Source organism: Bombyx mandarina, chromosome 17, assembly GCF_030267445.1.
Source record: "Bombyx mandarina strain Sakado chromosome 17, ASM3026744v2".
Taxonomy (NCBI): Eukaryota; Metazoa; Arthropoda; class Insecta; order Lepidoptera; family Bombycidae; genus Bombyx; species Bombyx mandarina.
In genome coordinates, this window is record NC_143223.1 from 2976390 (window position 1) to 3195234 (window position 218845).

At 37.5% G+C, this 218845-nt stretch overlaps 16 protein-coding genes, 2 long non-coding RNA genes and 1 pseudogene across 29 annotated transcripts; 9 read left to right on the top strand and 10 right to left on the bottom strand.

The window, feature by feature from the left end:
* Positions 1 to 3249: 3249 nt before the first annotated feature.
* LOC114241412 (WD repeat-containing protein 13) lies at positions 3250 to 14614 on the bottom strand. The gene is made up of 11 exons (XM_028172242.2): positions 14401 to 14614; positions 14051 to 14106; positions 13480 to 13599; positions 12986 to 13084; positions 11918 to 12071; positions 10328 to 10494; positions 9191 to 9251; positions 7937 to 8019; positions 6816 to 6979; positions 5424 to 5623; positions 3250 to 4179 (listed from the first exon to the last, which is right to left on the bottom strand). Exons 1-11 carry the CDS (start codon positions 14480 to 14482, stop codon positions 4073 to 4075), a joined length of 1293 nt encoding a protein of 430 aa, XP_028028043.2. The 5' UTR covers positions 14483 to 14614; the 3' UTR covers positions 3250 to 4072.
* Positions 14615 to 17626: 3012 nt separating this feature from the next.
* Positions 17627 to 74567, bottom strand: LOC114241288 (WASH complex subunit 1). 2 transcript variants are annotated; one of them, XM_028172067.2, is made up of 5 exons: positions 74193 to 74567; positions 73811 to 74110; positions 73392 to 73729; positions 44580 to 44712; positions 17627 to 27197 (listed from the first exon to the last, which is right to left on the bottom strand). In XM_028172067.2, the coding sequence occupies exons 1-5, from the start codon at positions 74565 to 74567 to the stop codon at positions 27009 to 27011; spliced, it is 1335 nt and encodes a 444-aa protein (XP_028027868.2). In that variant the 3' UTR covers positions 17627 to 27008. The 2 variants fall into 2 exon arrangements, with proteins under 2 accessions (XP_028027868.2, XP_089590419.1); XM_089734293.1 differs by having other exon boundaries at positions 44580 to 44715.
* Positions 74568 to 74855: 288 nt separating this feature from the next.
* On the bottom strand, positions 74856 to 78620 carry LOC114241287 (cytokine receptor domeless). Its single transcript, XM_089734283.1, has one exon. The coding sequence runs from the start codon at positions 78618 to 78620 to the stop codon at positions 74856 to 74858; it is 3765 nt and encodes a 1254-aa protein (XP_089590409.1).
* A 2477-nt stretch (positions 78621 to 81097) lies between these two features.
* On the top strand, positions 81098 to 139864 carry l(2)k05819 (transmembrane protein 94-like protein l(2)k05819). 9 transcript variants are annotated; one of them, XM_089734276.1, is made up of 29 exons: positions 81098 to 81267; positions 81556 to 81705; positions 81776 to 82032; positions 82654 to 82761; positions 91108 to 91256; positions 92175 to 92327; positions 92945 to 93153; positions 93603 to 93822; positions 94402 to 94599; positions 95248 to 95432; positions 97584 to 97707; positions 98410 to 98544; positions 99868 to 100013; positions 100297 to 100427; positions 101194 to 101270; positions 110286 to 110485; positions 112094 to 112207; positions 115745 to 115871; positions 116284 to 116442; positions 118538 to 118666; positions 119465 to 119544; positions 120129 to 120252; positions 121190 to 121237; positions 121830 to 121952; positions 123535 to 123702; positions 124213 to 124489; positions 125053 to 125146; positions 138063 to 138239; positions 139615 to 139864. In XM_089734276.1, the coding sequence occupies exons 2-29, from the start codon at positions 81593 to 81595 to the stop codon at positions 139685 to 139687; spliced, it is 4098 nt and encodes a 1365-aa protein (XP_089590402.1). In that variant the 5' UTR covers positions 81098 to 81267; positions 81556 to 81592; the 3' UTR covers positions 139688 to 139864. The 9 variants fall into 9 exon arrangements, 6 of the variants coding, with proteins under 6 accessions (XP_089590402.1, XP_089590407.1, XP_089590401.1 ...); XM_089734275.1 differs by lacking the exon at positions 81098 to 81267 and having other exon boundaries at positions 81287 to 81705; XR_016324479.1 differs by lacking the exons at positions 81098 to 81267; positions 139615 to 139864 and having other exon boundaries at positions 81284 to 81705; positions 123539 to 123702; positions 138063 to 138244.
* LOC149501088 (uncharacterized) lies at positions 125168 to 126197 on the top strand. Its single transcript, XR_016324482.1, has 2 exons — positions 125168 to 125718; positions 126015 to 126197. It is a non-coding gene; the product is annotated as an uncharacterized LOC149501088 (long non-coding RNA).
* LOC149501089 (uncharacterized) lies at positions 129254 to 130918 on the top strand. The gene has a single exon (XM_089734290.1). The coding sequence runs from the start codon at positions 129254 to 129256 to the stop codon at positions 130916 to 130918; it is 1665 nt and encodes a 554-aa protein (XP_089590416.1).
* A 1390-nt stretch (positions 139865 to 141254) lies between the features above and the next one.
* On the bottom strand, positions 141255 to 144465 carry lic (dual specificity mitogen-activated protein kinase kinase lic). Its single transcript, XM_028187973.2, has 3 exons — positions 144119 to 144465; positions 143584 to 143749; positions 141255 to 142973 (listed from the first exon to the last, which is right to left on the bottom strand). Exons 1-3 carry the CDS (start codon positions 144178 to 144180, stop codon positions 142197 to 142199), a joined length of 1005 nt encoding a protein of 334 aa, XP_028043774.1. The 5' UTR covers positions 144181 to 144465; the 3' UTR covers positions 141255 to 142196.
* A 783-nt stretch (positions 144466 to 145248) lies between these two features.
* LOC114253195 (DNA excision repair protein ERCC-6) lies at positions 145249 to 148431 on the bottom strand. Its single transcript, XM_028187972.2, has one exon. The coding sequence runs from the start codon at positions 148157 to 148159 to the stop codon at positions 145349 to 145351; it is 2811 nt and encodes a 936-aa protein (XP_028043773.2). The 5' UTR covers positions 148160 to 148431; the 3' UTR covers positions 145249 to 145348.
* A 1176-nt stretch (positions 148432 to 149607) lies between these two features.
* Positions 149608 to 152205, top strand: LOC114253273 (ribosome biogenesis regulatory protein homolog). Its single transcript, XM_028188077.2, has 5 exons — positions 149608 to 150380; positions 150505 to 150777; positions 151009 to 151228; positions 151609 to 151871; positions 151997 to 152205. The coding sequence occupies exons 1-5, from the start codon at positions 150232 to 150234 to the stop codon at positions 152148 to 152150; spliced, it is 1059 nt and encodes a 352-aa protein (XP_028043878.1). The 5' UTR covers positions 149608 to 150231; the 3' UTR covers positions 152151 to 152205.
* Positions 152206 to 158468: 6263 nt separating this feature from the next.
* On the bottom strand, positions 158469 to 162516 carry Drep4 (DNA fragmentation factor-related protein 4). Its single transcript, XM_028188104.2, has 4 exons — positions 162247 to 162516; positions 161925 to 162060; positions 160104 to 160292; positions 158469 to 159557 (listed from the first exon to the last, which is right to left on the bottom strand). Exons 1-4 carry the CDS (start codon positions 162349 to 162351, stop codon positions 158917 to 158919), a joined length of 1071 nt encoding a protein of 356 aa, XP_028043905.2. The 5' UTR covers positions 162352 to 162516; the 3' UTR covers positions 158469 to 158916.
* Positions 162517 to 163579: 1063 nt separating this feature from the next.
* On the top strand, positions 163580 to 170590 carry LOC114253271 (uncharacterized). Its single transcript, XM_028188076.2, has 6 exons — positions 163580 to 163911; positions 164033 to 164133; positions 164599 to 164746; positions 165519 to 165636; positions 166802 to 166888; positions 167400 to 170590. The coding sequence occupies exons 1-6, from the start codon at positions 163839 to 163841 to the stop codon at positions 167497 to 167499; spliced, it is 627 nt and encodes a 208-aa protein (XP_028043877.2). The 5' UTR covers positions 163580 to 163838; the 3' UTR covers positions 167500 to 170590.
* Positions 168650 to 174258, bottom strand: peng (Pumilio and CPL domain-containing protein penguin). Its single transcript, XM_028188075.2, has 8 exons — positions 173685 to 174258; positions 173163 to 173568; positions 172690 to 172817; positions 171422 to 171587; positions 170688 to 170864; positions 169879 to 170110; positions 169348 to 169550; positions 168650 to 168891 (listed from the first exon to the last, which is right to left on the bottom strand). Exons 1-8 carry the CDS (start codon positions 174071 to 174073, stop codon positions 168715 to 168717), a joined length of 1878 nt encoding a protein of 625 aa, XP_028043876.2. The 5' UTR covers positions 174074 to 174258; the 3' UTR covers positions 168650 to 168714.
* Positions 174259 to 177451: 3193 nt separating this feature from the next.
* Positions 177452 to 180326, top strand: LOC114253322 (INO80 complex subunit C). Its single transcript, XM_028188158.2, has 2 exons — positions 177452 to 177615; positions 177818 to 180326. The coding sequence occupies exons 1-2, from the start codon at positions 177468 to 177470 to the stop codon at positions 178015 to 178017; spliced, it is 348 nt and encodes a 115-aa protein (XP_028043959.1). The 5' UTR covers positions 177452 to 177467; the 3' UTR covers positions 178018 to 180326.
* On the bottom strand, positions 180316 to 181904 carry U3-55K (U3 small nuclear riboprotein factor 55K). The gene has a single exon (XM_028188157.2). The coding sequence runs from the start codon at positions 181678 to 181680 to the stop codon at positions 180334 to 180336; it is 1347 nt and encodes a 448-aa protein (XP_028043958.2). The 5' UTR covers positions 181681 to 181904; the 3' UTR covers positions 180316 to 180333.
* A 9330-nt stretch (positions 181905 to 191234) lies between these two features.
* On the bottom strand, positions 191235 to 194883 carry SC35 (SR family splicing factor SC35). 2 transcript variants are annotated; one of them, XR_003625178.2, is made up of 5 exons: positions 194529 to 194853; positions 194157 to 194297; positions 193501 to 193651; positions 192565 to 192632; positions 191235 to 191897 (listed from the first exon to the last, which is right to left on the bottom strand). XR_003625178.2 is itself a non-coding variant. In XM_028188147.2 (4 exons), the coding sequence occupies exons 1-3, from the start codon at positions 194708 to 194710 to the stop codon at positions 193510 to 193512; spliced, it is 465 nt and encodes a 154-aa protein (XP_028043948.1). In that variant the 5' UTR covers positions 194711 to 194883; the 3' UTR covers positions 191235 to 192632; positions 193501 to 193509. The 2 variants fall into 2 exon arrangements, 1 of the variants encoding a protein (XP_028043948.1); XM_028188147.2 differs by having other exon boundaries at positions 191235 to 192632; positions 194529 to 194883.
* Positions 194884 to 199896: 5013 nt separating this feature from the next.
* LOC149501090 (uncharacterized) lies at positions 199897 to 200796 on the top strand. The gene is made up of 2 exons (XR_016324541.1): positions 199897 to 200033; positions 200138 to 200796. It is a non-coding gene; the product is annotated as an uncharacterized LOC149501090 (long non-coding RNA).
* Positions 200465 to 201633, bottom strand: LOC149501091 (uncharacterized; annotated as a pseudogene). Its single transcript, XR_016324540.1, has one exon. The product of XR_016324540.1 is annotated as an uncharacterized LOC149501091 (transcript).
* Positions 201634 to 206220: 4587 nt separating this feature from the next.
* LOC114253359 (cilia- and flagella-associated protein 276) lies at positions 206221 to 210274 on the top strand. The gene is made up of 3 exons (XM_028188222.2): positions 206221 to 206565; positions 207704 to 207872; positions 208924 to 210274. The coding sequence occupies exons 1-3, from the start codon at positions 206384 to 206386 to the stop codon at positions 209062 to 209064; spliced, it is 492 nt and encodes a 163-aa protein (XP_028044023.2). The 5' UTR covers positions 206221 to 206383; the 3' UTR covers positions 209065 to 210274.
* A 4962-nt stretch (positions 210275 to 215236) lies between these two features.
* Positions 215237 to 217156, top strand: LOC114253165 (uncharacterized; the record flags this gene model as incomplete). The annotated part of the gene is made up of 4 exons (XM_089734445.1): positions 215237 to 216029; positions 216117 to 216200; positions 216433 to 216552; positions 217021 to 217156. Coding segments are annotated over 3 exons (906 nt in total), but the record flags the coding sequence as incomplete, so codon positions are not given.
* Between the last annotated feature and the right edge of the window lie 1689 nt (positions 217157 to 218845).

Genomic DNA, 218845 nt, shown 5'->3' on the forward strand with positions numbered 1-218845 from the left:
AATTGTTAATATTTTGTTAATAATATTTTTTTTAAGTTAACAAAAAAGAAAAAGCACAATTAAGTTGTAAAGATTTTTTTTTTCTTTATTTATTATTATATTTTCGTTTTTATGTCAATAAAAGACATCTTTTAATTGAAAAAAATAATTTTTTTATCCATTTGCTTATAAACATTTTGTTAACAAATGGACTATTAATATTTTTGAAAAATTTTTTTTTACAATTTTATAGAGAACTCAATTATGATTTTTAGAAAAAAAATATTTTTTTCAATTAAAAGATGTCTTTTATTGACATAAAAACGAAAATATAATAATAAATAAAGAAAAAAAAAATCTTTACAACTTAATTGTGCTTTTTCTTTTTTGTTAACTTAAAAAAAATATTATTAACAAAATATTAACAATTTCATAACTTAGACGACGCAATCTTGTTTAATATATTTATAAGAAGAGGTCCACGAAGCGAAATAATTTTAAGGTAATTATTTAAACATTTTTTTTAGTTTAGAAGGATGATGGAAATTGGAAAAATTTTTCTTAATTAACAATCGTCTAGAATATTGAAAAATATGTTTTTATAAAAAATTCCAACGGGAATAAATTTTTTAAAGTGTTTAGATTATGCAATAATTTTTTTAGATTTTTCAATTAACTTTAAGTACTTGAAAAAAATTTTTTTAAGTGACGTACCCGCTTTCGAGGCCGTGCGCGCAACCTAACAATGGCGCGCGGCAGGCTATTTTCAGCGTTAAATTAAAATTATAAATAATGGAGCTACAGTTCCGGGAGTTGGAACTTTTTTTTACTAAATTTCCTCCTCTTTAAGGATATTTTTTTCAAATTTCGAAAATATTTATAGTTTACGGACAATAAGCAATAAACGAAACGCTATTTTTTGAAGGTGTTTAATTGTTAATAACTTTTGGAATTTTTTATGTGCTAATTCAATTTTTTAGCACAATGGTCTAGACATTATTCCGAATCGAATGAGCTAAACCACATAATTTTAGCAGTAGTATGTCGAATTAACACCATTTTTAACTTGTCGACTAGACTAATAGAGAATATAGAGAAGAAGTGCACAATGCAAATATTTTTTTAAAATAATGCATAAAAGATACATTAAATCAATAAAGAAAACATAACACACACTACATACCATGTATTTGACGCACACACGCATGCATACCATTTATTGTCAAACTTTTGTTCTTTACGTCTGTGGTCAAATTGAGAATAGATTAAATACTGTTACGAGGGCGGCACTGAAAATTTCGGGAATTAACGAAGTGACACAACATTACTATTTAAAAATGTATTTATTGCTTATCGAAGTATTATACGTGTCGCAGAATCGATGGCCGATGGAGCAGACGTGTTCTGGACTGGAGACCGCGTACCGGTAAACGCAGCGTTGGGCGTCCCCCTGCCCGTTGGACCGATGACTTGCGGCGATATGCTGGGAGAGATTGGATGCGGAAGGCGGAGGATCGTTCATTGTGGCGGACTATGGGAGAGGCCTACATCCAGCAGTGGAGAGACACAGGCTGATGATGATGAAGTATTCTCCGCGAAATTTGACACATTTTTCCATACGATGGAACCAATCATTGAAGCAACCATTCCATTCGGAAGTTGGGGTCTCCAAAATGGCCGTTTTGTAGGCGTCCACAGCTTCTTCAGGTGATGAAAATCTCTGTCTACGCAATTTATTCTTTATTTTAGGGAAAGTATAGAAATCATTAGGGCTTAGGTCGGGGCTGTACGGCGGATGGTCTAATAATTCTATGTTTTCTTGCTCTAAAAACTCTTTTGTTCTGTGCGCGGTGTGAGAACTCGAATTGTCGTGATGGAGGATGATGCGGCGGTTGCAGTTCTCTTTACGGAGTTCAGAAACGACCTGTGGCAAACAAATGCTAGCATACCATTCTGCATTAACCGTTCTTTGTCCCTCAAGAGGAATATTCGTAATATGGCCGGTTTTGGAGACAAATGTGGCCACCATTTTTTTTTTGCAACACTCCGTGAACGAACAATTTTTGTTGGCTTTAACTTATTTTCGAACACCCAAACTCGTGACTGGTTTTTTGTTTCTGGGTTCGTACGCGTATATCCAGGATTCGTCACCTGATACAATGTTGTATACAGCATTTGATGATCCTGCGTGGAATCTTTCGAGAGTTCTGACGCACCAAGTAACGCGAGCCCCTTTTTGCCCTTCACAGAGCGAATGCGATATCCATCGGGAAAACAACTTTTTTACACCTAATTGTTCATGCAAGATTATTTGTATTGGACTCATGCCAATGTCTAAAGTTGCCTGAATTTCGCGGTATGTCACATGTCGATCTTCCTCAATCAGCTTACGCACAGCATCAACGTTTTCTTGGGTGACTGCAGTTTTTGGACGACCTTGACGGGGATCATCACTGAGCTTGACACGTCCACGTTGAAACTCAGAAAACCAGCGATAAATTGTGGTTTTAGATGGGGCTTCATCACCAAATGCAGAAATCATCCGGTCAACACACTGTTTTTGTGTTAAACCACTTCGAAAGTCATAATAAATCATCGCTTTTGAATTTTCTCGAGTCAATTCCATTTTCTCAACGACTAAACAAGTTTGACAAAACCTCGTGACAAGACCGAGAATCTTTTTTTAAATAAATAAATGGTATTCGATTTTTAAAACCAAGGAGTTTTCAATTAAAAAGATTTTAATATGACAGGAACAGTGGAAATGTCCAATTCCCGATACTTTTAGTGCAGCCTAGTAGTCTTTATTAATATTTTTTTATTGTGTAGTCTTGGCGAAATTTGTGATTATAGAAGTATAAAATACAATTACAATAGTGTACAAACTTAAAATTCCAATTAATTATAGTCGAATTTCGACTACTGCGGGACCTCTAGTAAAATAATTATAAGATAAATAGGTACATCTGACAATAGTACAAGACGCATATTATGTCACCGGTTTAATTAGTTGCATGTCCATTCGTCTCGCACGGTTCAAGTTATTCCCATTAATTTCTCACTAAAATTAAACATTCAAAAACCCAAACTAGCTGATTTAAATAATTTCTACTGTACAAATATCAAAAGTTAATTTTATTATGCACAGAGTCGGGTTTTAATTTTTTGAAAACCAGTCTGGTTAGTAACTGGCTTTCCCAATACATCGAAACCTGATTGTAGAACTTATAATGCACGATGCTTAGTGTTATTTTAATAAAAACAATCATATATTAAGTCATAAGGTTTATTTTATCACAGAGTATAATATTTAACAAAAAAATTCAAAGTTCGGTGCAGGTCAAAAGTCGAACAGCTGTCCTGTAGTACAATTGAGACTACGACCTCATGTCTTAAGGCGGGTAGCGGGTGCATGTTGTGATGCCTGTCGGTTCCAGTAACGTATGAACTCACAAACAAGATAGGGTAATTTACGTAAGGATAAATTACCGTTTCTTGGTTATATATATTCGTTGTGAGTTCATTCGTTAATATTTAATTATACGATATTATTAGCTTCATACGTATGTTAGTTAGTATGTAACGTAATATTTGACCATGATTATGAACCCCTTCAAAATGTCGGATTAACTCGAAATTTGGCATAAATCATAAGGATCGATGACAATTCAATATTTCAAATCAGTTAGTTAGACCTGTTATTTACTTTCGGCAGTCAAAACAACAAATTCATTTGAGGGCCTTTTTTTTCACTTAGCAAATTGGAAACTGTTGTATTTGCGTGAATGTACATTAATGAATAATTTATGATAATACATAATGGTACTTAAACTAAAAAATGATAAATTAATAATAGTTAAAAAAAAAACAAAAAACTTCGGGTGCTTTTTAAGATATTATCAAAACGATAATCCTTCTACTATTATGTGTCAATAAAATATTTATAACTATTGACACCATGCGCCCCACGCTTTTTTTTCAATAAATTTATTATTTAGTAGGATTTTTATATAAAAGTGTATTTTTTTTTTAACTATTATTAATTTAAAATTTTAATTTTAATAATCTTTATTTAGGTTGGGTTAAGATCGCTTCACACGGTGCCCCGTCGCCAGATAATGACGAGGCCTGTGACGTCACTGGTCGCCAGGAGGCTCTCGTCGTAGCTGAAGCTGACCCCGAGCACGGGGGCCGCGTGTCCTGGTCATCCAATACCTTATTTTTTTCTTCCCTAAGCTGATAGCCTTGAGAGGCTATTTCAGTGTAACCTTAAATAGTAGGTGAGCTCACGGGGCTCAAACCTGACATCGTTGCTAACACGAACCCTAGCAAGAGCCGTGCTTCGCAGAATCTACCACCGGATCGGAAGCGCGACCCACTGAGAAGATCCGGCGAGAAACTCAAGTGGGCTGTGTCTGTGGGTTAATTTACTCGTCGAGCACTTCGTCGCAAGCGACGGGTTCGACGAGAACGATGACGGGATCCAATACTAATGTTTTCATCTGTCTACATTCTCAGCGTTCGCGTTTGTATAAAGCGTTAATTAAAGGTAGGCGTCCATTGGCCGCCGCCGGACGCACCGCACGCAACGGTTTTTATTTCGCTTTGTTTTTTTTGCTCATAAATGCCGGTGCGTTGGGTGTGGGCTGCGATCTGTCAGGTTTGAGCCCCGTGAGCTCACCTACTAGTTAAGGTTACGCTGAAATAGCCTCTCAAGGCTTTTAGCTAAGGTAGGGAAAGAAAGAAAAAAAAAGTGCAGTCGGTGCGGATAGTGGACACAGCACTATGTGAAATCATACAAAGCATAAGTTCCTGTTAACATTTAAGCTTTTCGTTTCCGCTATAATACTATCACCGTACGACAGGTGGCGCGCGAGTGGTCGGTAAATATTCGCGCCATCCGATTTTAGAATTTGGAAGATAAATTATTTGTCGAAATCCGGTTTTTTTGTCTGGGGTTTCCAATTACCACTATTTTTATGTTTTCGATTAGGTACCTATGTATGTACCACTATTTTTATATATATGTTTTCGGGCAGCAGAAAGAGGGTGAGTGATTTTACCAAGTTACTTACTTGACAAACAAAGCATAAAATAAGCTAATTTGATATCTATTAGTTCTATCTATGTTGTTTTTTTTCCCTTACTTAACCATGTGATATTTATGGTTACAGCCGACAATAAAATATTCAATTCGAAAATGATATCGAGGAATGAAAGACTATTTAAACTAACTAACTAATAATTAAAGCTGCGTTTTATTTGGTATTAGTATCAACAGTTCGATGCTTTTAATTGAACTTCAATTAAGTTTACTCCAATCAAATAGCTGAAGGAGGTTGTGATATATTTTCCAAATTTTAAACTTTAAATGGCTCTACAAGTTGTAAAAATGTCGCTTTAGCACGAATTAACAGGCTATCGTCTCTCGATATATTTATTACCTTGGAGCTTATTGACGACCGGCTGCTCGGAGCGTCCCTCGATGTCGAGGAAGTAGACGCAGCAGTCCTCGCTGCCGGAGACCACGCACACGCCGCGCCGGAACGACATGATGGGGCAGAACGTGGAGCGCACGCCGCGCCCGCGGTGAGGCACCTCGAAGCGTTTCTTCAGCACCAGCGCGCCCTCGCGGTCCGCGATTCTATTTGTATGTACTCACTGGTGGTAGGACCTCTTGTGAGTCCGCGCGGGTAGGTACCACCACCCTGCCTATTTCGGCCGTGAAGCAGTAACGCGTTTCGGTTTGAAGGGCGGGGCAGCCGTTGTAACTGTACTGGGACCTTAGAACTTATATTTCAAGGTGGGTGGCGCATTTACGTTATAGATGTCTATGGGCTCCAGTAATTATTTAACACCAGGTGGGCTGTGAGCTCGCCCACCCATATAAGCAACAAAAAAAATTACTGCTTCACGGTAGAAATAGGCAGGGCGGTGGTACCTACCCGCGCGAACTCACAAGAGGTCCTACCACCAGTGCATGTACTCTCCACAAGCATCATTTGAAAAAGGTCAAGTCATAGCGCTCGGGAAACACCGTGGAGGGGAGCTCATTCCAAAGCCCGATGGTACGTGGAAAAAAAAACCTCTGGAAACGCACTGCGGATGAACGCAGTGGCTCTAAGTAGTATAATTGAACTGTACTCTGATGGCGGGCGGTGCGATGGTCAAAATAAAGATGACGGGATCACCTTAAACAATTCCTCAGAGCACTCTTCATGGAACATCACTACATAGTATAAAACAAAGTCGCTTTTTCTGTCCCTATATCCCTATGTATGCTTAAATCTTTAAAACTACGCAACGGGTTTTGATTCGTTTTTTTTTAATAGATAGAATGATTGAAAAGGAAGGTTTATATGTATAATAACATCCATTAAATAGTGGAGAAATCTATATATATAAAAATGAATTGCTGTTCGTTAGTCTCGCTAAAACTCGAGAACGGCTGGACCTATTTGGCTAATTTTGGTCTTGAGTTATTTGTGGATGTCCAGAGAAGGTTTAAAAGATATGTAAGTATGAAAATGCTCGGAATTAAATAAAAATAACAATTTTGTTTTTACTTTGATGTATCCCCCGTCGGACGGATTCCTTTTGTTTGTGTTAAGTTTATTTTATATAAAAGTTTAGGTATTTTATTTATCGATTGAGGCACTAAGAAGTCTGCCGTGTCAGCTAGTCAATAATAAAATAAAATTACAGTTTCCGAAGCGAAGCGAGGGTTGGTCGCTAGTACAGTACAAAATACAGAGAGAAGTGGAGTCCCCCAAACAGACCTAGACGTTCCAAAATTCCTTTGTCTCGTGAGCCCCAACTCGAAGGGGCGGGAGTACCTGAACAAGCAGAGAGAGTCGTCGGCCGCACTGACGAGCAGCGCGGGGTGGCGCGCGAGCCAGGGGCTCCAGCTGAGGCACGACACGGCGCCCCCCACGCTGCAGCGCCGCAACTTGCTCACGGACCCGCCCGCGCCCTCCAGCCGGTAGCTCACGATCACGCCCTGACCGACACACAACCCGAAGCCTCGATAGATACACATAGCACTAATGTCGTCGTGCCCTAAAGGATAAGACGTCCGGTACATTCGTGTTGAGCGATGATGATTCATCAAACGAGACTTGCGGAGAGTACTTTATGGTAGGCAGCGGCTTGGCTCTGCCCCTGGCATTGCTGACGTCCGTGAGCGACGGTGACCACTTACCATCAGGTGGGCCGTATGCTCGTCTGCCTACAAAGGCAATAAAAAAAATCTATTGAAATACGTACTTAACAAATGTTCACGATTGACTGTCACGGTGAAAGAATAACATCGTGTAATAAAAACAAAACCGCAAAATTATAAGTTGCGTAATTACTGGTGGTAAGACCTCTTGTGAGTCCGCGCGGGTAGGTACCACCACCCTGCCTATTTCTGCCGTAAAGCAGTAATGCGTTTCAGTTTGAAGGGTGGGACAGCCGTTGTAACTATACTTGAGACCTTAGAACTTATATCTCAATGTGGGTGGCGCATTTACGTCGTAGATGTCTATGGGTTACAGTAACCACTTAACACCAGGTGGGCTGTAAGCTCGTCCACCCATCTAAGCAATAAAAAAAAATAATGCACTACAAACAGAGCTTATACAATTTATGAGGTCTTCTATAATGACGTCACTGCCGTTATTAACATTAAGGGACAGAAGATATTTAATAAGATTTGTTTTGTTAAGTTTGTATTAGATTTACTATCAATTGTTGGTTTTCTCAGAAAGTTTCGGATTTTTTAATATTAAAAAAAAAAACAATAATTTTTTACCAAAATCAAAGCGCATTTCAACCGACTGAGGCTGTGGTAGTATGAATAATAAACGTCAACTTGATATTTTATTATAGGCTTCCGTAAAACTTCTAATATGAAATAAAAAATATATCTGACATTACGAGCTCAAATGTATTATTTGCTCAAATGTATTATTACCTTATCATTCGCCGCCCAGAACATCCTGCCACTGGATTCACAAGCTATGGCGGTCACTCTACCCCCTACGATACTACTCCCACCTGGAACAGGCAAAAACAACAAAAAAACAAATTATACAAATTTATTGGGTGATGATAAAAGTTCGCCAGGAAGGAGCTCCATAGTTTCCATGTTCGAATTAAATTTCGTTGCTAAATGATTTTTAATTTTTTCAAGGGTTAACGCGTTTACTGCGTTATGCGGCCTAAAAATCCCCATGAGGGACTATCACCTCCTATGCTATGTTATGCTAATCTATACTATGCAAGTGTAGTGTTCGCTCACGCGGCCGCACTCGATGCCACCATCTATATATATAAAAATGAATTGCTGTTCGTTAGTCTCGCTAAAACTCGAGAACGGCTGGACCGATTTGGCTAATTTTGGTCTTGAATTATTCGTGGTAGTCCAGAGAAGGTTTAAAAGGTGAAAAAATATAAAAAAGCTCGGAATTATATAAAAACAAACAATTTTTTTTTTCTTTGATATGTCCCCTTGATGTCTTTTATTTATCGATTGGGGCAATACGAAGTCTGCCGGGTCAGCCAGTAATAGATAAAAAAGAAGGCGTGTAACGCCATCTATTTTCAAACGTAACGAAAACGTATATCGAAACGTCTAGTACTATCGGAAATGTTCTCGAAAATTGTAGGCATGTCGTTTTGACTGCAAAAGCGATGCAGAGAAGAGACCAAAGCAGGACCAATAACTATGCTAGTAACCTACATGATGTAACCTAGTGAACCGACTACAGCGGCAGACAGCATTGATATCTCGAAATTGGGCTATCGTCTGAAACAGTTACTCTGGGACCCTGTAAGGGAGTCCACGTGGAAGCGCAAACTATTAAGAAAGCATTTAGTAATCAGTGTGCTTGGTGCGAGTTTCTTAACGTTCTCGATAGCGTAAAAGTTAACCCAATTTTGCATGCAGTTGGTACAGCGCCCCTAGCGGCAAACGTAGGCAAACGATCCCGTTCCATACATGAGCTAACTTTTACGCTATCGAGAACGTTAAAAAACTCGCACTAAGCACACAGTTCTACTCGAAGCGAAACAGCGTTGGGAACACTCTAAGCAAAGCGGAAGAAGTCAATTGCGAATTGTGTTGTCATAAATAATTAGAGTTTGAATTTATACTTTAATGAAAGATATTATTTATCCCGCTGCCCAGAGCGTAATAATATTTTAATAGCACGTTCTGAAAACTCACCCCTCGGATAAATTCCAGTAGAAATGTTCAATACTTCGACCATGCCCTTAGCGTTGCCCGCCTGAACGTGGATAGTCAAGGAAACTTATTCGGTCAACGCAGATTTCACATACCAGATATAAGATTATGCTTAAATTACACAAAATACTTTTTGAGGTTATGTAAGCACGTGTTAAGAACATAATATGTTTAGGAGTTTAGTACTTATCATGACTTTTTTTTATTGCTTATATGGGTGGACGAGCTCACAGCCCACCTGGTGTTAAGTGGTTACTAGAACCCATGGACATCTACAACGTAAATACGCCACTCACCTTGAGATATAGGTTCTAAGGTCTCAGTATAATTACAAAGGCTGCCCCACCCTTCAAACCGAAACGCATTACTGCTTCACGGCAGAAATAGGCAGGGTGGTGGTACCTACCCGCGCGGACTCACAAGACGTCCTACCATCAGTAATTACGCAAATTATAATTTGGCGTGTATGATTTTTACTACACGATGTTATTCCTTCATCGTGGAAGTCAATCGTGAACATTTATTAAGTACGTATTTCATTAGAAAAATTGGTACTCGCCTGCAGGATTTAAACACCGATGCATCGCTTCATACGAATGCACCGGACGTCTTATCCTTTAGGCCACGACGACGATAGCATAATCACATCACTATATCAAAGGTCGCCGCAGGGGGGATACCGCAGCAGGGCCACCTTGCTTTTTTCTTCCTTTTTTCTTACCTAAGCTGAGAGCCTTGAGAGGCTATTTCAGCCTAACCTTAACTAGTAGGTGAGCTCACGGGGCTCAGACCTGACAACGTTGCTACCACAAACCCTAGCAAGAGCTGTGCTTCGCAGAATCTACCATCGGATCGGAAACGCGACCCACTGAGAAGATGCGGCGAGAAACTCAGTGGGCTGTGTCTGTGGCTTAATTTACTCGTCGAGCCCTTAGTCGCAAGCGACGGGTTCGACGAGAACGGTGACCGGTGCTTGAAGTACCTAAAAGCACCGTTAGTGGGAGGATCCGAAATGACGTGTTTGGGGCGACGTCGACTGCTTTCCATTCTGTCCGCAGGACCGGGAATGGGGCCACCTTGCACACGACTGGCGCGGCATCTCGGACGTTACAAGGATACGATGACCATGTTGTTGTTGGCGGGCTGGAAGACGCAGCAGAGTAGAGGCGCGGCCAGCTGGTCGAGCACCTCGCGCAGCTTGCGGCGCCGCCCCGCGTCCCACAGACACAGCGCGCCGTCCAGCCCGCACGTCACCAGCAGCTCGTTGGACGCCGACCAGTCACACCCTGTTCACACGCCGCCACAACGCGTGTATCTCCTCACAGTTTGACATATTATTCCGAATAGTACAGGCACTTGAGACCTTAGAACTTATATCTCAACGTGGGTGGCGCATTTACGTTGTGAATGTCTATGCGCTCCAGTAACCACTTAACACCAGGTGGGCTGTGAGCTCGTCCACCCATCAAAGCAACAAAAAAAACAAAAAAACTTCAATCATTTTACTACGGTTTTGCAAGTAAGTTGAAAGCGTTTTTATTATTGAAGGATTACTGGTGGCCCGGAGACCTTTCCGGTTTCAACAGGACAGGTGGGCGAGCAAGGGCTCAGCCAAGAGGGGTGGGGTTTGCTAACAGCTACCCGAGCGCCTCCAAAGGAAACCTAACAACTCAAGAGCAGATGCTTCGCGAATGAATCTACTACCAGATCGGAATCGCGATCGGCTAAGAATTGTCTCTCAACATCCCACCCGCGAGCTTCAGTCTATCCGCGACCGTGGTGCTTGCAACAATTTTTCCAATGAAATTTAGAAAACTCATTAAAAGATAAAATCAAGAGAGTCGTGCTGTTTAAAACGTTTCAATTAATGTTTCAAAGTGTACATGAGCTCTGGGAACCACTCAACGCCAGGTGCCCGTCTAACCACACCTTCATACTTATTTATTGCGAACCAGCTCACACCACGACCGGCATGCCGCCGCCCTCCTCGAAACTTGAAGTCTATGTTGTTTAGTAATTAAGCATATTACAATTTTTGTGGATTTAATTTTGATTACACGACGTTTATTCCTTGACCTTGGAAGTCATTCGTCAAAATGTGTTAAGTCGAAAATTGGTATATGCCTGTGGGATTTTTTTAAACCGGCACTATCGCATCGCTCGATACGAGTATCCCATCTTCTTTCTCTCCACCTTATCCTACTAGATGGGGGGTCGGCACAGCTGATTTTTCTCTTCCATTCTCTTCTATCAGCCGTCATCTCAATACTCACACCTCTTTCTCTCATGTCGTCATTCACACACTCCATCCATGTCTTCTTCGGTCGACCTCTTCCCCTCTACCTTGCCCTACCATTTCCATACATCTCCTAGTCACATGCATCTTCTCTCTATCAGATCACATGTCTATAATACGCTTAACAATTGAGACCGTCAGTGCAAAAGTGGCCTAACCCACAATTTTTCGGATTCGTGCATATATATTGCAATTTATTTAAAACATAATAAATTTTGATGCAAAACCGGCCTATCCCTAGTCTCACCTATTATGAACAGATGGCTTTTGTAAATATAAGTTTTTTGGGTATTGTTTTTGCCTACGAAGCAGTGTAAAAGTAAATTCTAACCTCATTATCTCCACACTAACTATAATAAGGTTAGGCCACTTTTGCGCTGACTGCCTCAATTATCCCATGGTTCCTTCGTTACCAGTGACGGCTTTGGTGTGTCCATCGAGGATGACGCTGACGCGCGGCGGCGTCGCTGTGACGTCACATATGGACACGGTCCCGTCGTCTGAAGCGCAACACAGCTTCGAGCGGTCGTTGTTCGCGAACTTCACGACACTCACTTGTTCTGTGTGCTGAAAGTTATCAAGCGGCTTGTACAATTAACCCTCTTTATTGGGACGTCGATTTTGTACGTTCAAATCGAGGATGTGTTAAGCGACTGTCTGAGGAAGGTAGGTTGCAATAAGTCAATCTGAGCCGATAGATGTGGATGCCACCAATCTCCCTATAACCTTAACGGTCGACAGGGGCTTGGTTCTGCCCCTATCAGGTGGACCGAATGCTCGTCTGCCTACACGGGCAATAAAAAATATAAAAAATAATGCATGCGTTCTGATCCAAGGGTAAGGAGCTATTATACAGCAGAATTGAGTATTTAATCTCTAATAATTAATGAACCACCTATCGCCAGGTGGGTCTCGACTTATCAACCGAAATAGCATGATAAGAAAGGTCATGATAAACAACAGTAGTCAAGAGAGTGCACAGAGCAGGATTAGAAAGACTAAACTTGGACTTCTTGGACTGGTCTTCATAACTATAATTTAAAATAAAAAACAGCAATATTCATACCTACAATGTTTTCATGCAATTAAACGAGTCCCAATTCTGTGTATCTGTCTATTTAGTAATGGGGGAAGTTCAATCGGGGATTTACCTTTTACAGTCATTGAAACATTCCTTCATCAAATTGGGAATTAATATAATATTTTTAAACGGCAATAAAGATTATTAAGTGGGAACGTCATCCCAATTGTGGATGTGTCAAATTCACATTTAATGAAATTGAATATCATCAATTCTATTATTTCTTTTTTCAAGCCACCCTCACCAGCAGAGTTACTAAGCCTTACTTACCAGTTTAGTTATTTCTGTATGGCTATTTAAATATTCTTGCTGTTCAGTTTAACTAAATTTTTAAATATAAAAAAATGACTCAGTAATCTTGGTTGGACCAATCTACTTGCAATTTAAAAACGATAAAAACCTGGTCAAATATGTGATGTACTCCTGTAAAGGCATAGTTCTCTGATATTGTCATGTCATTCTTCCTTTTTGTAGGAGACTCTTCAACAGATATGTTGACCTGTTGAATAAATAAATAATTCACATCAAAAGTAGAGAATTAACTACAGCATGTCTAGTCATCACAATTAATTTGATATGTGTAGTGTATTAATGAGGATGTTTGTCCTCCTTTCCATAAAAAGGACTACTAAGTGTGGTTTATATATAAACAATACACAGTGAACTGACATGTTACACAACCGTAATTCACTAAATAAAACATAACAATGTGAATTAAAATGACATCGGTTTTTGGTGTTCAGATTAACCATAATTTAAGACATTTTAAGGTCATGACATTTTCACACATTCTCAATTTATTTCCGTATTTGTTGTAAGTATTGTCTTTAAAAAAAATTTGCTTATGAAATAAAAAAAGCTGGAAAAATATTGCTTAGCCGACATGGAACTTACTTTACTGCTGGATCTTTGTCTAGAAGATGAAGAGCTGATTGAGATGTTGTCTTGGACTCCGTAACGACGCTGCAGTAACTGACTCCGCACATTCAAGTATTTCTTAATTGTGTCAATATCCTAGATCATGTATCTTAGTTAGTTTATCATGGTGCTAGGGAATTATTGGTAATTATTTAAATTTTGAGACTTTTTGTTATTGAATTATATGATTATTAAATACTCTAGACCTTTTTTGATTGCTTAAATGGGTGGTAGAGCTCATGGCCCAGTGATTTCTGGAGCCCATATACAACTAAAATGTAAATGCCGTCACCTATCTGAGACGAGAGTACTAAGGTCTCAGTTTTACAGCACAATGGCTGCCCCACCCTTCAAACCCAAACGCATTACTGCTTCACAGCAGAAATAGGCAGGGTAGTGGTGCCTGTGGACTCACAAGACCACCAGTAAACAGGTTGTTTGAGATTTGTCTTTTCATAATGATAATCTTGTATGAATATATGGCTCTTTTTAAATATTATTGAGCAGTTTTTGATTTTCTAGTATAGGGTTTAAAATCAGGATCTACCTTAAACTTGGCATTTTCTCTAAGAAGTTGACTTCGTCTGCGTATGTACAGGATTTCTGTTAATAAATATCACAATGAAACATTTACATATTTTCATTTTGAGTTTTCATTTTCCCTGTTGCTTGTATATAATGTGATAGCTAATATCAAGGATGATAATTAAAGCTATTAGCTATTACCTTTTATTTAGAAAAGAAAACAGAAAAAAAAGAACTTTAATCCTTTGTAATGAAATCTATCAGAATTATCTTTCTTTTTCCAAAATCGAGAAAACAAACGAACGCAAAACTAAACAACTTTATGTAGGTAAATAGTGCAAAAGTCGTGTGTAGATGTTAATTTTAACGTACTAAAGTTAGGATTGTTTGGTGCTCTGTAAGCATTAAATCGGGCATCTAAAGCGAAGATCTGCTGCTGAAATGCAGCCGCCATATCTCATAGAATGTTTTACCACTTTATCACTATTTCTTTTTATGTTTTTTTAGTAAAACGTACATACTATGTCAAGCTTAAAAATAAACAAAACATTGCAATAATTTACATTTCACTACCGTACAATTTTTGACAGCAATTTGACATTTGATATTTCAATTTTTCGAGTAAACTGTCAATTATCAATTTTTTTAAGGGATTTTATGACCTGGTAATTAAGACCTTTAAGTCAAGTCTTATTTTAATTTATATTCTTATTTTTATGAAAAATGATAAAATGGAGTGAAATGAAATGAAGATGATTAATTTGAGACATTAATCAACTGGGATGAAATTAAATGAAATGAGATGATATGGGATGAAATATAATCTCAGTAAAATGGTGGTCATTTACTGAGATTTTTCAGTGGATTTTTTGGAGGATCCCGAGAAGTTACGTCCAGCGGCTTTGTTTCATTTTCCCACATTTGTGCACTTTCACAGATATTATACAGTTAATAAACTACCGCTAATACATAATGAAACCTGAAGAAACACTAAATAGACAAAATAAAACAAATCACACAACTTCACTCCTCGCGTTCCCGCCAAAAAGTCTCAAGTATCAAAAGTAAAAGGAAACGATGATACAACGTATTATGTAGCATTCGAAAACAGCGAAGGCTCGATCAATACAGCCAGTTCGGCTGATTAAATGAAGACATGACTATCTCCAGAATTTGATTCTTTCGTGTCAGATGAATCCAAGACGGTCTTGTCGGATTATTAACATAATTTCGATCATGACAACACCCCATTAAGAAATAAAGTGTAACAGCGATGCAGAAAAAAGTGGGTGACAACTCTTTATTGATAAAACTTTTTATATCGTACGTAAAATAATTTTTTATGCAGGTAAATTTGATACCGTATTGCATTCCTTTATCGATTTTTCAAATCAAAAGGGTTCTCTTTTTTGAAGCTTTTCTGAATACTCAGCCTTGTTGACTTTTTGTGTTTCTACATTCTTTTGATTTGTGGCAAAATTCTTTTTTAACCCTTTATTCCGTGCTAAGATTAGTTTGCAAGTACTAGTGCTACTCGAAGTCTGCGGTGAATAGAGACTGAGCTTGAATGCTGCGTCAGTACCCTGAGTAGTCCATGTATGCAGAACTACCACGCCGGAGATGTGTGCACCCAAGCGTTGGTGATCCAGTCGTGGGCTGCGATAAGCTGTAGCGGCGTGATGAGGCAGCGAAGGTGCGGTCAGTCGGCTGCGATGGACCTGTTGAGGCTACGATGCTGGCTTGCTGTGGGACGACTGTTGATGACAGTTGGGTTTACGACGAAAGAAAGAGCTTCCACCGAGCTCGTGATATTGTTCGGTAGACCGATGGTCCGATTTTTTTTACTACCTATTCTGGTAACTTGGAGGGGTTATTCTAGATTCACCGAGCTAATAGGTGAGTTCACGGGGCTCAAGCCTGACGACGTTGCTAACACGAACCCTAGCAAGAGCCGTGCTTCGCAGAATCTACCACCGGATCAGAAAAGTGACCCACTGAGAAGATCCGGCGAGAACCTCAGTGTCTGTGGGTTAATTTACTCGCCGAGCCCTTCGTCGCAAGCAACGGGTTCGACGAGAACGATGACCGGTGCTTAAGGTACCTAAAAGCACCGTTAGTGGATCGGGAGGATCCGATATGATGTGTTTTAGGCGACGTCGACTGTTGTCCATTCGGTCCGCAGGATCGGGAGGATGGTCCGAATGTTGTTGTTTGGAACTTGTATATATGCAAGGCTTATCTTGAAAATTTCGTAAGCAAGATTCAGGTATCTGTCATATATCTTGTGTTGTATGATGCCTACCGACCACAAAATCTTTCAAAAATCACTCCTCAACCTATTTCCTATCTTTATTAGGATTCAAGCAGACTCACAGCTTGCACCTTTAATTTTATTACACGATGTTTTCCTTCATCTTAGAATTAGTTCGGAAACAAGGGTTGGCTTTCAGAAATTCAGACAGCCCCAACCTAAGCCTTCTAACGCAGCACATTTCACAGGGCGTCTTAACTGCAGCTCAAAAATATGTTTTGTATAAAACCATGAACAAAATTATGATCACAATATTAACGGTAAAAGAGGGCATTTATGCCACCACGCCAAGCCCTGAATCTTTGTAAAACGAACGAGAAGCATCAAATAGAAAACAAAATTAGAAAAACACCGAAATAACCTAACTATTATAATTAATAAAGCGGAACATTGTAGTTATTTAAATTCATTCAGAGTCTTAGAAAAAAAATCCCGACCGGTTTCAAGAGCATAAACATACAATTAAAGACCGCTTAATGTTTTAAAAGGTACTATATCATTCAGACGCGTACGAACGAAGCGGCGCGCTCGCCGCGAGGCCAGACATTTCCCGGAATCCTTATTTCCGATTCCGAAATACACGACGCGTTGATACTAGGAAATCTGTACTGGGCGTTATTCTGGTGCGATGCCGTGTAATGCAAGAAACCCGTGGCACTAGCGAGCTGCCTCGGCCATCCGTTATAAATACAGAATGCGGTAGCGGGCTTGAAAGTCCGGTGACCCAACAAAAAACTTATTTCCATTCCTTCCTTTCTTGTCTATGCAAATTCTTTCGTCAAATGCCGGTAATGCTATTATCCGGTAGGTAGCGGCTTGGCTCTGCTCCTGGCATTGCTGAAGTCCATGGGCGACGGTAACCACTCACCATCAGGTGGGCCGTATGCTCGTCTGCCTACAAGGGCAATAAAAAAAATAGAAAAATATCTCCTCTTCTTGGAGATATTTTTTTATTTTTGAGAGCTCTTGCTCCCCCCCAACCACGGTATTTTATTCACACTGCATTTCAAGACGCCATTTTTTGCTGTATTTTAATATCACTTTCAATTGGCGGGAACTTGACAGCCAACGTTGCCGACGGCCACGTGCGTTAATGAGTTTGAGAACTGGTGGCCCGCGGTAAATTAGAAGCGGCGTTATGTACACACTTGCTGGCTCTCAATCTTCTGCAAGGAGTAGCTTAGATCAAAACAAATTATCAGAGGTATGCAAATAAGCTGTTTCGTCAATAATCGAATTACAATATACTTCGAGTTTAGTCTGCGTATCAAATAAAACGAAGCAAAGTTGTTTATTAATATTTTATTTATTGACATTATAATTAATGATGTTGCCATACATTCACTGTGTAATATTAAAAAAAAAACATTCAATAAACGTGGAACATTGAACAACAATTGACACGTACAAAAATTGAAAAATCTTCATAATGATCGATTAGTTTTTAAAATAAAATAAAAAAAACCACGCAACGGTTTCAAGGCTAAACAGGCATTTAATGACGTAAAATTATCTAAAATGAGGCTAAAATCGAAATGTCCGTAAATAAATTAATGACTAAAATATTTATGATTAAACTAAGCATATATGACTATATTGTTTGTTGTACCTAAAAATCAGATTTGACCCTTTCTGCAACCGAGTGACGCGAAACGTGACCAGTAGTAATAAACTTTCATTAAAAATGAATCGCACGTGACATTGTTTTTGGGGTTTCTAAATTGGGGGCGAAAAAAATTAGCGCGCACTCTTGCAAGGGTTAAATTTAACATTCTTATAACAGACAAATGCATGGAGTGTAAATAAAAAAGTAAAAAAAAAAAACTTAGATCGCATTAAAATCAATCAGTCAAAACTTATTACGATATCAATCGATGGTCCCTTTTTGTACTGCCAAAGGTCGAAAACAGCTTTTAAGCAGAGTGAAATAATGTTTATTTTTGTTTGCTATTAATTTCACAAGTAAAAAAAAAAGCAAATACAAAAAAACATTATAGGTTTTATTGCGTACACAGGGACCAATCGATTTATGAAGGCAAGTATTACTAATAAAAGTCAATAGTAATAGCTCTTCGGTTCTTAATATTTACACTTAACATAACGATTTCATTAATATATATGTGTAATACATATAATTTTATAAACTATTTACATTGTACATATAATAAACAGTTATAATATCAACATTATTTAGAATTAATAGTTCGCCGATTCTCGAATATGCAACGTTAAATTTGGATTTAAGTTGATTTCTATATATTTTTTAAGGTGATGAAGCCAAATTAAAAATTCACAAACAGCTGCATTAGCATTTCTGTATGTTACTTATATAGAATTTTTTTTTTACAATTTTTATTTATGTAAAGTATTATATTCCAAATATAAAAAGTACAAGGACGTACTTAGAATAAAAACATTTTGCAATTTTAACAAAAAAAAAAACACAATTTCCGTTACCTAAATGTTCAAGTACAACAACAAAATATTTATCAACAGTATTGATTGATTCATCAACTTAAATCCGTTTGTGATTAAACAATAATGAACCACATAACAGCAATGACACATGCGCCCAATTAAAATACATTTATTATATATACGTATTTATCAAAACAGGAAAAAAATTATTTTTCCTTAAAATTACGTTACGAGGTCCCATTAAACTAAGCAATCGTTATAGCTGCAAAGGGTTTCGTTTTAAAGCGAAAAATTCGACGAAAAAATTGCTTCCTCCAGTCGGAAAGCAATTTCCGGGTGAGATAACATTACATATATAATAATCTATAATTTAAAGAATTCTTATTTAAAAACTAACAGGAAATAGCTTTTGAGGTCTGGCGTACGATACAGGCAAGACCCGGCTTTTGAGATTAAAAAAAAAACAATTCCAAACACTAGCGTAAACACATCCCATATTTCGTATTTCCAATGCAACAACATAAATAAAATTGATACTTTTGAAAAAGAAATTATGTTAACTATCCTTATTTCATTTATTGTGTGAAGTTTTCGCTAGTATTCGAAATTCAAAATACTCGAATCGAACTCGAACTCGAACGACACGCGTCCAAATCAAACAGAATGTTTCAAATAAACAACATTACGCTAATCTCCTTTATAAACTTATCTACTAAATGAAAAACAGGCGTTTCATCGAAATCACATTTTCGATAAACGTATTAGCGTGTTTTTTTTAATTTGTTTACATCACGCGTAAACACCACTAATAATATTTCCCAACAATAACGCGTAATATATTTTTAAAATAGGAATACAGAAGTCGAAAACCAACGGTTTCTTGATCTATAACGTAACTGAACGACCTCGGTCCGAAAGCGTTCTTTCGCTCGAGTGTTGGGACCGCGCGTCACAGGTGTGACGTCACGGTGAAGTAAAACTTCCAAAGATTTCTTCGTAACGTCGACTCTGCTATTGGCGCACAACGGCATCGCTTAGAAATTCTACGAAACCTTTGTACTAGGTAGTGGCTTAATGCAAATCTCACTTTATTACGACGGACTAAAATGCATTTTCAAACTTTCACGAGTATCGTGTAATACGTATTAATTCATTGTTCACGTCACGTATTACGTTAAAATAACGTGTTAAGGACTTGGCTAACAGATTACGTACGTCCTGTGAAGGATTTTAAACATTTTTTATAGACTTAAGTTTGTGGGAGTTGGCATGCCATCGTTTGTAACGGCATAGTATTTTTGCGTAGATGGGTGGACAAGCTCACAGCCCACCTGGTGTTAAGTGGTTACTGGAGCCCATAGACATATACGACGAAAATGCGCCGCTCACCTTGAGATATAAGTTCTAAGGTTTCATGTATAGTTACAACGGCTGCCCCACCCTTCAAACAGAAACGCATTACTGCTTCACGGCAGAAATGGTGGTGGTACCTACCCGCGCGGACTCACAAGAAGTCCTACCACCAGTAAAAATAGATGTTGTCTTATTGCTAACATATCGCCGAATATCCTTCTTAATACGCAACTATTTTATAAGCATATCGGCATGTGCCTAGTCCCAATTCTGCACCATCTAATCGAGAGAGGCACTCGAGTAATAAATCCGCTTCTATCACAATAATTAGATACATTCTTTTTATTTTTATTACATTACTAACTAGGCAAACTTCATTAGAACAATACGATTTTCATTACGTGCTAATATTTATTATCGAATAGTCTACAAAAGATTAGTTTCGAGAAGATTCGTAGCTAATTCGTTCTCATTACTGAATACTTACAGAATAAGGTTTATATAAACAACGATTACATTTTAACAAGCGCTAACAAATACTATTTAAAAATCCGAATACATAACGTTCACTTAGATAATGTAATAAATTTGATATTACATATATTCGTTGTATGCTTATATACGAAACCTGCATATTTTATTAATTAAAGATATTACATAAACAACTTTATTTATTTTTCTAATTGTAAATAGATAACTAGTATACATAGATACCTATTTCCGACATTTCACCTAAAATGCGCGTGTCTAGTTCATTGGTTATATGATTTTAATGGCCATTACGATACCGGACCTATTGGTTCTAACCAATCGATACCTCAGGATATAAAGGACTGAAATCCTGCGATTATTCAAGTTCATCGCCGTTAAGGCTTTTTTTAAGGGATTTTATGACCTGGTAACCTGGACCTTTAGGTCAAGTCTTATTTTAATTTTAATGAAAACTTTTTTATATAAAAAACGAAACGAAATGAAGTATAATCTCAGTATAATGGTGGTCATTTACTGAGACTATTTCAGTGGACTTTTTGGAGGAACGCGAGAAGTTACGTTCAGCGGCTTTGTTTCATTTTCCCATATTTGTGCACTTTCACAGATACTAAACGATTAATAAACCGCCGTTATTACACATTTAAACCTGAAGAAACACTAATAAATAGACAAAATAAAACAAATCGCACAACTTCACTCCTCGCGTTCCCGCCAAAAAGTCCGCCGCCATTTTAAGGCTGCATATAATTTACCTAAATACCTTCGCAATCGCCTAATCCGCACTAACCGAACCTAGATGAGAGAGAAGCTACAACAGCTACTCGTCGGAAATTAACTGTCGAACGCACGCGGGTCCGCCGCGACCCGAATACGAAATGCCGAAACAGTTGAAGTTGAAAATAAGAAAAGACAACGTGCCGCCTGCCTAAGATTTACTTAATACGATCGTTCTAAAACCCTGTCACGAATTTTACCCACATTAGTATTGTACACGCGAAAATAATTCTCTTAAACGTTTAGTTTTTTTTTTTTTCCATTTTATTATAGATAGGTACATAAAAAAACAACACTACACGAATATTGTATATAAAATAGCGTCGTTCTGGAAATTTTGCTACGTAATTTTATAACAATGTTTAAAATATGTAAACCGTAACATTCGAGAGGTGAAAAGTTATTTGGTTTAAGTGACATATCGCTTATTATGAGTACGCGACATTCATCTTAGTAATAAATTAAAGGTGCGTTTTATTTGGTATTAGCATCGACAGTTCGATAGTTTTTAATTGAACTTCAATTAAAATTACTTCATCGAAATAGCTGAAGAAGCTTTTTTTTTGTTATGAAATTTTTTTCAAGTTTTGAACTCCAAATGGCTCTTCTGTAAAATGTAAAAATGTCGCTTAGACCAAATAGCCTTTCGCTCATCGATATTATTATTAACAGAGTATCTTTTCAATATTGTCAACAAAAGATTTTATTTCGCGTTTCGCCCTTCATATTCTATTCTTAAACGCATCCCTAACAAAAAAAAGAAGCGTATTTGTAGGTTTTTATAGCTTCCATTTTCTTTAAAATTCAGTATGCAAACGCGACATTCAATCGTAAAAACTGTATCATTATTTCAAAACGTGCTTCCCATTATCGTTCTATTTTCATAACATTTTTTTTTATTGCTTAGATGGGTGGACGAGCTCACAGCCCTCCTGGTGTTAAGCGGTTACTGGAGCCCATAGGCATCTACGACGTAAATGCGCCACCCTTGAGATATAAGTTCTAAAGTCGCAGTATAGTTACATTTACGAAAACTTTTAAAAATCATTTTTTTCCCGCGACCTGCGTGTGATCTTACCCCACGCGATTTTATACATACCTATGTGTGGATATTTTTAAAATGCTTTATTTGTGTATTTTGTTTATTACAAATCATGGCGGCGCGACGTTTACTAATTTTAGAATGGAACCATCGAAATTATTAAAGTCTATTATAATCTTCCGAGAGCAACGCCGATTTTACACTTTTTAGAGCGACAATTTTTATGTGCAAAGGAAATATCGAGATATTATACGTATGTTTATATTGTGTGAATAAATAAATTGATCGTTATATTATTCCAGTGACATTTACGAAAGCGTACCTACCTGTTTGACATGCGTCGAATTTATATCGCAAAATAAGCGGTGTTGTATTTTGATTAGATTAACCATAAACATGTTTTGCTGTTTCCTTAACAGGCAATAGATATCATTTAAAAAATCTCCTTTTGTGAAGACAGTATCATAATGAAATACTTTTTAAATGTTTATTACGCGAAATCCACTTTTTTAATTATATCCACATTTTACAAAACACATAACATTTTTTTTTAACTTGTACACTGGTTTGGTTTTTTTTTTTAAACATAAATTGAAATCCTTTTGTAACGTGAATTCGGATTTATTTTACTTTACGGATTTCTTTCACAAAATTATTGTCCTAAAAGAATTTTATCATCGAATGTTCAAGCCGCTTCGTAATCAAACACAAATATCACACGGAACGGGAACGTTACATTAATGTCATACGTTTTTGACGTGACAACGTCTTATAATTCGATGGAGCCGGCTGCAACGAAAAAACATGACTCATGCGGCGTTACCTCGCTCTGAGGCGTTCCATTTAAGGCTTGAAGTGCAAGCGAGAGCGCGTAACGAGCGACAAAGAGGACAATCGGCCTCCGCGTTCGTCAGCGTTCGACATCTGTCTCTCTCCTACTTGAGTGAGCGATACATCCGCGTGGACAGCTGCTATACAATGATACATTTACATGTTTTCGTCAAGTATTAAGTTCAGTGAAAAGTGATATGGTGTCAATTGTTTATAGCAACGATAATTGCGATAATTGAAAAATGAAACCATTCCATCAGTATTTTCTTATGACGTTGTCACGTTCAACTATCGTCAGTAAGCCGACTTTACAGACAACCGATTTTTTTTTGTTTTTTTCCTCAATTCTCAAGCGATAAACATTCAAAACACCAGTCATATCACCCCACTAGAGGTTATCTTTTAAAACGATTAAAAAAGATTTCGCTTCGTGAACATGCGACAGTCTCATGATTTTGAACCAATCAATTTCACCTTCATTACAGTTCATATATGTATAAACAAATAACTTTATTTTTTAGGTATATAATACGAACCGATCGTGCTCCTACTTGTGCAAAAATCTCAGCCACAGCAATCTTTGTTCTTAGAAAAAAGTTTAGTAATGTATTTTTTTACGAATATTGCCGATGAATAATGGAAATAAATCCGAGTGAACTTTTATTACGTATTTAATTTGACAGTGACATTGAAAAAAAAAATTAGGCATTTTTAAACCAAGTACAGATAGTTACGTGATCAACATTTTTTTTTTACGAATATTTCCGAAAAATAGTGGGTAAAAACCGAGTTGAACTTTTATTACGTACTTAATTTGACAGTGACAGTGGGAAAAAAATTGGCATTTTTAAACTAATTACACATAGTTAACTAACCAACACATTTTTTTACGAATATTTCCAAAAAATAGTGGAAAAAAAACCGAGTGAACTTTTATTACGTACTCAATTTGACTGTGACAGCTAAAAGAAAAAGATTAGGCATTTTTAACCTACACATACCTAGGTATCTACGTAACCGATATCTTTGCACTCGCATTGCGACGAAAAATAGATTAAAATCGTATTGAGAGACCAACAATAGCAGTTCTGGAACATTTAATTAGCACCTCCGTGTATAGGCACATCTCATCACATGTTTCTAACAACCTACATTCGCTATCCTTACATTTCATTAGCACACGAAACAAAAAAAAAATACTGCAGCGAAGAAAACTCTTGATCTCTTTATCCCGATGAAAACACCCCGTTGAATATTTGAAGGACTATATCAGTGTGTTAGTGTTAGAACATTATCTCGATTTTCTATACATTCAAATTTTTTTTATATAAATTTTAAGAACGACCTTGTTATATGAATACTATTTTATTATCATTTTTAATGTTACGTTGAAATCGATTTCCGCCAATACTTAGAAAATTTGTTTTTTTAGAAAAATGAAGGTCCGATTGCAGTAACACCGTAAAAGTATAGAGTCGAGTTATCGACATTTATCGCGTCCCCGATCACCGTCCTTGTCGAATCCGTCGCTTGCGACGAAGGGCTCGACGAGCGAATTAACCCATAGACACAGTCCACTGAGTTTCTCGCCGGATCTTCTCAGTTGGTCGCGTTTCCGAACCAGTGGTAGATTCTGCGAAGCACTGCTCTTGCTAGGGCCAGTGTCAGCAACACTCCGGTTTGAGCCCCGTGAGCTCACCTACAAACGTTAGGGTGAAGCTGAAATAGCCCCTCAAGGCTATCAGCATAGGTAGGAAAAAAATATATATCGCGTTCTACATTAAAAAACAATAATTCTAGAAACGTTAATAATCTGCGGAACCAGTTGCTAGTTTGCGGGGAAGACTTCACACATTCAAGCGAGCTCCTTCCGAGAAAACGAAAGAGATAGCGGACGACTAGTAAGAAACGTGATTATCGTAACAACGCCCTCGCGCGGTGTCCCAACCGATCCGTACAGCATTCAGATTTAAGGAATTCATAATTTCGGTTTTATTATACCGCCGGATAAGCAAGCGTTTAATTCAACGGAAATAAAAAAAAAAGCGTATTAATATTTATGTTAAACCATTAATCATTGTACGAACGTTTAATAATACCATTATCATTAATAAAGGATGATCATTTTTTGCGGCGACTTTATTACTTCCAGTATTCATGTTTGAATTTTTATTTGAACAGTTGATTTATGAGGGTTATAATATTGGTCGTACATTTTATACCAAAATTGATTACGTATTACTGCAATGAGGAAAAAGCGTTGATTTTATTATTTACGCGTGATAAGGTAATCTTGCAAAATTACATTTTCCAGAATATAATGTTTGACGCGAGATAGATTGTACCTAGCAGTGAAGGAAAACTACAGTACCGGTGTTATTATTGTTTAGACGTTTTATATCAACTCAAAGACTTCCATTAGGATCCTCGTAAAAAAATATTTAATAGTCGATTAGGTTTTTTTTGTAACTATGGCCGCGCTACCCGTCGTAATCAGCGCTGTTTCTTTCAAAATCGTTAAATCGAATGATTTCCCAACTCTGCAAATACTAATTACGAAATCTTCACATTACAAAAAGCAAAATCGATTTTTAATGTAACACCTACGCTTTCCCGGAACGTTTAGTTGTTAGACGAAATTATATATTTAAAAAAAAAAACCACAATACAGCGTTGCCGCAATCCGTACTTTAATTTTGATTCGTTTGCAAACAATCGGCTCACTGGTTTTTCTCGGAATCTCAATAAAATGAAATTTGTAAAATTCACGACGCAATTTTGTTTTCAACGAACGTTCGCGTTTTAATATTGTGAAACCCAAAAAGTTACAGAAAATAGTTTTCCATATACGAATAGTATTCGTTTAATTAGAAATCTAATACGCATCAGTTCTCTTGATACGACGATCTAGACGCCTTCAAAGTTTTAATTATGAGCACTCATTTCGTACGATGTCTTCTGAGAAATCGTAAGTATTAAAATAATTTCGTAACATAATATACATACGTAAAGGTTATCAAATGTTATTTTTTAATTAATAATGGATGATGTTTTAGGAATACTCAAACATTTTGAATTAATATTATATTAAAATTGGTAAACTTTTACGGAGTTTTGAATAATTTCGAAGTTTCCTAAAACCCAACCTATTTCTCGATTAGCATACCTACTTTATGATAACATTCGTTTTCAACATCGTTCCAAAAGTTCAACATTTATATTCGAATAAATGAGACCGTCAGCGCAAAAGGGGCCTAAGCTTACCATAGTTAGTATAGATATATTATATTTGAATATACTTTTACACTGTTTCGTATCGTAGGCAAAAACAATACCCGCAAAAATAATGTTTACAAAGCCATCAGTGTGCTTAGTGCGAGTTTTTTAACGTTCTCGATAGCGTAAAAGTTAGCTCATATTTGTATGGAATTGGAACGTTTGCCGCTAGGGGCGCTGTTCCAACTGCATACAAAATTGGGCAACTTTTACGTTATCGAGAACGTTAAAAAACTCGCACTAAGCATACTGTTATCTATGGGTGAAACTAGGGATAGGCCGGTTTTGCATCAAAGTTTATTGTTTTAAATAAATCGAAAATATATAAGGCGCGAATATGAAAAATCGTGGTTTAGGCCACTTTTACGCTGACGGCTTCAAATATACGTTTGCTATGAAAGACAGACATTATAACATTACTTTTTAACGGCAGCTTTTGAAATGCACACTTAATAAAATAAAAAAAACACGTTAATGAACCTCTTAATCCCAGTCTTCATCGCCGGAGGAATGTTGCGGTGACGACTGGTCTCCGGGTTCTGGTATTATACTGGCGAGGGTGTGGAGTACGGAGCCGCCTGCGCGTTCAGCGCCAGAGATGCCGCGACGACGCATCGACAGTTTCGCGTGGAGGTCAGCCATCAGGTCACCGGTGGACGCGGGTTTGGTGGACTGTTGAAGAAAACAATGAAATGGTTTATGAACGTTATTGCTTACGTGACTTATGTTTCTATTAAGATTGGATTGTCAAAATTTTCGAATTTCGGTCGTGGAACGATGCCATAGAAGTGAAGTATTCCAGATGGTCTGTAAATTCTAACTAGTCAATAACAATTTTGCGCAGAAGTTGTGGCCCCCTACAACAGATCCTCCGCCTGAAGAACAATAGATCAAAGCGTCGCCATCTTGTCTCTTTACCACTTCGACAAATAACTCACTCGCTACAGAAGTTTGTTTGTTATCCAGGAGCGAGTCAACACTCGCTTTAAGAAATACCAGCACCGGATTGCAGTTAAGCCAACGACGACAGAATGCTGTGATTATTATAGATGCAATTTGGACGAGGTTTAGTAAAAGCTTACAGCGTCACCGTGGCTTCATCGCACAACTCACTATAGGCTTGACGCTGACGAACCTCATGGCTGCAATGCTACACATCGGAAGTCTACGAGTGCATCGTCTTGCAGAAGCTTGTGATGGAGCGCGAGAGTAAGCGTTCTTCTCTCTCCACACCAACCTGTGACCGGCGAGCCGGGTACCGACGAGGCAGATTCAAGATGTCGGAAAAGGAGCTTGACAGGCGGTATGTAGAAAGGTGACGGATGACCACAATGCCCCACCCACACTTGTTTCGAATCAGCGGGGCATCCCGTGATTACGAGTAGGCGTCGTTGTCTTGTCGACCGATATGCCCAGCGATCGTGGCGTCGACCATCGCCGGTTCGGCGCTCCGTAACACTAGGATGGCGGGCAGAGATGCGCTCCGCCCGGAAATCATGACATTGCCAGCCACCCTCGGTTGACTTACGCATACCAGTGCTTAGTGCGAGTTTTTTAACGGTCTCGATAGCGTAAAAGTTAACTCAAATTTGTATTCAGTTAGAACAGCGCCCATAGCGGCCTATAAAATTGAGTTAACTTTCACGCTATCGAAAACGTTAAAACCTCGCACTAAGCACACAAGCTCGGGCGTGGTTTGATGAGCTACAGAGAGTTTTAATCGCTTCAACTTCGATAGGCCACGCTTAGCGTTCCCAAAAACTATACGGAAGTCCCTTAAATATATATTCTTTTTTTATATATTTTATGACTAATAGAAAATTAAGTTTCAATCAATGATTCCGAAGACAAAGCGTGACAAAGTTAAAACTAGAACATTACACGTATTATTCTGAACAGAAATTCATTTTAATACGTTTTGAAGGCGCTGTACTTTACGAGGCATGAATCAAAATGTTTTCAATTTCTTTAGGTTATGTAATTATCTGGGTTGCCTTTGAAGCAAATTGCTCGTCAGTCGACCCAAAGTAACGAACAACCGCTCCCCTACTATTAAATACATAAAAAAACATTAACATAATTTTCTCCTCGCTTCACTAAAAGAATGATTACATCATTTATATAACATTCATGAGGTCACATAAATTTTATACTATAAAAGCAAAACGTAGTTAAGTTTATGTTTCGGTATGGTTTTTATTTATATTTTATTTTATTACTATTTGAGTATCTGTTAGCTTTAGAGATATTTTCTTCGTTACGAACACGACGAATAAGTTTTTTAAAATCACACCTCAAGACTCGTAAGCTTAAGACAGAAAACTAGTGACAGTTTTTGTATATTGTTACGCCGGTAAGAATAACGCCATCTACCGCCGAATAGTCTAACGAATATCGAAGAATCTAGAACGCTCGAGAAGTAAACTACTACTAGAGATGTGTAGAATAATCTCGATAATTCTAGGGAGGCGGTATCGGCTATAAAAGCGTTGTAGGGATGGCACGCAGTCAGTCAGTAATCGGAACTACTCGAAGCGAAACAGCGAACGGATTACCTGAAGCGAAGCGGAACAAGCGAATTGAGAGTTTTAAAGTGTCTGTTGAGCGTTTTAAGTGTTGAATACAGTTTTTAAGTTGTACTTTGGTGAAATTTTATTTATCCCGAGCCCCAGCACGTAACAATATTCCAAAAATACGTGAATATGTTGAAATTGTAACTGTAATGTTTCCATATTTTAGTGTTTTATTACATTGCTCGTCCGTGCTAGTTAAATTTGAATTTGTTACCACAGTGAGATAACCTTTCCGCGTACATATGCACGAGTGAGGAGTGAACAATGATAACGATATTAGATAAATCATTCATAAAAATTAAGGGCAGCGCGAGAAAAACTTGGTGGTGGTACACACACGAACACACACCCATACATAAAATGTTTTAAACATTAAACGCGAGAAATAGCACTGAATAAAAATACCGCTCAATAAATTGAGCTATTTCTGATTTTTTTTTTTTTTTCCTACCTATGCTGATAGCCTTGAGAGGCTATTTCAGCTTCACCCTAACGTTTGTAGGTGAGCTCGCGGGGCTCAACCGGAGAGTTGCTAACATTGACCCTAGCAAGAGCAGTGCTTCGCAGAATCTACCACCGGATCGGAAACGCGACCCACTGAGAAGTCTATGTCTATGGGTTAGTTCGCTCGTCGAGCCCTTCGTCGCAAGCGACGGGTTCGACGAGGACGGTGACCGAAAAATGATAAATGATTGATGAAATGACACGGGTAAATATGATGAATGAATCGCGAGTAGCAATTCATTCATTTTAATTTGACCTACGATTTATTATTGTATTCACTACACTCGAATTCTAAAGTAATAACCGCTGCATTTTCTAAAGTTTTATCGTAAACTGATATATTTTTTTCGTCTCATTAATTACGATAATATGGTTTTCTCGAGACGATTTCGTTAACGGCTACCGCATTATCTCCCTCGTAAATTTCCGTAGTCATAAAGAACACGCCAATACGTCATTGATTAATTAGTTATCGTATCTGTGTTTGATATGATAACAGACAGTCTGTTTATTTATTATTTGTGTACACGAAGCTACGCAATTGTTTATCCTTTTTTATATCCGTAAAGTAGCAATATTATATATTTATAATATAATTTTTCAATCTTAAAGTACACCGCGATTAATTTCTTTCCTAAAGTGATTCTTGTTAACCTAATATTTGTCTGGAAGGGATCGCTCTTAGCGATACGACCGTCCATTGTATTTTTGCATTTGTGTTCATTTGGTGTACAATAAAGCGTACCCTACTCTAATCTACTCTCTTCGCTTAAACTAAAATTCCTCCCTCGCCTTTCACCCCTCGACATAAACAACAATCAAAAACGAGAGATCAAAACGATGGCTCCAATGAACACTACGCTAACTCCAAATTCGTAGGTTTACAGGAGGAGCGTTTAAACGAAAAAAGTTGATAAAATCTTTATTATGAAATAAATAATAATAAATAAATAAATATTAAATAAATATTTACTAACAATCACGCCACGTTAACTGGTCCCGTGATAAGTTCGTAAAGAACTTGTGTTACAGGTACCAGATAACGGATATAAATGTAAGATTTTTATTATACACATACATATATTTAATATACATCCATAACCCTGGAAAAGACATTTATATTTATCATACAAATATCTTCCCTTGGCGGGATTCGAACCCGCGACCCCCTTGTGTAGTGACCATGTCACTTACCACTACACCTTTTTTTTTTTTTTTTTCCTTCCTAAGCTGATAGCCTTGAGAGGCTATGTCAGCGTAACCCTAACTTTAGTAGGTGAGCTCACGGGGCTCAAACCTGACGATGTTGCTAACACGAACCCTAGCAAGAGCCGTGCTTCGCAGAATCTACCACCGGATCGGCAACGCGACCCACTGAGAAGATCCGGCGAGAAACTCAGTGGGCTGTGTCTGGGAGTTAATTTACTCGTCGAGCCCTTCGTCGCAAGCGACGGGTTCGACGAGAACGGTGACCGGTGCTTGAAGTACCTAGAAGCACCGTTAGTGGATCGGGAGGATCCGAGATGACGTGTTTTGGGCGACGTCGACTACTTTCCATTCTGTCTGCAGGGTCGGGAATGTAGTTACCGGCGGCCACGATGAGAGGGTTTTCGTGTCGTGCCGCTTTATCGAAGTGGCACGCGCACCTATTAAACCTATCTACGTACATTTTTACGTATCAACATTTGCCGCAAAATCGCGCTAGTTAAGCGTGTTGGACCACTTGATATTTTAACTTAACCACAGTTTCCCTATCAAATGCTGCGGTTAAGATAATTGTTTACGTTAGCATTCATAAATTACAAATAACAATACAAATCTCAGTTCAATTGTTTTTTGTCTTAGTACACAACTATCGACCCGCCCTCGCTTCGCTTCGGAAACTGTAATTTATTATTGATTTCTCCACTATTTAATGGATGTTATTATACATATAAACCTTCCTCTTCAATCACTCTATCTATTAAAAAAAAACGCATCAAAATCCGTTGCGTAGTTTTAAAGATTTAAGCATACCTAGGGACAGACAGGTATAGGGACAGAGAAAGCGACTTTGTTTTATACTATGTAGTGATACGCTGTAATTCCAAAATAACGTACATATTTTATTTCTTTGAAAAGAGTTTTCAATATTTAATTGGCGTATATAAGATTCTAGGTTCAATTAGTGTTTATTGTTCATTTTAAATTACGTATTGTGGCGGGTAGCCATCATACAACGCAAGATAATTGACAGATGCCTGAATCTCGCTTACGACATTTTCAAGATAAAGCGCATATACACAAGTTCCGAACAACAACATTCGGACCGTCGGTCTACCGAGCAATATCACCCGCTCGGTGGAAGATCTTCCCTTTGTCGTATATTTCTACAGTATAAATGGGATAATTCATTTATAGATACATTGCACTCATAAGGTAAATAAATAAATAAATAAATAAATAAATAAATATTTACTAACAATCACGCCACGTTAACTGGTACCGTGATAAGTTCGTAAAGAACTTGTGTTACAGGTACCAGATAACGGAAATAAATGTAAGATTTTTATTATACACATACATATATTTAATATACATCCATAACCCTGGAAAAGACATTTATATTTATCATACAAATATGTTCCCTTGGCGGGATTCGAACCCGCGACCCCCTTGTGTAGTGACCATGTCACTTACCACTACACCAGACGGCCGTTAATAAGGTGAAGAAAGAAATCGATTAAGATTCGTCAGCGGAGTCTTTAAATCCCAAATATCGTTTTCAAATGGACTTCTTGCGTCAGTCTTGCCCAGACATATCTTTCTTCGAACGAGATTTCAGAATAGTATCTCAAGCGAGGTACAGTTGTCATCGCTTACCATTAGCGCATCTATCGTCGTTAGAATAAAAGCCCAAATAAACATATTCAACTTCCTCGTCGAACTCGGCGAACTAACCTATAGACAGAGCTCACTGAGTTTCTCGATGGATGTTTTCAGTGGGTCGCGATTACGATCCAGTGGTAGATTCAGCGAAGCACTGCTCTTGCTAGGGTTAGTGTTAGCAAATTCGCCCAGGTTGAGCCCATGAGCTCACCTTTTTTTTGGGGAATCCATTTACGGATACCCGGTCAAGGGGGGTGACGAACCGGGTTATGTCGGACTCCGGCGCCTCCCGAGAGGAAGAGGAAGACGAGGAGGGCCAAGCTCCTCCACCTCCCCGAATTCCTCGCAGGAGACTACGCCTTGAAAAAGGCGCGCGAGACGTTCGCCCAGCAAGACTGACTACCGACTAAACCCCATCGAGCTCCACCACACCGGCTACACCAGACCTACGGTACCGCAGTGCGCGCCAAAAGTCTCATGAGCTCACCTACCGGTCCGCATGAAGTTGGAATAGCCCCTTAGGCTACCAAAGGTTAGGTAGGGGAAAAAAACCCAACGATTCGGTCATACAGGACAATGCATTAGCCACCGGCTCAGGTTCCACGTTCAAGAATGAGTTGCGTATTGTAATCGAAACGAACAATGGTTCAGAACGAGATCCGAAAGGCACGGATCGGTCACGTACACAGTATTTGATTCCTTTCAGAATTTTATGAATGTAATACGGTCCTTTTTGTTGGTTTCGCCTTTTGTTCAGTTCAAGAATTTTAGTTTCAAATGTTTTTATTAGGTTCTGACGTTCGAAACTGCATTAAGGGAGGCGAAACCGCATTACGAATATTCTCTTAAAATAAAAGCTTGATATATTTAATGACGAAAATATATAAAATATCGTTTGTATTTTAATATGAAATGCAATGTTTTTTAACTATTTTTATTCAATCATGGTTCGCAATTGCTTGAGGTGTCCAAATTATCTTGAAACCTTAAACCGCCAAATATTGAATAGTATAGTAATTGTACGTGGTAGAAAAACGTCATCGTGGTAGAAAAACCTTATTCTTTTTTTAAATATAGGAAGATCGCAAACATTAATCACCCAATGTACAACGGACTCACCTGTCCGTCCATACCAACAGAAATTCCTCAACAATACATTCGTTAGTGTTCATTAGCAATTAAATTAATAAACGCAACTTTCAAAACTACACTGACGGTTTCAATATTATTAACCCCTTGCCTGCTGTGTAGGTCACCGGTGGCCCTACGCGGCGCACTCAAGTAATTATGTCGATTTCTGTTACTAAGCGCCTGGATTACCTAACTTTGCCATCTTTTGTTTGTTAATGTATGTTTTAGTTTTTAAGTCTCTTAGAAATAGATTCATTCTTAGTATCTTCGGATTCGTCTTTCCCGAAGTCTACTAGATATTCCGGTGCCTTAATAAGATCGAAGACAGAAATCGACATAATTACTTCAGCGCACCACGTAGGGCACTGGTGACCTACATGCCAGCCAAAGGGTTAACAAGAGAATAAAGCTGGGTAGGTCAATCAGATAACAAAGAAAACATTATTAATTAGTACGTATGAAAGGTAACGTTTTTTATAACTCTAGAACTCAAAGGCTAATCAACACTTCTTGAGAATTTAAATAAAACTAGTGGTCCCGCAGTAGTCGAAATTCGACTATAATTAATTGAAATTATAAGTTTGATCATTATTATGGTTCTATTGTCAAAGACTATTTAATAAACTTCTATAATCACAGATTTCGCCAAGACTACACCTTAGATAAATATTAACAAAGACAAACAATATTTAATCTATTCTCAATTTGACCATAGACTTTATGCAATAAAAAATTTTTGACAATAAACAAATAGTATGCATGCGTGTGCGTGTCAAATACATAGTAGTGTGTGTAATGTTTTCTTTATTGATTTAATGTATCTTTTATGCATTATTTAAAAAAAATATTAGCATTGTGCACTCTTTCTCTATATTTTCTATAAGTGTGGGAAATTTCATACTCCTCCGTTAGCGCAATTTTCGTAAAAATGGATACAAAGTTTTTGCTTCACGTATTAATATATAGATACGGTATGTTGTTTTACTTCAAAAGTTACAGCCGAGGACAGATCTTTTAGAAGCGCATATCCACGCAGCTATTGATTAAAGTAAATAAGTCATTCGACATTGGACCTTGGTTTTTTCTTCGTAATTTCGATTCCAAGTTTCATCTATGTAGCGTAGTCTCCGACTAAAAGAGCTGCAACATGCGTGACTAAATCATTGGGTTTCCCTTTTTTGCCATTCGTCTACGGAACCCCAAAAAAAAAACTGGTTTTCGATTTCGCAACCTTTGATTGTACGCACGGTCAATGTATTCTTTGAATTAGTGCTATGAAAAAAAAAACCGGAAAATATACAAAAAAACATGTTATATTTGATCTATTTATTATGATTGCGTTAGAAGTGTGTTTTGCTTGTAATAGTGACTGTAATTAGTCGAATTCATTATATTTATTATTAAAAGACAAATACACTTTATTTTTAATGCGAGTATTCACATTTATAATGACATGACAGATATTTACTTTAAAATGATGATAAGCATACTTAGTTCTGTTTATTCGTAATGTATGCGTGTCTTTTAACAGGGAGTGTTGTAACTTCTTACAGTTATCGTTAGCAAAACGAAGGTTATTTTTCGTATTATTTACCACGAAAAAACAATAAGTAACATGCTAGTAGTAAGTAAATAAATTAGCGCTTTTGACCCATATCACTTGTTTAGTCACAGCGGAGCGTAGCGCCGTCGGATTTCATTGATCTATACTAATATATAAATCTATAGTGGTTTTTACGGATGTTCCGTTATAACTACTGAATCATGCATCCGATTGACTTGAAACTTGGTATCCATGTAGAAAATACATGTACTCAATGGATAGGCCAATATTTATATGAGTGTTGGACTCCCTAATAATAATGACAATAAATAATAATGTTAATTTTAAATGCGCAGCGAAGCGGGCGAGTACGGCTAGTCTTCTATATGGAGAAATAATAATTATAATCAATGCGCGGTTGTAGGTACCCTCTATGCGTTCTTAAGCCACTCGTCCTATTATCATGAAACTTGGTACAGTTGTTGTTGATATGCCAGTGAAGGATTATGTCATAGTATCATTAGCGTACGGTATGTGGCATGCGATAGTTAAAATCGATGTTTCATACGCTTAGCGATAGTTCTAGCTACGATTTCGGTAATTAGCTATTATAACTGATAACTTTTTATTTTTTTATGTTTTTATTGCATATATGGTTGGACGAGCTCACAGCCCACCCGATTTTAAGTGGTTACCGGAGCTCATAGACATCTACAACGTAAATACCGCCAACCACCTTGAGATATGAGTTTTAAGGTCTCAAGACTCTCAGTATAGTTACAACGGCTGCCCAACCCTTCAAATCGAAACGCATTACGACTTCACGGCAGAAATAGGCAGGGCGGTGGTACCTACACCCGCGGACCCACATCAAGCCCTACCACCAGTAATTACGCAAATTATAATTTTGCAGGTTTGATTTTTATTACACGCCGTTATTCCTTCACCGCGGAAGTCTATCGTGAACATTTGGCAAATACGTATTTCATTAGAAAAATTGGTACCCGCCTGCGGGATTCGAACACTGTTGCATCACTAAACACGAATGCACCGGACGTCTTATCCTTTAGGCCACTACGACCAACTAATGGAATAATAGTCTGTTTCTTCACCATGTCGTTTCTTTCGTACCTAAGCTGTAGGGTTGTGTTGGGGTAACCGGGCGAGTAGGTGAGCTCAGGGGGTTCTAACTTAGGGACGCATCGGCCCACCGTTTCGCTAACGACCTATACCTTCACCCTGATTACATATAGGGACACGGAACACAATATTTTTTTGAAGTGAAAACTTCTTTAGAATCGTGATTTCAAACCGGATGCAACGGAAAAAACGACAGGTAAGAGACACAAATACAAAAATGTGTAGGATGAAGCCAGCAAAGAATGAGACAGAAATATACATACTATTTAATACAGCGCCATCTGTGAGATTTTTTAATACTAACGTGTGTATGAAAGCTCTTGTTAATTTAGGATTATACGTGAAATTAAAATATCAATTCACAGAGGGCGCTACCTTACAATTATTTACTAATGACAAAATTTTACATATACTTAAGACGTTTAGAATAATTGTATTTTAATTTTGGAAGGTTTCACTTCTACCACGTGTGAATTGCACACATTTTTTATTTTTTCCAATATGCTCATATCTGATCGAAGAACAAGTTATTACATTGAAATATTTATAATACAACATTGAAACGAATCAACACGATTTGAGCCCATACGATCTTAAAATAAATAAGTACGGAGAAATTATCAGGGCGATAAGATAGGCGCCAGCTGGCAAACATTCAAAACGTAAACTTCTATTTGAATACATGAAAAACGAAAAAAAAAACTTTATTGTTAAAATAACGATGGTTTGGCAATATAAATTAATTTGCGTATCGTAAGCTCGCACGGATGGTTACCATCATATAGCGCCTAAATCTGCCGTGAAGCGATAATGCGTTCCCATTTGAAGGATGGACGTGGACATCTGAATGTTTTCACAGCAGGTGGCCTAAGAACTAGCTCAAACGTTTACGCAAAAGAAACTATAAGCTTCAACATAGTGTTTCTCGCATAAAGACTGACCTTTTCCAAAAACACCTACGTCATATATACAACTCCTAAACAGTGTATTTGCTTATAATAAACGAAGAGGAAGTGTAGCTTTTTAAAGTACATATCCTTTTTTCGATTAGAAATCTATTGATATTGACAAAAAAATAAGAAATGACATCGACGACATTCAAAACACTAATAAACATAGATGAGGGATATACACAAAAACGCAGACACGAGAGCTTAGCTTGAAATTAATGTATGAATCTGTATGCGGTCAATTACGTTTTTATTGCCATTGGCTATAAATAATTTATACAGCCGTGTTGTATTTTAAAACTACAACAAAATTGTGGCTTTGCATCGAATAATGTTTTAATAATGCTGCTCTTACGGCTGATTTAAAAATTGTAAGGTTTTTTTTTTATGATTGAAGGATTACTGGTGGCCCGGAGGCCTTTCCAGTTTCACCAGGACAGGTGGGCGAGCAAAGGCTCAGCCAGGAGGGGTGGGATTTGCTAACAGCTACCCGAGCGCCTCCGAAGGAGACCTAACAGTTCAAGAGTAGCTGCTTCGCGAATGAATCTACTACCGGATCGGAATCGCGACCCGCTGAGAAGATCCGGCGAGAAACTCAGTGGGCTGTGTCTATGGGTTAGTTCGCTCGTCGAGCCCTTCGTCGCAAACGACGGGTTCGACGAGGACGGTGACCGGTTTATTTGATAAGACCTTGTTAAAACCTCCTTATTTGTTAAGACGGTAATATTGTCCGTGACGTATCCGTTGGCGGTTATAACTTGGTAAACGATGTCAAGATTTCAATTTTTTTAAGTTCGTCTCTAATTATTCTAATTGCTTAAGGCCAGAGGGATAATTTTCTGATCGTAAAATAAAATTATCAACACTAAATTCCGTAAAGCGTAACGTCAAAAAACCCACAGATTTGAATTTAATTACTGAGTTTAACGTAACACTCGGACTCGATATGGCTTCGGGGAAATCGTGTTTGAAAACTGAACTTTAATTAAAAGCGTATTAACAAATAGTTAGGTATTGACATTGATAATGACGTGAAACTTGCATGTTTTGTTTTTTGAATCATTACGTTGCCCGTGAACACGTGAATACATAGGAGTGTGAGGTAAATGATTGGCTTTTCAGAAAGCATGAAGTGTGCGACCGCGCCTTCTCGGATTACTGCTACTAATTCCATTAAAAATGAACAGATTAATAAATAAATATATAATATATGTGTGTGTGACTAGAAAATTTATTAAAAACAAACTATTGAATTACAGAAATCTATATATATAAAACTGAATTGCTGTTTGTTAGTCTCGCTAAAACTCGAGAACGGTTGGACCGATTTGGCTAATTTTGGTCTTGATTTTTTGGTGGATGTCCAGAGAAGGTTTAAAATGTAGATAAATATGAAAATGCTCGGAATTATATAAAAATAACAATTTTGTTTTTCCTTTGATGTGTCCCCCGTCGGGCGGATTCCTTTTGTTTGTTTTAAGTTTATTTTTAACAAAAGTATTCTATTTATCGATTGAGGCACTACGAAGTCTGCCGGGTCAGCTAGTTAATCAATAAATAAATACAGGAAAGAAAGTTTTTAAAAGTTGTTTTCTGAGTAAACATATTCTAAATAAGTTATTTCAAGATTTTATTCAAAGATAAGGAGATATTATACGAAACCGTTTCTCAGAAAAAAGTAATCGAATCGAATCGAAACATACTTAACGACCCATGCTATTAAAACCAGAATTTGAATATTAATTTACAGCTCGCAGCTGTAGTTCAAACGTGACAAGTAATTAACGTAAAACTAGTATCGTATCAGATAGAATTCTCATTTACTATTACCGAGAAAATGTATGCCTAACATGAAATTACATTTCGAAGAAACAAAATAATCGTTCTGAGCGAATTATGATGTGAAATCGTCAAAATCATAAATAATAAATACACTTTTCGAATGTTCGGAATAGACAAAAAAAAATAAACTATAAACAACACGTAGACATTAAGGCACGTGGCCCAAGTAACATAATGGTCGGGCCTGATAGTTTTATCATTAGGTTATCATCTGCTAAATTAATAGCATTTCTTAGAACGTTACAGAACACAATTATCGCTTCTGTGAAGCGTCCGTCTGCATGCAATTATGTGCGTTCACATGAGAGCTTCTTAGAGGTGAGCAGTTACAAGTGAAAAGTTCCCCGGACACAAAGGAATATCAATACGTGAATGTACTTTAAGTCGAGATTGCTCGACTCAAAAGAGCCTTTCGCGTTTCCCGGTAAATCCACGATTGATTGGTGCGTGTTGCGCAATTATATATTATAGATTCGCAACAAACAGAAAAAAATAATGCACAGAGCACACGTAATGCTTCCTGAGCTGCATTGAAGAACCGCATTCGATTCGGATCGATAAATTCTAAGAAAATAACGAACATACGAATAAGCAAACGGGTCGAGTGAAGAACCTTGCTTTTTGCGGACGCCGTGGAAACGCCACACAGCGAAATGACTAAGCAAATTGAATATGCAATTTCGAAAAGGGCACATCTCTGAAAATGTAAAATGTTCAGGAAATGAAAAAAAACTGATTATTATCTAAAGCAGTGTAAAATTTAAAATATTAACTTTTGAAATATATTTTACAATTGAAAATTACTGAAATTATTATAAAATGAGTGTAGATAAGCCTCAAAACTACATGTATATTATGAAAAAAACGTATTTGACAAAATATGCGACATGTGCCCTTTTCGAAATGGCATATTCAATTTAACACGGGCCTTCGTAAATCATACAATACAATACACATTACACAAATGCTCGTCTCGTAACACGCTCGAACGGCGACAATCTCTTTCATTATCATCCACCATTCGATGTGACGTATTCGTTTAAAAAACTCTTGGAAAACGTTTAACGACCGCCCGAGGTTATCAATTGAACAACATCGTGGTTCAGCACGTTTTATCTCAGTACGAAATTTCAAAGAAACTCATGACGAAAAACTGCTGCTGCATTAAAACGAAAAAAAAAAAAACCCCACAATATTTAAGATCGAACAAAAAGTGAACTCCCGTTTCCAGTACACTCATATTATAATCTATTTTTAACACGATAAGTGTAAGTGAGCTCATACTCAGTTACAAAACAAATGATAGCGCCGTTTTTTATTATCTATATTATTACGTGAAGCAAAAACTTTGTATCCTTTTTTTTTTTTTTTTTTACCCGTGCTGGAATCATGGTCCAGACGGCTGGCTGATCCTCCGGCCGTCGTAGGACCGTCGAGGCGATTCGCCCGGTCCTTGTGGATTGGGTGAATCGTGACAGAGGACGCCTCACTTTCCGGCTCACGCAGGTGCTCACTGGGCATGGTTGCTTCGGTGAGTTCCTGCACCGGATCGGAGCCGAGCCGACGGCAGAGTGCCACCATTGTGGTTGCGACTTGGACACGGCGGAGCACACGCTCGTTGCCTGCCCCGCATGGGAGGGGTGGCGCCGTGTCCTCGTCGCAAAAACAGGAAACGACTTGTCGTTGCCGAGTGTTGTGGCATCGATGCTCGGCGACGACGAGTCGTGGAAGGCGATGCTCGACTTCTGCGAGTGCACCATCTCGCAGAAGGAGGCGGCGGGGCGCGTGAGAGACGCACAATCCCGCCGCCGTCGAGCGGGGGCCAGGGAGGCGGATCTCGCCCAAGCCCTGGCCCTCTAAGTGTTTCGGGTCCCCCTCACATGTCGGTCTGGGGACCGGCGAAGGGGGCCTAAGAAGACGACGTGCAAGCTGCTCTGCACGCGTTTTACGCAAGAGCATCCGGGTGATGGAAGGCCGGCTATCCTCGACTCACGCTGGTTCTGGTCCAGCGGGGTATTCCGTAGGATAGCTCACTCTAACCGGCGCCATCTAGGCGGGCTTCGGATAGCCTGCCGACCGAGAGGGCTGGTGGTCGTGGCGCCGACGACCGCCGGTCCGGCGTCCCGAGGGGGAGGGTGATGGGAGAGATGTGCTCCGCACTAAACGCTTCACTTTCCCCCCTCTGCCTCTTCATGAGTTCTGTCTCATGCGAGGTTTGGACGTTGGTTGTTGAGCGATAGGAGGTTTTAGTCAGTTCGACTCTGACATGCCCCGCCCTCCATCCCCAGTGGAGGGCGGAAGTCCGGCGATTTCCTCCTGACAAAAAAAAAAAAAAATCCCTTTTTACGAAAATTGCGCGGATTGGGGAATATGAAATTTTCCACACTTATAGAGAATATAGAGAAGAAATGTACAATGCTAATATTTTTTATAAATAATGCATACAAGATACAGTTAATCAATAAAGAAAACATTACACACACTACCATGTATTTGATACACACACGCATGCATACTATTTGTTTATGGCACTGAAGTATGAAAACTATATTGTCAAACGTTTATTTGCAGTCTGTCAGTTATAGTCTGTCAAATTGAGAATAGATTAAATATTGTTTTCTCTTTACTAATATTCGTCTAAAGTGTAGTTTTGACGAAATCTGAAATGAAAGAGTATTTAATAGTCTTTGACAATAGAATCATAATAGTGTACAAACTTATAATTTCCATTAGTTACAGCCGAATTTCGACTACCAGGGCACTACTAGTAAAAAGTTCAATTGACAACGAAACCATCATTGTAAAGTGAGATTTACATGTAAATCCAGCTCGAGGGATACGAAGATTCACTTAGTTATTACCGCGAGAACCGGTTTCACCCATTTCTCTCTAAGCGCGCACGGTTTTTTTTTTTATTATTATTATTGAGAACTCCCGACATGTGACGACGATAAGGCCGGGCTCGGTTCGTGTTGGCGTCGATTCTATTTACAATCGATTTTAAAAATATCCTTAGAAGTTTGATTTGTTTACGCACATGCGTCACGGAGAAAGTTACGAGGAATTTACGATGACACTAAACGTGTTTTTAATAAAACTAACGAACGGTTATATAATAATAATAATAAGCCATTTATTTCTTGCTTTACAAAGTTTAAAAAAATATATAATAAATATAAATGTATGTATTAGTATTTAGGATGTAAAAATGTTTTGTAATGAATCAGTAAAATTTAGTTAGCAAGAACCCCGGATCGGGTAAGGGCCTCCTCCAAAGATGCCCAAGCGTCTCTATCCTGTGCTACGTCTATCCAGTTACGGTTATATATCGACGCTTGAAAGGCAAACGTGACTAAGCGACAATGCGTGAACTTTATAGTAGACTAATTTAAAGTTGAAATACCAGAAAACAAAATTTATTTTAACGAATCTAGCTGTAGTAGAATCTAGCTAGTAGCTGTAGGATTGAAATGATTTTAATAGATCTAGAAATATATTTTTTTGCGCATCGAATATGGTAATTGCCTATAATTTATGTACAAAGCAGTTATTGTCGCTTAGTCACTTTTGCCTTTCAAGCATCGAATTATATATATACTTTTTTTTGAGTATTCGAATTATTCAAATCACAATAGATTGTTTTAATAAGCTTTCACGCCCGACTAAGAACCATGCGTTTCCTCGAAATGATAATAATTGTGTGTATTCATTAAATCTGGATTCTATAACGAGAACAACACGCTATTTTACAGGAAATCACATCCATATAAAACATGTGGTTGTATGGTCTTAAAAACAAAACAATAAAAACTAAGTTCAAAAACGATTGAATTTCATATGATTCCGCGAAGAGCTGGGAAGTACGATACGATATCGTAGAACAAAAACCGTAGCCCGGACAATAGAATGTAATTACTGTAATTTCATTATTCTATGGAGCGATGAGCCTGGATGGGTTAGCAATGCTAATTTAGTTCCATCGTCTGACCTATTTCATTTCTGTTTTGAACATTTAGTTATTTTATTGTATTTTATTTATGGGTGATGGAGCTTTCGGCCCATTTGACGTTAAATGGTGCCAATAAACATCACAAGATGAATGCCGCCTCCCAAATTTGAAGCATGAGGTATAAGCCTCAATTTTATAATTTAACGAGACAGCCGTACCCTTCAAACTGGGACGCGTCACTGATTCGCAGCAGAAATTGGCAGCCTAGTTTTTATTCCCCTAACTATTCTCTGGTAACGAGGAATATTTCAGCTACGCCCGGACGGGTAGATGAGCTCACGGGCTCAACCTGAGAGAATTTGCTAACACTAACTCTAGCAAGAGCAGTGCTTCGCAGAATCTACCACCAGATCGTAATCGCGACCCACTGAGAACATCCAGCGAGAAACTCGGTGGGCTGTGTCTATGGGTTAGTTCACTAGTCGAACTCTTCGTCGTGATCGACGAATTCGACGAGGACGGTGACCGGTGCTTGAGGGTTCTAAGAGCACCGAGAGTGAATCCGGGGGATATGACAAGACATGTTTCGGCGACGGCGGCTTTGCGTTGCCCCGTCGGTCGGATAAGACAGCGTAGTGGTACCTACCCGTGCGCACTGACAAAACGACCTACATCCAGTAAGAAAACTTAGGTATGCATATTGATGATCATTTCAAAGGTATTTCGGTAGGCCTCAACATTGGTTCTATACTCGTTAATTTTTTTAATTTTTTTTCCTACCTAGCTGAGTGCCTTGAGAGGCTATTTCAGCGTAACCTTAACTAGTAGGTGAACTCACGGGGCTCAAACCTGACGACGTTGCTAACACGAACCCCAGCGAGAGCCGTGCTTCGCAGAATCTACCACCGGATCGGAAATGCGACCCACTGAGAAGATCCGGCGAGAAACTCAGTGGGCTGTGTCTGAGGGTTACTCGTACAAGAGGTCATAAGTTCGACACTAAGAATGTTCCGCCAAGTTTTTTTAAAGTTACATTTAGTAACGTAAGGCATGTTTACACATGTTATTGACACGAGCAATAGACAAGTTTTAAGACGTTCTCTATTGAGCAAGCATAATTTCAAAACAAATGACCCGGTGCCTCATTTAGTTGTGGTAAAATAAAATCCTTGACTGTTTTTAATTAAAGCCTATTTCCTTGAAATGGACTTATAGTATCTGTGGTCAAATATTCGTGTTACAAAAATGGCAGAAATACTTCGAGAGAGTATTAGATTTAAGTTGTATTTTTTTATAATTGTGTACCGACTCAACGTTGCCTCATGTATTATGTACTATGTTTTTTATTTGACACTGACATTACGATGTGACAACAGTATAATTATCTATCATTTATCGTACCGTTTTGCACGATGATTCGAATACTTTAGTCGACCACGGAATAATATTTTTGTATTTCGATAAAATCAGACACGACGACCGCCAATCGAAAGGTCAAGTACTAAACCAGATATTAAGATTATGTTTTCAACATTTGATTCAAGATATCCTTACCTCGGGTGCTTCAGAATCGACCGAGTGCCGTAACTTCGCTCTCCCAGCACCGCCCGCGCTCCTGATCGCAGCCATGAGGTCCGCGTGAGCATCACCGGTGCCGGGAGGAGATAGCGGCGAAGCTTTCTCTTCACTGCTAAACAAACGGAGTCATTTTAGAACAAAATGTGGCCACCGTCACTCATGAATTTTAACACTGCCGGGCAGAGAGTCCAGTCCCGCTGCCTGATCTTGAGGACTCCCTTATAAAGAATATAAGACAATATAATTGTGCTGTACGTGCAGAGCCACTAGTAGAAGTCCGTTTAATCCATTTAAAAATCATGAGTTTACATTAATCGGTAAATCTTATTTTTATAATTTACTATATAGCTGACCCGGCAGACTTCGTAGTGCCTCAATCGAGAAATAAAAGACCTAAACTTTTGTATAAAATAAACTTAAAACAAACAAAAGGAATTCGTCCGAAAAAAAAACAAAATTGTTATTTTTATTTAATTCCGAGCATTTTCATGTTTATCTACCTTTAAAACCTTCTCTGGAATTCCACAAATAATTCAAGACCTACATTAGACAAAACGGTCCAGCCGTTCTCTAGTTTTAGCGAGACTAACGAACAAATAGATAGAAAATAGATTTTGTATTATTTTCAGTGACGCTAGTTAGATAACATTATTCACTAAACACCTGTAATACGATCAATATAGGAGTTAAAAATCATTTTACTTTTTTATTTATTATTTATTGCTATTTGGATGGACGAGCTCACAGCCCACCTGTTGTCAAGTAGTTACCGGAGCCCATAGACATCTACAAAGTAAATGCCAACGCCCACCTCGAGACATGAGTTTTAAGATCTCAGTATAATTACAACGGCTGCCCCACCCTTCAAACCGAAACGCATTACTGCTTCACGGCAGAAATAGGCAGGGTGGTGGTACTTGCCCGTGCGGACTCACTAAACGTCGTCATACCGCCAGTAAAGCTAATTATGTAGGTGAAGCTAATTTTAATTAAATGCTATTATGCTTCGAATAACACAAACAAATTACCAAACTTCCACTAATTACCGACTTTAATTTCTATTTTAATATTGGCTGTCCATTTTTTTTGTTACTAAGGAGCTACGCCAAAGTAAAGAAGGCGCAATTAGGTAAGATAATGGCGCCTAATTGTGCGGGCTCAAATACGCCCTACTGCTATATCAATTTATCCGTCATAATGTTATTGGCAGATGTATAAAAAACAGGAAGACGCGACAGGAAAAATAAATTGATACCCATGTATCTACTGTAGTATCACACGCATCTCATGCGTGACAATGAGGGATTGAGATTTGAATTGAGAAGCGAATGAAGTGGTACGAATATGTTTGTGATACTTAATAATCGCATATTTACATCAAAAAAATATGTTATTTATTGTCATTTATTATTATTATTATTTTTATTGCTCTGGTGGGTGGACGAGCTCACAGCCCACCTAATGTTAAGTGGTTACTGGAGCCCATGGGCATTTACAACGTAAATGCGCCACCCCCCTTGAGATATAAGTTCTAAGATCTCAGTATAGTTACAACGGCTGCTCCACCCTTCAAACCGAAACGCATTACTGCTTCACGGCAGAAATAGGCAGGGCGGTGGTACCTACCCGCGCGGACTCACAAGAGGTCCTACCACCAGTAAAAAATTAGTCAAAGACATGAACTTATCTCGGTCGTTATTAATGGTTAAAATGCCCGGACGACTGAAGTGTCATTAGATTTGAATATTGTGCTAACTAACGCTAATTATTTCACGAGTACATTAGATCCCCGTACGAATACGTTGCTAGCAGGTTGCGCAATACCGTCTTTACCATAAGGGCACACGGGGCCCGTGCCCAGAGCCCCCATTCTCAGGGGGCCCCTAAGGACCGACAATTTCTCTCACCCATTTATTCTCAAAACATTTTTGTCGGGTGCATTACACTTTTTTTACAAATCAGTAATCTTATCAGAAGGTATTTATTTACAAGGCATATACTACGCCATTATATCGATGACTGCGCCTATTCCTACTGTACTAATTAATAATTATAATATTTCCGAACGCATCTAAAAACCAGCAGCATTCTAATATCATTAATGACATATGATATCATACTGTATTTGATTACCTATAATAAATTGTCATACTCAGTAAAAAAATGTTATTATAATTCGCTTTCCAAAAGGGCCTCAAATTCTTGTGTGCCCAAGGGCCCAGCCTAATTTAAGACGTCCCTGAGGTTGCGATCCCTGAGTAGACACAGTCGATATATCGACACGTACCTATATTTCGATAGGCTTCTGTTATGTGCCATCTGGTACCCATGCAAACACGAACACGAGATAATACCGTTCCACAAAGGTTTACATACGAGTTTATACTTATTTCTGTACATATCACGTTTTGCGACCAACCAGAGCCCTAAATACAGCGTCGTTATCGCCGCTCCATCCTTTTTACGGCTTTATTTCTTCGAAATCTTTCAGATTGATAGTTTTCCTCGAATACGAGAATGCTAAATTAAATGAATCCGCCTACAAAATTCGAGCACGTGGGTTTCGAGATTCTTCTTTAGAAAAAAATATGCGTAATGAAGCAAAAAATATTGGAATATGGAAATATTTTTACATTTCAATAGAAAGGTGACAGGGTGACGCCTACGTTAAATTAGTAATTTTTCCATAATGTGAAACGTACAAAGGCACAAAAATCAAGCTCATTTTTACATTACATTAGAGCATTTCAAGGTTTCGCATTTGAAATCGCCTCGATCGATAAGTCTAGACTCAATCTTGTGTTAAAACGGATAAATTTATCAGATTTACTACTTTATCCAATTATCGCTCTGAATATCACAGAAAATATTTTTCAGTTGGAAATGACTAAGTTATAAATTTATTTTATTAGTTGAATATTGTTGGGAGTATACTCCTGTGCTTGATCAATGCGACTTAATCCAAAGGGCTAAAGTCGTATATCCAACTACTTCAGCCATTGAATAATATTCGAGTAGATTATCGGAACGCGAACGTTATCAAAAAGGCGCAAGAACTACATAGCATCATGAAATAAAATGTTAGATACGCTTTTGAATTACCGCAGTAACCATTTAAGAAAAAGAAAGAAAAAAAACTTGATTCGCAAGCATCACTTCTGGAGGCATGGGAATATTATGAATCTTCATTCGCTATTAAATACCGAACCATGTACGGAACGTTTCATTAATACTGATTGGGTAACGTTTATAACCTAACACCATTTCAATAGCGCTCGGCACCCAAGTTTTTAGATGCATACTTATGCATATTCGCATCTATTATTGTACACACGTTGTATGTATATTCATATTGACGTTGATCAAGATTGTTTTTTTAACAACATTGTTATCCGAGTTTAAAACTAGTCTGCGATCGCGATTGCAAACAAGACATTCCGGACTACTAACGCACTGCACCTGCTGAATTCAATGTAAAAAAAAAACCTGACCACGCTCTCGCCTAACTTTTATTTATCGAGACAAAAGTGTTTTTTTTTATTGCTTAGATGGGTGGACGAGCTCACAGCCCACCTGGTGTTAAGTGGTTACTGGAGCCCATGGACATCTACAACGTAAATGCGCCACCCACCTTGAGATATAAGTTCTAAGATCTCAGTATAGTTACAACGGCTGCCCTACCCTTCAAACCGAAACGCATTACTGCTTCACGGCAGAAATAGGCAGGGTGGTGGTACCTACCCGCGCGGACTCACAAGAGGTCCTACCACCAGTAATCAGTGTGCGTTTAAAATAATGTCAATATATATTTAAAATACATCGATCAAAACAAAAGGGAACGAATTTCCCCTCTTTTTCAAAATGTTCCCCCCTTTAAATCCCTACTTTTAAATTTGGTAGTATCAATTGCCTATTCACGATAAGTTTCGTATTTCGTTAATTATAATGTCTAAAATTTAATAATAAATTTTGTTAATAATAAAGAATAATCTCTAAAATTGCAGCCAAACGGTTTGGTCAAACTTTTTAACCAATCTGGCCAAACTTCATAAATTAGTCAAAGCCGATTGAAACCACAAGGTAGGCGCTTATGGTAGCTTACTTCATTGGCCACTCTACAATGACATCACAATGTAATGACATGTTTAAAAAACGACAGAATCTTTCGATTATTTTAAAGATAGTGTTGTTAAAACATAATATCTAAATATTAAAGACCAGTCTATTTCACTTAATTCCCTTTTTTTTCTACCTAGCTGAGAGCCTTGAGAGGCTATATCAGCGTAACCTTCTAGTAGGTGAGCTCACGAGGCTCAAACCTGACGAAGTTGCTAACACGAACCCTAGCAAGAGCCGTGCTTCGCAGAATCCATCCATACAGAGGAGGGCCGTTCGGATTGTCGATAATCCCATTCTCACGGATCGTTTGGAACCTCTGGGTCTGCGGAGGGACTTCGGTTCCCTCTGTATTTTGTACCGTATGTTCCATGGGGAGTGCTCTGAGGAATTCTTCGAGATGATACCGACATCTCGTTTTTACCATCGCACCGCCCGCCACCGGAGTAGAGTTCATCCATACTACCTGGAGCCACTGCGGTCATCCACAGTGCGTTTCCAGAGATCTTTTTTGCCACGTACCATCCGGCTATGGAATGAGCTCCCCTCCACGGTGTTTCCCGAGCGCTATGACATGTCCTTCTTCATACGAGGCTTGTGGAGAGTATTAAGCGGTAGGCAGCGGCTTGGCTTTGCCCCTGGCATTGCTGAAGTCCATGGGCGACGGTAACCACTCACCATCAGGTGGGCCATATGCTCGTCTGCCTACAAGGGCAATAAAAAAAAAATCTACCACCGGATCGGAAACGCGACCCAATGAGAAGATCCGGCGAGAAACTCAGTGGGCTGTTGAGGGTAAAATAATTCCCATTGTTAGTCTACTATTATGGATTTTCGCGTCAATAAAGAATTTTATACTTTATGCCTGTACATTAAGATTATCAACATTCGAATCGAACACACGATGTGCATTAATTAGCAGGAACAAGATGGTTATCACATTTAAATACTTGAACACTTTTAAATATCAATAGATGATGACGGAGCTTTACTCGGTTTTTTTTTGATCACGCCATCTTGTTGTGTCTTTAAAGCGGTTAGTTGCCCTCAATTAAGAAAAATAGTATTATTATTCGCCAATAGATGTCGGGAAGAGTTGATTATTGAAAACACAAATAAAAGAACATTTTCTGAAAATAAATCATAGCTAGATCGATTTATCGCCCCGAAATGCCCTGTATAATGAATTTTATGAAAATTGTTGGAGCTGTTTCCGAGATTCAGATTATATATATACAAGAATTACTCGTTTAAAGGTATAAGATTTGTATGAGTATAAATCTACGCAGCGTCAACGCGTCTTCGAGTTCAACAGAACGACGTCTCGCTTCCCGTTGGAATACATACATACATATTATGTACATACATTTGCAAGGCCTTCGATTTCTAAGAACCAGCACTCGGTGTCTCACACTTGAATGGAATAATTAAAATATAAGGTACACATCGTACATTAATGCACGTTCTAATCAATTTACCGACACGTACATTAGTCGAGGAAGCTTTAAAATAAAATATTTAGACAAGAACACTGTTTGCTGAGCTAAAACTCATTATATTTTCCTGTAATCCGTGATTTATTTAGTTATAGTATTTTTACGATACGTTCCATATTAAGCTCTCTAGGACCTTCTTAACTAGGGTTGCCAGACATCCCGTATTTCCCGCCACGTCCCGTATTTTAGGCTTAGTTTAAAATGTTCCGGCGAGACTGACTCTGTACCGTATTCGAAACGTACGATTATAATTGTATTGATTTTTATAAATATGTTAAAACCGATAAAAATATGTGAAAACTGACTTGCTCCTCGGAGAAAGATCAAAATAAATAAATAAAGAATGTTATTATATATTTTTGGTACTTTTTTTTCCCGGGTAAAAAACTAAATTCCCGCATTTTTTTGCCTATTTAAGCATTTGCCCCTTATAGGCTGAAAAAAATTTGGCATCCCTATTCTTCACTTATATGTGTTATAAAAATAGTTTTTTTTTTTTTTTAAATGAATAATTAACAATAACAGAAACAATCGTCAAGAATCACAACTAAAATTATTTTTATCGATGATCACTAACATCGGCTACAGTTGATTTCTAAGACATCGATTATGAAATATTATGAGAATATTATATAAATTATATCACTTGAATGAATTGTTTACAAACGAATCTATGAAGTTTCAACAAGAACGGTCGTGGGAGGGGGCAACATGGTTTATTTAATCTCTCACATTTCGTTTGAACGAGATTTAATGATGCGTAATTACAATGTTACACGCGATATTAAGCCTTTCGAATATCAGATAAACAGTGCACTGATTTTTTAATGTTATAAAATTGTTATAAGTAAAGCTATTTACAGAGACTTGTAATAAGCCCAAACAAACGCAGGTGCCTAAAAGTTAAAAACATATATTTTGTTCTGCTTCCTCTTCGTCTTTCCTCATTATAAAACCGAACGTCGAGGTCTGAAGATAACTGCCGATTTTTAAATGTAGGTAGGTACCAACCCACTGAGTTTGTCGCCGGATCTTCTCAGTGGATCGCGTTTCCGATCCGGTGGTAGATTCTGCGAAGCACTGCTCTTGCTAGAGTCAGTGTTAACAACGACGTCATGTTTGAGCCCCGTGAGCTCACCTACTTGTTAAGTTTACGCTGAAATGGTCTCTCCAGACCTACGGCTTTCTCGCCCACCTGTCCTGGTGAAACTGTAAAGGCCTCAGGGCCACCAGTAATCCTTCAATCATAAAAAAACCATCAGCTTAATAAGGAGAAAAAAAGGTCTTTAGAGATTAATTGATTATCCTTTTGAAGCTTTTTAAAAACAATAAAAGGCTTGTTCTTATTGCATCAGTATCGCGTACTATTTCAAATTATAATCAAACAAAAATCAATAATATTGTTTACACAATTTGAATAATTTACAATTAATTAAGCCATTGTTCAAACAATGCTTTTGATAATGATGTACGAGGAAAACATTTAACCATATATATATATAGCTACATATAAATGTGCGTGATGAATTAATTAGATTATTATACATTAATTAATGAACTTCAAAAATGAGAGAGAGAAGATGGATGTTACTAGGAGATGTATGGAAATGGTAATGCAAGGTAGAGGAGGAAGAGGTTGACCGAAGAAGACATGGATGGAGTGTGTGAATAACGATATGAGAGAGAGAGAGGAGTGAGTGTTGAGCTGACGGCCGATAGAAGAGAATGGATGAGAAAAATTAGCTGGGCCGACCCCACCTAGTAGGATAAGGTGAAGAAAAGAAGAACTGACTTAAAACACCAAAATTATTTAATAGCAATTCGAACTAAAACTTAATTGTTTTTTGTTTCCCTATGATACATTTATTGGGTCATAGTAATGATATTATGTTATTATCATTGTACCATGAATAGATCTTCAAAATAGCGCATTATGCAAAAATATTTATAGCGAAACAAAATTAATTAATCAGGAGTTTTATTGGTTGGCACAGGTAGGTATCATAATTGGGGGTATTTCTGCCGCGAAACAATAATGAAACCTGGTTTAAAGGAAAGGACCACCGTTATACGATATGTTTTAAAGCAGGAAGTAACATAAAAATTATGGTCTATGGGCTCCGATAACAACTTAGCAGTCTAAAGCATTAACTTAGCATCTAGAGCAGCCTTACCCAAAGTGGGCGATAACGCCCCCTTGTGGGTGCTGCAGGCCTAAAGGGGGGCGGTAAGAGACCCAGAAAAAAAAGGGGCATTGTGTAGAGGCTTGGGAGGAGATTTGAAATTTCATCTAGGATAACTCTTAAATACCGACTTAGCTCTCGCTAAAGTGGTTTTTAATTAGGTGAAAAAAGGGGGGCCTTCAAAAATAAATTATTCTCAAAGTGGGCAATAGACAAAATAAGTTTGGGAACCCCTGATCTAGAGCAATAAACAAAGTGCGAATGGTAATAACTGGTTTTACTGGGGTAGATATGGGCAGCCCATCCGAAAAAAAGCAAATACCACAGACCGCGAACCTCACAAAGCAATGGGAACACGTTCGCCTATCTTGAGACAAGACCAAAGTCGGTAGTCGGTAAAGGTCGGAATCTATATATTAATACGTGAAGCAAAAACTTTGTATCCCTTTTTACGAAAATTTTCCACACTTATAGAGAATATAGAGAAGAAGTGCACAATGCTAATGTTTTTTTAAAATAATGCATAAAATATACATTAAATCAATAAATAAAACATTACACACAATTATACCATGTATTTGACTCACACACGCATGCATACTATTTATTGTCAAACTTTTGTTCTTGACGTCTGTTGTCAAATTGAGAATAGATTAAATATTGTTTGTCTTTGTTCATATGTTTTATAGTGTAGTCTTGGCGAAATTTGTGATTATAGAAGAATAAAATACAATCATAATAGTGTACAAACTTACAATTCCAATTAATTATAGTCGAATTTCGACTACTGCGGGACCTCTAGTCATTGGAATTACGACATTCTTACCATTTGAACTAGAACACACTATCGTATGTCTACAGAAATAGTTTGTACGGTACGTTAATTACGACCCGTGCAAACTCAAAACACTGCCAACATCAGGAAACTTTGACATATAACCAAAAAATAACTAGGTATGTTAATAAAGTAAACGTTATTGTCATGTAGGTAGAGCATCAAATCGCATGATTGAACACAATTACCGACAAATTAAAACAGAGAACAATAACATAATTTACATAAACGATGTATGTAATTGAATTCACGTGTGACGTGTTTTAAACTGCTATCTCAGAATTATTATGATAGTTTTTTGTAGCCAAGAAACGTTAGCATCTTATTCAATGTCAAAAAAAAACAGCCCAGTTTATTTAAGAACTTTATCATGAATTCTCAATACAATGTTTAACACTAAACATGCAATAACTGGTCAAATGAACAATTTTAAACTTTTGCATTCGCGTATTTTATTGCATTTGCACATTGACTTCATGACTTTTTGTTACCAATTAATCTAGTTATTATACTAATTTTCTGTTTTTTTTTTGGAACGAAGTTCCTTATGGGACGATGCGGAGGGGTACCGGGAACGTCCGTAACGTAAGATTTTAATTATTAATGCACACAGTGTACGACTTAACTTTGTAATAACGTACAACAAAAAATAACATTTTTTATCATTCATTGACCACAATCTCAGAGCGTTCGTTTGCGCAATACACTACTAACTCTTATATGCAAACAACCGTGAATGAAGTGTACCACAATAAGTTCGCACGTTATACCTTATACCTCGAATAGAACTTTAAATGAATATTTTTATAATAATGAACTTCGTTCCTATCCGGTGTCCCACGACACCACACACCTTTTTTTTTTAGTAATAGTTGTCGTACACCGTTATCTATCCGCTATGGTAGAAATAGGTACCAGTAAGTGTTGTTGTGATTAGCGTAAAATAAATTTGATTTTATAACAAAATTACAAACAAGTAGGAATCGATCCTAAATGAAACAAGCACGAATATAATCCTTGGCTATTTTAAGGGAAATGTATTTTTGTTATTGCCCTTGTAGGCTGTCTATCATACGGCCCACCTGATGATGAGTGGTTACCGTCGCCCATGGACTTCAGCAATGCTAGAGGCAAAGCCAAGCCGTTGTCTACCATTAAAATTAAACGTTACGGCAATATGAATTAATTCGTTAAACACATCAAGGTATCGTGTATCTCTATACCAATCATAATATTGTGAATGTGAAAATTTGTACATATGTCGGATACTCATTCACACCTATATTCATTGAAACTGATTTGGATCAAATTTTGCACTAAACTAGTCTATAACTGGGTTAGCACGTAGGACAATTTATCATGACAAATGACATGAACCAGGCAATGTGGCATATACTATAACAAATAAGGAAAGGTTCGCTGATTCCTGACTGAACAGCTCTACAAATCGACTGGTAGTTTAAGATGGATCATAATGACCCAAGCAACTATAACGGAAAAATGCAACGTATTTAATTACAAATTTGATACGAGCGAACCCTGGGACTCGTCTAGTTATCTAATAAAACTAGTGGCCCCAAGAGCCTTCCTATTTCATCGGGATTGGTGGGCGAGTTCGAGGACTCAGCCAGGGGCGGATTGGAGCTGAATTCCTAGAAACCGCCCGAGCGCCTAGCGTTTAAGCTAGTGCTTCTGGAATTAATTTCTGAAAAGTATCGGCGAGAAATATTTTGAACTGGCGTTACCGTGTTTGTTTAAGTCAGGTACACCTATTAAGTGAAGTGATCTATATAATACGATTAGACTTGTAAAATTAAAGCTTATTTGCAAAGGGAGAGTTTGTCGAAATGTAATTTTGGGCATGGCATTGAAGACGTGCAATTTACAAAGGGAGAGTTTGTCGATTTGGCGGTAGACATAGGCTCGGCATTGATGACGTTCATGCCGTGAGCCGTCACTATCACGTGGCATGTTTGTATGTCTACAATGGTATTTTTTTTAAAACGGACGAAGTTTACGATTCTATTGATCAAGGCAAGCGAATACTTCTTACGATTATGGCATACAAGTGAACACATACCATACTAAAAACTCGCATCAATTGAGTTAATTAAATCGACGAGACTTAAGGATACTAACTAGTTTAAATTGTTTTTTAACGATCAAGAACATTATTGCCTCAAGTTCTCGTCTGCACCTAACTTTTGTGTAAATACAAAAATAAGATAAACCAGTAAAACTTTATTTTTTATTGCTTAGATGGATGGACGAGCTCACAGCCCACCTGATGTTAAGTGGTTACTGGAGCCCATAGACATCTACAACGTAAATGCGCCACCCATCTTGAGATATAAGCTCTAAGGTCTCAGTACAGTTATTGGAACACGTTTTCTCATCTTCTCAGCTTTACGTCACAACGATTTCTTACCTTTTTAAGCATCGAGTCATATGCTGCTCACCTTTCTCACGTGAAACGATTACGTAGAAAGCGATCAGATGGAAACATCGGATACTTTCGTTGAAAACTCATCTACCTTTGTACGTACATACTTAAACATCGCAAGTGGCTCAGTCGCAAATACAGAAAGCCTTGTTTTAATCAATCTCGGTAAGGACTACTCGAAATATTTGCGATAAGTATAATACATTATTCTTTTTTTTTTTTTTTCCTTAGATTAGTGGACGAGCTCACAGCCCACCTGATGTTAAGTGGTTACTGGAGCCCATAGACATCTACAACGTAAATGCGCCACCCACCTTGAGATTTAAGTTGTAAGGTCTCGAGTATAGTTACAACGGCTGCCCCACCCTTCAAACCGAAACGCATTACTGCTTCACGGCAGAAATAGGCAGGGCGGTGGTACCTACCCGTGCGGACTCACAAGAGGTCCTACCGCCAGTAATTACGCAAATTATAATTTTGCGGGTTTGATTTTTATTACACGATGTTATTCCTTCACAGTGGAAGATTCAATTCATATACTCGTAAATAAAATTAGCAATCCACTAACTCCTATGAAGTTTTCGTTATTGGCTTTATATGTGAACGTAGTTTTTCGGTCGCCTGACGCAGCGAAATATCGCAGCGTCCATATCGATATTCTACCTATTTCTGCCCTAATTAATGCGCCCCGATGAGATATGTAAATTTAAAGAGAACTTGAGAGTTTAATCTAATCTACAATACGTTATGTGGGCCGTGAGCATGTCTGGCCAATTCCGATATCAATACCAAACATGTGACGAATGCCTGTTGGCCCAACGATTCACAAAGTATTGACGTTGGTAAAGGCATGAACCATGATGCCGTTTAATTTATTTATTTTTTCCCTACCTAAGCCGAGAGCCTTGAGAGGCTATATCAGCGTAACTTTAACTAGTAGGTGAGCTCACGGGACTCAAACCTGACGACGTTGCTAACACGAACCCTAGCAAGAGCCGTGCTTCGCAGAATCTACCACCGGGTCGGAAACGCGACCCACTGAGAAGTGTCTGAGGGTTAATTTACTCGTCGAGGCCTTCGTCGCAAGCGACGGGTTCGACGAGAACGATGACCGGGGCCGTTTAAACATTTCCGTCGTCATTTACGTGTTTTCTTTTTCTCGTAGAGAATTTTAACCTGACAATAAATTAGACATTCAAGCAAGAATAATGCGCTGATTGTGTACACATACAAAAAGTTGCCGTCGCGCCGACTAGAACCTTATATGCGGAGTTATTTGCATAATGATATACTGAACGATGCTAATTCGCAACAAGGACGTTTGCTTTTATAATTTATTGTGACAATGACAATAACGCATTAATAACAGTAAGCCATATCGGGGATACGTTTTGAGTTTCAATTTAATTTATAATACAAAAACAATGTCGTCTCGTGTAGAAATTTCGTGCTTTTTTTTTCCTTAACAAACTCTGTACAGCTATCGACTTACGCAGAGTTTCGTCTCATTCGACCGAATTTACAAACGAATTTCAATACAAAACACATAATTCGATATATTCCTATGAATTCGTTCGATATATTCCTTAATTTATTAACTACCAATTTTATTCACGAGTTAATTCAAACGCCTAAAGTTTTTACATCCCCGAAAACTTAATAAATTGTGAAAATCGGTACCTAATTCAGGTTCGACGGTCGGATACCGAATATATCGGGTTCACCTAACATAAGTGTACTTTATCGACCAAAAGTCTCATATGTAAAATTTTAAGTACCTACCTATCGAAAATATGCAGTTTGAGTTTTACATACTAGTATTACATAAATTTCCTTATAATTTGATGAAACTTTTCTTTAAATGCCTGCTTAAGCTAAAATTATTATTCAAAATGCAAACGGACAGATTTATTAAACGTATTTCCAAGAGATTACTATATCAGCCGAGTTATCAATTCATGTTATTCCTAACTAATTCGAATAAATTAAATGATACAGGTTTGCGGTTGTTGGCGCATCATGCAATAGCTAATGGATAATTTTAATGATAATTTAGGCTTAATTTCTAAAAATAATATGATCAAAATTGAGGCTATCAGCGCAAAAGTGGTCTAAGTTTACCATAGTTAGTATGGAGATAATGAAGTTTGAATTTACTCTTACACTGCTTTGTAGGCAAAAACAATACGCGCAAAAACAATGTTTATAAAGCCATAATAAAATTTAATCTATGGGTGAAATTAGGGATTAGGGTTTTGCATAAAAATTTGTTATGTTTTAAATAAATTGCAATAAATAAGTACGAAGTACGAATATGAAAAACTGTGGGTTAAGCCACTTTTGCGCTCACAGTTTCAATTTTTCATCTAATTATATCTATATACGTATGTTGCTTAAGAACTCCCAAACGGCTATACCGAATTCGATAGAATCTTCAGATTGGCCTGACGGGTGATGCGGTGAAATTTGTTGGCGATTGACTCAATATCAAATCAAAGACCCGCTAGTGAAGCAGGCCGAGTTTGAGTAGTATAAAAATAAAAATCAATGTGTGTATGTTACGTTCTTTATGCGGGCCTAAAACATTCATGCAATTGTGATGAAACTTGGTACACTTGTTTTTGGCATTCCAATTCTAGTGTTTATCACAGTTCCAACAATATAAGTAAGGAGGCGCGCGAGTGCTATCAAGAAATTTATGTTTTTTCATACAATGGTCACAACAAAGCATGACTAGGTTTCGCTCATACACTTGTCCTGACTAATAACTATTCATCAACGTTGAGCTTGAGCTGCGTTGGGGTTACGAACATGATGATTAGGTGATTGAAGCCTTTTTATCCAATTAAGCATCCACTAAGGCATTATTTTTGGATATTTCACTTATAACCGTGTAAAATAAGGGATGAAAGCTTTTATGAATGTTCATTTTCAATACTCTCATAACCAAAACACGAAACATCTTTTACTTGTTTCTGATTGGATATAAATGTATGTATGTATGTATGTATGTATAAATGGGTGTTGTGACTATAAAACGTACCAGCAACAACTGTATTTAGTGTACACGAGATATATATACAAGATAGGTAGATAGGATGTTGTGACTATAAATGTACCAGCAACAACTGTACTAAGTGTACAAAAGATATATATACAAGATAGGTAGATAGGATGTTGTGACTATAAATGTAACAGCAACAGCTGTACTAAGTGTACAAAAGATATATATACAAGATAGGTAGATAGGATGTTGTGACTATAAATGTAACAGCAACAGCTGTACTAAGTGTACAAAAGATATATATACAAGATAGGTAGATAGGATGTTGTGACTATAAATGTAACAGCAACAGCTGTACTAAGTGTACAAAAGATATATATACAAGATAGGTAGATAGGATGTTGTGACTATAAATGTAATAGCAACAGCTGTACTAAGTGTACAAAAGATATATATATACAAGATAGGTAGATAGGATGTTGTGACTATAAATGTAACAGCAACAGCTGTACTAAGTGTACAAAAGATATATATACAAGATAGGTAGATAGGATGTTGTGACTATAAATGTAACAGCAACAGCTGTACTAAGTGTACAAAAGATATATATACAAGATAGGTAGATAGGATGTTGTGACTATAAATGTAACAGCAACAGCTGTACTAAGTGTACAAAAGATATATATACAAGATAGGTAGATAGGATGTTGTGACTATAAATGTAACAGCAACAGCTGTACTAAGTGTACAAAAGATATATATACAAGATAGGTAGATAGGATGTTGTGACTATAAATGTAACAGCAACAGCTGTACTAAGTGTACAAAAGATATATATACAAGATAGGTAGATAGGATGTTGTGACTATAAATGTAACAGCAACAGCTGTACTAAGTGTACAAAAGATATATATATACAAGATAGGTAGATGGGAGCCTCGTTTTAATTCGGCCAATAAAATCGTTATTCATTCAATTCACATTTTAGAGTTCCGAACGTATCGGGGCCGCGCGAAACGTTTTAATAATATAATTGACAAACAAACAGATACGAATGTTAACGTCTAAAGGTCATTGCGAAAAAAAACAATTAGGTACTCGTAAATTACAAAAAGAGTAAATAATAGTTTATTAAAAACTATTATTAAACTTAAACAAAAACTGTTTTTTTAAACTATTCATTATTTTTCATGTTTTAATTGAATTTCAATTTTTTCAATATTTTTTTTATATTGTATTTTTTTTTTTTTTTCCTACCTATGCTGATAGCCTTGAGAGGCTATTTCAGCGTACCCTAGCTTGTGTAGGTGAGCTCGCGGGGCTCAAACCGGAGAATTGCTAACACCGCCCTAGCAAGAGCAGTGCTTCGCAGAATCTACCACCGGATCGGAAGCGCGACCCACTGAGAAGATCCGGCGAGAAACTCAGTGGGCTATATTGTATTGTTATCGGTCCTTAATAAGTATACCAAATTTCGAGTTAATCCGACGTTTTGAAGAGGGTCAAAATCATGTTCAAAGATTCCGTTACATACTAACACACATACGTCTGAAGCTAATAAAAGCGTATTAAAAATATCATAATTAGTATCGTAACACTTTTTGGCCCAGGCGGGATTACGCGTGCACGGGCTAGCCAAAGCTTCGAAATTGAACCCAATTGAAAGTTTTTAGTTTGTCGTAAAGACGTTTACGTCTGCGGTGTAGCAAAGATAGATATCGTGGTGTGAAAGCTTAATTTGTTTAAACGACATTTTTGCAACTTTACATGAGAGCCATTTCAAAATTAAATTTTGGAAAAAATATTCTTAAAGAAAATATTTTAACTCAATTGAAGTTCAATTAAAAACATCGAACGAATGGCAAATAAACCGGACCTTTATTTACAATGTAAAATTTTTTGTTGTTTTTTTTTATTGCTTAGATTGGTGCACGAGCTCACAGCTCACCTGGTGTTAAGTGGTTACTGGAACCCATAGACATCTACAACGTAAATACCACCTTGAGATATAAGTTCTAAGTTCTCAGTATAGTTACAACGGCTACCCCACCCTTCAAACCGAAACGCATTACTGCTTCACGGTAGAAATAGGCAGGGTAGTGGACCTACCCGTGCGGACTCACAAGAGCTCCTACCACCAGTAATTACGCAAATTATAATTTTGCGGGTTTCATTTCTATTACACGATGCTATTCCTTCACCGTGGAAGTCAAACGTGAACATATGTCGGTAAACAATGTCGCGTCTTAAGCGAAAATCGAATTGTCGTTTATACCAAACAACCTTTCACCCCTCAATATGATATTGGCTCGTCTGGGATTAAGGGGGGAGAAATGTGAATTTCGCTGCCAATTATAGAGACATGGAGAGACTATTGCATTGAATTGCAAAGAACTTTAGAGTGCCGCAAGACAAACAATAGGAGAGACAAGAAGATAATACGAACACAATTAAAATCAATATTTTAAAACAAAAACCTAATGAAAAATAAAATTGCTAATTAAAACCTTTAAACATAACTATTTAACAATTTGAATTGTTCTCTCGTAGATTTATCGAGTTTAGATAATTATATTGATAATACTGTTTTTTTTTTTTTTTCACAGGACAAAATCGCCGGATCCCCAACCGCACGGCTGATAATACTGATAGTTAAACTATTATAATACAATTTACTAATGTCTTCAAGTTTCGTTAAATGTAATGAAAAATATAGTTAGCAATTATCTAGCACCTGGGATTTTCTTATCACGTACATGTAACTCCAACTAAAATAAGAGACCAGATACTGATAACTCTTTTAGTGTGTAAAGACACATAAATGTCATCATTTCGTCTTTATAAAAAAAATACGGTAATTGAGGCCTATAAAATCAAAGGCAGCTAAACGCCTTAATGTCGTAAAATGGATTAACAATGGCGCTATCTTGTTAAGTTAATTGGACACGCTTTAGTGTTTTCATGTAATAACAAATGCAGCTAAATCTCTAACAAATTCTGCTCAAAAATTTTATTTTTACTCTGTACTAGGTACTAATAAACGAAGTTTTATCATTTAAAATTCACATTATTAGTAATATTCTCATTCTTTATAAATCTGCTTTAAAATAAAGAATATCGTAGCTATCCGAACAAAGTTATTGCAGCCTCTCAAACCGGGAGTGTTGCTAACACGCCCTAGCAAGAGCAATACTTCGATGGATCGGGATGATTCGTAATGACGTATTTAGGGCCGATTTTTGTAGTTTACCTGAATATTTGACAGACTTGGATATAGCTGCCTTTGATTTTATAGGCCTCAATTAACACAATATTCAAATGTTAACGAATAGCACTCAGCATTTATTGGTGTTAAAGCGTTTTATAGACTCGCAAGAGTGACCACCGCCAGCCCATTTACTTTTGCCGCGAAGAAATCACACATTCAGGTTTGAAAGGTAGAAGTCATTTTACAATACACACGTTCGCTTTGAGGTGTTTACAGGATACACTTAATATCAAATGGCCCGTGAGTTCGTTGGGCAATAAATAGAAAGTTGAACGTGATTTGGCTCTTGAGATATCGCAGATTTACTGGACGTCTTGTGAGTCCTCACGGGTAGGTTAGCCACCGCCCGGCCCATTTCTGCCGTGAAGCAGTAATGCGTTTCGGTTTGAAGAATGGAGCCAGCCGTTTTAACTATATTCAGACCTTAAAACTTATATCTCAAGCTGGGTGGCGGCATTTGCGTTGTAGATGTCTATGGGCTCCACACCACTAACCACCAGTTAAGTGGTTAACAACAGGCGGGCTGTGAGCTCGTCCACCAATCTAAGCAATAAAAAAAAATGAGTACCGCGCTTAGGGGTTCGTTGACACAGAATTAAAATAAAGGCGCAGAGTTTACAAGCCGACTGACAGCGTTCGCGTCTCCACTGACAGCCCAAACAGTTTATTTAATTATGTCAATAGCCACTTATGACCGTCCTCAATAAATTGGCTATTCCGTATACGAAAATCGCATTCGAAGAAATATTAAAAAAAAATGAGATTACGTGGGCTTCGTATTTTACCACGAATGGATGTAGCAATAAAACATCAAAACGAAATGTTCGCGAATTAAGAAAAAATAAATTCGGACGAACGACCCGGATACTGCATTGTTCTAATTTCCAAAAACATTAAAAAGCATATAGAGCTTGGTATTTTAAAAAAAAAAGTTCTTTTTTGGTGCGTGTGTGTTGCCAACATAAAAAAGCTAAAATTTTGAACAACAACCGGGAACAGTATTTATTCATTGAAACGGTCAATGAATAAATCAATCCAGTCCTGTCCGCAATTATTACGTCCGCATCGCAATTAAAACGAGAGACAAAATAAATGCGTAGAGGAGAAGGCGCGCGCGCGGTGGACTCCTGCGGAATAATACGGCATGTGTAATTTCTCGGAATAAACTCTTTGCTATTTCTAAGAAACGTACGTCTGCGAGCTCTCCTTATGTCGTGAGCACAGATCATAGAAACACGGAGACATCTGAACACGAATAAAAATTTGTGTACAAAGCTAATCTCCTGTGTTTCTATGATCTGTGGTCGTAAGGATCGATCGGGCTGGATTCACGGGTTTCGAAGCTAAATATCTACAGTACTAGCGTTATTGTTATTTGTACAATGCGGCTTTCTGTGGAACGCACGCGCTTTGTTTTCAAAACGGCTGTTTCTACTTACGGACACGTTACGGAGAAATCGAACGTTTTGTAAATAGTACCCGGCGCGGTGCACTGAGAGCCGAGCCGGTCCGGGCCTTGTTTAATATGTACATACACGAAAATCCAACTGAAAATATTTATTGTTTTCGATATTTCGCTCATATTTACTATTTTAATAGTACAAATCGAATCATTTTCGAGAATCGCACCCTCCGAATAAAATTTTGAAGCGCTATGTATGGTTTTACATGAAACTAACTTACAACTTATGAAATTCAACTAAACACAATTCCACAAAATCCTTATTAAATAAACAGTTATGTTGTTCTCCGCGAAAACATTTTTAAGCAATAAAACGCCTAAAGAGCACCCACGTATTGCATTACTTTTAAAGGAAAAATCCATCGAGCAACGACCGTTTAGAAATGTGCTAAAGTAGACATGAATGAAACAAAAACGATTACGACAGAAATGTATCATTTGCACCTAATTAAACATGCGCATTTATTGACGGAATCTATGACTATGCAACACAGAACAAACACATTTTTTTTTTCTTTCTTAACTTCCAATTGCGTATGTCACGTTGGCGACTAAAAACTAGTTCTAAGTTAAAACATCCAGCCATTAATGAGTTATCCAACGATTTAATCTTTTTGCTTACAACGCGTTAATAGGAGCAACCAGACCTATACTAGAAAGACCGCTATTTTTATTTTAGTTTGTTTTGCGGTGGCAATTCATTTCCCATACATTCATTCGCGTAGTCATTTAATGGTTTTATCGTAAAGATGCCGCCGGCGCAAGCATGTAAACTATATAACCGTTGTATAATTTCAACAACTCTGACTATGAGAGATAAATACACAACTAAACATAATAATAGTGACTGGTAAGGTAGATGGGAAAAGACCTTCGGGGGCGCAGCCCAATACGTTGGTCCGACCAGATCCGCACCGCTCTTGATTCCACGTTTCACAACGCCCTCCACACCGCCAGAGACAAGAATAGATGCAGAAAGATCGTGCGTGCGAAGGTGATAACCTTCTTTCACGTACGATCTTTCTCCATACAAAAGGGTGGTCACGACCCTCAGAAATGAGGAATACGACGCAAGTAGGAGGAAACATTATAATAGTATTAATCAGTTTACATGGCTATTAAGCAAAAGGGATTAGACACGCTAAGATTTCGTCGGACTCTGATGGTGAGTGGTAACCGTCGCCCATGGAGGTCAGCAATGCCAGTAGCATAGCCAAGCCACTGCCTACTGAGACGTATGTACCGAATATGTAAAGTGAACCCGCCCTGGTAAATGCTTCCGTTCTGCGTTATTTTGCCGCAAACCAATTATACATTCCGATATGAACAGCCGATATTTAATACAATGAAAAGACTTCAACTATCTGGAGTATAGGCGGCATTCAAGTTACCATGTTTACCGCTTACCTCTAAGTTGGCAGTTCGTTCATCTATCTAGAGCAATTAGAAAAAAAATTAGCCTTATCTATTGGCATGCCTATGTATGAAGTAGAAAAAAAAACAGTAAAAACCCACCTTGGTCGTCCGTAAGGACGAAAAGAGCAGTGTTAAAAACGTGAGAAAATATAAAATGGAAATAATAAAAACACAGTTTCAGTTTAAAAAAAAAAAACGAAAATGACTACAATATCTTGTCAACAATTTGAGTTTTGTTAAAGTAACAAACACTTATTGCTGTCAGTCTAGTGAAGAAAGTTCATGCGACTAAATCTCATCAACAGCGCACCAAGAAACTCTCCAAACTATCGCACGGAAGCCCGCACTTACACGAAAACCTTACCAAATATATCCGTCTTAGACTATTGATATTTGACCGCAATTACTAGCAAACATTACCAATATGTACCCCCCTTAGACTGGTTGATATTACCTGATATTTGACGGTAATTTTGTATTTTTTTTATCTCTTTGAACAACCCTAATGATATAGCCCTAAAATCTAAATTTCATATCGTATATAAACACTATTTGTGAACTACCTTAATTAGCCCCTATAAGCCTGAAACTGCAGATCCAAGAGACAAGCTTATCGCTTAGTCTGGTTTGGTCGGTGTATACAATGTATTTAGTTTTGTATATCATACTTTTGAGGAATTAGTGAGAGAGGTATTAAAGAGATTAGGGTAGGAACTGGCGGAAGGATGACCCGTGCGGACTTCCAACCATACCCCAGTACTAAAGCAAATGCTTTAATTTTCCGAGTTTCAAGTAAACATTCTACGGAATCCTATCTACATTTGCACTTAAAATTATTTAGTACCTATCGCAGGATCCTACGGTATAGATGATTAACTTTAATAAGTAAGTTTTAAGTAATTTTGAGCATAACTAGTACCTACACATCAAATAGGTGCATAACGCAGAAACCGATAGCCACCGAATAAGGTAATTTTAAAGTAAGCAAGAGCTTTTAATATAGACAATCCCTCGTTTCAATCACACCTTTAAAAATATTACGAAATTATTAAACAACACCTTACGAATGATTCTTCTTATAAGCTTTTGTATGAAAGAGTTTGGTTAACAGCACTTCAAAAGTTTTCCATTTTAAGCAATAAATTGTTCGAAAATTGTTTTTAATTATTTATATTTTTAAAATAGACAAAGAAATAATAGTATAGAAGAAATAAAACAGGTGCACGGACACAGTCGATTGAGCAATTCCTTAAAACGCACTTAACGTCGTTTCATCAGAGTTTAAAACTATTTAATATTCCATCAGGGGAGCGACACGGGTCAACTGACCCATAACTTTAATTCCGACTTCTGTGCCGCTTGGAAAACATCTATTTACGCGATTCCAAGAAACCGTTTCCAGTAAAATGTGTTCCTTTTTACGTTTCCAGTGAATGTTTATAAATTCATTTAATGCAATTTGTCCTGAATCATTTATGAGTTTAAGTTTGTTTTGTATTATTTCTAGTTTGGAACCCGCGAGATTGGTTTGGGTAAAATTTGATTTTTATTCCCGACTAGCTGACCCGGCAGACTTCGTAGTGCCTCAATCGATAAACAAAAGACCTAAACTTTTGTATGAAATAAACTTGAAACAAACAAAAAGAATCCGTCCGACGGGGGGCACATCAAAGAAAAAACAAAATTGTTATTTTTATTTCATTCCGAGCATTTTCATATTTATGTACCTTTTAAACCTTCTCTGGACTTCCACAAATAATTCAAGACCAAAATTAGCCAAATCGGTCCAGCCGTTCTAGAGTTTTAGCGAGACTAACGAACAGCAATTCATTTTTATATATATAGATAGAAGATAGATAGATTCTCACTATGCCATCCCAGTACATCTTTGAAAATTTGATGTATGTTCGTAAACATATTCAGGAGTTTCCTAAGATGTCGGACATACATAATAGAAATACTAGGAACAAACACAAGCTTGTTGTGCCGATGAGTAGGTTACATAAGATACGAAATTCATTCGGGTGTTTGTCTGTGCGCCTGTACAACAAAATCCCACAAGATGTTCAGAACCTACATATACATAGGTTTAAGAAAACTATTAAAGAACATCTGTGCAATAAAGCTTACTATAAAGTCAATGATTATCTAGAAGATTGCACAAAGTGGGAATGAGTTGCTCGCTCCGGGAATTTCAATATTGTAAAATTGTTATGTTATAATTACTTATTGTAATATGAATATTTAAAAAAAAAAAAATATTTAAAATAAAAATAAAAATCTAATATTAAAAAAAAAAACATGCCCGCTGAGTTTCTTGCCAATTTCTTCTCAGGACGGAGGCTAATTATTGTGAATTGGCGGTAATTCTTTTGACGTTCAATAAGTATGTACTTTCATTTATGTTGAATAAAACTTATTTTGATTTTGATTTTGATTTTTGATTGAACTGCTAGCATATGCATAGCTTAGAGCATACGGGTCAATGCGATGCAGCCGTCAGCTTGCATAGGTTTTTATGTTTATTTTAATAAGACACAAGATCGAGAAAGACCGTACAAATCGGCAAGGAAGACTGCTAAGCCGTGCGCCAGCGACCACACAATTCTGCGCACTTGATTTTTATTACAAGACATTCGTTTCTTTATAACTAGATGATGACCGAGCTTTACTCGTTTTTTTTTTTTTTATAACGCCCTCTTGTGTTGCTCTCAATTAAGAAAAATAGTATTATTATTCGCCAATAGATGTCGGGAAGAGTCATAAAGTTGATTATCGATAAAGTTGATTACTAAAAACACAAATAAAACAACATTTTCTGAAAATAAATCGTAGCTAGATCGATTTATCGCCCCCGAAACCCCCTGTATATTAAATTTTATAAAAATCGTTGGAGCCGTTTCCGAGATTCAGATTACATATATATATATACAAGAATTGCTCGTTTAAAGGTATAAGATGAATATAATTTATTTGTCAAAACCGATATCTACGACCAAGATTCGAAGCACAGCATAGTCGTTTCAAAGTATACAAACTTCAAACTACCTTACATTGCAGTCCAGGGATAGCGAACAACGCAAAACGACAAAAAATATTCTAAGTATTAAAACTGTTCGTATTTTAGTAACAGTAGCACAAGTAACAAAATACACCACCAAGTATTCTGTTAAGAATGAACTCTATTGAACCTACGCCACAGAGTGCTATTTTAATCATATTTTCATCTACCCACGTCTGCAATTCATTATTTTCAGAGACGAATAACATAAAATTGAATTGCTTTGAAACAGTTTGCTTGATGACTCTAGTTTGGTACGAACTCAGCTAAAATAAAAATCATACAACTCATACACACAATATAACTTGTAAGGTTTATTGTAAAATAATTAAAATAATAATAATAAAATGTATCATGTTAAAGTTAAGGCAATTATCGGATTGCCAAATAGCAACACTGTTGGCGGGAGCAATGGCAGTATTGGGGACGTGACATAATAAAAAAGGCGGTAGTCTGAAAAAACGACACAGAAAACAGTGTATTGAGTAGTGAGCAGATATCTAAAGATTGCACAAGTGGAGTTAAAAATAAAGCAATACAGAATTAAGTGAACTACTGCAATCTGTGTATTTATTTACTGGCTTTGGAACCCGAGTTCTATAAACTTATTTGTCATCTAATCTGGAATAACAGTAGCCACACTAATGTTAATCTCATTCGAATAACACTTAAAACAAAACACTGATTACTATACGATACGATATATTATTTATTTTTCGTAACGTAAGGTTTTATTAACCCGCCAACCCTGTTATAGTTTCATATTTCAGGTTAACTAAGTTCGTGCGGCGAACGCCCAAGCTAATTAAAGGACGTCTCTACGTTCCAAGTTTAATGGTTTTGTTGATTTTCATATTATATTGTTTGTGTTAGTTTATACAAAAGTAATGAGATACGTTCTAATCAAAATAAAAATGTGTTTCGATGACGCTTCTATTACCCAAAAAGTTCATTCTTGTTTAAATACCATGTGTTTTATTTTAAAGGTTGGAGTAGTCGTGAAAATGATAACTGTTTGTATTCCTATGACAAAACAGCAATAGTTAAAGGATCTATTTATTGAGTAACGATTAGAGTATCGTTAGCCTGTCCAATAAGGTCAGCCTTTCCGAAATTATTTAGTTAAATTAACAATTTTAGTCTAATGACACAAAAAGACGCTTTTGTAGCCAGTAGAAACAAAAAGTAGAAACTATATTATTATTATTATAGGATAAACCAACTTATTGAATTATTGTATTGTCATCGGTATTTTGGTAATTGAGCTAAATTTATAATTTAAGCAGACATTTTGAAGTGAGTCAAATTACGTTCAATGATTTCGTTGGACACAAACCTGATAAAGTAATAAAAATCGTGCTAGAAAAAAAAAAGGATAGCTTCAATGGCTATTTTACTTATGAATATCAAAGTCATTCATAACATGTCAGACTGTACGCTAAAAATACAGTCGTTATAATTATAAAGCATAATTGTTTGTTTTAATTAAACCGTCGTTATACAAAAATAGCACATAAGCTACAGAAATGGACTGAACCGTTCTTACTCGTGTCACCACAAAAACACTTTTGCATGTTTCTCAATCTAATTTCGTATTCAATGAATAATTAATTAATGAGTTTAAAACGTATCACAGTTTTCACACGCTCACGTCGAACAACGCATATGTACCTACAACCATAGAAAAGTACATGAGACATTAATTGTATATATTAACGATCTTTTTAATTAGCACAAGTCTAAATGAATTACGCACTTTTGTGGCGGTTTTTTTTTTGGCGTTTTTAGTTCGCAACGTACTTTGACGTCCGTGAATGCGAGGAACGCCCAGTGCTGCTCTTTCTAAATGAATTGAAGCCAATCAAATACTAAATAAATGAAAGTGTCAAAGTGAGAAGGTATTCGATAATAAAATAATTAAGACCGGCCAAATCCATGCCGATTAACGTATGTTGAAAGTTTGGTTCAGTGCGGAGCATTCAGTATTCAGTAAGGAGAGACGTTCACGGTTCAGATTCAAGAATTTCAATAAGATTTATTGTCGCTTAACCGAGTGCTATCAAATATATCACATATCTCTAAAATTACTTTGATGGATCTAATCACCTTCAAGTTCCAAATTCTCTTTTTTTTTATTCTTCACTAATATGTTATAATACATATAATATACAGCATACATATTATGCTGTATATTATATTAAAACATAGCATAAAAATCTCAGCTACATTTAGATTTAGTTCGTAACTCACCTTTACATCAAAATATCTTTATAGATATGCTCTCAACATTGACAAAATTAATGAAATCGAAAACGGTAAGATTTAAATGACTTGCTCGTCTCCTAATATACAAAAATATGCGGCACGTAAGCAGGGCAATGTTTGTCCAAGTTTACGAAAAAAAAAAAACAGTCTCGCACAGATGTAACAGAATTTGTGTTAAGACAAAAACTTCAGGTATATAAACACACGCTACAACTTTAACGTTTGATCCCAGCTTTGGAGAAACTAAAAGATACCAAACTTTTTTGTAGGGACGTTAAGTAGACTTTTTTTTGGTCTGGTTATGAAAATGAAATAACATCGTTCATTATCGTCGACATCTTGACGTGATGAACTTTCCTAGAATTTGACAGATGTCCACCAAAATCCACATTTTAGCCACAAACAATTCTGACGTCATTTATTTGGTAATGAAACACTATAGTCCATCATCGTTATTTTATGTAAATATTTCAACGGTTTCGTCTCTGTGGTCGTATTGTTGACGCAGCGAAAATTCTTGAGGGACGTGAACCCATCGTCGGAAGCTTAGGCCTCATGTACAAGTGTACAATGAATTAAGATTAAATCTAGATTTTAATTAAGTAATCTGGAGTCCAAATGATTTATTCACATTCATTCAATCATGAACTTTGTCATCTTTATTACTTCTTCTTCTTTTTCATCACCTTATCCCACTAGGTGGGGTCGGCACAGCCAATTTTTTTTTATTGCTTAATTAGGTGGACAAGCTCACAGTCCACCTGGTGTTAAGTGGTTACTGGAGCCCATAGACATCTACGACGTAAATGCGCCACCCACCTTGAGATATCAGTTCTAAGGTCTCAAGTATAGTTACAACGGCTGCCCCGCCCTTCAAACCGAAACGCATTACTGCTTCACGGCAGAAATAGGCAGGGTGGCGGTACCTACCGCGCGGACTCATAAGAGGTCCTACCACCAGTAGTTTCTCTTCCATGCTCTTCTATCAGCCATCATCTCAACACTCAGTGCTGTCTCTCTCTCATATCGTCATTCTTACGCTCCATTCATGTCTTCTTCGGACGACCTTTTCCCCCCCTCTACCTTGCACTACGAACTTTGTCTTCTTTATTTGAACGTCCGACATTTTCCTCTCCTGGGATATTCTTTTTAGGTATTAATACTTCATACAGTAACCAGATAAAGTCACTGTTTAAAAAAAATCTAATAATTAACGGATTCTGAATTTAAAATTCTTGGTAAAGCAACGTGTGAAGTCAAACAATAATACAGGTACACCTGCATTTATCTCCTTCACAAGTCGTAATTTCTTGCACAGAATTAAACCGTTCTGAATGTCAAGTGTTGGATTCCATTGTTAATTCTATATCGCATCTATATATTAATACGTGAAGCAAAAATGTTGTATCCCTTTTTACGAAAATTGCGCGGACGGAGGAGTATGACATTTTCCCCACTTATAGAGAATATAGAGAAGAAGTGCACAATGCTAATATTAAAAAAAAAATATGCATAAAAGATACATTAAATCAATAAAGAAAACATTACACACACTGCTGTGTATTTGACACACACACATATTATACTCTTTGTTTATTGCACTGAAGTATTGTCAAACTTTTGTTATTGCTTAAAGTCTGTAGTCAAATTGAAAATAGGTTAGTATTGTTTATCTTTAATATTACGAATATTTGCCTATAGTGTAGTCTTGGCAAAATCTGTAACAATAGGACCATAATAATGTTGAAACTTATAATTTCAATTAATTATAGTCGAATTTCGACTACTGCGGGACCCCTAGTTTGTATAATTGCGTGCAAATAACTACATCGTCGACTCTAATGCGACTAACGTGTACCACATTCTGCATCCCGAAAACGCATGATTGCTTTTCGGAAGAAATAGATAGGATAGTGGTACCTATCATACAACCGCCTCACCCCATCCCCAACACAAAAACGCACACAAAATACCATGAAGAATATAGAGAAACTATCGAATACTGGCCCTATCTCCCACGCTACACAAAGTTAAGATGCATCTCACGATCCAAGTACTAAGCATGTACAAACTCTCAAGTTCTTAATATTCCTGTATGGCGGTGAGACATGGATCATTAAGAAAGCAGACATGGTCTGCATTAACGCCTTCGAGATACGATTCTGAAGAAAAAATACTGAACATTCCTTGGCTCATCGTACTAAGGTTATTTTGTACGCTACCATCTTTGGGGTACTAAAGGACTTTGAGCACAGTGCTAAGAAGAAGTGGCAAACTTGAGAAGCTCATGGCCGTATGTAAGGTTGACTTAAAAAGACTCACACAACGAAGCCCGCCGCGTTAATCTATACTAATATTATATCTATACTTAATATTATAAAGAGGAAAGATTTGTTTGTTTGTTTGTTTTGAATAGGCTCCGAAACTACTGGACCGATTTGAAAAATTCTTTTTCCATTAGAAGCCGACATTGTCCCTGATGAACATAGGCTACTTTTTTAATTTTTATTATTATTATTATTTTTTGGTTTCATGTGTGTTTTAATGTTTCCGAAGCGAAGCGAGGGCGGGTCGCTAGTAGATAATATAACCCAACTGCAAACCGATTACTCACTTGGAAAATTGGACCTGGGATTGTTTAACTTTATTGGCATTCATCAGTTATATAAAAATAATCACAGGATTTATAATAATACACATGATCAAATTTTGTAGTTTTTAGATATATTACCAATATAACCAATCAGATTTCACACGAATGAAATGAATGAAGGGTCAAGGAGAGAGAGAGATAAATATATGGACATTCAAATTAATCTTAATGTTTTTGTTGTGTTTACTGTGTACACAGTTTCAATGGATCGATCCGTTGTATGGCGCGTGTATGTAATTAATTAATACAATTACGGTGGCCCGTCAAAGGTTAAAATACAACACGGTTTGTTAGCATCAACGGTAAAATAATGCAAAAAACGTTGCGCTTCCACGGTTTTTATTGCTTTAGAATTGTCTTGTACACTGTTTCTCAACCTGAGAGTCCTGTAGCCCCCGTTTTTAGTTTTATGAAGGGCTGCAATATCATGCAAAAACTTTGAAAGAGGTCGGACATTTCCTAAAGTTGCGCAACAAATAAAATAAGTTTGGTAAGTATGTACACGATTATCCTCATCAATACTCGAAATTTGTATGCAAAAGTGCTTTTGTCCTAGATTAAATTAATCAAATATGAGAAATCTTACCGTTTTGATGGTGTGAGCTCTACTTCCTTCATAGGTGGCGGCGGGGGCGGAGGCGGTGGCGGGGGCGGCGGTGGTGGCAACGCTTGCACACTAACAGGAACCGGTGACGGAGGAGCGTCCGGTATATCTGGTATAGCCACGGGCTCTGGTTTCACGTCAGGTAGTTCCTTTAGATCGGGCAACTCTGGTAATTCCACCTCAGGAATGGCGATGATCGGCGTGACCGGTGACGTCACGACAGACGGGGCTATAGACCCTTCAGTCGCGATAGTATATTGTATGTCCTCAGCGATTCCTGGAAGATGCGGTAAATCCAACGGCATCTCCATTTCGGGTACCTGTTTAATTTTTAGTGTTATAAAACGCTCCGATTTGTCATAGCATCCATCAACCGAATAACATTTGCTACTTTCACTTACCATTCCCATCCCGGGTGCGTACATGTATTCGTCTACTTCGCGCTTCAAGACGTCTTTCTTCATTATAGACGAAGGTGCCGCTTCTATTAGACTCTTATTTTCAATATTCGATTTCTTGATGACCGGTTTGTAGGTTGGTGTTTTAGAGGTAACACCGAAGTAAGGGCTTTCATCGGTGTTAAATACTAAAAGTTCACCGATGGTTTCCAGGTTATCAATAACAGCGTTCAAACTAAAATCTTCATCGGGCTTGAGTGAATTAGGTTCCGCAACTTTAACATGATAGAAGTGTAACTTCTCCTACGAGATCAATTAATGACAATAACAATTATGACTCGAAATTTTAAACGAACATTATATCGACAAAGACAAGCGTTCTTACCTGTATTCTTTTATCATCAGATGGCCCCCGAGTTTTAGCACTCAGTTTAACATTTTTAGGCACATGTTGATAGCCTTCCAAATCAAAGACGGATCGATAATGCTCGTGCGTTATTGACGATGGGTACTTTGCACTCGAGAACACTTTGATGGCTCTCTGCATTCCGGTCAGTTTTTCAACTTTAAGCCTAGAGTTTTCGATGCGTTCATTCAATTTTGCGGTTTTATCTACATTCTGCTTGATTCGCCGCGTTAAGCGAGAGAACACGTCTTCCACTATCCCATTGAGATTATCAATAGTGTCAGCAATCTGAAGGATGGCTTCTTCAGTGCTCAAGTCGCTTGGCACAAGATTAATTTTGTAAATACCTTCCATAATTAATCTTTGTTTAGCGAATACTTTATATCAAGATCTGTAACAAACCAATTAGTACATAAGATTCTGTTAAAACCGCTTTAAATTCTCCTGTTTTTAAACATATGACTCTTACCTATAAAGCTTCCTATGATCACCTAAAATAAATTAATAAGGCACAAGAATTATCACTAGACACATTCATTCCCAAATGTAAAATCATATTATGTCCAATTTTTATAGCACGTTATAAAGCTCCTAAAGTCAATTATTTACATCTTGGTTACTAAATTAAATATATATATATCACTAATGATTGACTCCGTTTTTCGATGAATTTAATCTAGGCGAATCGGCGAGTAACGAATGAATGTTGTCATTGGCTGGATCGGTACTCCATGAAAATCTGCAGTACGCGTCAGGCGACATTGCAGGATCCAAAATAGCCGATTCTTCGCCACAATGAACACCTGATAGCATATTATTCAGGTGCTTATTAATAACAGCGTCACCTTGGCGGACGTAGCCGGTAGACGCTGGCGTCTTTAATGGCACTGTACTTCGGGCAGGATGTTTGTGTCTGGGCAAGGAATCTAGAGATTGCAGTTGAATGTAGCTGCTGTCTGCAGTGTGTTTCGCTGGTGGCAAGGTTTGCATTGTTGGCAAGCTTTCAGGACCAAACAGTTTGTTCGTTGTCTGCCCCAATTTCGGGAAATTCATTGCTGATATAGTTTGAGCACCTTCAGGGTGCACATAGCCTCCTGCTGATTGTGAACTCGTTACGCAAGGTTGAGCAACACGTGTCGTAAATATAGGTGGAGACAGAGCTGCCATTACATAACTAGAGCTGGCACTGAGTGATGAGGGTTGTGGTGGGTTTGTAACGCCTGCTTGAACACTTTGAACATATCCTGTATTAGGACTCACTACAGATTGTTGCACATAGCCACTTGGATTTTTCTTGAAAGTATTATCATTAAAGAATGGTGACGGTATTTGTGATGTTTCAGTTTCGGAATTGCATGATTCGCCATCGATGTTACTGTCAGCTGTTCTCGTAGGTTCTACTTCAAGATGTAGTGATGAATTAGATCCATCATCAGATGAGGAGATTTGTCTTTCTACAGGCCCATGTGATGTATCTGATAAAGCTGTACTATCAGTGTGATCACTAGAAGCACTGTTATTGTTTTCTTTCTGTTTCAATTCTGAAGATACAGTGGTTCTACTATTTGGTAATAGTAACATTTCGTCTGAAGATGGTTTCTCATCCTTGTTTGTAGGATTCCAACCACCAATAGCATATTTCGAAATATCCTTTTCGGGGACTCCTAGTCCACTTGGTAAAACTGGTTTAATATCTTCCATTTTTCGGTATTTCTTGTAACATTTAATAAAACCATACATAATACCAATTATCATAAATATTCCCATTAAAATAAGAGTTAGTGTCACATGTTCTTTGCTTGTACAATTTACAATACTTGGCTCACTCCATTCTCCAGGATATTCTAGTATACCTTTATAGTTAGCATTATGTAGGTATACATCCTTATTGTCAGTTAAAGCACCGTGGTAAGGATCTTCATCAAAATTAACAGCTCTAACTTGGTAAGTTTGTCCGGCAACTCCACCTTCACAATGTATCAATGAAAATGAAAGGTTTGTAGTATTTATTATTTCAGCTTCACTTTCATCTTTAACCCTTTTAATTTGGTAAAGGTCAATCGTCCCCCCTGGTATTATTGGTGGAACCCACTTAATAAAATCTGGATTATTTTTAACAGTTGGAGCCCTCATTTTACTAGGAGGACCTATTCTCGTCCTGACAAAAAGGGCATCATGTGGATTCAAAACCGAACAACTGCTTATAGCTGTACTACATGCTTGTACACTCAATGAATAATTAGTAAACCCCTGTAAGCCAGTCAAACGAATATGCCTTCTTTTTGAATCTTCATCTTTATCTGAAACTTTTTCTACATAAACTTCTTGACCATAGTTATTTATGACATATTTTCCAATAACTCCGTTTTTATGAATAGGTGGGTCCCATGAAATCGTCAATGAATCACTAAGCACATCGGTTATATTAATATTAACTGGACTAGTTGGAGTATCTTCAGTTGTAGTCATACTCGTGAAAGCATTTTCTACTGTTTTAAATCCATAAGTGGTGTTCAATGCCAGTGTAAATATATATGTAGTGTATGGTTCAAGATTTGTAATGTTGATCTCCATTTGCTTAGGATTAGATATGTATAAGTTAGTTTTATTTTTTGTTGCACAAACATTAGTGGTATCTAGAGCAGGACAATATGCGATCAAATATCCTGTAATGATTCCTTCTTGAAGTGTACAAGTCATTGCCCATTTAATCTTTACAAATGTTTTCCCTGGAATACCATGGTCCATTTTGACCGGAAAACCATACATTGGAATTGCATCTTTAGATATATCACAGATAGCCCATACCATGCCACTAGTTTTCGTCCCATTATTAGCCGATATGGCAAACTGATACCTGTTTTCTCTAGGTAGTTCTATGACTTGCATTGTTTTATTGGCACTTAAAACAATGAAGTTCATTCGGCCTGCACAAATTTTTGTACTATTATGTTGACACCAGAAAAGTGTATAATTGTCAATATGTTCTATACCAACCCAGGACAATTTATATGCGCCATTTTCATAAGCTAGTTTGGTAAATGAAGAAACTTTTAATGCTTCAGTATCTTCTTTGGGTGGAATGTACAGATGGCTGCTGTTAATGGAAGATCCATTATCATTTCTAGACCAAATGTAGACATCCATTGCATCAAATGGTGCTTTTTCCAAGACCACAAAACTCAAACTTTTGTTGTTGTCAGCTGTCAAAGTTTCATAATTGCTTTTATGATGAACTACAACTTTGTAAGTGAAATTTGTACCTGCCTCTTCATATTCTTCAAGTTGTTTCCAATAAATGTATATCATTCTATTTGTTTGATATAAAGATTGATCAAAGGCTCCAACTGCGGTGTCTGGTGGTCTTCTAGGTCTCTCGCTAATTGTATATACCATGGTATATGTGAAGTCTGACCAAAACTCTTCTTTCACTGCAGCTTTAGATTTGATGTAGATCCTGATTTCATATTTCATGTGAGCATAAGGAAGATCTGTTAGTAAAAATTTATATGTTCTATTTTTCGGTGGTAAACTTGATGCATCCACACTTCGGAAATAAGATTTATTGTCAATTTTATCAATTTGATATTCAATGCGATGATCAACGCCACAGGGCAATAAATCTACCATGTTATTAGGTATATTCCATTGTAGATAGACCCCATTAGTGTAATTCCTTATTACCTTCAGATTACTTGGAGCATCAGGCTTCACAATAGAGAAATGATCAACTGTAAAACTTTGATTATTGCAACCAAATGGACTGCACGAGCTCAAATAAAAATAATACTTGTTTTCCATTTGTCTATATCTTGGTATGCTGTAAGTATTCCAACTGTTCCAATATCTTGTTTGATCCGCTCTGATCGGAGTACTGGGTTCTACAGCATTTCCATCGATCAAAAATGTAATATAATTCTGGGTCGTACTTAAAGGTCCAGGAGCAATCCAAGTACAGTTTAAAATCTCGAGATTTTTTGATTTACAAGAAAAATCAGTGACTGCCATCGGTGTAGAGTCCACTACCACTCTGCTTGTGCATATCTTGTTTGTTTTTTTATTATGACAATAAAAAGTGTTCACTTGTTTCTCGGGTTTTTTCATGAAAAGCCGTATTGTTGTGCTGTTTACTACTTCGGAAGGAATGGTCTTACCCCCCATTGTAAACTCAATATCGGCAGACGTGGAATTTTCAGCCACACAAAATAGTTCAAGGGAACTTCCATAGTGCACTTTCAGGTTACCCATGGGGTAAACTGCCACTGTCAGATTTTCTACGCCTTGACAATGCGCGAATATACACGGCAAACTCAACAAAATCCAAATTAGCATTAATTTAAAACACAAAAGCAATCTCCGCAGATCACTCCACTTCGTTCCTCCGAAATTCACAGAAAGATTTTCCATTGCAAAAATATCTTCATCATCACTCTCCACTAGTTCAGATTAAACTGGCGAGTACGTCTTTGCATTCCTTGTTTTTATCTGAGAAACTAAATGGCACACCGATGATCCCGACCGACACGATGACACACAACACACACACTGAACACGTTCACTTCGCGGAATCAACATTTAAGTGCATTCTATCCATTACTTGGGATAACACAACAGGACTCTGGCCAAGTATTGCTATGATCCTTCAATGCTGCTTAAAAATGATGTTTTGAAAATAATTTACGCCTAGAATAAATTACTTACATAAAACAGTAAGAAAACTTCGGGTCGAAATGTTTCTCAGAAGCGCCAACTTCACACAAGTTCAAGTCAAATTCAATTAAACTGTCAAAGAGAATAAGGCTGGGTGCAAATTGCGAGTTCGTCCGGTACCGGAAAGTTTCGGACACGAGTCCGAAGTCACTATGGTCCTACCATTTTAAATTATATTTTGTCTAAAATTTAATGTTATTCCTTCCTCTGCACTTTCAACAGTGCAATACTGCATAGGTTTTAGTATTCAATTAATTTCTATTTTAATGTATGTACATACACAATTAACCCTTTGAGCGCGACCCGTCGATAGATCGATTCTCTATGAATGCGTAGAAAGTGGGGAGCATCGGAATATTGCACATTGCGCAGTTTGATTATGGATTATAATACCGGTCACCCACATTCGCACGAATACGCAAACCCGCAAGTGTAGGACGGCATTTGCAAATGATTATGAAAAGTTTTCGCTGCATTCGTGGTTTTTTAACAGACACCAAACTGCGCGAACCGTGATCCTTCGCGTAGTCTCCCACACATTCGTGTGACCAGTTGCGCCTAGGATTGCGAAGGCAACGGACGTTTCGCTATTTTCATAGATCTTGACGTCTACTGTGTAGCGTATCTTCATCAAAAGAAATCCCATAAAAACAGCATGGCTGTTAATGATGTCTGGGAAAGAATTCAAAACTCTTTTTCTCTTCAATGTTCTATTGACGAATTCAAAAGGAGGAGAAATTCGTGAGACATTCGTAAACAAGTGTAGGAGGAAGCGCAAACGGGTTCGCAAATTGAGTACCGAACCCATTTGCACAGCCGCTAAGTTTGCGAATGAATGTTTGACGGCCCTTCACATGCGTGCAAACATTCGTACAATGTACGAATATTTGCGCGAATGTGAGTGGCCGGCATAACACCGGTCCCTCACATGCCCACGAATACGCAAACCCGCAAGTGTAGGACGACATTTGCAAATGATTATGCAAAGTTTTCGCTGCATTCGTGGTTTTCCAAGCTGTGTCGGTTTTTTAACAGGCATCAAAGCGCGCGAACCGCGAACCTTCGCGTAGTCTCCCACACATTCGTTTGCCCAGTTGCGCCGACGATTGCGAAGGTAACGGACGTATCGCCATTTTCATAGTTCGTGACGTCTACTGTGTAGCGTATCTTCATCAAAAGAAATCCCATAAAAACAGCATGGCTGTTAATGATGTCTGGGAAAGAATTCAAAACTCTTTTTCTCTTCAATGTTTTAATGACGAATTAAAAAGGAGGAGAAATTCGTGAGACATTCGTAAACAAGTGTAGGAGGAAGCGCAAACGGGTTCGCAAATTGAGTACCATCAAATACGTCAACTTTGCCACGAGGCTAAACTTTTCCCAAAACACACTTTCTAAGAAAATCAACTAATATCATAAAAAGTACCAAACTTACTAGTGTTTATAACATTGGTAGAGAATCAAATATACCTGTGACATCATAGGATAGCGCGTGCGTTCCTAACTGGACACAGTCACAGTTACCTGTCGGCACTTGTCAAAAAAGGGATGAGTTTTTGCGGGCCAATTACTGTGAATTTTTTGAAGTAAATTGTGCATTATAACGAATACACCGGTAAGTTTAATAAATTATTTGTTATGTAACACAATGTGTTTAGTATTTTGCTGATAGATTCGTTGCTGTAGCTCAAGTATAACAAAAGTTATGATGACGGGCAAAGTTACACAGAAATGTGCAGCCGCACCATTGTCAACATTGCCCACCGTCAAAAAACATCTAGGGTTGACGCTTTGATTTTCTTTTACGCAACTGTTAAAAAAAGAGTGTTATATTTTCAGGGTTCATGTACGTATGTCTATAATGTTCATTGAGAATTGAGAATATTACTACTACTGTTGAGAATTTATGTATCCCTATGGATCTTTCAGCCCACAGACGTCCACTGCTGGACATAGGCTTCCTCCAAGTCTCACCAAAACGATCGATCCTGCGCTGCTTACATCCAGTAAATCCCCGAGAATCTTATTGGATCGTCAGTGCATCTTGTGAGAGGCCTACCCATGTTACGTCTCCCGGTACGCAGTCGAACTCGAGAACTTTGCGGTCCCAACTACACTTAAAGTCGCAATCCTTTTGGCTATGTACCCCAACTTGAATAGCATAAAAATATCTACGGAAGAAAAATAATTTATTAAATCTCACGACCATTATCTCACAATAATAGATTAATTACAGGATGTGGTTTAAGTTGTCAGGGTTTGATTTACTCTGCTGGGATCTGATGGTCTACGGGGCTTGCTCTCGGTTGCTTTCTGCTCTGCCATAAAATCTTTAAAAAAAAAGGTTCGTGCTGTCATATTGTTGTCAGTTTTGAATCGCAATATTTTCAGTTTATTTTACATAATTAACCACTGTTTGATTTCGAGAAAAACAAAAATATCCTTTAGTAATATAACAGGTTTTAAGTTTCATAACAATGTTTTAGATGATACTTATCCAAATTAAAGGAGATTTGCAGTATTTGATGATCGCAAACCGAGTTTTATTTTCAAATTATTGTTTATCCCTGTGATTTATTAGTGTAATTTATAGTAAAATATACACATCTTAATTCTAATAAATTAAATATAGGTCTTATTAAACTATGTACAACGCAAGATAATTGATTATGGATGATAACAACGAAGAAATATTAGGCTATTCAACTAGACTTGCTCTGATCAAATTACGCAACGACATTAGCGGCGTGATTGAAGAATATAAAAAGAAGATTCCCACTGGGTATGTATTTCTAATCCGCATTTTAAACTATAATTAAAGTAAAAAAAATACACTCTGTTTTTTTTTTCAGATTTCGCTTGGCACGTGACATTATTTCGTTTTCATCAGAGAAGGTTCTACTTTCGGGTGTTGCATACACAATTACATTGATTTACATAGTATGCCTATTATTAACATACCTATTTGGGGTCTCAGTACAGGCCCATGCATATCTGTTATGGGAGGCTTTTTTTCTATTAATCATATTAATAATTAACTTTTTGGTGGCATTTAACGAAGAATATTTATATCAAAATGAAATACCTCATAGAGTAAAAAAAGTGCTGGGTGAGTTATATTTTTTACTTTGTCTAGTACAGGGTAGCTGTCATGCAATATAAAAAATGCAGAAAAGCCTGAATTCTGCTAACAACAGTTGAAAGATAAGCTTGAATATATAGTATACTAGTTTAATCCTTCAAAACTAATAAAACCTAAATATAATAAAAATGAAACATTCAATATATTTCTTCAAGACTGTTTTTTTTGCCTCAATAATTTTTTTTTTTTTTTTGCTTTGATGGTTGGACGAGCTCACAGCCCACCTGGTGTTAAGTGGTTAATGGAGCCCATAGACATCTACAACGTAAATGCACCACCCACCTTGAGATATAAGTTCTAAGGTCTCAAGTATAGTTACAACGGCTGCCCCACTCTTCAAACTGAAACGTATTACTGATTCATGGCAGAAATAGGCAGGGTGGTGGTAACTACCCTTGCGGATTCACAAGAGGTCTTACCATCAGTAAAAAGATGAACCATCAGGAAAAACCGATGTTTTTGAAAAAATCTAGGAACTAACAAGGTTCCCTAGTTCACTATCATACCAATCACCATATAATATGTGCTTAGGATAATTGAGAATAGTATTTTTAACGTAGTATAATGAATTTTTTTTTCCAATTTCAGAAACAATGACTAAAGCTATCAATAGAGTGAAATGGAAAGAAGAATATTATCCTCACCTATGTGCACCATATTCGCCGTGTGTAACTTTACAATGGACATACAGAGATGGTAACAAGACTTATTGACTTCTTTATATACGCATCACTCACTAGGAATGGGATGCACTAAAGCTTAGTATGGTTTATTAGTTTACTGTCCTCTGCATTATCATATGAGAGTATCTGGATTTTGATGATCTGAATTGTTGGTCTGGAATGACTCGTTCCACTGCTCACCGTATTATCTTCATCCATCCTATTATGTCCATAGAATCTTGTCTCTAAAACTCCAGTTCCAGTATTGTAATTAGTTCTATGAGTTATTCCCACATCACTCCGAGTTCAATTCTTAGGAATCGTTCTTCCTAACACACTCATTAAATAAACATCAAATAAAAATATCAGGTTCCCTGAACTCATTATGTGAAGATATTAAAAACATATAACAGACATTTAATAAAAACTGAAAACAATTATAGTTCTAATTAAGTACGTATTTTAGTAGTAAGCATTCTTGGAACATGTTTATTGCCCTTGTAGTCAGTACATCATTAGCGTAAGGCAGTTATCTTGAAATTTAATACAATCATTGTTATGTCTACCCAGAAAACTATCTGCTATCTTAATTTACTTAAATAACAGGATACAATATATTTTCAAATCAACTATTTTTGTAACATGCCAATTGGTATACTATACAATATAATAGATACTCAGTATTAATATTGAATTTTGTAAGCCATTTTATATATTTATTTAGTAAATAATAATGTAGTGGCAATGTTCATAGAAATAGAAACCTGTTCAGTGGTTCTAAGCTGCATCGTCCACCATTAAACAATATATACATCAATATACTTCATAAGGCATAAGCCACTATGTTATTGTGAAATGAACAAAGCGGAAATTACGTAGTTCAACAATTATTAGTTCTTAATTAAAAGTAACACATTTGAAAATTAGGTATCAAAGCTTTAATTTATCTGAATTGGCCAGAGCATTAGATCTTAAAGGTATATTAAAAAGGTTTGTGAATGTTTTTTAAGTGTTGTGGCCTAAAGCAGTTTTTCTCAAAGTGGGCGATAACGCCCCCTTGGGGGTGTTTGAAACCTAGAGGGGGGCGTTAAGGGGCCCAGGAAAAAATGGGGGGCGTTGATGCAGGTTAGGGGGGCGCTGTAAAATTTGTAATTTCATTTACTTTATAGTATTTTAAATTTCACTAAAATTAAAACCACCTACTACACAATAACGAATAATTATTTTATATTTCTACTCTGTATGATGTTATAAAAACTTAAAATAATTAACATAGATTTCGTAGGATAGCCCACACACCGTACACCATCAAGTTGTAACAAGTTTCTGCAGAACATGATTGATGATAGTTAAAAAGTTAGAGCAATTTTACCTTAATTACCTACATTGCACCAGAAATTGTTTTAAACATTAGAAAAAAAACTACCATGCAGAGTTTTAAAATATTACACATACGTAAACTAACACAAATTGAGGTTTTCTTTACTTTCTTTCTTGTTTTTGACATAAGGGCATTTTACAGCATTTTCCTAGCATTTTATAAGAAATTACTGATGTAAGAATCATAATTTTTATATGAAATGGAAATGCGTATATAATTATTGTTCAAAAACTTGTCTTAGATTATTATTTTTTACAATTTACCCATTACCGTCCAATGTCAAATAGTATAGTAAGCCTAAACAGCTCACTTATTGTAAGCATTGTTTACTATTTTATTTCTATATAATAATAGGTTGGGGAAAAAGTTTCTTCGCATTTTTTAAGAAAATTCACAACATTTTTTAATATAGTTTATTCACATTTAACTAAAGTATGTCGGTACCATTTTGTTCGATAACTTTTTGCCATCTTGTAGGTAGGGACATGATCCCATTGCTATAGAAATTTTGGGGCTTCTGATCAAAATACCGCGACAATTGGTTTTGGCAGTCCTCTCGGGATGCTAACCTGACACAGCCTAAAGAATTCTGAAGAGACCGAAACAGGTAGAAATCTGAAGGTGCAACGTCAGGACTATACGGCGGATGCATTAACACCTCCCAGCCATGCTCTCTTAATTTTTGCTGAGTGGCTAAAGATGTGTGAGGTCTAGCGTTATCGTGACGAAAAACCACACCCCTTCTGTTGATTAACTTCGGCCACTTTCTCTCAACTTCTTGCTTTAATATCATCAGTTGTTCGCAGTAGAGTTCAGAATCGATGGTCCTACCTGGTGGTAACAGCTCATAATGTATAATGCCCTTCCAATCCCACCACACACACAGCATCACCTTGTTGCGAGTTAACCCGGGTTTCGCCAGAGTCTGTGAAGCCTGACCGGCCTTTGACCACAACCTTTCTCGTACGTTCTTGTCGTACGTGATCCACTTTTCATCACCAGTTATCAGCTTCTTCAAAAATGGTTCGGTTTCATTACGTCGTAATAAAGAATCACAAATGAGTACACGGTTCATTAGGTTTCTTTCAGGGAGCTTTGTTGTGTACCCAGTTTTTTTCAAATGCGCCATAACTATCCCCAGTTCTTCAGTTACGTCGTAACTACTAATATGCCGATCTTGCCCCACTTTTTCAAAAATGGCATCGATTTTATCCGTAATAGGGCGACCAGAGCTACGTGCATTTTTGACATCAAAATTTCAGGATTGAAAACGCTTAAACCAAATTTGTGCTACTCTCACAGACACTGCACTAGGTCCATAAACATTGCAAATTTTTTTCACGGCTTGCGTTGCTTTTTTACCTTTTTTGTAGTAAAATTTTAAAATGTATCGAATATCTTCATTAGATTCACTCATCTTGACAGTACGAAAAATAAATAAAAATCACACATCTTCCTAATTTGAATTTGGAATTATCTTCTTTCGAATTTAAACTTTTAATGATACCAAAACCAGCCAGATACAAATAGTATAGCCAAAGAAATTTTATTACAAGTTCATACATTTTTAAGCTATTGCATAGCTTTGCCTTGAGCGCGGCGACCGAATCATGAAATTCCGTAACGAAAAAAACCTAACATCCCTCACTCCGCCTACCATGTAGCTCGCGTTCAACACATGCACACGTTGCGCTTGTGTAGTGTTTGTGAATAAGCGCGTGGCGTGACGTCACACTGCATGCGCATCATGAAAATTCTGCCCATCTCTCTCTCGCGCTTATGAATGTGAAGGGGACAGTTAAGGTTTTGCCTTTAATAATAATAATAGCCTTTTTATTCCTGAACATAGGGTTACAAGAGGTCCCTAAGTTCGGTGTGCCTTTTGGCATAGGCCTCCTCCAATTCCTTCCAATGGGTCCTATCCCTTGCTACTCTCAGCCAGAATGGTCCCGCTGTCTGCTTCAAGTCATCTTCCCATCTCCTGATTTGACGACCCCTACTTCGTTTGCCGTCTCTTGGTTGCCAGAGGGTGACTTGCTTGCTCCATTTGTTAGTGGGGTGGCGTAGCATATGCCCAGCCCATCTCCATTTTTGGACGTCTATCCGGGTGAGAATGTCTGTTAGTTTCGTTCTTGTTCTTATGTCTACGTTCCTAACTCTATCTTTGATTTTTAACCCTAGCATGCTTCTTTCCATGGCACGTTGGCATTTTATTAGCTTTTCCCTGTGGTTAAGTGTCAATGACCAAGTTTCGCAGCCATAAGTAAGAACTGGTAGAATACAGGTCTCGAATGTTTTCTTTTTGATGTGATTGCCTAGATCCTTCGATCAATAATAGTACTAGATTAAGGATCAGGAACAAAAATAAGACGCTCCAGTGGCCACGTTTGCAGACACGAAAACATCTTCATTTCTTAGAAAAAAGTTTAATAATGTTAACGACTTCAGTTTATTGTAAACCTTAATACTTAAACATAAAGTTTAAGTACCGTTGCAAAATATATGTATTTAGGTCCTTTCGTCAGAAAAAGAATATTATGGAATAAATTTAAAATGTCACTTGAACATAAAAGTCATCAGTACAAAAATATTTATTCTAAAATGATACATAAAGCCCAATTTATAAGGTTAAAAATATTTGTTTAAAATTTCGTGCTTATTGTATTGTGGAACTAGATGTAGTTCTTGGTATTACGTTTCAATGCTCAGAACACAGTAAGTATTGAAATACATAGAGTTGCAGAATATACATATTTGTTTTAGGTTTGTTTTGTATGGTCGCAACTATTTTTGACCGATTCAAAAAAGTAGAAGATAATATTTTACATTGCAGCTATTACAACAAATAGGTGATAAAAAATAAAATTGAATAAAGTAAAAAAAATATGAAAGGAAACACGAAACATGTTTTCCACGTATTCTTTATACAGAAGTAATTAAAACAATAATGTAGGTTTAATTACCTTTAAACAGATTCAGTTTGTTATAAAGCTGTCTTTTAGAAGTCATTTTTATATGAGCGGTTTCTTTTTTACAAATATAATGTAATCTTATATCAATGAATTTTTCTATAATCAGTTTAATTTAGGCTTATTTTATGGCTGTGTTCGTTTCCCCCAGAAAACAAATCCTTTTCAGCATATACGCTTAAAATATTTACACATACATATAAAGTTTTTTTAATACTTTTTTGCATTGATTTGCCACCACCATTGAACAATTCTAGAATTTTATAAGGGTTCTATATTTCTTCTCCTCTTTCTTTCGCGACAATATATATCCATTGTGCACAGCGACAAGGGGCTACTAGGAAATCTACAAACAAAAATAACACTATAAAATAACAAAACTGCTCTATGCATTCCCTGTTCAAGAATAGGTGATGTTTGTTACAATAGTTGGTGCCTTGTTGCAAACATTGGCCAAACAAATACAATATTCGTAAATTGTGTTTTATTTACAATATAATTGTGTTTATTATTTTATGAAAAACACTTAATAATATAAATTTACCAAAAAAAGATATTCCTTCCAAAACCTTGGTGTTACGGTGGTTTTTTACTCAGTTTTTGAACGCGCAGTGCAGCGTTTTGACGTCTTAGTGTTGGCTATGATTGGACCATAATAATTTGAAATAAGACCACAAATTTATTTGTGGTCTTATTTTTCGGGCCGTTTTTGAAGCGCTAATCGCGAATCTAGTAGTATTATTGATCGAAGCCTAGATCCTTACTTTTCACTATTTCCTTCAGTGACCAGTATTTTCTCCAACCTTGGGCTATTCGCCTGGTTATTTCCTTGGTCATTACATCTGAAGGGGATATAATCTGGCCTAAGTAATTATATTCTTTGACATATTCGATCTTGATGCCATCTACCATAACGTCTATTTCCCTTGAGTTTGTCATCAATTTTGTTTTACTGGCATTGATTTCCAGACCAGCTTCCTTACTTATATTGGCTAGGCTCTGCATCATTAGTTCTATTGCCGCAGGATTCTCTTCAAGAAGCACCAGATCATCGGCAAATCTTAGGTGGTTTAGGCGAGCTCCATTTATATTTAGACCTAAGTGGTCCCAGTTTAGCTGTCTAAAGATGTGCTCGAGTACGGCGTTAAATAGTGTAGGGGAGAGAGGATCGCCTTGGCGTACACCCTTTTTGATAGGAAATGACTCTCCTGTTGATTCAAGATTGATACTGGCCTTGCTAGATTTATATATACTCTTGAGTATTTCTATATAGTTGCTCTGGGCTCCTTGTTGTTCAAGACTCCGCCATATGTATTGGTGCCTGAGGCTATCGAATGCCTTTGAGTAATCTATGAACGCCAAGTATATTTGTTTATTGTATTCATTATACTTCTGTATCAACTGTTTTATTGTGTGAATATGATCTATTGTGCTGAAGCCTTTTCTGAATCCTGCCTGCTCTGCGGGTTGGCTTTCGTTTAGCGTTAATGATATTCTTTCCAGGATCACTTTAGCAAATACTTTATATATGTTTGATATTAGAGAAATTGGCCTATAGTTCCCAATCTCGTCTCTAGTGCCTTTTTTATGTAGTAAAATTATGTGACACTCTGTCCAAACTTTTAAAATTTTAAACATTACTGAAAAAACAGGTTTACGAAATTGTTACTTACTCTTCTTATCCTTGTGCGACATACATAATCATGTATATGTAATTATAATTTATTTTCATAAAAGTCAAATGATTAAGCAGCATCTTTTTTTTATTGCTCTTGTAGGCAGACGAGCATACGGCCCACCTGATGGTGAGTGGTTACCGTCGCCCATAGACTTCAGCAATGCCAGGGGCAGAGCCAAGCCGCTGCCTACCAGATCTCAAGTATCGCCATCGCCTTTGGAATGAGCTCCCCTTCACAGTGTTTCCCGAGCGCTATGACATGTCCTTCTTAAAACGAGGCTTGTAGAGACTTAATGATAGGCAGCGGCTCGGCTCTGCCCCTGGTATTGCTGAAGCCCATGGGCTACGGTAACCACTCACCATCGGGTGGGCCGTATGCTCGTCTGCCTATAGGGGCAATAAAAAGAATACATCTGACCAGGTCAATAAAGATTTCATTGCTAAGTGAGACCTGAGAGAGTGAGCAGTACAATGGGTATGCCTGCATGAATGAGGCTTATGCCTGCCCGTATAGCATGGAGCCTTTAACACTAAGCACATAATAGCTTGTTTTGTTTATGTCTTGCTTAAATCGTAAGAGAAGTGTGCCCAATAAATATATTAGCAAAGCAGAGACAGACATGAATGACTGCATACAAAGAAGGATTATTCGAAATAGCCATAATCGTAGTCTTCTTTATTAAGGCTTTCAAATCTAAGGCAATGTAATCACAAGATTTGTTCGATATTAATAATAATACTTTCATATTTTAATAAAATTCTCGTCGATGTCTTAGACACGTCGTAATGGATATACCTGATCCAATCTCAATGCTTTTACGCACTGTTAGTTACAATGCAATTCTAGCTTACATACCAAGCCCATAAACATATACAACGTAAATACCACAACCCATCTAGAGATATGAGGAACTGAAACGCTTTACTGATTCACGGCAGAAATGGACGGGGCGGTGGTACTCACCCGTTACGGCTCACAAGACGCTCTACCACCAGAAAATAATTTTATTGATAAATTTATTTTATAAACAGATTATTTCTAAGAAAAATTATATTAAAATTAATATCGTTTATTTTTTAATCGAAATTTAAACGTTAAACTGACCGGATACACACAGATTGATTGAAAAGTAAAAATTTATTGAACACTAGCGACCCGCCCTCGCTTCGCTTCGGAAACATTAAATTTTATTATTAATAGCTTAGTCTCGGGATGTTACCCGCGGTTATTGTCGTGCCGCGAGTGACGCCGCAGGGCGAAAATAGTCTAAAAAATTAAGTTACTCCTTATATCATCAGTCAAAGTCTCATCAAAATCGGTCCAGCCGTTCCAGAGATTAGCCGGAACAAACAGACAAATAGACAGACAGACAAAAATTGTAAAAATGTTATTTTGGTGTATGTACCGTATATATATTCATATGCATGTAGTAAAAAGCGGTTATTTCAATATTACAAACAGACACTCCAATTTTATTTATATGTATAGATTATCAAATCGAATTTACATCTATAAATGAACGATTTGATTGTTGACGGACAAAGGATCTCCGTCTAAAGATAAAATTGCCTTTAATGGCTACGTACCGAGAAATTTTATGTTTATAATAAAATATTGTTATCTCAATTTTCCAAGAAAACCTTGTTTTTCTTCATTGCGATCCTCGTGTCGCATTGCATCATTTGATAAATTATACGTTATAATTATTCAAGAAGATTCAAACGGTCAATGCTTAAAATAATTGATTAGCCATGTGATGCGTACTGCTCGTCTTCATGTCGTTTTGTGGCTGCAATTGTCTCAGTTGCAACGCACTACGTAAATTTTTGAAAACTCTTTAAATTTTGAAAATACGACGTATCGAATACCATTCGTTTATATATACTACAAAATACATTTACTTATATATAGAGCCTTAGTTCTCAAAGTGGTCCAGGTGGAACTCAAAGGTCCACGGGAGACCGGGGAGGGGGAGGGGGGTGTCGATCGGAGTCTACGTTTACGTGACAAAAAAACGGGGGCTCACAATCCGATGGCGGGACTCCACGAAAATTTATTAGTTACTTTGTTGAAGATATCATCCCTGTTGTAAGAGCATACGTTTTTGAGACCGACAACCCACGACATTTGATAATTTATATGTTATTTGTTATTGTTATTTAATCCCCAAGTGCTTGCTAAACTTTTTTTCCTGTATTGCAATCTTTCTCAATTACATTACCATATGAAAATCTAAAAAATATAAAAAGTGCTTGCCAGTCTTATAGATTGAATTCACGTCTTTCCCCATCCAATCGCTGTAAGTGTGTATGTGTTAAATTAACGTAATCGTAAAATATTCGTTATTTTAGGTACTATAGTCAATTTACCATGGGCCTTACTGGTGGAAGGAGATGTAATAGTACTAAGGCCCGGACAAGAAGTACCCGGACACTGTAAAGGACTGCAACCCAATGACCCGGAATTGTTCTTCGGACAGACATATCAGCCGAACTCTCAAGTATGGAAAATATTTCTTAATTTTAATTTTATTTTATTTATACCTTTATATACTAGACTACTTATAGACAGTATAAAGGCGGACTTAATGCCATAGGCATTCTCTGACAGTCTACCTTAGGGGGTGCAGAGTTGAACCTTGGTAGGTGTAGTGTGATAGTGATATTACTTAAACATATGTGTATATATAACATACATAATATTTACAGATACAAATACTCGTACTTAAATAAATACATATACATAAATATATACATATAAAAATATATATAATCTTTATCACGCTGATTTATACGACGCACTATGAATGTTTGATCTATTAAATTTCAACTTTAGAAATGCCATTAGCCAGTCTCCCCTTAAATATTTTTTTTGGCTAAGATGGATGGACGACCTCTCTGCCCACGTGTAGCTAAATGATCACCAGAGCTAATAGATATCAACCACGATGCTGCCACCCACCTTGAGACATGAGCTCTAAGTCTCTGTTTTTACAGTCCAACGGCAACCCCATCCTTCAAACCGAAACGGACTACTGCTTTACGGCATAAATAGGCGAGGTGGTGGTACTTACTCATGTGCGCTCACTAGACGCCCTACCACAAATATGATCACTACATAGTATAAAACAAAGTCGCTTTCTCTGTCCCTACATCCCTATGTAAGCTTAAATCTTTAAAACTACGCAACGGATTTTGATGCTGTTTTTTTTAATAGATAGAGTGATTAAAGAGGAATGTTTATATGTATAATAACATCCATTAAATAGTGTACAAAACAATAATAAATTACAGTTTCCGAAGCGAAGCGAGGGCGGGTCGCTAGTAATGAATAAAAGGATAGCGTATAATAAACATAGTGTAAACAAACTGTCCTTTTATCTATTATAAAAAAACATTTAATTACAAGATCCTTTCAGAACAAAGAACATTGTACAATTCCACACATAAGGGTACCTCATCAGAATAAAGCTTACAAGATGTGCGAGACGCCTTACTTGAAGAATCTAAAGATGGCACTCGAACAAGCAACAACCAGGCCGGTCACTGTTTTTGAGAAACAAAGGTATTTGGTAAGTTAAAGTTGTTTTTATCTTGTTAATTATTAATTATCCTTGGCCTACGAATTAAATTGATCATATTTTTTCTGTCAGTGCTATGCGTCCTAATTTTCAAGTCAATCAGAGGTTTTTATGTTAACTTGAATGTAAAATATCTTATATTAGGCTTTAAAAGATTCCGTTATATAGATATGTACATAGATATGACGTAGAACACTTTTTACTGGTGGTAGGACCTCTTGTGAGTCCGCGCGGGTGGGTACCACCACCCTGCCTATTTCTGCCGTGAAGCAGTAATGCGTTTCGGTTTGAAGGGTGGGGCAGCCGTTGTAACTATACTGAGAAATTAGAACTTATATCTCAAGGTGTGTGGCGCATTTACGTTGTAGATGTCTATGGGCTCGAGTTACAAAACAAACAAAAGAAAAACGAGTTAAATAAAACTTATTAATCTGCTTGTTGTTGTGAGAACACGTAGATCAGCACTACGATTCTGACGATTTCTAGCGTAAAGCAGTAGCGTGTTCTCGTTTGGGACTTATTGTTAATTTCACAAAAGCTGATCACATATTTTAGCCGTTTATTTCTACCCTCACATAGACATAAATACGTTATTTTATAATTTACAGTGTACAGTGAAGGTGATGGAAGGCATAGTGCTGCCCCTGGTCATATCCTTAGTTGTGGTGGCGAGCTTCCTGCGTCACGTGTACCATTTGCCCGGCGTGACCCACTGGACGGAGATATACTTTCTCCAGACCATAGCCGCTTCACTGCCCCTATTGCAAATCGTGTTCCCCATAGCTTGGGTCACGCTTAACTGTTACGGATTGGCGAGGTATGTATTGTTTGTTTTCATGATTTTAGAATTACGATCCCATCAGTTAAATTTAGATTGAAAAAAAAAAACCTACTTGAGATGAACGCTTTATATTGACTCCATTTTGCTGTAAAAGAAACACTGTTCTGTCAGAATGTCACTTCTAGTTCAATTTTACATTCATGGCAGGTATGTTGTAATGTGGTACTGTAATGTAATGCCATACATTAATCTGTTATTGTATGACAGTCGAGGTTGTTTAAGGGATCATAAGGCTTTGAATATAATTTTAATAACAAATCTAAGGGCTTCTTTATTTTGATTGCCCTTTTAGGCAGACGATCAGACGGCCCACCCAGTGGTGAGCTATTACTGTCGCCCATGGACTTCACCAATGCCAGGGCTAGAGCCAAGCCGCTGCCTACAGTTAAATGAGAAAAATATTAAATGAGAATTTTTATTTTTAGATTCAAGCAAATAGCAGAAACTCGCCAAAAATACGTCCGTCCGAAGTCGTGTTCCATATCAGAGGACGCGAGCGACCCTCTGCTTCAGGCGCTGAGCGAATCCAGTCTGAAACCGGAGAGCATCAAGTCATTAGCAAAGACATTCTTCAACATCTTGACTGGTAGAGAAGACATGGTATCTAGGACTGCCAACATCGTACATGTACTGGGATCTTTGTCTGTGAGTAGCATTTTAAATTTCATTTCAAACCCAGGTACTGTTTAGTGTTATATTCATGCTAAAGACTAAAATATCTTAAACCGGGGATCGACTCCCACCAGGAAATGAACCTTGACTCTGTTTTCACTATTACTTATCACTAGACCAAAAGGATCATGCATTAAATGTAATGGAGAATGAATGTAGATGGCATCTGTCATTGCTTGGAGTCACTTAGTAAGAATAAGCTATTAAAAGATCAGCCTAATACAAGACCAACCTAATACAATACCAACCTAATACTAGACCAACCTAATACAAGACTTTACCTAATATAAGTCCAACGTAATATAATACCAACCTAATTTGAAATTAACCTAATACAAGACCAACTTAATACAAAATCGACCTAATACAGGACCAACCTAATATAAGACTAACCTAATATAAGTCCAACGTAATACAATACCAACCTAATATAAAATCAACCTAATATAAGTCCAACGTAATACAATACCAACCTAATATAAAATCAACCTAATACAAGACCAACTTAATACAAGATCGACCTAATACAAATCATACCTTGTTATTTTTCAGGCTCTATCGTGTGTGGACAAAAAGGGTATATTATCCTGGCCAAATCCGACACCGGAGAAAGTGTTTTTACTTCGTAATTCGGATCCCACGTCGCACAACTCGAGCAAAACTAGTCTGGCCGGCTCCCTGGGTCATCCCGGAGATTCGGTACTGGAACAGCCAGATAACAGGCACCACGAACCGTCTACTGTTGTTGAGGTAGGTACCGCCCTATCTGGAAACTTACACGTGATGTGAGCAATTATGAATTCCTGAGCCACACACGACAATGAAGAATAAAAATCATAAGCTGTAGAAGATTTGTGAAGTGTTAGCATTAAATTTATGACGCGGTTGAGTTCAAATAAAACCATTCTATTAGGTACCGTTCATTCCAGTGTCGACGATTAACGTTGCGTTAATATTAAAATTGCGAAATACTTACACTTAATACAAAGCGGGCCGTGAGCACGTCCACCCAACTTAGCTATATAAAAAACTAGCTTTAGCCCGCGACTCTGTCTGCGTGGAATAGTTACTTTGGCATAATGCTAAGTTTTACCCCCACTTCATTTACGTAGAAAGCGAAAATATTTTTGAATTATAGAATGTTAAGAAGCTATTTAAACCCCTATTTTGAAACATTCTTTATTGGTGCTCCACTTGTATTGGCCTTACCTTGATGTTATATAGCCTATAGCCTTCCTCAATAAATGTGCTATCTAACACTGAAATAATTTTGCAAATCGGACCAGTAGTTCCTGGGATTAGCGCGTTCAAAAAAACAAACTCTTCAACTTTATAATATTAGTTTAAATAAGACCTAATAACATTGTCCAGTAGTGAAGCGTTGACCTCCTGCTGCAGGTGTTAGACCTGACCCACGACCAGAACGCGCCGTTCTGCGTGGAGTTCGACGACCAGCGCTGGCGGCGGCACCTGGCGCTGCTGAAGCCGCTGGGGCTGGCGGCGCTGCTCAACACGTGCGCGCCCGCACCCAGACACACGTATGCGCACTTCTGCGCGCACCTCACCTGCGAAGCTCAGTTGAGGTACGATTTTTTTTTATTACTTAGATGGGTGGACGAGCTCACAACCCACATGGTGTTAAGTGGTTACTGGAGCCCATATAAATCTATATCGTAAATGCGCCACCCACCTTGAGATAAGTTCTAAGGTATAGGCTCAGTATAGTTACAACGGCTGCCCCACCCTTCAAACCGAAACGCATTACTGCTTCACAGCAGAAATAGGCAGGGTGGTGGTACCTACCCGTGCGGACTCACAAGTGGTCCTACCACCAGTGATTTAGGACTCGTGTTAGCAACGTCGTCAGGTTTGAGCCCCGTGACATCACCTACTAGTTAAGGTTACGCTGAAATAGCCTCTCAAGGCTATCAGCTTAGGTAGGAAAACTAAATAATAAATATATGAGATTTTCTACAATTTACAGTTTTCTTGTGATTGATTACCTTACGGCTTAATTTTTTAAATCAAAACTCCCATGTCGGAAGCGTTTCAAATCAATATACAATCCTATAGTAGTTTGCAATGTTCACTCTGCACATGTCATTAATATTGTGAGCCGATTATATGGTATTGCTACCGCGAACAAACTTGTATTCTCATATATGAGTCGACTATTATCAAAGCCGGCAATGTGACTTTTGGACAATTATTGGTAAATCAGAAAAACGAATTATTGACTTTGTATTCCATTGGCAGTCACAAAACTCTTCTGAACGACATCTTAGATAAATAACAGGTTAACTATTGACCTTTATTTAATGCAGATTTTGAACCGTATTCTTTGAAGGAGACGATTATATTCAAATCAATCTGTATTGACATATCATTACATAACATTTTTTTGTCCAAATGCACAGATTGCCACCTCTGATAATAGACGACTCATATAATAGAGTGGATGAAGGGGATATGATGATACAATTTGTTGGTTTTGAGAAAACGGGTACCAAACTTTTGATACTTGCAATTTTTCTTCGTACATAACTCCTTCATCGCATGTGTCACGGAACGTAACTTTTGTGCAATGAGTCTGGCCACACGGTCTTAAGAAAAAACACTTGTCAAATAATATGTGAAGCGAACCGGTTGTAGTTTTTAGTTTTTCGTAAGTTAATATTGTAAATGAGTCGACTATTATCAAAGCCGGCAATGTGACTTTTGGACAATTATTGGTAAATCAGAAAAACGAATTATTGACTTTGTATTCCATTGGCAGTCACAAAACTCTTCTGAACGACATCTTAGATAAATAACAGGTTAAGTATTAACCTTTATTTAATGCAGGTTTTGAACCGTATTCTTTGAAGGAGACGATTATATTCAAATCAATCTGTATTGACATATCAATAACATTTTTTTGTCCAAATGCACAGATTGCCACCTTTGATAATATAGACGACTCATATAATAGAGTGGATGAAGGGGATATGATGATACAATTTGTTGGTTTTGAGAAAACGGGCAACAAACTTTTGTTACTTGTAATTTTTCTTCGTACATAACTCCTTCATCACATGTGTCACGGAACGTAACTTTTGTGCAATGATTCTGGCAACACGGTCTCAAGAAAAAACACTTGTCAAATAATATGTGAAGCGAACCGGTTGTAGTTTTTAGTTTTTCGTAAGTTAATATTGTAAATGTGCTAAATACACGGTCGTACGGAAGAAAATGTCGTATTAATCGATAGCAAGTATTTTCCCTCAAGATCCGTCACAACAAGCAATTTCTAAAAATAGCCTTTGAACCTTCATTCAACGTATAAAATCAAAAATCTTAAAAATAGTACTTAGCCCTTTCATCCACTAATGTCTTCAATTATTACTCATATTTTTATTGTGTCCATATTGATGAAAAATATACAAATTTAGTGATAACAAAATAACAATCCATAAACAAATGATTGAATTTAAAAATATAATTTCATATTTTTTTAATGAAATTAATTTGGATTTAAAATTTATTACTATTATTACCAGCCTTACGTTTGATACGGCTAGTGTTCTATAACTTCACATGTAAAGAAAGGCCTAATATGTACCTAATAATATATAAAACAGTTTCATAAAATTGTCTCTTGTACTTTAGTGTTCATATTCTCGATTTCTGAATTCAGCCCAATTATAAGGAACTTTATCAATGTGTCACCGAAATATATTCAAAATTTATTGCAGTGAAGACTTAGTTCCGGTGACAAATCGCCGTTGTCTCTGCGAGCTGGCCAAACAAATAGGATTCACAGATTCCGTCGCTGACGCCTACAGCGTGCAGCACTGTTTGTCAATATTCAGACATTTGGTAAGATATTTAATTGTTGTTTCCTATAATGCTACGGGTTTATATACGACTAGCGACCCGCCCTCGCTTCGCTTCGGAAACATTAAAACACACATGAAACTAAAAAAATATATAAAAAAAAAAATAATAAAAAGTAGCCTATGTTCATCAGGGACAATGTCGGCTTCTAATGGAAAAAGAATTTTTCAAATCGGTCCAGTAGTTTCGGAGCCTATTCGAAACAAACAAACAAACAAATCTTTCCTCTTTATAATATTAGTATAGACAAAGGAAAGATTTTCCACCGAGCGGGTGATGTTTGCTCGGTAGACCGACGGTCCGAATGTTGTTTTTCGGAAACTGTATATATTGCTTATTAGCTTATTTTTAATAGCTTATTTTATATAGCTTATTTTTTATTTATTGCTTAGATGGGTTGACGAGCTCACAGCCCACCTGGTGTTAAGTGGTTACTCGAGCCCAGAAACATCTACAACGTAAATGCGCCACCCACATTGAGATATAAGTTCTAAGGTCTCAGTATAGTTACAACAGCTGCCCCATCCTTCAAACCAAAACGCATTACTGCTTCACGGCAGAAATAGGCAGGGTGGTGGTACCTACCCGCGCGGACAAACAAGACGTCCTGCCACTAGTAATAAATATTCAATAAGTGGCTCCGTTTGTCCGCCCCGTATGTACGTAGGGTTGGTTGTGTTACAGCGCGCGGACACCATCCGGCGCGAGACGCGTTTCGTGCGCTCACTGCAACTGAGCACACGGGTCAAGGTTCCCCTGCCGCATATGCTCGCCGTTCTAGTCAAGGACCACGCTAATCAATTGCAAATGCTTACACAGGTAACCAATCTCGATTAACTTCCTTACATACATTCTTTAACATTCTTTAAAAGAGGCTTGTGGAGAGTATTAAGCGGTAGGCAGCGGCTTGGCTCTGCCCCTGGCATTGCTGAAGTCCATGGGCGACGGTAACCACTCACCATCAGGTGGGCCGTATGCTCGTCTGCCTACAAGGGCAATAAAAAAAACAGTTTGAGGGGAATAAAGATGAGTTAGACTAGGGAGAAATCTAGGATGTTACAATACTATTGTTGAGTATTTAGATTTAACGATTTAGATTTAAAGAGTTAAAGTTTTGTAACTCATTAAAGATTTTAAAAAGTTAATAACCTAAAGTTATGTAGGTACCTAGCTAACAACTCAATAGTGCCAGCCCTATCGAAAAACTCTATTGTCCCCATACGTAACCTGATTCACCCAAAGGCCGAAGTGAATCGGGTCAAGCTAGTTTTTTCAGTTTTTGTGTATATTTTGTAATGAACTATGTATAATAACGCATCGTATATAAAAATCTAAGCCTCCGGAACCAATTTAATCTCAATTTGATTGATATTAACCCTGAGAAATACTATTGTACACTTGTGTTGAATTTGGAAAGGGTCCCGATTCCCCTAAATCTACGGTACAGCCTATAACAATAACAGAACTACATCGCGAATGTTGGATTAATGTCATTAAATCATGTGCGTCTCGGAGGACTACACCTAATTTGAATACCATTTGTTTAAAAAATAATAGAACAGGAACTAAAAAAACATAATTCGACGCTTGAAAGGCAAACGTGACTAAGCGACAATGCGTGAACTTTACAGTAGTCTAATTTAAAGTTGAAATACCTGAAAAAAAATCTATTTTAACGAATCTAGCTGTAGGATTGAAATGATTTTAATAGACCTAGAAAAATGTTTTTTTTGCGCATTGAATATGGTTATTGCCTATCATTTATGTACAAAGCAGTTATTGTCGCTTAGTCACGTTTGCCTTTCAAGCGTCGATATACATCTCCATTGGTGGAAAAGTAGGTATTCCTGAAATAATGTTGCCAATAACAAAAAAAAAACGACAATTCACATTCATGTTTACTTTTTGAAATTCACAATCATAAAACATTGATTCGTATGAATTTATCGACACATACATCATAACATTTAAAATAGAACTGCTAAATAACTATTATCTTAAATGGACATTGGATTTGCACAATTAAAAACTACCCTCTTGTAAGTTGGGAATCGAAACTTATGGGTACAATTCCCAACCGATTCTGGGCTACATAAATTACTCTTAATGATCTGGTTTATTTCATAACATGTCGCTTTTCAGGGTACCGCAGACATAGTGTTAGACTCGTGCGTGGATTACTGGAACGGGCGGGACTTAACACCGATATCTGCTTCCGACCGAAAGAAGATCATAGATTTTTACCAAAGAAACTCACTGACGGCCTATTGTACCGCTTTCGCTTACAAGTAAGTAAATGATGTACAGGAAAATGGCGGAATGATTGAATTAAATCATTGATTTTTACTCATTAAAGCGTAATCCTCTTGAGTTATGTTTAAAAAATAAACGGGTGACGTTGATGGAAGAACGAAGAAGATAATATGAAAATTGGCATTGGTAACATGACCTTTAAGCCAATTATCATATTATCTACTTATAAAAGTATATTGTGTAAGCATAAGAGTTGTCTTAGCACAATGCAACGTGACGTCACGAGATGACCTGACGGGTGCGCGTTGTTCCGTGCAGGCCGGTGACGCGCGGCGTGTCGTCGCCCGTTGCGGACATGTACCTGGAGGTGCCGGCGGAGGGGCGCGGGGGGCTGGCGCCGCGCACGCAGCACTGGCCGGACGCGCCCGCACTGCACTTTCACTCAACTGGTCACTACCACTTTTTATTTATTTATTTTTGAAGTTATACTTCTTTAGGCGCGTTATGAAAAATTGATGAGAGTGAAATTTTACGATGCGCGCGCACCGTGACTCAAAATAATAGAAATGAAGTTGCCCACTAAATCGCTCATTACAATACGATCGACGTAACTTGGCGAGTCTGAATATAGCCGCAGGTGAACTTTCGCGCATGTACACTGGTAAAAAAAGTGTTATTAGCATTCATTATTTAGTAATATAAATGACAAAATTATTATTTAATATAATTCATACTAAATATTATTAAATTATTATTTTAAATATTTACTATTAATTATTTAATATTAAAAAAAAGAAGATATAAATTTAATAAAAATATAGTATAACTTGTAACGTTGTTGCCAGTATATGTACTTTGGTTCATTATCTTTCTATTACCGTTGGTTTAACGTTTGAAACCATAGATTCATTAAATTTTATCTGTAACTAGCTGTTACCCCCGGCTTCGCTTGCGTGGTCAAGTATTATTTTCCTGTGGGAATTAGTTGTTTTTTGGTATTGGCATATCCCTATATGTTAATTCCCTGACTTAATAAAAAAAAAAAATGATTTCCATACATTGCTACGTTTCGACAATAACAAACACACATGCAGACAAACAAAAATATTTTACATTTACAATATTACGAAATAATTTCAAAACGCAGATTCTAGGCACTTTCTATTAATATAATAACGCATAGTTATAAATCTTAATTTATATGATGATTCACAGATTCCCTACTGTTCAATGAAGTGACCGACGACGATGTTGTTGACGCCGATGGATATTTCGATCTGCAATGCAATCAAGTTAGTATTTGTTAACGAATACTTGTAATCGACATAAATAATTTGCCTCACGCGGTGTAGGCGGTGTTGAATATTTGTGATAATATAGAAATTTTACCTTCCAATAAAATTTGTATTATGTTTCCTAAGACGTCCGAAGTCCATTATGAGAGTACATCGTATGATTTCCACTGCAGGTTGCTAAATTTGACTACTTCCGTTTCCTAAGTCCCGCCTACAGCGCCCTCTATAACGTCTGGAACCGAACCAACAAGCAAAGACAAGCCGCCATATTTGTCATTGTTCGGCTCATAATGATGGATGTAGCCCCAGGAAGACATTATCTGGACTTCGGACGTCTTAGGAAACATAATACAAATTTTATTGGAAGGTAAAATTTCTATATTATGTGTTCCGTTTGACGTCCGAAGTCCATTATGAGAGACTGTTTGTTATCTCCTGGTGGCTTGTATTTGAAATAAAATAATATTTATTTAAAAAGCAACAATGTGACTTATTATGTTTAATTAAGCAAAGCTTAAATTAAGCACATTATTACCCACTTAATTCAAATCGACCTAATAAGATTTAGGACGAAAATACTGAGAAAGATTTCTCAGAATTTATATCAGTGTTTGATGCATTAATGATAAGTTTTTGATAAAACTTTCTAAAAGTATGCTCACGTTGTCAGTTAGCTTTAGCTAAAATATCATTAATTTGGTAATTTCCTACACAGTTTAAAGTTTTCACCACCGCTCTACAGCTCCCAACTGAGGCCTGAATACCTGAGTCTCCTAAAAGACTTTTAGCCAACTACTAATCCTCGCTGCAGTAGCTGGCTTAGTGGAGCCTTTAGTTGCTAAGAATAGATTACTAATATTCCCACTGGTTTGCTGTGTCATATTCACTAGATTGCGTAGCCAGTATACTGCATCGATGATCGATTGGTCAGGAGCAGCCACGAATGTCCAACTGGACTGTTGGTGTGAAGATCAATTAGTTTTCGACCCAAATATCGGTTAATTTAGAAGGTGCAGGCTTTGTCAAGTAAATAGATTTCAGTATGTTTCACTGTCGGGCTCGAAGCTATTTTTATATCCGATATAGTTTCACAAACGGACGCTATATACCAGACTTATAAACTAGAATGGTCCGGTAGGAGAGACCATGAGATAAATACAGATAACAGAAATCTAGCTACATTTGCTAATTCGGATACACGAGAATTAATACATTTTCTTGACAAAACCTTACCCCTTATTCCAAATAGGGGCGTATGTTCTTATCGTAGACTCTCTCCAGCACGATAATAGTAAGTTTCTCTCCTGCCGATATCCATGTCCCTGTCAGCGTGTCCCACCCAAAATGAGCCAAGCTTCCAGGTGTAGATTGCTGACTTAGCCTGGCAGTAGCATTGTCAGTGTCCACCAGACTGATGTTCAGATCTCTAAGCTTCTTGAGTCGCTTGAGGGCAGGTGATTTCAGGTCTGGCCTCCACGGGGGCTTCTTGCACTTGGGTACCACTAGTATGTACCGACCTGAGGTTGAGTTGAGGTGGTCCAGCACTCTGGATATCAGACTGAGCGGCGGAAACGGCCATGCTAGTCAGTAATGCCAAGATCTGCTGAACGCGTTGTAGAGGCAGGCGTTCGAGTTTTGCTTTGATGCGCCACCCACCTTGAGATATAACATCTAAGGTCTAAAGTACAGTTACAACGGCTGCCCCACCCTTCAAACAGAGACGCACTACTGCTTCAGAGCAAAATACCTACTCGCGCGGACTCACAAGAGGTCCTACCACGAGTTTCAATAAGTCTTGAGTAACATAGTTTGTTACCCATGAGCGGTCCGAGACGCGAACAAGTTCCCCACAGGCTGAATAGCCTAGCGGTTGCTTTTTCTGTGAGATACCACTCCAAGCCGCCGCGATTGCGTAAGAGGTGGTCGGCTTCAGAGTTGTACAGTCCCGGTAGGTGGTGAGGGAGAAGTACAACTTTGAGGTGGTCTATTAAGTTAAGCAATTTTCCAGTCAGATCTAGCAATTATCGTGACCGGGTTCCTCCCTCTTTCTTTATGTAGGAAAATTCTGTTCTGTTGTTTACAAGGGCTCCCCACTGAATGTCCGACGCGTCGGTGATGACGTGGTTCGTGGCCATTCTTCAGTCTTTCTTTGCTGGCGAGTAGTCTATTTCGTATTACTTCACTGTCAAAATGGTTGATTTAGATAATTTAAATCATGAACTCGAAGAGCTAGTCATTTCTCACGCTTATAAATGTCCTTCTCAGCATTGTGATAGGTACTTGAACCCGCACTCAAAGTCTCTTACGATTATACATATGAATATCAGAAGCATAAACAAAAATTTTGACGAATTTTATGTGCTCTTGAGCTCCTTTAGCTTTGTACATGATATTCTTGTGCTGTCGGAGTGTTGGTTGATGAATACTGTACACTTACCAAAACTTGACGGCTTTATCTCATATTCATCGAAAAACGCGAGGAACCAAAATGAAGGGGTGGTTATATATGTAAGAAACACTCTGAAACATGTTATTTTAGAACCATCTTTCACCGATGCCAATTGTTTAATATGTAAAGTTGATGATGAACTTGCTATCATTGGATTGTACAGATCACCTTCTTATAAAAACACAGACAATTTTATTCTTAGCCTAAATAATGCTCTTTTAAATTTATCTTCTTTTAAACATATCGTCATCATTGGTGACGTCAACATTGACATCAAGGCCCATAATAAAGATCCTCATTCGCACGAGTATTTGAACACAACTGCATCTCATGGATTTCTACCTGGTCATTTGTTTCCCACGAGAGGAGATAGTTGTCTGGACCACGTACTCATAAAGTCGAGCCTGGAGTCTACGACTCTTGTCACAGACTCCACTATAACTGATCATTATTCTATAATTTTTAACTTAAACTTCCAACCTATGAGACGGCTCGTTAACAAAATTGGTACTAAAATAGATTATCCTACGCTAATTGCTGAACTAAAAGTGTACGATTTTTCAGAAATCTACACCTCTCATGATGTTAACCTGGCTACGGATCTATTTTTAAACAAACTTATCTCGCTGCTTCAAACACACACAATATCTTTTGTAATCCCATGTAGATTAAGAACTATAAAACCCTGGGTAACCACAGGCTTAGTAAGATGCATGCGTAATCGTGATAACATGCACAAAAGTGTAAAAGCAAATCCCAATAACCTCATTCTTGTCCAGACTTACAAAAGATACCGCAATTTCTGCAATGATCTACTTAAAAGGCTGAGGAGAGAGTTTGAGAGATCAGAGTTTAATAAAGTAAAAAATAACCCAAAAAAGACCTGGAAGGTAATTAAGAGTATCACTCAAACTGGAAAAGAAACTATTCCGCCTCTAGAGCTTCTTAATAATTTTAGTGATAGCCAGGTCTCCATTAACTCAGTTAACTCCTACTTTTCAAATATTGGGAAAAAGCTTGCTAGTAAAATAATTCATGCTTCGGTTACTGAAACCACTGTTCCCAAGTTGACATATTCTCAACTGAATTCAATGGTTCTGCCGGGAGTATCCGAACAGGAAGTCATTGACGTAATACGTGGCCTTCGTGGTGACTGTGCTTCTGGTTGGGATGGTATACCCCCTAAGTTATTCAAGCTCGCCTGTCCTGCGTTAGCCCCAGTAATTACCTACGTTTGTAACCTCGCTATTGAATCCGGAAAATTTCCCAACTCACTCAAAAAGGCAATTGTCCATCCAATATACAAGAGTGGGGACAGAGACAGTGTTAACAATTATAGACCAATTTCAGTGTTGCCAACTTTATCGAAGGTTCTGGAAAAAATTTTGAATAAAGCATTGAGTGGCTTTTTAGATTCCAATAAAATAATTTCAGATTATCAGTTTGGATTTAGAAAGAACATTTCCACTGAAGATGCGGTAAGTTCGCTAGTTAAGCACACTGTTGCGGAAATTGAACGCAAACAAAAGTGTCTTGGTATCTTTCTAGATCTGTCTAAGGCATTTGACACTGTCTGTGTCCCTCTTCTGATCAATAAATTGGAAGTTCTGGGAGTCAGAGGTAACGTTCTGTCTCTTTTCCGCGACTATTTGTCAAATCGTACACAATGTACCAAGATCGGTCCTCATATAAGCAAGCCGGAGCAAATTGAGTACGGGGTTCCGCAGGGCAGTATTCTTGGGCCCACTTTGTTCCTGCTCTATGTAAACGATCTTTGTAGACAATCTTACCCCTACTGTCGTCTCTTTGCATATGCTGATGATACAGCACTTATAGTTTCAGGCAACACGTGGGTAGAGGCAATTGAGAATGCTGAGTTTGCAATGAAGCAGACGATGACATGGCTGAACCGCAACCTATTAACTCTAAACATTGACAAAACCAAATTTTTAACATTTGCAAGCAGAAAATCTGTCCAACCCCCGCGTGATTCCATTACTCTCAAGGCCCATGTATGTAATGGACGATATTCCGCATGTAATTGCTCGGAGATTGCTAGGACTGATAATATCAGATACTTGGGGGTGTTGGTGGATAGCTGTTTCAATTGGTATGATCAACTGGAACTTGTGACGACGCGCATTCGAAGTTTAATTTTTATTTTTAAGAAGCTAAGAGGCTCGGCAGATAAGCAAATATTGCTTACCGTATACACTTCCCTTTGCGAGTCGCTTATAACTTATTGCATCCCTATTTGGGGATGTGCCTGCAAGACAAAGTTTATTAATATCGAACGAGCGCAAAGGGCAGTGCTTAAGGTGATGCTGGGGAAGCCTTTTGGGTACTCTACTAGACAACTGTATCGTGACGCAGGAGTGCTGACGGTTAGACAACTGTTTATCCACAGGTCCGTTCTGCGACAGCACTCCTGCCTCCCATCAATGCCAGAAACTCCACTTTCCACGAGGAGACGAAAACCGGCCTTTGACACTATTGCTTGTAGGACGGAATTTGCCAGACGACAGATTTATTCGTCAGGTAGCAGAATTTATAATAAAGTAAATATATCTCAGCAGATAGATGGCTTAAATAGGTATGACGTTAAAAATAATCTGAAGTCTTGGCTCTTAAACTTAGACTATTTTGAAACAGAACAAGTCGTGTTGTAAAAATGTATAATGATGTATATATAGTATGATATACTGTTGATTTATTGTAGCTAATTTTAAATTAATATTTTATATAATAATATATAATATAATACATAATAATATTTTATACTTTATTGTATGACACACATACACACACACACAAACACACTAACACACATAAACTCACACACACACACACACACGCACGTACTATATTCTTACAGATCGTTCTTCCTGGTTAACTTTCTTTACCTGGTGACCTAGCACTGAACCACTGACTTTTATAACACAGGTTTTTCCTAGCATAAAAGTCAGGGAATATTGTTATTGTATACCTCATAAAAAAGCCATGTATATTATTATACTAGTGTTAAGTATTTTTGTACGTGTTTGTATTTTAAGAGGCTTGAATAAATATTATTATTATTATTATTATATTATTATTCTGTGTGGATAAATTGGTGTGCTCTGACTGACTTTCTCTAACCACCAATCTAGCTCTGTATGTACCTCGTCCGAATACTGCTTTGGTAAATGAGCATACCTCCTGAGCTTGTTGCTGTGGTACTGCAAGGACTCGGCAAAGCAACTTTCCCCGGTGGGTGATGAAAGTCGCAAAGTTGAGATATCCTAAGAGGCTTTGCGCCTGCTTTAGGTTCCAACCGCCGGCAGCAAATCGCACGAGCAAATTCTTGGGCAAGGACTTTGTTTTGGATTTGGTGTCCCATACGATTCCCAGAAAGTCTATCAAGCTCGTCAGTGTCATAACCGGTTGCTTAGATGGGTGGACGAGTTCACAGCTTACCTGGTGTTAAGTGGTTACTGGAGGCCATATACATCTACAGCGTAAATGCCGCCACCCACCTTGAGATATGAGTTCTAAGGTCTCAGTATAGTTACTTGAGATTTCAACAAGTCTTTTGCCCTTGTAGGCAGACGAGCATACGGCCCACCTGAAGGTGAATAGTTACAGTCGCCCATGGACTTCAGCAACGCCAGGGGCAGAGCCAAGCCGCTGCCTACTACTTAATTCTCTCCACAAGCCTCGTTTGAAGAAGGACATGTCATAGCGCTCGGGAAACACCGTGGAGGGAGCTCATTCCATAGCCAGATGGTACGTGGCAAAAAAGACCTCTGGAAACGCACTGTCAATGAACGCAGCGGTTCCAGATAATATGGATAAGCTTTGCTCCGATGGCGGGAGGTGTTCTGCCCTGGTGTACAAGCAGATAACCACTAGTCGCAGACCCTTCTGGCGAAGTATTTCGGCTATTCAGTTTGTCACTGAAGCAAAAATCGGCGGTGGTGCAGCTAAGCCGAATGGCAGACATATCATCTGAAGTAGACGACCCGGATAACTGATCCCGAGAAACCTCATTGATAGATGATAATAGGCTTGGCTGAGATCCAGTTTGACATTCTAATCTGTTATAAAACTTAGGAACTAGTTGATGGTGGAAAAGGTGAAAACGACTGTTTCATGTACTTGTTCAATGCCTTGAGGTTGAAAATTGTTCGATTTTTTATTGGTCTTGGGAAGTATGAAAAGAGGAAATATGAAAGACGGTGTCGGGGGTGCGGGTTCTAAAACTCTATTGAATTAAATTTTGGATTTTGATTGACATCAAGTTATTATTAATTTCAATATTACGTTTGGTGGATCGAGTCCAGGTGTTTCGATATAGTCTTAGACATCCGCCTGAAAATGCTGTTGAGTAATTTATTTTTATTTCCTGATGAAAATCAGGAATTCCACTTTGTACTTGTTCCCCCCTCCCCCCGTTTTTCTTGCTGAGGAATTATTTGGATAACATCGCTCAGAATATCTGTTTTCGGCCTCTTTAGATGTATTGGAATGTGGCCTAGCTCGACATGGCTTTGCATTGGCAGTACAAGCAGAGGGTGCCGGCGATGCGAGCCGGATGCGAGTAGCAGATGGTGCCGCTTTTGTAATTTATCAATACCACCATTTTCTGTATATATGCCAATAATAAGTTGGGGTTAAACATATAATCACAAGAAGAAGATATTTTCTCTATATCTTCCCTGATATATCTATCCTTTAATTTCTATATGAGGTATCTACGACGCTATCGTATAACCTCGGCTCGCTTACCGAAAATTATTTGAAGGATATCGTTAGAAACTTTTATAGGCGAAATCGTTACCGAATAGCGGTTTAAACTTTTCATAAATGGCGGAAGTATTAAGCTGAACATTCTCTGAATTTGACCAGTCGGCAAGGTTTTTTATGGCAGCATAATGCATTCGTTCTGTGCCAAAAGAGCATTAGATAACGCAGGAATACATTTTTTTTTTTTTTTTGGACCTCTGAATACAGCACCGCGTTCCAAGTCGGCTAGTCAAATCTTTGCATATCTGGTTCTTTTATAGAAACGCTCAAACTTCAAAACCTACCCGCTTCTAGTAAAGGACGGTCTGGTAGCGGACGTAAAAACTATTCGTCGTTGTCTAATTTCGATTGGAAGTTGAAACCAGATCAGACATTATTATTATAAGATGTTGGTATTTGTAAGTGTAAAGGCAGGACCACTGGTGCACGACCAGCAATAGCATGATTCGAAGTTAAAATATTATTCACATGACTCACCCATTATTGCGACAGTAAGTCAAACCTTTTATTCAGATCTCGCGACCAGTCACTTTTTCGAAGTTTTCTTGCTGGTCCCTCGTCTTTATTTTCCGACGAACCCGAAGAAATATCCGAAGAAATCGAAGAACTATCCTCACTTAAATTTTACTTTTAAAAGGCGCGATAACCTAGTCACTCATTGTAGAGCCTTGGAGGTTTCACGAAACGGAAGATAATCATAACACTTGTTTGAAACAAACTTTCTACTTTAAATCTCGAAAGTTGCTTATAACATTTTAAATTACTAACTTCTTAAAATATTAACGACTGCACGTGGGAAAAAACGACGCAACAATGACAAATATGGCGGCTTGTCTTTGCTTGTTGGTTCGGTTCCAGACGTTATAGAGGGCGCTGTAGGCGGGACTTAGGAAACGGAAGTAGTCAAATTTAGCAACCTGCAGTGGAAATCATACGATGTACTCTCATAATGGACTTCGGACGTCAAACGGAACACATAATATTAGATCAACGATATAATTGTAAAAATAACTGGAAACATATATTTTTTGAGATTCCTTTCGAACGATTAGGGATGCGCAACATCGCTCATAAAAAACATCGATGTTTTTAAAAGTGAAACATCATATAATAAACATCGATCTTTACAAACGATATATCGATGTTCATTTCGATGTTTTTATCACCATTTACTGTTAAATTACATAAACTATTTTTTTCGAATTCACACCAAGGGATTTTTTAAACAAACTAAAATACTCCAAGATTAGCATTCAAATCGAAAAAGTGAAAATAAATGTTAAAATTTATAGACATGTGTAATTAATTTTTATAGGCAGATAAACAATAAGAAACAATTATGATAAAATATATATATATAGTGAGTGCGAGCGAGCGTGCGTGTATGCGTGCGTGCGTGCGTGTGTGTGTGCGTGTGCGATGTTTCTTCGCTCTGCCGTTCGATGAATACGAACGTGGAAACTGAATGGCGTGTAAAATTTAAGGATTAAAATTTACCGCGAAGACGGTACGCTTAATCACTACATAGTATAAAACAAAGTCGCTTTCTCTGTCTCTATATCCCTATGTATGCTTAAATCTTTAAAATTACGCAACGGATTTTGATGCGGTTTTTTTAAATAGATAATGATTAAAGAGGAAGGTTTATATGTATAATAACATCCATTAAATAGTGGAGAAATCAATAATAAATTACAGTTTCCGAAGCGAAGCGAGGGCGGGTCGCTAGTATAACATAAAAACAGTAATCGAACTAGAATCGCGTCATGTTTCCGCAGGTGTTCATAGGCATGGTGACGATGCAGTACCAGGCGCAGAGCGACATGGTGGAGCTGATAGAGCGGCTAGAGCGAGCCTGCATACGCTTCGTCCACTTCAGCAAGGAGAACGAGCTCCGGTCGAGGGTCTTCAGCGAAAAGATGGGCTTGGAGTCCGGCTGGAACTGTCACATATCGCTCATGAGCGACACCGAAGCCAGGTGGGTCTTGCACACAGCCTTGCTGGCCATCGGTGGCAGGACACTTGGTAAAGTACACTTTGTGATGAGTCGCTGTTTAGGTTAATATTGGAAATAAAATTATTTTAAGGTAGTACAATTTGTAATTTTTATAATTCTATAAAAGTGATTTAAAGAATTAAAATTCATCAATTAAACTTAACAATGGCGGGACTTGGAAGTATACTCTTTCAATAAAAGAAAAATTTGAAAAAGAATTCACAAATGACAGAGAAGGAAGTGAACATACATAAAAATAATATATTCAATCGATTGTACAGACTCCTCTTTTTTTTAATTGGTAAAAGTGATCGCTCAAAGTGTATTTAATCATGTTTTTAAAACTAATATAAAGAACAGTTTGCAATGAGAGATTTGCTTTTTAATAATAACGCTATCAACAACTACGTATATTTTTTTCATTTTATATATGAGGCCGTCAGCACAAAAGTGGCTTAAGCTTACCATAGTTAGTATGGAGGCAATTAGGTTTGATTTTTCATTAATTTTCATGAAAAAACAATACGCGCAAAAATAATCCTTACAAAGCTATCTGTTATCTATGGGTGAAACTATGAATAGGCCGGTTTTGCATCAAAATTTATTATATTTTAATTAAATTCCAATATACATATAAGCTTGAATATAAAAAATTGTAGACCACTTTTGTGCTGACGCCCTCATGTAATTATCGATTATGTTTTCCTGAGCTGATCATAAGATATGAAATTCATGATCAATAGAATGTTATTCACAGCATATGTCGTTCAGTGACTAAATTTTATATCTCACATTGCATTTTGTTCGGTGTTGCTATAGCGTTTTTCGTCGGTGTTGCCGCATTTAAAACAACAATTTGAAATAATTGGCGACTCATTCTTTCGTATCTCACTAAAATAACTAAATCAATTCGGTCTAAACACCACCGGTATTGACCGTCTGCTGTTTTGTTTTTTAACGTTATTTTTTTCTTTTCTTTAACGATCATTACATTTTAATTAATCCTCGTCACGACACGTACACGCCACATATGTTTGTCTCCCTTCCGGCAATACAAAACTGTTTCTTAACTTCTCGATGCGTAGGTAGATATTGATGTGTTTTTTTTTTATTTTTCGTAAATTTTGCCATTCTTTATACTAATTTTTTTTCCATACCAGTTGGCTTCTTTGATATCCGAATTTATCGAGATGAAATTTTCATTCTTTGTTAAAGATCAAAACGTCTATTAACGCAATATAATAAAACAAAACATGAAATTAATTTGTACAGTAAAATCAATAAATGGATGAATATAAAAAATCTGTGTTTAAGCATTAGCTAATAACACAAATGTGACCGTTCGAGAAGGTTCTACGCTTTAACAGTAACCAAGAAAAGTGTGTCTTATAACAATGCGAATAAAGTGCGAAATCTTAAGACGGCACGACTATGTCTCTAAGACCAATTACCTAATGACACAAACGTGACCGTTCGAGAAGGTTCTACGCTTTAACAGTAACCAAGAAAAGTGTGTCTTATAACAATGCGAATAAAGCACGAAATCTTAAGACGGCACGACTATGTCTCTAAGACCAGTATTTTCGACAGCAAAAGCGCATCGCCGCTGTCCTCGCAGAATATCGCGCAGCCAAAGGAACCTAACAACGGGAGGCGTCCCTCTAGGGGCTTTGAAACTTTTGACGCTCTCGGCTTTTGTCATAGGTTTGTTTCTATAACCCTTCTAGAAAAACACGTTTACTGTTTTATATTACGTTTCTTTTTCTCATCTCAAAATGCGGTGCTAATTTTTTTCTATTAAGCTAAACTACGTTTAAACATTTTAACAAATATTATAAGAACAAAATTATAGTTTTTATTCTGTTTATTTTCTTGAAAAAATAATTCATCAAAATATTTGGTCCCTCATGGTTGCTCTCAGTAAGTCATGTTTTCCATTTATTTAACCTATCTAAGCTTAAATATGGCATATTTCGACCATCTCGGATGTGGATGGATGCAAAGCAACCAACTTATTTTTAGACATCAAACGAACCAAGTAAATGTGGACCCATCGCATACTCCGCTAGCGGTCAAATAACGCACCTAACTAAACCTGAGACCTTAGAACTTATGTCTCAAGGTGGGTGGCGTATTTACTTTGTAGACGTCTATGGGCTCCAGTAACTACTTAACACCAGGTGGGCTGTGAGCTCGTCCACCCATCTAAGCAATAAAAAAAAACCTGTCATTGATTATTGCTAAATTAATAACACTTATTACTCCATAAGCAGAGCCTATAAAGGGAAGAAATATTAGTCTGTTTAGTAAATAACTAAATCAGAGGCATTTTAGACACAAAAGAACCTTTAAGATCGAAGTGTCTGTCGGTTTAGCCCACCGGTCCCTCAACTAGAAGGTAACGTGCCATATTAGGGCAGATAGAGAACGCGCTACATAACTGCTCTATGCGAGAAAGAAAAAGAGCATCGAATTTACAAAAAATTTAAATCTTCTTTATTTTTTATTGCTTAGATAGGTGGACGAGCTCACAGCCCACCGGGTATTAATTGGTTACTGGAGCTCATAGACATCTACAACGTAAATGCCGCCATCCATCTTGAGCTTGTTCTAAGTTCTGTCTATAGTTACAATGTCCTTTCAAACCAAAACGCATTACTGCTTCACAGCAGAAATAGACAGGGTGGTGCTACCTACCCGTGCAGACTCACAAGAATTCCTACCATCAGTAAAAGCTCTCAAAATTTAATTAATCAAGTCGGATGTTAAAATTACTTTTTTAATATGTTGGTAGTACTTTAAAGCCTGTTCGTTTTAATAAATACTATATCAACCGACTATCCTATTGGCTTAATTTAGCAAGTAAAGCCATTTAGCCACAGCATTTAGCTATTAAAAATATAGACATAATTGTAAATTGGATTGAAACATTCATAATAACTGACGGTGGCCGAACCCAACATATTAGACAGATGCCTGAAACTCGTTAAGGCCAATTAAAAAAAAATATTCATAAATAAAATTTCCGAGTGTATCAGTCTACCCATCCACTTCACTTCGGTAGAAGATCTTCCCATTGTCATTTACCCCCAAAATAACGTTATTTATTACGAATAATTTAAAAGTAGACGTAATATAAAGCAAGCGACGTGTAATTAAATACCTTAGTTTAGTATTTTATTTTGATTACATTTTATTATTTACGATTTAGCGAAACCTGCAGTGCGTACATTACAACCCTGTACATTTCTGTAAGCGCTATCTGTCAATGACCATACCTTGCATGCGACCTTAAAATGTTATCAAAATTGTTTATTTTAACTACATTCATACTTTCATTAACGCATTTCAATTAAAGTGATTGTTTAATTGTTTTTTACGTCAATTAATCAGATGCCATTCCGAGATCCAGTAGACTATTAAATATACATATATCGAGGGATGAAAAGGTTATTTGATATAAGCGACATTTCGCTCAAATCGCAACATTTATTTTTGCAATTAAAGGTGCGTTTTATTTTGTATTAGCGGCCCACTCCGGCTCCGCTCGGGTCTTTAACAAAAATCTCAACGATATTTGAGGTTGTTTTATTTTTTAAAATAAAAAAACGCTTATTGCGGCATAACTATTATAGTTACACATATGCTGTCGCGACACTTTTTGTAAATAATAATGTGTTCTACAAAGTCGTAGTGCATTATTTTATTCTATCGTCAATAGTTTTCGCAGGGCACACGATATAAAGAATATTTTAGGTAATTTTTTTACACCTTGGGTTATATATATTATTGGAGTTTTAGTAAGAAGCCCTCATTTTTTTCAAAAAAGATTATAGCCTACGTCACTCGGGAATAGTGTAGCTTCCAAACAGTGATAGAATTTTTCAAATCGGTTCAGTAGTTTCGGAGCCTATTCAATACAAACAAACAAGCAAATCTTTCCTCTTTATAATATTATTTTAGTATAGATTAGCATCGACAGTTTTAATTGAACTTCAATTAAGTTTACTCCATTCAAATAGCTGAAGAAGTTCTTTTTGTTACGATATTTTTTCCAATAAGCTTAACTTTAACTGACTCTCTTGTAAAATTGAAACAATGTCCCTTAAGCCTTTCAACCCTCGATATTTATCATCATTAAGAAAATATTTTTATTTGAATAAAAATTAAAAGTGAGCCGCGTTTGTATAATAGATTCAGAGTACACTTTCAATTTTACATTTGCGCATAAACTAATTTAGTTTCTTGCTAAGTACATAAAGTTTATGTAAAAAAATTATATAAATCACATTGATTGAAATATGCCTATACATACTTGTATTCCCGCAATATTTTGTTTGCCGCTTCTTGCCGAATGAAGTAACCGTGTATTGTTTTAACACTTATCAAATAACACAAGACATTTATACATGCTCATAATATGATTTGTGAAATGATATTAATGCTTCACACACGCTTCATATTAACTGAACGTTAATAAGGTCATTATTGTTATTTAGATTTAATCCTCTTTTTTAAATTATATAGTTATTAATACATGATAATGATTTGTAACTGTAGCTCTGGTGCCTATAAACCACAATATAAAAAACATGCTCAGTTAAATCAATTGAACGGCTATTCTGGCCTATATTTTGTTAGGGCAACTTGCAACGTACCTTCGAAAATTAATATAGGAACAATAAGGAATTCGAAAAATGGGTAGGAAAACTGCTACAACATGTGTATTTTTATTTAAATAAAATTGCATAGATTGGTGGAAGAGCTTACGTTCCATCTGATGTCAAAGTGTTACCAGAGCTCATGGACATCACCAGGTAAATATCGTCATCCAACCACAGACCTGAGTTCTTAGTCTCAGTTGTATAGTATAACGGCTGCATTACTGCTTCGCAGCAGGAATGGTCAAGACGGTGGCAAGAAGTTCTAATGCCATTATTAATATAATAGGGAAGTAGCTACGGCAGCTTATCATAATAATTCTCGAACTAGGTACGTTCGAAAGTAAAATAAAACTTATATTCGTCATTAAAAGTAAATGAGCTTAATCATAGTGTTATAAATTATAATTAACTACACACAGTTGTAAAACTTGTAAAAGGTATATTTAACTAATACTTTTCGTTTAGCATTTATCATTATTCGATTTTGTTTTTACAAATGTAAATGGTCAGTGATATTGAACGCGCCATGAAATAATGTGCATAAGAGTAATGACATTAAATTTGTAACGAACATTAGCAATAGTATGGCAACATCGAAAGCGTTGTCTATGTCGGCGCCGGGAGCGATCAATCTAGATCACACTACCGTCAAATTCGACAACGAGGTCAAGAAGGCGAGGCACTCCATCACAACTGGAATCAAGGTAATGATCTCCTATTCGACGCTTGAAAGGCATACGTGACTAAGCGACAATACGTGAACTTTACAGTAGACTAATTTAAAGTTGAAATACCCGAAAACAAAATTTATTTTAACGACTCCAGCTGTAGTAGAATCTGGCTAGTAGCTGTAGGATTGAAATGATTTTAATAGACCGAGAAATAAATTTTTTTTGCGCATCGAATATGGTTATTGCCTATCATTTATGTACAAAGCAGTTATTGTCGCTTAGTCACGTTTGCCTTTCAAGCGTCGATATATAGAAATTCAAGACCAAAATTAGCCAAATCCGTCCAGCCGTTCTCGAGTTTTAGCGAGAGTAACGAACAGCAATTCGTTTTTATATATGTATATAGAAGATATAATAATCGAATCCGCATCATTTATGAGCACAGATGCAGCGTGGCAGCATAGCGACGACGCATCCGTCGGCGGACTCGGCTCTGGACTCGCGCGAGGAGCCAGAGTCCCCGGTGGACGCGTGCCGCTCGCTGTCCTGCCTCACCGACTCCACCGACCACTCGGCGCAGCTCAACTTCGACATGAGCAATAGGGTGCGTCTTTTAACTTGCCGTTATATAACTAGTCAGGTCATAAGTATTGTCACACAGTAAAAACTTTTCTTTTAGAATGCTGGCCACAAAAAAGTTTATTGAATTCGAAATTCGAATTGTTCATGAAAATAAAAATGTATACTTTTAGAATTTTACTCATTACACAAATATGGAGTGGACGCTTAAAGAAGACCGTGTTGCAGTTATTGCGTTGCATCGTTGCGGTTACGAGCTAAATCAAATTTTTAACATACTGAAAATTTTTTATATAACCAAAAGATTCGTTTATCGTACCATCAAACGATACAATGAAGACTCTAGTGTAGATGACAGGTCAAGAACTGGTCGCCCTCGGTCTGTTAGGACTCCAGCAGTGATAAAAGCTGTGAAGGCGCGAATTCAAAGAAATCCCAAACGTAAGCAGAAACTGTTGGCCCTGCAGATGGGGTTAAGCAGAACCACGGTGAAAAGGGTGTTAAATGAAGACTTAGGGCTTCGGGCATATCGAAGAAAAATAGGACATCGTTTGAATGCTCGTCTAATGGACCTGAGACTGAAGAGATGCCGCGCTTTGTTGAAGCGGTACGCGGGAAAAAAATATCGGGAAATTCTTTTTTCGGATGAAAAATTTTTTACCGTAGAAGAGAGCTACAACAAACAAAATGATAAGGTGTGCGCACACAGTAGTGAAGAAGCGAGCAACCGTATTCCGCGTGTCCAACGAGGTCATTTTCCATCCTCGCTCATGGTATGGTTGGAAGTTTCTTATTGGGGCTTAACAGAGGTACATTTTTGTGAGAAAGGTGTAAAATCGAATGCAGTTGTGTATCAAAATACAGTCCTGACGAACCTTGTGGAACCTGTTTCTCATACCATGTTCAATAACAGGCACTGGGTATTCCAACAAGATTCGGCGCCAGCTCATAGAGCGAAGAGCACACAAGACTGGCTGGCGGCGCGTGAAATCGACTTCATCCGGCACGAAGACTGACCCTCCTCCAGTCCAGATTTGAATCCGTTAGATTACAAGATATGGCAACACTTGGAGGAAAAGGCGTGCTCAAAGCCTCATCCCAATTTGGAGTCACTCAAGACATCCTTGATTAAGGCAGCCGCCGATATTGACATGGACCTCGTTCGTGCTGCGATAGACGACTGGCCGCGCAGATTGAAGGCCTGTATTCAAAATCACGGAGGTCATTTTGAATAAACTTTAGTGTCATAAGAATTTACGTTTTGTTAAGTTCATTTTGGTATATGAATGGTTACATAATGGATAAACTTGTTTCAATTATTTTACATTAAACATGTGACAGAATTTATGACCTGACTAGGTATAACACTTTGAGAAGCACTGACGAAATATTACTACGAAAGCGATGTTCAAACTTTGGTATAATGTATCCTATAAATATTTGAAATGTACTATCTACTGGTGGTAGGACCTCTTGTGCGTCCGCGCGGGTATGTACCACCACCCTGCCTATTTCTGTCATGAAGCAGTAATGCGTTTCTGTTTGAAGGGTGGGGCAGCCGTTGTAACTATGCTTGAGACCTTAGGACTTATATCTCAAGGTGGGTGGCGCATTAACGTTGTAGATGTCTATGGGCTCCAGTAACCACTTAACACCAGGTGGGCTGTGAGCTCATCCATCCATCTAAGCAATAAAAAATAAAAAAAATACTTTGAGAAGCACTGACGAAATATTACTATGAAAATAATGTATCCTATAAATATTTGAAATGTCCTCAGTACCTAATTCTCCTTCCCCTACTTTCGTATTTTAAGTATTAGTGGTATCGTGTGTTGTGACCGCACGCACGGATTTTTACAACCTATATGACGTTTAGACAATAGGATAGAGGCTATTTCTATTTAGTCTCACCGGCACCCGCGTTGCCCATAAGCTTTTGTATTCACTAACTAATCTATATAGTGTGGTGCTCTATAATGTAAATACATTATAAAAAGTTTGAGAACCAATTAACCTTTATCAACACGCTTCAAGCCAATAAACAATATAAGTTTTCTTCGAAACATGCCCACACTATACAGATTTTATGTTGGTACACGTAAAACTTTATCATCATCTAGGCTAAGTTGCCCCGCGGCATCGAGAACATCCGACCCCACATCGAGCAAGTGGACAACGTTCCGCTCCTCGTCTCGCTGTTCACGGACTGCACCGCGCGCTCCGTCCAGCTCATGATACAGATCATGCAGGTGAGGCGACGTACGTGACCCTCGAACCATAACACTAAACATACACAATATGTTGCTGGTCACAGTACGCTGTGACTATCAAAAACGTGACGAAAGATACAGGTTTTTGTTGAAGCGAATCTAGCGCCATCTGTCGTTCGTGGACAGTACTGTTTCAAAGACAACTGTAAAAACTGTCTCAGAGAAAAGGTAATAATTGATTGAACAAATTTTCAAGTTCAATGAAACTGAGAACAAAGAAACTTCTTGCTCTGAGGAATTTTTGGAGATGATCCTATCATCTTGTTTTGTACATCACACCGCCCGCCACCGGAGTAGAGTTCACCCATACTACATGGAGCCACTGCGTTCATCCACAATGCTTTTCCAGAGATCTTTTTGTCACGATCATCCGGCTCTTGAATGAGCTCCCCTCCACGGTGTTCCCCTCCACGTTCTATGACATGTCTTTCTTCAAACGAGGTTTCTGGGGAGTACTTAACGCTAGGCAGCCGCTTGGCTCTGACCCTGGCATTGCTGAAGTCCATGGGCGACGGTAACCACTCACCATCAAGTGATGATACTCGTTTGCCTACAAGGGCAATAAAAAAAATCATACCTATACATACATGCTTACATCAAGATAATCATAGATGAAATGATGGTAAAAGATAAATGAATCAAGTTCTATCAATCAGAACCAAGAGGTCGGTAGTGGCTTTGAAAGGACAATTTGTACTTCAACTTAATTGTAATTAGTTAAAGCACTTATATTGTCGTGCTGATTTCGATTATTGTAGTAAACGTTCAAATATTCAGGATTACAGCGAGGTGGTTTGCGTGATGGGCTCTGCCGCCAACTGTCTCAACATGGAAATCTTCATGCAGGCCGACGCTAGGTACTAAACATTTTTGAAATTTATTTAAAAAAAAAAACTTTCATTTCGATTGTAAATATTCGAGATTCCAACCCGAATGCCCTAAGAAAAATGTTTTTAATTGATTACTGTCGCATGCTCATATGAACAACAGCTGGTCACAAACGCCAGTGACATCCATATAACTAGACCGCTCGGATTTCTATCAGAAGATACAATTATTATACAAGCCTTTTTTCCCTACCTGTAATTTCTATCATGAGTGTCCACAGCTGGTTAGGCATGCAGTAAACTCGGCCTAGGATACCAGCATCCTACCCCAGAAGCAATTCGTGTGGGTTCGAAGAGTACAATACCGATTTTTCTAATTCAGATTTCGATTAAATATCTCTTTGATTTTTTCTCCTACGTCTTCGCTAGTAAGCTAAGGGGTTATTCCAGCTACTCAAGGACAGGTAGGTGAGCTCATTGGCTCAACCTGTTAACACTGGCCTTATCAAAAAATCCGTAAGAAGATCCGGCGAGAAACTCAGTGGGCTGTGTCTATGGGATGGGATGGTCCTAACTGCACCAATAAAACCTCACAATAAATAAACGATTTCCAGCATCGCGGTTGAACCTCTATATCCGGTACTGTGCCAAAAGATGCAACCGTACTTGATTCCCGACTCCTGCATCGGTCCCATCGACCTAGCTAGAGCACTCAATTCGGTCCCCTGTTCTTTGTCGGTGAGTTCACTATGTACTTTTTGGGAAAATTAATCAATTGAATATACAGGGTGATGTTTTCAACTGGTTTCAGAAGTAAATAACATTTAAGATGAGAATAAACTCTTTGCTATTGTTTGCCTAGTATCACAGTAGTAGGCAGCGGCTTGGCACTGCCCCTGGCATTGCTGAAGTCTATGGGCGACGGTAACCACTCACCAAGAGGTGGGCCGTTTTGTTATTGCCTACAAGGGCAATAATTATTATTTTTCCAAATTGTTATCTTTATTATGGACACTGCCTGTTATGAAATAATACAGGGTGTTTTTATTTTGAATCAACAGTTTAGAGGTCGAGAAAATGATTTTAATTTTTAATTTCGTTTTCATATTTCATATAAATATATTAGGCATTTTTCTCTACTCCCCATAGTTCCAGATATGTAACCTCGTCCACTTGAAAATCGACTGTGTACTTTATACTTCATATTGTGCTTAGCGAGGCTTACCCTTTGTATAATGAAAGTAGAGCTTTACAAATTTAAAATAAGCTTTAGTCATATTAAATATTTGAATATTTATTAACTTTACGCAGTATAAATACAAATATAAAAAAAAAGTGTTACCTTTATTTAGACATAGTTGCTTTTATTTGTTGTAATTTACCTGTCTTAACAGTAGTTTTTATCACAGATATCTCAGGTTTGAGCAACATGAATTTTTTTTCGAAAAATGTTAAATATAAAATCGGTACCTTATTAATGTTAGCAATGTCAATATTAATGGCATGAGTAAGCTAGGTCAAGTCACTCTTATCACCTCTTTTTCTCAATCCACACTAGCTTAGTTAATACATTATAAACTAATTTTTATAGTTATTTATAGTTTATGCATAATATTTTTATACTGTTTCTACTAATTTATTATATGTCTTGCATGCCGCTATGCCCTACCATTAGTTGCAAAACAAGTGGCGTAACCAACCTTTGACGAATTATTGTAAAGGAGTAAGTACAAAAAGTGAAAGTTTTTTAGACGGTCCAATATAATATTTATCCTTTTGACTCACTTTCCTACTATTACACGTATTATTGTTTTTATTGAACTAAACTTTAAATAGACAAAGATTAATGGGTTGTAATGCATTAAAGGGTTATTACAGTGTTGTATTGAAAAAAAATATGTTATAAATTTTACTTTAAAAATGCTTTAAAAAATGATTATTTGCTTACTTTGTTAAAGCTTAGCTAGGCCTATGCTTGGCGATTTGCTTGTAATGAACTCAGAAATAAGAATAATTTTAAGATAGACTATTAAATATTGCTATATAATATATAATGCGTAACGTGGGACGCCCCCTGGCTAGGTGGTGCGATGACCTCCCAACGGTAGCCGGTAGAAGTGGATGAGGAGAGCCGAAGACCGGGCTCAGTGGTGTGGATTGGGAGAGGCCTATGTCCAGCAGTGGACGGCTGTGAGCTGATAATGATGATGATGATGATGATGATGATGATGATGATGATGATGATGTAGAGAGGCCTCGCGCTCATCATATACCTAGGGGGTTCTTGTGAATTAAAATATTCGTTTGTGTCTTAGATGACGCGGGAATCGGATCTGTCACTGTTCACATTAATAACGACGTCGCGTCACTTCATGACGTGCCTGTGGAACTGCACCCAGTTCTGGATATGTAGCGTTTGTTTCATAGCCCTGCTACAGGTTAGTGTGTGTTTGTACATCTAGACTAACTAGATCAACTTCTGTATTCGACTAAATACTTTTTATAGAAGTGTCTTGAGTTTTATGTAATGTGTATTATATCTAATGTGATTTGTCGCAACGAAACGAAAGTATTGGTAGTAAAAAATAATAATAGTTACAATAATCCCCCCTATAACGCGATACTATTATAACGCGTTTTCATATTATGCGATTTCTATCCCCCATATATTTGTTTTATTGCTTAGATGGGTGGACGAACTCACAGTCCACCTGGTGTTAAGTAGTTACTGGAGCCCATAGACATCTATGACGTAAACGCGCCACCCACCTTGAGATATAAGTTCTAAGGTCTCAAGTATAGTTACATAGACTGCCTCACCCTTCAAACCGAAACGCATTACTGCTTCACGGCAGAAATAGGCGGGGTGGTGGTACTTACCCGTGCGGACTCACACCCGTATAACATGGGCATTCCCCCATATATATAAAAAGGGGGTGTTTCCCACATACAGTAATCCCCCTATAACGCAGCAGATTGGTTCCGCTTATACGAAAACGCATTGTAGGGGTATTCCCGTGTAATACGGGGGATTGAAATCGCGTAATATAAAACGCGTTATAAGGGTACCGCGTTATAGGGGGGGATTACAATAATTATTTTGATGACTTATAGGAAAACATGTTATATAGGTATTCCTGTATAACGCGCTTTGCTATAACGCTGATCCAATCTACCGCGTTATAGGAGAGATTACTGTATTAGGCAAACATTTATTTACAAATACCTGCATATATATACTTAATGAAGTGGAAGTGTTAGGTATGCTTGAACCTTGCTCTAAACTTTTTTTGCATAAATGGGAATTGTTACTCAGGTCTTTAATTGTATTTTGAGTTAGTTTTAAACTGAAAACTACAAATAAAATGAGTAATGCTCAAAACAATAAACTGAAAATAGATATGAGGTAACCATGTTGTATTATTTAAAAAAAAAAAACGAAGGTCTTACAAATAAAATACAACTTAGCAATGTACAACTATTAATGAAAATTGTCAAATATGTTTTTCCCGCGTGCTAAAGATAAATTATTACGAAACTAATCTAAATTATATCACAACCATAGACAGTATCAGATTGGTAAAAACACCATCTATCGGGCGCTACTGTAAACACGCCAGTAAACTTTATAGCAAAAACTTCATTTTTATTTCAAATAATGATGAAGGAGCCAACACTTAGATATTTTCCGGTCATCGTTCTCGTCGAACCCATCGCTTGCGACGAAGGGCACGACGAGTAAATTAACCCACAGACATCGCCCACTGTGTTTCTCGAGCTCACAGCCCGCCTAGTGTTAAGTGGTTACTGGAGCCCATAGACATCTACAACGTAAATGCGCTAGCCACCTTGAGATTTAAGTTCCAAGGTCTCAGTATAGTTACAATGGCTGCCTCGATCTTCAAACCGAAACGCATTACTGCTTCACGGCAGAAATAGGCGGGGTGGTGGTATCAGGTACCCGTGCGGACTCACAAGAGGTTCTGCCACCAGTAAACTCTAAAAATAGATAGTATTTAGACAGGTTCCCTGTGCGGGTTCTTGCCGCTGGCGCTGAGCGTGGGCGGCGCGGCGTGGTGCGGGCTCGTGTCGGTGCCGCACGTGGCGGGCGCGCTCGCCCTCGCTCCCCCGCACCCCGCGCTGTCCCAGCGCGCCGCCACCAGGCCTGACCATCAGCTGAACCTCAAGGTACTGCACAACGATGCTAAATATCCGCCAGCACGTATGTGGTGATGGATCGTCGCACTCTATCTCGCGCCTATTTTTTATTTATTTATTGCTTAGATGCTTGAACGAGCAAAGTAGTTACCGGGGCCCAGTGACATCTATAACATAAATGCCGCCACCCACCTTCAGTTATAAGTCCTAACGTCTCAGTATAGTTCCAACGGCTGCCCCGCCCTTCACGGCAGAAATAGACGGGGTGATGGTACCTATCCGTGTGGACTCACAAGAGGTCTTGCCACCACTATTTTTATGCAGTTGGAATGTTTGGCTACGTTTGCCGCTAGGGGCGCTGTTCCAACTCCATTCAAATTTGGGTTAACTTTTCGCTATCGAGAGCGTTAAAAAACTCGCATTAAACATACCGAGCTCGGGACTCGTCTCGCTTGTGAACACACCTAGCGCAGCAGAGCCCCATTCAAGCGACTCGATACGTCTTCAGTACACGACACGTTGTCTCGCCGCTGTCGACAGATGGCGGTGTTCGTGTTCTGGTGCTACGCGTGCAAGTTCGTGCCGGCCGCCGTCTCCATCCTCGTGCTGTACGGGCTGACGCTGCGCAGCTTCTGCGAGCAGATCGCGGTCGCCACCAACGCGACGTCGTGCTGGATCGTGTACCCGGTGAACGTGGGCGCGTTCCCGCCCAGCCACGACCTCACCGCGAGGAGCTGGCACGGCTGGGGCGACGACTTCTACGACGGATTCTATTTGACCCAACATATCGTGCTCGCTTTGATAACTTTGCATTTAAGTAAGTGGTTTTTTGAAGTGAAACTTCTTTAGAATCGTGATTTCAAACTCGATGAAACGAAATAATAAGTCCATAGAGACACAAACACATAAATGTATAGGATTCAGCCGGCGAGAGAATGAGATAGAACACATTAGACGTTCCGCCTCTGCGACTCTTCGTAGCATCCCCACTATCGTCTACTAAACATTGTCAATATGTATGCTCCTGTCTAGTAGGATAGTTAGTATATCTATATCTTATTTATAAATTTCACTTCTACCGTGTGTGACTTGCACACACACACACACTTTTTCTTTTCTTTCTTCTTTCTTAATTTTTTTTCAAATAGCGGTCCTAAGCGCCCTTGAAACTTCATTAATCTTCACCGGAGACAAGCAACTTTTTCTAACGCAATTAATAAATGGCATTTAACAGTGTGAGGTTCATTTTAGAATAAGGACATCGTTAGTACGATGAATGTTGATTATAAACGTGTTTTTGATTAAAATCTCTTATTTTATCCGAAACTCGAGTTCGTGTTTTGAATATTATCATCTCTACAATATCGTGTTGGTTTGCAGTTGTGATCTCATTATCATTCGTCCATCGCTACTCGTCGATATGGCAACGTGGCTTCTGGACCAATCGGGCGTGGACCATCACTGTTGTCGTTCTGTGAGTTACATACTTAAATAATTCAACACAATGTCAACGAGTCGTCGTGGCCTAAAGGATAAGACGTCGGGTGCATTCGTATGTAGCGATGCACCGGTGCTCGAATCCCGCAGGCGGGTACCAATTATTCTAATGAAATACGTATTTAACAAATGTTCACGATTGACTTCCACGGCGAAGGAATAACATCGTGTAATAAAAATCAAATCCACAAAAAAATATAATTTGCGTAATCACTAGTGGTAGGACGTCTTGTGAGTCCACACGAGTAGGTACCACCACCCTGCCCTATTTGTGCCGTGAAGCAGTAATGCGTTTCGGTTTAAAGGGTGAGGCAGCCGTTGTAACTACTTAGTCTGGCCCTTCGATCAACAATAGTAACTAGATACACGGTCGGTGCAGAAAATCCGTCTCGTCAAATAACAGCTCACTTGAAATGTGAGCTCTTATTTTGTTTAGTTCACTTCAAACACAGCCAATGTCAGCCCGTCTCACATGCCGCAGTGTGTATTCAAAAGTTGCAAAAATAATGCCCGAAAAAGCAATTTAACGGCTGGAGTATCTTACTTTCGGTAAGTACATGAAGTATTAACTATATTTTAAGCTTTAAACTAATAAATAATATTAAATTTTGAAAAAAAATACCGATTTTTAGCCACCGCTACAAATGTTGGCCAAGGCTCGGCCAACAAATGGACAAACGTTTGTTTAACAGAACAGTAAACGCACGGAGTAGATTTGTGTTTTAATAATTTTTTAAAATTTGTTAGAAGTACTTCAAAATTAGTTGGTTAAAATTGGTTAATGCTGCTTTTGTGTCTGTTTGTTGGACTCTCATTAGATACTTAGCTTTCCTTTTTTATTTTAGCTTTACTAGCAATCACGTGTGCGGAATGGATCTCGATTGTCGCCAGAGAAACAAGAGATGACTTTTATAAGCCAGCTAAGATCTCCGCTCATTGACACTGGACATCTTTGCCTTTCGTGCTCACGGCTACTGAAACGTGGCCGAAACATTGTAATAAAAATATCGCGCTTGAAACCGTTTAAACGTTGTTTTATTATGTGCACTGGTCGCGAAAACATAAAAATATACTATAAAAATATATATTACACAAAAACGTAACGCTAATAAAATAAAAAAAGTATAGATACTAACAAACATAAATTTCCAAAACATAAAAAGTAAACAACTAAACTTTTGCTTTTATTCATTAATAAATTATTTTAGTGTTCAACGCGACTCCCTTATAATAGCCGGCAAACTTCTTGAGCATTTGTCGACGTAGTGGGGGTAAGTTCGCGCATGGTACACTCACGTGCAAAAACATTATTTACTCTGCGTCATAATGCAATTAAATTATTAAAATCAACATATGTATTTATTTATATATTTATTAGAACATCAACAAAAAATATAGGTTAATAGTTGTAATAATTTAATCTTGGGGTAAAATAGATATTCCTTCTATTAAGTCAAAACTATAGCTGTTGCCAGGTCTTGGTTCAGTTGAAGCGAAGCTGGTTTTTTTAAATTTTTTTTGTTATCATAATCTTGACCATCATCATCACTGTTTTCATTACCAGAGTCGCTATCATCGTGATGAGTCGACATAGGGCTCATCGGTGTAGTTTACAACTCGGTCGGTTCGGTCTACTTTTTTGTCTATAATTAATTATTTTTTGAAGATATTCGATTCGTAGTAATCGAATGTAACTTTTGTCAATTACCAGCTTCCGATAATTTTCTATTTTTTTTCCATCTGAAGCCTAGCTTTTTCATAATCCGTCGTAAACTTCATACCGAGCCATTAAAATATATCTTTTTAAAAATTTTCGAAGCCTTTCTACTTAATGCACCTAATAATGCACCTAACAGTACTCACGGATGTTTTTGTTGCTTCCGAAGTCTGTTTTACTTTTTCCATATCATTCTTCCCCTATTTTATAATGAAGCAATATACGTCGTACACAATTTTTCTACCCTTTCTTTTGAATACTACACCAGTTTGTCGCGGCATAGTGTATTTTTTATAAAAAATCAACAAACACTCAACAAATAGCAATGGCAACAAAGTCAACAAACAATTATAACAAATAACTTAACGATTAATAACGATAGACTTTTCACTGTACACAAGCGTACTTTTGGGAGCAAGCGGAACGAGGGCGCGGTGCGGGACGCAAGGTTCGACTGATCTACCAATAACGCGCTCGATACGACTTCCCCTGCCGTCGCGCCTCACCCTCACCACCAAAGTGATCTAAAATTCGGTTCTGCGCAGTCAAGGTCATTTGCTCAAGAAGTTTGCCGGTTACTATACCTCCTGTAGTAAACCGAAAACGAAATTTCAAGAAGCAAAAATAAATAAAACAAAACGATGTTAGTTCTCAGAGCAATAAAGGGAAAAAGTACTTTATTTGTTGTCACTTAAGGTTGATTTAACATTAAAATTTGTTTAACATATTGTTCGAAACCAATCCGTTAGTTTTTGAATTCTTACCACGGCAACACGGGTCGCGATTTGACGGTGCCGTCGCGATTTGACATCTGTCACTTTGTCTTGCTTCTCGAACGGGACGGTACCTGTATATTGACGGTCTACGCTAAAGTTGTGTATCATCGCTAATCCTTATCCATTCCTGCCCCATACCCTTCTCCCTAAGTGATACGGCGTGAGAAGACGAAGGCATCGGTTCCGGTGAGTGATTGCATGATATTTTGTTAAAATAGTACATACGGCGCCGCGAATCGCGGCACATGTTTGACGCGCACCTCGTGCTGGTTTCCGTAGCCCTAGGCTGCCACGAGGTCGCTGGGTTCGAATCGAACAATTTCTGGTAGCAGAGCGTGGTTAGATTTGTGAAATCTATAGTAATTACCACGAATTGTAAAAATTTTTACGTCTAACCTCACTTAATTTTGTTACTAGTCAGCAGAAGTAGTGTAGGCATAGGGTTCGGTTCTGTTTAAACTATCATTCTGCTGACCTAGGTCAGGTCGTTTAGTGTGTTTCTATCCACCTGGTTAAGAAAATTAGTGAGTAGTAATAGTTAGTAATAGTAAGACTGATTTATTAGCTTCCACTGCGCATAGCTGACTAATTGTACGTGAGTTGGACAGCTGTGCTGGCTGAGTTTATGACCTAGCACACAGCTGCTACAGTGGTCAGCTATTTTCATACTATTACTACAGATTTATGTTAATTCTGCTCATCATAGCAGTAGATTACCACATCTATTTAAGCATAATTGTGTGTAACAATCTGAATGTTATTACAGTTTGGGTTTATAATTTATTATTAATTTGTGTATGATTGTAGCTCACTTCCTACTTATATTTTAGTATAATTGAGCTGCAACACATTTGTAATTGAATATAACTGGAGTACTTGTTGAACTTGTAGTAGTAGATTGCTGGTTGGGCCCTGTTTGGAGACTAGCTTAGTTATAGTCCAGAGGCCAACGGTGTATGAGTGTCATTTCAAAACTTATACCAGCAATTTGCTATTATATATATTTTTTGTTATTTGTTTTAATTTGTTCTAAATTTAAATTACTTGTTTGAATTTGTGGTAGTGGATTGCTGACTGTGGGCCCTGCTTGGTGACTGGCTTTGGTATAGTCCTGAGGCCATCAGTGTTTGAAAATTAATTCACAAATTTTTATCAGCAATTTGCTATCATATAATTAATTTTTAATTTTAATTTTGTTATTTGACTTACCCGTTGAACGGTGTGAATACTTTGTGATAGTAAATTGTTGATTGGGTCCTGTTTGGTGACTAGCTTCTAGTTATAGTCTAGAGGCCAGGTGCGCTTGAGTTTAGTTACAACTCAAAACCTGGTATCAGCAATTTTCTATCTTATAACTTTTAATTTTAAGTTTGTTCTTATTGTTGGGGTGTCCTTGGTACAGTGGTGAGGTCTAGGTTACCTAAATACTTAGGAGTAGGAATATTTTGGTGGGCTCACTCGTACACTCCTTTAAATAATTCCTTTGTTTTTGTTTTGAATTTTTATTTTGATTTTTTTTTGATTTTTTTTTTGATTTTTTTTTGAATTTTTTTTTGATTTTTTTTTGTTCTGGTTGTAAACTGCAAGTAACATGTCGGTGTCCTACATTCGCGGGAAGGTGACTAGTGAGCTCCGATGGTTCGCATCAGCTCATGCTTTGGTTGACAGAACGGATAGGGATGCGGCATTGCTCGATAGGGCGTCTCAGGTGCACGAACGGTTGGAGGTAGTGTACGATCGGTTGTCTGACCTCGTTGCTTTGGGGTCCGAAGTGGAGAAGGAGGTGATCCATGCCATCGGTCTTGACGTGGACCAGTGTCAGGAGTACGCTGATGCCATTCTGCAACGGGTGGCCGATATTAAGAAGCAGTCGCCTTCCGGTGGTAATGGAGGTTCGGGAACTTCGTCAGGCGTCATATCACGCCTCCCCTCCATCGACCTGCCGATCTTCCACGGTGATCTGAACGAGTGGGTCGGCTTTATAAATTTGTTTGACAGCCTGGTCCATGGTCGGTCGGACTTGACTGCCTCTTATAAGATGGCTCAGCTTCGGGGTGCTCTGCGAGGTGAACCTGGTGAATTGGTGGCACACTTGCCTATCACCAACGACAATTATGCGGTCGCACGCCAGATCCTATTCGACCGATATCAAAATCAACGACGGTTGGTAGACGCTCAGCTGGCCAGGCTGTTTGCGATACCCAAACTTTCTCGGGCGTCCGATATCAGAACCGAGGTACTGAATCCAGTTACGGTGGCCACTAAGGCCTTGGGCAATCTGGGTCTACCAGTAGACCAATGGTCATATCTGCTCTTTTATATTGTTGCAGGTAGGCTGCCGGTTGAGGTGCTCACTCGCTTCGAGCAGCAGGACAACGCAGGTAGGGACGAACTGCCTACCCTGGCCAATCTGCTGGCATTTTTAGAAGCCGAAAGTCGCAGACACGAGATTATGCCACCACCCTCCTCCTCTGGGTCGCGTGTGCCGGCTTCCGGCCACGCCGTTTCGGTTGCTCAGAGGGGAGGGGGAGGGGATAAGAGGGGGCCGTCTCAACGACTGACTGCGCTCATGGCAGCGGTGGGAGGCCCACGGTGTGCCTTCTGTCATGAGAGCGGGCACGACGTAGCCGCCTGTCCGAGGTTCCGGTCGACGCGCATCAGGGGTAGACGCAACATCGTTGCCCAGCGGCGATGGTGCTTTTTTTGTTTTGGGCCGCACACGGCGAGCGTCTGTCCACAGCCACAATTGTGCCCTAATTGCGACGGTCGGCACCATGCCCTCCTGTGTCTGGAGTCTGCCGCCACTCCGAGGTCATCCGGACGCAGTCATCCAGCCTCGCCGACCGGTGAGCGCACCGGTCGTAGCCCTCGCCAATTCGGCGGCGTGGACCCTCGGGAAGAAGCTTCGCAGGGAGGAGCCGGGTTAGGTACTGCGGGCGGGTGCCAGCGGATGCCCACTAGCTACGCCGGGGTGGCCACGTTGTCCCCCCGTGCGGGGCCGTGTTCGCCTGCTGGATCGAGTAGCCCTGCTCACTTGTCTCCCCTTCCCTCAGAAGTACGGTTTTCCCCTCCGCTGAGGGAGCGGCCGACGCTGGAGCGACTCCCTCCAGTGTTTGGCCCGTTTGGCCATCGTACACGGAGGTATATGAGGCGAGACGGGAAACGAGGGCCTTATGTGGGAGCGTGGGATCCGCTGGCACGCTACGACCTTCCGTCGCGCGCCGACCGGGATAGCGGGGACCCGGGCCCCCGCTAGGAAATTGCCGCTCACTGCAGTGTTGCCCCAGCCCCAGAAGCTGTTTTACTTCCTACCGCTTCTGTTCGGGTGTTGGATTCGGATGGCAACACTGTGTTTGCTCGAGCTCTGTTGGATTCCGGCGCACAGGGCAGTATTATGTCGAGCAACCTTGCAGTACGGTTGGGCAATCCTATTTACAAGTCTTCTTATTCTATTCGTGGAGTGGGCAATGTTAGAATTTCGGACGTGATCGGTCACACTTCATTTATTTTCTCATCGAATCCCAACCCTCGCTTACAGTTTAGAGTCTCAGCTTTGGTGATGCCTGAGGTGATAGGTCGTCACCCTCCGGTGAAGGTAAACAGTTACATACGGTCATTGACTTCAGACTTACGGCTAGCGGACCCCAAGTTTGACACCCCGGGGCCAGTAGACGTACTACTTGGGGCGGATGTACTAGGGAAGCTGCTCCTGACTGGGAAGCGCGTTCTTCATGCGGAGGGTTTGGTTGCAATGGACACAAAATTAGGGCATGTATTGTTGGGTCCTGCGTTCCGGCCGGTCGCTGCGAGGAAATCGGACAATTTTCTGGTCGGGTCTACGCTTTCGGAAGTAGTCCAACGGTTTTGGGAACTAGAAGAACCTCCTACAGCTTATCGAGTTAACCCGGATGAGGAGGAATGTGAGCTGTTTTACCAGAATAATACGGGTCGTCTCTATTCGGGCCGGTTCTTGTTAAGACTTCCTTTTCGGGCGAATCGCCCACTGCTAGGCAGTTCGAGGAAGGCAGCAGAGACTAGACTTTTGTCAATGGAGAGACGCATGAGGCGCGACGCGGTGTTCCGGCAGAAATATGTAGAGTTTATGCGGGAGTATGAATCCTTAGGTCACATGTCGGTTTCCAAGGTAGATTGGAGTGCTACAGAGCACTGTTTCCTGCCTCATCATGCGGTTTTGAAAACTCCTAACGGGAAAATTAGGGTCGTGTTTGACGGTTCGGTCACGACCTCCTCCGGCGTCTCGTTAAATCAGTGTCTCCATTCGGGTCCAAAGCTGAACCGGGACATTTCAGACATACTGACGAGCTTCCGCCGGCACCAGATCGTTTTCGTGGCAGACATCCGTATGATGTTCAGGCAAACGGTGATTCATCCGGAGGATAGGCGGTATCAACTCATTCTCTGGCGTGAAAGCTCAGATGAGCCCATAAAAATTTATGAACTGAACACGAACACTTACGGGTTGCGGTCGAGTCCATATTTGGCGGTTCGTTCTTTGCGGGAGCTGGCAGTGAGGGAACGGTTGCACTACCCTCGTGCTGCGGACATTTTGGAACGGGACCTATATGTCGATGACGTATGTACGGGCGCCGACAGTGTCGAAGAGGCCTTATCACGCAAGGATGAACTGATCCGCCTTTTGAGCAGGGGCGGGTACGAGTTGAGAAAATGGCTGTCTAACTGTCCTGAGTTGTTGACTGGTTTGCCAACGGAGTTTCAACAGGATCCCCATCTTTTCGAGAATGTCGATAACCCTAACATGCTGTCGGTCCTAGGGATACAATATCGTCCGATTCAAGACGAATTTACCTATCGGGTGGAGTTGGAAAATCCAAAGGTATGGTCTAAGCGAACGGTGCTTTCCACAATTGCTCGAACCTTCGATCCAAACGGTTGGATCGCTCCTGTCACTTTTCTCTTGAAGTGCTTCATGCAGCGACTGTGGTCTGCTAACCTGTCATGGGACGAGGGGATTGCTGGTGACCTATTGAAGGATTGGTTGAACTTTTTCTCGTCTCTTCCTGATATTAACCACGTGTCAATACCTCGGAAGCTGGTTCCTGCGGGCAAATACAAGGCGTCTCTGCACGGGTTTTCGGATGCCTCGGAACGTGGATTCGCAGCTGCGGTATACTTGCGAACGGTTTCTTCAACTGGAAGGGTTGATATACGGTTGGTGTTAGCGAAGAGTAAGGTCGCTCCGCTTCGGACACGCATGACGATTCCGAAGCTCGAGTTGTCTGGTGCCGCTCTGTTGACTAGGTTGTTAAACCATACAGCTACTAGTTTACGGTCGGTTATTGATTTAGAAAACACTGTGTATGCTTGGACAGACAGCCAGATAGTGTTGTGCTGGTTGAAGGCTTCGGTTCATACACTTGAAGTTTTCGTGGCCAACCGTGTCTCCCAGATTCAAGGTTCTGAGGTCCCTCTAACCTGGAGACACGTGCCTGGTGAGCTCAATCCGGCGGACTGCGCTTCTCGGGGATGCTTAGCATCGGAAATAGTTGATCATCAGTTATGGTGGGGTCCCCAGTGGCTCACCATGAAGGCTTCTCAGTGGCCTCCCTCTCGCATAGAAGTTCCTCCAGGTCTCGTGGCTGCACCGGCGCAGTTCGAGGATCGAGGAGTGATTCAGGGGTTGGATTTGGATCTGCTCATCAACCGTTATAGCTCCTTGGACAAGCTGGTTAAGGTTACCGCCTGGATTTTGAGGTTTATTCGGAATTGTCGTTTGTCGGTGTCTCAACGCAATATGACACCTGTTGTGTGTCCCATCGAGCGGAAGAAGGCGCTGCTGAAATTAATTGAAGTTGTGCAAGCCACCAGCTTTCATTCAGAATTGAAGGCGCTAAGGACTGAGCGCCCTAAGCTTCGTGGAGCTATCGCTCGTCTTAGCCCCTTTGTAGACGGCCAGGGGTTGATTCGAGTGGGAGGTAGATTAAGTAACTCAAATTTACCTTATTCGGCGCGCCATCCTCTTTTACTTCCCAAGAAGAGCCAGTTAGTTGACCTGTTGGTGATGGATCGCCACATCGCAAATTCGCATTCCGGTTGCAATGCGTTGTTGGCATCCCTCCAGAGGGAATTTTGGATTCTGTCAGGGCGTCGTACGGTTCGGAGCGTCCTTTTCCGGTGTTTACCCTGTTATCGGCTTAAGGCGTCTACGATGCAGCCTCAGATGGGAGATCTGCCTCCAGACAGAGTGAAGAAGATGAGGCCGTTTTCTGGAGTTGGTACGGACTTCGCTGGGCCTTTCATGATCAAGGCTTCACGTTTGCGGAATGTTAGGTTAATTAAGGCTTATCTGTGCGTCTTTGTCTGCCTTTCAACCAAAGCTGTACATCTTGAAGTTGTTGCCGACCTTACAACTGAAGCCTTTATTGCGAGCTTGGATAGATTTGTGTCCCGTCGAGGCTTACCCGAATTGATACGCTCCGATAACGGCACGAATTTTGTAGGTGCGGACCGTTACTTGCGGGATGTAGTAAATTTCTTGAACAATAACCAGGTGGATATTGAAACGGCCCTCTCTCGTCGCGGTATTCGGTGGACCTTCAGTCCTCCAGGATGCCCCCACTGGGGTGGAATTTTCGAGGCAGTAGTAAAATCGGCTAAGACTCACTTGATGCGCGTGATAGGGCAAACCTCGCTCACCTTTGAGGAGTTAACTACGGTATTTTGTAAAATTGAAGCGGTACTTAATTCACGGCCGTTGTGCCCGCTCAGTTCAGACCCGAATGACTTGGAGTCGTTAACTCCAGGCCATTTCTTGATAGGACAGCCACTCAATGCGTTGCCGGAGTATCCCCTCTCGGATATCAAGCCTGGACGGTTGAGGCGATACCAGATGTTGCAGCAGATGTCCCAAGATTTCTGGAAACGTTGGTCCCTTGAGTATTTACATCTGCTCCAGCAGCGCTTTAAGTGGACGGATAGAACCAGTCCCCCTCACGTCGGTGACCTTGTGTTGGTTAAGGATGCTAACCTGCCGCCACTGCGTTGGCGTAGGGGGCGCATTGTTAATCTGTTTCCCGGTAAGGATGGGACCCCTCGGTCTGCAGAGGTTCTGGTCGGGGACTCGGTTCTCAAACGAGCGGTCACAACGTTGTCCCGGCTGCCAGTTGATTAGGGACAGGTAGGGGACCTGTCCGGGCGGGTGACTGTTCGAAACCAATCCGTTAGTTTTTGAATTCTTACCACGGCAACACGGGTCGCGATTTGACGGTGCCGTCGCGATTTGACATCTGTCACTTTGTCTTGCTTCTCGAACGGGACGGTACCTGTATATTGACGGTCTACGCTAAAGTTGTGTATCATCGCTAATCCTTATCCATTCCTGCCCCATACCCTTCTCCCTAAGTGATACGGCGTGAGAAGACGAAGGCATCGGTTCCGGTGAGTGATTGCATGATATTTTGTTAAAATAGTACATACGGCGCCGCGAATCGCGGCACATGTTTGACGCGCACCTCGTGCTGGTTTCCGTAGCCCTAGGCTGCCACGAGGTCGCTGGGTTCGAATCGAACACATATGTTTTTTTATTTGTAAGTGACAGTCAGTAATTTATTACTTTGCTCATTTTATGTGACGAATGATCGTAAGTATTAGATAATGTTTTGGAGATTTGTGACTTTATTACAAAGTGCCATAGTTGTAATTAGTTTGAACTTAAAACTGTTTCAAAACTTTTTTCTCCGTTTGTTAGTAAATGAATGTAGCTATTTATGTGTATATTCACGCGGACAGCTTTTGCTTTAATTTTGTACGTGTCCCTTTATCTAGTTACTATTGATGAATTATAAGAACGGCGTGCTTACGTGCCCTCAATGTGCAAGGAGTTTTGCCGCGAAGATAGGCTATATAAGCCATCTTCGAGCGCACGAGCGCCAAATCGACGGATAGGAGTCAAAGTGGTCGCCATGGCCGAAATCGGTCGGATGAATCAATCATTGATGATCGAAGGTCTGGCCATAAATACTGTTACAATTAAGAATAAACAAAATATAACATTTGAATTTGGAATCTGTCATTTTTATATGATTGTTCATTGAGTTTTCTCATTATGGCGCCAATACATTGTACAATATTTTGCCATATTAAAATGGAGTGGGGTGATAAAGAGAACCGAATCGCTGTGATTGCATTACACAAAGTAAGTATGGAGCCAAATGCAATTTTTAAAACTCTCCATACGCTTTCTATTAGTAAAATGTTTGTGTACCGGGCTATTAATAGGTGCAATTAGACCTCCTCTGTTTGTGACAGAAAAAGATCTGGTCGTCCACGGAGTGTTCGTACGAAAAAGGTGGTCAAAGCAGTAATGGAAAGAATTCGAAGAAATCCTGTCCGAAAGCAAAATATTTTATCTCGGGAGATGAAGATAGCACCTAGAACCATGTCGCGTACCTATTTTAAAAGATGACTTAGGACTTGCAGCCTATAAGAGACGTACTGGTCATTTCTTAACTGATAATTTAAAAGAGAATAGGGTGGTAAAATCAAAACAACTACTGAAGCGGTACGCAAAGGGAGGTCATAGAAAAAATTTGTTTACGGATGAGAAAATTTTTACAATTGAGCAACATTTTAAAAAACAAAATGACCGTATTTATGCTCAAAGCTCTAAGGAAGCTTCCCAATTAGTCGACAGAGTGCAACGTGGGCACTATCCGACTTCAGTGATGGTTTGGTGGGGTATTAGCTATGAAGGAATGACAGCCATACTTTTGTGAAAAAAGTATCAAAACATTGGCACAAGTGTATCAAGATACCATTCTTGAGAAGCTAATGAAGCCCCTTAACAACATCATGTTCAATAATCAAGAATGGTCCTTCCAGCAAGACTCGGCGCCAGGTCATAAAGCTCGGTCTACGCAGTCTTGGTTGGAAACGAACGTTTCGGACTTCATCAGAGCTAAAGACTGGCCGTCGTCTAGTCCCGATCTTAATCCGCTGGATTATGATTTATGGTCAGTTAGAGAGTACGGCTTGCTCTAGACGCCAAGATAATTTGGAGTCTCTAAAACAATCCGTACGATTGGCAGTGAAAAATTTCCCCATGGAAAGAGTGCGTGCTTCTATTGATAACTGGCCTCAACGTTTAAAGGACTGTATTGCACAGCCAATGGAGACCACTTCGAATAAGCTTTTTATACTTTAAATTGTTTTATATTTATGTATTAAACTAACACACTGTAAAAGTAATAAATGTTATTTGCAATAGAAATTTTTGTTTTTTCCTTTGTTTCAGTATTTATGGCAAGACTAGGTATGTTCAGACCTTAGGACTCATATCTCAAGGTGGGTGGCGGCTTTTACGTTGTAGATGTCTACAGGGTTCCGGTAACCACTTAACATCAGGTGGGCCGTGAGCTCGTCCACCCATCAAGGCAATAAAAAACGGTGCGCGTGCAACTTGGTGCACGTGAATGAAGTGAAACTTCTTTTTCAATCTGTAGTATTGTGATTTTCTTCATTTTTCATCCTTAAATCAGATTTCTCTTGTAATAGGAAATGCTGTGTATAAGAGATGCGACACCTTTAACATTTATATTATATATATTTTTTAAATTATAGATAGAAAAATAAATATAATTCTTAAATACTTCATTAAAATATGGGACGCTACTCGTTGCTAACGCTCGCGCTAGCCTGTAACAGGTATAACTACACGGGTGCGTTCGAGTGCCGCGTATTCACTCGCGCTCTGTCTCTTTCTATTCTTTATTTTTATTGTTATTGCTTAGATGTGTGGACGAGTTTACAGCCCACCTGGTGTCAAGGGTTTACCGGAGCCCATAGACATCTACAACGTAAAAGCCGCCACCCACCTTGAGATATGAGTTCTAAGGTCTCAATATAAATACAAGGGCTGTCCCGCCCTTCAAACCGAAACGTATTACTGCTTCGCGGCAGAAATAGGCAGAGGGGTGGTGCCTACCCGTGCGGACTCACAAGAGGCCATACCACCAGTAATTACGTAAATTATAATTTTGCGGGTTTTGATTTTTATTACACGATGTTATTCCTTCACCGTGGAAGTCAATCGTGAACATTTGTTAAGTACGTATTTCATTAGAATAATTGGTTCCTGCTTGCGTGATTCGAACACCAGTGCATCGCTAGATACGAATGCACCGGACGTCTTATCCTTTAGGCCACGACGACTTCTAAATTCTATTCTATGGCAGCGTTAAACGTTTAACGCAACCTTGTTGGAAGTCGCATTAGAAGTTTCACTTCAAAAAAAGCTTTTGCAGATATACGACAAAGGGAAGATCTTCATGTATATATGCAAGCTTATCTTGAAAATGTCGTAAGCGACACACACACATATGGCTACATACCGGCCACACACTCACCGCTCCGCACTCCCGCAGGCTGGTAGTCCAGTGCGCGTTCAGCGGCGTGATGCTGAGCGGCACGTACGGGTCGTGCGCGCGCTGGTCGGTGTGCGCGCTGCGGTACCGCGTGCCGTGGCCGCTGCTGCTCGCGTACGCCGCCTCGCTGCTGCTCGTGCTCGGGCTCAACGAGCTCATCAAGTGGCAGGAGATCAAGTCAGTGCCCACGTTGACGTACACGTTTTTACTAGCGGTAGGACCGCACGGGTAGACACCACCACCCTGCCTATTTCTGCCGTGAAGCAGTCGAAGGGTGGAGCAGCCGTTGTAACTATACTGAGACCTTAGAACTTATATCTCAAGGTGGGTGGCGCATTTACGTTGTAGATATGTATAGAGTCCAGTAACCACTTAACACCAGGTGGCCTGTGAGTTCGTCCACACATCTAAGCAATAAAAAAAGTGTTCTCCCGGCTTATTCTTGACTCTTCCACTAAATTGTGTTTCGGTTCATTAAATTATTAATTATTCTCGAGGTGTAGCAACTGTGTGTTTAGTGCGAGCTTTTTAACGTTCTCGATAGCGTAAAAGTTCATTCCGATTCGTATGGAGTTGGAATTTTTGCCTACGTTTGCCGCTAGGGGCGCTGTTCCAACTGCATACAAATTTGAGTTAACTTTTACGCTATCGAGAACGTTAAAAAACTCGTGCTAAGCACACTGATATTTTGGGAAACACAAAAGAGAAGTTAATTGCTGAGCCGTGACAAAAATGCTCCCCGGACACTTATTCTAAATGAGAACTCTGCTCCAGTGGACGGTAGAACAATAAATAAATTCTCCAAGCAAACCCGGTTTGACGGATGACGTCACGCTGTAATATAAAATTTATGCTAATCGTAATGTAGCGGTCTTAGCTTTGACAGTCTGTGTCGAGTCGTCGCACAATAAACAGGTTGCAAACTGTCGTGTCTTATTAATAATTATCACCACATAATACCACACACGCTCTATATAAGCACAGACTCCACAGTAATTTAAACTATAGAGGGTAGAGGTAAGAAAAGCCGTCTCATATGGGAGAAGCTTGAAAAAGTGTCCCACTTTCTAACTACCTGTTCAAAAATCTTCCAGAATGGCGCCAGAATAGGCGCAGGGTATGATATGAATTGAGCAGTTGTTAACTGATTGAAGTATGCTGAGTTAGGAAATTTCATATATTTAATGACTAGAGTAGTTAGTGACAGTGCAATACACAATACCTCACATATTTACGTAGTCCAAACTAATTTCGTCCTATAACCTAAAATTATTGCTGTGGTAAAAGGTGGAGACATCGATTGGATTTTCTTATCAGCTTTAAATAAAATACTTTTTGTGATTTTGTAGTGCTTACAGTTCTTTCGTCCTTTTTTATTTATCTATCTTATTGTAATAACTTTCAGCGCCTTTTTTTTAAATTTACCCGGTTGCTACTGTAGCGCCACCCTTATTTAGCAGATTTTAACGGACACTTTTTACACACAGAGACGGTTATCCTTACCTCTACCCTCCATAATTTAAATCTCTATAGAACTGGTTTTTTTTTTCAGGGCAGACAAACGGAATCAACGCCGCGCCCGCCTCGATTTCGGAACCAAACTGGGAATGAATTCTCCATTCTAAACTCGACTGCTACGTCTAGTCAATTAGCTTTAGTAGAGTAAGCTGTTTCCTAATCAAGCCGATACGAATAGTTTTTAAGGAATACTGACTGTGTACTTTAGTACCTATTTTGTACTTATTTTACTAGTTTACATAACGATGTTTTGACGATTTTAAATAAATATTTTGAAATGATGATTTGAGACTTTTTTGGGGTTTTCAACAAAAAAGGATTGCCTAATAATTTTGACACGCCTTAGGAAATCAAAGGTACCTACCAATAACACTGTTTTTGTTGTTGTTTTAGGATTTATTGTCTTAAATGAATATCGTTTACTCATATAAAGTGATAAGTAAAAAGATACCACAGATAATTTATAATCACTACATAATTGTCGTTGTTTACTTTGAGACATTACATGGAAGCCTCAATTGCATCAGCGTACCAGATTTGAAATTCACGTATGCAATACGCCCTTTTTTCGGGCCGGGGGCCAAACCTCCTACGAGTTCCCCGCGCCTAGGGAGCGCGCGGGGTATGTGGTACTTGACGATCTGCAGAACTTGGGAGCAGACTACGAGGCCAAGGATGGTTTAGGGCCCTACCGCACTAAACGACTCCCCTACACTCTTACCGATCTCCGTCCGGGGTCAGAACCCGGTCAGAGTAAGGTTCCCGCGGTCAACATTAGAACCAGACACGCGGCGCACCCCAAGGACGCCCGACCGACGGGTCCTCGAGGCGATAGTCGACGACCAACAGCGCCGGGGTCTGCGGTATGGCAACCCTGGGCTATGCCGCTGGTGTTCCGAGATACGCCGCTGGGTCAAAACCAGAATACCGGATCGGAACGCCATACACCGTTTGCTCTTCCACAGTATGTTCGGCGACGACAGCGATGACGACCACGCGCATCGCAGGCCCTGGCACAAGCTTAAGAAGTCATTCTACAGCTTTTTTTTCTTTTTTTCCTACCTAAGCTGATAGCCTTGAGAGGCTATATCAGCGTAACCTTATCTAGTAGGTGAGCTCACGGGGCTCAAACCTGACGACGTTGCTAACACGAACCCTAGCAAGAGCCGTGCTTCGCAGAATCTACCACTGGGTCGGAAACGCGACCCACTGAGAAGATCCGGCGAGAAACTCAGTGGGCTGTGTCTGAGGGTTAATTTACTCGTCGAGCCCTTCGTCGCAAGCGACGGGTTCGACGAGAACGGTGACCGGTGCTTGAAGTACCTAAAAGCACCGTTAGTGGATCGGGAGGATCCGAGATGACGTGGATTCTATTCTACAGCAAATTTCGTTTCATCAACGACATTTATTTTACGGAGAATACTTATCGGTAATTCTGTGACTCTGGCTTCGTGAGCTGTCTGATGTCCATGAGCAACGGCAATCGCTCACCGTCAGGTGGTTGGTCGTTGGAAAGTCGCAGAAAAATTTATATCATTTCCGAAACCTCTACTGGTGATAATTATTTAGATAGTTACTTCTTAGGAGCTTCTAAATACCATCACAACAATTTATGGAGTAGAGTATTACAACATTTTTTTAAGGATAAGGTTTAATGTACTGAAACAAAATTCGTTAAAAACATATCTTTTTATTAAAACTAATATAATTATTTTGTGATGTAAATAGTTATAAACAGTCGTTATTTGAGTTCACATCTCGCCACTACGTTAATCAATGATTACATGACTCTTTCTACATCTCGCTTAAACTGACGCTTTCAAAAGCTTTATTAGGTACTTGCTTGCATCGAGTTTACCGTTTCCTGCTTCGATATTTTAGTATAACGCACTTCTAACGAATAATAAATTAGTACAGACAATATATGAGGGTTTTTTTTAAAATACACCAATTCGCCACAGATTGTTTTTAAATACGAGCACTTGAAAGCGCTAACGGTTTCAGCACTCTCAACAAATTTAATAACAAATTAATGAATAATATTAATTTGTCCGACAGTTTCACAGCACAATAATTTCATATGGCCGCAAAAATAATAATTTTAAATGGCCGATTATGTTGTACACAATTCATACCCGTTAAATAAATTATTAATACATATAAAAAAATTACTCATGAAATAAATATATAATAAAGTATTAAAATAAAACTTTTTGTAATGAAGCCATATTTTTCAGGTTTAGTTTGTCTCTGCATTTGTGCATACCAATACATTCCAATCTTAACAATGACTCATTCTGTAAACTAATTTAAATAGCGTTTTCAACAATGTTTTGGGATTCATACTAATTCCTAATTTCATCTCCAAATTTAACAAGGTTTTCTTTGACCAATAAACAGATATATCAGATATTGATTATTTTTTGTCACTGCTTCTAATTAACGTGACCTTTAAAGTAACGGCAAACTTTCATCAGACAAGTATTACTTGACAAATTAAATTGTTAATGACGATTATTTTTAAACTATAATCGATTAATTATTTCATTAAACATCTACCATTAATGTTAGTTATTAAACACTTGTACTTATAGGTGTACTATTATGATGCTACAACTAAGCATCGCCTGCTAAATCTAATATTTCCTGAACAAAAGATGCAACATCGGTTTCCTTTTGACTGTGTTCCTGGCAGAATGGATGCACTAACAATGCATCGTAATTTGGTCTGAGTCTATAGTCTTTCTGTAAGCATTGCACTATTAAATCCTCAAACTCGTTTGAAAATTTTCCCACTGGAAGCCTTGGTGGATCATCTTTAACAACTTGTTTTAGTTGCTCGAAAGGTGTGCCCCATGTGTTGTATGGGAAAGTTCCTGTTGCTAGTTCAATCATGGATATTCCCAGAGACCACACGTCACTTCGAATGTCATATTGCCCAGGATTTCCAGTTGGATCAATTCGTTCTGGTGCCATATAAGGTTTACAGCCAGCATCAATTGTTTTTGCAACAGAATCTACCAGATGACCAGAAATGCCAAAGTCACACATCTTCACTTCACCCTTTCTGTTGATCAATATATTTGATGGTTTCACATCTCTATGTATGACTCTGAGTTTGGAGTATAAATAATGTAAAGCACTAACAACCGAAAATGCTATCTTTCCAAGAATATTCTCAGGTATGGTACGATCATTTTTGTAGACTTTTGTGTAAAATTTGTCTAAACTCATATCCATTACTTCCATACAAATCCAAACATCCCCTTCCCTGAACATTGCTCCGTAGAAATGTACTGTATACGGACACGCACTTGCTCTCATTGATACATCAAGATCCATTAATAAACGTTTTTGTTCCAAAGATTGATTGTTGAATGTGGCTGTGATTCTCTGGAATTTTAAATAATAAATAATGTAGAAAAGGTAATCATGTCATGTCACTCAGAGTTGTTGGAAAGCACAGATAAGTAAAACACGGAGATGATCAATTTTTATGGCCATTTGTGGTTGACTATCAACTGGTGTTAAGCAGTGTTGATATTTAATCTTTTACATTATTAAGATAATGCAATGCTAATGGTTGGAGGCATAATAATGACATTATGTAACTTTTGATTGCTGACGGTCTGTACCTGTGTTCTTTGTGGGCTAACATAGGTTTCGCTGCTGTGCCAATTTTTGACAAAAACCAAAAATATGAATGAAAATGGGACAGTCATACAAATCAGACTTTAGACTATACGTCCCAAAGTGCCACATTTAAGTCGAGGCATTTATAGGCTCCTGTAACTGCTAACACCAGGTAGGCCATAAGCATGTTAATCAACTATGCAAAAAATAAACAAAAATTATAATTATTATTATCTTTTTAATCTGAAGCAAAGAAATGGTATATTATAGAGGAGTATGGAAAGAGAAAACATGTCGCCCTGACCCCAGATAACTGGGAGAAGGGCAGGAGAATGATGATTTTTTTTTAAATCTTCTTCCGAATCATTACCTTAACAGCCATAATGGTGTTGCTAGGTAGGTGGCGCATCTTCTCAACAATACCATATGCTCCTCGGCCAAGATCACAAATCTTTACCAAATCATCAGCATGTACGGTGAAAGTTCGATCATCAACTGTAATTGTTGTTTGTTTATCTAAATTCCCTGGTGGAGTCCTGGGGGTTGGAAAAATTATGATTACAATGTGATTTAGTTTTGGCAACAAATTAATTGTTAACAAATACAGTATAAGTGGATAACCACTTAGAATAGTTACTACATTTATAATTTTGGTAAATCTATTAAAGCTTTCAGAATTGAAATTATAGTAAATCTATTCACAAAGATACATTTTCAAATTTATTATATTAATCTGTACTTTAACTTAACTAACAGACCTAAAATAATTTAAAGATTCATGTTTCTGTTATCCCTTTGTATTTTGGTCGTGAAATGAGGGTGCTATTGAATACCTCTATGTTTATGACAAATATTTTTTTATTAACGAAGCAACTCGTAACTCTTGATATGCACTCGGTACTTACACAACTTGTTCCGTTTGAGTCTTGAAGTTAAAGCCCGGGGGCGGCAGTTTTCTTCTCGACATCTCTCCGTTAGTACTCGCCGTATTAACCTCACAGCTGTCTGTTTTGTTAAATAATCGAATTAAATATCCTTCAAAACGATTTGATAACCAGGATCCGTGGTTGTAACTAAGTCACGAGTTACACAATTATATGATAAATGTACATAATGCATTAATATATGCAGTAATAGTTACATGAAAACGATTAACTTCTCGATGAAGGATATCTTTTTGTATTTTAATTTATTTTTTACAAGTTATGTACCAAAACCACTTCTTTTTTTGTTTGATTTGTCCATTGGTCAGGCAAAGGAAATGAAGATCATACGTTGAATTTTGGATTAAAAATTTGAAGCCATACAAATGAAATGAAATGATGTGATTTAAGACAACCCCCTTTTAGATCATATTAAATGAAATTTTCTCACAGTAAAATATTAGAAAATTATTGAGACTAATTAGTAATGGATATCTCAGAAGCGCCCAAAAAGCCAGCAATTTCATTTTTTTTGCCACACTTTAACACATGGTAAATGTGCCTCATTATTAGATGTTCCAAGCAGAAATAACATTAAATACCCAATGCAAAACATTTCCTTAAAACTACTATAACTACTATTAATCGCGTTACTATAACTAAAAAAGAAAACATGAATACATGAACATACCGATATCAAGTTTTTCATGATAGTCAATTAAAAGGTACAGTTTTTGCAAAAGTGTAATTAACTGTATTAAAAGATAACCTAGTAAATCAAGAGCTTTGTGACCTTACTAGAATGAAATCTAATTGATTACCCATCCAATTGGTTTATTTTCATAAAAAAAATTACTTGAAAAACATCATTCATAGAATTTTTGTTACAAACACATCTTCCTTAACAGGATTCCCATCAATCCCCACCATAAAAAACTGACTAACACTAAAAATACAGTTTTTACTATATTTTCAATATAATATCATAGACATTGCTTACACGAAAAAAAAACTGGATTCCCAAATTTTAAATTATAGTATCAAAGTGGCTGCAAAGATGACACTTTAGAATACTACAAATTCATTTAACAAGTTAATGAATGAAATTACAGTTTATTTATTATATCAATTAAATTTATTAATCTTATAAATTACTATTTTACTTAGGCGGTAAAATATTGAAATATCACAGATGTAATCATTTTTATTACATTATTTTGATGAAAATTTAACAGCTCTAACCGCATTGCGAGCTCTTTTAGCAGCTTCTTCTTTCAATCTATGTTTTTTTTCTCTTTCAGCTAAACCAACTACCACATCATGTTGTAACGCGTTTTTCACTGCTGCTTTAGCAAAAAGTTTGTTTAACACATAGTCATCATCATTAGTTTGTTTCTTTACTTCATTTTTACTATAATCCTTTTTCTTTACTTTCTTTACGGTTACTAAATTTTTGAGTCCATCATCAATGGAAGATGATAATCTTCTTTTGCGCTTCATTTTATGTGATTTTTTATGCTTTTGTTTAATATCTTTTACAGTACTTTCATTAGTTTCAAGTTGAGAGTTGTCAATGTTGGTAGGTTTCTCTTCATCTACTTCTTTAATATCTTGTTCATTATCTTCTAGTACACTTTTCAACAATTGTTCTTCATAATCTTTCTTTGCATGCATTTTTACAATATCTAATTCTGACAAAACATCTTCAAAAGCTACATTGGTTATTTTATCATCAACTAAATTAATATCTGGTTCTTCCACTTTAAGTGGACATAATAATTGTTCTCTTTTCTTTTTATATTCTTCACGTGGATCACTTTCCTGTGTTCCCTTCATGGATTCTTTTGATATTTTTTTACTTATTTCTTTTGCTAATCTTTTCATGGCTTCTAACTTTGTTTTAGATGAAATATCCAAGTCATTATCATTCTTATTGGTTTTATTGATAATTTTGGTGTGTTTAAAAATTGATGCAGTTTCAGTATCTCCTTCACGGTTAAGCTCTTCAAGAGTGAACAGTCCCTGTAATGTACTGGTGGTTAAAAAATTCTTTTGATTTGGGTCCACAAAAATTTTATTACTCAAGAAATGTTTGAATATCTGCCTCTGATAAATCTTTTCCTCTATAGTCCCAGCTGACAACAATCTATAAACTGTTACATTTCTAGACTGGCCTATCCTCCATGCTCTTTCCTTTGCTTGATCATCTGTTGCAGGATTCCAATCAGGATCATATATTATCACTCTGTCGGCTCCAGTTAAATTTACACCTAAGCCACCTACTCTAGTTGTGGAAAGAAACACTAAATAATCAGTGTTATCATTAAAAGTTTTAATCAAGTTTTGCCTTTGGCCAACATTAACTGTACCATCCATTTTGAGGTATGTAAAGCCTTGATTTTGTAAATACTGTTCTAACAGACACAGCATTACTCTTGACTGAGAGAATATGAGAGCTCTATGTCCCTGTTTTTTCCATATTTTAAGTAATGAATTAACAACAGTCATTTTTCCAGATCTCTTCCAATGGCCAAATATCTCTTCATCTATCTGTTCTTCATCTTCTTGAGCTTCGTAGAGATAAATATCAGGATGATTGCATATTTTCCTTAGCGTTGACAGAGCCACTAGTAGCCTCGCTCTTAATGGATTTCCAAATTTATTTTCTTTGTCTAAGATGCTTCTCACTGTACTACTCATAAGGTAACCCATATAAAGATCTCTTTGCTCTTGTGTTAAAGAACAGAATAGAACTTGTTCATTCTTTTCTGGGAGTTTGATATACCCTTGTACCTCAGCCTTAGTTCTCCTCAGCATGTAAGGAGTGATCATATTTTTCAAAGCAATAGCTATTTCCATGGCAGTAGCTTCCTGTATTTCAGTAGCATTAGCATAGCCTCCTTGAGTGATTGGAACTGCAAAGTGTTCTATGAATGCATTGTATGTCCCCAACAAACCTGGCCTCATAAAATCAAATAATGACCACAGTTCCTGCAAACTGTTCTGCATTGGTGAGCCTGTTATTAACAATCTGTGTGGTGTCTGGATTTTTTTTACAATTTTACTTACTTGTGTATCAGGATTACGTATTTTGTGTCCTTCATCCAAAATTAAATAATGCCAACTATAGGCATTGAGTTCTTTATGATACTTTACTATGCCTGCATATGTTACTAACAAGATTCCATGAGCACTGTGTATATCTCTTAATAGTTTATGGTGATTACCAGCATGAGAGCCAGTGTGATGCAGTACAGCTACTCTGAGCAGGGGGCACCAATAATGAAAATGAGATACCCATTGATATATAACCGTTGCAGGTGTGATAATGATACTCGGACCAAGACCGCCCCATGATCCTAAATTGGTTTTTGAAAGGGCGGTGAGGAATGCAATGACTTGTATTGTTTTACCAAGTCCCATTTCATCACCTAACAATCCACCAGACTCCACTTGATGCAACTCCCAAAGCCATTTAACACCAGTTCTTTGAAATTTATATAACTGTTTCCAAATATATTTTGGTACTAATAGACCATTCTGGAGTTCATGCATTTCTTCGCTATCTTTATTACCATCCAGGATGTACTGTATGTCAGCGGTTAACGAGCATCCTTCATATGTACCGCTTTTCACAGTATTTAATCCTTCACGCCAAACCTCTACCCTTAAATTGTATTGTTTAATATCACCGTCGTCAACAATTCGGTTTATATTCTGTTTGGTACGAGAAGAACACGCAGTAAGCGGAAAATTATGGATACTTTCGTCTTCCTCATCGGATGGTACAAAATCGATGTCATCGAGGTGTCCTTTAGTTGAAGTCCCTGATGTCACAGTAGTTTTTACATCTACTTTTTGATTGTGGGGAAATTTTGACAGAGTCTTTGCCTGTTTTTGCGATATGTAATCAGCAGCGGATTTGCTTTTAGTTGATACATCTTCTTTCTGACTATTCTTCCTCTCAATTTGCTTTTTCGCTAATTCAAGTTGCATTTCTAAATATTTGTTTATGTCCACCATTTGGGTTAGTTTTAGTTCTTGACATTGAAATTCAGTTTATTTAGGTAATGTATTTATTGCTTTTTGTACACAATAATAAACTAAACTCAAATATTAAGTGTATAATCTATGAACTAAACAAATCCTACGAGCATTAGAATAATTAAAACATTTATTTTAATTGAAAATGTCAGTTAAGCGATCTTTTTCTTTTTCTAGAGTTTATAATGCTACGCTAGTTACGCTACAATTTAAGTGTATAATCTATGGCTACAATCATAGAGCTAGAGTTGAACTTATTAACTCCATGGCTAATATGGCTATAGTACGGTATTCCTTCCTACTCTGCGTCTACACTCGCGGCGCGAACGCGACAACTGCGAATTCACGAGTATAGATGTTGTTCACGCCTTCTCGTTCGCGCGTCGCTCCCCGATCTGTGTCGGTTTTATGGCCCGCGACAAAGGGTTTGCGGCACGCGAACGTGAATGATTCCACACTCGCAGCTTACCGCAGTAGCGTACAGGACATCGTAGAGTGGTTATGCGTGCGTTGGTGATTGATCCTAATATAAATGGTGGAATAATGATCTGGAACTGACTCTCATTTATTGCCATAAACCTAAGCCCAAACATCAAGACCACAAAAATAAGAATAAGGTTCATGATGCCTGGACACGCATAAGTGCTATCTTAAATACACCTGTAGCTGAGTCAGAGTTAAAGAAAAAAAAAAAAGTGTGTGTGTCCGCTCCGACGCACGACTGGAGTTTACTGGATATAAAAAATTAAACGAAACAATACGAGAAATAGTTCTATATTACGACAACACGATACACTACAGATTATTAACAAATTAACGAGACACAAAACAAACGACTAACAAATATATGAAAATACAATAATGAGAGAAACGCGCGATCAGTACGAGGCTTTGTGGCGGACTGCCGGCGCAGCAGCCCGGCGTCACCTGCGATAACGCGGCCGCGCGTTGGCTCCTGATTGGCGCGCGCACGCATCACGCAATCAGGAGCCAATCAGGCGCATAACGCATTTCGTGTGACATGCTAGTACGATTTTGATTGGCGCGCGCACGCATCACGCAATCAGGAGCCAATCAGGCGCATAACGCATTTCGTGTGACATGCTAGTACGATTTTGATTGGCGCGCGCACGCATCACGCAATCAGGAGCCAATCAGGCGCATAACGCATTTCGTGTGACATGCTAGTACGATTTTGGTCCCCATAATTTTCATACCCCGGGCCTATATATGTAAATCGATTCTAAAGGAGTAAACTCCAAAAATAAAGAATCACTTAAGTCGAGCTATAGATTGTATAGAAAGAAAGTGAAGTGTATGTAGAATACACAGCAGCAGCAGAAATCACGTCGTCGTCGATCATAGTCGCGAACAAGACTGAGCTGTGAAGCTTTGTGAGTGTGGAGGGACACAGTTCTGGCGCAGATCATGGTGTTTCTTCACAGTGCGACGTCATACGCGAGTGTTGAGGCAGAGTTACAGATTATTAAAAAGTTACTATGTAACGTTTATGTTTATGTCTTATCTATCATTAAACCTTGGTAGAGGGCTATGCATAATACATTTCGTTTATATCACTCTACCTGTTCCTGTTTGGACATGCTCCATAATCTTCATTTATTAACTCGCTGGTGATACAAAGGGAACGAAGCCCCTACACCTTTTAGTTACTGTACAGTACAGTGATGCGCGGTAATAGAACTGAATACATAAATATTTATAGATTATAAAATAAAAATGAACTTGAGTTCCATCGTTTCAATATATATGTATGTACATAAAAATTCTAAAATAATTATTCTACGTGCATAGATTATCTACTACAATAAGCTACCAATATGATGACATGTGTTAAATATTTATTATCTATGCCAGAGTTCAAAACGTGGTTGCGCAGAAAACTACGAAATCATAAATATATGTAATTAAATTGTGAAAAAAAAAATACATTTTGAGGTTATTTTTCAACAAAAGTAAAGCAAGGAAAATATTAGCTCAAGTCAAATAAGCTTGTTAATTCTAATGTGTAAAAAGGAAGTGTTCTGATAACAATGGATATTGTAAATGAGATATTAGAAAGGGAACAAAAGAAAGCAGATAAATATAAACCAATAACGGTCGAAAAACATTTAGAATTAGAATTCGACCTAGGTTCACTATTGGCCTCTGACACAAACGATTTGGACATAAAAACGCTGAAGTAAGTCTTCATCTTATCTCATTTTAGCAAACGCTTAGTCACTATTAATTTCAGGATTAAACATTAATTTAGTTAACAGCACATGTTTTGTTATCAAATTAAATTAATTTTATGTGTTGTTCAGGACAAACAAAGATTCATATTTACTTGCATTGACCCGTGACAATGCTCAGCTACTACTGAATAAAGTATGGGAGCTTCCCACTGAAAGAATCGAAGAGGCCATAGTAGTTCGATTGCCACAACCTACGACAATCCTACCCCGAGCCAAGCCAGTGCCTGTACCTAAGCCATTAACTAAATGGCAAGAGTTCGCAAAAGCCAAGGGTATTAATAAGAAAAAGAAAGACAAACTTCAATGGGACGAACAGCTGCAGAAATGGGTTCCTTTATATGGGTGAGTTTTCAATAGTAGAATAATGAAAGTTGTCTAGAAAAAGATAAACACAAGTCATAAAAACCTTATTAACAAAAGTTTTTAGGCAGAAATTAAAAATTGATATCATAATTTTAAAATCCGTATTTTATAGTCAAACCAATAGCCAGGATGTTGTAAAACACATTGTCCGTTTATTATTGTCGGCAATCAACTATATCTATAATTGACTATATAATTCTGTATCATCAGTTTCAAGAAAACTGCAGCTGAAAAAGAGAAGAACTGGCTTATAGAAGTCCCACAGAATTTAGATCCTATGACAGATATGTATGAAAAGAAAGCCGGTGAAAAATCAGAAAAGGTTGCAAAGAATGAATTACAGAGACTTAAGAATCTCGCTAGAGCCAAAAAGGTTAAAATACCAAGGGTGGGGCTTCCTGTCACTTCAGATAAAGCTTCTGCCACACAGGTAGGATCAAGTAGAAAAATATATATTGTACTAAATTATAATTTTTCTTTTTCAGTTTCAAATTAGACATCTTATACAATGATAATAGTATACTTAAATAAATACATGTCTAATTCAATGAAAGGACAATTTTCCTTTTTCTATTCTAGATGATCTCAAAGTAGCATACCTGATCATTCTTACAGCCAAGCAGCATTTGCTGTTTCTAATTAAGTTAGAATTAGATATACTACAACTTTTTAACTGCTGCAATTTTATTGCTAAACTATTACATTCATCTTGTTTTGCTTATCCATTACATTATTGTTTAAAGATAATAATTTAAATGATTTTATAAATATGAATGTATAAATCTACAATTATTTTTCATAATTTTCCAGTTATCCACAGCAGCAAGTGTAGCAAAAGCATCAACGGCTTCTCTTGGAAAATTCCAAGATAAATTACCCAAAGAGAAAGAAGCACGCGGTAAAGGTGTACATGAGCTAATCCCAGGCAAGGAGAGGAAACGTAAAGCACCTATACCAACACCGGCAGCAGAAAAAGAATACAACCTGAATCTACTTGATAATATACTGAGTAAGAGGCCAAAAATTGATATGGATAAAGCTGTAGCGAAAAGTATAAATGAAGAGGAAGTCAAGTAAGTAAATTATATTTTTTTTATTGTAAATTTGAAAATGATATAATAGGATTTTTTTTTAAAAGTTTTTATTTTATTTTTTCGGTTGTGAATGAGCTGATTTCTATTGTTTGTATTATCACTAGGAGATCACACGAAAAGAAAAATATGAAACCCGGCTTAGGAAAACGTAAAACTCAAGGTAAAGGCAATGCAACAAATTTCTCAGCCAAGAAACCTAAAGCAGGAAAGGGAAAAAGGGCACCAAATAAGAAATCTACTGGACGGAAAAGGAGATAGAACTATGATATAAGCATTACAGAATGTATTACTAATAAAAACTAAAATACTGCCACTTTTTTTTTGTTTTCCTTAACTATTAATAAAACCCTTAAAAATGAGGCGTTTCATTGTTTTAAATCGAAAAATATGTTTGGTTTTGAACGTAACAAAAGTGAAGTCGTCGTGGCCTAAAAGAACAAGGTGTCTCCAATAATCTCGTATCGAGTGATTCTCGTCGAAACCGTCGCTTGCGGCGCAGGGCTAGGCGAGTAAATAAACCCACAGACACAAATCACAGAGTTTCTCGTCGGATCTTTTCAGTGGGTCGCGTTTCCGATCCGGCGGTAGGTTCTGCGAAGCACTGTTCTGCACTGAGTGATGCGACTATGCCAGTGTTCGAGTCCCGCAGGCAGATACAAATTTTTGTGATGAAATAGGTACGTACTTACCTAACAAATGTTCATGAATGCTTCACGATGAAGGAATATCATCGTGTAATAAAAATGAAACCAGTTTGTGTAATTACTGGTGTTAGGCCGTCTTGTAAGCCCGCACGGGTAGGTATCACCATCCTACCTTGGTTTGGAAGGTAGGGTAGCCGTTGTACTTAAAAACGGAGACTTCGAATACATGTCCAAGGTGGGTGACCGCATTTACAGGCATAATGTCTATGAGCTCCGGTGACCACTTAATACCAGGTGGGCCGTGAGTCCATTCATCCAACTTAGCAATAAAAGAAATTAAAAAAAAGCCAATTTCGAGGTATCTACTATACTAATATTATAAAGCTGAAGAGTTTGTTTGTTTGTTTGAACGCGCTAATCTCAGGAACTACTAGTGCGATTTGATAAATTATTTCAGTGTTAGATAGCCCATTTATTGAGGAAGGCTATAGGCTATACGCTAAGACCAATACAAACGGAATACCAATAAAGAATGTTTCTAAATCGTTTTTTTCTTTCTACGTAAATGAAGTCGCAGGTAAAATTTCGATGCCTCCAATGAACACTACGCTAACTCTAAATTCGTAGATTTACAGGAGGAGCGTTTAAACGAAAAAAGTCGATAAAATCTTTATTATTGCAGATATATTTATGGTTTTTTTGTGTAACTAGCTGATTTACTCTTGCTTCGAACCCCATCAATAATGATTAATTGTAATACTTTTAAAATAGTGAAGCGATTTGCGTGAAAAACGAAAATTTCAAAATTTTTAGTTAGAGTAGTGTTCATTGGAGGCATCGAATTTTAGCGTTGTGCCAAAGTAACTATTCCACGCGGACGAAGTCGCGGGCAAAAGCTAGTTTGGTATAAAATTCATTAATATAGAAACAGTCAGGATATTGTTTTTATTTCTCTAGACAGTTTCGAAGACTATCCGACTTAGTTTTAGGCCAATACTGGAGCCCGCACTCTACACAACTTCAACTATCGGTCTTGAGCCGTAAATCCGTAATTCAATCTGTCATCTACATTACTTTACTGGCATGTAACTAAATTTAATTATAATCTAACAAAGACAGCGCCTCCAAAATTACCTTGTTTGGCCAACCATACACATTTAATGAAATAAAAGTCTGTATTTTTTCTATTGCTTTAATTACATTTGTTTCTATGGAATTTGACTAGACACTAACGAAGAATTAAAAATCTTTACAATCATAATTTAGAAGGGGAAGGTAAAATTTGTAATACTGTAAATCAGTTTATAACCTACATAATTCGTCGTTAAGCGTACCTACTTATCTACATCAAATTCTAATTATAATAAAGTTTATTAATGGAAGCTTCTAATGTTTAGCTACTTACTACAAACCCGTGTTTTCAAATCTTTTGGACAGTCATAATAAACTATAACATAACTCATAATAAAAATGGAATCGCGTAATTAGTCTACCGGTCTTAGCGGTTCATAGAGGTTCATAGAGTTCATAGATTAAGGTTATGAAGGTACATACAGACAACAACTTCGTAGTTTATTTTTCTCAAAAGTAAATTGTCAATTCCCCAATTTGATTGAGTTACATTTAATTTACCAGCTGCTGGTAAGACATTGGTTAAGAGCACGCCAGATTTATTGTTAGTGCCCTGTCTGTTTCTACCGAAAACCAATCATGTAAATCATGAAAACCATCATGAGGTCAATGCAAATAGGGAATTGTCACGGAATCTTGGTTCTATTGAACAAAAAAAGTCGAACTTAGCAACACAAATAAATACGTAGCTTGTATTGAATCCTGCGGAAATGTAGATGATCTTTCAAACTGTCTGTACCTACTTCTGATTTTTCTCGACTTTATTTTGTTGATTAAAATTAACCTCTATTAAACGCTATTAATAAACATGTCCAAAACATTTAAGAACATATTGTAATATTACAAATTTGTACAATAATTTCTATATATAATAACTAGTATTGCTATTCTTTTCACTACAACTATTTTCACTATAGATAAACGATCGTCACAAAATAGGATTTTTGTTTATAACTATGATAATAATTAATATTAAAATGTTATTAAATAGAATTAACTAGTTTCGATTAGATCAGAATCGGTAAATAAGAAGGCAGCACTATTTAGCATGCATCGGTTTAATGTAAAACACTAATTTAAAAAAATTGGTCAGTACTTTTTTATTTTAATTAGATGCTAATATGTAACTTTACATACTATTTTAGGATGTTGGCAAGGGTTATGGCAATGGCAGGACGACTAAGCGAGCGTCGCTAGGGTGTCGGTAGATGTCACTAAGCGACTAAAGTCTCCCTAAATATTATAGGTTTTAAATATACATTAAAAGCCACAGTGATACAGACAAAGCCACAGAACGTGATAATAATCAGATAAATTTAATACAATAACTGATTTCTATTAAGTCTCTCAATAATTACACCTGTAATAGGGCGATTGATTTTCACATCAATTCATACACAATAATAACCATTCAAAAAACGACTGTTCAGGGGTCATGAGTTATTACTTCACTAAAATGACACGTTAACACTAAACCTAACTTAACGGGTCAACTTGAACTTTTGCATTGAAAATGCACATTTTACTTCATGACTTTTCTTATCTACAGTTATTATACATTATTTTTTTGTTTTGTTTATTTTGAGTAATACTTGTCGTATGCCGTTATCTACCCGGTATGGTAGACATCAAGGGCGGATCCAGCTTTTGCGCCAGGAGGGGGTCACATAGTCGTGGGCAAGTTAAGAACTTATAATTTAATTTTGATAACAATAGATAATAAATAAATCATTATGTTCTTCAATTAGTCCAAGTTAGTCAAGTCCTGGAACTAGCTCAGGGGGGGGGGGGTCATGACCCCCGTGACCCCCCCTGGATCCGCCGTTGGTAGACATAGGTACCAGTAAGTGTTGATATGATTAGTGGTAGTGGTATGATACGTGTCGTTTATAGTGAAGTTCTGTTTATTTGGTAAATGAACAAAACAGGGTGGAAAACGACGAAAACAAAACAAACATGATATCGCACATACGGTGCTACAAAGTCACTTATGCAATTTTTGTTAAAACTGAACTGAGTATGAGAAAATACATTTTTAATAGTTATTAGTGAGAAGAGAGAGATTTTTGCTTTTACTGATGAAGTTTGTAGTTCATTTTATTTCTATAGCCTAGCAGAATTATATAATATGATGTTGAATTTTCCAACGTTTCTCCTGAAAAAAATACATAATTTGCATAAGTGACGTTATCGCACGTATGTATATAAACACTAAGATAATAGTTATATTAAATAAGACGCGACAATTAAACCGTCTTCAAACCGACACATATAAAAATTTGCAGCTCCAATAAGAGTTGTTCGCTTACCGATTTTCATTTAATCTGATATTTATATTGTAAACTTACAGTAGAGGAAGTAATTCATACAATAGGAATATTCGAATTGAAATTATTGGCACATTACGATTTCACACAACCTTGAAGACCTAAATATAGATTAACTAAAAATTTTTAAACTTAACTAACTTTAAAATATACAAAACCATAAAGTAATGAGGTTAAATTAAAACTTTTAACTTTTAAACTTAAATGCTATGAGATCGTATCGATTTAAATTTAAAACAATTTGAATATAATTACACACGGTGTAAATATATTTCTAATAATATACAATTTAAAAAATGAAAATATGTAGATTAAGTTTGTGTTGCACATTACGAACCCTGTTTTAATTTTATGTTTAATTTAGCTTTTAATAAACTATTCTGAATTGTATTTTACTAAATGGAACATACGAGTATATATTTTAAAAAATGGAACGTGGGTATTGGCTGGCTTGACAATCTATTGCCTTTGCTTTTCAAAACAATACTGACTAGTGTCCACGCATTACAAAACGAATACCCTCGATTCTATTACCAACGGTAGCGTAAGAGATACCAGTGGGGTTGTCAATCATCGAACGCACGGGCCAGAAATTAACGATATCTCTGGAATCGAGGGAAATCACCTGCATTAACGGCGATGGGTTGTCATTTTTCGAATTTTACTCCAATTCTCTCGATTGTTGCCGCAATATCCGTTTGTTGTCGGACAACTAACCAGATCGTAGGGCAGCTAAAAGCGGGCTAAATAATAGGTCTTTACTTATGAAGTTGCCGTTACTGGACATATGAAATTTAATTTAAGTATGGCTGCCAATAAATTCTCAATTCCAATGAATTTTATTTAAAAAATATGAAATTCTATTTTCGAATTCAATCATTTGTATATTGCTTAGGGTTTGATAAAAAAACGAGTTCCGTCGCGGTAGTAATGCCGAACAAACGGTTCACAACATTTAATGACGTGTACGGAATGAGCACTACGAATTAACGCACGATTCGTTATTGGTTTGAACGCTTCGTACATGGAGATTTAGTTCTAGTACATGAACCACGTGTTCATCGGAAAACTAGAGTTAACAATGATGAATTAAAGGCGATAGTGGAAGCTGACGATACTCAACCTACCGCAGAGTTAGCAGCAATTTCAACATTACGTTCGAAGTCGTCGTGGCCTAACGGATAAGACGTCCGGTGCAGTCGTGTTGAGCGATGCACCGGCGTTCAAATCTCAGGCGGGTACTAATTTTTCTAATGAAATACGTACACAACAGATGTTCACGATTTACTTCCACGGTGAAGGAATAAGTAACATCGTGTAATAAAAATCAAACCCGCAAAATTATGATTTGCGTGTAATTACTGGTGGTAGGACCTCTTGTGAGTCTGCGCAGGTGGGTACTACCACCCTGCCTATTTCTGCCGTGAAGCAGAAATGCGTTTCGGTTTGAAGAATGGGGCAGCCGTTATAAGTATACTTGAGACCTTAGTAATTATATCTCAAGGTGGGTGGCACATTTACGTTGTGGATGTCTATGGGCTCCAGTAACCACTTAACACCAGGTGGGCTGTGAGCTCGTCCACCCATCTAAGCAATAAAAAAAAAAACATTAGCATCTAAACAATATTAGTCCATTTGCAACTAATTTGGCAAGGTAAGAAAACATAGTTGTTTCCGCACAAACTTGGTGATTGCCAGCGACGCGACGAACGCGTTAAGGTATGCCGTGCAATGCTTAACAGACAGAAACGAAGATTTTTTTTTTTTTAACAGCATGGTCACTTGCGGTGATAAATGAATTCTTTTTGATAATCGTAAATAGTTATCATGTTGGTTAGACTTTGATCCAGTACTTAGGCAATGCCGCAAATGAAAACTGACACCAAAAAAGTCATGGTCACTGTTTGGTGGTCTAGTGCCGGATGTGTACTGCGAAGAACTGGACATAATGATCGAGAATCTCACGAATGTTCAGTCAGCTTGCTTAGTTGCTGTGTCTAGGGTTGGATGTTGTGCGTCCTCCTCCGTACTCACTAGACCTTGCGCCGACAGATTTCTACTTTATGCAAAGTTTGAACATCTCGTGGGCAGGGAAAATTAAGTGTCCGAAAGGCATCACAGTGCCTTTAAAGAGTAGTTATTGGCTCCCACACACCTGACTTCTTCATGAAGGGCATTGAAAAATACCAACCGTGCTTGCAGAGATACATCGATACCAAGAGTGCATCTTCTGATTGATATAAATAAAAAATAAGTGGAACTTTCTGTGTATACTAAAAACGGCAATTTCGTAGGTAAAGACCTAATATTACAAGAAACTATTTTATGTGAACATTTTCATATTCATTGAAATTTATGAAATAAAAACCGCTTAAGTTAGACAATGATTATAACGTCACAAAACATGTTGTCCTTAATAAATATAGTATAAAGGGAAAGGATATAAATATTAAGGAATAGAAAAAACTATGCTATGAAACAATAACAATATTTTAATATGTAAATAATCACTACATTCAAAAGGCTTTATCTCTATTAATATCCATAAACTACAATTCATTTAACAAAAATTCATTCAGAATTAACTCAATTATTTTATTTTGAATTTAATAAAATTGTTTCATAATTTTTGTGTCATCTTACTTTTGGCTATCGGCAATATTTAGAAATATTAATTCTTCAAAAAATTTCATTAATAGAAATTTCAGAATAAGCTCACATACTTGATAAATCAATCAAAAATAGTATTCCATCTAATCCAGGACAATGGAAATATGTCATATCTTTGGTAAACATTTTAAGTAAATAATTAAAAATAATCTCAGATCAGTTCACATTATTCCCCCATTACAGGATGTCCTAATAGCATATATACCTACAGCAGAAAAATAGAGACCTATAATTTGTAAATATTCATAATATTCATATATATTCAATTGTATGTCTGCTACAGTTGTTGCAGACAGTGTAAACGTCAGAGGCAGCATTGTGCCTGCCCTTATGATGACATACAATGTGAACCAGTTTGAGGTTGTTTTTTGTAAAGATTTGCAGATAATACCTATCTGTATCAATGCCACCCGGTTTAGAGTATTTGTCGCACACTGTACATTTAAAATCACCCTTATAAAAAACTTCTATGGTTTCCAGAATTTTAGGTATTATTGAACGGGAGAGTTCAATTTTGTGATCCAAATTCCAAGTTTGGAATATGATTCGTTCCTCGCGGCTCCGGTATGGGTTGATAATGTGGTCACCTTCATAGGCACATTTGTTATTGTTCCATAAGCCACCGCATTCAAAGAGACCAGTCGCATTGCACAGTCGGACGCTTTTGTCTGCTTTACGATTGAAATAGCCCTCGTTATACTTGTTCGATTCAAGTAGTTTGCGCAGATCTAACAAAAACTGATCGATAATTTTCTTACCGCGTCCGTTGCGGGATTGCACATATGTTTCGGAAGACTGCAGTGCTGATTTCGTCTTGTAATAGTAGCCACGCATTCGTTCTTTGACCCGTTTAGACATTGATTGCTCTTTTGTTTTCTCAGAGGGTTCTAGACCTGAAATGTTAAATTTAAGTTTAAGTGAAACTTATTCTAAGAACAAGATTGAAGATTTGAATAAAATATTGTACATTTGTCATTTGTTCCTGCATTGATAACAGGCGAATCAGTAAGGATGAAGTTTTACAAAGGAAAATAATATAGATATTTTATTATGTATTTTGCTTCATGACAAATATTGAAATTTAATTTTCACTCAACGAAACAAGCAAGACTTCGACGTGACCTAAAGGATAAGACGCTTCGTGTACTCGTACCAATAAATGCGACTATACCAGTGTTCAAATCCTGCAAGCATGTTTCAATTTTTATAGTAAAATATGTGCTTATTCATTCATCATACTCATAACCTAATCTTTCAAGGGTGCAATTTCTCATCATTAAGCTCAGCCAACCACACAAATAATTTAATTGAAATATAAGTGTCAACTGCAGGTTACTAACACGTCATTTTTCCTTTAACACATGGGAAAGGTTATGTTACTGAATCATGTTTTGTGACCTAAGGTTAATAAATGAAGTATAAGGAAATCTTCATTATACCTTCAAACCAAGCTGGATCTTGTGTTCTCTCGCTGAGCTCTATTCTAGCATCGTCAGCAGCTGCAATGTACTTTTGAAAGACTTTGAACTTCTCTTTGATGTTTGTCGATAAAAACTGCTTGGCTGCTGCTCCTGTATCTATGTACTCTTTCTTAGTTGACAGGATCATATTGTAATAATAATCAAAATCTACAATAAAAAAATACATTATACCTTTAAAATAAACAACTCAGATAAATTTTTATATTCTAGGTAAAAAATTTGTGATGTTTTTAACAGGTATTCAAGCTCATATCTAATAATTACCAGACAGCTTAACGAGAATACATTTGCTGACTGTACAGTGCGGCATAAGGTTTGAGACTTCATTGTATTTGCGAGAATATATCGACATCAACCCCACGAAAAGCACAGCGGTGCTCTTCAAAAGGGGTCGCCCTCCGAACACCACGCTGAGCATCCCCCTCCTGACTAGGCGCGTCAACACCTCCGCCCCCACCATTCGCCCAATCACGATGTTCGACCAGCCCATACCGTGGGCCCCGAAGGTCAAATATTTAGGCGTCACCCTCGACAGTAGGATGACATTCCGCCCTCACATCAAGACGGTACGCGACCGTGCCGCCTTCATTCTAGGACGTCTCTACCCGATGATATGTAGGCGAAGTAAAATGTCCCTTAGAAATAAGGTGACACTCTACAAAACTTGCATACGCCCCGTCATGACCTATGCAAGTGTAGTGTTCGCTCACGCGGCCCGCACTCACTTAAAATCATTCCAAATTATTCAATCCCGTTTTTGCAGGATAGCCGTCGGAGCCCCGTGGTTCGTCAGGAACGTCGACCTTCATGACGACCTGGACTTAGAGTCCATCAGTAAGTATCTACAGTCGGCGTCGATGCGCCACTTCGATAAAGCGGCACGACACGAGAACCCTCTCATCGTGGCCGCTGGTAACTACATTCCCGATCCTGCGGACAGAATGGAAAGCAGTCTACGTCGCCCAAAACACGTCATCTCGGATCCTCCCGATCCACTAATGGTGCTTCTAGGTACTTCAAGCACCGGTCACCGTTCCGCTCGAACCCGTCGCTTGCGACGAAGAGCTCGACGAGTAAATTAACTCTCAGACACAGCCCACTGAGTTTCTCGTCGGATCTTCTCAGTGGGTCGCGTTTCCGATCCGGTGGTAGATTCTGCGAAGCACGGCTCTTGCTAGGGTTCATGTTGGCAACGTCATCAGGTTTGAGCCCCGTGAGCTCATCTACAAAAGTTAGGGCTACGCTGAAATAGCCTCTCAAGGCTCTCAGCTTAGGTAGGAAAAAAAAAAAAGCGAGAATACCAATACAATTAAAAATCAATTACATTAAAAAATAATGTTTTAATGTAAACTCTTTTATTGGATATTTGAAAAGGTAATTGATTAATAAAATTCCAAATCCCTTTACTAATTTAATGGTGGTTTATCATAGAATTATTACAAGTATATATTATTTAAATAATGAAAAACTTATTAATTTCTAGTTCCCATTTAGACACCTTTTCCTTGACACTATTTACTATAAAAAATCAGGAAATTATATGATATAATAAAAAAATTACATACCGCTGCTTATTCTTAAGATGGGTATCAATGGATAAATGGTAAATAAATAGGAGGATAATAAGGAAAAGTGGGCAAGGATTCAGCTACTACAGAAAAATTACAGAAAACAAATTTAATTAAGACCCTGCAGCTTTATTATTATCGGAAAATGGAAAAGAGAAAAATTTTAACCTTTGAATTAACATGCAATGAAATCTCGTATAAAAAAGCATACCTGTTATCATCTTTTCTGAACCCTTTAGCAAAATGAAGACGGTTTGTGGTGGCAGAGTGGCTAGGTACTCATCATTGTCAACTAGCGTCCCATCTTCAGCCACGTATAAATTACATTCTCCGCAGCTGACATTGAACTGAAAGCACAAGAAGCGGAATTAGGTCAAGGCTCCAAGTATATATGCCAAGGCCATGCCCGTGACCTAGTTATGAATTCAAGGACAGAGAAATCATGACTGAAACTGCATTTGAAACCAGTAACATAATTCATTGGAAACATTTGTTTTATTAATTAAACAGAGTTTTGAGCATTTTTAACTTACTTCTAATTTTTTGTGTGATTTCTCGATCAACTCGTGTAAACTTTCAGCTGCCACGCCAATTTTCTTTTCTCGTTTAACATCAGTCACTTTATAACCTTTCTTCATGATTTAAAACGATTCTACATAGAATCAAATAAATAAAATATATAAATAAACAAAGAACATTCAAATCGTGCTGATACGTAGTTTACTTTTTATCAACTCAATCTTTGATAGGTGATAGGTCCCAACTGTAGCAAGTGTATTGTCTATGCATTGAAGAAATTTGAAATGGGACAGGTGTGCTTAAGACTTTTCTGTTTTATTCGCCCGTTACACGCAAAGGGAATTATAATGAAGTCTTTTGTACTTAAAGCCGTAGCTCTTTAGTTGGTTTTGTTATAGGTAAAATGGAACGAAATAGAATGAAATGGAGTTAAATGAAGAAATAAAAAAACATCTTAAGCGTTTATATGCTGAAAGTTTACTGTACTTTACTGAAAGTTGCTTCAGCTGCTGGACGTAACTTCTCGGGATCCTCCAAAAAGTCCACTGAGAAAGTCTCAGTAAATGACCACAATTTTACTGAGAATATTTAATCCCATATCATTTCATCTCATTTCATGCCATGTTTCATAATATTAATCAACTCTATTTCATTTCACTATATATTATCATTTGCAGAGTTAATTACTACATTAATCAAATTACTTTCTTAACTTCATTTATCTATACCGTCCCACGCTCCTAATTTAATTCATACTTACACTGATATTAATAATGGTCAACATGGACAGTTTCCTTCGTTTTTATTGTTCATAAACTATAAAAAGTTAAAACGGCGAATTATAAAAATGTTATTACTTGACACTTGTTATTTTAATGCAATAACCGTGTCGGAGCCAAAATAAAAGTGTATCATCTATGGCTATTGCTATATTTTGCCGGTGACCGGTGACTTTTTGGCGGGAACGCGAGGAGTAGAATTTCTAATGTTGTGTGATTTTGTTTTATTTTGTCTATTTAGTGTTTCTTCGGATTTAAATGTGTAATAACGGTGGTTTATTAACTGTTTAATATCTGTGAAAGTGCACAATTGTGGGAAAATGAAACAAAGCCGCTGGACGTAACTTCTCGGGATCCTCCAAAAAGTCCACTGAAAAAATCGCAGTAAATTACCACCATTTTACTAATACTATATATTTCATCCCATATCTCATTTTATTTAATTTCATCCCAGTTGATTAATGTCCCAAATTAATGATTTTCATTTCATTTCATTTCACTCTTTAATATAATTTTTCATAAAATTAAAAAATATATTAAAATAGGACATGACTTAAAGGTCTTAGTTACTAGGTCATAAAATCCCTTAAAAAAATTGCCGGTATTTTCTTAGCCTAATAAACCCCCTAGATATTTTTATTTCATGAATAAATTGTTATTACATACCTCGAATATATTAAGTGTATAATCTATGTTACATACCGTACGGTTACTAAAACATCTAAGTTAGGGTTTAATATAGACCTTTTCAGCGCGGCTTAAGGCTTAGAAAATAAACATATCAAATTATCAAGCGACATCCACAGTAGAAGTGTAAAACTATTATTATGAAACGAGGTGCTTTAATAGTTATTGAAGGTATCGATAGAACAGGGAAGTCGACACAAGGGAAAATATTAGGTAAGAAACAAGTGACGGAAAATAAATAGCATAACATTTAAGAAATTGCTCAGAGGGCTGTATGTTTAAGAAAAATGAAAACTCAGCTTGGTAATCTGTTACTTAAATTATGACTTTCCAGTTGAAAGCTTGAAAAAGCACAACATTGAAGCCGAATACAGAAATTTTCCTGCCCGTGAGACAGAAATTGGAAAAGTCATAAATAATTATCTATCTTCAAAGGTAAGGTTTGTAATGTACAATATACAGTAGCAGCTAATCTGCTTTTCATAATCGCAGGAATAGGCTGTTCTCAGACCAGTAGTAACAATCTGGAACCTATCTATGAACATAAGGACAATAAAATTAACACTTTAACCTGATAGCATAAAGTGATCATATTTACACTGTTATACTATTGACCAATATGAATGTAGCAATAATTATTTAAAACTCGATGGACCAATGTCTGTAAAAACTATTTCATGAAATTATTTACAGAGCTCAGATAATCCACAATTTCAACCTTTTTGATTTTATTTGGTTTCAGTATATTACAGAAAACTTTGTGAATTCATTAATGCTGTAACATGCAATTTTATAGTCAGATTGTGTAAATATCATAATCTAGGAATTAAGACTCAGGTCTATTGTTGAAATAGCAGTCTGTTTATAACTTATGATAATTCAAATTTGAACACATTTTAGAATGAATTATCAGATGAAGCTATCCATCTACTATTTTCTGCGAACCGCTGGGAGCGAGCCCAAAACATAATGAAAACTTTAGAAGGAGGCACAACAATAGTGCTTGATAGATATTGTTACTCAGGTGTAGCCTTTTCAGCAGCAAAAGGTAATTAAAATGGAAATTATATTTAGTAAATGTAAAATCAATATTAACTTTTAATAAAATGAAATATATAACAAATATTTTATTGGTGACTTGAAAATCAAATGTATTCTAAAGGTAAAAAAATGGTTTAAAAAATCAGGTAAATAACACATCACTATACTATACTACATCCTATATGAAAGTGATTGCATCGTATAATACTCTGCTTGTTGTATTCTATCCAAGTTCAATGAAATACATTATCACTATTGTACATTTGCAATCATTCTTGATAATCATAGAACTCTAATCAAAATGCCATTATTCAGTAACTTCATAAGATTACAAACTACTTCTATGACTAGAATTGTCAGGGTATTCTTTTTAAAATTTCATCAAAAATAAAACTGTATAGCATGTATTGGCATTGGGACTTCTCATTTATATTACAACATTGAAGCCATTTACAATCTTAACACTTAATTTAACCTGATCAGCTTCATTTTACCCCAAAATTTAAGCAACTACTTTTTGTTTGTGATTTCTCGTACGTTAAACTAGAAAAAGAACCCCAGACAACATGTATGCAAAATTGTATTATAATCAATTGATTAGTTGAGATATTAAAGTGTAACAAACATATTTTTTGCACTTATTTACATTCAGTATTGAGTATGGATGATACAGCTCTTTAAAAGTTTTAGCTATTCCTCCATATTTGACTATATATATTAATAATATAGTCTTGAGAAATGCTGCAGCTGTAAAACATGAATGATTTATTGCATTTTAGGTTTAGATCTGAACTGGTGCAAGTCTCCAGATGCTGGTTTGCCACAGCCAGACAAAGTTTTCTTTCTAACCATGCCTCTTGAAGCAGTTTTGAAAAGGAATGGTTTTGGGAACGAAAGGTAAGCCATATGTACCTAGTCTTGCCATAAATACTGAGACAAAGGAAAAAAAAATTCTATTGCAAATAACATTTATTACTTTACAGTGTGTTAGTTTAATACATAAATATAAAACAATTTATAGTATAAAAAGCTTATTCAAAGTGGTCTCCATTGGCTACAATACAGTCCTTTAAACGTTGAGGCCAGTTATCAATAGAAGCATGCACTCTTTCCATGGGAAAATTTTTCACTGCCAATCATACGGATTGTTTTAGGGACTCCAAATTATCGTGGCGCTTAGAGCAAGCCGTACTCTCTAAAACTGACCATAAATCATAATCCAGCGGATTAAAATCGGAACTAGACGACGGCCAGTCTTCAGCTCTGATGAAGTCCGAAAAGTTCCTTTCCAACCAAGACTGCGTAGACCAAGCTTTATGACTTGGCGCCGAGTCTTGCTGGAAGGACCATTCTTAATTATTGAACATGGTGTTGTTAAGGGGCTTCACTACCTTCTCAAGAATGGTATCTTGATACACTTGTGCCAATGTTTTGATACTTTTTTCACAAAAGTATGGCTGTCATTCCTTCATAGCTAATACCCCACCAAACCATCACTGAAGTCGGATAGTGCCCACGTTGCACTCTGTCGACTAATTGGGAAGCTTCCTTAGAGCTTTGAGCATAAATACGGTCATTTTGTTTGTTAAAATGTTGCTCAATTGTAAAAATTTTCTCATCTGTAAACAAATTTTTTCTATGACCTCCCTTTGCGTACCGCTTCAGTAGTTGTTTCGATTTTACCACCCTATTCTCTTTTAAATTATCAGTTAAGAAATGACCAGTACGTCTCTTATAGGCTGCAAGTCCTAAGTCATCTTTTAAAATAGGTACGCGACATGGTTCTAGGTGCTATCTTCATCTCCCGAGATAAAATCTTTTGCTTTCGGACAGGATTTCTTCGAATTCGTTCCCTTACTGCTTTGACCACCTTTTTCGTACGATCACTACGTGGACGGCCAGATCTTTTTCTGTCACAAACAGAGGAGGTCTCATTGCACCTATTAATAGCCCGGTACACAAACATTTTACTAATACCAAGCGTATGGAGAGTTTTAAAAATTGCATTTGGCTCCATACCTACTTTTTTACGAAATTTTAACTGTTATTTCATTTCTTGCAGATATGAAGTGGTAGATTTCCAAAAGAAAGTGTGGAATATTTATTCTAAATTGATAGAACCGAATTGGGATGTCCTGGATGCTAACAGGTACGTGCTGGAATGTTTTGAATAAAACACATTAGGATCACTGATCATTTCAAAGGCATACAAAAAGTTAAAGTTTTCATCACTTTATCATATAAATTTCAGATATAAGATGGTTAACGTTTAAGTGTATGAGCTCACGGCTCACCTGTTGTTATGTGTTTATTGGAGCCCATAGACATCACAATGTGAATGTTGCCACACTCCTTGAGACTTATCTGTTCCATTGTTAAGTAATCGCACAAATGATATCCCTGCCAGTTTGATTTTCATTACCTACATCATGGAAATCATGAGAATGAGTTAAGTATGTATTTCAATCCACAATTTGTTAACTATCTGAGAGAATTGAATACTGCCAGAATGGCATCTTTCGACACAAGTACATCCATAGTTTTTAGACCTCCTAGCCTTTAGACCACTACGACCTTCCACTGTATTAATTATCTAGGTAAAGTTTTATTCATCTATTTAAGTGACTCAATTACCTATGCATAATACTTTTATATTTCAGAACAATGGACGCAATTCAAACAGATATTCTAAGCAAATCATTGGAGATCATAAAGGAGGCTGAAAATAGCCCCATAAAAAAAATATGGATTGAATCGTAACATTCATTTAATTTCTTACCAGTCAGAGTATGTGACTTTTGTCCTGTACATAAATAGGTAAATGTTTTTTAAAATCATAGAATGAAATAGTGATGAGATTTGAGAAAGAACCATATCCTTAAAAGCTAAAAAAAAACTTGTAACCAAACAAAAAAAAAACTAGGTGTAACCTAGGTGTGTAAACACAATAATTTTTATATGAATTCTTCTCCATAATTCGTTGAGCCCAATGCTGAGGTTCATAACGTTTATGTTGACGAGTTCGCCAGCTAGCTCAATCTTCAGCAGCGTGGATAGCCTTGGAAACAGGCATCCCTGAATTTATCTGTCTGTAGCCAGTCAACACACTTTTCCCCCATTTCATATATCTACTATAAAATATTTATCTATTTATTTATTTGCCTTGACAATGTGTTCAAAGTGTTCAAGCTTCCTACCGAGCCTTATGGTCGAGTCTGGTGCTGATAATTACTTTTCCTAGTATGGAAGCATTAGTGGGTGAATAGATAATACACGTTCAGTACACTGCTGAGGTTGTAATTGAATATGCATTCTTACTAATTAGATTTTGATATTTAATATAAAACACAGTTTAATAAATATACAATAGTAACATATAAGTCCAGTGGACATTGTTTAATTCTATGATTGAACTGAATGATAATGTAATGTTTGGGTTTATTTGATAAAGAGACACACAGATCATAACACAATGCTTCAGAAGCTGACTGAGAACTGACAGCTTAGATTATGACCATACTGTGATTGATTAAAATAGACTTTATTTTGCAGTTGTGAAATCACTTTTTTTTTTTAAAGAAAGTAGATCTTGACTTGAGTCAATACTGTAAATAGGTATAAACTGTATAAAGTTGTACGACCTTTATAGAAACATAAAATGTTTTTGATACATGATGTTTGATAAGGGCAATATTTATGTAGAAAAAAATAGTCACTAATTATTTTTATAAACTTTACATGTTTTAAATATTAAATTAGATACATTAGGAAATAAATCAATAAATTTTAGAGCTTTTGTTTTTTTGCTTGGAAACTCAAGTTAGGCTTCTAGGCTAGGCTAGGCAGGTTATCAACATTCACCAAATTTGTGGTGCAATTTGTGAAGAAGAAAATTACCAAACTACTATACTTTTAAAACAAATCAAAATTTAATTAAGACAATTAAATTATAAACAATGTCATGAGTAGTTTAAACTATTTATTCTGTACATTCTGTAACAATAATTTAGCACCTTCCGATGATTGTTGCTTCAAAATATTTACATGTGATTTTAATTTCGCCTTTAATTTCTTAGCTACTTCTTCACTATTACTCTCTATCAATTTCAATAGGAAAAAGCAACCCCTATTTGTACGTATCCACACTTTAATCTGAAAACAATAAAATAATAGTGGTTGTCAACATTAAAATTATGCATATTAAAAAATAATTGACATTAGTTTCTGGTCTATTTGTAGTAACAGAAGTCAGTAAGATATATGAGTCATCTATTATCAAAGGTGGCAATCTGTGCATTTGGACAAAAAAAAAATATTGATATGTAAATACAGATTGATTTGAATATAATCGTCTCCTTCAAAGAATACGGTTCAAAACCTGCATTAAATAAAGGTTAATACTTAACCTGTTATTTATCTAAGATGTCGTTCAGAAGAGTTTTGTGACTGCCAATGGAATACAAAGTCAATAATTCGTTTTTCTGATTTACCAATAATTGTCCAAAAGTCACATTGCCGGCTTTGATAATAGTCGACTCATATAATAATAAATTACAATATGTTTTTATAGTATTTTCGGGATACGACAATTCAGAATCTATGACTTACAGTTTCATCATTTAAATGTTCACTTATAGCTTCACCAAGAGTATCAGCCGATTTTTCTTTGTCTAAACTGGCTAGTTTTTTTAAGCACATGTGTATGCCAGCATCCTCAATCGCCAGGGTATCGTCCTTCCCTTCCACCTGCATGTGCCAGTCAGTCTCGCAGATCACTTTTGCCAATGCATGCAGAATCTCTTTAGATGATTCTAGAAAAATAATTGTAATACTTTAAATGGGTGAATAGTCACATACTCAGTGTACCCCACGGCGTGCCCATCTCTTTTTGTTTTCTATTCATTATTTTTTATGTAATATTAAAAATACAATTCAAAATTGATTTAAATTTAGGGTGTGCTCACAAAACATGTATTTGATAATAAAGAAGTGATTTATTGAACATTTTCACCATTACTAATTTTAAACTGTAAATTCAAATTTCTCAATAAGAATATACCGTGCGTTTTACTGATAACGATTATGGGCAGTTGACTGTTACCTTTTTGTAGACTTAAAAATAAGTATGTACATATTTACCTATAGACAATACAGCAACAGCCAACAACATATTAGATTTATTGCTAAGCCAGAATTTAGGATCTGTTTCCATATCTTTCTTTAGAGCAGGTAATATAGCTTCCCTAAGCTCCGAAACACGAATTTCTGTGTCTTTCTTCGATGTTCCACTCTTAGCACCATCTTCCAAAAACTTAATTAAACTAGGATGAAAAGCAGCTGTGTCTTTTGGTTTTACTAACCAGTGAATTACCTGAAAATTATAAATAGTTTTAAGTGTCTGCAACCTATTTATAGAACTTTGTGCAGTAGGCTTTGAAACAGCATGCGCATTAAAAACACATACTAACCTAATACTGCTAAATTATGTAATGCACCTGTAACTAATAATATTTCCCAACTATAATAGTTACATGATAGCTACATTATTTTACTAGATAGTGGTCTGCAGTTTTAGAACTGATAGTATACATGCAATTCTGCATTTTCTGTGCTTATAATACAGAAGATATTTTAGTCACTTGTGATGAAGGGGTTTTGTGCGTATGTGTGTATTTTAAAAGTAGAAAACTTTTAATTTTTTAGACATACTTATAAGATATTTGGTGCATGTGCTGGAGTTTAAGAGGAGAATGGGGAATATCCCTTATTTTAATGCAATTGAGGTCTTATATGTCAAGACAGTAATTACTTAATGGTTTTTAATATGTATGAATAAAAAAAATATCAACAACAGTTTCTAAGTTTCTAAGCTGTGAAGATCTTTCTGACTTCCAATTTATATCCCAATTAATATTCTACCATGTTCAAGAAAATTCTAGATTACTCACCATATTACCCCAGTGGTCCTTAGCAATATCTTTTATATTGGCAGCCAGAGTGGACACAATAGTCTTCTTGACAAGAACAGTATCGTCAACAGAGTCAAAAATAGCAATCAGAAGGCGGTATCCAGTCTTATGTTTACTTAAAGGAATAGCATGTTCCTTGACCACTTTTAAAATTGTCTGAAAAAAAATTGTTCTTTAAAATCTAATTTTAGCTTTAAGCTAAATAAAATTAGAAAAAATCTGCTTTTACCAATGAAACAAACAAATCTAACATTATTCTGAACAAATTTTATTTTGACTAAAATTTCATATATATGCCAATACATCACTATTACTCAAATTAGATACTATTACAAAACATTACATTAAATTTAAAATAATCTACTTTATTCCTTATTTAAAATATTTGTTATTTAAATTTTTATCTAAAATATTGTTTTAGTGTAATAACTAAATAAATATAAATATAATAAATAACTAATAAATTAATTAATAAAAAACTAATAAATTACCATTTTAATTTAATTTACATCCCTTTTAACTATTAATTGATTAGGTTTGTTATTTATTGTTTTTAAAAATTTACAGGGTACATATTATATCTTTAAATTTAATGTTTCATTAGAAAAATCTTGATGGAAATAAAAAATTTTAACCCATTATCTGACAAAGCAAGACGAAATTAGAGGAGAATGAGCTTAAGATTGAGTGTATTCACGAATTTGTATACTTACTTTCTTGTCTTTATTTGTGCCTTGCCAAACACACATACTGGCAGCATTGACACCAGGTAAAGAATTACTGAGTGGGACAATCAGCGGGCTAAGAATAGAAATAAAATCTACTCTATCTTCTTGGCTGCATTCACAGATATAGTCATATAACACAGAATGAAACAATCTGAAATCATGTTTTATAATAAGTCACACTTTTAATACTAACTCTCATTTGATTTAGGATAAAAGTTTTATCTGTACATTAGATGGCCTTGAAAGATGACTGTTTTTCATTATGTATAGTCATAGCAGACGTGTCCTAAATTCAGTAGTTTTAAAGTATACATATTCGGTATATATTAATAAGCAAATTATTGGCTGTAGTGGTATTTGTGTTTGCAACTACCAATTTACTGTTAGAATTTTGAACTATTTTTTCTATAAATTAATTTGAAGTTATAATGGTTTAAACAATAAGATGCCTAGTGTAGTAGTATCTAGTGAAGCTACTACTATACCTATGTACAAATCCCCTAGACCGGTACCATTTCTTGTAAAATGCACAGTTAACATGAATGACCTCCATGACGAATGAATAATATTGTTAAATAAAAATTAAAATCCCAAAAATATGTAATTACTATATAATTGACTAGCGACCCGCCCTCGCTTCGCTTCGGAAACATTAAAACACACATGAAACAAAAAAAAAATAAAAAAAAATTAAAAAAAGTATCCTATGTTCATCAGAGACAATGTCGGCTTCTAATGGAAAAAGAATTTTTCAAATCGGTCCAGTAGTTTCGGAGCCTATTCGAAACAAACAAACAAACAAATCTTTCCTCTTTATAATATTAGTATAGATAGATACATTGACTTCTCAGGGTGGGTGACAGCATTCATAATGTGAAGTCTATGGGTTCAGATAACAACTTAAGATTGAGGGGGCTATATGAGCTTCTTCACCTGCCTGGAATTAAAAAAATACTGACATAAAAGTTATTGTAGTATATAAGTGTTATATTGTATGTGTAGACTAGACCTCTATTGCAAATATTAAGTGCAACTTCAGAATGAGCGAATTTATTGGCCACACTCATTTTTATACAATTGAGAACAAAAGAATTCTAAATGCAGGTGTTGTCAACATTAGGACACAAAAATTACTGTGTAAAACTAAAAATAAACAAATCTTATAATATATTCCAAAAAAAATAAAGAACCATCTTGTGCTTCTTAGCCATCTAGTCTTAAAACTAAAACAAATGTCTCTAATTCACACTTACTCTCCATCATGTAGGTTTTTGTCTAATATCTTCTGTAAGTTGGCCTTACAGGCCTGGAGTATAGCCGATTTCATTTCTGGACTGTCTTTGTATGCATCTCTGAGTGTCTTCACCTTGTCATCTTTTGTCTAAATAACCAAAAACTTGTTTGACACTCATAAATCTTTTTAGTGTATTATTGACTAATTTATTTAACAGGAAATTATTGATCAGAATCATTTATTTTGTTTTAGACCTGCACCGATAAACATTAGCTTCCTAAGTACACAAGCATCCTAAGTTATCGAAAGCAGTGTATTTAAATTACTGATGTTGTAAATGATATTTAGAGGTCTTATAGAAATGCATAACATTTACCATAAGATTGTAATTATTCAATTATACACTCCACTAAAGTTTTTTATCAATTAGTCAATGAAACAACTAGTATCTACTTTCTTTTCAAATTCAAATACCCATAAAAACCAACTTACATTCTTATAAATCTCTCCATAGAATTCTTGTTGCATGTGGCATTTTTCCTTTTTCGAGGCAAACTCCCCATATGCATAATCCAACACAGGTGCACTAATAGCATGAGTTGACAGGGATACGACATGTCCATAAAACTTCTTCAAAACCTCATGCCTAATGAAATCTGTTCCATATTTCAGTATTCGCTTAACAGAATGATGCGCGTACTTAGATTGACCCATCTGTACTATAATGTCTAGAAGCTCTTTTGTTATTTCATTTATAATGTCTTCAGGGCTATGTTTTAGTAGAACTTGAATAACTCGACTGAGATCATGAGTGAGAGCAATAGACTTGTATTGTCCCTTTAACATATTGTGCAATTCTTTACAGGAGTTTATTTTGAAGTCAGATTTCACAACTTTTCTGAAACAATTAAAATGCAAGGAAATATAACCTTTAATTATTTTATGTAACAGTTGGTTTTTTATTATATCTATTACAATAGTTTGATAGTTCGATATCACCAAGTAAAAAAATACCTCTGTATTTGTGCTGCTAACAACTTGGCCTTATGTGAAATCTCAAATACTTCAGCTGTTATTTTGGCTTTACGTCTGACAGTCCTTAGTTGTTTTTTCTCTTTTTTCATTTCAGCCCATTTTGGCTTTTCTCCGTTTGCTTCATCTTTAGAAAAATTCGATTTTTCTTTTGTTTTAACAAATTTAGATCCTTTGTCGTTTTTAGTAAATTTTTTGAAACCTTTTACTCCATCCTTATTAATTTTTTTACCTTTCAGGTTTGTTTTGTTTTTGATGTTTTTAATTTTACTATCTTGTTCTTTGCGAACTGTTGTTTGCGAACTATTTAGTTTTTTCTTTTTTGGTGAACTAACACCATCTTCATCACTTTTCCTTTTACCTTTCTGCATTTTTTTAGAAGAAGACCTGTTTATATTTGGAATGAAGAATTGTTTATATTTGGTGACTTAAAAAACTGGCGCCTATTTATATTATGGGTTATTAATAATCAATTTTTGAAAAACGTGGTTTCAATCTAAACTAATCCAAAGTCACACATGGGTCCAAGCTTCAGTGTGACCAGATTTCATTTGACGAATCTACTGCTTGTGGTGGTTAAAAGCTACTAAATTATACCAAAAGAGAACAAGAAAATACTAAATTAAAAAAAAAAAAATATTTGTCCTACAAAATATAAGGTTTTGTTAGGGAGTCCCCCCTCTCCAACATGTATCATAAGCAAGGTCATGAAAAATAATTACTAACCAGCTGATTTTTTTTTATTCGTTAGCTAACATTTGCATAGTTTACCACCCACATTGTCCTACAAATTGCGTGGTATGTCATCTTGGTCCAAACAAAGGTATCACGTGATAGGTTAATATGTTTTTCGTCCAAATAAAACAATGTCCTACAAAAAAAAAGGTATGGTTTATTCGTCCTACAATATTTGTAATTTTTGAATATAGAAAATGAAGAATGGATGATTTCAGCCCATTCAGACGCTGATGATGTCAAAGCTGGCGCAGTTTTCTGTATGTGACAAATTATTAAAACAAAAAATACGAAAAATTGTGTTTGAGAAACATACAATTTTTCTGATGAAATACTTCATCGAATGGATTGTAATTTAAATAGTTACAATTTATTCGATGAAAGGGGGAATACCCCGAATTTGTCCGATATACCAAAAACGTTCTAGAGTACTGAAAAACGTGAATTCTACTAAAATGTACCAAATAATTTTTGCTTAATAAATTCTGTTGCCAGTACTTCAAAATCTACCAAAAAAGTAGAAATCTACTAAATCTGGTCACGCTGCCAAGCATAGTTTTTTGTTGTTTGATTCTTTCATTAGACAGGTATAGGGAACAGACTACAAAGCCCAATTTTTTTGGTCAATTTATGTAGCAACCCGATTTCAGTAGAAACAGGAGAAACTTATTTAAATTTATTCGATTCAGTTCCTATTCACTTTTCATACACCACAAAGCTTCAGCCTTCTAAATTCTTTGTTTCTCCAATGAAAGAATAAAACAAGCAGTAAAATATTGTGAAACCACAATATATGTATGCCTATCAAAGTTTGTTGGTTTTTTTTAATGAATCAAAGGCTGAAGTTATTAATAAGGTTTTCCTAAACATTGCTCAAGATTACAATATAATATTTAGTTGAGCGAGCAACTTGTATCGGCTGCAAAAAATGATGTCAACGAAATTAATTTTCAAATTCAAAATGAGATAACTGGCTTGATGACATACAAATTAATTCGAGGGGTGAAAGGCTATTTGGTTTAAGCAACATTTTGCTTAATACGAGAAATTTATCTTTGTAATTAAAAGTGCGATTTATTTGATATTAGCATCAACAGCTCGATGTTTTTAATTGAACTTCAATTCAAATAGCTGAACTTTTTTTTTTTATTACGATTTTTTTCCAAATTTTAAACTTTTAATGGCTCTCCTGTAAAGTTACAAAAATGTCGCTTAAATGAAATAGCCTTTCACTCCTCGAATGGATTCCGTGCCATCATAACCAAGATAATATTATCAAATATCCAACGGAATTCTTAAATTCCCTGGAATTATCTATTCATTAGTAATTAACTGCAATGCGATCGGTAATAATTATGTTGCGAAATATAAACCAGTCACATCTTTGTAACTGCACCCGATTTAATCCGAATGAACAACGTGAATGAAGTTCGAAAGGGAAGCACAAAGGTGAAGACTTTTTAATTGCACAGATTCTTTTGATTCCGAATGACATGCCATTCGACTTTAAGCGTTTACAATTTCCAGTGTGAATAGCATTTGCAATATCGATAAATAAATCTCGAGGTTAGTTGCCATGTGTTTGTGGCATAAAACATGAAAATTCTTTTTTTCACATGGTTGTATATCGCCTGTTCCCGTGTTGGCATACCAACAAACTTATTTATCTACGTATCAGAAAATGGAACTATGGAGGATAGAAATAAGTAGCTCTATTTCAGTGTATTAAAAAAGTTGCCGCAAAAAAGTGTACAAAAAGCCGCTGAAAGGGAGCCTGTTGGACGTTTAAATTTGAGGGGACTGGGTTCTGGAGTTGAGGGGCTATTTAAAACCACTCTGCTTCATGGTTAATATATATTGCAAACACTTTGTACACTATTACGCCATTACAATATTTTATTTTATAAAACCCTAAGATGTTGCAGTGTCCGTGTCTAGATGAGAAGTCCATCGTCATCACTGAAGACAAGACAATCATCTGCTTTAAACATTTAAATAAACATTTCAATATTCGAAAACTGTTACTTCACATGTGTAAATTATTACACATTTTTTTTTTTTTTTTTATGATTTAAAGTTTACTGGTGGCCCGAAGGCCTTTCCAGTTTCACCAGGACTGGTGGGCGAGCAAAGGCTCAGCCAAGAGGGGTGGGATTTGCTAACAACTGCCCGAGCGCCTCCGAAGGAGACCTAACAACTCAAGAGCAATTCTTTCGCGAATGAATCTACTACCGGATCGGAATCGCGACCCGCTGAGAAGATCCGGCGAGAAACTCAGCGGGCTGATGCATGGGTTAGGTTGCACGTCGACCTCTTTCTCGAGTTCGACGAGTACGGTTACCGGGGATTATTACACATACAAACTTCGGAGCCAATAAAGGTGCCGCCATATTAGCAAGGGGAAGGATTTTAAAAACAGCACTATAAACTACCACACTTCACTTCACTGCCTAGAAATGCTTTAAATTAATATAATTTGTACTTCCCACACTAGAGCTATTTCGGTGACTTTTCCAACAATAACTTACTGTTTATAGGTGGTCACTTTTTCAACTTGTCTCCATAATAATATATAAAACGAAGAATACTGCATAATATACTCGTAGTATTATAATATAAAACACTACATATGTTTTGATTAATATATTTTGATTATTTCAACCAATTCGAATACAAGATTCAAAGTTATGACAGCTCAACGTCTATCGGGTCAGCTAATAGGTAGTCTACATGATAAATCTAAAAGCTGTTTTCCATTGGAAAACTACCATTAAGTAATGGTTAATTACAGAGCATAATGCGACTCAGTGACGCACAATGCCGAATTATGCTGAAGCTTAGTTGAGCATTATGCCGCATAATGCGCTCTTGTGCTGTAATTGGAAAACGGCCTGTATGTATTTAAAGATTAGTCCATAAGTCTATTATCTATATGGCTTAAAAGTCTCGTTACCAGGCCATAAAAAAAGAAAAAAATCTATTATCTATGGGTTGCTATAAATTGTTAACATAGATTATACACTTGTTAACATGTCTAATGAATTAGAGAAATATTATTGTTTCAAGAGAGAAAACAAATTCATTGTAAAAAGTGGTTCTAAAAAACGTATGTGGAGATCTTTAAAACAAATCTTAACAGCCGATCGTGCATTACCATGGCCAAATGAAGCAGTTTTATGTTAGTATGAAAATTTATTATTTTTTCCTTTGGCTCTTACCTGTCTTCATCCAAATCCTTCTTGAGGGTCCGATTAAATTTAGTTTATTGTTAATAATTATATTAAGATAGAAGTTAGCACTAAAATTTAAACAATAAAACAAGAAAATTACGTTGAGGCCGATGATACTTTACACACTTATTTATTGTAATTTGTTTACAGATTATTCAATAAATGCTCCGCCAACATTCAAACCTATTAAAAAATATTCAGACATATCAGGATTACCAGCACCATATATGGATAGACACTCAAAACTTTATTTTTCTAATGCTGAAGAGTTTGCAACAGTCAGGAACCTTCCAATGGACATAACAGCAGGATATTTACAACTCAGAGGAGCAAACACTATCGTGGGATAAGGTGCATGATTCTATATGCAGTTAATACCTATTTGTTAAAGAAGCATATTGATTACCATAATTAAATAAAGGAAGTAATAGCTTTAATAGTGTAATTTATATAATTAACTAATATGTAATAAGTTAGGTAGTTAGGTAGCTAGCATATAATCACTATATCACTTTATACCACATTATATCACTTGGATCCCACTAGCAATATTATTAAAATAAGCTTACTGTTCTAAACAACATTCAGTTTGTCCATATACAGAATAAACACTTCCATGTCATCACTATATTTTCTTTTGTTAGGTTTTAATAAAAAAATTTTTGGGAAATGTGAATAATGAATAAAATAAAATACTTTGGCATTGACATGACAATTAAGAAATCTGGTTACATGGTACTAATTAAAAGTAAAATTTCAATTGTATTTAAAAAAATAATTGACTATTTAGACACCGAAAATCAGATGAACATCATTGATATGTAGTTATAGTAATCGGCAAACTTCTTGAGCAAATGACCTTGACTGCGCAGAACCGAATTTTAGATCACTTTGGTGGTGAGGGTGAGGCGCGACGGCAGGGGAAATCGAATCGAGCGCGTTATTGGTAGATCAGTCGAACCTTGCGTCCCGCACCGCGCCCTCATTCCGCTTGCTCCCAAAAGTACGCTTGCGTACAGTGGAAAGTCTATCGTTATTAATCGTTAAGTTATTTGTTATAATTGCTTGTGGACTTTGTTGCCATTGCTATTTGTTGAGTGTTTGTTGATTTTTTATAAAACATACACTATGCCGTGACAAACTGGTGTAGTACTTAAAAGAAAGGGTAGAAAATTTGTGTACGACGTATATTGCTTCTTTATAAAACAGGGGAAGAATGATATGGAAAAATTAAAACAGACTTCGGAAGCAACAAAAACATCAGTGAGTACTGTTAGGTGCATTATTAACGAAGCTAAAGGCTCTGGCTTGCTCGCCGTGTTTCGGACTCCGGGTAAGAAAAGATCAGGGAAGAAGAAAGTTACCGGAATGGATAGTTTCGTTCAATCTGTAATAAAAAGATGTAATCATAATAACTACATAACAAGCAGCGAAACTCCGTACCGTAGAAAGGCTTCGAAAAATTTAAAGAAGATATAAATTTTAATGGCTCGGAATGAAGCTTACGACGAATTATGAAAGAGCTAGGCTTCAGATGGAAAAAAAGAACAGAAAATAATCGGAACCTGGTAAATGAAAAAAGTAACATTCGATTACTACGAATCGAATATCTTCAAAAAATAATTAATTATAGACAAAAAAGAAGACCGAATCGACCGAGTTGTAAACTACGCCGATGAGCCCTATGTCGACTCATCACGATGATAGCGACTCGGGTGATGAAAACAGTGATGATGATGATGGTCAAGATTATGATAACGAAAAAAAATTACAAATACCAGCTTCGCTTCAACTGAACCAAGACCTGGCAACAGCTCTAGTTTTGACTTAATAGAAGGAATATCTATTTTACCCCAAGATTGAATTACTACAATTACTAACCTATATGTTTTGTTGATGTTCTAATAAATATATAAATAAATACATATGTTGATTTTAATAATTTAATAGCATTATGACGCAGAGTAAGTAATGTTTTTGCACGTGAGTGTACCATGCGCAAATTTACCCCCACTACGTCAACAAATGCTCAAGAAGTTTGCCGGTTATTATACATAGCATGGGCTCAAAATTGCTATTGAAACATTGATGTGTTTTTATGTGCTCTCTTATAATAAATGTGACACACAAACTTTGTAGCTAATCTGAAGTAATATTAGAACTTATACACCACAAAGGAAATATTCAACTTTTGGTGATATAGAATTGCTGTGATAATCTACTTTCAATGTTTTATTTAATTTAAATTTACTGTACTAACAGTTACATGTATTAACTAATTTAAATTTACAGTCAAGTGTGCAGGTAAGAAAATAAGACAGCTTTTATTAGACAGCCCATAGACATCTACAATGTAAATGCCGCAATCCACCTGTCACAGAATCATAAACCAGAAATAGGCAAGGTGGTGGTACCTACCAGTGAGGACTCAAGAGGTCCTACCACCAGTACTAAATATAAATAAAATAAATATTGTTATTAATGGTGAGACTTGATACAATGTTTATACAGATATTTTTATTTATGAGAAGCTCATTATAGTTCAAACTGGGACCGCATGGAAAAAAACTTGGGAGTTGTATAGGACAATATTGATTAAGTTAACTGGTACATAATAAATATAGTTACGTTTTGAAGAATAAACAGAATTAGATGCTTATTTAAGTTTATTTTATTTTAAAATTAACAATTGCAAGACCATTTTTGACAGATGACAACTTAAACCACCTCCCAGCTTTGTGTTCTTGTCCCACTGCCACATATAATTGATTACCATCGCAAGTAAACTGCATACAGTTAACACAACCGTTTATTTCTATACTGAACAAAGGCTGCACTTTCTTATAAGAGTCATAAATTTTCCACAGTCTGATTTGATTGTCCCAAGATCCAGATGCAAAAATATCTGAATTTAATAAAGTTGCAAGGCTAGTGATCCACCTGGGAACATCATTTTCAGTGCCATGGGCCTCTGGGACTATATATAATGGTTTTTTCTTCAAGACACTCCATAGGCAAATGGAACCATTATCACTACCAGACACAAAATGTTCTTCATCCAAAAGTTTCACTTCATCAAGACTACCTACAGGGCCATTGAATATTAGCTGTGATTCCTCTACTATTTTCCATATTCTAATTGTACTATCCCTGCCACCAGATGTTATTGCTCTCTCCCTTGTCAATGCATCAATGGATGATATTGGAGTTTGATGACCAAAAAGTGTTTCCACATAAGACATTTCATCTAATGACCAAATTTTTACAGAGCGATCTTTACTAGCAGAGTACATGTCATGTGTATTCTTTCTAAAAACTAGACCTATGATAGAATCTTTGTGTCCTTTAAATGTGTGTATATGCTTAAAGGTTATTGGGTCCCAAATTTGAATGTTGGACGACTCGTCGGATGATGCGAGATATTTTGAATCTGTTGATATAGCTAAACTAGTAATGCCACCTTTTAAGAAATTCGAGTGGGTTTTATATGTTAATGTACCAACTTTTCTCTTTTCTTTGATGCTCCATTTAACAATCGTGCTACATTTACTGCCTGTAAATACTAAGGTACTATCATTACTGATACAAACACATGTGAGAGTAAGTCGATGTTCTTTAGCTCGTATGACTTTGACATCGCTGTCAGTAGGTGCCTGATATCTATCAGCAAGTTCCAATTTAAGTTTCCCTCTCTGTTCAAGATAATCTCTTTGTAAACGTTTTTGGACTGCATCATCGATCTCCTTTTCTTCGGCTCGTTTAGCTTCTTCTTTCTCAATTTCCTCTAAGTATTTTTTAGCTAACCTTAATTTCTTTTCCTCCACTGTCTCATGATCACTTTCAGATTCTTCTGCATCTGAAAATTTCTTTAAATCTAAGTCACTATCGGACGATTCGTGTCCGTTTTCTAGGTTAGGAAGTGTCGATTTCTTCACAGGTTTATTTTTTATTTTTTCTCCTTTTCTTTTTTGAACTTGTCTAGATTTGCCTTTGAGGAAGAACGAAGACGACATTTCAAAGGTTTTTAATGAACTTTTGATTTAAAAAACACGACACTATCAAAACACACTGTTCCTTTCCTGTCGTGTATATTACATTGTGTGTTATCTATGCATTTATCATAAATAATAATAGTTCCATTTTTACTACAAGAAAGGCGAAGGTGTCGTACCATACAGCATAATCTTTAATTTTCTTTTATGAAAAATATGGAGCTAAATGATATTGATGAAACATGAAGATGATTTACTTGAGACTAATCAATGGGGTTGGCAACTGTCAAAATGGCGCTGGTGTGCATTGTTCCCATAACATTCAATATTTGTATTGGAATTTTTGATTAAAAATTATTTTAAGCACAATGACGCGTTGTTTTGTACCAATATGCTCAGAAATTGGAGTACATCAATTCCCGAAGGACAAGAAAATTAGAAGACTGTGGTTAAAGGCCATTTGACGCGAAAAAAGTACTCCCACAAAAAGTTCGAGGTTATGTCGTAAACACTTTGTGGAATCTGACTATGAAAACATTAGTAAATACACAGGTATGCTTCTTTCTGTCAAATATTTATAATGCATGACTAGGTGTAGCTCACATCTTTGTTCTCTTATTAAAAAAATCCAATAATAATTAGTTAGGCATACTAATAGTTGCTAACAAATTTTGCAAGTAGATTTATGCTGTAAGGAACCTTTTAACAAACACAAAATCAGACTGGAGGAAACACATTCCTCATGAGCTGTTGTTCATTATCAGCTGTTACTATTGAAAGTTCTATCTAAATCGCTGCATCCATTGCAATAACAAATATTTTGAAACTATGGTCAGGTTTCCTTGTGATAGTATATTTAAATGTTATTCTTTGTGTTGTAGGTGTCAAACATTAACATAAATATCTGAAGAAAGGTGCTGTACCATCTATATTTTCATGGAATATGAAACCAGTTTCTGAAGAAACAAAAAGTAGAGAAGTTACTTATGTAATATTAGAGAAGGAATTGTCAATAAAAATAATTAAAAATATTCCTGATTTTTTATTTCGACAAGTGTGTGTAGTTATAATACAGATGCTTTTCATACAATGCTTCTTTGAAAATATTTTCATAAAAGATATCTAATTTATTTAACATATTATTTATAAAATTATTGTCTTTTTCAACATAAATCACTTTGATGTCCTTGTAGGTGTAAATGACCAAGTTGCAGTATGTTTTGCCTGAGCAGTATAACTGTCCTTGGATTTGATAATAATATGGGCAGGTTTTTTTTTGAGACAATATCCCGTTACATTGTTCTAAGTAAGGCACCGTTGTTATATTTATTTCATGTTTTCTGCTAGCGTATGGACATTTCACTTCAATTATAGCTTCTTCGCCCAACATACCATCAGGAGATGCAGCAAGATATGGGCGCTCTTGGCTATTGAAAATGCCACATGGTTCCACTAGCAAATCATATATATTAGCATATTTTGCTAGAGCATTTTTTTCATTTTGTTTCAAAATTAAAATTTTGGTCATGTAGCTCTAATCTGAAAAAAGCAAAATAATACATTAGTTGGTAGGTACCTAATGTGTGTAATATGAGCAATTCTTTTTGCACATGCTACAAGGAATAAAGTTCCTAAGGTACACAATTTAATATTATTATTATAATAGCTACCGGCAACAGTTTGAGAGAAGTTTTCTAAGTTAAAATAAAACATCAACATTGTACCTTTCGACAAAATCCACTTTTTTTCCTCGTAAAGATGCACCACGTTTTCTCAACTCCTCCTTTAATTCTTTAACTATCCAGTTGGAATACATGTTGTAAAACTGTTTAGCACTACTTAGAAAGTAATAAGAACCGTATCAAAGTCACAAAATGCCGAAATATCACGAACGCAAAACACACAAAATGGCGGCTCTCTGTGACAAGGGAACAAGCTACGCTGGCGACATCTGAGAAAAGCTTTAACCGGCCAACCCCATTGGGTTGAAAATAAATGAAATAAGATGAGATTTGATGAAATGGAGTCTCAGTAAAATGATGGTTACTGAGATTTTTTGGAAGAAACGTCTAGTGGCTTTATTTAACTTTGCTAACCTTGTGCACTGTCACTGTAGCTAAAAAGTTGTTCATCATCAGCCCACACTTGTCCACTGCGGTCATAGACCTCTCCCAATCTACACCATTGAGCCTGCTCTTGGACTTTCTTCATCCACCTCTTGCCGGCAATCATTCGGAAGTCATCGCACCACCTAACCAAGGGGCATCCAACGCTACGTTTTCCGTTGTGCGGTCGAGAACCCATCTGCTACAGCGATCGTTCTTATACGTCACAGCTCACGAGGCTCAAACCTGACGACGTTGCTAACACGAACCCTAGTAAGAGCCGTGCTTCGCAGAATCTACCACCGGATCGGAAACGCGACCCACTGACAAGATCCGACGAAAAACTCAGTGAGCTGTGTCTGAGGGTTCATTTACTCGTCGAGCCCTTCGTCGCAAGCGATGGTTTCAACGAGAACGGTGACCGATGCTTGAGGTACCTAAAAGCACCGTTAGGGTCAATTCCCACTGAAAGAGCAGCGGCCGGCAGCGTCTTTTTGAGGCAAAATATTACAAACTATTTTGAATCTTATCTACGTGATTAAAAAGTTCATAGTCATTTGAAGGCAAAGGAGGGGTAGCGTGGCGTTGCGAGACTGCACGAGCCTTCTACCGACTAGTCAAAAGAGGCGCCGCGCGGCTGATCGCGGCGCAGCTAGCTGACGTGCGGCCGACCGCGGTGCAGCTGACAGACTCGCGGCTGCGCGAGAGCGACCATTTCATACCCGCCCGCCCTGCCGCTTGCGCATTTCGCGTCATTTTATTAGAGGGTATCTCGTTCTTCTTCTACAGCCAGTGCTATGATACATAAATCCACATCCACCATATTTATTGCTACACAACTTTCCTTGAGTGAAGTAGATCGCACACTAGTTTTCAAAGCTACCACGCGGAGGCTCATTGCGGCGCCTCGGGATGCCGCGCTGCCTCTCGCGGAGCCGCACTGCCCCGCGCGGCGCCACACTGCTCCTTGCGGCGCCGCGCTGTCACTTGCTCTTACGGCCGCTGCTCTTTCAGTGGGAATTGACCCTTAGTGGATCGGGAGGAACCGAAATGACGTGTTTGGAGCGACGTCGACCGCTTTCATCCAAATCCACCATATTTATTGCCACACAACTTTCCTTGAGTGAAGTAGATCGCACACTAGTTTTCAAAGCTACCACGCGGAGGCTCATTGCGGCGCCTCGGGATGCCGCGCTGCCTCTCGCGGCGCCGCACTGCCCCGCGCGGCGCCGCACTGCCCCGCGCGGCGCCACACTGCCCCGCGCGGCGCCACACTGCCCCGCGCGGCGCCACACTGCTCCTTGCGGCGCCGCGCTGTCACTTGCTCTTACGGCCGCTGCTCTTTCAGTGGGAATTGACCCTTAGTGGATCGGGAGGAACCGAAATGACGTGTTTGGAGCGACGTCGACTGCTTTCCATTCTTTCCGCAGGATCGGGAATGTAGTTACCGGCGGAATAACTTGGAATGATTTTAAGTGAGTGCGGGCCACGCGAGCGAACACTACACTTGCATAGGTCATGACGGGGCGTATGCAAGTTTTCAAGGCCGCTCGCGACACCGCGGTCTTAATAATAACCAATTCTATCATGTTCACTCCAAACACACGAGTATCATTGCCGAATGAAGAAACTAAACTAGTCAAGAGACTAGACGCGTGCAGTCTGGAGGCATGCATCGCTGCCATTCCGGTGTGACTCGGCCCTAAGGTAGCTGTTCGGAACCGCAGTAAAAAGTTTAGTTGCAAAGCTGTCATTTATATTTTTATAATTTTTAAATTTTGTTTCTAAAGTCAGTAAGAATAAACTGTCAGCCATGAAAGTTGCATGATAATTTAATTTAATTTTATTGTAAAAATCTTCCTCCTAACAAATCCAAAGAAAATATAATTATCTAAATAAGAAACCGTCCGCTACATGGTCCATCGAGCCGAGATACCCAGGAAATAAGGGAAGTGATCAAAGTTTGATATTCAGGACATATTAGTGATGTGTAACCCATTACTCTGTTTTTTGTTTAGATTATTTATATTTATCATATTACAAGCTGGGTTAACTATGTGGTTTGTTTAATGTGTTTTTGTTGGCATTTTTTTGGTAATAGTCTATGTCTTTCACACTTGTAAAATTATAATTTTTATTTATTAATTATAGGTGCGTACATAATAGTGTGAATGTATAGTTCATTTTAGTTGTCATTATAGTTCATTATTTCAATTGTAACTTCGATCAATGCCAGATTAACTAGCCCGCTTCTGCCCAAATACTTCCAAAATGAGTGAGAAAGAAGAAAAGGAGTTAGTTAAAAAACGAGCTAGTCTAAAAGGCCGATTGACTACATTCAGAAAGTACATCGAGGAATTGAGCGGTACGTTGAATCAGCAACAAGTAAATGAATTGCAATTAAGAATCGGTAAGATCGAATTATTATTTGAACAATATGACGTAGTACAAACTAAAATAGAATGCCTCGCTGAAGATTTCAGCTCGCAAAGCACAGAGAGAGAAGATTTCGAATCAATTTATTACAAATCCCTTTCACAGGCTCAGGAGATTCTTTCTCGTAATTCTAAATTGTTACAAACCGAAGTGCATAGTTTTGAGGGTTGCTCTCATGTGAGTAATCATAGCCTGGTTAAATTGCCTACCATTAGTCTACCCAAATTTAATGGTTCATATAACAACTGGCTGGAATTTCATGACACCTTCAGTAGTCTTATACATTCGAACGAGGCGATAGGAGAAATTAATAAATTCCACTACCTCAGGGCCTCGCTAGAAGGCTCTGCTGCTGTACTGCTTCAGGAGATTCAGTTCTCTGCCAGCAGCTATTCTGTGGCGTGGAAGCTGTTATGTGAGAGGTACGATAATAAGCGCCTATTAATTCAAACACATGTTAATAATTTATTTAATATAGACGCAATAAAGAGTGAATCTTCGTTTAATTTAAGACGTTTCATAGATCAGCTGAATAAAAGCCTGAGAGCTTTGGAGTCGCTGGGCGAACCGACTGATCATTGGGACACTCTTCTCATCCACATGATGAGTCGTAAAATCGAACAGAAGACGCTGCGTGAATGGGAAGAGTGCAAAGGTCGTCTTGATAAAGAAAAACCCATTTCTTTGTCCATATTTCTCGATTTCATTCGTAACCGGGCCGATCTATTAGAAACGATGGAATTTACTCGCCCTAACCTTCCTCACACACAAGTTCAGCCACCACAGTCACCTAAAGGTCAGAAAATTAAAACATTAGTTTCTGTCTCCGGAACGCAGCTGTCGTCGAGTGGCGGCGCTAGTATTATTTCTGGTTCCGGTACAACATCGTGCCCACACTGTAAGGGTGAGCATTATCTTTATAATTGCGATAAATTTCTGAGCCTTAATAGTGAGCAGAGATGGGAATTAATTCCTCAGTTCAAGGTGTGTTACAACTGCTTTCGTAGTGGTCACTATTCGAATCGCTGCAAAAAAGGTGGTTGTACTTTATGTAAGCGTAGGCATAATACGCTGCTGCACACCTATTCTAATAATAAACAGAGAATTAATCAGCCCGCTCCTAGGCATGACACTACGGCAATCGCCTCCGCCATCCAGCCTGAACCTCCTGGTAACCACGGCCTAACGTTAGCCACGTATTCTGCCGCCGCACCTTCAGAGATTAGTAAAGATGGTATATTTGCGACGGCTCTCGTTAAAGTTGTCGATAGTAATGGTCACGAGCACATCATACGTGCTCTTCTGGATTGTGCGAGTTCGTCTTGCATAATTAGTGAGAAAACGGGTCGCTTATTGAATGCCAAGTATATTGATATAGATAAACCTATTTTCGGCATCGATAAGACTAGAACGAACACTTCAAAAATGTGTTATGTTTCTTTCAGTTCACGCACTGAAAATTATTCCAAATGTCTTCTTTGTTATGTATTGCCGTCCATAACTGACGACGTGCCTTGCCATTCATTTGATGTTTCGCATTTAAATATTCCCGCTAATATTATTTTAGCCGATCCCCAATTTTATAAGGCGTCAGAAATTGACATGATAATTGGATCTAATGTCTTTTGGGATCTGCTCGGGACACGAAAGATCAATCTGGGAGATAACATCTCGATCCTCTGGGAAACTCGACTTGGCTGGTTGGTGGTTTCCGGGGATCTAAGTGATGGTCATGGATATGCTCCCCTAATGTGCAACTTTACAAAACTTGCAGACATTTCTCAAGATCTTGATCTCGGCGTTAATGACACTCAGAACTTGCTGTCGCGGTTCTGGCAGCCGAAGGAAGTCGGCCTTAAGTCATCATACTCCGAGGAGGAACGAAAATGTTTAGAACATTTCGTTAAAAATACGAAACGTCTAGCTGATGGTTGTTTTCGTGTGCGTGTACCCTTAAAACAATCTGCGGACTGCTTAAGTAACGGACAACTCTAGTTACCTTGCCGTAATGTCTTAAGCAGATCGGCCTTGAATGCAGTGACAAGAACATCTCAGAGATCATCATTCACGACTTCTACGTGAATGATCTCCTCACGGGGTCTTACTCATTTCAGGAGGCGTTGGCATTAAGAAAAAAGTTGCCGCAGAGCTTGCCTCCGCCAGGATGCCTCTGCGCAAGTGGAAGTCCAACGATCCTCTACTCTGTCTTACCGGTGATCCGTGCGACGATAGTTCGTCCCTCAGTTTAAATATCGGATCCCTTGAGTCGTGTAAGACATTAGGCCTCAATTGGCAGACAGCCACAGATGAGCTTTCTTTCTCTGTCGATTCGTGTGAAGCCTCGCCTTCTACGAAACGCTCTATGCTTTCGGTCACTGCACGCATTTTTGATCCCATGGGGTTAGTTTCTCCCTGCATTATTCCTATTAAAATACTATTGCAGCGGCTATGGGTTCATAAGTTATCATGGGACGAACAGCTCCCATTTGAAATAGCCAAAATTTGGGCTAATTTAATTAAAAGCCTTCCGCTTTTAAATAATTTGCGCATCCCTCGCCTTATTGTTTGCGAGGCTTATACTTACGCGGATCTCCACATTTTTACAGATGCGTCACAAAGCGCCTATGGTGCTTGCCTTTATGCACGAAGCGCGAACGTGTATGGACGAATCAAGGTCTCGTTACTTATGGCCAAGAGTAAAGTGGCTCCATTAAAGCTAACGACGATCCCTCGGTTGGAGCTCTGCGGGGCTCTGGTAGGAGTGCGCCTCTATGAGAAGGCTATTGATTCACTCCGGGTTCAGGTCAGGCATACTACTTTTTGGACTGACTCGACGATTGTGTTAGGCTGGCTTAAAATGTTGCCTAGTAAATTACATGCAATACATGTATGCAGAAAGCTATATCCATAAATCAGTCATTTAAGCTCTAAAGAGTTACAGAACGCTTTGAACTTGATTATTAGGAAGCTCAGTCTGATTCGTTTGTCGAATACAAGCTCCTAACTCAGGGACATTCGTTATCTCCTAAAAGTCCCCTCAACAAGTTCAATGTCTTCCTTGATGACGCTCAAATTATGCGTGTTGGTGGCAAGTTTGGAAACGCGTCGGAGTTTTCGTATGAGAAAAAATATCCTATAATCCTACAGTCCACTCACATTCTCACAAAACTCGTTTTCAAGGCTGAACATATTAGGCTTATGCACGCTGGGCCCCAACTATTATTAGCTTCTATAAGAGAAGTCCACTGGCCTATTGGCGGTCGCAATTTGGCCAAGGCCACTTACCATAATTGTATAAGATGTATTCGCATGCGAGCACAAACAGTTACTCCTCTTATGGGAAATTTACCTGTGCACCGCCTCACTCCTGGTCGCCCGTTCGAGTGTGTAGGCATCGACTATGCTGGACCCATCTCGTCCGTTAACCGCCTTGGTCAAGGTTGTAGAATCGTTAAGGTCTCCATCGCGATTTTTGTATGTTTCAAAACAAAGGCGATCCATATAGAATTAGTAGGTGATTTAACCAGCAATAGTTTTCTCTCTGCGCTACGCCGGTTTGTATCACGGAGAGTTAAGCCTACTCATATATATTCGGACAATGGTACGTCATTCGTCGGTGCGTATAAATCGGTACATTCTTAAAATCCAATTGCAATTCTTTGCCTGATGCTTTGATCGAAGAAGGTATTAACTTCCACCTGTGTCTACCTTACTCTCCTCATTTTGGGGGTCTTTGGGAGGTGGGGGTTAAATCTATTAAATTCCATATGCACAGAGTATTGGGAAATTGTAATTTAACTTATGAGGAATTGATCACTGTCCTAACGCAAATCGAAGCAATATAGAATTCTCGGCCGCTGACTCCACTATCAAGCGATCCCGATGACATGATACCGCTTACTCCTGGGCATTTTCTCATTGGCCAACCCCTTACTGCAATGCCTGCTGCTGAGTACAAGGACTGCCGGCTAAGCCATCTCACCAGGTTCCAGCGGTTAGAGCTTAGTCCAGATAGTCAAAGGAATACATTAGTGAGCTGCAGCAAAGAACAAAATGGCGCACCAATCAGTCATCGCTGAAGCTTCACAGCCTGATTGTGGTGAAGGAAGACAATCTCCCGCCACTTAAATGGAGACTGGGCCGCATAGTAGCTGTCTATCCAGGGTCCGACGGAGTCAACCGGGTCGCAGACATTCGTACTTCAAGCGAAGTCATCAAGAGGTCGTTTAATAAGATTTGTCCCCTGATTGCGGATTAGTTTTGGGTTGAAAGGAAACCTTTCAACATCCGGGGGCATGTTCGGAACCGCAGTAAAAAGTTTAGTTGCAAAGCTGTCATTTATATTTTTATAATTTTTAAATTTTGTTTCTAAAGTCAGTAAGAATAAACTGTCAGCCATGAAAGTTGCATCATAATTTTATTTTATTTTATTGTAAAAATCTTCCTCCTCACAAATATAAATATCTAAATAAGAAACCGTCCGCTACAGTAGCCTACCGTAATACGGAGATTCTTAGCACACCTTGCTCTATCGTTACCGTGAGTAGGAATCTTGGAACCCGTAGCTTGCGACGAAAGGTTCGGCGAGCAAATTAACCCAGTTTGTCGCCGGATCGCGTTTCCGATCTGGTGGTAGTTTCTGCTCTTGCTAGGACTAGTGTTAGCAAATTCCTCAGGTAACAACAGGTAGAGAATCAATTTAATTACCTCATTTTTATATTTTAAGTAAGACACCGCAAGTCTAAATGTCGCTTAACTTCGAAGACAAATATGTGTATGTACAGTTCTAATTTTCATTTCCTTACATAACTTTTCTCCTTGAATCAAACTAGAGACGTTTTTATTATGAAAACAGTGTTAAAAAGTTTGTGTAATGACGACAGTGATCAATTTGTGTTTTTCTGTCCCTAAAGTACGGCTGACATTTTTAGTGACTCTGGCAGTCTCCACCATCTATTTAGCAGTTTACATAATAACTTATTTTCAAACTATGTATATAAAGTTTGTATTGTAGAGATAAATAAAAGTCATATAACATAGTTATTATTTTATTTGACAAAAAACCTACGACAAAATCCTGTAGCTGATCCATGTGTGACGATCTTCTCTTCTAAATACATTGAAAGCAAAAGACGCTTGCTACAAACCTTTTACAGCAAGTCATGCTCAAACTACAAGTTTAAAGGCAATGCACACAAAGGAGGGCAGGGGGTTACCAATAAGAACCTAGACGAGCTCGAAACAGCATAGAAGACTGCAACAGCATACAGGCCAGCGAGCAGCACCGGCCTGTTAAACAAATGCAAATGTTAGTGCAGTCTGTGCTCCAACAACATACAGCCTCTGGGTTTGTTTCTGATGCATTATTGTCCTGATTACTACTAGAAATCTGTGCACACATTTTACTTACTATATCAACTCTTTTGCATCAATATTGTTGATATAAAGTTTGTTTATCATAGGAATAAAGATCTTTTATATACTTACATTTTATTTTTTTTTTATTTTTTTTTGTAATGCTATATATAGCAACGTGTCATTAATTTTGTACAAAATGCATGTGTCGGTTGGGCAATAAATACAAAGATTTACTCATAACTTTGATACTGCAATTACGGCAATTCCGCGTCTGTCAGCAAACAGCGCACACAACCCCCTCCCCGCACACAGCAACGCTCCACGCGCTCACCTCACGCCCTGAGCATACCAATTCATCAGTTAATCTTGAAGTAATTAAATTTACATACGTAAGAATTCTACATAATACAATCTTGAGTATTAGGTTGGGTCATATTACATTAGTATTAATAGTTATATGCAAATTATTTTTACACTCAGATACATCTTCAACAACCCAGTACTCAATTATTAGCATTTTTAAGTATTAGGGACATTGTTTTATGAAATTTTATCATTACCAAAATTGGAGTTCACAAATTAATGCCCAAGTTAGCCCAAATAATCCTTGTAGTGGTTTAGTCTTCCAGATTGTTTTATGAACCTGAAATAATATCTAACCGCTCCCACATCACATCTAATATTGTACCAATTATTTAAAATTCATTAAATTTTACAACCTCAAGAAAGTCAGAAGACAAAAAATATAAAACTACACATTCAAAGACAAAAATTTAAATCCAATTAATATTACAAGCCCAAGAGAGGTAGCACACGCCATAATTTCCTTTTTCTTATAAAGATGAAACAGTCACACACAATAAAAATAAAAAGAAATGAATACAATCTTAAATGTAGTAAGTTAACCTATAGAAACTTATAGATAATTTGTTACATTGAATGTGTTGTCACTATGTTCACCATAGTTAGGTCTGAGGGTGGCTTATATAATAGTTGTGATTAGTACCTTGGCTAAAGGCTGCTCAATCGTCTAGTACAGCACTTCAGCTCTCAACAGGTACACTCTCACACCATCTGTAATAAGATAAATAAAATTACTAATGGTGGTAGGTAGGACTTCGCGTGAGTCCGCACGGGTAGGTTTCACCACCCTTCCTATTTCTGCCATGAAGCAGTAATGCATTTCGGTTTGAAGGATGGGGCAGCCGTTGTAACTATACTGAGACCTTAGAAATTCATATCTCAGGGTGGGTAGCGGCTTTTACGTTGTGGATGTCTATGGGCTCCAGTAACCACTTAACACCAGGTGGATTGTGAGCTCGTCCATCCACAGCCCCTCAACAGACTTATTTCAAAACATGACTTCCCTTAAAACACAAAATTTTATGAAGTTTTTCCAATGAACGACAAAGAGAGTAATTAAATCCATTTAAAAGTTTGTAGTCATTGTTTGAAATAAATGGAATGTAGTGTGATCCATTTCAGAGGACTGGAAATTAGGGTCAACAGTTTTTGATTTTTATAGTTCCCCATCAGAACATGTTAACAGATTTTTCTCTTACAACAATTTGGCAATTGTAAGTTATATGCTGAGCAGTTGATTATTGTTCTAGATTTGAAGGAGCAGTAGGCTAGAGCAATTGACCATTTTGAGAATTTTTTCATTGTCATTAACAATTAAGGCATTGTGATAATTATGGTGCTAGGATGTGTAATCTTACAGGCTTCCTTCTACGAATATTACAAAAAAATACATACAATACAGGTACAGGAATTTTATGACAATGTTTTTACTAAATTATGAAATTACTTATTACCATTTTTGTGTTGACCAAGTAAAGCTGAAAACTAGTCAAATAGTGGTAGTATTAACTACAGTTAACCTGAAATACATTTTTAAGTAATCCTAAATACTAATATCATAGTACATTTTGGTACTTACAAGGACATTTCAGTGTCTGGATCGTGAGCGAGAACGACTGTGTGAGCGGGAACGTCCCCTGGAACTCTTTGAGTCAGAGCGAGAGCGACTGCGCGAACGGCTGCGGCTACGACTGCGCGAGTAACTACGACGGCGGGAACGAGACCTGGACCTACAAGTATAAACAAAGTACACATAAAATACCACTCACTGATTTCTTTCCGTATTCAATTGTTTTGCATATGAAACAAATATATACTATTCATATTTTCCTCTGTGTTTAAAGCAGTATCTTGCACCTTCAAAGTTGAAGAAGCTTTCGATAACATTAAAGCAAAGGGTTTTTAAAATTTCATAAAACCAAACTGAGTATTGCTCGCCACCAATTTTAGGGGCAGAATGATCTATAGTATCCATAGGATATCGGATCTATTGGTTCCTATCACAATTGATACCTGTCTGTAGGACATGTTTGACACATCTTCACAAAAAACTTCCAGAGTGAAGTTGATTGAGTGTGCAATGATAATGAAATATTGCAGCATATTAATTCTTATTATCGTCACAACTACTGATTGGTTTAAAGCTAACTTTAATTACAAACTTTACAATTTCGTGATACTACGAAAAGATAAATGGTATGTGTACGTGCTTGTGGTAAGTTAATTTTTCCGTACCTGCGCCTGCGATCGTAACGACTCCTGTATGGCGATGAGGGGCGACCATATCGCGCCATCTGAACGCGAAGTTCCCTGCCGTCCAACATTCGTCCGTCCATCGTGTCCAGGGCTTCTTCAGCATCACGACGCTCGAAAAACCTTATAACGATAGTGCCAATTTTAATATCACTGTGTAATTTAGAAGAATTCAAATATATTAATAATACAATACAATAAACATTGAATTTTGTAAAACCCTTAGTTGCCAAACGTTATATCCATAGCTAGAAAACAGCATATCGTACTGCCGCCTTGGTACAGAAATAGGTCGCATCATGGCATTAAACCGGCGTGTGACGTCATACAAATACATAATTTTTTTTTACATACCTCACGAAGGCGAATCCTCTACTTTCCCTTGTGTACCGATCTCTGGGAATGTAGATATCACCAACTTCTCCGCACCTTTCGAAAACGCGGCGTAAGTCTTCAGGCGTCGTTCGGTAGGTAAGATTATCTACTTTTAACGAGACCATGCCATCGATTCGTGGCGGAGGTCTTCCGTAACTCATTTTGAATAGTATAGATATTTAGCTCAAATCAAACGAATTTAATAATACAATGTTGTTAAATTCACTTTAGTAAAACACGACGGCGTCACATCAGTTGAGCGCGTGCAAGAATTGTTACAAAAATGGCCGTTTGTCTGCCGGAACCATAGGTTATAGATACATTGATGCCGGAACCTTAGGACAAGTCTATGGTTTAGGGTTGCCAAACTTCTTTTTTCCAATTTTTGGGGTGAAAGAACACCGCATGGTCCAATAAAGACCTAATATTTCATTTCATCTCCTTTAATTCCTTTTAATATCGTCTCTTTTTTTCATTACATGCAAATTTATAACAATTAAAAAAAAACAATTGTGTCATTTCCTCAATTTTTCATATTGCAGATTATGTTTTTAAAATAAACTATAACTAAAAAAAAGTTTTTTTTTTTTTTTTTTTTTTTTTAATTTATAAAATTAGCCGGATACAAGTCCATTGGCCGTCTACATATTATAATACAATAATAAAGTTAATATTTACGAAATGTCATACAGTATACAAAATTATTAAATTCCCGGTTTTTTCTCAGGTTTTCATGTTATTTTTTCAGGTCAGATTTTTTCTACAGTCGCTGTAATAAATTTATATAAGCTCGGGAAAAGTCTTTCATTGCTCAAAAGTTCTTGAACGCGGCGGGTTAAGTCCTCTGACACTGACACATAAGTGTCTGACACTGAGAGTGACATTCGTAAGTCATCATCTTCAAGCATAGACCTATATAGTAGGGACACGACATATTGTTCTATACGTACAATCGCTTATATAAATAGCACCCATTTTGAAGGCACATACATAAACATATATCTATCTCGTTCTTACTCAGCACTTTAACTCGCAGGAAAACAATATAACAGTATTTCAGTGCGTACATAAAATGAAACATGAATATACGTAAATATCTCCGTCTCCGTCTAATGAGGCCGAAAATCCGCCATGTTTAGCGCGCCAAATGTCATTGTCACGTCAGTTCGGCCGTCTGTTTTGGGTTGTACATTATTTATTGACTATGATATCGATTTAATATGATTGATTATATAAAATTTCATAATTTATCATGCTTAAAACATACAAAAATAATAATTAAAACGTATTTTATAGGATCTCAAGAAAGTCGATGTCCTAAAACTATTATCTATATGTATTTAAATTCATTATGGAGCCCTCATCCGAAAAATCCATTTTTCGGTCGGAATCTATTGATCATGACACTAATCATAAATACCACTTTAAAATATGTCATCAAAACATATTTAGACATTCTGTTTAGATATTTCGGGAAAAAGGCTACCGACAAAATCTCTTCGGAACTATTTAAATAAAATAGTTTTATTCCGCAGTGAGTAAAACAATATTGTAAATTTGTTAAATATTTAATAATTAAGTGATTTTAGAGAGGAAGTCACAAGGAATGACGTTTGTAATTAATGAATAAATGTTCTGTAGGTGTTTTTTTTTTCACGCGGTCCCTTGATAAGTTTAAAATTTGAATCACTCTCAAGCGAAAGTGATTCAAATGGTGCGGCGCACCTTCCTTGGGGTGCGCTGCGGTAGTATGTTACGGACTTTAGAGTCAGCAAAACAATTAAAATAGATTGTAATAGTCTAAGAAAAACACGTACTCAAAATACGATAACATTTAGCATCCTAGAAATGGGCTGATGGCTTTGAACTACGCCATATCTTTATGTTTTGCGACAAACGACAACTTTATAAAATCAGTGTAGCAACTTTTAAAAATCATCATATCGTTTACTTGGCAAATTCGAAGGACGAACTTGTCTTAGATTTCACCCATCTAAATCATATCATATTTGCACATAACAATATACCTACTTACTTCCCATTAAAGTATAAATTCTACTAATAAATAATACTCAACAATATTTAAAATAAAATGAGCCAAGAACGTTTATCGATAAAACCTGATAACATTGAAATCTTTTGTACAGCACTAAAGCCGCCATGTTTTGTGGCCAGATGACGTCACAGCGGCACGAAATTTTGGTTGACGTTTCATTTCCATAGGTTTCCTACTTCATTGTCTTCAAGGGCTGTTTTTGTTTTCGTTAATTCAAAATTTTCTTCCAGTTTTTCTGTTATTTCTGTTACTAGGGTCCGTCTTTGTGTGGAAAAGTTGGAGCATTTCAATATTATGTGCGTCAGGTCTGCATTTTCATCATTACAGAATTGGCAGTGGCTGCTATTTGTTATTTTCATTCGGTGCAAATGGGCAGGTGTCAGGCAATGACCAAATCTCATTCTGTTTATGATTGTTATGAATTTTCTTTCCTTAAATAATTTGATATTGCAATACCACGGCTTGCATGGGATCTTCTTTTGAATTTCCTTATACCATATGCCTTTATTCTCTGAACATAATTGCCAGTAACTCTCCCATAGCTGTCTATTCTCTACTTTAAGTAAAGTTACATAGTCCGTGAATGGGACCTTCAATACTTGCGAGTGGTCCTCGTCATGTTCAGCATTTGCCGCCCTATCTACTGTCTCATTCCCACAAATACCGCTATGAGATGGAACCCATTTAAATGTTACAGTTTTACCACTATCAAATATAATTTTTCTTATTAAATATATTAGATAATTGAGCTTATAACTTAACTTATAATTATCTAAAGAGAGAAGAACACTCATGGAATCTGAAATAATAAGTACATTCTTTTTCTCCTTTTCCATATCACATACGTACAATAAACATTGATAAATAGCATATGTCTCTGCTGTAAAAATAGTACAATGATTATCTAATTTAAAACATTTAGTTAATTTCTTTTGCGGGTCATAATAAGCTGACTTAGTATTATTACCACTTTTGGATCCATCAGTATACAATACATAAAAATCATCTTTTTTAGATAGAAACTCATAAAATTCAAATTTACTGCCAACATGGCTAACATCTATTTCCATTTTAGCAAATAAAGAATCATATGAAACCACATATAAAGGCCATAGATCATTTTTGTAAATATTCTTTGTTTTCTTAAAAACTAAATTAAAAACACCTAACAGTTCTGGAAATTGTCCTGTAACCACATTATTTACAGTTATAAGTACATTGGATTGCTGAGAAATAGACAGAGTGTCAGGCAGTTTATTTAAGATAATAGGGCTATTGCATGCTAGTAACTTGGTAGAGAATTTTTCAGCAAATAGTATTCTTCTAATAGGTAGGGGCTCAATACAAGTCTCTACTTCCATTGAAATAATGGGAGTAGTGCGCATGGCACCACTTATTATGCGTAATGCCATGTTTTGAATTACGTCTATTTTTTTAAGAAAGGTTGGTCTAGCGTTCATATAAACTATGCCACTGTAGTCAAAATGGCTACGTATTAAGCTCTTATAGATTGTTGATAAAATATTAGGGTCAGATCCCCAGAATGTACCTGCCAAAGATCTCATAATATTAATACCTTTCATGGCATTGTGACATATATAATCTATGTGGCTTTTAAATGTTAATTTATTATCAAAAATAACCCCTAAAAATTTTTTCTCATTTACTAGAGGTATCTGTTTATTATTATAAAGAACTTTAACTGATGTGATGTCATTTCCTAAAACCATAACTGAACTCTTTTCACTGTTAATTTTAAGTTTTAAATTTAAGGAATAAAATAGATTTAATTGTTGTAGTGCTAAGTTTATATTTGTTTCAGCTGATTTTATATTTCTGTTTATAGTATATATCAGGACATCATCAGCAAACTGTAGAATTGAAGTATTATGAGGAATAAAATTAATAATTTGTGAAGTATATAAATTAAATAATAGTGGTGACATGCAAGCTCCTTGCATTAGGCCTTTCCATGTTTTTTTTGGTCCATGTAATTGATTGTTATATTTGACATATAGAGTTCGATCAGATGAAAAATTAAAAATCCATTTTAACAACTTTCCAGGTAAACCAAGATCATGTAAAATTTTAATCAGCTGTATAAGATCAACATTGTCGTAGGCTCCTTGGACATCCAAAAAGACACACACTGCAGTGGATTTAGATAGCTGGCAACTCTTCATATCATTAAGGAATGTTATCAAACTTTCAGCTGTACTCCTACCTTTACGGAAACCAAACTGACAAGGGGGTAATAGTTTATTTGTCTCTACAAAAAAATCTAATCTTACTTTGATCATGTGTTCTAGTAATTTACCAATGCATGATGTTAGAGAAATTGGCCTATAAGACTTATAATCATCTGGTGGTTTATCAGGTTTCAAAATAGGTACTACACACTGAGTTTTCCATGATTCAGGTATTTGTTGACTAAGCCAGAGAGAATTGAGAATATCAAGTAATTTGTTTTTCACTGAAATATGCAATTTCTGTAACATGATATATGGGATGTCATCTAAACCAGGCGCTGTGGATTTTCTTGATGTCAGAGCTATATCTAGTTCATGTAACATAAATGGTTTCAATAAAAAAATATTGTTTAGGTTATTATTGTTGTCAAAATACAGCTGAATATTGTCTAGTTCGGGTATGTCAGTCTGGGATAGTTTATTAATAAAATCATTTATCCATTCGTCATTTCGATATACGTTTCTATTTACATATATTCTTTTAAATTTTCTGATATCGTTCCAAATTTTAGTCAATGGAGTGTGTCTATTAAATGAATGACAGAGATTTTTCCAGCCATTCAATTTTGCCTGTTTGATAATTATTTTTTTATGTGCATCAGCTTTTTTGTATTCAATATAGTTTTCTAAGGACATGCAGTTTCTATATTTTAATAAAGCTTCTCTAGATTTCTTTACAGATATAGCGCAGTCCTCACTCCACCATGGTGCAGGGGCATTTGAGACACGAATATTATTTTTATGAACAGGAATACAATTAACTTTAAGATTGTTTAAAATTGAACAAAATTCTTTATAACTTTTTAGAGGATCATGACAAGTAGTTGTTAAAAAGCTATCAAACATTACTTTAGATGTTTCCATATATACATCCCAATTTGTTCTTTTGAATAAATACTTTTGTGAGCTATCCTTAATTTGATACTTTTTAGGGGAGGTAATCAGATCAATAAATGTTGGATAATGGTAGCTACCATGAGGGTCATCCCCGACTTTCCACTCACATAGTGGAGCGAGGACTGGGCTGACACAAGTAACATCTATGGCTGAAGAATTGAAGCCTGGTCTCTGTATAGTAGTGGCTGATCCTGTATTCAAGATGCATAAATCCAATTCATCAAAAATATCTATTAATTCTTTACCTCTTGAATTCGTAGTGCTACAGCCAAAAGCAATATGGTGAGCGTTAAAATCGCCAGAAACTATACATGGCTTCGGTATTTTACTAATAATATTTTTTAATTTATTCAGTCTAATCGAATTACGACTATTATTGTTTTTAGGTGGACAATATACACAAAGAATGGACACTGGTCCTGATACTGTCGACACTACAATAGCGATACTTTGAATATCCTGATAAAATGCTGTTTTGATAGTTTTGTATTGAAGAGTATTTCTTATCAATATACCTACACCGCCATGCTCGTTTTGTGCATTTTTTCCAATGTAATTGTATCCGGTTATATTAACAGAAGGACTAGATTTTTTAAGCCAAGTTTCATTGAGTAGACACAAATCTATGGAATTATCTTTAAGTATAGTTTTAAGTAACCATTTTTTATTGTTTATGCTTTGAATGTTAAATTGCATTAATTTAAGTGGATCCATTAGAGGGTTAAATTTTGTTTAAGTATATCTTTAATGTGTGTCATAGTTTTTGCAGAATTTGAATTGGCTATCATTACTATAGTTTTAACAGTTATTTCTAGGAACTGATTATCATTTAATAAATTTTCATAAGATACATTATTAGTTGAGTTTAATTTAGTAGGTTGTTTTTTAACAGAATTAGGATTATCTATTAAGGCCTGTGATTTAATTTGATTCTTTTGTATTGAATGATCTGGTCTGTTCTGAAGTCTTTGCAAAGGTGGAAATTCTTTAGATACAACTGTAGCATATTGTTTTGCTAAATAAACATTTTTATGTTTTTCATAAAGGGCTTGTTTCACTGGACAAAATCTTGAGATAGCTAAATGATCGCCTTGGCAATTACAACATTTCAGAATTTCACTTGAACAATCTTTGTATGAATGATTGCCTGAACATTTAGAACAGACCTGTTCATTCCGACACACTTTGGCACTATGTCTAAATTTAAGGCATCTGAAACACTGCATCAAAGGTGGTACATATTGGAATACCTTATATCTCCAATTATCTAAATATACAAAATCTGGAAGAACAGTACTCGAAAAGGTCACACTTATTATGGACATTGGGACTATATTTCCGCCTACTTTTTTTGTGAAACGTCTAACAGCAATGATTTCTGAATCTGATATTAATTTGTCGAAGAGTTCAGTGTTACTCGTTTCTGTAGGAATGAATCTTATCTTCCCCACACGCTCTACTGAAGATGCCGGAATGTAAGCTTTCATGTTATTTTCTTTAAGGCAATTATGGTTTATAAAATCATTGGCAGCCACTGCCTGTTTAAATATAAGCATTATTTTATTAGCATTAATGCGCCTGTTCTCTTTGATGCCCTTCACCGACTTAAAAATTTTTGTTACCAATTTTATCTTCTCTACTGATACCTTCGATGTAGACAGGAAACTCGTCATTAAGAGAGTTATCAGGATAACTACGACGGTACCCAGGTTTGAGAAACGGTTTATATCTGTAGTCCGAATCTGATTGTCCGTCGTCCCCTTGATATCTGCGTTTTTTCGTCTCGTTTCTTTTTCCCTCATCATCGCCGTCACTTTCTGACGACATTTTATAAACTTTTAATATTTACAACTATTAAATATAATTTTTTTGTAAAAAAAATTTCAATTTGCCGCCTTCTTATTTCCCGCCAAAAAAGGAAGTCCACTAAAAAAAAAAAAGATACTGCCAACAATACCATAGCAGAAAATTGATTGCCATGCTGAAAAATATGGAGGGTAGAGGTAAGGAGAGGTGAATGAAGTTAGCCCCTCAAAAAAATTTTTTTTTCCTATTTTATACTTATTTTCTGTTAATTCGTTTGTTCATCATTTGTTCATGATTGTTCACTGTTAATAATTGTTTGTTCTGCATTTATTTATTTTAAAAAAATATTTAAAAATATACCTACAAGTTAGCCCCTCTAATGCAATTTTTAATATTTTTTCATCCTTAATGACTCGTAAATATTCATTTTCGATTGTTCTTATATAAAACACGTTTGTTCTCTTTCGAAATTACTCGTTTTTTGTTTAATTTACTATTTTTATTAGTTGAATAAATGTATGCAAAATATGTGTACTGCGCATGCGTCAACTATAATGCCTAAACTTTCTACGCGGTTTTAATCGTGAAAAAAAAACCAAATAAAAATTCTGAAGGAGCAATTAATTGGTATACAGTTTAATTAAAAAATAAATAAATGAAATAATGTGCATTGGCGTTAAGTTAGACCAAATACATTTTTTCCATCCTCTTACCTATCGTATTAAAATGTTATTTTACTAATGTTAGGAATATAATTTCGACCGTGTAAAAAAGTTATTATAATGTATACCTATATTATCTCTTGAAAGATAAATAATGAACATATTTACTTATTTGTTTATATTACCTATGTGAACTCCCTATCTTTTTTATACCTTCATAACGATAAGTAGGAGGATGGAAAAAATGTATTTGGTCTAACTTAACGCCAATGCACATTATTTCATTTTTTTTTTTTTTTTTTTTAATTAAACTGTATACCAATTAATTTCTCCTTCAGGATTTATATTTGTTTTTTTTTCACGATTAAAACCGCGTAGAAAGTTTAGGCATTATAGTTGACGCATGCGCAGTACACATATTTTGCATACATTTATTCAACTAATAAAAATAGTAAATTAAACAAAAAACGAGTAATTTCGAAAGAGAACAAACGTGTTTTATATAAGAACAATCGAAAATGAATATTTACGAGTCATTAAGGATGAAAAAATATTAAAAATTGCATTAGAGGGGCTAACTTGTAGGTATATTTTTAAATATTTTTTAAAAATAAATAAATGCAGAACAAACAATTATTAACAGTGAACAATCATGAACAAATGATGAACAAACGAATTAATAGAAAATAAGTATAAAATAGGAAAAAAAATTTTTTTTGAGGGGCTAACTTCATTCACCTGGTAAGGAGAACCGTCTCTGTGTTTGTTTTTTTTTTTTTTTTTTTTTTTTTTTTTTTTTTTTTTTTTTTTTTTTTTTTTTTTTTTTTTTTTTTTAATAGATTTTATGACCTGGTAACTAAAACCTTTAAGTCATGTCTTAAGATGATTAATTTGAGACATTAATCAACTGGGATGAAATTTAATGAAATGAAATGATATGGGATGAAATATAATCGCAGTAAAATGGTGGTCATTTACTGAGATTTTTTCAGTGGACTTTTTGGAGGAACCCGAGAAGTTACGTCCAGCAGCTTTGTTTCATTTTCCCACATTTGTGCACTTTCACAGATATTAAACAGTTAATAAACCACCATTATTACACATTGAAACCTGAAGAAACACTAAATAGACAAAATAAAACAAATCACACAACTTCACTCCTCGCGTTCCCGCCAAAAAGTCCCGTCTCTGTGTGTAAGGACTTTTTCATAGATTATACACTTAATATATTTGTTTTTGGCGGGAGCGCGAGGAGTGAAATTGTGTGATTTGTTTTATTTTGTCTATTTAGTGTTTCTTTGGGTTTAAATGTGTAATAATGGTGCTCAAACCTGACGACGATGCTAACACGAACCCTAGCAAGAGTCGTGCTTCGCAGAATCTACCACCGGATCGGAATCGCGACCCACTGAGAAGATCCGGCGAGAAACTCAGTGGGCTGTGTTTGAGAGTTAATTTACTCGTCGAGCCCTTCGTCGCAAGCGACGGGTTCGACGAGAACGGTGACCGGTGCTTGAAGTACCTAGAAGCACCGTTAGTGGATCGGGAGGATCCGAGATGACGTGTTTTGGGCGACGTCGACTGCTTTCCATTCTGTCCGCAGGATCGGGAATGTAGTTGCCGGCGGCCACGATGAGAGGATTCTCGTGTCGTGCCGCTTTATCGAAGTGGCGCATCGATGCCGACTGCATATACTTACTGGTGGACTCTAAGTCCAGGTCGTCATGGAGGTCGACGTTCCTGACGAACCACGGGGCTCCGACGGCTATCCTGCAAAAACGGGATTGAACAACTTGGAAGGATTTTAAGTGAGTGCGGGCCGCGTGAGCGAACACTACACTTGCATAGGTCATGACGGGGCGTATGCAAGTTTTGTAGAGTGTCACCTTATTTCTAAGGGACATTTTACTTCGCCTGCATATCATCGGGTAGAGACGTCCTAGAATGAAGGCGGCACGATCGCGTACCGTCTCGATATAAGGGCGGAATGCCATTCTTCTGTCGAGGGTGACGCCTAAATATTTGACCTTCGGGGCCCACGGTATGGGCTGGTCGAACATCGTGATTGGGCGAATGGCGGAGGCGGAGGTGTTCACCCGCCTAGACGGGAGAGGGATGCTCAACGTGGTGTTCGGAGGGCGACCCCTTTTGAAGAGCACCGCTGTGCTTTTCGTGGGGTTGATGTCGATGTGCCACTTCCGGAACCACTGTCCCATGGTGGTAGCTGCGGTCTGAAGTCGTCGATGAAGCAACGCCTTCTTCCTACACGAGTAGTAGATGGCGGTGTCATCGGCGAAGAGCGCCAGATGGGTCTCCGGGGACCGGGGTATATCATTGATATACAAACTGAATAGTAACGGGGAGAGGGCGGAGCCTTGCGGGACTCCGGCTGTGACGTGACGGGGGCGGGAACGCGTTCCCTCGACTCGATATCGGAACGAACGGTTCGACAAGTAGTCTCGTATGATGATAAATTTCGTAACTCAGCATACTTCAATCAGATAACAACTGCTCAATTCATATACGCTGATAGGCACATTCTAGCGCCATTCTGGAGGATTTTTGACCAGTTATTTAGGGCTGAAAGTGGGACACTTTTTCAAGCTTCTCCCATATGAGACGGTTCTCCTTACCTCTACCATCCATACTGAAAAAGAAGAAGAAACAGAAAAGATATTTTTGTATGATTAACACTAGCAATAAGGTAGAAAGTCATTATTTTTAAGATAAGATAAGATGAGTCATAATTTATAGAAATATTTAACCCAACTTTCAAGAATTAGGATATCTTTCAAGATGTTTATTTTGAAATTAATTCGTATTTTTTTGAAGTACCTAACGACGAATCTCGTTTATGAGAAGATATTTATGAGCTACACGTGCCAATGACCTTTACGACTGCAAAATCCATTACGCTAGGTAGTCCACACAATGGAAGCGTTATTACCGCTAACGAAGTCAAGGAAAAAGTCGCGAACTTACAAGCACGGAAAGCTCTCTGTTTCGAAGGAATCTATAAACGTGTGTTAAAAATCCCTTCCTAACAAAGTGACACTTGACAAAACTTGCATAAGTTCCGTCATAGCCTAACTTGTGTTACGACGCGGGCGATGGGGCAACGCAAAGTCGCCGTCGCTCGAAATATGTCTTGTCGGATCCTCCGGATCCACTCTGGGTGTTCTTAGGACCCTCAACTACCAGTCACCGTCTTCGTCGAATTATGAATTACGATTTACGATGAAGAGTTCGAGCGAACTAGCCCATAGACACATCCCGCTGAGTTTCTTCATCTTCTCTGTGGGTCGCGATTCCGATCCGGTTGTAGACCCTGCGAAGCATTGCTCTTGCTAGGATTAGCAAATTTAGCTCATGAAGTCACCTCACTCACTCACGCCCGGGCGTAGCTGGATTAGTGCCTTAGACAGCTAACGAATTGATAGGGGGAAAAAAAGAAATGTCACGAAAAATATACCATTAGAAATCTCGATCACGATTTATTTATCAAAATAACGGTTCTTATATCTTCTTTTGCTTTCAGGGAGGTCGCGTAGATACCCAATGTATAATAATAAGCCAGATAGCTGAATAGTATCCACTATTGCGTGAATTCTGTCAGAATCACCAATTCGAAACTGTATTTAGGGAAGCTAAGTTTAACTAGCTTAACTGGCCATTAATTATTGTCCAATTCAGACAATTCAGCTATAGCATAATGGGTATTTGAAATAGAACCAATAAATGAAGTACCTTCCTTTGTTTACATAAAGCTGCAGCATCTATTAAATCCGACTAGAATTATCTTGATTTCAACTTTTAATGTTTGAATAATCAAGAAGATTCCTCTGTTGATTATGTAGCCAACATCTACTACTAATTGGTGCTACATTGCTCGCGTACATTAACTTCAATAGTGACTACCATAGATTATACACTTAATATATTAGAGGTGACTACTCTAATACTTAACAATTACTCGACAACCCTGTTGTTACCATAACAACGTAGCTTTGCATTTCGTAAAAAACGTATGTCAATGTAATGTAATCGTTGTAATTTTCTGTTTAATTCGATTACAATCATACGTACTATGCTCTCTTTGTCTTTTACTGTCTACTAATTGTATATATGATTTGATGGATAGCAGAGAAATTTAAGTAAATTACTATGTCTGGAGTAAAGCAAGTACGAAACAAAAAGCTTCTCCCGGATTTGCGTAAGGAAGGCGAACTCACTAAAGAAATAATATTATCTACGAAGGAGAAACACGGAGCTCCTGTGACGTCTAGACTTTTTTCTCATCACACCTTAGCGAGCGTTAGAAAACTAAGCTTTTATTTTCCTTATAAGTAAGTTATTTTTGAGGATCACGTGACGTCCTTACATTCAGTAGTCTTGTTATTTGTACATAAATTATAATATGATAATAATAATAATAAGACTATCTATAAGATAGACTGTTTATAACCATTTGTATTATTTAGTGGTGTGTAGGTATCTAAAATTTGATTTAATTTAATTTTAAATCACCGACGAGATCATAAGATGCTTTTCTTACCCAGTATTCTGTAACCATACCCGACAACAAAAGACATATTAGTGGCACCAAAACTCTTAACCCTTTCGTTAATGTTGGTGAATTTCCGCCACAAAACGCCACCTGTGTGCTTAGTGCAAATTTTTAACGTTCCCGATATCGTAAAAGTTAACTCAAATTTGTATGCAATTGGAACAGCGCCCCTATCGGCAAACGTTCCAACTCCATATAAATATGAGTTAGCTTTTACGCTATCGAGAACCTTAAGAAACTCGCACTAAGCACATTGTACGCGATGGTTGACTACAGTCACCGGCTGATAAACACCGCCTATGCCTATACACGATGAGTGATGTGCGCACTTTCAGCATGGAGCTCCGTTTTTGTCTCAATTTGGGTAGTGGGATTAATGTTTTATGTTTAGGGGCTACAGTATCCACATAACACCAGATGGGCCGTGAGCTAGTCTACCCATCTAAACAATAAAAAAAATATCACGGCAGTCTGGTTAGACCTCCGACGAGCTGGGCTTTAGACTTCCGGACCTGCTGAAGGTCGCGGGAATTTATTGATAGTGGGCTGCGCAAGACCGGTTATTGTGGCGAGCATGGGGTGACGCCTATATCCAGCAATGAAGGGTTCTCCTATATCTTTAAAATATTGATTTGACGACATACCTCAGTTAAATCTGTGTGCTTACTGCGTGATTTTTAACGTTCTCGATAGCGTAAAAGTTAACTCATATTTGTATGGAGTTGGAACGTTTGCTGCTAGGGGCGCTGTTCCAGTTGCATACAAATTTCAGTTAACTTTTACCTAAGCACACTGTACCGAATTTCAGACAGGTCATATACAAAGGTAAACCAGTATTTTCTCACTTCATGAAAAAGTGCCTTAAACCACTTTAATATAAGCTCGCGCGTTTACTTTTAATAATTAAAAAATAATAGTTTGCCAGACGACAGCCTGGACTTCATTTTAACGTCCAAATACAATCACTCGACGGAGCAATTTGCGGATAAAGTCGACGTGTTCCTGCAGCCAGAGACAATCGGTTGCGAGACCTGGCGACGACTTCGAAACACTTGTGATAAATTACCAAGCAGTGGAGTCCCAATGGTGAGTTTTCACTTGAAAAAGAAGGCACTAGCTCTTTCTAAATATATCTTTTAGATGCTCCCGCTTAAAGGGTACTTCGTCTGATTTAATGGAAAATATATCTTAACTCTTCTTCTTTTTTTCCACCTTATCCTACTAGGTGGGGTCGGCACAGCGAATTTTTCTATTCCATTCTCTTCTATCAGCCGTAATCTCAACACTCACTCCTCTCTCTCTCTCATATCGTCATTCACACACTCCGGTCGACCTCTTCTCCCCTCTACCTTCCACTACCATTTCCATACATCTCCTAGTCACATGCATCTTCTCTCTACGCATCACATGTCGATACCATGCTAACCGTCCACACTTCTTTTTTGTTAATTACCGGGGCTACTTTCACACTTAAAATATATCTCAACTATTATTATAATAAACTAGCGACCCGCCCTCGCTTCGCTTCGGAAACATTAAAACACACATGAAACCAAAAAAAAAATAAAAAATAAAATAAAAAAAAGTAGCCTATGTTCATCAGGGACAATGTCGGCTTCTAATGGAAAAAGAATTTTTCAAATCGGTCCAGTAGTTTCGGAGCCTATTCGAAACAAACAAACAAACAAATCTTTCCTCTTTATAATATTAGTATATATTATGACGTTCGCTTTTGGTAATGTACATTTTGAGTCTGCTAGGTTGAAATTATCATCTTCCCTATGTCTGTCACGAAGCAACCTTGCAGTTTGGTTTGAAAGGTGGTACAGGCCAGCCGCTTTTTCATGTCGGCGAAGGAGTTCGCAATTCACCCGTTAAACGGTTACCGGCGCTTATAGTCATTATCAGGTATAACGTGAATAACATCATCCACATTGAAACACGAGGTCAAAGTCAAGACACTCACGCCGTAATGTCTGTGACGTCTAAAAACCATTAAATACTAAGGGGGTGAGAAGATCGTTTGCCAATCGTCAGCAAATAAATCACGGTTCAAAATTATTTTTTTTACTTTCTTACTTATCCGAATACCAAATCCAAACTTTGATCAATTTTAAAATTCCTTGACCAATTTCAGGGCCATCCTTTGAGACGAGGCGGTATTCACGAGCGTCGGTCGCCCTTCAGCGTAAAGTTGATGAATTCTGGAGTTCACTCATCGCAAACCAACCCTGGGTTCAGCAGGCAGCCAGCTGGTGGAGCCATATTCTTCTACTAATTGAATTATTATACGTTCTAAATATTCTGTGTTGTTTCAAAACTGTTTTTAAATTTAGAAACGATTTTTTTGTAAACGCGTTTATTAGAATGTGTAAAGAGAAGTTAATTTCCGAACGTTACTTTTGGTTTTTCTTTTGGTAGATTGTAAATTAAGTAAAATGTGAAATAAATAATTATTTCTTTTAATGAAAATGCGAGTATACTGTATTTTATAAGTATAGTTCAGGACAGCCAGTCGACGCTCGATCTTTAGGGATCTTTAAGGGCGTTACTGGATCTTTATGCTGTTTTCAGGACCTATTTAATTCTAATATATATATATGTATAGTTATGTTTATGTACACAATTGAATGGAAGCAATCCAACTAAAGTCTACAGTCACATTGCTTGATTTACAGACCCCATTGGTATTTGGTAGCGCCAAGGTTAAAAAAGCCTCATAAATGGCTCTCTATTCAGTTGCCTGCCAAATCAATGTTTGTTGGTTATTGTTTACATGCATTTTTCGCGAACCTCTGTTAAAATTAAAATTTAGAACATCAAAAGATCTTTGATGTCAAGGTGAATGATGTACCCGAACGATGTACGATGAACCCATCAGATTAAAACGTTGGTGACTATAAAATTAAGCTGAGTTTTTTTTTATTAACCAACCAATGGGATGCTTGCGTTGTTAGGGCAATGATAGAGTGTTAAAACCCGGTCATCGTTCTGGTCAAACCCGTCGCTTGCGACGAAGGGCTCGGCGAGTAAATTAACCCACAGACCACTGAGTTTCACGCCGGATCTTCTCAGTGGGTCGCGTTTCCGATTCGGTGGTAGATTCTGCCAAGGCGCTACGGCTCTTGCTACGGTTCGTGTTAGCAACATCGTCAGGTTTGAGCCCCGTGAGCTCACCTACTAGTTAAGTTTACGCTGATATGGTCTCTCTAGACCAATGATTATCAAACTTATTTCGTTTACCGCCCCCTTTGAAAATCAATTATTTTTCAGCGCCCCCCATTTTTTATACACCCCTAAAACTTTAAAACCACAATTTCATTAATTTAATTAATAAATGTTGTATTAATTTTAGTAAATGTAGTACCACGTAGTACATATGTATTTGTAGATGCTATTATTGTTTCTTCATATTATTATATGTCCGTACATTGCTACAGAGCGTGTATTTACAAATTTGCAAAGTAAAAATGAATTCTTCTCACCAATATGTTTGTTTAAATTCAGAATTACCAAAATAAATGGCTAGTTCACTGTACTATTACTATGCTAATTTATTAGAACGAAACTATTTTTGTTGAATATCTTTCTCATTAATATAAGATTCTCATCATAAGATAATTAAAAATTTATATTTCGACTAGTAAATAATACTACTAACAATAATAACTTATTAAACTACGAATAAGCTAAACCTGGAAGTCGTAGAGGATTTCATTTATCTGGGCTCCGTCATAGCTAGTAATGGATCCTCCAAAAAGGGCCTCAGAAGGCGAATCAGTATGGCAAAGAGAGCTATGTCCCAAATGGACCGTGTTTGGGCGGACAGAAACATCTCGAGGAATACCAAAAAGCAGCTCGTCACCTCCCTCATCTTTTCCATTTTTCTCTACGGCGCAGATACTTGGACCCTCAAGAAAGTTTTACTGAGTTTGCTCATCTTGCCACCGCTGGGGTGGCGCATGTCGTCGGCAAAATCAGGAGATTGGGCCTCGACGTGACACTCAGTAAATCCGAGGCCATGTGGTTCCACAGGCCCCGGAGAGTGCCACCTGTCGATGCCCATATCGTGGTTGGAGGCGTCCGTATCGGGTCGGGGTGCAGTTGAAGTACCTCGGCCTCATTCTGGACAGTCGTTGGACCTTCCTTGTTCACTTTCAGAACCTGGTCCCTCGTTTGTTGTTGGTGGCCGGCGCGTTAAGCCGGCTTCTTCCCAATATCAGGGGGCCTGACCAGGTGACGTGCCGTCTCTATACGGGGGTGGTGCGGTCAATGGCCTTACACGAGGCGCCCGTATGGGGCTAGTCATTGGCCGTGGGGGTAGCGAAGTTGCTGCAACGGCCGTAACGCACCATCGCGGTCAGGATCATCCGTGGTTATCGCACCATCTCTTTCGAGGCGGCGTGTGTACTGACTGGAACGCCGCCTTGGGTCCAGGGAGGCGGAGGCGCTCGCCGCTGACTATCAGTGACGGGCTAACCTTCGTGCCCGGGGCGTGGCGCGTCCCAGCCCCAGTTTGGTCAGAGCGCGGAGGGCCCAATCTCGGCGGTCCGTGCTGGAGTCATGGTCCAGGCGGCTGGCTGATCCTTCGGCTGGTCGTAGGACCGTCGAGGCGATTCGCCCGGTTCTTGTGAATTGGGTGAATTGTGACAGAGGACGTCTCACTTTCCGGCTCACGCAGGTACTCACTGGGCATGGTTGCTTCGGTGAGTTCCTGCACCGGATCGGAGCCGAGCCGACAGCAGAGTGCCACCATTGTGGTTGCGACTTGGACACGGCAGAGCATACGCTCGTCGCCTGCCCCGCATGGGAGGTGTGGCGGCGTGTCCTCGTCGCAAAAATAGGAAACGACTTGTCGTTGCCGAGTGTTCTGGCATCGATGCTCGGTGACGACGACTCGTGGAAGGCGATGCTCAACTTCTGCGAGTGCATCATCTCGCAAAAGGAGGTGGCGGGGCGCGTGAGAGATGCACAGGCCCGCCGCCGTCGAGCGGGGTCCAGGGAGGCGGATCTCACCCAAGCCCTGGCCCTCTAAGTGTTTCGGGTCTCCCTCACGTGTCGGCCTGGGGACCAGCGAAGGGGGCCTAAAAGACGACGTGCAAGCTGCTCTGCACACGTTTTACGCGTGAGCATCCGGGTGATGGAAGGCCGGCTATCCTCAACCCACGCTGGTTCTGACTCAGCGGGGTATTCCGTAGGATAGACCATTTTAACCGGCGCCATCTGGGCGGGCTTCGGACAGCCTGCCGACCGAGAGGGCTGGTGGTAGTGGCGCCGACGACCGCCAGTCTGGTGTCTCGAGGGGGAGGGTGATGGGAGAGATGTGCTCCGCACTAAACGCTTCACTTTCCCCCCTTTGTCTTTTCATGAGCTCTGTCTCATGCGAGGTTTGGATGCTGGTTGTTGAGCGACAGGAGGTTTTAGTCGGTTTGACTCCGACATGCCCCGCCCTCTATCCCTAGTGAAGGGCGGAAGTCCGGCGATTACCTCCTGACAAAAAAAAAACGTGTGGCACTCGGGAACTGCGGCGGTAAAGCTATTGCATAGCAGTTTTTATCAACTTATGACATTATAATTAGACAATGATAATTTAATATTAAAACAATAATAAAACAAGACCACGCTATATTAAACCTTAATAAAGGCAAAACCTTAACTGTCCCCTTCACACTCATAAGCTAAACCGCGCGAGAGAGAGATGGGCAGACTTTTCATGATGCGCATGCAGTGTGACGTCACGCCACGAGCTTATTCATAAACACTACACAAGCGCAACGTGTGAATGTGTTGAACGCGAGCTACATGGTAGGCGGAGTGAGGGATGTTAGGTTTTTTTCGTTACGGAATTTCATGATTCGGTCGCCGCCCTCAAGGCCCGCGATAAAAACTATACAATAGCTTAAAAATGTATGAACTTGTAATAAAATCTCTTTGGCTATACTATTTGTATCTGGCTGGTTTTGGTATCATTAAAAGTTTAAATTCGAAAGAAGATAATTCCAAATTAAAATTAGGAAGATGTGTGATTTTTATATATTTTTCGTACTGTCAAGATGAGTAAATCTAATAAAGATATTCGATACATTTTAAAATTTTACTACAAAAAAGGTAAAAAAGCAACGCAAGCCGTGAAAAAAAATTGCGATGTTTATGGACCTAGTGCAGTGTCTGTGAGATTAGCTTAAATTTGGTTTAAGCGTTTTCAATCCGGAAATTTTGACGTCAAAAATGCACGTCGCTCTGGTCGCCCTATTACGGATAAAATCGATGCCATTTTTGAAAAAGTGGGGCAAAATCGGCATATCAGTAGTTACGACGTAACTGAAGAATTGGGAATTGACCACAAAATAGTTATGGCGCATTTGAAAAAAACTGAGTACATAAAAAAGCTCACTGAAAGAAACCTAATGAACCGTGTACTCATTTGTGATTCTTTATTACGACATAATGAAACCGAACCATTTTTGAAGAAGCTGATAACTGGTGATAAAAAGTGGATCACGTACGACAAGAAGGTTGTGGTCAAAGGCCGGTCAGGCTTCACAGACTCTGGCGAAACCCGGGTTAACTCGCAACAAGGTGATGCTGTGTGTGTGGTAGGATTGGAAGGGCATTATACATTATGAGCTGTTACCACCAGGTAGGACCATCGATTCTGAACTCTACTGCGAACAACTGATGAGATTAAAGCAAGAAGTTGAGAGAAAGCGGCCGGAATTGATCAACAGAGGGGGTGTGGGTTTTCATCACGATAACGCTAGACCTCACACATCTTTAGCCACTCAGCAAAAATTAAAAGAGCTTGGCTGGGAGGTGTTAATGCATCCACCGTATAGTCCTGACTTTGCACCTTCAGATTTCTACCTGTTTCAGTATCTTCGGAATTCTTTAGGCAGTGTCAGGTTAACATCATGAGAGGACTGCCAAAACCAATTGTCGCGGTATTTTGATCAGAAGCCCCAAAATTTCTATAGCAATGGGATTATGTCCCTACCTACAAGATGGCAAAAAGTTATCGAACAAAATGGTACCGACATACTTTAGTTAAATGTGAATAAACTATATTAAAAAATGTTGTGAATTTTCTTAAAAAATGCGAAGAAACTTTTTCCCCAACCTATTATTATATAGAAATAAAATAGTAAACAATGTTTACAATAAGTGAGCTGTTTAGGCTTACTATACTATTTGACATTGGACGGTAATGGGTAAATTGTAAAAAATAATAATCTAAGACAAGTTTTTGAACAATAATGATATACGCATTTCCATTTTATATAAAAATTATGATTCTTACATCAGTAATTTCTTATAAAATGCTAGGAAAATGCTGTAAAATGCCCTTATGTTAAAAACAAGAAAGAAAGTAAAGAAAACCTCAATTTGTGTTAGTTTACGTATGTGTAATATTTTAAAACTCTGCATGGTAGATTTTTTTCTAATGTTTAAAATAATTTCTGGTGCAATGTAATTAAGGTAAAATTGCTCTAATTTTTTAACTATCATCAATCATGTTCCGCAGCAACTTGTTACAACTTGATTGCGTACGGTGTGTGGGCTATCCATCTATGTTAATTATTTTAAGTTTTTATAACATCATACAGGGTAGAAATATAAACTAATTATTCGTTATTGTGTAGTAGGTGAGTTTTAATTTTAGTGAAATTTAAAATACTATAAAGTAAATGAAATTACAGATTTTACAGCGCCCCCCTAAACCATATCAACGCCCCCCATTTTTTCCTGGGCCCCTTAACGCCCCCCTCTAGGTTCTATCCCTATCCCTCTAGGTAGTATCGCCCACTTTGAGAAAGACTGCTCTAGACCATCAGCTTAGGTAGGAAAAAAAGTGTTAAAAGCCCCTGACACATGTTTTTAGGAAAAACTCTTTCTTGCCCTACTACTTTCTTCTTCTTTTGTTAAATTCTCTTTGTTAATTTATGACAGACAAATTTAATATTAGGTTGTCTTTCGGAATAGAGAAAACTAAATGTCGAATAGAAACATTATTAACATATTAAAGTATCATAGAATTTGTTCAAATTGAATTGTGCATTTTGTACAATGTAACTTAGTCTCTAAAGTAATTAGCGCGGCGTAAATTTAAAATCATAACTGTTATAACTAATATTTTGGAATGGATTTCTTAGATTCCTTGGGTAAATACAACATTATAGATTAATAGCATAGTAGAACATGTCAATTCTTGTAATGTTTGAAGAAGTACCTACTAAGAAAAATTGTTCATATTTTAACCGAATTCAAAAAAGGATAATGATCTCGATTCGATTGTATTTTTATGTGTTACTTTAGAATTTCTTTTTAGATAAACCGATTTTGATGATTTTCCCTTTATTTTGAAAGCTGATGCTTCTTATGCCTATTATTTCCTTTTATTCTCCTTAATAGTGCATATTTAATTCGACTACATTGATGATATTCTGAATTTATTTGGTAGAAGTCGAGTTTCTATCTTGTTAAAGTTTTTTATTGTTTTATCTTTAGATTTAGATACAGATAATAAATCGCAACGTGTTCGATCGTGGTACCTTTATGAGCAGTTCAAAGAAATAGAAAAGAATCAACTTGATGCCGCCAGGCGACTCAAGGACAAATCGTATCAAGATAAAATCCTGCGCCACGAGCTCGCAGAAAGGAAAGCCAGAAGAAGGCTTCATGACCAGTTCGGAGCTTGTGAAAGTGATTCAAGGTTGCACTATAGTTCGAAGTATGGAGATGAGACCATACTCAGTATTAGCGCTGAAGATATATTCGAAAGCCTTGCTGATTTCCATGACGAAACCCCTGATGGTTTCGATAATTTTCATGATGACTTAAGTCGGGTAGATTCCGTAGTCGGTCATTCTTACAAAGAAGATTTTAAAAGCTTAGAAGACTTTAAAGATTGCAATAGCTGCACGGAAACTATTAGTGTTCGCGACTTCAAGAATGTTGAATCTGCTGATAATTTACGTAACGAAGCAAATGAAATGGAACCATTTTTAGCCAATAATTTCGATATAAAATCGCAAATTGAATATTCGCAGAAGGATTTTAAAGAAATTGAAAATTTGATGACTCCTATTAATCCTGAAGAAGTTTCAGAAGTCAGCAGTTTAGTTTCTGTAAAAGTTGAAGATGGATGTGATGAGAAGCCCAAACATTCGAGCTATGAAATTGTGGATTTTGCTTTATGGTCGAAATTAGTCTCTTTTGCTTATCAAATTATTAAGCTCAATCATGGTAAGATTAACAAATTTTTTTTATCAATTTGAGCATGAAGTTACCAAAGTATATTAATTTTTAAATATAGGTATTATTTCTTGGCAGGGAATTGTTTTTACGACTATAGCTCTCAGTTTTTAACTGCGGTGCTTATTTGCGATGCCTTGAAAAAGGGAATCAGCAAAATGTGTAAGTTTTAAAATTTTCATAGGTATAATTTCATAGGTAATAATTTTCGTAGATACGATAAAATACCTGTAGGTATATTTTTATTTCTAATTATTTTCAATCTTTTTTCGCATCATTTGTTTGATTTTTTTTTGCTTTTATTAGTTCGCCAAGAAGCATATTTAAAGATTGTTAGTCAATTTGAAGCAAATGAAGGTATTAAGTCAACTTAATTTTAGGCCATATTTTGCAGCCCTACGTCTCACCAATAAAGTTTGCTGATGAAAACTACGTAAACGAAACTAGCCAGAAACACAAAAATCGTGAAAAATTGGAAAACTTGAAAAAATCAATGACATTTTTGAAGTTCTCGGTAAAGATTTTTATTGTATAAACTATAGGCTAGGGCCATCCGTTTTTTGTCCACACAGCGTATGGAATATCCGTTGGTGATGTATGATGATGTATCTTACTAGTGGTAGGACCTCTTGTGAGTCCGTACGGGTAGGTACCACCACCCCAACTATTTCTGCCGTGAAGCAGTAATGCGTTTCGGTTTGAAGGGTGGGGCAGCCGTTGTAACTATACTCAGATCTTAGAACTTATATCTCAAGGTGGGTGGCGCATTTATGTTGTAGATGTCTATTACTTCACTGTGGAAGTTAATCGTGAAGATTTTTAAAGTAGGTACGTATTTCATTAGATAAATTTGTACTTGCCTGTGGCATTCGAACACCGGTGCTTCACTAGATACGAATACACCGGACGTCTCATCCTTTAGGCCAAGACGACTTTAATTATTGTTTATTTTAATAATGTTTTTTTTTTAATATTTTTACAGCCATACAGCTCTGATAAACATTGCCAGCAATACAAAAGGGATTATGGTTCCGAGAAATATGCCCGTGGATGTCACGGAGGTCATCTTGGAAATTATTATAAAAACGTCAAGAGTGAGCCCTGGCGAACTTTCCATAAATTTTCAGTTTCCAAAAATCTTTTAAATAGGGCGTCAAGGAGCAGTCTTATTCGATCAGATTATTCCAGAAAATCTAGTTCTTGTAATTGTGAAATTTGTGATTGTTGCCATAAGAAAATTTCAAATCCTATGTTAAAGATTGCTCGACGCATCGATGACTTTATAAAACTGGATAGTCCGAGGCATATTTAATTTTTTAATTAAAATTTATTATAAAGTGATTATTTGGTATTTTAATTTAATCAATAAATATAATTTTTATCGGATTTTAAGGGTGGCGTAGCCGTTATACAAAGTCTCAAATAACTTTAATCTCATGCCTTAAGGTGGATGACGGCAAGCTATAGTAGAATTATTTTGTCCGTTCAGTTTGGGTCATAAAAAATCGGAGCGGTAAAGCGAGTATTTCGCTCTCTCTTCCACTCACGAGCCTTATGGACGGGCATAGTGATGCGCATTATTGTTGTCGATAAGCGTTATCGATAGTGTATTTAGTTTTGTCATTTTGTGGGTTAGTGATAAAAATGAAAAAAAAATCACTGATCGGACACTCACACTACATATCGCCGCCGCAAGTTAACGAGAACGGCAAAAATTAACACTATGTAACTTTTCGGGTCCTATTCTTATTTCAGTGAAAAATTTTAACACATTGTTGATAACAACACGTGCAAATATTATTTTGAATAAATTCTGCCGTTTTGATACCAAACAAAGGAGTAGCCATTGTGTCACTAAAGAAATTCAGATAACGAATGCATAAAAACACATTTATCTTCGACATAATGTACTATAATTTGCAGGTAAGTACAAATGACTCTTAACATAACAATGTCTCACCACCCTTCGTATACAACCCCGCCGCCTGACTTCGATGACTCATTCGGTTTTATCGATAATGGCGTTGCGCCCGCGCAACATGCTCACCGCCCTAGCCGGGCTATGTTTTATGACCCAAACTGCGCGGACAAAATAATTCTACTATAGTTGTAATGATTACGAGTACCTACCATATCATAACTACATAGCAGAGAGAGGGCCTTGCACCCAACATGATAATAAAAATGCACAGTATTTTGAATCATTCTTTTGGTGTTAATTTTAGTTTAAATCTCGTGAGAAATGTCCTTGCGAACAAACCAAGTTTCGCTCCCATATAGCAATACAGACTTTACGTTTGAGTTGAAGATCCTCAACTTTGTTCGTCTCGTTAAGCTTAAGAAGCTTCACACTGGCCTAAGTTGACTAAACGCGGCACTGGCTTTATTTATCCGAGCCGCAATGTCCGCCTCGGTGCCTCCCCTATCGTCCACAAAGCTGCCCAGGTAACAGAAGCTTCCCGCCTGATCGATGTGCCTCCCTTTGACCAACATAGGAGCCGAATCGGTGGTGTTTAGGCGCATTTTTGTTTTTGAATAAATGCTTGCATCAAATTTTGAAAATCTTTTAGCTTGAGACGATCACTAACAAAGAGTTGTGGGAGACCACCATGTAGACACCAATGGAGAAGGAGATCCCTAAGCGGAAATGGCATTGGATTGGTTACATATTAAGAAAGCCCGATACCAACCTATCCAAGAGAGCACTGACCTGGAAAGTGTTTGGCAAAAGGAAAAGAGGCCGTCCCAGAACAACTTGGCGTCGCTCGGTGGAGCAGATACTTGGCGTCTTGGGCATGATGTGGGAG

Excerpts from the sequence above, each read along its gene's own strand:
- peng (XM_028188075.2), bottom strand. The coding sequence starts at position 174,073 with ATGCAGAAAGGTAAAAGGAAAAGTGATGAAGATGGTGTTAGTTCACCA. Across the intron at positions 169,551-169,878 it reads TGTTGCTGTATTGTCTATAG|AATCATCTAAAGAGATTCTG; the intron begins GTAAATATGTAC and ends TTATTTTTCTAG. Across the intron at positions 168,892-169,347 it reads AACATTTAAATGATGAAACT|ATTAAAGTGTGGATACGTAC; the intron begins GTAAGTCATAGA and ends TATTGTTTTCAG.
- LOC114253322 (XM_028188158.2), top strand. The coding sequence starts at position 177,468 with ATGTCTAATGAATTAGAGAAATATTATTGTTTCAAGAGAGAAAACAAA. Across the intron at positions 177,616-177,817 it reads GCCAAATGAAGCAGTTTTAT|ATTATTCAATAAATGCTCCG; the intron begins GTTAGTATGAAA and ends ATTTGTTTACAG.
- LOC114241287 (XM_089734283.1), bottom strand. The coding sequence starts at position 78,620 with ATGGAAAATCTTTCTGTGAATTTCGGAGGAACGAAGTGGAGTGATCTG.
- LOC114253195 (XM_028187972.2), bottom strand. The coding sequence starts at position 148,159 with ATGGTGGACATAAACAAATATTTAGAAATGCAACTTGAATTAGCGAAA.
- LOC114253271 (XM_028188076.2), top strand. The coding sequence starts at position 163,839 with ATGAAACGAGGTGCTTTAATAGTTATTGAAGGTATCGATAGAACAGGG. Across the intron at positions 163,912-164,032 it reads GACACAAGGGAAAATATTAG|TTGAAAGCTTGAAAAAGCAC; the intron begins GTAAGAAACAAG and ends ATGACTTTCCAG. Across the intron at positions 165,637-166,801 it reads AATGGTTTTGGGAACGAAAG|ATATGAAGTGGTAGATTTCC; the intron begins GTAAGCCATATG and ends CATTTCTTGCAG.
- LOC149501089 (XM_089734290.1), top strand. The coding sequence starts at position 129,254 with ATGTCGGTGTCCTACATTCGCGGGAAGGTGACTAGTGAGCTCCGATGG.
- LOC114241412 (XM_028172242.2), bottom strand. The coding sequence starts at position 14,482 with ATGGCGGCTGCATTTCAGCAGCAGATCTTCGCTTTAGATGCCCGATTT. Across the intron at positions 12,072-12,985 it reads TACATCACATATTTGACCAG|CACACAGAACAAGTGAGTGT; the intron begins GTTTTTATCGTT and ends GATAACTTTCAG. Across the intron at positions 5,624-6,815 it reads GACTCTCTCTGCTTGTTCAG|AATCGCGGACCGCGAGGGCG; the intron begins GTACTCCCGCCC and ends ACATACAAATAG.
- U3-55K (XM_028188157.2), bottom strand. The coding sequence starts at position 181,680 with ATGTCGTCTTCGTTCTTCCTCAAAGGCAAATCTAGACAAGTTCAAAAA.
- SC35 (XM_028188147.2), bottom strand. The coding sequence starts at position 194,710 with ATGAGTTACGGAAGACCTCCGCCACGAATCGATGGCATGGTCTCGTTA. Across the intron at positions 194,298-194,528 it reads AGAGGATTCGCCTTCGTGAG|GTTTTTCGAGCGTCGTGATG; the intron begins GTATGTAAAAAA and ends TATCGTTATAAG. Across the intron at positions 193,652-194,156 it reads CGTTACGATCGCAGGCGCAG|GTCCAGGTCTCGTTCCCGCC; the intron begins GTACGGAAAAAT and ends TTATACTTGTAG.
- lic (XM_028187973.2), bottom strand. The coding sequence starts at position 144,180 with ATGTCGAGAAGAAAACTGCCGCCCCCGGGCTTTAACTTCAAGACTCAA. Across the intron at positions 143,750-144,118 it reads ACTCAAACGGAACAAGTTGT|GACTCCACCAGGGAATTTAG; the intron begins GTAAGTACCGAG and ends TCCAACCCCCAG. Across the intron at positions 142,974-143,583 it reads ACACCATTATGGCTGTTAAG|AGAATCACAGCCACATTCAA; the intron begins GTAATGATTCGG and ends TTAAAATTCCAG.
- LOC114241288 (XM_089734293.1), bottom strand. The coding sequence starts at position 74,567 with ATGGAAGGTATTTACAAAATTAATCTTGTGCCAAGCGACTTGAGCACT. Across the intron at positions 73,730-73,810 it reads ACGCACCCGGGATGGGAATG|GTACCCGAAATGGAGATGCC; the intron begins GTAAGTGAAAGT and ends AAAATTAAACAG. Across the intron at positions 44,716-73,391 it reads GAGCTCACACCATCAAAACG|CAGTGAAGAGAAAGCTTCGC; the intron begins GTAAGATTTCTC and ends CCGTTTGTTTAG.
- Drep4 (XM_028188104.2), bottom strand. The coding sequence starts at position 162,351 with ATGAAGAAAGGTTATAAAGTGACTGATGTTAAACGAGAAAAGAAAATT. Across the intron at positions 162,061-162,246 it reads AATCACACAAAAAATTAGAA|TTCAATGTCAGCTGCGGAGA; the intron begins GTAAGTTAAAAA and ends TTGTGCTTTCAG. Across the intron at positions 159,558-160,103 it reads AGATCCAGCTTGGTTTGAAG|GTCTAGAACCCTCTGAGAAA; the intron begins GTATAATGAAGA and ends TTAACATTTCAG.
- LOC114253359 (XM_028188222.2), top strand. The coding sequence starts at position 206,384 with ATGTCTGGAGTAAAGCAAGTACGAAACAAAAAGCTTCTCCCGGATTTG. Across the intron at positions 206,566-207,703 it reads AGCTTTTATTTTCCTTATAA|TTTGCCAGACGACAGCCTGG; the intron begins GTAAGTTATTTT and ends AAAAAATAATAG. Across the intron at positions 207,873-208,923 it reads CAAGCAGTGGAGTCCCAATG|GGCCATCCTTTGAGACGAGG; the intron begins GTGAGTTTTCAC and ends GACCAATTTCAG.
- LOC114253273 (XM_028188077.2), top strand. The coding sequence starts at position 150,232 with ATGGATATTGTAAATGAGATATTAGAAAGGGAACAAAAGAAAGCAGAT. Across the intron at positions 151,229-151,608 it reads ATAAAGCTTCTGCCACACAG|TTATCCACAGCAGCAAGTGT; the intron begins GTAGGATCAAGT and ends ATAATTTTCCAG. Across the intron at positions 151,872-151,996 it reads ATAAATGAAGAGGAAGTCAA|GAGATCACACGAAAAGAAAA; the intron begins GTAAGTAAATTA and ends TATTATCACTAG.